Below are 288358 nucleotides of genomic sequence, written 5' to 3'. Positions count from 1 at the left end.
AGCCTCATCTCTGGGAAACCTGTGGATCATTCATTCTTCATTGCATGGATTAACAAAACAAACAAACAAACAAAACAAACAAAAACACATGCACACACAAACTTAAGGTTAGATATAAGGCGTTAGACTTATAAACTTCAGACAGTCGATAATCTTCAATGACTCAGAAAGTTCTATATTTTCTCAGTATCACTTAAAAATGTATCACCTGTATCCTGACTATTGTCTATAGATTATGTTTAGTATTTGTTCTAATGTTTTAATATAAGCTGTCTTATATAATAAAATTAAAATGGATGACTATGCTGAATTTTGGAAGTGGTGTGAGACCAGTCCTGGGAGGAGGGCTCTGAGGAGTGGGTGAAATTCTGAGGATCTGGCACAAACCCCTTGCTCTTCAGCAGCATCTACTCTGAAAAAGTGTAACGATCTCTAATTGGGACACTGGGGCAGTGGCAAAGGCTAGGCATCAGGAAGGAACAGTTGTTATTCAGAGATTTCATTCAGTGTGATAGCATTGGCAGGAAAGACATAGAGGGAGAGCCCAGCCTGCTGTCAGGGACCCAGGGATGATTTCTCTGAGGGTGTATGAAAAAAATGTCTGTGCACTGGAGCCCTGGATTTAAGAGGGAGGGAAAGTATAAGTCATGCCAAGGAAACATCAAAGCTATTTTTGCAAGGAAAGAGCTGTTATGGTCAGCCAGCAGGGGCTCCATTGGTTTTAAATGGAAGAGTAGATTTCATGTGGCTGACGGGTGTGATTAGCTGAGGGAGCAGGAGCAGACTTAGAGGGCAAGTGTGGTTTTAGTGGTAATCTGACTCTGGAGAAATCTTTCCTAGTTGGTCCACCAAATAAGATGACAATATCAATTGCTCAGCAGAAAGCAAGTTCTTTTGCACATGAAAGAAGACACCTCTCAAATGCTGTGTCAAGCTGGGTCAGGATTGTACTTGAAGTACACATCACAAACATAGAACTCTAATATCCAAAGGGCCAAGAAGACTTAATTCTGTGGTGCAGCAGAAGACAGCCCACTGCAAAAAGTTCTGTGGGAGGAATTTTTGGAGACTCAAATGTAGAAAAAATTGGTCTACAAATATTTTTTTAAATCAATACAAGCTTTAGTCTTAAGAAGTTATGGTTTCAGATATTTCAGCTATCAAAAATGAGCTACTCATTCAAGTACAAAAACATTTCATTTTCCGAAGGCCTCAAGTGGACACCTTTTTCACAGTTTGTGCTGCCCAGTCACTGATACCCTGATTTAATTAGTCTCCACATGGACTTCAGAATGCAATATCAATAATTATGGGAGACTTCCTGTGATGATTATTTATTAAGGGTCCTAATATTCTATTCCAGATGTTGGTTGTATTGCTTTGATGAAAAGTACACTGTATTAGCATTCTAAAAGACATGTAGCTGCAAAGGCAGAAACTGCAGTGTTTATAATAGAAATTTTGGTAAAATCAGCAGGGGCAGGTGAACCCTCAGGCCTCGCTAAACGGTGTGTCCTGTTGCTTCTCTTGTAGATCCTGTTCGAGCTCCTTCTTTTGATGCACTCAGGAATTCTTATGATTCTGATTCAACGATTTTATAAAGACTGTGAAATATTTCTTTAAAACACGCTGAATGTTTCACAACAATACTGACCTGTCATCAACTGAAATCATGTTAGATGAGAAAACTGAGGAATTGGCTCAAAGGAGAGCTACTGTCACATTTCAAAAGGTGCTATAGAACTATAGATGGCTGACATTTCAAAGCTGGGACATAATTGTTATTATCAGCAGTTTAGGATCTATGTCTAGGAATCAGATGACAGAAAAATTCAGTGAAAATTTTGAGTCTTCTTATTCCTGTGGAGTGTCCACGTGGGTTTCATTATTCAACAGGAGTTGGATTGTAGGTTCACAGCCCCTCAGTGCTACATAACTGTCAAAACGCCTGAAAGGAATGGAGTAAATGCTGACTTTTTAGAATTTGAAAGACTCTTGATTGTAGCAAAGTAATACAAGATGCAAGGAATTAGCTGTGTGTCTGTGCTGTCAGTTTTTTGAAATCAACCATTTGCCCTTTTACTTTTTAACTGGCAATGAATCAAGTACAGGTAGGTAATCAATCAATATTTATAGAACTAATACAGTATTGAGAGCATTGTGATAAGCAGTACAGGAAATATAAACAAGCATAAAACCAACTCCCTCCAAGGAGCTTACCAACTTCTTATATGGTAACAAAAATGTATGACTTCTAAATAAGTATAACTGTGTTAATGGATGGCATGACCTCCACAGGGCATTAATAAGAAAGCATTTTATCTTCTCCCTACTGTGATCTCCAAACACGCTGTCAGATCTCTTCTCACGTCTGATTACCCTTTACAGTCACTTTGGAAAAACTAAAAATTTCATTTTCAGGTATTAAAAAGTCTGTTTGCCTTACCAAACTGTGATAATATGCCTTCTTTGATCGCTGATATTGTAGACTAAGTAAATCTTTTCTTCTTTTATACTTCCAATTCATGAGGACTTCTCCCAAGAATTCTTCCATGCTCAACTCCAGTAATAGCCTAGGCTAGACATCGAATATTTATAGGTTAGCAAACACCCAGCCAAGATAGAATCTTTTTTTCCAACCTTTTGGCTCTCCCTCCAGCTTGGATTGATTGGTGATGAAGCACACAGAACTCTCTGGTCCTATACATTTTATTACAAAACCTCCATAATAAACCTCTAGCCTTCCTTATGAAGGCCAGTTATGGGTGAAAGGAAGTGGTTGAAGGACCACCTGGACTATACTCCTCAGTGAATCCCCATGGGTTTTTCTAAGAACTCTTCTAGAATTTAAGGTATTTATCATTTATCATCCTTAGCTTTAAGGACTTGACTGTAATTCTGGGATAATACAGATCGCTCCAATACATACCCTATTATAATAAGTGTAAGTGAATAAAGGATCTGGCCTCCTTAAGCTACATCATGGAGGCTGATTACATCAAAACTTAATGAGGCATAAACCTCAGGACATCTCATATACCTTCTAGGTCCTGTGCCCCATTTTGTATTTATAATTCTGTATTATTTCCCTAAAAGCACTCCCTCCCAAAAGTATAAGCTTCAGGCCCCACCAAACTTAGATTTACTCCTGAGAGTGCATGATTATTTGATGACCATTAAGTTCTCAAACTTAAGGGGTAGCAGTCACTAGCTGGAGTTTTCTGGGAAGGCTTTATAGAGAAAGAATTTAAGATATTTCATTGTATCAACAGAGAGAACCAGGTGTCTTAGAGGTTTGAGGGAAACCTTTTTAAAGGTGTTAGCCCCTTCTAACAGAGACTATATAGACCTAGAATTTTAGAGGACTTAGAAATAGCAGAATATCTAAAGAAAAACCTATGTTTACACTATCACCAATATAGTCTTCACATGAGATTAATGTTTTGCTTCTAGAATAGGACATAATCATCTATTTCCGTACGCCAGGAGTAATGCAGCACTTAACACACTATCTCTCACTGCAGATCATTGTGGAACTTTGATCCTTAATCATCAATATCATTTTAGTTTCTTGCAGTATGTAGAAGCTAAGAGATCCTCTTTTATACTAAATTCAACCTCAATTTCATATGCATAAAATACCTGTGAATCTTTTCCTTTGTGTTTTTAATGGTATATCAATTTATGGTCTCACTGATATCACACTACTACCTTCTTCATTCTAATGGACTGTTTTTTCTTATAATTCTTTCTGTTCTAGTCTTATCTTCTTGTTGCAGTTCAGAAGCATAGTAAATACTTTTTTAAAAAACTATTTTGGCCTTGGTTTTACTTTTGCATTTCTTTCTTCTTAGATGGTACTATTTGTTTTGCTAATTTTTTTTTCAGGTAACTTTCAATTTGCTTTGAAATGCTTCCCTTTCACAATAAACATTCTTTTCTATCAAAAATAATAATCTATCACTCTTTGATTTTTTTATGTTTGTGAACTATTGTTGCCTTGGTAAAAGCTGATGCAAAGGGGCTCTTTGGTGCGCTTTGCGACACGGGGTCTGAGAAGCCTTCCAATCATGAAGTGACAGTGTCCGCAGCACCAGCTCTCACTGCGCTGCACTCACCCCGCGCACTCCTGAAAACGAGACAGGCTACTTCGTAAAGTGAGTGCACACACTTCAAGCTACACAGCTTTTCATTGTCTCCTAAAGACATTATACCCAGTACCCTTCAGGGAGATACTGCTGCTGTCTGCTTTTCCTCCACTATTTTCAAAAAGTAATCTTTTGACCATTTATGTCCTAGAAAATTGACCAGTTATGAATTTGGAGTCCAGAGGCAGCCAGAACTATAAGAAATATATGTATAGGTGGAGTTTAAAAAAATACCATCATAATCATCATTAAAGTAGTAGTATTCTAACTAATAGCATATTTAGAGAATCAGAAAATCTCAGTTTTTTGATGGAAAGGTCTTATTTCATTCAATAATATGCATTCAAGCAATGAAACATTTCTTGTGTGTCTTTTTGTCTCTAACACATTCTGCCTCTACAAAAGCTCTACAAAAGCTCTAGAACACATTTATCTATCGACCTATCTACTGCATGGATAAATACAGGTACACACATACATAAATACCTGTGTATACACATACATGTGTATACGTGCTGGAACAATACAATAGGGCAGTTATGCATTAAATGAGACATTGGATTTTTCCTCAAATTAAAAAACAAAACAAACTGAACAGATCAAAAACAGATCAAAACAAAACTAACTGAAAATCCTTTTATCTAATTTCAAGGATCAGACTTATTCAGAAGCTTGGTATTCAGTCACCTGTTTTATGGAACACCTATGAAATTCTGTAGATATAAAATACTTTATAAGATACTTTTTTGTAGGAGATGGAGGTATTGGGAGCAGATACACATTTTTTTTTAAGTTCAGATCTGTGTACTTAGAAGTGTTTTATTTCTCCCACTCTCCCTAAACTCCCCATCTCTGGCAACCAGCAATTCATTCTCGGTGTCTATGAGCTTATTTCTTCCTTCCTCCCTTCCTTCCTTGATTCTGCATATAAGAGAGGTCACAAAATATTTCTCTTTCTCTGACTTATTTCATATAGCATAATGCCCTCGCAGTCCATCCATACTGTTGGAAATGACAAGATTTAATTCTTTTTTATGGATGAGTAGTATTCCATTCAACACCACAGTTTCTCTATTCATTCACCCATCCATGGGCACTTAGGTTGTTTCCATATTTTGGGTATTGTAAATAAGGCTGCAATGAATAGGAGGGTGCATATACTTTTAGAATTAGTGTTTCCATTTTCTTAAGATAACTACCTAGAAGTAGAATTGCTGAGTTCTACTTTTAAGTTTTTGAGAAACCTTACTTTTCCATGGTGGTTGCACCAATTTATATTTCCATCAACTGTACAAAAGATTTCCCATTTCTCCACTTCCTTACTAACACTATTTCTCATCTTTCTGATAGTAGCCAAACTATCTGGTGTAAAGTGGTATCTCCTATGGTTTTGATTTGCATTTCTCTGAATTAGTGATTTATTTTGTTTGCTGGTTTTGCTATTGAGTTGTATGGGTTTCTTGTGTATTTTGGATATTAACCCTTTATTAAATATGCAGTTTGCAAATATTTCCTTCCGCTTCATATGTTGCCATTCATTTTGTGGACAGTTTCCTTTGCTGTTCAGAAGCTTCTTAGTTTGATGTAGTTCCACTTATTACTGCACTGTTGCATCTGCTTTCAGTGTCAGATTCAAAAAGTCATCTCTGGGACCTACATCAGGGAGCTTACTGCCTATGTTTTTTCTAGGGCTTTTATTGTTTCAGTCTTGTGTTTAAGTCTTTATCCATTTTGAGTTCCTTTTTCATGTATGGTGTAAGATCATGGTCTCATGTCATTCTCTTGTGTGTGGCTGCCCAGTTTTTCCACCACCATTTATTGCAGATAACTTTCCTTATTGTAAATTCTTTGCACTTCTGTCATAAATTAATTGACCATAAATGTATAGTTTATTTCTGGGTCATGTTTGCGATCCTGTAGATCCATGTGTCTATTTTTTATTCCAGTATGATACTGTTGTAATTGCTATACCTTTGTACTATAGAGTTTAAATCAGGCACATATTGCCTCCAGCTTTGTTCTATCTCAAGAATGCTTTGGCATAATTAAAATAAAAAAATTTTTAAAAGAATGCTTTGGCTATTTGGGGTGTTTTGTGGTTCCATACAAATTTGAGGATTACTTGCTCTATTTCTTGAAAAAAGCCATTAGAATTTTGATAGGGATTGCATTGAATCTGTAGATTGCTTTGAGTAGTATGGACATTTTAACAATATTAATTCTTCCAGTCTCTGAGCATGAAATATCTCTCAATATTTTTTCTTTATTCAATTTTTTATGTGTGTCTTGTTCAATTTCCTTCTTTAATGTTTTATAGTTTTCCATGTACAGATCTTTCACATTATTGGTTAAATTTATTCCTGGGTATTCATTACCTTTCATGCAATTTCAAATGGGATTGTTTTAAAATTTCTTTTTCTCTTAGTTTTTTTATTAGTGTATAAAAATGCAACAGATTTTTGTGTATTGATTTTATATCTCACAACTTTACTGAACTTATTTATTAGTTATAATAACTTTCGATGGAGTCTTTAGGGTTCTCTCTCTATAATATTATGTAATCTGCAAATAGTGACAGTTTTCTTTCTTTCTTTTTGATTTGAGTGCCTAATTTCTCTGTCCAGGACTTTCAATACTATGCTGGATAAAAGTAGAGAGAGTAGGGTTCTTTGTCTTGTTCCAAGAATTAGAAAGGCTTCAGATTTCTACCATTGACTATGATGTTAGCCATGGGCTTGTAATACTCCTTTGTGCCTTCTTTGTTGAGCATTTTTATTATAAACAGAATTTCAATTTTGCCAAATGCTTTTTTTTCATCTATTGAAACGAATGTGTATTCTGTTGCTTGAATGGAGTGTTCTTTATATTTAAGCCCTTTTGATTTCATGTGGGATTTAAAGCCAATGTTTTATCACCAAATTTCTGTCCTGATGATTTTATCCACTGTGAGACTGCTTTTTGCTCCACCCCAGAAATTTTGGTACATTATAATTTCATCTTCATTTGTCTCAAGGTATTTTAGCCTTCAGCTCTGCGACTTCTGTTCGGTATGCCCTATAGTCTGCACACCTTTGTTCAAATCCGCACTGTGTTCATTCGCGTTTTCTCCCTGGTTCGGTGCATGTCTTTATGACCAGTGCTTTGAACTCTTTGTCGGGTAAATTACTTACCTTTGTTTTATTAAGGTATTTTTCCTGAGGTTTTATCTTGTTTTTTCATTTGAAACATATTTGCTTGTTTCTTCACTTTGTTTGATTCTCTCTTGGTTTCTCTATAATAGATGAAACATCCATCTCTTTCAGTCTTGAAAGAATAACCTCATTATCATTCTATGTGGTCCAACTCTTTGTGTTCCTTCAAATCTTTGTGCTTTTCCAAGTAGCTTATTATATTTGTAATAGCTCAAGTAGTTGAAGATGTGCAAATGCCTGTCCTTGTCCCCCAGGGAAAGGTCTCAGCACTGGGACTGTGATGGCTTGGAAGCCAGACCCTCAAGCATCAACTTTTAAAAGTGTGGGAATACATATAGTTTTGTGGGATCACGAGGATAAACCTCACTGACCAGGCAATAGGGTGATGTCCCTGAGCAGCAGGCACAAAATCTAGCCTCCAGATGAGTTTATAAATTATTTTCTGAGACGCTAGCAAGCTGGGGCAAGGCAGAGGGAGAGCACCAAGACAGCAGCCACAGCCACTGCTCCTTGAGAGCAGCTCTGCAGTGCCCTAGATGTGGTGGTCCTGAAGCCTTCCCCTCAGGTTGAAGCTCCAGGACAAGCAAAGAGTCCTCCTTTACAGAAAGACTAGGAGCTGTGTCTCAGTCTTCAGGTCCGTGGGACCCAGGAATGTAAACCCTCCCAGCCACCAGAACTAGGTGGTCAAGGGGCATTCCCTGGGTGGCATCTGCAAAAACAAGGGCACCAAAGAAAGAAACAGAGCACCAGCCACATATAAAGCTCTTCTCCAGGACAGACTGGTGCTCTGGAATGTGGCAGAGGGAGAACACAGGGATAGCACCATCTCTCTGAGGTCTCTGGAAACAATCAATGTCAGTTCCAGATGCCTGTTTAATTAGAAGCCTGACCCTCAGACCACAGCCATGATGATTGGCTCGTAGGCCTTCACAGAAAGAGCAAGTTTCTTGGTCTGTTGCATCTTGCTGTGCCCAGAGGGCTGTTAGCTGCCTACCAATCTTTTCTTCATTAATTACCGTTCTGTGGGACCCATAAGCACAAGCCTCACTGGCTGCCAGGTAATGTTGAGATTTTCAGCAGTCACAGAAATTGGGGTGCCAACTAGGGGTATGAGTTGTTTTCTGGGTGACAGTGATTATTACAGCCCCATGGGAACAGGAACTCACGCTCCCATGGTCTCCAGAGCCAGACAGCTGAGAGGTGTCCTGTGAGTGGCAGCTGCAAAGATTGAGGCACCAGATGCACATAATGACTTCCTTCTGGGAGACATAGCAAAGGGAGGGCATGGGTATGGCACCCACCAGTCTCTGCCCCTGGAGAGTGTTCCAGCAGGCCCCAAGATTAAATTAGATGCCTGTCACAAGCATATGTTTGTGACATAGTCTTTCCTATAAGTCAGCCAGGCAGCTGTTCTACTAGCTGCCTGCTGAGCAGTCCGGCACCAAGGAATAGACTAGAGTTACACACAGTAACTATGTGATTCACTCAGCTTTTATTGAATGCAGGTTCACTCAAAGTAGACCATCAACATACGTTAATATCCTACTCATACTCTAACAATCTAAGAGAATTATAACACATGCACACACACAGTAATCAATGGGGAATAATGAACCTAAGACCCAGAGTCTCATTCTGCAGGTCCAGGAGACATCTCTGTGGGCAAGGGAGTTGTCAATGTCTTGTAAGGAAGGATCTTCAGAGACACTAGGGCAGGTGAAGTTCACAGTCCAGTGAAGAGCCTCCGGCAGACGATGCCAGAAGAGATCAGCATGGCACAGAACAGCACTCTGGTATGTGGAGCTTGGCTGTCTCAGCAGTGGCCTGAAGTCTGCCTCAGTTACACCTTGAAAGTGGTGTGCTCCACCCTTCGGGGTCTCTTGATAAATGTTTTGGCACCCCTGATGCCAAGTGGGGAATTTCCCCAGGAGAGTATCTATGGGTGGCCCTACTCTGCAGACCTGGCTGTTCTGATCACATGCACAGATATCTTAGGTATGTCTCCTTGCCAGATGTGTCTGCTCTGACTTAGGTAGTTTTCCTCTTGAACAAAAGTGTCATGGCTGACTGGCAGCTATCTTAGTTGGCACAAGTGACTCCACTTTGTTTTATATACTTTTTGCCAGGGGCATCAAACTCATTTTCAATAGGGGCCACATCAGCCTCACGGTGGCCTTCAAAGGGCCAAATGTAATTTTAGGACTGCATAAATGTAACTACTCCTTAAAAGTTAAGTGAGAGCTCAGCGCTGCTGCTGGGTAGAAACAAGATGCCAGGCCAGATAAAACAAGGTAGAGGGCCGGATCTGGCCCAAGGGCCTTGTGTTTGCCACCTGTGCTTTATTCTGTCTTGACCCGATCAATGCCATTTTATTGGTCCTGCTCTCTGCAGTGCCTCTCCCTCAGGCCGACACCTTAATACAAGCAGGTAAGCCTCCTTCACTTTAAGTCTGAGCACAGTTAGCTGCCCCTGAACTGGGTGGGTAAGTTCCAACATGTGCCCATTTAAGAGCTGTTTCTTTGAGTCTTAAGGATCCTGGAACTTCAGCTTCATTGGTTTTCAAAGTTAGATGTGTTGGGGGCTCTTCTCTCAGGTGCAGATCTCAAAAGTTCTCCTTAGGGAGAAGCTCTAGGTTTTGATTTTTCTCCCAGCTGTGGATTGCTGGGCTGGGAGCAAGGTTTATGGCAATATTGTGTCCCAGCATCTCCTACCTGCTTCAGTGTGGTTTTCTTCTTGTTTGCCTGATGTGTAGTCATCACTCAGTCAGCAGGAGGTTTTTAAAAGAGGAAGTTTTTCCTTATGTGTCTGTAGACTCTGCATCCACAGGAGGTGAGTTCAGGATCTTTTCATGTCACTGTCTTGAACTGGAAAGTTTTTTGAGTGAGCAAAAAACTTCATTCTAAAATACATTCACTTTTGGTAGACTCAATTTTATTGTATCACATCTGGAGAGTATATTCAGTATCTGAAGGCTGATGCCAAACCCACATCAAAGCATAGATAATGAAAGTGATACAGCTTTCTAAAAGCGCATAAGCAACAGCAGCACCTTGGGTGGATTAGTTCTCAAATCTGATGTCACATTTTAATTTTGTCTCTGCTCCCTCTCCAACTCATATAGTCATAGTACCTTTTGAAATTCTCAGTTTTTTAAATAGAAAATAATTAAAAATTCATATCTTTAGAGAACTAATAAAGTGATTTCTAATCACAGATCTGTAGTGCATTCCCATATGTTGCCCCTTTATCCGAATGCCTTAAAATTGCAATTAGAGTGCTCTAAACCTAATTTATTACAATGAAAATAATGTAATCACAGGATGAATGCATGGATGGACATCTCTTCTCTAAATTAAGAAGATTATTCATGCTGGAAAATTATCAGAAACAATTTTGGGCTTATTGGATCATCTACTAGATGATTAAGTATATTGAATATTGTTGCAAATATTTACCACTTACTAATTCTTATAAAATTCAATACAGCATACAGGAAAGATTAGTGAGGAAATATGAATGGTATATTAAAAATCATATTAGCATTTAGTAGGATCAAGGGTGGGAAGTGGGGATGGCTGGGATGGGGGGAGTCATGGTGGGGAAATGGAGACAACTATACTTGAATAACAATAACAAATGTGAAAAAAAATCATGTTAGCATTTACTTTAGAGTTGAAATGAACTCTGTGGTAATCTAGTCTAACATCATGAGTAAACCAAGTCCCAGAGAGGTTAATAATAAGTAAAAGCTATATTAATAGTTTGTGGCATTGGTAAGACAAGAAGCGTGTTCTCCTAACTCCATGTCCAGAGTGCCCTCTATAACTTCACCAGACTTATTATGCAGACAAAACTGAGAGAAGAAGTTGGTCAGATAACAGATAACAGCCTGATATAAAGAACAGTAACTCCTGTGGAATTTTTCTCTCTTCTTAGAATAAGCTAACTATCTGAGAAAAAGGTAAAATGCATTGTTTATCAAAACATACAAACTACTGTAACTTGCCTACACCCTTTTTGAGGTTGTCTAAATTTTTGTAAGTTATAAATTGCTCTTTATTTTGCCCCTTCTCCCAAACTGATAGTAATCCAAATGTCTAATGGTTGTGGATGAGTTGTGATTTATATATGTATTGTGACCCCTAAAACTGTTGTAGGTCTACATTCCCCATGGCTTAGACATTTTTATTCCTATATAATACCCAGCAGAAATATGGACATGCAATAAAATACATGTGCAGGAACACAGCAGCTTATTTAAAATAATCATGAAATCAAAACAATCCAAATGTCCAGTAACTTTAATAGAAATGAATACATTCTTGTTTATTTATGAAATGGAATACTACATAGCAATGAAAATAAGCAAACTTCAGTTATATTCAACAGCATTGATATAGCTCACTGACCCAGTGATTAGTGAAATAAATTCAGAGAGAAAAGGATAAAATACTGTACATTGTTCTTTATGCAAAGAAAAGAAACAATCAACACTAATCCCTTGTTAGAAGTCATAATTCTGGTTAGCATGAGGGAGGAAACAGGTGATAGTGATTTGGAGGTGATGAAAGGAAGACTTCTTGGATACTGTTAATACTGTATTTCTTTTTTTTTAATCAGTTAGATTTTTTAAAGATTTTATTTATTTATTTTTAGAGAGGGGAAGGGAAAGAGAAAGAGAGAGAAACATCGATGTGTGGTTGTCTCTCATGTGGCCCCCACTGGGGACCTGGTCCACAACCCAGGCATGTGCCCTGACTGGGAATTGAACCTGAGATGCTTTGGTTCTCAACCCACACTCAATCCACTGAACTATGCCAGAGCTAATACTGTATTTCTTCTTGATGGGACACTGTGATACTTTTTCAAGCTGTTAAACTTAAGGTTAGTGCATTTTTCTCTATGCATGTCTTACATCAATGGAAGCATCTTTAAAACTCACCAAGGCACATCATAATTACATTACCTAAGATCAGAGATAAGGAGAGAATCTTAAAAGCAGCAAGAGAAAAGGAGACAGTTACCTGCAAAGGAGTTCCCATAAGACTATCAGCTGATTGCTCAAAAGAAATCTTGAAGGCAAAAAGGGGCTGGAAATAAATATTCGAAGTCATGAAAAGGCAAGGAGCTACATCCAAGATTATTCTATCAAGCAAAGCTATCATTTAGAATGGAAGGACAGATAAAGTGCTTCCCAGATGAGGTCAAGTTAAAGGAGTTCATCATCAGCAAGCCCTTATTATATGAAATGTTAGAGGGACTTACCTAACAAAAAGAAGAAACCCAAAAATACAAACAGTAAAATTACAAGCTCATAATTTTCAACAACTGAACCTAAAAAAACAAAAACAAAAACAAACCAAGCAAACAACTAGAACAGGAACAGAATCACAGAAATGGAGATCACATGGAGGGTTATCAGCAGGGAGGGGGAGGAGGGAGAATGGGGGGAAAGGTACAGGGAATAAGAAGCATAAATGGTAGCCATAAAATAGACAGGGGGAGGTCAAGAATAGTAAGGGAAATGGAGAAGCCAAAAAACTTATATATGTGATCCATGGACATGAACTAAGGTGGGGAAATGATGATGGGAAGGGGGTTAGAGGGCAGAAGAGAATAAAGGGGAGAAAAAAATGGGAGACTATAATAGCATAATCAATAACATATATTTAAAAATAAAAAAATTACTATGGAAGAATGTATAGTGCAAAAAGGAAACAGGCATGACTTTTTAAGCTACACAAATATTTTTTAAAAAAGACCTTAATTATACACAAACAAACTGACATATTAAGCATGTTAATCATAATGATCTCTGGGAATAGGATTACAAACAAATTTAATTTTTCTCCTTATCCTGGCTCATTTTTTAATTAATTTATACATTTATATTTTTATTGTACCACTTCACTGGCTCCATAAGGGCAGGGGTCTTGTCTGTCTTGGTCACTACTGTGTCTTTAGCATTATGCAAATAATAGGCACTCACTAAATATTTGTCAAATGAATATATTTTAGTGTTTCTGTGTGTCTCCCTCCTGAACTTTGAGGTCCTGGGGCTTCTTGGCATGAATTTTCATAGAGCCAGAGAATCTTGTAGGCTCTCCCATCCTTGCTGATTCTTTTCTGTCTTTCCTCCTCCAGGAGGCCTTCCCTGATGCTCCTTTAGCCTGGTTAAATTTCCTCCTCTGACTTAAACTGGCTGTCTTGCTCATTTGAGGGAAAAAATATATAGATTTGTTTGGAAAAAACTCAGCCTTTATTAATATAATGAGAATGGTTTGTGCAACACTGATGTAACCTGGCAGCCAAGGAGAGTGGAATGGAATGCCAATGGGTGATTAGTCAGTGTGGGTGGTAGCTGCTGCTGAGTGAGCATGGATACTGTGTGGCCATTACATTCAACATGACTGAGCGAGTAGAGCAACAAATCTGTATCAAATTTTGTATTAAGCTGGAACATTCTTCCACGGAAACTATTTGGATGATTGAGAAGGCCAAAGCTATGGGCAACTGGTGATTGGCAGCTTCATCATGACAACATGCCCGCTCATGCATCACATCTCATAGAGTTTTTTGGCCAAATATCAGATCACCCAGGTGACTCAGCCCCTCTACAGCCCAGATTTGGCACCCTGTGACTTCTGGTTTTTCCTAAAACTAAAATTACCTTTGAAAGGGAAGAGATTCCCTTTTAATGAGATTCAGGAAAATACGATGGGGCAGCTGATGGTGGTTGGGAGAACCGTGTGAGGTCCCAAGATGCCTACTTTGAAGGGAACTGAGGCATCATTATCCTATGTACAAAGTTTCTTGTATCTGGTACCTTCTTCAATAAATGTCTCTCTTTTTCATATGACATGGCTGGATACCTTTTGAACAGACCATATAAATTTTAAAAATATATAAATATAATGCTATATAATACATAATAAATAAACATAATATATAAATATATAAATGCAACATATAAACATATTACATATTATTCACATAATATTATATCTTATGTAACATATAATAAATATATATAACATGCATGTATAATATATTTATATGTAAATATATGTTACATGATATATATTGTATAAATAATATGTAGTATATTTATATATTAATTTCTAATGAGAAAGTGTTATAATATTCACATAAAATATGTTTAAGAGTAATTTTTTAAAAAGACAGAAACTCTTTGAGCATCTTTTCAGCTAAAAAGGTGAATTCATATGCCGAGAAGGTATATGTTGCTTTTTTTCTCATATCTCTGAAGTTCATTTTAGGCTATATCTATTGAATTATATCCTTAATCATTCCCTTTAACTAAGATTCAATAGAAATATATTTCCAAAAGTTAGTGAAAACTCAAGACTAGACTCAGGTGGTAAAATGTATAGACCGTAAGAAAGAGGATGTGTGCACAGCACTTACTGGGTGCACCGCTGTGCTGTTTGCAGGAGTCCAGAGTACAGCACTGACCCTCAAGGAAAAGTCATTCAGAGACAAGTCCCTTACTTCAGCCTTAGGTGGGTATCAACCAACCAAGTGAAAAGCATTGATGTTGAGTTTGATCGCTCAATTTTTCTGTCTTAGATTGAATAGCACGCAATATAATCCAAGCCATTTGATTTCAAGATGTACTGGTACAAAGAATCTCAAGTTTCCCATTAATGTCTGTCTTTGAAAAGGAGAATCTGAGGGCAAAGGCCCAAGTTACTCTGACTTATATGTTAATACAAACACTGAGGCATCTCAATGAGGACAGATGGAAAAGGTTGAACTTCATTCATATTAACTCATGTAGTTTTCAAAAAATAGACCTTGAAATTCATCAAAATGTAAATGACCTTGAATGTAGCTTAAAATTTCTGTCCCCCAACATCCATCCCAGAGGGCTAGATCACAAAGCTCCTTTTTGTATCTAACCATTCCTACTGCTGCACACTGGACACTTCACTGGCTGACCTAGAACATCTTCAGGATTAGCCTCAGCACTGGAGAGGACAGATCTCCCAAACTGTGCCCTTCAGAACTCAAGTTCCCCATCAACGTTCCACTTACTAGAATCTAAGTCTAGTTTTTAACACTTTGTTCTGATACTTACCAGTCGCATTCCATTACCAAATTAAATAACCCCTCTGAATCTTATTTGTTTGTTTTGTTTTAATCCCAAAAATGTAAACATTTACTAGATTAGTGGTTTCCCAATCTCCCTGGTTGATAGGATCACATGGACTGCGTTTTGAACTTCTAGAGTTCTAGATGGGGAATGAGAAGCTGTGATCACAATTCCAAAAAGCTGCCCAAGCTTCATACCTATTGATCTACATGTTTCTGAAGATGACTTCCAACTTTAAATGTCTATGGTTTGTTAAAATACTGGACATGTTCAAAATGATGTGCTATTACTGTTATAATGGTTATTGTTAAGTATTTTGTTCATTGGGTTCCTTTTTGTGAAATTTGCTTTGAAAACACAAATGTGCCATTCTATGACCCTGTATAAGAGGAAACTCCCTTATTACACTAACATATAACACTCCAAGTTTTGATTTCTAAGAAATGGAAGGCCAGAAATAGATGGTAGTGCCCAAATTTCCTGATGCTTTCCTTGAATGACAATCAGCTCTTGTGTTCTTTACTCTTTTTTCCTATGATACTACCATTTCGGACCCTGGGAATTAAAGGACAGTCCAATCCAAATGTTATAAAACAATTCACCTTTTTTAGCTCCCTTGAGCAATGTTTTACAAATCTGCCATTTCCATAATTAATATTCAAAATATTTTTCAAGGAAATGCAGAAATAAGGAGAGTCAAAGATAAGTACCATACCAAACAACAGGATTGATAAAGTGCAAATTCAACATTAAGAAGTCCGTTTTTCTGAAAACACTTGTGATAAAAGGATTGGTAGAAGAAGAAATTATAACCTTATAGTAAAACAAATTTGGAGATTAAGTATGCAAACACATTTTTTAATATTTTAACTTACTGAAATAGAACAAAAATCATACTAAAATAATATCCAAGCTGGTTTACACATTTTTAATTAATAATATGTTGAGACTAGTTATTTATATTCAATGTAACTAGATTGCTAGAAAGGTCTCACCTTGACTTTTAATAAATATTTATAAATTATACATATTATAAATATTTAACTACATATGATCCATGCCATTTCTCCATCCAAATTTTAATTTTTTTATGATTTTATCACTCAGAATTATTGACTTTCATCTCTCTGGTTCCAGTCAGTGGGACCATACTTGAACCAGTATGGATCAAGTACTTTCTGTGCTACCTACTAACTATTTTCCACCTTCATTGCCACTCTTGTTACTCAGCTGGACAATTGCAATAGACTGCCCACTGGTCAACTTTAAAATTTTGGGTAAGATCTTCCAGTGATCTTTGAATAATATCTGAAGTCTTTGCTATGGCATAAAATAGCATATAGACAGAGAAGAAATATTTTGCAGAATAGTTTTAAAATATTTATACCACCTAATTTAAACCTAACTTGTAGTTACATACAATAAAAATAAACATAATGCTCCAAAGGGATCAATTTTTCACTCTCATTTAGGCAGTAACATTCTAAAGTCAAGAGTACATATAGAAATTTATTACATAAATTTTCCACAGAGAAAAAGAACAGTCAGAATAAAAAGGTAGGGGGCCTGGAGTAAAGGGGTACGTGATTACAGAAAGATAAGAAAATGTCACAGAAGGAGGAATTGAAGGCAATTAATATATATCATGGAAATTTCACACTTAATTTTATGGTGAGAATCTCATCCACTAACTGTTCAAATTAGTCAAGCTGGGGTAGTGGCCATTTGGCCAGTGTCATAAGATGCATTATGAGGCATATCCAGAGAGAAGAGGGACACACCCCAAGTCCAGGTGGTCAGAGGAAAGGCCGGCATCAGAGTGTCAAGTGGCCCTCAAGATTTCGGAGTGACCTGGAGGAATTATTGGAGCAGGTTAGGAAATAAACCAAGGAGGGTTTGGGACAATTACTATATCTTTTAGCCAACTTTACTGTACTGAGTACATGACCTGTGGATGTGTAAGATGAGCTACAGGGAGGGATGAGTTAGTTGTGTGTGTTAACTTTGCTTGCTTTACTGCCCATTTGTTGGGTCAAAAGCGAGTTTAGATAGCTTTGAAGGCTTTGTGTAGATGGGATTAAAATTAATAATCAGTAGACTTTAAGTAAAGGGGATTACCCTCTATCATGGATGTAAACCTTGTGCAATCATTTGATGGCCTGAAGAAAAAAACTCAAGTTTCCCAGAGAAGAAGGAATTCGGCCTTAAGACTGTAATGTAGAGGGCCTGCCAGGGCTCTCAGCTTGCTTGCCTGCCCTAACAAACCTGCCAGCCCTCAGAGTAGCATGAACATATTTTGTAGACCTCTCATTCTGTCTATATGTATCCTATTTGCTCTTGTTTCTTTAAAGAACTGTGACTGGTACATTAAGTTGAGCCTCTAATACAGATTCCCCTCTGATTTTCCTAGTTATCTGAAGAAGGCAGAAAACTACAACTCACTTTTCATTTCCTGTGTAACAGAACCAGCCTTAGTCACTCACTCCCTGCTTCCCTTCCTCTTTTAAGTCTCCCTGTGGGACCTGCTTGACCAGTGGAAGGTGAAGGCTCACACCTCACTGACTTGGACTAGCCTTGCAGCCCCACCTAACACAAGGAGACAAGCTTTTTTAATTTTAGGGGTTAAATTACTTATCGGGATCTATGTATAACAGTCTTCTCTACTATTGAAACATAAATGGTTGGCATTGAGAAAGTCATCCTAGGTAAGTGAAGTGGAAATTTGAACATTTTATTTAGTAGATCTACTTTGGGATCCGAGCAATCCAGAGAGAGAAAATGTCAGAAATGGTAAAGAAAATAATAATAAGATATATTAACATTTTTATCTCTCCCTATTGACCTTAGCTTTTTATTAAGAGTACTATTTCCTAAGTCATTTCAAAGTAACCTACATATCCTACAAAGGTCAGGACTTGCATACCCAAAGCAGAATGAAATTGGGGAGTCTTAATTATCTAAATTGGCTCTTCACAGAAACTGAGATCACCTTTCTATTCTAATTCAGCTGAGCACTTCCAGCCATGGGCCGGTGAAGAGCAGAATATAAATATGCCCAAATTAAATCAAACACAGCATTTAAATATTGACCGTTTATTAATTTGTTAGTAGAAACTCAATTTAAAATAACTGTGTGTCTTACATATCTAAATCTGAGGCAGTACAGGCTAGTGATTAGGGATAGAAGGTCGGAAACCCAACTCCTTGGGTTCAGATTCTGCTCTCAGGTCATAGAGCTTAAGCAGTCAGCAGGTTCTACCTGCCTCAATTTGTCCGTAAATAAAATGGTGATAATATTTTTTTCCTAAGAACAGTTTAATCCTCACCCAAGGATATGAGGGTATGTTTATTAGTTTGAGAGTGACAGACAGACAGACAGACAGATAGACATCATCAATCTGTTGCCTCCCACATGTGCCTGACCAGGAATCAAATCTGCAACCTTTTTTGGTGTTCAGGACGATGCCCCAACTAACTCAGCCACCCAGCCCAGAAGACATGGTGATAATATTAATGCTTAATAATAAAGCACATAAAATAGTATCTGAAATACAGTAAGCACTTACAGTATTAGCTGTTTATATTGGATGCTATCTGATATTGTGTTGGCCAAAACGTTCACTTGTTTTTCTGTAAGATGGCTCTAATAGTGCTTAATTGTCTTTAACTTCATTCAAAATAATTTTGTTAGACTGGATTGTGACAGCTGTCATATCAGCATGTACTTTAAAAAACATCAAAATTGGTGAATTTTTGTGTAGCCATTTTAATATTGTAGACGGAAGACAATACACAACATTTTCAGTATATTATGCTTTATTATTTCAAGAAAGATAAAAATCCAACTGAAATGCAAAAAAGAAAAAAGATTTGTGCAGTGTGTGGAGAAGGTGCTGTGACTGGTCAAATGTGTCCAAAGTGGTTTGGAAAGTTTTGTGTTGGAGATTTCTCCCTTGCTGGATGATGCTCCACAGTCAGGTAGACCAGTTGATGACAATAGTGATCAAACTGAGACACTAATTGACAACAATCAACACTATACCACACAGGAGATAGCTGACATACTGAAAATATACAAATCAAGAAAGTTATTAGTAAAAATGAAAAATATGTCTTCTATGTTATGGAAAAAACTAAATGGATTTTTTGTCAACCTAATATTTACCAATGCTTTTCATCAAACAATTGCATTATTTTTGTGTTCAGTGTTCAATTACCTGTTTGATGGGAAATAATCTGGACCTAAGTTTGAGTCCTAGTTCTGCAAATTCAAGGTTACGTGAAGTTGGCAAGCCACCATCTGTGGCTTCCTGACCTAGGTAGCAGACCTGATGCATACCATACATGTATCACTATGAAAATAAAGTGTGATTATATATACTGAATATAAGTTGTAAAACCTGTAGAGCTGTGAAGGTCTGCTATCCATGTAACCAATGATCTTCAAAATAGTTAAAACCACCCGCAGATTCTGCTGCTGGTGTTCCATGTTCAAAACAATAAATATCAGAATTTCCAGTTATTTTTAAGTATGTAAGAGTTTATTTTCCTTACTTATCAAGGAAAGGAAACTGATCTTTCCAACCAACTTGATAATGCAACTTAATTATTTAAGTATATCTGTATTTCTCCATAGACCTCCCTCCATCCTCTCACATTTCACATGTTTTTCTTCCCTTGTGGATGCACATGAGCTCATTGGAGCCAATTGTCCAATGTCCCTTCCCTGCTCCCTGTGCTCATCAGTCTTTCTCTCTTGTACCTGCCTGAAGGGGTTTTGCCTTCCTCTTCTGACTTAGTCTGTATCAATGTAAAACCATAGGTGAACTACACAGAAGATAATGAATATCTATCTTCCAGTTTAGTCCCAAGACACCTACAGCAATGGATTCACTTAAAGAACATTCATGTGTAAGAAAATCTGATAGTCCCATTAAAAACAACAGTAAGCTGTGCTTTGATGGAGCTGTGCCTCCAGCAGTTTAAATGCTGTTCTTTTTCACAGACTGTAAACTAAATTCATATCATGGCTCATTGCTTTGAGCTACACATTTTTCTGACAAGAGTAAAATAATATGAACACACTTTAAAGTTATAGGGACTTTATATTAAAACACAATCAATAAAACTATACAGGCAAACTGGAAAACTTTGGTTTTCTTCTCTGCTTTCAATCACTATCAAACTTACAAAAGGAATTTGGTGGTAAAAATAGAATAGTAATTTGAAATATTCAGACAACCACTTATAGATTTCCCTCATTTAATCTAATTTCATAAGGACTTTTCTGCTAGTCCTCCATATCCTAGTTGCCAAAAACTTTTTGTAGCCCTAATGAAGTCTTCAGTGTTTAAAAATTAAACATCTTGGGATCTTCAAATATGAGAGACCAGTCTTGATTGCAAAACCTGACTAGACAATACCTGTAGACTCTGCCATGAACATATGTCTCTGTTTCTCAGTTTAAATAGCCTGTCCTCCCACACTTTGTTAGGCATATTATGACTTCATTTATTAAGCTTGCTTATACTTCTTTCACTCTGGAAAATGGTCTAAAGACATGTAAGCAAACTAACATTCATTGAGCATTGTATTAGTTCCCTGTGGCTTCTGTAACAAATCACAACAAAGACTGGTGGCTTAAAGAAATAGGACTTTATTCTTTCACAGTCCTAGACACTAGAAATCCAAAATCATTTTCACTGGGCTGAAATCAAGGTTTTGGAAGGACAGCACTTTTTTTGAAGGCTCGTGGGGAGGATTAATCCTTGCCTCTTCCAGCTTCTGGTGGCTGCTGACATTCCTTGGTTTATGGACACATCCTTTTGTTACCACATCACCTTCTCCTCCTTCTTCTCTTCTGTGACAAAGCTCCAAAGTTTCCTCTATTTTTTTTAATAAGGGCACTAGTGGTTGCTGTTGGGGCCAACCCAGATAATCTGGAATAATATTCCTATCTCAAGATCCTTAATAATCATGTTTCTCTAAAGGTAACATTTACATTTTTCAGTGATTAGAACTTTATATTATGGGAGGCAATATTTTTACCCTGCTATATATACCACTAGACATGTTTCTATGCATGGTTTTACCCATTTTTTATAGCTAGTCTGAGAAGTAGTTGTTGCTGTTCTAACTGTACAGGTCAGACCACTGAGCTCTAAGGGGTTGGGTAACTTACACAAACATACATGTGGTAAGTGGTGGGATATTTTATTTGAGCCTAGATCTCTCTGGTTCCTACTAGATTTTGTTCTTCCATTACATCCCAGCAGCTTCCCAAGTACTAGACACCTAGTATGTTCTTAATAAATGTTGTTGATATAAAAGAAAACCTTAATTGAAGTTTTGAAGTTTGCTGCTTTATCATTTTGTCACCGTTCCTAAAAGTTTATTGATTTTTAAAGCATTTTATACATCAGATGTCCTTTCAGAAAGTGTTTTCTAATGTGAATTCCTTGTTCTCTCCAAAAGGATCACTACTTACAATTTGGAGGCAGTTTAGTCACTGTAATTCAACATCAGAGATGCAAGGATTTCATCTAGAAAGTAAAAGACAATTGAACATTTGAGAGGGTAAAAATATACTCCAACATCATTGGTCTACAGAAGTTGAAAACATATCCTGAATCTAATCCAAGATGATTGGAAACCAGTTGTATCACCACCATGAAATCATGAAGCTTCTGTAACCACTGAATGTAAAGTTAAAATTCATTCAAACAATGTGATGTGTTCTCCCTGATTTCCCCTAAGTTCCAGATATTTGTGAGGTTGTATTAATGGGTTCTGATCATTCACTATAAACTTTCTAGTGAACACTTTTAAAACCACATTTGGTAAGCTATTTTAAAAAAATTTAGGAAGCACCACTGGTCATTTCCACCAGTGTATGCTACCTAATGTTAAAATACTGGTTTTCTTGGACTATGAAGACATGCATTAGGTTTCTCTTGCTGGTGTAATAAAGTACCACACATTTAGCAGCTTAAACAATCTCCATTTATTATCATTACCAGAAGGGATCTGTTTGCCTGCACACATCAAAACCCAATAATACATGAACAGGAGTCTGCAGCCCAAAAGTACAGATTTATTAAGGAGAAGGCCCCATGCCCAGAGTTGTACACAGGCAGCTCACGCTCAAAACTTGGCTCCCTGGTGGCTTCCAGAGCATGGATTATATACGGAAAATTATTAATTATGGTGACTCAGGGAGCTAGGATCATGGTCTCTACTCATCAGTTGGTGCTAGGGCAGGGGCAATTGATCATTACATCTGTTCCTGATGTCAGCCATGGAGTCATTCTGTCTACCTTTGCAAGGATTTGTTCTGTGGGATCATTCTGCTTTCTTGGGTCCTGACCTAAAACACACCTGAGGGCAAGATATTATCTTCAGTTTGATTGGAAACTCTAACTCTTGTCAAAAGATCCAGGACCTCGTTCCTAAGACTACTGAATGCTGATCAGAACTTCATTATCCTAGGGCTTAATGATTAAGCAACAGAGAGGCAGGTGGGTGAGTCAGGGCCCTGGGTGAGGCCATTTTGAATCAAAGTGAAAAAAATCAAAGTAAAAGGTCAGATTAAAGAAAATGAGGTTTGGTGCAGTCATTTATCACTCATTTCTGTAAGTCAGAAGTCCAGGTACAGCATGGCCCAGCTGGTTGTCTGCTCCTAATTTCAAAAGGCCAAATTTTTTGGCAGGACTGGGTTCCTTTTTGAAGAGGTTGGAAGTGAATCTACTTCCATACTTTTTCAGGATATTGGCCAATTTCAGTTCCTTGTGGCTGTAAGACAGTCTCTTTGCTGCCTGTTGACTGGGGGTTGTTCATGGCTTCTAGAGATGATTCTCATTCCTTGGGTCATAGTCCTCTTCTTCCGTCTTCAGAAACAGCAATGATGGATTGAGTCCTTCTCCTGCTTTAAATGTGTCAGAGCTCCCTTTTTGTTTCATTGCTCCTCGGATGTCTTCCACTGCATGTTTTGACAGACTTTCCTACCTTATATTGAATACATTTTTTATTAGAAGGATTTTAAAAAATTTTATTGTTGTTTAATTACAGTTGTCACAATTCCCCCCACCCCCATTGCTCTCCCCTATCCCTACCCTGCTCACCTCCTGCTCCCACAGTCAATCCCCACCCTGTTGTCCACATACATGGGTCCTTTATACATGTTCTTTGACTAGACCCTTCCCATTCTTTCCCCTATTATATCCCTCCCACCTCCTCTCTGGTCACTGTCTGTTTGTTCCTTATTTCTTTGTCTCTGGTTCTATGTTTCTCATTTGTTTGTTTTGTTCATTAGGTTCCACTTGTAGGTGAGATCATATGGTGTTTATCTTTTGCCACCTGGCTTATTTCACTTAGCATAATGCTCTCCAGTTCCATCCATGCTGTCACAAAGAGTAGTAGTTCCTTCTTTCTTTTTGTTGCATAGTATTCCATTGTGTAAATGTACCACACAAAATGAAAAGGGAACCAACTGTATGGGGGAACATATTTCCCAATGATGCCTTGGACAAGGGTTTGATCTCCAAAATATAAGTCATATGACTCAACACCAGGAAGACAAACAACCCAATTAAAAAATGGGCAAAGGACCTGAACAGACACTTCTCCAAGGACATACAGAGGGCCTATAGACATGAAAGAACACTCAACATCACTAGCCATTAGAGAGATGCAAATTATGTTGAATACTTTTAAAGGGCTATGTGGTTACATTAGATTCACCAGGAGAAGCTCCCAAATTAGAGCCAGTTGGTTTATAGCCTTAGTTTCATCTGCAAAGACTCTTCACAGAAGTAACTAGACTAGTGTTTGGTTGAATAAGCAGGAGTTAGAAATACTGGGAGAACAATTTTAGAATTATGCCTAAAAAAAAAGTTTAAAGTCTCAACTAAGGTTTACTTTTATTCTTAATTCCCTATTTCTAGATTTCAAAGATCATGTGTACTCAGTAAGGACTCATAGCACCAGCAACGTGGGATCAGCTGCCTATTTTTCTGAATACAGTTGAGGGACACAAGATTTGAAGGTTCAGATACACTTATGTAGCCACATGTACATCTCACATATGAATGCTAGATAAGGAAGAGATTAGACACAATTTAAAAAAACAAACATCATTTATTCTTAAAAGTTTATGTATCTAATACACCAGGGATGATAAGCATCGGCTATGTTCAAATGGAAGAACAAGCACTTCCTTAAATCTTTCAAACCATGATTGACAAGAACAAAACGGTCACTGACAAAGAGTGTGAAAACACTTTCCTGTAAGCTCTTTAATGACGTGGGGTGGATCACCTCAGCATTATCATGTGTCTTAACTTGGAGACAAATCTTATCTTCCTTTCACTTGCTCCTTAGGAGTCATTCTAGCTGGCGACAAGGGAATCTTCTCCTGGAGCCATGAGACATTACACAGCAACATGGGATGATTTAGTATTTTCATTTACCAACACAGAAAAACCTGATATGATTAACACTATAGTTTAGGTTCTTAATGTGAATGTTTTCATAGACAGAATAAGAATTTACAACTTTTTAAGAGCAGATAAATTTCCTCCCCACTCTGTTTCCCCACTTGGACACTGAGTTTCAGAGAGTGAGGAGGTGCTAGGGGATGACCGAGCCTCAAGATGAAGGGGGCCTGGCTCACTGGATCCCCACATAGAAGAGACCTATTAGCAAGGAACACCTGCATTGGATAGTTAGGTGATGAACTAGAGTAATTCTATTGTGTTTAGGTTTGTACACCTTTTGGATCTATTCGTTCCAGCAGCTGGTATTATCCACACTAATACATCCTAACATGAACTTCATTTTGCAAGGTCTTGTGCAGAGTCCCTGTCTCTTTAGATTCCATAAATCCTTATTACACTCAAATATTTTCCAAGGATACCGTTTTCAAGGATGTTGTAAAGGGCAAGAGTTATTCTGAAGTTTAGAACCAAGAATTTTAAAAAATAACATTTTAGTGCATTATTTTCACTGCAGCAAAAAATACTTTAACCTTTTTTTTTTTAAGTTTTAATAATGGACGAGTTTCAGAGCAAAGAGCAAAACTAAAAGTAGTAAAAAAGTACATGGACAAAAGTGCTGAAATATTATTCTCTTGTACAAGGTTAACTCAATAATGCAGAGTGCTCTTGCATAAATTAGATTCCAGATGAAGGGAAGGCAAACGCAGGTCTTCTTTTAGATAGAGAAGATCTGCATTTAGAGATTTATTATAACTCAGAGCTTAAACATTCTCACATTTACAATATTGCCCTCTGGAAAATGAGGATACCTTTTGGGTTCCAGTAAATCAGGTCAGTGAGAGGGAATACCTACAGTTGTGGGTCCATGCTAATTTAAATACAGGCAAGGTTATTCTTTCTTATGAATTTCTCATTCGTACAGAAGGCTTTGAGTAAGATGTAGGAAGAAACAGGAGGTAATGTGAAGCTAAGACACATATGACAGTGTTATCACAGGTAAATGGTAGAATTGGGCTGACACCTGTGGGAAAAAATACAGGGTCAATAGAGTCAATAATTACTAGTAATAACTGTACTTATATTCATACTGTAACTATATATAACATCTTTTACATCTGCCATTTCTTGATAAGCATGAAGGTACATATTATTACATATTGTAAATGTATCAGAAAACAAGCTTAGAGAGACTTTCAGCAAATGAACTAATGTCATATAGCTATTCTGCTCATTTCAAAATTAGGAATTGTGTCCAAGTTCTATCATTTAAAAAAAATGTCCTCCTTAGGAATTTCTTTCTCACTATAATAGCCATCAACAAACAAGGATTATTGATATACTACTCTGTCCTGAGAATTTTAGGATTCTTTTAATTGCACCCATTTCCCTTAGTATTTTTATTAATTCTTATGTTGATATCCCTGGCCTCAAGTAGAAAGGTAGAATTAATTCTACTCCTTCTGCTGTGCTTTCTTTTTTCTTTTTCTTTTTTTAATATAAGTCTGTATGAGTCAGACAGTTTTTTTTATTGATGTGAGAGGGAAAGAAACATCAATTTGCTGTTCCACTCATTTATGCATTCATTGGTCGCTTCTGGTATGTACCCTTACCAGGGATCAAACCTGCAGCCTTGTTGTATCAGGTGTTCTGAACAACTGAGCTACCTGGCTAGGGTCTATTGTGCTTTCTTAAACACAGAGTTTAACTCCTCTGACAAACAACAAATTCCTATTTTTTGAAAAGAATAACCATTTGGACATACACAGAATTTTAGGATAAATATAAACATGTTTTGAACTTTTTATTTAACAAGTACAACATCTAGATTAAATGCTTTTCCTAACTTGATGTGCTTTTAAAAAGTCATTTATACAATCTCTGGTTACTATATTACCTAATGAGTAAAGATTTTTAAGAAAGCCAATTATTTCACACAGAGAACAAAGCAAATATAATTTGTAACCATAGTGACAGCTCAATTTAAATTTGGTCTTTTTATACGGTATTCAGACTTATGATCATTTACTAAGTCACATTATTGATTATTTTAAGCAGGCAATGAACATTTCTGTAAATAAGGGCAAATTTATTATGTTCACACCACATTGGGTTACATTTAACTACAGGGAGACTGCTGAAGATGGTGGGGGACTTAGATACAAATAATCAGAATATGCATTAGGAAAACAGTTTTAAGAATTTGATTATAACATCACTTTGTTTTTAACAGTATTTTTTAAAGTCATGTAACAATAATTTATTTTAGCAGAAACAATGGTGATACTCTGCAGGGTGAGGAGGCATGTCAGGGAAACCAGACCCACCAAGGCCCTGTTCTCATGCCTACCTTCTCACAGAGACAAGGAGGGGAGCAGGAAGAAGAGAAAGGAAAGAGGGAGGGAGACTTAACAAATAACTGTCAAATGTTGACTGAATTAGTGGATAAAAAAATAATAGTAAAAGAGCTTGGTGAAAAGGTGAATGGGTTAAGAAATAAAAAACCTCATAGACACAGACAACAGCATGGTGATTACCAGAGGGGAAGGGGGCTAGGGGGAGCTGGAAGAGGGTGAAGGGGGGATAAATGGTGATGGAAAGAGACTTGACTTGGACACACAATGCATTATACAGATGATGTATTATAGAACTGTCCACTTGAAACATATATAATTTTATTAGCCAATGTAACCCCAATAAATGAAAATAAGTAAATACATAAATGAAATAATAATAGAAAAGAAGTGTGCAAATGACTACCAATGCAAATATTCTTAAGTCAGGCTTCAATCAAGGATACAAAACTACTCTGAGAACTAACCAATTGGGAATTTATTATAGGAATTAGACATTGCACAATTGTGAGAGGAACTGGGAAAGTAGGGGTTCACCATGTGGAGCTGGAAGGTTACTTAGCAGTTACTTATTGTAATTCATTAGGCAGTTTTGCTGAAGCATAGGGGATGTGGGGCATCCAACCCATGGCTTGTGGGCCACATGTGTCCCAGGATGGCTATGAATGTGGCCCAACACAAAATCATAGATTTACTTAAAAACTTTTTGCCTTTGCCCATCAGTTTTTATTAGTGTTTGTGTATTTAATACGTGGCCCAAGACAACTCTTCTTTCAGTGTAACCCAGAGACACCATAAGGTTGGACACCCCTGATCGATCTGGAAACAAGAAACATGCAGTGGCTGGATTAAGTTGCAGTTGGTGTAGCTGCATGAGGTAAGCTGTTATCCTTTCATAGTGACTCTGACTGTGAATTCACAGGGAATGTGCATTGGGCCTGGGAGTCTATGGTTCAGGAGGCTCAATGGTCAGGAAGGAAAGCAGAATTCAGAGAAGGGAAGACGAGTGAGGATAAACTGGGACCCATCAGCATCTCCCCATGTCTCCTTCTCTGCCTCCAGCTATGATGACCTTTAGGGAGCGAAGGCTGTTGCTTCCTTGGTCCAAGTCTCATGCAGCTTTCTCTTGTAGCCAACTGCAAGCTGGAACCATACAGGCAAGATGATTCTGAGAGATGTAATTCCAGGTTAGCCAAGCCAACATAAAACAATCTCATCTGGACTTTTGGAGTATACTCAATTTCACTCCTATCTATGCTATGAGGTGTCTATATTTTCTATTTACAATGTTATTTCAAAATAAAGGCCTAAGCAAAATACTTCCTTTTGGAAATGATGTTAAAATCAAAATCAATAAATATAAAGCTATAAAGTTATAAAATCCCTTTTGAGTTTCCTTTTGGTGATTTTTCACATTGTTCTGCTTATTCACCTAGTGCTTTGCACTTCATAAATATTTTAAATTCTAATGTTCTAAATATTCTAAATATTCTAAATATTCTAAATCCCAACAGAATAGTGGCAATTTGCCAGAGCACTTCTCTCTCACTTTTCTAAAAAAGAGAGAAGTGAGGAGAAATGTAGTGGCTTATGCACATCCATGTTGGGGTGATGAGCCCCCACAGGACATTAACCTGGTGAGTGTTCTTCTCACTGGTCTATGCAGTGAGGACAGTGTCCCCATGCAGAATGTCAGAACAGATGCCACTGGATGGGATCAATTGATATGCAAGTGTGATACTTACTCTCATTCCTTAAATGCATGGAATTGATCCATACAATTCAGAGATTTTTCCAGAGGATGTTAAGGATTGGCATCCACACCCAAAACTCTGGCAAACTTCGTAGCAGGAAAATAAGTCATTGCACAGTGGGTGTGGCCTGATTTAATGTTATTTTGAAGTTTATATATGAATTTATTTTGTTTATATATGAAGTTTATATATGAATTTATTTAGTAATACTCTGGAACCTAGCTGTGTCACTGATAGTACTTTACTCTTCAGTAATCACTAGCTTAGGTCAACCAATTTGATTATTTTTTATAACTACTATATTTAGACAGTATCTATAAAAATATAGTGATTTGAATATGATAAGTATTTGATATTAAAGGCAAAGCTGTAAAATGATTTGTAGTTAAACTAGACATTTTCATATTTACAAATCTGACATCAGAATCCTATAAGATAATGTTCATATTAATGGAATACTTTAAATTTGCAATTGCTATAAAATTGAAATTGGGAAATACCATGTTGGCTTCAAATGAATTACTACCTTAAGGTCAAGCTAAATGTATTTTTTTCTCTACAACTATCAAGTGCATTTAGAGTATGTCATTAAAATGAAAGTACCTTGTGTATATCATCTTTAATATGGATAGAAAAGTGATTTCAGAAGAAATAAATTACATATCAAAGTAACCAATTTTACTAAAATGTGAGACTTCATGTAAAAAGGTATTCAGCAAACCAGTTAGGTTCTTATTGGTATGTTCTTTGGTTAACAGTTGGAAATCACTGTTCATCGTGCTAGCATTAGAAAATGCCTATATGGGATGTTGGCAGTGGCCCTCCCTGTAATAAAAATAACCTACACTGTGGTTGTTTTTAACATAAAATACTCATTTAGAAAAATGGGTATTGGGAAGAATTTAGTATGGAAGTGTTCACGCCAGAAAAAAGAAAGTTGTCAATAACCAAGTTTGACCTGTTCATTTTATAAGAAGCATTCTGAATCACAATAATAGTTCCATACTCCATGGTGACAATGACAAAGAGGAGGACTTCATTAATACCAAAGAACACTAAGTTGGATTTATATTTAAAAACTGTCAGAATTACTTTCTTCATTTAGAACTATGAACTAATTAATTCTTACTTAATTCTAAGATTAAATGAAATCATCTGTGAAACAATATCTAGTATCCATTGATACATGGTATGTCAATGCTTATTTTCTTCTCTTCTTTCATGGAGTTTACTTATTATGGCACAATTTACAAGATTAATTTACTTGCTTCAAGGGATTTACTGAAGTATAAAAAGTGCTAGTAGGAAATCTGAGAACAAATGTCAGATTATCCAACATGCAACCTGTTTTTGCTTCTAATATGCCAAACATCGTTCCTTCCCGGAGCAGAAAAACAATTACTCCCGTAGGATAGAAAAAAAAAATGTTACTCCTCTCTAAGACTGTATTTCTTAACCCCAACAGTATAGCAACACCTAAAATTATTTGAGCAAATATGGATTTGTAATCCATTTCTCCTAATGTTATTTCTATGTCTCTCACCAGCTTCTCTATTCACTTTTGACCAAGATGGCCTTAATATTCCCCTAAATGTGACTTAACTCTAGACAGATTTCTTGCTGACTATAAGCCCCTACCCTCTTTTTTTAGAGCATTTACTTTAGAAAACTTGTAATTGCAAATTCTTTCTCTGCCTCTTTGAAATGTAGATAGATCTCCCAGCCTCTTAACTGTTTTACTGCCCAGGAATGTCTTTCTCAAGGACCTGGGTGCCTTCCTCAAGAGAGACAGAGGCCTACTCCCAGTGGGACAGTAGCAGCCTAACTTGTTAAACTAGGCTTAGTAACTTGGTAAGCGTCTATTAGCGAACAGAGAAGGCTTAATGGCAAAAACATTTGCAAATTCAGGAATGACTCCTGATGTTAGGTGCATCCCATTGACCACGCCCACCATCAGTGTCCTCCAGTGCTTTTCCACCACCTCACCCCAGCACTTAAAATCCCTGGGGTCTTTTGTTTCAGTGGAGTTGAGTTCAGTCTTTCTTCCCTACAGCAATAGTTTTTCCTTGCCTCTGTCTGGTGCAGTTTTTGACAGTTTCCTTCTTATGGAATAAGTTCTACACTTCATTGTTGAAATAACACCTTTACTCTTATATCCTCAACTCCTTTGCCCCTTCTTTTTTCCAAACCCCAAATGCAAACAATTAAGCTCTCCAATAATTTGTTTGGAGAAAAATACACAGCCAGCTGACTCATTTCAGTCCCTGCCTGCCGACTTCAAGTCCCAGAACACTACTGAATCCCTTTGTCTGCCCCAATGACCCCACACCCCCTTACCCACTCTCATTTTCAGCAGATTACATCATTTCCTATGCCAGAAGGGAAATAGAAAAAAACAAAAAAGTGCCCAACAGCTTCCACCTCCATATCCATCTGCTCACCTGCATCTGGAACATTATACTCTGCCCTCCCTGCTGCTTGGAGAGAGCACAGGCTACCACCCTTCCCTCCACTGTGTCCCCTTCTTGCCCATCTTAAGAATTCAGTTGTTGCAACTCTGCAGTTTTCCCCACTTTACTCAGTCAGTCCCACCACACGCTGCAACATGTTTAGGTGTTCCCATCTTAAAACAATACTAATGGTAATAATAATAATCCTATCTTAATCCCAAATGTTATCCCAGCTACTGCAATAGATGTCTTCTCCCCTTTTCAGAGTCTTTGAGAAGGTGTTTATGGTTATTCTCTTACCATCACCTTTTAAACTTAGACAATTTATGCTTTAGAGTTCTATTCCTTGAGGTTACTTAGATAAAGTATCCTCTCTCAAAAGTCAGCTATTAAAGAGGATTAGGCCAGCTCCTCAGGTTGAGTTTATTGGAAAATATCCTTCTTAGAAGAATCCCTCTCAGATCTACTTCTGAGGGTTGATGATTCTAAATCCTAAAGCCATTTTATAAAAATAATAAACAGCCTCAAGATGATACTGATTTTTAAAGTTTCAATTTGTTAATTTACAAATAAAAATGTATCTTTCTACTGATGTTTTGCTATATTTAACCTCTAATATCTCCTCCATAATGCTCTTCTATTAAGAAATGTGATGTTAAATTCCTGCTCTTAAATTCCTTTAATGGTTCTCTATTACTTTCCAGATTAGTCCAAAAGCCTCATAGTTATGCAAGTATTATGAAATATTAGGTCTCAAAATCAACTTATTTTTCTATAACTCTATTTCTGTCTCTATTTTATTACTGTAGGTGAAAACCTCAGTCTCTTCAAGGGTCACTCACTCCCCACATTCATCTCCCAGGAACTTTTTTATGGTACCAGGGTCTTGTATAGTGTCATGGTAAGAGTGAGGAGAGGAGAACAATGTGGTCCTTGGCTTTGCTCCAGTAGTTTGATAGTGAAACATAATCATATATCATTCCAGTTGGCTTGGCTACTTCCGGTTCAATGACTTGATGATATTCTGTGACACTTGGGGACACACAATACATTGGAGAAATTGTCCAGGGCTCCATCTAACTAAATGTACCACACATTCCTCTCTGCTGACTTGCTACATCTCCTGAGAGCTACCAGAAGGTTGTCCTGTTTACAAGACCCACCAATACACCTCTCTCTCCCTCTGTCCCCTCCCACCCCCCTTCCGCATCTATCTTCATCACTTTCTAACTTTTTCCACCTTCCCTTCTCTCTGCAATTCAAGGGATCTCTTCTATCTTGAGGACTGTAGATGGGAACCTTGTGCTCCTCTCTGCTTTTCTCAAGACATAGTTTTCATACCAGGAATCTTCTCCCTAATTTTGATGTATGTAGGTTCTAGAAATAAAGGTTATCAGGACTTATAGGCCCTGTCCTATTTTCATCTCTGCAACATTCCTCTCCCAAAACAATGAGCACAGAACCCATAGCTTCTTGAATGAAGAGATGGGTAAAGGGGGTGGGGGATTATGCTTTAACACCAGACCTGCATTTACAATTGCATCTCACTTTATCCTTCATTCATCCACATTCTCCTTACATTCCCTTACTATCAGATGGTTCAATGCTTCCTGAATGCATAATTTCAAATACTTGAACAGTTCTATTTGTCCCCTGTCTGCTTTGAATGACTCTTCATGTGTAAACAGAATATAATGATGAAAGAGAAGAAGGTAAGTATACAACAGCTAGCACCTTCATATTGTATCTAGAAGATTTCTCCAGCCAGAGTGTGGCAGCTAATTGGCTTAGGACCAATTAAGAAATTAGTATAAATTTTTGCATTAAATCTTAGTAAGGTTTATAATTTGGGTGGGGGGATAAAAACAAACATATACATGTGTGTCTATATATGCACATAATGTATGTGTATATCTGTGTATACATATATATCTGTATGTTTAGAAGTGGAGATATTTTGTTTAACAACCACATGGATCTATTGATCATTTTGTGGACCCTATTGGGTGCATATACCCTAGTTTGAACACATTTACTTAACATATATTCACATCTAACATTATATGTATTTCAGCTGCCATCTTAGTGTCCTGGCACCAATTTTTCATACATATTACAACTCATTACTCCCCTACTTACCTTACATTAATTACTTGATGAGTTTTAGGGAGACAGATTAGTCACTTGATAGTAATTTTAACCACATTAGTGTTATCAGCAGGGATTCCACAGAAGAAAACCATTTCTTCTTTGGCTTAACTTTGGAAATGGATAAACACATATGTTTTATGAAGATGATGATTACTCTCAATATCATAGGGTGACACTTTCTGACCTTGCTCCTAACTTCTGAGGATGCAGCTCCCTATGTGCACTGATTAGAGCTCATCTTCACAAACCCCAGTTAAACACCTTGGAAAAGAATTTTTTATAGTAAGCATTTAGATTATTATCATTCAAGGATTTTTTAATCTCTATCGATAATACACACCTTTATACAGTTTGTGTTTTCATGGTAATCAACCACAGGTAAGCCCTTTATGCAGACTAGAGATTCTAGATTCATCACTCAGTTCCACCTAACTTTGTTCAAGACATCTGTTCTAAATCTTGTCAAGGTCATTCATGATGTAATGTTGCTGAATTATATAACCACCTTTTGGTTCTCATTTTGACCTATCAGCAGTGATTAGGTTAGTTTAGCCTAAGAAGGCCATTGTCTCTCTGAGGAGCATCTCTCAGTAATCACACACAGACAAGTTAACACTTCCTATGCCCAATTTCCTCAAGTCTTCACACCTTTGTAAATATAATGTCCTCTCTACACCACTCACATTTAATACACAGCACAGATACCTGGAAAGCTCACAATTATCCTTCTTCCTTGCCCAGGTCTCAATCCTCTCCTGATGCTCTAAGCATTTCCTCTCTGACAGCAGTCTTTAAATTATTATCTGTTTATTTGCTGGCTTTTCCATAAGATACTAAGATTATTTTCACATTTGGGAACTTAGAAAGAGTACCCATCAATCAATGTTTGCTGAATAAATTAAAGAATGAATCTTCATAATTTCCCCCCTTTTTATTTTTTCCTAATTTTTTCACATTGAAATTTTAAAAAGTGAAATTATTTTTAAAAATCAGAATCTTATACCTCATGGTGTGCTGATGTTTATAAAAACAATAGAAACCATATTTTTTGCTTTTGATTTTTAAATTACTTGTCACTGCTGACATTAAAAACAAAATGTTTTCCTAAATATGTCAGAAAATAAATTAATACATTCATTACAATAGAAATCAGATTTCATTTGATCATTTAAGGTTTTAAAATTTAAAAGTAAGATGCATTCATTTTTATTTTTCTAAAATTCTCTCATTTTTGCCCTGACTGGTGTGGCTCAATTGGTTGGGCATCATCTCACAAAGGGAATGGACACTGGTTCTATTCCCAGTCAGGGCACATGCCTGAGTTGTGACTAAATTCCCAGTCCAGATTCATGCAAGAGGCAGCCAATCAATGTTTTTCTCATGAATCAATGTTTCTGTTTCTCTCTTTCTCTTTCCCTTCCCCTCTCTCTAAAAATAAATAAATAAAGTCTTTAAAATTCTCTCATTTTAAAAAAGATCTTCCTAGTATTCTACATTCACTGCAAAGTTTCAATATAATTTGTAAGGCAGGAACATTTAAATGCTAAGTTTTTAAATTAATTTTTTGAATTAGAATAGCCCTTATGATAAAAACAACTAAATTGAAGGCAGCTTGAAGAAATTGGATTCAGTGATGATTGCTATCTTTAAAGCTTGTGACCTTACATTATCCTGTCATATGCCTAAGGATATCGAAAGTATCTAAATTAATTTCAGGAGCTACATGATAATGTTTTCTTTAATCACAGAATCTAAGAGCAGTCTGCCCCTTGTTGTTCTGTTTTCATGTTTTTAATCTTAATAACATGATTCTGTAATATATCCTATTTATAGAGATATTTTATGAATTTTTCCAGAGCTATTTTTGAAGATCTTGGTGATAACATGCACCTCTTTGTACCACTTCCTGATACTTCTCTAAAATAAGAAAAATACATTTTTCCTTGCATCATACATTCAGTCAACCTGTTTGTTCCCAGTGTTTAAGATGCCTTTAAGGTTGGAAGTAACAAACAAGCAGTGATGCTCATATATCATGAAGTTCCTTGTGTGCTTTCAGAATGGCAGAAACATAATAGTGTAATTGTGCCAAGAACTAATGTTTTCATAGTAATTTTTAAATGTTATCCCTCACTCTTTGGATAAGGAAACTGAGCCATAGAGAACTTTACGAGGTCAGTCAGCTGATAACTGAAATAGAGACTGACTTACAGGAAAAATTTACATCCATCTGAACACAAAGTAGAGATGCCATTATTATGCCACCAATGCCAAAGGATTTCTAGATATGATGCAGGTATCACCAAAAATAGACTATTGAGGAGAAACTACCTCTTGTGGAGAAAGTAGTACCATATCCCTGAAAGCAAATGGAGGCAATCCAAAGAGACTGGAAATACTGACTGTTTCCTGAGGCAGCAGGCAATATTCTCCATCAGAGATGTAGGGGCACGGTTGAGGAGAACAAACCAGTCTGAGTAGAAGGCTAGTTATGGAAAACAGCTGTTGGGTGTAGAAATTATTCTAAAGAGAGACTTGAAGTAAAGAAGAAGTATATATCCACAATTTACTCACTTGCTCACCTAAGGGGAACTGACAGATTGAAGAAAATTAGAAGTAGAAGAAAATACTATCATAACAAGAATTGTCCATACTTGGTGTCTCTATTTCTATTTCTTCCATTCTCTCTTGATCTTACTCTAATATGACTTTTCCATCCATCTCTTCACTAAAATTTCTCTTGTCAAGATCATGAATGACTTTATTGTTGCTAAATCAAACATTCACATTCTGGTTTTCATCTTATCTGACATTAGTAGCATCAGATCCACCTGATCATTCCCTTCTCAAATTATTTCTTTACTTGGCTTTCAGGTTATGCACTCCCTTAATACTCTTCTTCCGACTTGTCTCCATCTCTTTTATAGCTTGCTCCTCACCTTCCTGAATGCTTAGTGTTGTAGTACCTGTTGCTCAGTGCTTGTTCTAGTGCTGTGGTTTTAAGTGCCATCCAATCACTGATAACTCTCAAAGGTATGTCTCAGCCTGACTTTCAATGGTGGACTCCAGACACATGTACAACTGCCTAGTTGATATCTCTTCTCGAATAGCCCATGGGAATCTGAAATATAAATATTCAAATCAGAATTTCTGAACTTTTCCCCCAAATTTCCTCTTCTTGAAGTTTTACATAGTTCATTAAATAAATTTCATTTATTTAATCAACCTTTTGATTGCTTAGTCTAAAAACCTAATATTCAATTAGCAGGCAAATATTGGATTTTTTGTTTGTGTTTAAATATTATTTATAGTGGATATAAAGCAGAAACCCAGGGTATAGAGATAGGGATGTTAGAAAGACATTTTACTATCTTTTTTGTGTTAATGACTTTTGAATTATGAAATTATTACTTATATAAAAGTTAAATGTAAAATTTCATAGGATGAAATAAATATGAATACATTACTCTAATGGGCAATAGTATATAAAATGTTAAAATTACCTTTCTCAGAAGAAAAAGAAGTTGCATACTTTTATTCTTTTACAAGAAAAAGTTAGAATTTTATTATCTATGTGATTATTCCTAGCATTAAAACAACACAATCTTCTTTTGAGATTTATTATTTGCTACCAATAGTTTATATTACTGAAAAAATTAGTATTATCAATTTCTGTGAGTACATATTGTTTTTTGTGTCACTAATCAACAGTATTTATCTGCTAAATAGACTGTAAAATTTAAATAAGCAATAAAACCTGGCAATTAAGGGCAGACCCAATTTAATTTTATTCCTCCTGTTTTAACTCCTGTTATTAAATATCAAAACCTGGCAAACCATAATTTAATATCTGTATTTTAACTATAATTTATGATTTAAAATTTTTTTGGTTATATTTTTGAAATATGAACTTTTAAGACTTCCAGAGAGAGACAATATAATGCTAAGAAGTAAAGATACTGAAAAAAATTTCATCAATAATCCCATGGCATAGGGTAGGGAGAGTTAAGAAGAAAAAATGCAGCCACTGTGAAAACAGTATGAAATTTCCTCAAAAAACTAAAGATGGAACTGCCTTTTGATTGAGCAGTCCCTGCTGGGGCTATACTCTAAGAATCCTGAAACACTAATTCAGAAGAACCTATGCACCCTAGTGTTCACAGCAGCATTATTTACAAGTTATTTACAATAGCCAAGTGCTGGAAACAGTAAATGAGTGGATTAAAAAACTGTGATACATTTATATAATGAAGTACTGCACAGCAGAAAGAAAGAACTCCCACCCTTTGCAACAGCTGGATGGAACTGGACAGCATTACGCTAAGTAATATAAGCCAGGCAGTGAAAGACAAATACCATATGATCTCACCTATAAGTGAAACCTAATCAACAAAACAAACAAGTGAGCAAAATATAACCAGAGACATTGAAATAAAGAACAAACTGACAGTAGCCAGAGGGGAGGAAAGAGGCGGATAACAGGGGAAGAAGGGAAAGGGGCAAATGAACATGAATAGAGGACCCATGGGCCCGGACAATGGGGTATGACTGACTGTAGGAGTGGGGAGTAAACAGGGTAGGAGTGAGCAACAGGGGAAAAGGTGGGACAGCTGTAACTGAATAACAATAATTTTTTTTAAAAATGTAGAAACCATGGGTTTCCCTTTCATTATAATCCAAAACAATCAGTGATAGAGCAACTCTGGAGTTCTGCTCTCAGCTCCAACATATAAAGAGCTTGGATGTCATTCCCATGACAGACTGAAAATAAGTCACTTTTCTTGGACCCATTAAAGAATTAGGGTAAACCACCAGGATAAACCACCATCCCAAAATCTGGAGAGAAGGGTGAATACAAAGAATCCCAGCTAAGGTGAGCTTACCTAGAGCAGAAGCTATTGAGGCCATAAAGTGGCTGGAATGCTTATATACCATATTTTGTCATATATTATGTGTACTTTTTTGCCCAAAATTTTTTGGGGAAAAATAAGGATGTGCATTACACATGGGTATAATGATTATACCATGGGTATAATATGGGTATAATAATAATAATGGGTATAATCCCCTTGTAATGAACACGAAATTGTGGGTGCACATGATACACAGAATGATATGGGTAATTTTGACAAAGTGCTGGAGGCTTACTCTTGACCAGCTACCAGTAGAATGAGAAATTCCTGGGGGCTCCAGTCATAGGAAGACCCCCAAACTTTCATGTGTTTTACCTCCACAAAACCTACAAAGTTCTCATGGTGAAGCTTCGGTACAAATCCTCTCATGTTTTTAGCAGGGGTAGGAATTGTAACCATTTTGAAATAGTCCAGAGCATGATAAAGAGTATCTGTTTAAGAGAAACAGCTTTACCAGAACCTTATCTACCTGGGGGAAGAGCAATTAACCATATCCAGTTCTAGCCTTCCTGTCTCCCTTAAGGAGAAGAAAAGAAAAAAAAATACAAACCACTGAAAAACAGATATGAAGGTCACAGCCCAGAGACACAGGCCCATTAAAATACTGAGATTTAATTCATGAGATTATAGAACATGTCCCCTTTCCTCACGCATCAAAAAGCCTTCAGAATAATAACAGTGTATTGCAGCTAAAAGAGCTCTAAGACCGACTTAAATGTAAGGAGTTCTTAGAGACACCCAAACACAAAAGGGGGGACCAAAAACAGTGACACAGGAGGTCAATAAACCTATCGTGCCTTCAACTACAACAAACATCAAACACAGCCCAACTCCTAGACAAATTAACACAAAAATTCACACTAATGCCTCATTTACCTCAGTTCCTATTACCTAATATATAATTTCCAGCTTTCAGGAAAAAATTGTAAGGCATGCTATGATGGTTAATGTGCTGACTTGACTGGACCCGAGGGTGATCAGATATTTAGTCAAACATTATTCTGTGTATGTCTGTGAAGGGTCTTTTAGTTAAGAATAACATTTGAAGTGGCAGACTGATTAAGCAAATTACCCTCTGTAGTGTGTTGTGGGCCTCATCCAACCAAAGGCCTGAATAGAACAAAAAGTCTGAGTAAGAGATAACTTGGTCTGCCTGACTGCCTTTGAACAAGAGCATCAGTCTCGTCCTGTCTTCAGACTCAAGTGAAATATCCTTTGTGGTTATTGAGATCAGCTTTTGGACTATACACCATCAGCCCTCCTGGTTCTCAGGCCTTCAGCCTGGGACTAGAACTAAACCACCAGCTTTCTTAGGTCTCCAGCTTACTGTTTGCAGATATTGATACTTCTGGCCTCCATAAGCACATGGACCAATTTTCTATAATATCTATCTCTTTCTAGAGAGATAGGCAAATAGAGAGACATAGCACTGATTCTGTATCTCTGTAGAAGTCCAGTATATCCTAAAAGGCCTTGAAAAAAACATGGACTGAAGAGACAAAGCAGGCATCAGAAACAGCTTCAGATATGATACAGATTTTAGAATAGTCATACAGGGAGTTTAAAATAATTTTAATTGCCCTGGCTAGGGTGGTTCAGTGGATTGAATGCCAGCCTGGGAACTATAGGGCCGTTGGTTTGATCCCCAGTCAGGGCACACGTCTGAGTTGCAGGCCAGGTACCTAGTTGGGGGTGCATGAGAAGCAACCACACATTGGTGTTTATCTCCCTCTCTTTATCCCTCTCTTTCTCTAAAAATAAATAAATAAAATCTTCAAAAAATAAAATAATTATAATTAATATATTAAGGGTTATGATATAAACAGCAGATAGCATGTAAGAACAGATTGGTAATGTAGGCTGGGGGGGGAGACTGAAATAAAGAATTGAAGAAATTCTAGAAATACAAAATACAATAGCTGAAATAAAGAATCCCCCTTATCAGTGGACTTCACACAACTAAGGAAGAAATAAATGAGTTAAATGGTATGTTAGTAGAAACTTGACAAACTGAAATGCAAAGAGGAAAAAAAATTTTTTTTAACTTCAAAAAGTAAAGCATGAAATTAGAATACTGGAAACAGAAGAAACAGAGAACCAGAGCAGAAGAAATATTTGAAGTAATAATGGTCAAAATTTTCGGAACTAATGGCAGCCACATAACACAAATTCAGGAAACTCAGAGAACACTACGCAAGATAGATATTGACAATCTATATCTATGCATGCTAACCCCCTCCCAAAAAAACAATGAGGAACAAGAGAAATCCTACATGCATTCAGAAGGGGAACAAACCCTCCTGTAGTGAAACAATGATGTAGTGACACACTGATCACTGTTAGAAACCATGCAATGTAAACGGTGGAGTGAGACATTGAAAATGTTGGGGAAAGACACAACAGCATACCAGCCTAGAATTGTATGTCACAGAAAGTTACCCTCAGAAGTGAAGAAGAAATACTTTTTCACAGAATAAAAATTGAGGAAATGCATCACCAGTAGACCTACCCTAAAAGAAATATTAAAAGCTTTTTAGATATTAGAAAATTATATACATCATAAATATAGATCCATATAAAGAAAAGAAGAGTATCAGAGAAGGCATGAACAAAGATAAAATAAAATCTTATTTTTTGTATTCTTAATTGATATAAAAGATGTCCAAAGTAATAAAATGTATCGGGTGATCATAGCATACAGGTTTGTGACAGCAATGACAGTGGGGTTCTGTGGATGGGAGGGAGGAATTATACTCTGTCATGTGACACTATGAAGCTATATAGTGTTAAGTAGGAGTAAATTTAATTGTAAATGTATTTTGCAAAATGTAGAGTAACCACTAAATTTTTAGAAAAGAATAAACATAAATATGTCTATATTAAATTTAATCAATAGTTTAAAATCTTCTTAAATAGGAAACACCTATGTTTATCTGGTAAATTTTACCAAACATTTATGGAAGGGATAATACTAATTTTTCAAAATCTTTTCCAGACTATAAAAACTAGGAATATTTGCTAACTTATTGCACGAAGTTAGTGTTATCCTAACACTGAAACCAGTGTATGTATTACTACATATCTTGTAGTAATAAAATGCATTATTACTCCAAGAAAACTAAAGACCTATATCTCTCATGAATATAGATGCAAAACCCCTCAAAAATTAGCAAATTGATTTGTTAAAATGTATAAAAAGAATTATATACTACAACCAAGTACGATTTATTTCAGACATGCAAGTTCTGGCTCAACATTAAAAATATATCAATATAATCCACCACATCAAAGGCTGAAGAAGAAAAATCAATGATTGTATCAATTGGCACAGAAAACGCATTTGGCAAAATCCAACACATATTTAAAATAAAAACTTCTCACCACTCTAGGAACAGAGCGGGGCCTCCTCAAAATACCTGTAGCTAACATCCTGCTTCATGCAGGGAACTGGATATCTTCTCCAGGTTACAAGCACGCCCAGTGCAATGGTGTGCTTTCTCACCAAGCCTGTTCAATATCCTACAGTGAGTCCTAGATAGTAGAATAAGACAAGCGAGGAAATAAAGGTATACATATAGGAAAGGAAGAAATAAAGCTGTGTTTTTGTTCACAGATGACAGTATGTAAAAAATCCAAAAGAATCAACACACAGACTCCTAGAATAATCGATTTGAGAAAGATCTTTGTATACAAAGTTGCTACAAAACTCAATTGTTTTCTTATGTACCAGCAATGAACAAGTAGACTTTGAAATTAAAAACAGTACCATGTACAGTGGCACCAAAAAATAAATAATGAGGTATAAGTCCAATAAAATATACCCAGGATCTATATTGCAGATACCTACAAAACTCTGACTGAAGAAATCAGAGATGTGACTTTGTTTAATGTAAACATACACTGTTCCTTAGACTTGCTGCAATGAATTGTTATTCTAGAGTGTCCTTATTGTAAGTCTTTTGGAAAGAGAAGTAATTTATTTTGCCCTGGCCAGTGTGAGTGAGTTGGTTAGAGCATCATACTATACACCAAAGGTTGTGAGATCGATTCCCCATCATGCACATACACCTATGAAGGTTGCAGGTTCAGTCCCCAGTTGGGGTGCTCATGGGAGGCAACCGATTCATGTTTCTCTGTCATATAGATGTTTCCCTCTCTCTCTCTCTCTCTCTCTCTCTCTCTCTCTCTCTGATCTCCCTCCCTCTCACTCCCACTCTCTCTCCCTTCCCCTCTTGAATCAATAAATACATCCTCCATGAGGATTAAAAAAAGAGAGAAGCACATTTTATCATGGAAATTAGCTCCTTTAAATTTATCCCTTTGCTTCCTCAAAGTTTTAGGCTCTTTTTAACATAGTACACAATTATTAGTGGGGCAAATATAGTGACAGGAACCAGCATATCTTAATAACAATATTATGGACAGACATGGGAGAAATAATAGACTGGAGATCCCACTGAGTCATAAATATATGTTACATCTTTCAGGAATCCTGACTGGTCATTTAGAAGATCTTTTAAGTGACAGCCTGGTACAGTGAAAATGACCCGATATTATACTTCATTTTCCCCTTTCTTCCACGTCTCAGTTTCAACATCTGTAAGGTGGAACTGGAGATAAGGGATTTTCAGGGCTCAGTGACATTCAGAAGTCATGTACATATGTTGCATAAGCCTAGTGAGTGCTTAGTTAAGGTGGGCTTGGACTGTCTCTGTAACAATAGGTTCTAATTGTTATAGAGAAGAGTAGTGACACTGAGGCTTGTGGTGGAGAGCACAGAGCTGGAGACAAGTGGATAGAGTCAGAAGAACCGTGGGGGAAGTCTCATAGATCTGGGTCAGTGATGCTTCTATGTCCGGCTTACAGGACAGTCCAGCTGCCGCTGGAGAAATAAAGTCAAGTGTTTACAGAGCACAGAAATAATGATCACTAGTATTTTGTAAGAATTCTTGTATTTTGTAGTTTTTTAACTTTGAGGTCTGTCCAGAAAGTATCCAGCCATGCACTATGGAAAACAGAGACATTTATTAAAAAAGACACAAGCTACAAGAAACATAGTGCATAGAACAATAATGCCTCAGTCCCCTTCAAAGTTATGTCCTTTTTGAGGAAATCTGTTTCATTGGTAGCAGTCTGAATCAAGTGATTAGCAACTGCAGCACCATGTCCCTTCTGCTCTGGTAGAAGCTGAGGAACAAATTTTGCCATGACATGTTTCATGCCAAGATCCTGCAACAAAATCTGCAACAAAATCAACAGTAGTTTTTTGAATCTCCAGATCAGCTTCTAGTCTTTGCACTGTCTATTGCTGATCTTTGTCAATTGCAGCCCATGCACATTCAACATTCTCAGGTGTTCTTGTTGCAGGCCTTCCAAAACATGGGTCACTTCCAACAGATTCTCGACCATCTTTGAGGCATTTTTGCCACATTTTACTTGCACTGCACTTGTTGCATCATCCCCCAAAGCCTTCTGAATCACCTGAATAGTTTCCACAAGGGAATGTTCAAGCTTAATGCAAAATTTGATGCAGATTTGTTGCTCTACTCACTCTGTCATTTTGAGTATGACAGCCACACAGTACACATGCTCACTCAACAGCATTTACTGCTCCCACTGACAATGAAGTTATTGTTCACCCATTCGCATTCCAGTTCACCCTCCTTGGCTGCCAGTTTACATTGATGCTGCACAAAGCATTCCCCTTATATTAATAACGGCTGGGCTTTTTCTGGACAGACCTTGTACAACCCCATGGTGGCAAAAGGTAACATGTAGGGACTAAAATGTTGAATAAATGTTTATGGGATATAAACAGCAGAGGAGCTGCTGTGTGATGTACTGAATAAAAACACTGGGACAGGGTGAAGATATTGATTAACTCTACAGAGGCCCAATTATGAAGAACACAGACGCTAAAGACGACACTTCCTCAGAAGCTCACTATAAGAGATTCTAGCTGAGCCAGGGCTTCAGAAAGTCCATCTGGGTGCCAGAGACAGTATCAATATTGCCATTGGCCAGGCCTTGCTTCAAAACTAGTATTTTGAGCACTTAGTGAATTCTAGCCTCTACCATGCATCTTAATTGAATTTTCTGAATCTCTAGACAACTCTGTGAAGTAAAACCTTTTATCAACATTTTGCAGATGCAGAAACTGAGCCTTAAGGGAGCTCAGTAACTTGATCACAAAACTGGTAAGAAATAGAGTGAGGCCCTGAACCAGGATTGTTTGACTTCAGATTCCAAATGCTTAAATGCTATACATTATTGTTTCTTAAAATACTTACTTTCCACACCATAGGATGAATTCATTTCAAGGATAATAACAGTTACCATTTGGTTGAGTACTTACTGTATCTCAGGTACTGTTCTATCCAAAATATTTCATTTAATTCTCATTAAAACTCTGCAAAATTTTAATTTAGGATTATCTTGCCCATTTTATAAAAAAAGACACTGAGGCTTATAGATGTTAGGTGCCCCCCACCCCTACTTTCGTAGACTCACAGTACAAGACCAGGGACTGGAATCCAGTTCTGGTTTTTTTTTACACTAAAAATTCAGGATTTTACACTACAAAAATTAATGGCATCAAAGTCAGACAAGGACATAAGTGGTTTTTGTAGACCCCTATTTCACCAACTATAAAATAATATAAAAACCATGACTATAAAATTAAACAGCAACCTACAGGACTTGCCTTATTGCATTATGGTCATGCTTCATAATTATTCAGCAAATATTTATTGAGTTCCAATTATGCACCATACTCAACACCATGCACATAATCAATCGAGTTGATTTCATGATAGCTCCAATTCTAAGGCAAGTTCATTTGTTTATGGTACTTCCCTTTCATGTGGCTATATTTTTGTCGGAGTTGTTTTCTATTCAAAGCAGTTTAAGTCTGCTCTTTCCCCTAAAGAAGCAAGGCTGACCGTCATGATTTGAGCTACAAAAGGGCAGCAGGCTCAATGCTGTGTGTCCTGGGTGAGGGATGGACACATTCACACTAGCGCAGAGAAAGCAGAAGTCCTCTCTCTGAATAAAAAATTTGTATTCTGCTTCCTCTTCATTTTTAAACACAGCAGCTGCCTGAGTTCAACTGAAGCAGAAAATATTGTCAGACTGAAGGCAGTATTAATTACAATAGCATGATGATACCCAGGCCAAATTTTCTACTGTAAGTTAAAGTGAAAACATGAAGCTGCGTGCTGTTTGGAAGAGGGAGGTGGTTTCCTGAGGTTATTTATAAATCATCAGCTGAGCTTGTCTGTTATTGTCTGAACCTCCAAAGATGGGGACTCACTTTTAGGGCATAATCATTCGAACCAGGATGATGTGTGGGCTGTACAGTTTAGTTTGATAGATAAAACTATAAAAATAATAGCATTTATATGTTTCACTGATTATTGAAATATTACTGGCTGACCATAGAGAGCTTGAAAAACTCAGAAAAGGATGACAAGAATGAACAAATCACCTATAAACTCAGCTCCCAGTAGCAACTACTCAGCATTTTTAGTTTTCTTTACTCATAGTTTTACACAGTTGAGATTTAATTGAAAACTCTTTTTAATTTAACATCCAGTTATGAGCATTTCAGCAGTCTTCATTCCCATCATTTAAATTGGATAATGGGTGTTTTACCATTCTGTTTTCTTGTTTGTTTTACGGTTCCCCTATGGTGAATCATTTAAAATTTAATACTCATGTATTTATCTAGAAAACATTCATGGCATAAAAATTTTAATTTTATCACTCAAACTAGGTAATGGGGTGTAATTGTTTCCTTTTCATTAATATTGATTGATTGTTTCAACTAATTGGCAAACTGTTTCCTCCGTGGGAGAGCTGGCCAGTTGTGGAGGTTGAATGGACCTGTGTGTCCCCTTCAGTGTGAGTGCTCAGCCATCACGTCTGCCATCAGGTGGCTCCACAGGTCAGGTCCGTGCATGTGCAAAGCGTGTGTGACATGCATGTCTGTGGACTTGTAAACTGGATGAAGATCTTTAGGGGAAAATAGTATTTGCAATACTCTCCTTTCAGTTTTTTAAAATAACCTTTAGGTCTGTGAGGTTAACTTACGAGTTTCTTGTAAAAGAGCCCAACTTTGCCCTGGCTGGCGTAGCTCAGTGGATTAAGCATGGGCTGTGAACCAAAGTGCTGCAGGTTCTATTCCCGGTCAGGGTACATGCCTGGGTTGCAGGCCATGACCTCCAGCAACCACACATTGATGTTTCTCTATCTCCTTCCCTTCCTTCTCTAAAAATAAATAAATAAAATCTTAAAAAAAAGAGCCCAACTTTAAACCTTTAGAAATTGGTGAAAATAAGCCTTCTCTTCTCTGGATATGTTGACTGTGGTCCCTTCAAAAAATGTAATTTTCATAGAATCCTTAGTTATAGCCATTTGGAAAATTGGAGAGTACCCCTGAGAAATATTACAATTTTTACATACCATGCCCTTATTTTATGCCTGTGGTAGTTCTTACCTGCGATTTCTTGAAAAGAAATGTGATCCATGAAGATATAGTTTGAAGCTTTCAAATCTAACAAGCAGAATAAGTGTGCAATGAATAAAAAACTAAAAAAAATTAGTATAATATTAATGTAGCTACCTTTGTACTTGCTGAAAGTAACAAGAGCAACTCATTTATTAATTGATAAGTTAACCATATTTGTGTTTACTTGAAAGTATGCATATTTAATGGGAGGCTTTCCTTTGCCTACATATCATTTCTGTTGGAAAAATAGCAATTGGAGTTGCAAGTAAAAATACCAGTTTACTGCAGGCTAACAAGCCCAGCAAAAAGAGTAGGAGGCCTGAATGGTATTTATATCAACCACGGACGACTCTTGTTTTTCATTTTAGTACAATGAGCCTTATGTGACAATTTTTTACCCTTTCAAAGCTCTCTATGGCATAATTTTGCCAGTTATAAACATGTTCTTATTTTTATACCTATTTTCCATGTCACAGAAAGTAAAGCACTAACAAAATATCACAACTACAGAGAGCGTCATTATGTAAACAGAGCCTCTCTTCAAATTTTTTTCTCCTTCTGTCTGGGTGAGAATCCACATTAAAATTATACATAATGCTCCTGTAATCCCTGCATCCCCACTCTCCCCAAAAAACATTTTCTTCTTTCACCCTTGAGTAATTTCTCCTTCATGAGCATTTTATCTTTTTCTCCATCATGAAAGTTTTACACTAGTGATGTCAAGATTATCATCCTTAATTAAAGGGCAACTATTGGTAAAGGATCATTTCAGTTTCCATTTAGTAATGTGGTCTGATGATTTGTGGCTGTTTTAACCAATTTCCCACATACTATACCTTGGGTATACTATTTTATTACAGACTTAATAGTTTGAAAAATGAAATTTAAGTAAGTTAAGTGATATGCCAGTAGACCAGGCAGTGCATTTCTAATGGAAGGGAAAGATCGCAGCATCTTGCATATCCTGGGTATATATTGACAATGATGGCGCCTAAAGCAGCCACTGTAAAAGAAGTAACTTAGCACAGGGTCAGGTGTATCTTTTATGCAAAATAAATGCTTATAGATAAATTATCTCAAAGAATATATGTTTAATACCAAAATGTAAGTATAGCTATTTAATTTACTTTGATATACTACTTCTGAAATGTTTAAGTTCATTCAAAAAGTAATTCAAGAAGTAAAATTAAGTCATTCAAGAAATAGGATTTTTTTTCCTACATTTTAAGTATTTGAGGATATTTTTGAATAGCTCACTGAGGCCAGATGCTGCTTGTTTAAGAGAATTTAGAAAAATCTGAAGCATGAGCTAAGACAAGCTATTTATATGAAAAAGCCACTGGAAGTAGCTTGGGTGGGCCTGGAATTTTGGGCCTTAGGGAATCCCCAGGGTGGGGTAAATAGTGTGAGCCTGGTTGATGGAGACTCAGATATGGTGCTGACCTGCCCACCCTGTCAGGGGAGGGCCCATCAAAGGAACAGAGGTATCTACCATCACCCTGTCTGCCAGAAAGCTGCCCTGAAGCTCTGGACCTGATGCTGGACAATTCAATTCTTCCCTGTATGTCTCTGGTACCTTTCAAGCTGCTGCCTCCTTTCCAGAACTCAGAGGGAGTGAGTCCAGTGAGTTCATGCATGGGCTCTTTAAGAGGAACTGCCTGGATTTCTAGCAGTTTCTGTCTTCCACAGCTTCAACCCCCCCTGGATTTTATAGTGAGAAGTTATGGGGACTTATCTTCCTGGCACTGGAACCCTGGGCCGGGGGCCTGCTGTAGATCTGGGACTCCTTGTTCCTGAGATAACCCTTCCGATTTTTGTCTGCCACATGTGGGTGTGGCACCAGCCCATTCTGTGTATCTGCCTCTCCTACCGGTCTTGATGTGGTTTCTTCTTTAATTTCGTGGTTGTAGGACTCCATTCAGCCAGACTACAGGTGGTTCTGAGTGATGGTTGTTCTGTAGTTTAGTTGTAACTTTGATGTGGTTGTGAGAGAAGATGAGTACTGTGTTTCCCTACATTGTCATCTTGACTGGAAGTCCCTGCTATGAAATTCTAATGCACCCAGAGCATGGCTTAATTTTGAAATTCTAATTAGAAGAAAAGAAAGATATAAAGAAAATATATTTTCATTTCCTTGTAAATATCAATATAAAGTATAAATGCATAATTAGGTATAATCATGTCATTATAAAATTCAAAAGGACAAATGTTAACCTGGGGAAAAGAGTTGCAGTTCACATGGCAGACAAATGGTTGATGTCATTTTCTGACAGTCTACTTGACATACTCCCGAATTTCTGCTAAGTCTCTTTAATGCAACATCCATAAAATGGTAACTCTTGATTTGACAAAAACTGTCTTATTCCCTGGATTTTTCCAGTCCTTGTTAGCAGTACCTTCACACTTGCCACTGACTCAAACTCTGTATGACAAATGAGTGATCGACCCTCCCTGAGGGGGGTAAGGGAAAGTGATGCTGAACTAAGTAACACTGGAAATTAGTGGAGGCTTCAAAGGCTAGCTGACAAAATTGTTTCCCCTGGAGTACAGGGTAACAGTTCTGAAACCCTTGTGTACACAAATAAATACTGGAGTTGAACAAGTAAGTCACATTTCCCACTGCTGGAGAGGGAGGTTGGAGGTAAATGAGGGGACATTGCTAGAATTACTCATGCGATAATGAATTAGAGTTGGGGATGTTAATTTATATATAGTTCAATACTGATGCAGGCACATTTAGAAATATTAGTAGACATGTGTGTATTTATGAGTGGGTAATATAATACTTTTTCTGTCACCAAGAAGGCCTAGAAGTGAATAATAACCCACTGGCAATGAGCATAACTAGGTTTTGGTTACTAATATCATCCTCCAATTTATATTTATTGATTTGAGAGAGAGAGAGACAGAGACAGAGACTGATTTGTTGTTCCACTTATTTATGCATTCATTGGTTGATTCTTACTTGTGTCCTGACTGGGGATCAAACCTGCAACCTTGGTGTAACAGGACAATGTTCTAACCAACTGAGCTACCTGGCCTCTTCAATTTTTCTCACTGTTAGATTGTGGTTATGAGTTTTGGGAGGAAACCACAGAGGCAAAGGGTCATTTTTTTCATCACATTTGATCAAGACTACATGAAAATGCATTTACTGGTGAAATGACTGATTCATGGTTACAGCAGAGAATCTATAAAATTAAACTGAACAATCTTATTGTGCCAGAAAAATAAGGTAGTGCTCAAGGAAAATCAAAACAAAAACCTAAACAGAATCAAACCAAAACAAATAATACACAGGGACAAAGGGGACAATTAAAGGAGCTTCAAATGGCAAACGCTATAACAAATTTAATAATATAGTATTATAACTCAAAATTTAAAATAAATACACATGACTCCATAAATGATATTTTTTTTAAAGGAAAGTGGGGGAGAATAGACACATCTGTGCTGAAGAATGCTAAACAGTCTATGTTGGTACTTGTGGAATACTTAATAAGTCGGGTTATGCTTCAGCACTATGTTTATTTATTTATTTAAATTTATTGGGGTGACATTGGATAAAATTATAGAGATTCCATGTACAGTTCTATGATACATAATCTGTATATTGCATTGTTTGCCCACCACCCAAAGTCAAATCTTCCTCTGTGACCAAATATTTGACCACCTTTACCCTTTATAAACCCCTCTTCCTTCTCATAATCACCATAGTATCGACTAATTTTTTCTTGTTTGTCCATTTGTTGCTTTCAGGTTTATACCCCACATACGAATGAAATTATGGTTCTTGACTTTTTATTGTAGATACTAACAGCATACTGGTACTCCTAGGGATCTATCATGTAAAATTGAGAAGATATTGATTTATTCCTGCACATATCTTAGATTGTCTTGACCAATAGCTGACAATTTGCTTCATTTTCCTCAGAACAAAATGTGTTTTTTATGATTAGAGACTTTTTCTTTTGTGAATTAATGTTGACCTTTTCCTTATGTGGCTTTTTCCTTTGTGGAAGATGACCCTCTCGAAGAGTCTGTAAATAAGAGCTCATATAACTCAGTGTGCTCTGGAAAATTAAGAGAGTAGAAATAGTAGTTTATGTGGATGAAATATGTATTTCAAACAATATCAAGATATTCAGACAGGCCATTTAATCTTGGGCCTGAAAGCATCTTCAAGTTAATAAGCTGTCAGGAGAGCGATTATTAACCGAGAGAGGAACACTACAGTAAAGTGTGGGTCCTGACTCTTTAACTAGCTAGAGAAGAACAGCTTTTTAATTGGACTTAATGCTATTTTGCTAGAGCCACGGGGGAAAAATGTCATTATGCCTTGGCAGCAAAATATTTTCTGTCCATACCAATGATCAAGAATGAAATAGAAAAATGTTCTTTCCTCTCTTTATAAACAATTGAAAACTACGTGTCGGCATTGAGGTTACATGTGTTTTTTGGTGTCCACGAGGTGCAAAGTGGGGCACTAGACGTGTGGATGCACTGTACTGTTATAAATATGTCTAATGCTCGGTAGAATCCAGATTGATGACAATTTCAAGCAAAAATTTTTGTTTTATGTTGTCTTGCAGAACCTGCAAGTGGTCTAGACTTCTGTGTAGACAGGATTTTAATGAGGAAATATTTGCATTGAATAATGGCATATGCTTGAAATATAAAGGTTATACTTGAAGTAGCAACAGATTTTCTTTTCATAAAAATATTCCAGCCCCATAAACAACTTAACCACGAAGCTGTTCATGTAAATTAGGTATTAGAATTACCAATGACCTGTATAACATTTATATATGTGCTAAATAATATTATGAGTAAAATGCCCTCTTCTTTTCTAACTCCACTTTCCTCCACTGAAAACAAAGTTATACTTAATAAACAAAACAAAAAAATAAAATACTTTATTTTGATTAATTAGTACATTTTTCCTTCTGAAATACTACACTCTCATAAAACTAATGTTTATTTTTGTGAAAATTTTTTCCTTATGATTGATGAGGCATTTATTGATTCAAATCAAACTTTCTTCAGACATAAAATAAAAATATTTAGTGCTTGTTTTTGAAAAATGGCAACTATGTAACCTTGGAATTCCTGCAAAGACATCATTTACTAAATAGAGGCTCAATAAAATGTAGAATGCAAATAAAGTTATCATTTTTATAAACAGGAAGTTTTATACCGCATTTGGCAATAGATGTTAGGTTCAGATAAAGTGAATTAAATCAAAATATATTTTTATTTAAATGATCTGCCTCAGATTGAATGCCAAAATATTGGAAACTATTTTTAGTAGGGTGGAAGAAAAGACTATATTTTAAGAGTTGTAAGCAGAACTTGTAAATTGATGAGCTTTCTAGTCAAGAACTTCCACTACTACGGCATTGGAAGTTCATGCTGTGGTGCCCCCTGCTATCCCAGTTCCAAGATGTAACAAAGGTGGAGAGAATTAACGAGGTAAACATCTCAGTGTATCAAAAGTGGAAATGAAGGCAAAGCAGAAAGTCCTGAAAAGCTGTGGGTCTCCTGAGCTGTGGATCTGGAAGTAGGGTTGGGGAGGGAAGTTTAACTCTGTGGAACAAAAATCTGCAAGTGCATGGGGCAAGAACTGAGAGACACTCAGTTTTTGAACCAGGCCCAGGATGGTTCTCTGCACATAAAAGAGGCTGAAAAGAGCTGGAAGTGACTGCTGGGTCTCAGACATATAAAAGTGCATTCCAATGGAGATGGTATAATGCAGCTGCCTTAGGTCCAAAGCCTGGATCAACTCACCAATACAACAAGAGGTTCTAGAATGAGATCCATAGGGACTAGATGAAGGAAACAAAAGAAATGTTAGATAGTAAATATGATAAAAAGTTCTAAGGCTTATTGAGAGCTTATGTGCCCCGAACTGGTTTTAGTGCCTTACATTTACTACCTGATTTCATCCTAATACCCCTTATGGGGAGACCGTACCCTACATTCAAGTTGAATCTCCTAAAAAGAAAATCATTGAACAACATTCTGTCACTCTAGCTAGGATTAAAACCCTAGATCAATTTGAAAATGACTTATTTTATTTGGGATTTCCTCCCTTCCCTAAAACAAAACAAAACAAAACAAAACTGTAGAGAAGGTTATCTTTAAATATGTATTAATAGAAATACAGACATAAATGGAACAACAACTGCTAGACATGAAATGAACCTATTAAAAATCCTGTAAAAGAGAAATATGTTTTAAAAAATGTAAGATAAAATATATGGATGAATATAAAATATATTTGTGTAATACATGTTTATAATATATAGTAATGTGATATATAATTTATGCATATATATGAAATGTGTATCTATGTTAGAGAAGCTATTTTCAAATATATACTATACATATGAATTCTCCAGAATTAAGAATCCAATAGTACTGAAACCACACATTTTAGATATTCTGTATTGAAACTAAAACACATAAGATACAAAGAAAAATCATCTTAAAGGATAACTGAGAAAGAGATTACCTAAAACTGCAGGACAGCTAGAGGGACAGCAGTACTTCATTTGCAGTGGAAAAAAACAGTCCAAAAAGCAATGGAGTAAAATAGTCTAAGTGCTCAGAGAAAATAACTATTAACTATAATATGTTCAGCTAAATGTATTCAAGGATAAGAACAAAGAATAATAGTTACCACCCAGAGATACATAAAGCCAGAGATAATAAATGGGATGTGATTAAGAGCAGAGACTCTGTAGCTGGATTGCTGGGTGGGAACTGGATTTTGCCTCTTTTAGCTCTAAGCATGGGCAAGTTTCTTCACGTTTCTGTCCCCCTATTTCTCAGTCATCTATAAAATGAGGATAATGCATGCTGCAGTACTGTTATGAGGATTAAATGAGTTAATGTAAGTATAGTACTTAAAGTACTGCATGACATAAATAATATAGATACTACATACATAGTGTATATGTGAATGTACATGTACACATATATGTCCATATATGTATAGTATTTGCTAAATTAACAACCAACCAACTTTAAAAATTATACTTTTTGTGTTTAAAAAGAGAAGCTACATGACAGATTCCCGTGAAACAATGAAAAATCTAATAGTAAGGGACAGTGTTTGCAGAGTGACTGGGAGCACAGAAAATGGAAGCAGAGGGCCTAGATTTTTGAATTCCCATCTGAATGGAAATTGACTTGAGGAAGTCAATCTCTCGGTGTCTCATTTTTCTTCAGCCAAAAAACAATGGTGATAATCATCATCATCATCATCTCATTGGATTATTATAAAGATTACATACAGTTAACAAGATATACACCCAGCATATAGTGCAATAAATATATTGAATATATACATACATATATCATGTGCATAAAAATGAAAGTTAGAATGTTAAAGGAATGAAAGGCACATTGTGGAATAAAAATAAATTGATTCCAATATTTAAAAAATTTTAAAACTTTATTGTAAACTATTGCACTCATATGAAATAACACTACATAAACACATATGGAAGAAGACAGAAAGATATAGTTATAAAGGGGGAGAAGGAGGCTATAAAATTTAATTTCTTAAAAAAATTCTGAAGCAAATATAGCAAACCGATATTTTTTAATTAAGTGGTGGATATTTGTTTTTTCATTATATTTAATTTATGAATATTAAAATAATTTATTTAAAAAATCAAGCAAAGCAGAAAATAATCTATCTTTTTCTGTACCTTTTCAGTCTACTCTCAAATTACATTGTAGCATTTTATGAATAGTGGGAGTACTTTATAATAACAAAATTATTCTAATTCTTCCCTCCTGTCTCTTGTATAATTTTTGTCATTAATTTATACACACATAAATATAAATAAGCATATTATATAAACATCTGTTTATATGTATATACATGTGATATATACTAAGCATACATAGTTAAATACATTGTTGCTATTATTATTTTAAACAAAAGGTTATCTGTTAGATCACAAATAAGAAAATGAAAGTTTGTATTTTACCTTCACTGACTTCTTTGTTGCTCTTCCATGCAACATGGAGACTAGAGTCTCAGCTATTTTCCTTCTCTCTGAAGATCTTTTAACATTTCTTCCAAGGCAGGTTTGCTAGCAACAAATTCCTTCGACTTTTATATTTCTGAAAGCGTCTCTTTCTCCTTCACTCTCAAAGGGTAATATTACAGGGTATAGAATTCTCAGTTGGTATGTTTTCCTCAACAGGTAAATTTCACTCCACTTTCTTCTTGCTGGCATAATATCTAAAAAGTTGGATATGATTCACCTTTGTTCTTCTATAGGTAAAGTATTTTTCCCTTGTTTTCTTTTCCAGGAATTTTTTTATAGTCATTTTCTGTAGTTTGAAAATGGTATACCTATATGTAGGAGAGGATTTTTTTTTATTTTTTATTTTTTGGTATTATCTTTTTTGCTGTTCTCTGTTTCCTGGATGTAGTTTTGTGTTTAATATTAATCTGAGGAAATTCTCAGTCATTATTATTTCAACTATTTATCTTCTTTCTCTCTTTTTTATCTTTGTGATATTTCCACTATGTGTATGATATACCTTTTGTGGCTGGCCCACAGACCTTGGATAACCTTTTTTCCATCTTAGTCTGTATTCTCTTTGATTTTTAGTTTTGGAGATTTCTCTTAGTAGATTCTCAAGCAAAAAGATTCTCCTCACCTGTGTCCAGTTTAGTAATAAGGCCATCAAAGGGTTTCTTCAAATTCTTTATTTCTATTAATAGTGTTTTTTATCTATAGCATTTCTTTTTCTTTCTTAGGATTTCCTTTTCTCTGCTTACATTTCCCATCTGTTCTTACATGCTGTCTACTTAATCCATTAGAGCCCTTAGCATATTAATCACAGTTATTTTATGTTTTGGTCTGATAATTCCATATACCTGGTCTATCTGACCCTGGTTGTGATGCTTGACCTTTGTCTTCATATTGTTTTACCTTTTATTGGGCCGTCATTTCTTCCTGGCAGCTGGACATAATTTGGGTAGATGATATTGTGATATTATACTCAGTGTGTACTATTCAGCTTGAGGGGATGGGACACATTCTGTGATTCAGTTTCCGTCAGTTAGTAAATCCATGTCTCTGGACGGTGAACTCCACAAGGGTTTCTGAGTTTTCTATCCCCCCGCCCCAAATTAAGACAGAATGGCTAGCGTGGGCTGGAGTTGGCTATTTGCCTTCTCCCACAGACAAATAGAGCCCTTCCCCCGGCTGAGTCAGACTGTGAAAATATCCCCGCAGGTTAGGCTCCCTTTAATTAGTCTGTCTTTAACTTATCTGAGAGTGTGGTCTTGTTATGAAGAGTAAGCTCCGGTGTGTTTCAAAGTTGTTACCTTTCCCCTCCCCGGGACCAGATGCATTAGGAGATTTTTCTCAGCTACTCACTGTGATGCGAACCTGGTTGAGCTCCTGGAGGTAATCTTCACAAAACTATGGGTTTCCCAGTGACAGGGTTCCCCTGGAATTTTTAACTCATAGAGATGTCCACGGAGCCCCCAGCAATTCTGCGTTGCAGTCGGGTTTTCCTACCTGGCACAAGCTCCTGCAGCAGCACGCTCCAGAGACCCCCTGTTTTGGTAAGCCCTGAGTCCTTGTATTCTCTCTCTCCATCTTGCAGGGCGAAGGGAGGGTGCAGGAGCTTGGCCTGAGTCCTCTTCTCTCTTTCATATCCAAGATTTGTTTGTTTTTAAGTTAGTTCAGCTTTTGTTTGTTGTTAGGGTAGAATGGCAACTTCCAAACTCTATGTGTGGACCCTGAAACACATTTAGTTAATTTTTCAAGGACTTTTTCTCAAGTACGTTCTCATGAAGAAACAGGCATATTCCAAAGCCTAATGGTTCTTACCTCTGGCCACCCCGGTTTTGCCCTCTTGGCAGACAGGGAGCCCAGCGTGAGCTTCTCTCTCCGGCTCTGATACTGGACGGCAGTTCTCAGATTAGAGTCAGGCATTCTCTTAGCTTTCCCCCCACGCCTCTTCTGGTCTTTTTACCTGAAATCAAATGTCCTCTCTTCAAATATACAGGGATGATCCCTTTCTTCATTTGTAAAAGTGAACTTACAAACGTTTTTCTGTATTGTATACCTGGAGGCTTTGTACATTAAAATACTCAGAAAGTTAAAATAAGAACTTACACAAAAGCCCAATGGACCTGAAAGAAGCAAAACGTTTTAAATACAGTGTTGTAAATATATAAGCTTTCTTGTCTTCTTCAGCAGAACAAGGGTTGAAGCAGCACCTCCCTGCTGGGATTGTCTGGGTTAAAAGGGTCACTATTTGTAATGCACTAAAGAGTGTTGAGGACATGGTGTTATAGATCAAATAATTGTAATTTAACAACAATGGTAATATAATAATAATAATAGTGGTACAATAATGATGATAATAAAAATATAACCATTATTTGATTCTCGCCAAAACTATGTAAAAAGATAGGGGAGTTTACTCAATATTGTGGCCTCCTTTCCACAAGGGTCCTGGAATGATAGGCAGCATCACCCTTCTTTAAGAATCAGACGTGAAACCTGCATGTGAGGATCAGAGAAGGTTTACACAAAGAACTTTAAAGAAACTGCAAGGCTCACAAGCTATCTGGACTTCTCTGTAACCTAATCAGATTGTAACATGTACGAAGAAAATAGGTCAATTAGAATTACATTTCTTAGTCACAGTTGCTGTTATGAAGATATTCAGTAGGTTCTGGTAAAAGGATATGAATTTATCTTCTTTTTGCAACTTGCATATTCTTGCTGTAGAAATAAATATATTTGGGAACCTTCATGTTCTAAAATAGGGAACTGTGGCATGTAGAAAAGAGGCCAGTCTCCGGCATGTGCTGTATAAATGGTAGCCGTTACTTATTTTTTTAGACTTATGGACATATTAGTATTATAATTAATATTAATTCCTTTTCTGTGTTTTATTCCCCCAAATAAATGTCAGATCCTCATTTGATATACTGTAGGTGGTGCCTTCTCAGGAAGAATGCATGAAACAGAAGGTGGGGAGCACAGCTAGTCTCTGTGGGAGTGTTAGATTTAAGACACTGGCATTATGATATGACACCAAATGTAAGCTTAGTCAATGTGCCTACACTAAGAACCAACAAATTGGTCTCTGAGCTAGCAGGGTTGTATGCTACACTCCTGAACTTGACAGAATCCCTAAGTTAGCGGGAGAACTATGGAAGACAGATGGAGAGTAATTCTCAGCTAAAAACCTCAGTTCACCTCTGGCCTCACATGAAATTTCCTTAATAAAACTTCTGTAGCCTACCTTCCCATAGTGTCATATTTCTCCAAACTTTTAGAAAGTTTAGTGAAATTGTCTTTAAAATATTTGCAAATAACAGCCAGTCAAACTAATTATGGAATACCAACCTAAAATAGTAGAAATCTTGATCATAAATTTTTAACAATATACTCATTGTATTTATCTAGTCATTAAAAATAAATATGCACACAGATTGTACCTGTCATGTCAAAGGCACCATGCTGAGCGTAAGGAACCCTGAGACTGAGAAAAGCACCGCAGGTGCAACCAGAGGGTGCAGGCAGGTGAATTCATAACCACACAAGCTGTGATACTAGAAGCAGCTATGGAGGTACACTGGGGGAAAGCAGTGTGAAAATATTAAAAACTGGAATGAGACATAAGCTAATGAGATCCTAAACTATGCTTACATTATTGTTCATGCTTTAGTGAAAAGATAAGAATGATATCTAATTAGTCTTTCAATTGCTTGGTTTTGAATGTGTTCTTCTAAACTGCTAAAGTGTGCTTAAAAGCCATTTCCCGCTGCATTAAATTAAAGATGCTTTCTAATCTTCTTTAAACTATTGAATAGATAAAGTTTTAATAAAGTTTTTCTTCATAGATAATATAAAGGTAAATAGGAATCTGAGTTAATGGAAAAGTACAGTCTTTCTGATGTTAATCACTTCCAGAGAACAGTGCGCTCAGCATACTCACATGTGTCTTTGACTTGAAGGCCATAGTTCTCCCCAAAAACGCAAGACCAGAATGTGACATTTTAGTCATTTCTGAAACCATTCAATTAAATTTCTATAAAGCTATTTCAGTATTGTTTTATGTAAGAATTGCTAAGAAAAAGTGGATGATAAAGCAAATTTTTAAAGTATATTGTAATTGTTAGAATACACTTAGTAACTAAATGTTCTGGGTTTTTAGGCCTTGAGTTCTTATTAGCACCACAGATGATAAAATAGGAACCCATTTATCTCAAAGTTTTAACTCTTGAGTATCACTGATTTCCTCACTTAGTGAAATGTAGCAAAAACTCTGTTGCAGTGTTCACATAAACGCCATGCTTTGTTACTTGACTCCTAAACATAGAATATGATCTGGGACACTGACATTTTTAAAAGATTATATACCAAGTTCTGGCCTCTTGCGTGATAGAGTGGCTTGTTAATACTAACTCTACTTCCAATAATAATAATAATAAACACTAAAAAATATTGAAAATGAACTTTAAAGAATAATGCAGGTAAAAGGTAGAGAGAGTCTGAACCTTAAAAGGTCCATATTGGTGTTTCCCTTGGGGCACATCCCCATCCCCAAAGCAAACCAAAGGTAGCACTCAAGCACAAAGTCACTTTTATTGGGTTGAAGAGTCAGTGTCTGGATTTCAAAACTGTCACAGAAGCTAGGAAATTAGGGAAGTGGGGTCCTGGACAGGAGGGACCAGAGGCATGGAAACCTAAAAATCTTCATTGCAAGGAGCCCAGAGGGAAAACAATACCTAGAAGTTTGAACGTGTTGAACAAAGATGTTAACAGCTTCCTGGTGAAAGGATGATGGAGTTGGAGTTCAATCCCCGCGTCCAAGTTAAAGGAGGTTGGTAGACGTCACGGGCTTTTCGTTCATCTGCAGAAGCGTCACAATGTGAGGCTGGGGGATGGGCACAATGGCAGGTCTATCAGAGAAGTGGGGAGGACAGTGGGAAAAGTAGAGAGAATGGAAATACAAGTGGGAAAATTAGTTTTTCAATTTTTCTTAAAGCATTAGCAGGTGGTTCTGAAAACTGTGATTGGTGATTTTTATTTCAAATGAAGGAAAAATTGTAAAATAAATTACTGAATACTTCAGATGGATTGCGTCCTCTACAGGGGAACTCAGCTTATGCTCCTACCAGCTCTCTCACGGTGTCGTTATAAATACAGATTTACTTTTGTGGTTACTTTGGCAATACCTGAAAAATTTGAAAGGTGCTCATAAATCCCCCTTCTAAACACTTTTCTATAGGAATAATCCCCTAAATTGTGCACAGATATGTACACAAAAATCTTCACTGAAAAATTTTTAAGTAGTAAAATGCCATAAATGATCTTAATAAATATATTCATCAGAATTATGGACAGAAACAGATTGTTCACTCACATTGTATAATTTGAATTTAATGTAATGAAGGACAATTTAAAACATAGGTTGCAAGGTGTTAGCAAGTTGCAGGGGAAATGGTACTAGGAGTGGAGGGAGCAGGTACTTGCCATGCCTGTGCCTGAAAGGGAAGGAGAAGGAGGGTCACCAGCAGAGAAAGGGAAGGCCACCTCTATAACAACTAGAACCTTTGGTCAAGGGATGTAGGTGGCCCAAGACAAACCATAAAAGAAGGAAGAACAGCTCTTCCCCACTCTCTCCAATCTTGTGACTCAATCAAACTAATACCATAAAATGGTAAGGAGCCCTCTTGATGGTGGTCCATGCGTGCCAGCCTCCTGGGATACAAAAGTTGGAGAAGGGGAGCAAATAAATCTAGAAAGGCAAATAGAACCTATTTACACTTGATATAAATTACAATGTAACTTGTATTTATCCATTAAAATAAATTGAGCTATTTAAAATTTAAAAAGGCAAATTAGCTGAATAGGGTAAATACATTGAATAGTTGGATGTGTTAATAAACAGTAAACTTAATGACAGATGGCATAGAATATCAGTATCTGCTATTTCTGTCTGTATCCATATATGTGTGTATATATATGTGTGCATCTATCTATCTATCTAATAACTAGCCCCCTATCCGTACATTTGAATATGAATGAAAATAAAATACGTTTGAAAATATATAGGCCAAACTATTAACAGTGTTACTTCTGGGAATTGTGCATTACAGAGCACAATGGAAGACTTATGTTTCATAGTTGTATGACTTTTATTTTTATGTAAGGATGTATTACTTTCATCACTAGTTTTTAAAAACATAGTTAAAAGAAAACTAGAGGCATACGGAGAAAAAAAAAGAAAACCATGATCACTGGGATCATGTGTAATTTCAGTAAGAACATATTCTGTCCCCTCATTTAACTTATGTACAAGCTTACTAATCTTGCAGATGGGAGGAATGTGGGAGCAAAATATGTGACAGTTTCTCAGGTTGTCATTGAGGACGAGCTGAAGAAATGTGTTTTAGTTGATCATGGACCTAGGAAAGTGAGCCCTGAGCCTGAGCAATATCTGTAATGGACTGCTCTGTCTTCTCCCATTTTGATCTGATATCAGTGACTTATATCAGGTTCAGGTTATTAAATGACACGATGAAGACATGCTACTGTGCAAGATATGTGATCTAGTGACTGAATGAGGCACCCCAAAACACTAACAAGCAGAAAACCAATAAAATAATACATTATCTGATGTAAATGTAAGGTCCCCAAATGGAGATAAAACAAAATTGCTTATGTATGCCCAGGATCGAGTAAATATGGCTTAGCAGTAACATGTGTTTAACTTAAATCAATTCAGTAAGTGTCAAAATTATGTGTGGCCCACTATAAAACTCACCTGGTATATACCACATTCATAAAATATTACTTTTAAGTGATATTTACTTTTGCAAATATTAGTTGCAAGAAAGTTAATGAGAGTACACTAAGAATTTTAGATTAAGTGGAGCATGCTCAAAGAGCTCCCATGCTGGTAGCAGAGTTTTAAAACCATATCTCATGAGCACTAGTTAGAAGGCCTGTCTGTGTGTTGGCCTGAAGCCAACAGCCTGACAGCACACAGCTGGGTCCAGTGTGGAAGACTATGTAAGTCCTGATGCACAGAGGTAGATTCGAACTCAAGATGGAGAAGACTTACCCGACAGTGTTCTGACCAGAATTAACTGCCTTAGGAGGTAATGAGTTTCTGGAATATAAATTGTAGATGAGATTCAAGCAACTGACACCCTGATGCTTTGATGCCTGGCATTCTGTCCTTCCATATATTTACCAATATTTTTCTTAATAAAAATAGTTCTTTCTCTGCTTTCTGCACCAGCACTTCAATGCTGAATTTATATTATTCTGGTTCCTGTTCTCACCATATGATTGAAAAGTGCTTAGGACAGCAATTTTCAGCTGGTGGGCTGCAAGAATTTTTGAAACATGCAATTCCTGACTATTCAGTCAGGGGCACTGAGCTCTTTTCCCTGAGATTGTCAAATAAAAACATAACAACAGCCAACACAACACTGGCGATCTGGTATGACTGAATCAAAATTATACCTATTTTGGGGGGTCAGATTGGCAAAATGTGTGCCACAGAATTTTAATAATTAGTTTCTGTGTGCCATGAGATGAAAAAGGTTAAAATCACTGATACAGGATATGAGGGGAATTTTTATTAAAAGGGCTCTGAATTTCTGTCAATCTGCCGATAGAATCATTTCCTGTTTTCAAAGTTTCTTACAGACTCTCTTTTCTACCTGTGAATATCCCACTTGCTTTTTCTGTCCCTTTTATCTTTTTTCGCCTCAGACATCTTATTTCTGGAACTATTTACCTCCTATGGTTTGCTAAGTTTTACTTTTGATCACTTTTATTGTAATAGACCCTCCACTCTGCTGACCTTTCCCCTCTTGCCAGCAATGCTTTTTCATTATTGATCATCTGAGAGAATATGTAAATTTAAATCTTTTCAACTTTTAAATCTCTTCTTGTGTTATACTAGCTTTACATTTTGTTTATTTCTTTTCCTTTAGAAAACATTTTTCTATATTATCTTATCAAAAATGTGTTACTTGAGTATTAATTTTTGAATGCAAGATTTTTTACCATATCTGTGAGATACGGCTAGTTATTTCCCCACCCATGCAAGGCAGTTTTTTTCTGTGTGTATTTCTCTTTTGCCAAATATTATTTCTCCCCATTGAAAAGAGATATTCATCTTATTGATGTTTAATGACTATTAGAAAAGAGTCACTGAAAAACTCAGATTTTTACATCAATATTTCATACATAATCATTCTAGGGAAAATGGTACAATCCACTACGAAACAATCTTACTCTTGGATAGTTGCGCATATGGAGATTCCAGAAGAAGGTACAGTGTTGAACCACTTTTGACTTAGGTATTTCAAACCATAATATCTTCATGGGGTGGGTGAAGAATGAAGTCTCCAAAGTGGATTTTCAAGTTTATATAATTTGCCTTCAGCTCCTAAGTGGATCTAAGGCCAAAGATTTAGACTTTTAGAATACCTCATAAAGTCACTCTTCTTGTGGTCAATAAGGAAAATGTTCCCTCCTTTTAGGGACTCCTTCCTCATTTCCAGAGAGACACTCATGAGCCTTGACTCTTATAAATATTAGCTTCAACAAGGTTGTCAGTAGTCTGATTCAACTAGAAAAATTTACTTCCTGATGTATTTTTTATTGGATGAAGAATCATTCTCCCAATAATGAGTTACAATGTGAAATGAATTTAGTATCTTCAGTATGTGCTTGGGCCCCAGTGAAAAGGGAAGGGGTTCAGAAAAGAAGCAAAATAGGTTTTACACAGTAATAATACACTGTGATTTTTCTACATTCCTCAGATTGAATATCTGGAGAACATTTTGTTATATGCACTTTATATTCCACTGAAAATGAATGTTGAACATTGAACATATAGTAAGGTTTTAATTAAAAACCATTTTAGAAGTTTAAAACAATAAAGTGCATCAAAATATAGAATCTAACATCTAACAGAACAAGTCTGGAAGAGACCCCAGGCTGTGATGTTGGGGAACAGGTGATGGGGGAAGATGGATGCCCCAGTCGGATTAACCCCAGTCCTCAGAGACTGGTGGGCTCCTGTGCACCAGAAAGATGCCCTTTTTCCTTCTTCGGATTGCTTTGTCTGAAGCATTTTCATCCTGATATCCCTATTAGAAAGTTAAAATTTACCTTAAAAGTTATTTGAAGGGCGGCATTTCTACTTCAGAAAAATAACAAGTACTATAAACCAAAATCAAAGGTTGTAAGATTTTATCCTGTGTGTTTGTTCGTTTAGAGTTGCCATTTGTGATACCCCTAGAGAACTTTATAGCATATTATGGTAGTTTATAACCCTTAGCATGGCAAAATTCTTTTTTAAAATTAATTTTGCAATTATAGTTGACATTCAGTATCATATTAGTTTCAAGGGTACAGGACCTTGGTTAGACATTTATGTAACTTACAAGGTAATGTAAGTCTAGTACCCAACTGGCACCATGCATAGTTATCACAATATTATTGACTATGTTCCCAGTGCTTGCTTTACATAGCATGGCAAAATTCTTAATGGAAGATTTTCTGAGTGTGAGCATTCAAGTGAAATCCATGGAGGACCTAAAAACAAATATTTATAATGTCATTTTGCTCCCCAAAGTCTGTCTGTCTTAAAAAATGACTTATTTAAGTCCTTTTAATATTTGCTTATAAAATTAAAGACTTATTTTAGTATTTAGAAGTTCTGTAATTATTTAAACTATTTGTTGTTACTTGCATCAAAAGTGATGCTTTTATAAATTATGACAAGTGTGGGGGTATGTGTTTCTCACACATACTGGGAAGTTAACATACGTCTGGACGAAAGGCTTTCTAAATTTGAAAATATATCTGCACATGTTACACCTCTGGTCATAACCTCTTAGGAGCTCCTCAGGATAAAATTCACATTTTTGTGAATGATTCTATCTATGATCTTAATTGCCACCATTTCCTCGTGCCCCATTCTGCTCCCAACAGATTGCCCTTGGAATCATTATCTGCTTTCCAGTTAGGTTTTGCACATTCCTGCCCTGGACATTGCTAATAGGTGTTTCCCTGTCTGGATTATCTTCACTGCCTGCTGCCACCCTAAATGTATAACCTTCCTGCAAGTGTCACTTCAGATCTCAGTTCATGCTTGAAACCTTCTTAGATCCCAGTTAAGCATAGCAGGTGTCTACCTTTTGGAATTAGCATATTTATTGCCTATATCACTGACTTTATATCTGTGCACATATTATTTTTATCTTTCCTTGATTTGCTTACTTTCTTTTTATTTAGTTTTTCACATTCTGTATCATAGCATACAACCCAGGATAAGTGTTTCATGTGGTTCTAAGTTAGTCTAGTTTAAAACCTTCTAGGGGCCACCACAGTATTATGTAGAGGTGCTTAATAAATATCAGTATTAAGCCAATGAATGATTGGATTTTCTGAGGGAGAAATGTAGCTGTTGTTAAGTTTTATACAGGTAAATTTAAATATACCCTGAGATATAAAATTATAGAAAGTCCACCCAAATGAGAACAGAGGCTATTGATACAGATTTGCCCTAGCAAAGAAGTCAGTCACTATAAATTGCATTGAGCAAATACTCAAAAGCAGGCAGGCAAACAAAGGACTTGAAAAGCTTTATAATGGAAAAAAAAAGAGAGAGAGGATTTAAGAATGCTCTTACTGGAGGTTATTGACAAGGGAAGTTGGAAATGGGCCAACTAGAAGAGAGGAATACTATGTGATCGTTTGGGAACTGTGTTCGGTGTTCTCTGGTTGGTTCTGTGTTGGAGGTGAGGGAGAAGGGTAGCAAAAATTTGGAAAACAAGCAATTGTTGAGCAGGTTATGATTGTTTGGGCCCAGTTGTTACAGAGGTTGTGTTTATATTCTGGGCTGGTTGCTGCAGAGGTTGTGGGTCACCATTGTCATATATGGCCTGGCCATGCATACCTGTTAATATATTCAGTCTCTCAGTATAATAATAGCTTTTATGTATATAGTACCTTACAGCATTCCTAGTACTACACAGACTCTTCGTTTGTTCCTTAGAAAAGCTCTGTGGGCCTGACAAGAACTTACACTGGAACATTGCCAAAAGACAGCTGAGGCTGAGAGAAGCAAACGATCTTCCCCAGTGTATCAGACCTAGCAAGAGAAAGTGCATCCACTTGGACTCACATCTTCTGGATTCAAATTCAGACTTAAGAAGAAATCATTGTGAATGTATCTGGAATGGGTCAAGGGCTGACACAAATGAGAAGAATAAAAGCCTAGGGAAATTCCATAAAATTGTTGAAAGTCAGGAGGATGTGATCTTGAGAATCTGAAGGATGTCTGGAAAAATGAAACATTATTCAGAATATAAGTGAAAGATTTGTAGAATATTTGGAAGCAGAAATATGATAGCTAAAGATGAAATATTTCCTAAAGGGGCAAAGAGAAAGTAAAGAAGCATCAGCCTTTCCAGCTGGAATTTCAGTTCGTTTCTTTCAACACAGACACACTGTCCCCAGCAGGCTGTTCTGCACCCCCTGGGTATTGGCAGTCCAATGAGAGAGAAACATTGGTAAAAGATCATTCTGTCCAATGTTAAGAAGCTACCAACTTGATATAGGAATTGTGTTGGAGGAAGAATTATAGGGATAAATCGGGAGAAGAATAGGAGAAGGGAAGGGGCTTACTATTTATTAAAGTGCCATTTACCAAAGTCCATTTAGCAGAAACACTAATTGAGGAAATAGTGCTCGGAGGAGGAAGAGCTGCAAAGAGGTAGTGATAATTCAGCCACTAGATGATCCTGCTACTAGTAATTGCTACTTTAAGGCTAGAGAGGAAGTGAGATGGTGTAATAGCTTGTGTGAAGAAAAATATAGGCTTTACATAAGCCTGGATGTGGGGGCATAAAGAACAATGAGCAAGAAAATTTATTTTAGGACTGGTCAAAAGCATAGTGGCTTTGCTTGCTTTCATGGGTCAACTGGCATTTCCTCTAAGACGTCTTCCCTGATTGATCCTTCCCTCTCCATCTCTACAAGATGTAGGCTTGTTTTCCTGGAATTAGACCATGACTATTTATTAATATGGGCAAATATTATGGTGTCATTACCATTGACACTGTACTCATTCTTGCTCTAGTATGTTCTACTCATTTTCTTACCAAATAACAAGCCTGTCACGCTCCAAAACTTGGTCATTACTATAATTTATGGAAATAACAGAAGCCAGACAGCTTCTTATAAATGTTCATTCTTTCCCATCCAAAAGGATTCTGTTTTATTTCTTTTAACTATAAGAAAATTCTCTAAAAACCCATGTACACTTTCTGTGCCACCGCGGCAGATGCCGTTCCTGCAGAGTCCTGCCCTGCAGGTCTGCTGCAACTTCCAGGCAAGCACCAGCCTTTCTCGGTGGATGTCAGGATGCTAATAACCTAAAAAGCAGCTGCTCTGAGACGAATATGCTACATGTGGCCTTCTGATGGCCCTGGGAGGGGACAGCGACTTCTCCACGCTAGTACAATGCCATCTGTATAATTCCTACATATATTCCCTGTCCACAAAATACCAAGTGAAGTGGGTATTTGGAGAGTTAGTGGCTTCATTTCATCAACAAGAAAGTTAAACTGAAACCACTAAACCAGAATAATATATAATAGCAAGTAGAAATAGTTCAGCTTTAGCATACCACTCACATTCCTACTTGATTTACAGAGCATTCTTATCTGAGGGGATATTTTTCAATCATGAGGTTGAAAAGCATAACATACAAGTTAGCTAATAGAAGTCTCTATGTGTGCTCTGTAAACCAAGCTTTTGGCCATGTTTCCATTCAGTTAAACAACCAGAATATAACAGAGAGGATCATGCAGTTCAACCCTGATGGGCTATCCAGACACTGACATCTGGCTGAACCATGACCCATCAGCATAAAAGGAATGGCACGGTTTCAGAGAGTAGAACTCGCTGGTGTCGATGTGCAGCAATTCTGCTGTGTTTCCTTCACGGGCCTCACATTACTTACAGCTCTATGAAACATGAGTGTAGTTTCCTTTCCCAATATACTTCTGAATAGTAAACTACAGTACAGTCTTTTCTAACTACTACATCCCACCTCCCATGATTAATCACACTCCATCCATTCGAATGGCAGGAATCTTTGTTTCTGTTAGTATTTTGTTCTATTAATCTTTTGTCCTATTAACTGCTATTACCAGAACAGCTGCCCCTTCCATTAGTGATCTGATTTAATTCTTAACTGTATCTCAATGTGAGGGATTATTATCCCCATTTTGCAGGAAGTCGGGGCAGCCTCCCAATGTTAAATGAACTGCCCCGAGTTCCCCAGTGTCAGCAGTGGAGGGCAGTGTCTCTCCTTGAAGCCCTGTGTTCACACCCCTGTGTCAGGCAGCCTTGTACTCCACAGTCTGTAAAGAAGTGCAGCTGTTCAGAGTTAGGAGAGGGAGATTTTTTTAAAAGGTTGATCTTTTCTCTTCAAACTATGGAACCACTAAATGCAGACTTCTTAGGAAAGAGAGAGTCTTATATTATCTTTGTAATTCCTTTGCCCTAAGTTTGCTGTGGTGTACATGTCCTATAATGTCTTTAAGGCAAGTGGGCTTTGCTTCACCAGCTTTGCTTCCTCAGGTACATTTGTTAGATGTGTATGAGGCTGAAAAAAATCAGTCAAATCATTTGCAATTATATTTTTAAGGCATAATTATGAACAAAAGTTTAAACAGAAATGCTGTAAAAAAGACTTCATATGAAATTCTGTGCAGCTTTTAATGTTACAAGGACAGGACCGGAAAGGATTTCTGTGGTTGAAAGATCAGACAAATACTTGGGAGCTTCTTTTTCTAAGGAATAATTATATGCAAGGGTTTAAACAAAATGTTCTGAAAATAAGAATGAATGTTGTATAAAATATAAAGAGATTTTATTTTTTTATTGTTGTTCAATTACAGTTGTCCCCATTTTCCCCCATTGCTCTCCCATTCCCTACCCACCCCCACCATCCACTTTCAGTGCTCCCCTCTGTTGTCTTTGTCCATAGGTCCTTGACACATGGTCCTTGACTTGACCCTTCCCCTGGATAATACTGGGTAAAATGCTGTAACTAAACAATACTTCACTACATAGGTTTTATGGGAAATATTCAAAGGAAAAGTTTCTAGGGAAAGAAAGGCTTAGTTTTTTTAAAAGTCTGGCATATTGCTCTGCATGCCTGTGAGGCAGCCAGGACCATGTTTTCTAGCTTTCCATCTTCCTTTTAGAACAAATTGAAAAAGGATATTTGAATTAGCCTTTATCTTCTTTATCGATTTGTAGGATTATTAATATAACCTCACACAGAAATCTCTGAGACATCTGGTCCTTTTCATTTATCTGCATTCATGGCAGCCACAGTTGTAAGTATGTTACCTTGCAGGAGCAGAACTTTAACATCGATGAAATGCATTTTCTAGTTGTAAACCTACTAAGTTGGAAATGGACTATGTTGAATAAGCATCAAATAAGTTAATCAGTTTAAAGAAAGTCTGTTTCAGATGGAAGATGATTAAATCCATGGTTTGAAGAGGGCAGATATTAATTTCATGTAACTAAGATATATGGCAAAATATATAGTGCCCCTCCCCTCAATAAACTGATTTTGAAATGGAACAAGATTCCATGGAGTGGAAGATATGCTTTGAATGATGAGTAGGAATCAATAAGTGGGAATCAATTAGTAGGGATGATTCTGTACAAATGTTGCATTAAATGTTGCATTTAAGTTCTGGGGAGAGGAAGCAGACCAGTACTATACCAATGAATCCCTTTTGCCAAGGAATAGCATAATCAAATAAAAGAATCAGTCTGGCAGCATACTGTATTTTGTCATGTATAATGCTCACTTTTTTGTCTAAATTTTTAAGGAAAAAATAAGGATGTACATTATGTATGGGTGTAATGGTTATATACCACAGGTATAATAATGGGCTTAACAATCCCCTGTACAATATACACAAAACGTGGCTGTGCATTATACATGGCAAAATGTATGGCTAAGCCAGACCAGTGACTACAGGAGGCAAGAATAACCCTCTTGGTAGAGAAATTGACCATTAGTTCAAGTGAGAAGAAATAGAGCCTAGAAAGGGGGTGAAGATCCTAGAAATGAAATGAGAAAAGCTGTTGCAAGAATGTGGTGGAAAGCCCATGACGGCGGGAAGCACACACGATTGGTTTGCCTTTGTAGCTTACCACCTAGTTTAGTGCCTGGAACTTAGTAAAGACTGATTATTTATTGAAGGAATGAGTGATTGAATGAATGAATAGATGAAAGTTATAATTTACAGGGTTTAATATCTAACTAAATGAACATACCTAAGCTAGAGTATGAATATGAGTCAGACTTACATTATCAGAATTATTAATTTAGGCACAGGAGCCAATTTTAGGGGAAGGAAGTGTTTTCCTTTTGGCAGGTTTGGTTAAAAACCAAACAGGATATCCAGGTAGAGGTGTCCAATAGGCAGATGAAATATGAATTTATCACTAAGGAAAGAGTATGTTTGTTGAAATAAATGAGACATCTTCCAAAAGTGCTGAATTTATATTTCTTAGATATGAGATTATGTTTTTATTCTTATCTTGATTACTTATGAAGTAAAGTTCCCACTTAATTTTTCTACTTGTTCCACTGTCATTCTGTTCTAGTCATCTACTGCTGCATGTCAAACCACCCCAAAACTTAGTGGTTTGAAATGTCAATTTATTATTATTATTTCTCAGATTTTTTGGTTGATTGGACTCAGCTTAATGCTTAGAATCTCCAATTAAGTTGTGGTCAAATAATGAGGATACAATTAACATAAAGACTTCTTCACTCACATATCTGGTGCTTTAGTTGAGATGCCTGGTGGAGCTGAATGCTGGTTGCACATCTGTCTCTCCAAGATGCCTCTCTACACAGGACTACCTTGGAATTTCTAATAGCATGGCAGCAGGAGCATAGTCAGACTTCTTACATGGTGGATGGTTTCCCTGGGGTGAATATTCTAAGGGAATAGGACAAAGCTACATGGTTCTTACGACCTATGTGAGAAGTCATGCTGCATCACTCTCACCATGCTGTGTGGGTGAAAGGGAGCCCAGATCCAAGGGGAGGGGACTACAGCAGTATCAATACATAGTTTATTAGGAGATCATCTCTGGAGACCAGCTACCACATTTTCCTGTTACCTTTTTTTATTTTTTGTATGTGTATGGTTGTTTCATTTTTTAATTATGAAAGGTTTAAGGATTATAAAGCAAACATCTACTCATGTTAGTACCCCCAGGTCAAGAAACAACTTGGCCAACACAGAGGAAACTCCCTGCACCTCCACCACACCTTCTGTCTGTCCGTCCTGATTACAGTGACCTTCTTCCCACTGGGGGTGGCCACTGTCCTGACTTCTTTTTCTTTCAGAGTGTCACCATCTATGTACATATCCCAAAGCAATATAGTTTAGTTTTGTTTTTAAACTTTATAAAAGTGGAATTATACTCTTTGCATTCCATTGATACTTGCTCAACATTATGTTTGCAATCACAAATGTTACTGCATGTAGACATTGTTTATTTGTTTACATTACTGTATGAATGCCATTGTATGAATACATACAGATTTATAAAATATGTATTTACTTTTATTTCACTTCGATTATTGACACTGGGTTGTTTCCACTTTAGGGCTGTTATGCATAATGCTGCTATAAACACTCTTAGACATGACTTCTTATGCACATTTGCAACAGCTTATTGTTATACTTAGAAATATATTTAGAAGTGGAATTGATGGGACATTAGGAATGAAAGTCTTCAACTTACTTAGAGAAGTCAAATTACTTATATAATTTCTCACTGCACCACATCCTACCAATACTGGGTATATTAAATGTTTTGATTTTTACTAGTCTGGTGGATAAGTATTGCCCTTTCAAAATCATTTTAATTTGAATTTATCTTATTGTTATTGATGTGCAGTAACATCTCTTGTGTTAATTGACCTATCAGAATTTCTTTGAAAGACCTGTTCAGGTCTTTTCCTGATTTTGTAGTGAATTTTTTCTTTTTATTTTAATGATTTGTAGGAATTTAAACTGTTGGGTGTGGCCAGTAGGTCTTCCACTTTGTGGTTTATCCTATCATTCTCTTAATGTAGAATGTTTCTTAATTTAAATGTATTCAAATTTATCAGTGTTGCATTTATCCCTTTATTAAAATGGCATGAAAATTTGTCAGTCCTATGAAAAAGCTCAAAATAGGAGTGTTAATATATTTATAAAACAACAGACATTAATGCACTGTTCCAGCTTTAAAAACGTCACATAAAAGCACTGGAATTAATGGTGCATGCACAAGAGAGAAAAAGAAGGCAGAAAGGAAAGAGAAGAGGATAGGAGCTGAAACAAAAAGAAATGATGGAGAGGAGCAGTCTGAAAGGCCAGGAGAACAATCAGTGTACAGTGCCTCAAAAGAGGAAGTGGAGCATAGCAAGAGTGGGGGATGTTCTAAGTGCTGCTGAGAGTTCAGGAATCACCAGGGTTCAACTCTCCCTTCTTTTCTTTCCTTTCCTAATCCCTATCTTGCAGTTAAGTGCTGCTTTCTAGCCCATCAGACTCTACAAGAGTCAAGTGGCCACTCCTTCCCTAGCAGCTTCTTGGCTCCCGTGGCTCATCTGCTTCCTGTACTGTCCATGGATGGGGACATTGGAAGACAAATGCATGTGTCATTCAGAATCACCAAGGTAGCCAGAAAGTTGAACATGAGGTAGTTTTTACTATGATTTTAATGTGAGACACCGATCTTCAGTGTTTTGCTCCGGTCATATCCGGGACTCAGACATCAGTTTCTACTGTTCAGTTATTTATACTCCAGGGAAGTTAAAAGAGACCTAAAGCAAAGGATCCCAAGATCATGCTGAGAGATCATTAAGGTACCAATATGTTGTGGGGTGGAAGGTTTGATTGAATCTGTTAGTGTCTGTTTTTTTCCTTTGGGGATAATATGGGCCTATCACCAAGCTACTCAATTTTGCCAATAACTAAAACTTGATGTAGAGTTTACATTCCCTTAAAATAATGGCATTAGAGGGTAGATTAGTAAACATCGCACACTACCCTGGGGGTTCTGCACTGTAGTGGGAGAGATGTCTTATGTGACTAATGGTACGTGATTTTTTTTTTGCTATTACTTTGAATAACAAGGTAATTTTAATGAGTTATTTCTTTAGTCACATGAATATATGGCAATTTATTTAACCTAAGGGAGGATGACAAAGTAACTGCATTCCTAATATAATATGTCTTATGGTCAAGATTTTTTTGAAACTTTTAATGGAATTAACTTCTGAGGTTTTTATTTAAAGATACTTTAAGTGTTTTTCAAGCTATTACCTAACAACACTATAATCTCTATGTGAAAAGTCTAAATGCCCATTATTTTAATGGGGAGTAATATAGCTCTTTATTGCTTTTTATTTCTGTGACTTCTCCAAATTAGCAGGCTGTCAAGAACCTTTCTGATGTGATTACAATTGTGAATAATAGCACCTCCCACCACCTGTTAGTTTTCTGTTTCTTATCTTCATGTGTTCTGCAAACACAAGGAAAGCTTCTTTGGAAGTTCATGGTAAAAAGAATCTAGAAGGTTGTTAAGGAGCTCAAACTTAGTGGATAAAAACAAAAGTTCCTATTTTCAAGTTCTCCCACTAGGCCAGTGTTTAAAAGTGTACATGTCTCCTGCTATGTGATTCTTACCTCAATTCTATGAAATAGATACCATTACTAGTAAACCTAGTTTACAGGCAAGGTAAATGAGGCTCTGACAAGTCATTCTCAGATAAAGGAGCCTCCTGGGTGGACTGTTTGTATCTTTCCCAGGTCCACTCTGAAGAACTGATAGAGCAACAATGTAAGCAGCAAGCAAGCAAGCAAGCAAACAAACAAACAAACAAACACAAAAGCCCATAGACAACATCTACTAAAAACAGGTCACAAGAAATTCTCATGAATTCCAAAATATACATGGGATATGTATGATACCAGTAACTGTGCATTGCAATACAGAGAAAAAGTGACCCAAAATACACAACCAAGTGTTAGATTGGATACTCTATTGAAATGTAGGCTGGAAGGGAACTTTGCAGGGTCCAGCTATCAGGAGAGGGGAAAGGGCGGCAGGAGGGCCTAACACGTTTGTGTAGCTGGATGGGTGAACTTGCCAAACTAACCAACTGGAGCTCCTTGCAGTTCATTCCTGTACTGCACAGAAACTACTGGGAAGAGGATTCAAATTGAGTTTGTTAGCTTGATTTATACTCTAAAATAATTAGACATTAAGTTCTGTGAGCTCCCATTTGGATTATTGCCCTGGGCCTTGCAAATGTCAGTGGTGGGTCTCATGCTGAATATGAGGGAGGCAGCTGCTGTCCACCCTCAGGCCACAGGAGCTTTGGCAGCGGCTTCAGGGAATCACAGAGCAGCTGCCCCTCCAGAAAACCAGGCTGTGTGGAGCCCAGGCCACCCTAGGAAATCCATTTTGCTTAGCTGATCTGAGTTTGAGAGCACGGACTAATATTGATTTGCTTAATTTTCCAAACAGTAGAAAAAGAAACTTCTCTACTAGAAGTTCATAGCTTTTCTCTTATATTTTTTAAGGGACTATAAGGATATTCAGAGAGAGAAAAATGTGATGAAATGATATTTGCCATAATGTGAAAAATTTTCTTGTGTAGTGTCTCATCAAATCATGGGGAAAGTGATATTCATGGTAATATTCTCTTCTTTTGGTACATATACATTATTGTATTTTTTTAATTCTTAAATCTTATTTATTAGCTTATAAATAAGAACTGAATTCATTTTTACACCATTGCTGTGATGGACCTATCGTTTGTTTTCTTCACTTTATCAAAGAGGTCTAATGTGTTCAGGAAGGAGAGAAAAAAGGATTTTAGCATAGAATTTAAAAATTCTCCTCACTGTTTTAATAAAAATCATATGACAGAAGAACAAAAATAAGTCATCTCCTGAGGCAGTGCCCAGGCTAGCAGCTAGTTTCTCAGGACTCCTAGGCTCTGGTTCAGCCTCCCAAACTATGTGATTCTAACCCAGGACACTTTTCTCTCACAACCAGCTTTAAAGATTTGGCCTGAAGGAGAGAACCTCTAGTTAGAAAACCCTGTTAGTTTTCTAGGTTTACTATAACAAATTACCATGTACTCTATGGTTTAAAACAGCAGAAATTTATTCCCTCAAATTTCAGGAAGCCAGAAGTCTGACACCAAGGTGTTGGCAGGCTGCACTCCCTCTCAGGACTCCAGGGCAGAACCCTTCCTTTCCTCTCGCTGCTGGTGGCTCCACACGTTCCTTCACTATTTCGGTGTGACTCCAGTCACTGCCCTCCCCTTCACAGGATCTGTTTTTGTGTGTCTCATGACCTGTCCTCTTCTTGTAAGGACACCAGTCATTGGATTTAGGGCCACCTAATCGAGGATGACCTCATCTCAAGATCCTTAATCATACCTGTAAAGACCCTTTTCCAAATAAAGTGAGATACTTCACTCTGAAGCTTCTTGGAATTGTGGGTTGTACATCAACATCATCCTAGTTGTACTGGGATGTTAAATGGGTAATCTTGAACCCTATAAATAAAATGCAAGTAAGAAAATGCCAGAGATATTTTTACAAAATAATTTAGTTTAATGCTCTCATACTGAGTCATAACTTTATTACTACTATTATTAAATGTTTTTACATTGTTCCCATTTGGGATCAAATAGTTGTGGGATCAGTAACTTGTGAATGTGAAGTATAACCAGGAATTCTAAAATAGCTGGACTTTTTCTACAATGTGAGGAGAAAATTAAGGAGAAAAAAAATTCTTTCAATTTGAAGGTTCTTTTTTATATTTCCCAAATAGGAAACCTTAAAAAAATGTCAGTTCATAAATAAAAGTAAAGCACTGTTTTTCTAATGTGATGAGGCAGAAGCAAATTTTAAATAAAAGAGTAACAGTGAGGAGAAAATAATTGTATGTACTATTTTTATTTTTAAGAGAGCCTGGAGTCTTTGGGTGTGAGAGAGGGAAACGGGAAAGTGCGGAGGTGGAGGTAGAGAGAATAGAGAACACTCTGCCCCAGTTGGCAATGTCCCATTTGCCATCCTCTTGTAGTCTGGTAGGAAATACTTGTGTTTTCTTCTACCCAAGAAGGATTAGCTAAAAGGCAAGGAGGCAGTAAAGACTGGAACAGTAGAAAACAGTATTGGTGAGTGATTTGTTTGTAAGTCTGACTAAGCTCCTTTTTCTTTCTGTTTCTCAACAATAAAAATTCTGTGTAATCAAGATCTTACCTTACCTCATAGAAATTTTTGCATGTAAGCTCCAGGAATTAATCTTTGGGAAAGGGAATATTGGAAACCTTGCGCTCCCTCTGAGAGCTGTTTCTTCAAATTTCCCCTGATCTAGTTCAACAAAGACATTAATGCTCACCAAACACTATCTTTTCCCATACATTTTCCAGTCCTGTTGAAGTGAGAAGGGGGGATATGAATAGTTCTGACCAGTGAAATTTGGGCTGTAGCAATGTGTCATCTCCTCCCCGAGGCAGGGGAGCACAATAACAACAGAAAAAACCTGCACGCTTCTCCAGTTCTGCTCTTACCCCCTGAGTGTACGAGTAAAGGTCACCTGTTGTTAATGTTGCAATTAGAAATTTGAAACTGCTTGAACCTCTGAGACACCAGATTGACTTCAGCACTCTGGTGAGTTCCAAAACTGACAGTGGTCTTTGCATGAATGAAAAATGAACTTCATATTTTAAACCATGGAGATTTGGTGGAGTATTTCCACAGAATAACCCTATGCTACAGTAATGTCTAATATGTCTAAATTGTTTGAGATTTGCTGAAGTAATCCTGAATAGATGTGAAATAAAATTAACCTACAAACTAGACAGAGTTAATTAAATTTGCTTTTTAAATATATGCACCTAATATGTTCATTGCAGCATTATTTATTGGGTTGGCCAAAAAGTCTGTTACATTTTTTCATACGGTGGCTATAGTAGTGCTTAGCTGTCTTTAACTTCATTTGCAACAATTTTGTTAGACTGTATTGTGACAGCTGTCATATCAGTGTGCATTTACAAAAAACTTACTAAAATTGGTGAATTTTTTGCAGCTATTTTAATATTGAAGATGGAAGAAAACATGGAACATTTTCAGTGTTTTATGCGCTCTTATTTTGAGAAAGGTAAGTGCAACTAAATGCAAAAAAAAATGGTGCTGTGACTGAATGTGCCAAAAGTAGTTTGTGAAGTTTCTTGGTACTATTGCCATTTTGGCCAAATAATTCTTTGCTGTGGGGCTGCCTCATGCATTGGAAGATGTTTAGCAGCAGCCCCAGGCTTTACCCACTAGAAGCCAATAATGGGAGAGAGCTGACATACTCAAAATATCCAAATCAATAAAGTTATTGGTGAAAATGAAAAATGTGTCTTTTATTTTATGGAAAAAATTAAACTGACTTTTTGGCCAACATGTACAATAGCCAAGATATGGAAGCAACCCAAGTGCCCATCAGTAGACAAGTGGATAAAAATGCTGTGCTATGTTTTCACAATGGGGTATTAGCCATAAAAAGGAATGAAATCTTACCATTTGTGACAACATGGATGGACCTAGGAGGATATTATGCTAAGTTAAATTAGACAGAGAAAGACAATGACTTCAAGTATATGTGGAAGCTTAAGAACAAAATAAACAAAACAGAAACAGACTCAGATACAGAGATCAGACTGGTGGTTGTCAGAGAAGAAGGGGTTTGGGGGGCTGGGTGAAAAAGGTGAAGGGATTAAGAATACAAATTGGGGACGGAAGATGGTGGATTTACTCTAGGCAGCGTTTTTCTCGGCTTCTGTGAAGAGGGGGGAAACTCGAGGATTGGTGGAGAAACAGAGCAAGTGGGCTAGGTTACTGAATCACTTTTGAAAGCAGGACATCAAAAATTATTGCACTCACTGGAAAACCAGACGGTAAGGAGTCTGCTACAGGACAAAAGGGGCCCAGGGATCAGCGCGGGGTCTAGGGGTGTGCAGACCCCAGGCCTGCCCGGTGCTCCGGGTTCTGCCCCAGGGCTCCCGGGAGAGGGAAGTCGCTGCTTCCTCCCTCCCCCGAATACGGGGGGTGAGCAACTCCAGGGGAGAATGTGTTGCTAGAAGGAACAGATTGGCCAGTTGGACTGAGAAAAAATTGCCCAGGGAATATGAAAACCCGCCCAGAGACCAGAGAGAAGTGAGAGCCTCTAGCCGACAGGACCAGGGGCAGCCTGGAAAATTGCCCACACCCCTAGCCTGGTGGAAGTGCAGATCAGTGGAGAGTACGAGCCGGGCCGCGCTTGGCTCGCACCCCATAGGGAGACCGGAATCGTGTGCTGTGATCTCGGGAGGGACATGGCACTGGGTGCGTTCCTACAGTAGTGGCTCAGAAATTTCCAGCCAGCCTGACCAGGGGAGCTGGGAAAGGCGCCAACACCCGGTTGGAGTGCGGTTCAGCGGGGAACATGGAGCTGGAAACGGCTGGGCTCGCGCACCATCGGGAAGACTGACTCTCGCGAGCAACTGTGTTCGGGAGCGCACCCAGGGTACCTGACAGACTTGCTGAGATCTGGCTGGGAGAGAGAGAAGCATTTCAAAGGCCCCTCAGCCAGCTGAAGCCAGCAAGATCAGAAAAACTGGTCTGGCCAGTTAGAAACCAACAAGAGGTTTTTTTTTGTTTGTTTGTTTTGTTTTTTTGTTTTGTTTTTTTTTTTGGTTTTGTTTGGTTTCTCTGGCTGTTGTTGGTTGATTGATTTTATCTTGTGTTTTATGTGACTTTTTTTCAATTCTTATTATTTTTATCTCTCAATCCCTTATGTTTCTCTTCCATTCAACCTAATATTATTCTTTCCACTCCAAATTTATCTCTCCTACACTACATCTTCTGCTTTTCCTTCCTTTTTTTTTTAATCTTGCAAGTTACTGTAAATTTGTATTATCTTTTTCTCACTTTTCTGACATTTTTTATTTTAATAATATTTTGGTATTCTTTTTTCTTTCTGTATAATCTTTGCTTGGCTGGTTATACTGTCATTTGATAGGTTCCCCCTGGTATCTCAGTCACAAGGTGTTGATAAGTTAATATCCTTCATCTGTGTTCCATTAATACACCTCTCAAGGTTCTATACTCTTTATTCTTGTTATCCAGACTTCATCGATTCTGCCACAAGACTGTCACTTTACTATTACTGCTAGTAAGACCTAGTCTATACAATTGTAAATGCTTCTCAATACCCCTACCTGATCTAAGCCCATTTTGCAATTTTCTGAACTATACTATTGTGGGGGTTGTCTCTATTCTTTTACTCACTACTCCTATACACTAATCTTTAGTCCAACCCTACCTTAGAAGCTGACCTCCCACAGCCTCACAGCTTTCTAGATCCAACTAACAATCCTCTCGTCCCCCAATAAGAGTCTTACCTTCTTTCCATCCTTTCTAAAACGTGGATAGTGGGGTGGAGGATCACGGTTAACACTATAAGGAGCCAAAGGATAACCCATCTCTTCTCTACTGGCTGCTAAAGTAAATATCATAGTATACTGTCTTGCTGTTTTAAACCATTTTGCCTTACTCCTCCAACTGATCCCAAAAAAGAGTAGGGGGAAGATGTGAACACCAGGATACATGAAGGAGATTGCACCACTGAAACGCACAAATATTCTACCACAGAAGTTCACACCATAATTACAGGGAATCAGAACAGTTCAAATTAACAAACAAGAAGAAAAAAAAAGAAACCCATGAACAATGAGAAAACAAAGAAACAACCCCCAATTGAAGGGAAACGAGGAAGCCTCAGGAAAAATGCTAAATGAAATAGAGGCAACTCAACTATCAGATAGTGAGTTCAAAACAATGATTACCAGGAAGTTCAATGAACTCACAATGAGCTTTCAGAAATTAGAGGGAAACTACATCAATCTCACTGCAAACTATATAAACGTGAAAAAGGAAATAGAAACTCTAAACAAAGGTCAAGAGGAAATGAAGAATACAATTTCTGAACTGAAGAACACAGTCAAAGGAATGAAAAGCAAGATTGATGAAGCAGAAGATCAGATTAGCGAGCTGGAGGACAAAGTAGAAAACAGCATCCAGAAAGAGCAAGAAAAGGAAAAGAGGCTCAGAAAGAATGAAGAGGATTAAGAGAAATGCAAGACAATATGAAACATAATAATATCCGTATAATAGGGATACCAGAAGGAGAAGAAGAAGAGCAAGGGATCGAAAACCTAGTTGAACAAGTAATGAAGGAGAACTTCCCAAATTTGATGAGAGAAAGAAAGTCACACAAACCCAGGAAACACAGAGAGTCCCAATCAAGAGGAACCCAAAGAGACCCACCCCAAGGCACATCATAATTAAAATGACAAAATTTCAAGACAAAGAGAGAATCTTAAAGGCAGCAAGGGAGAAAAAAGGAAGTAACATACAAGGGAGCCCCAATAAGGCTAACAGCTGACTTCTCAATGGAAACACTTCAAGCCAGAAGAGAATGGCAAGAAATATTCCAGGTAATGAGAACCAGAGGTCTGCAACCAAGGCTACTATATCCAGCAAGGCTCTTGATCAAGATTGAAGGCCAAATAAGAAGCTTCCCAGAAAAAAGAAGTCTAAAAGAATACACCTTGACCAAACCAGCTCTGCAAGAGATTCTAAAAGGACTGCTTTAAGGAGGAGAGAAGAAAGAGAGAGAGAGAGAGAGAGAGAGAGAGAGAGGTACATAAAAGACAATGAATAAGTACCTATCAATAATAACCTTAAACGTAAATGGATTAAATGCTCCAATCAAAAGACATAGAATAGCTGAATGGATAAGAAAAAATGACGCACATATCTGCTGTCTACAAGAGACCCACCTCAGGATAAAAGACCTACACAGGCTGAAAGTGAAGGGCTAGAAACAAATCTTCCAAGCAAATGGACAGGAAAAAAAAAGCCGGGGTAGCAATACTCATATCAGACAAAATAGACTTCCAAAAAAGGTCCATAAAGAGAGACCCAGAAGGTCACTTCATAATACTCAAGGGAAGAATCCACCAAGAAGACATAAATATTGTAAATATATATGCACTCAACATAGGAACACCCAAATACATAAAGAAAATCTTAGAGGACTTCAAGAAAGATATGGACAGCAACACAATTATAGTGGGAGATTTTAACACCCCACTATCAAAAATGGACAGATCTTCCAAAACAAAAATATCAACAAAGATATTGTGGCATTGAACAATACCCTTGATGAAATGGACTTTACTGATATATACAGAGCCCTCCATCCAAAAGAAGCTAAATATACATTCTTTTCAAATGTATGTGGAACATTCTCAAAGATAGACCACATGATAGGACACAAAGGAAGCCTCAACAATTTGAAGAAAATTGAAATCATACCAAGCATTTTCTCAGACCACAAGGGACTGAAGCTAGAAACCAACCCCAAGGGAAAAAACCCAAAACACTCAAAATCATGGAGATTAAATAGCATGCTATTAAACAATGAATGGGTCAAGAATGATATTAGGGAAGAAATCAAAAATTTTCTGGAAACAAATGAAAATGAACTCACAACAACCCAAAACTTATGGGACACAGCCAAGGCAGTCCTGAGAGGGAAGTTCATAGTGATACAGGCCCACCTAAAAAGGTTAGAAATATTCCAAACAAACAACCTAACCCTATGTCTACAAGAACTCGAGGAACAACAACAAAGGCAGCCCACAGCAAGCAGAAGGAAGGAAATAACCAAGATCAGATCAGAATTAAATGACATAGAGACTAAAAGCACAATTCTAAGGATCAATGAATCCAAGAGCTGGTTCTTTGAAAAGATAAACAAAATTGACAAGCCTTTAAGCAGACTAACCAAGAAAAAAAGAGAGAAAACCCAAATAAACACAATCAGAAATGAAAGAGGAGAGATTACAACAGATACCACAGAAATACAAGGGACCGTAAGAAATTACTACAAAGAGCTGTATGCCAAGAAATTTGAAAACCTAGATGAAATGGACAAATTTCTAGAAAAATATAATCTTCCAAAACTCAATGGAAAAGAAGCAGAAAGCCTGAACAGACCAATAACAACAAAAGAAATTGAAGCAGTAATCAAAAAACTCCCAACACACAAAATCCCGGGACCAGATGGTTTCACAGGAGAATTCTACAAAGCATTTAAGGAAGAGCTAACCCCTATCCTTCACAGACTATTCCAAAAAAATCCAAAAAGATGGGAGTCTCCCAAACTCTTTTTATGAGGCCAACATCATCCTAAATCCAAAACCAGATAAAGACACAACAAAGAAAGAAAACTTCAGGCCAATATCACTGATGAACATTGACGCTAAAATCCTCAACAAAATACTGGCAAACCGCATCCAACAATACATTAAAAAGATCATACACCATGACCAAGTGGGATTCATTCCAGGGATGCAAGGATGGTTCAATATTCGCAAGTCAGTAAATGTAATACATCACATAAACAAAAGCAAAGACAAAAACCACATGATCATATCAATTGATGCAGAAAAAGCATTTGACAAGGTACAGCACCCATTCATGATAAAAACACTTGGCAAAGTGGGAATAGAGGGAGCATTCCTCAACATAATAAAGGCCATATATGAGAGACCTTCAGCCAACATCATTCTCAATGGGCAAAAAATTAAAACCTTTTCCATTAAGATCAGGAACAAGACAAGGCTGTCTACTTTCACCACTTCTATTCAATATAGTACTGGAAGTTTTAGCCATAGCAATCAGGCAAGAAAAAGAAATAAAAGGCATTCAAATCGGAAAGGAGGAAACAAAACTGTCACTGTTTGCAGACGACATGATAGTATACATAGAAAATCCTATAGACTCTACCAAAAAACGACTTGACCTAATAAATGAATTTGGCAAAACAGCGGGATACAAAGTCGATATACAGAAATCAAAGGCATTTCTGTACACCAACAATGAAAGAGCAGAAGCAGAGATCAAGGAAAAAATCCCATTTGAAATAGCAAAAAGAAAAATAAAATACCTAGGAATAAACCTAACCAAAGAGGTAAAAGACCTGTATTCAGAAAACTACACAACACTGAAGAAAGAAATCAAGAAAGACACAAACAAATGGAAACATATACCGTGTTCATGGATTGGAAGAATTAATATCATCAAAATGTCCATACTACCCAAAGCAATTTACACATTCAATGCAATTCCTATTAAAGTACCAATGGCTTATTTCACAGACATAGAACAAACACTTCAAAAATTTATATGGAATCATAAATGACCCTGAATAGCTGCTGCAATTTTGAGAAAGAAGAGTAAAGTAGGAGGGATCACAGTACCCGACACTAAACTATACTACAAGGCCACTGTAATCAAAACAGCCTGGTACTGGCATAAAAACAGGCACATAGACCAATGGAACAGAACAGAGAGCTCAGAAATAAAGCCCAAGTCTCTATGGTCAATTAATATTTGACAAAGGAGGCAGCAACATAAAATAGAGTAAAAAATAGCCTCTTCAACAAATGGTGTTGGGAGAACTGGACAGCCACGTGCAAAAAAATGAAACTTGAGCACCAACTTACACCATATACAAAAATAAATTCAAGGTGGATAAAAGACTTAAATATAAAACATGACACCATTAAAGTCCTAGAGGAGAACGTAGGTAGGAAAATCTCATATAATTGACCAAGAAACTTTTTTTACTGACGTGTCCCCTAGAGCAAGGGACATAAAGGAAAGAATAAACAAATGGGACCTCATCAAAATTAAAAGCTTCTGCACAGCTAAAGAAAACAGTATCAAAATTAAAAGAGAACCAACTGTATGGGAAAACATATTTACCAATGATACCTCAGACAAGGGTTTAATCTCCAAAATATATAAAGAACTTACACGACTCCACTCTAAGAAGACAAGGAATCCAATTAAAAAGTGGGCAAAGGACTTGAACAGACACTTCTCCAAGGAGGACATACAGAAAATCCAAAGACACATGAAACGATGTTCAATATCGCTAGCTATCAGAGAGATGCAAATCAAAACCACAATGAGATACCACTTCACACCAGACAGAATGGCCATCATAAACAAAGCAACAAACAACAAGTGTTGGAGAGGTTGTGGAGAAAAGGGGACCCTAGTGCACTGCTGGTGGGACTGCAGACTTGTACAACCACTATGGAAGGCAGTATGGAACTTCCTCAGAAACCTAAAAATGGATCCGCCTTTTGACCCTGCAATTCCACTGCTGGGACTCTATCCTAAGAATACTAAAACACCAATTCAAAAGAACCTATCCATCCCAATGTTCATAGCAGCACAATTTACAATAGCTAGATGCTGGAAGCAACCAAGATGCCCATCAGTAAATGAATGGATCAAGAATCTATCGTACATTTACACAATGGAATTCTATGCAGCAGAAAGAAAGAAGGAGCTCCTACCCTTTGCAACAGCGTGGATGGAGCTGGAAAACATTATGCTAAGCGAAACAAGCCAGGCAGTGAAAGACAAATACCATATGATCTCACCTTTAACAGGAACCTAAATAACAAAACAAAGAAACAAGCAAAATATAACCAAAGACACTGAAATAGAGGGACAGGCTGATGGTGACCGGAGGGGAGAGAAGAGGGAATTTAAGGGGGACAGTGGGAAGGGTTCACAGGGAACAAACTTAAAGGACACATGGTCATAGGCTAAGGGGAGGGTGGTAATGGGAGGGAAGTGGGGAGGGTGGGAGGGGGGACTGGATTGGGAGTAAAAAGGAGAAAACTGTATTTGAACAATGATAAAAAAAGAAGAAAAAAAAAGAATACAAATTGGTAGACACAAAATAGTCGTGGGGATGTAAAGTCCAACATAGGGACCATGGTCCATAATATTGTAATAACTGCGTATGATGCCAAGTGGGTACTTGAAATCTCAGGAGAACCACTATGTAAAGTATATGATTGTCCAACCACATCTGCAGTATACCTGAAACTAATACAAAATAATATGAAATTTAAACTCTAACTGAAACCAACTGCTTTTTAAAAACTCCACTTTTTCTAATGCTTCGTGATACTTTTGTTACTCTTAAAAGGAAAAGTATTCTTGTGATTCTGGACATGGCTATATTATTAAATATTTTCAATTTTGCTAACAGAAAGGTCTGTGACTGCAAATTATTCTTACACTTTTCGTAATCCTCATTAGCTTAATTGATTTTCCACACAATGAAAGTTGAATGGAAAAACTTAGAAATATAAATTTGTTGATGTCAAATATTTTCTTCTGGATATTTTTAAATGGGAATGTTGTACAGTAAACCCCATCATCTGCAAGGACTGGAGGGGCATTTTGGCAAAACAAAAATTTTAATTCACACAGATTTTTTTTTACACCTTGGTGGAACTAATAGGATGGGTTTGGAAATATCACCAAAGCCCTGATCAAGTCATAGAAATCATTCTTTTTCATGAGATTATATGGGAGTTGTAAATGGTGGCCATTGTTCTTAAGCTCTAGGGCCTCCTGAATGACTGAGCCTCTTCTTTAACAAATTTTCATGTCTACATTGGAACACCACCTGTTAGTGATCTTGACAGGAGAGGGACATGTGATCTCCACCTATCCACCTAACCTGCATCCCCAGATGCGTTGGACATGAAACTGCACATGGATATCAAGGCTACAGCAACTATTTGCTCTCTAGGTTCTCTTAGCAAAAATAGGTAACTGTCACTGGTTAGAAATGGGTAGGTGGGAGCTATAGGACCTTTTCCTGTCAAAATCATTAACAGATGATATGGTTTGAGGAATATGTATCTCAGACTAAATTCTCCCAAGCAGGAAGAGAAACAGCCTGCTCTATTGGTAGTGGAAATTCCTCTCTCCTATAGGATACCCATGTAACACTGTGAAAATAAACTACCATACAATTTAACACTGAGTCAAGAGGTTATATTATGAAATTGGGAGACATGAATTTTAAAGGTCATCCCCTGCTGCTTTGTGTGAATGTTATGAATGGGAGTCAGGATGGAGAGGTGACTACTTCTTTGCTTTCAGCATTCTAGTGCCATCTGCCTGTTTTCCCCTATGTAATAGATGTTACCTACTATAGTACCAGTAGGTAACATCTGTGGCAGGATTTTCTTTCTGCTGTGAGTAACAGGAAATAGAAATCATCTTGAGCTAAGCCTAAACCATAAATTCAAGAATGGAGTCAACAGTTAACTATTTTTATTTGCAAATTTCCATGCTTTCAAATTGTGCAGATGAGTGTCACTTTAAAAGAGTGTTTTATTCACTTAAATGAGAATTGAATGGAGACTGTGTGATGTAAGGACTTGATTCCAACAACAGTGTTATTTGTGAAAGACAATAGGAAAATACATTAGGAAATCCATGGTGTACACTCTGAAAGTCTCTCAGAAGCTGCATTTTAAGAGCCAGGTGATGACGGACCCACCAATGACTATCTATGGAATGACCTCTTTTGCAGAAAAATTAAGGCAATATGGTATAAAATGAGTGATTAGATCTTAATTAAACTCCTGGGCTGGTAATTAGTAGGCAGTAATGCTGATGTGTTTTTCATTATAAACAGACAAGCTGCACATCTGTTTATTTTGGTTGTCTAGTGTTCTTTGCACAGGGTAAAAAACCCAGGGAAATTAGTAGCTGTGCTGACTTAGCCTAAATGAATTCAGCAAGCTAGTCTTATTGTTTAATTTCAGTTGAGACTGACTACTGAAGATGATTTTAAAGACGAAAAAGAGGAAATTTTCGTGCAGATATATGTAACAAAAGGATGAATCAATCCAATAAGCTCTACCCTACTCCTTTCTTCATTTCTACTTTACACCTGCCTGCCCCACCCCACCCGATACACAAAGTATTGAATACTAATAACAGCAGCTCATTATTTCCTGAGTTTTCCTTTTGCCCTAAGCTTTCATTTCCTGAGAACTGAAAGATGATCAGAGACCAGTGATAAGCTAGCAAAACGCCATAAATAGCAGCTTAGGTTTTGCAGCACAAAAGGGGTAGATACTGGGTAGATGCAAATTTTAAAAAAAGGATGCTTCTCCTGATATGTTCTCCCCCAGGAAAGGAAGGTTTCACTCCCTTTTAACAGGCTCTCTAGGAATACTCTTTGAAGGGAAAATCACAGTGCTTTCAATAAGTCTTTTCAGGGTATTTTTTTTCCCCCAAACTGCATCTGTTTCTTTTCTTACAGCCTGATGGATCCCAGTTTACTGAAAGGATTCTATCTACAGAGTAGGAGAGAATTATATCCCACTTCAGGACCTGTTTCTGGTGGGAACAGGATGTCATAATCTAGGATCTTTCCTGTATTTTAACTTAATTCTACACTTCCACTTGAGTCTACTTGAATTGGTAATAATAAAATAAACAAACTTTTGTACATTCCAAAGAAAAGCATTCTAATTCAAGCCTTTGGAAGATGAATAGAATTAGAGGTAAAATAGATTTATAATGCACAAAGCATTATATGTGTTGGGAACCACCCTGACTGGTATCAGAAGCTGAAACCCCCACCTAGGCTAAGGCTAAGGGAATGCCCTTGGAACCGTAAGCCAGCAAGGAGACAAAAGCTTATCTCCCTGGCAGGAATGCTGTTTCTGCTGCTTTATTCATAACTGAACCCCCAAAAGCTTGGTCAGTTAGCCAAAGATGGGTAAGATTCCCCAAGGGGGGAACAACCTCAGACAGGCACGATCACTTTGGGAGGCCCCCCAAAAGAAGGACTTGGGGGGCTGCAGCAAAAGGGGGTGATGGACCCTCGGTCCTCGGCTTTGACATAGCCTGAGTTCTTATCATCTGGGAGAAAAATCTCCTTATCTCTTGGTTGCCTTAGTTCACCTAAGCCTGAAACAATGACAGGGTGGTGCAGCTCTGTGCTGAAAAGGGCGGATTTCCCGGGTGATCAGGCCTAAGAAAGAATATGTAAATTCCTGTGAAAACTTCTTTGTTTAGAATGCTCTCAGTTGAATGAGAGGGGTCCAAGGAGGAAGTTAGTTTGTTCCTCAAAGTCTTACAGCTCTTTGACCCTGACTCAGTAGACCGGCAGAGTTCCTTGTTTTCTATAGGTCCTTACTCTCCCCTAATGAGTACTGTACTTTACCTGAATTATTATGCAAAATGAGCCCAATAAAAGCAGGTATGGACAGTAAATCGGCGCGCTCCCCACTAGGGGGGGTGGCCATTTCATCTCTACTTCTCCACAGAAACTAGTTTGTCTCTGTGCATGTTTTTTCTCGCGTGTTTTTCGTCGAGCCATCCGCAGCGTTCCGTGGTCACTGCTGGCCGGTGACCCACACATCATATATGCATACATATATCTGTACAGATAGATAGCTATTATAATTACCTGATAAAATAAGTAGTAACCAACAGATGATTTTGAAAGCAGGATAAAATATAGACATTAATATAATAATTTAAAATAAGCTAACATTTTTAACTGATACATATAAACCAACTGCAATTTTGAGTGCATTACATGCATTGTGTCACTTAAATTTCAAAATAATGCAATTAGTGGATACATTTATTTTTTCAATCTTACTGATGAGTCAGCTAAAACACACAATTATGTAATTAAGTATTTATTTTTGATTGAATTAGCTATTTACCAATTGAAGATGTATTTAAATACAATCATGCATCACATAACAATGCTTTGATTAACAAAGGCCACACGTATGGCAGGTCCCAGAACATAATAATGGAACCGAGAAATTCCTATTGTAAGGTAGTAGCCACAGCGGTCTTAATGTTGAAGCACAAAGCATTCATTGCATTTTGTGATGATGCTGGTGTAAATACATCTACTGGACTGCCAAGTCATGTAAGAGTGTAGCACAGCCCTGGCCGGTGTGGCCCAGTTGGCTGGAGCATTGTCCCATAAACTGAAAGGTCGCACATTCGATTCCTGGTCAGGCACATGCCTAGGTCGGGAGTTCGGTCCCCAGTCAGGGTGCATACAAGAAGCAACCAATAGATGTTTCTCTCTCACATCAATGTTTCTGTCCCTCTCTCTCTCCCCCTCCCTTCCTCTCTCTCTAAAATCAGTAGGCATGTCCTCAGGTGAGAATAAAAATATAGCACATACATTATGTATATTACATAATGTATGTAACAAATAACTATGTTACTGGTTTATGTATTTATTATAGTGTTTATGGCTATTTTAGTGTTCCCCTCTCTACTTATTAAAAAAAGTTCACTGTAAAACAACGCACTGTGTCATGCCGGCAGTAGCCTCATGCCTTCCCTGTCTGCCCAGTCTCGGTTGCATCGTGTTTCCTTGTGCCTGATTTAATGCCATGTTGTTTGATGCATCATGTCCCTTAAGTATTCCCACAGCCATAGAGTCACTTAATGATGCCTTTTCAGAAGGCCTCCCTGCCATTAAACTTCATATGAGTGTATATACTTATATGTTAAATAGAAATTTACTTTAGATATGCATATATTATACATTACTATATACTTACATACTATATTATATATTTTATACATTTAATTAAACATCTAGTTGGTAAATAATTCAATCAAAAATAGTATTTATTAAACCATATTCTATATAGTAGTTAATTAACCTTGCTGTGTCCATGTGTGTGTAGTAGAGAATATATAACTATATGTATATACATTTATTTTTACATACTGAGGAGAGAAAATTCTCATGTCCATGAGGTTCTTGCATTCTTAACACATCTTGCAAGTGAGACCTTGTTTGCCCCTTTTTGTTCTGAACTGTTTTATTTTCAAGGATATTAGTATAGTAAACATCCTTGGAAGGCAGAAATAGTGTATTCAGGGCAGAGATAAGCTTGTTTACAGCCTTGCAAGACAGAGGCAGTGTTACCCTCTGGATGGAGAGGCAGGCATACACCCTATAAAAGATACAGATAACATAGCTCAGAGGTTCTCTTCTGTCAGGCAGTGTGGTGAGTGTGCCGAGTGTGCCGAGTGTGCCGGTGTTACCTGATCCTCTTCACATTGCTGTGGAAATCAGGTGTGGAAAAGCAGCATGATGAATGCTGATACTCTGACTGCTGATAGTGATGTGTCGTAAGTTCCTTTGCCAGCATCCATGAAATGGAGACAGGCTAACTGTTAGCTTACAAGAAGGATAAAACCTCAGGCCCTTCATAGGTTCTTGTCTGCTTTTTGATATACAGGTATATTGTGTCTCTTTTCTGATATTTCTCAAAGTTCAAACAGTAGCAAAATTCACTTATTAATACCTTTATATCTCTCTCTTTTCCCCCCATCCTACCAAATTGTGGAAAGGGCAAATGGAAGGAAACGTGAAAAGGGAATATAACTACAACAAAAAAGGCTCAAGAAATAACAATCTGGTCAAACAGACACACACACATGGACTTGGTGACTGTGCTTTGGGTCTTAGTCTGTATCTCCCGCTCTTGTGGCAGTTGGGACTAACTAACCTGCTGACAAAGCCTGTCCTCTCCTGAAAAGGTGATATGGTCCTCTCTCTTTCTCTAATAAAGTCCTAAATATTTTCCCCATAAAGTACAGGCTGACATCATGGATACAATTTGGTGATAGAAAAACAGCTCTTTAAAAGAGCTATTCTGCTGAAGGATAGCAGTTCCCTGGAAACCAGGTAATAAATGCCAACTACTTCAAGTGGCAAGTGAAGCTCATATCCTTCTTACATCCTTTTCATAATTCTAGACATATTAGAAAATTATACTTTTAATGGCAATTGCTATTTTTAGGTTTGTATTTGTAATAACAAGTGCATTATATAATCATGTAAATATTATGTTACTACCATCAAAAGATCACTGTGATTTTTAAGGGTGATTATAATATTTAAAGATAATGCTAAATATACCTAGCTCTTTGCTGTGGGAAACACACCTTTAAAACATTTAGGAAAAGTATGTACTAACTTCTCCGAATTTTTTTTTTATACCCAAGACAACTGGTTTATTGTGGGTTTGTTTGTATAGGTTGATTTAACTGTTTTAATGAAAGGCCACCGCTCAAGTGCTTCCTGCTTTCTTCAAACCTCCACTGTCCTTGACTTGCTTGTAAAGCAGTTTCTTCTTCTGGAGCCTTGGGTAAAGGGTGTCTTTGTGTGTTAGGTGGGATAATGCATGCTGTTTTAACAAACCAGCTCTCAAATTTCAGTGCCCTCATTAATGAATGCTTATTTTTTATTAGTATAAAGTTCTGTGCAGGTCCTTTGGGTTAGTGCGGTAGAGAATTCTACTCTCTATAGCCATTCAGGGACCCAGGATACTGGAGGTTGTACCATCATCAACACATGTCTTCCAAGGTTATGCTGGATTGATATTCAGCTGTCAGAGAGGGGAAGAGAAAGTACAAAAAAATTATTCCCACTTCAAAACTACCTTGACCCACCCTGGCTGGTGTGGCTCAGTGGATTGAATGCCAGCCTGGGAACCAAAGGGTCACGGGTTCCATTCCCAGCCAGGGCCTGGGTTTCAGGCCAGGTTCCCAGTAGGGGGTGCATGAGAGGCAACCACACATTGATGTTTCCTTCCCTCTCTTTCTCTCTTCCTTCCCCGTCTCTAAAAATAAATAAATAAAATCTTTAATAAAAACCACACCAAAAAACTACATTGACTCAAAATGTTGCATATTACTTCTGCTCATATTCTGTTGGCAGGATTTAATCAACGGCCCCACTGAAATGAAAGGATGACTGATGAAAGGACAACCATTGACTGGACAGTCACTTCTTAAAAATAACCTCTGAACTACTGCCGAACTGGGCCAGGCGTATTTAGTGGAATAGCTGCGCCTGCCTCATTCTCCATCCTCCAAGCCACCTTTAGAGACCTCTCAATATCTTAATAATGTATTAATTTAATTCTTGTGAAGTTTTGTGATTCAGCCTGAAAATCCTTCTGTAGCTATGTGAAAACACTGATTGATTACACCACAAATAAAGCAGTGAAAACTTCCACAGATTTACACTGGTCGTGGTCAGTGCAGTCACAGTGGAGCACAGTATTAATAACAATTGTAAAAGTATCCTTTATAGTTATTGGGCTTTTTTTCCAGAACAATAAGCTAATGTACATGTTCAAGAAAGGAAAAGGAAATGAATAGAGTATATTCACTCACAGAAAGACATAATTTAGTTCTCAAAATATGTGGTTATTAACTACTGAATAAGTCCATTGAGTTTTATGGATGGTGAAACCAAAAACTAGGAATTCAAGCTGTCGTCCGTGATCATGCCACCTATGGTGAATAGGAGCTGCAACTCAGTTCTTCTAGCTCTGTGCCATTTCTGGGCCCAGCTGGCAGCCTAGGCAGGTTAAGGGCATCCAGAGTAGTGGTGGTAGAGGCTCTCAGGCTTCCTGTGTGGCTGCCTCTGAATCTCTGTATTGCAGGCTACAAGAAATTAAAGAGTGTCATTGGATGTAAGGATTAATAATAATAATGGATTGTGTTTTTGGAAATGTTTCTAGTGTCTGTCTCTTGTTATTTAACAAAATCCATTTTTGGTAGAAATAGTTTTCATCATTTGAGGCCTTATTTAATATTATTTCATGGAATCTACAAGTAATTCTTTCTGTACATAATATCAGCGCATACTACCTACTGCACAGATGAGAATACATGTAACTGAGTACATGAGGGACAGAAATGGCATGCCTGTGAGGAGTGGCTTGCTGCAGGCCATTCCCTTTCCTCATGATCATATTTTATTCTCAGGAATTTCAGAAGAGGACTTGTGGCTAATCTGATACATGGTAACACTATCAGTGATCATTTTTTAGGTATACTGGAGCAATGGCTGATTACTCTCTCTCTGTACGGTTGCATTTTTGGTCACAAGGCTTGAACTGACTCTTAAAATACCTGAAACATTACAGAGGTTGTATTTTACAATAGAGGGTTCCCTTTGATTGCCCATATGTAGTAATTCGCAGGTACAAGGTAATTTTTAGAATAAGCATGTTTAAGACGGTAGAAGTGAGATTCAGTTTCTATGTTTACTATATACAATGAGATTTCCTAAAAGTACAACAAAATTTCAAAAATTAATATTAAAAAAAGGAGTTAGAGTAAAAAATGAATATAAAGCATGAAAATGACATCAGTCATAATTTAGTTTTGAAAACTAAGAAGCACCACTATGTTTTTGAGAATAATTCCCTTTGGCCAGCTCCTTTATTTCTCATTTGCATTAATTATTATACTTGTAATTATTCATCTGTGCTCCTCCCCTCAGGAAGACTGTAAACAGCATGAGGACAGCCTTTGAGTGAGTGCTGGTCATCAGCACTCCCACCTTCAGCAGTTTTCCTTCATTGTGTTGACTCTACATAATAACTCTCAAAGGAATTGATGGACAAGGCACTAAACTCATCAAAACCATTTAAATAAATTAATACATGCTTTGGTAAAGTTCAAGCAACACAAAGTATAAAGTACTTCCTACTATGCCTCTACCACCCTGAAGTACATTTGTTCATTATGTTACAGAATTTTATAAGCATGTATTTGCTTTTTGGTGCATTTGATAATCAGATAAATATTTACTAGAATTACAAATGTATTTATTTATTTATTTATTTAAGATTTATTTTTTTATTTTTAAAGACGGAAGGGAGGGAGAAAGAGAGAGAGAGAGACATCAATGTGCAGTTGCTGGGGGCTGTGGCCTGCAACCCAGGCATGTGCCCTGGCTGGGAATTGAACCTGAGATACTTTGGTTTGCAGCCCGTACTCAATCCACTGAGCTACACCAGCCAGGGCTGTATTTATTTATTTGTATAGCATCAAATCAATGACGAAAGGATGTAGACAAAAGATGTAGAATTTGGTTGAATTCTTCCAGTTCCTCATAGGTCATGTTCTACATATTTCTCAAAACAAAATCCTAATATTGGCTCCTTCCATTCTGATTTATCTCTTTATTACCTTGAGACCAAATCAAAGGTAGACTGGAACAATTGCTTTTCAACATTAGTTGAACTTTCTGGTTATTTGGAGTCAGGAGAAATAACAATAGACTTAAAATTTACATATGGCTTTCTTAGCACAGGTTCTTGATTGCAGTTCTTTGACATTTTTGGCAGTGATGGAGTAATTCATTGTATCTGGTCATGTGGTCACTTTCTACTTAACCAATTTTTTTTTTAACCAACATGCATCCAGGTAGATGCAAACAGCCCAGGCTAAAAGAGCCACAGGAGGGCGCTCGGACACTGCACAGATTTACAGATTTTAGGAGCCCTTCTAATTATGAATTAAGTCTAATCATATCATTTGGTGCTAGGCTATTAACAATGTTTTGTGTATAGGAATATTTTTATGAACTATTAAAATAGTTGCATGATCAGTTGTGACCTGGGAATTTCTGTTCTACATTGTTATAATGGGGTATGGAATTGTTTCAGCAGAAATTAACTTATGTCCATAAGACATAAGACATTATGTCCATAGAATCTGTATTATCTGGTGCTTGTAAAAGTATACGTGGAAAGACTAAAGCTATATTTTTTCCTATATGAATAAATATTTTCAACCACAGTAGAATCATCTTATAGTATAATGTAGGATATTTTATAATCTATAGTATTTATACAAATAACATTATCTGGTGCAGACACAGACCTAAATCATGCTGTTCTCTCTTATGTAATAATTCTTTTTAGAGTTCTCTTGTTATTTGTGGCATTGTAATGGACTGCTCCTGTTTTTATTCAAAATATGTACCTCATATTATGCCATGTGTAATGTGCACCCACATTTTTGTGTGCATTACACAGGGGATTATTATACCCATTATCATACCCATGGTATGCAATTATTATATCTATATATACTGTGCATCCTTATTTTTCCCTAAAAAATTTGGGCAAAAAGTGCACATTATGCACAGCAAAATATAGTACTTTTATCAAGGATTTGTTTTTAAAACCATAGTACTGAAATCTGTCTAAACCTATTTGGGTAGTTTAATTGGCATCTGCTTATTTCTTTTGGCTGTTCTGAATCTGTGATAAACCAGCGGCAGTTTTCAAAGTATGGTTCCCAAACCAGGAGCATCATCATTACCTGGTATCTTGTTGTAAGTTCAGAGAACCTGGGGCCACCTGGACCTTATGAATACCTTTCTACATTTTTAGTAAGGTCTTCAGTTTGAGTCAGTGTGTATTAGAGTTTGAGGAGCACTGCTACCACTGTACCACTGCTTATCTATGCTTAAAGATGCCTTGGTTTGGGGTAGAATTGATCATGCATTTTCCTTGTACCATAGGGGCAGCTTGGTCTCAGCTTTGGCCAATCACAGCACCACAACCATAAGATATCTTTGCTTGATTCAGAGATGGTTAAGTGCCCCAGCCCAAGCAATCTGCCTCGCCCATAAAGCCTGTGGCAGAGCTCTCAAAAGTAGCTCTCTTTCTATGGAAGTTGCTCAGTTTTCAGAGTTAAGTCCCATAATCCTAATGCCAACATTTTTGTTATATAGAACCTACCTAAGAATGAAGGCAAGAGATGGGACAGGAGAAATGGGAGGCAGAAAAGAGAAACAGAAGAGAAGAGGAAGGGAAAGGGAAAAAGTATCATTACGCTCCTCAAACCTTCTGAGCCTTAAGCCAGCATCACCTATGGGATTTCTCAATTACACAAGTCATTAAATCCGATTTCGTAAGTTAGAGTTGATTTTCTGACACTTGCAGAAATGAATGTGTCCTAATTGTACAGATAATATAAAAGTGTTTCCATGAGGAATTTAATTACCAAACTACCAGTCAGTGGCTCTTAGTGTGACTTACATTTAGAAACATGTCAGCCTCAGCCTAATTCACTCTAATGTACTCAACAAAGCAAGTTCATGTTTTAAATTCCTGAATCTCAAAACAAGTGCTTTTTTGTGAATAATTAAATATGTGCTTCTTAGTGATCTTGCTATAATGGCTGTCTTGGTAAGGGTTGACAAAAATGCAAGGGATTAGTGTTTTTACTTGGTTATTTAAAAATTCTTAGCCTGAACTACTTCCTGTCATCTGAATGATTTTAAACCTCTGAAAACTTTCTGAAAATATGTTTGGCAACATTGACATACTTCAGGTACACAGATTTAAAGAACATAGATGGAAAAAAACAACTCTACCTTACTTTCTACACTTCCTGTTCCTTGCTTTCTTCCTTAGCCTGACTCACCTGTCACCTTTAATTCCTCACCTTCTCTTTCTTTCTTTTGACCTTCATTCCTGGACCAACTACTGGTCATCATCAAATTCCAAAGCATATATTTTATCATGTTGGAATTAAACAATTTGTCATTTTTCCCACATTATGAAATTTTAGTTAGCAAAGTGTCCAGTAAACATTTTATGTCTTCTTCATGGGAATGCTCAAAAAATAAAAAAAAAATTACAAAGAAGAGATTAGGGTTAACTTAAATACATTAATATCATTGGGCTAATATATTAATTTAGAAATTATGCTGTAGATTCTTAAACTATTTTATTTTTAGATAAAATTTTCACAAAAATTAAGGCAATTTATCACAAAATAGAAAGTTTCAATGAGCAGCACTGGCCACCCATCCACCCATCCATCCATCCATCCATCTATATTTCCTCCCAAAGGTAAGCCAGATCTTTGTATGTTGAATTAGACTAAAAGCAATATAAATCCTAAACCTCAGAAGAGATTCTCTCCCTACCTACCTCTTATAAATCTATTTTAAGTTATAAATATTTTCCAGAGAGAAAGAAAAAAGGCTAATTTTCATTAATTTAGTCAGTCAGTCATCTGTTGAATACTTGTGTATTTGTAGGTTTTGTGGTTAGATCTAGGAATGGGAAAATCATTAGGTCATTGTTCTATGATTTGATATGTTTGTTGAGAGGTTGATGCTTGGAGACGTCTGGGAGAAGGAGGCCTTATAACTTACCCTGGGAATTTTTAATAAAATAGCCAGAAGCCTAGGTTTTTTCCTTTCCCACCCAAATCTGAGATGTTAAAATTTGGAGTGGTCTTTGTAAGAAAGTGTTCCAGGGACTGGTTCCTTCCAGTATACTCCAACCTGCTCTGGCTCCTCACCCATATATAACCACTTCATGGTGTTTCCATCAGGTGTTCAGGAGCAGAGGTGAGAGGGCAGTTGGTTCTGTGCAGAGTAAAGTTGAAGGACTCAGGGAAATTCCTAGATGCTACTATGATTTTTACCTTTGTATTTGAGGTGGACGTTGAGGTGAAGGATCAGAACAAAAATAACAGTGAGGAAATGGGGGAAAGAGCATTTCAGCCTGTGGAAAGGGAAGCATAATGACCATTAAGCTTAAGTAAGCTTTTCCCATATGCCACACACATTCCTTAGGTCATAAACAAAAAGGTAAAGGACAGAGATTACATGTTTTTGCCATAGTTTCGTAGGTAATAAAAGATGGGGCTAGTCTGTGAATCCCAGCTCTCTATCCAAAGAGTATGCTCTAAACCTCCATACTTCCTTGGCTTCTATAAAGGTAGGTATTAGGGAATAATGATCGGTTTGATGCACCAGGGCCACTGCTCATTGTGGTTTATATGCTTCTGTGCCTTGTATGCCCTATGAGAGATATGTAAGGCTGATGAGAATTGACTCTATCTACAACATAGTGTTGGTCAAACTGTTTATCTCCTAATATGTTACTGTTGATTTTTCCTGTCACAGCCTATTGTCTAAATTAAAGTACTTTCCTCAAAATTTTCATTTTTCCTATGTCATATTTCTGCCTCATAATGAGTTCTCTCTGTATGTGAGTTCCCTGTGTGCACACACACATTTATGTATGTGCTGAGTCCTCTAGTTGCTTCTGTCTGGGGGTAGCCTATCACCAGGCAAATGGAGTGTTCTTGACATGGCACGGGCCATGGGCTGATGCGTCTGTAGAGGCCGAGCAGCTTATTGAACTATGGATGAATGAACACCAGCGCAATGATCCTGCAGAATGAAAATTTCTTTCCAAACAGAAGTCTGGTGGCTTGGCTTTTTAAAATAGAGTTTGATATGCAATATCTACTTTGTGGAGAGAATAGGAGTCTAGTCTCGAATGTTGTTTTACATATGAAAGTGATGTTAAAGACTATTCCTTGCTTTCATTTTTCATGAGCCACGTTATTCAGCTCCAAATTCATTATCAAAATCCTTTGACCTTTAGTTATCTACCCCTCAATTTTATTGCATGTAATCTTGCAAGAACAGAGGATGTTTCAAATATTAACAGAGGATGAGTGTGTGGGTGTTACAGTAGGCTGGACGCCTTATCTAGCCCTCTGTATGAATTTCCACCTCACTGCTTATGGAGGCTCTGAAAGGGCAAGCTTCACACAGCTCCAAAATACGTGCTGCCCCAACAGCTCATCTTCCTCCCTGTGTGTCACAAATGGCTCTTAGTGCAATGGGATATAAATTAAAGGAATGAAAAGTGGTAAGTTTTCAATATATTTTTAACACTTAAAAATAATGTGCATATTTATTATAGCCAAATATTACATTTAGCTCATTCAGAAATTATATAGTGAAACTATAAACCTTAGTAATCTTAGTAATCTAAGGTCAATGAGACACAGGAGAAATTCTTGGTAAATGTTAGTTATGTAAAGTGAAGCTGTTTATACAGCTTCTACTATTTGTACTTCCATTCCCACGATAAAACATTTGATATCCTAAGTAAGTATAACTTTCTTATTGTAATCAGATTTTCTTTGGGGAACCAGGGCCATCTTGTATTTTCACTTCCTGCTTGGTTATTATATATGTGAAAAAGGATTATTTTGTCTAAATGAACTTTAACATGGTTAAAGACCGAGCTGTTTCAAGAAAAAAGGCAAAGAGGCATGTAGCCTCAAATTTCTGTTGAGAAGCAACATTATTTCAGCTAGAGAAATTCATTAGTGTGTTCCATATGTAGTAGCACTAAGTGAGATTATATATGTTAGATTATACACTTAAAAAATTCTGTATATGCTACTCTTTCTATTTGCTTCCACAGGATACCTTCCTTTTGGAATTAGATTTGAGGCCCAGTGAGTGTAATTTCTGACTAAAGAATTCTATTTTCTCATGTAAATGGCTTGCATTGATAAAAAGCAAGGCAGCTGTGTTTCTACACAGTAGAGAAATATGAAAGGCTTTTTCAGGACAAGACAGAGGGAGAGGGAAAGGGAGAAAAGGAGGGGGTATCATTCTAATTGTGGCCAATCTTAACAGAAGCACAGAAGCTAAGGAGAAATCCTACCCCTGTCAGGATCACACGTTTCATGTCTTGGCCAGAATTTGCAGAGTACAGAAATAATGCTTATATCTGTTGGAAGGTCAGAATTGATAAAGGACAATTTCAGGCATGTGTATATTTTTCAAGTCGATGCTAATAAATGTTCATTTATCTGTGATGTGATCATTTCATTGATTTTGAGAGCTGGGGTGTTACTAGTTGTCCCAAACATTTGGCCAAAGTCTTCTTAGTAGACAAGATACTGTCTGAAGCCCTGTTCATACTGTTCTTTGTTCAGCTGTAGCTATATATTTCTTGCTGTTTAATAAACCTATTCTCTCAATTTATTGAGCATTTAACATGTGCAAAATTAATATAAGAATTATTAGGTCCAGTCCCTATATATACTTGTATGTGTACAATGTTATTAGTTACACCATTGGAGCTGCAGTTTTTTCAACCATAAAACTTCTTTTTATCAAAGTGAAGACTTTAGTAAAAAAATCAATATATAACATAAACTTGGAAGAAAAGAGGTTAAAGTGCAAAATAAGGATTGTAGAAAATTCTCACTCGGTTTTTAAAAATAAACTTGTTGTTTTAGAATAGTTTGTGATTTATAGAAGTTATAGAGAGTACAGAGAATTCCAATATGCCCTATGTCCCACTTTCTGTATTGATAACATCACATGTTACTGTAGTTAGTGACTTGTCACAAGGACTGAACCAATATTATCATGTTACTGTGACTAAAGACAACACTTTATTCAAATATCTTTAATTTTCCCCACATGACCTTTCTCTATTCCAGGACTTTGACATTCAGGATACAGCATGCATTTAAATGTGATATCTCTGTATCTCCTGTTGGCTATGCTGGTTATTCATTTCTCCTCTTGCATTTAGACTGCAGCGATGGGTTTCAGTGAGAAAAACCAGAGATAAAGCACCATTCTCATTACAGCATATTAAGGGCATATCCTATAACTATGACATCACCTTTTTTTTAAAGATTTTATTTATTTATTTTTAGAGAGGGAAGGGAGAGAGAGAGAGAGAGAGAGAGAGAGAGAGAGAGAGAGAAACATCAATGTGCAGTTGCTGGGGGCTGTGGCCTGCAACCCAGGCATGTACCCTGGCTGGGAATCGAACCTGCAACACTTTGGTTTGCAGCCTATGCTCAATCCACTGAGCTATGCCAGCCAGGGCTGACTTATTACCTTTAATGTTAATCTTTTTTTATTGTTGTTCAAGTACAGTTGTCTCCATTTTCCCCCTAGCTTTCCGCCCCCACCCCACTGACCCCCACCTCCCATCCTCAATCCTACCCCCATTTGGTTTGTCCATGTGTCCTTTATACATGTTCCTTGTTGACCCTTCCCCTTCTTTCCTCCGTTATCCTCCTCCCCCTTACCCTCTGATTTCTGTCAGCTTGTTCTTTATTTCAGTGTCACTCATTATATTTTTGCTTGTTTGTTTGTTTTGATTAGGTTCTGCTTAAAGGTGAGATCATATGGTATTTGTCTTTCACCACCTGACTTATTTCATTTGGCATAATGCTCTCCACTTCCATCCATGCTGTTACAAAGGTCCTTCTTTCTCTCTGCTGCACAGTATTCCATTGTGTAAATGTACCACAGTTTTTTGATCTACTCATTTGCTGATGGGCACTTAGGTTGCTTCCAGCACTTGGCTACTGTAAATTGTGCTGCTATGAACGTTGTGGTGCATAGGTTCTTTTAAATGGTTGTTTCAGGATTCTTAGGGTATAATCCCAGCAGTGGAATTGCTGGGTCAAAAGAAAGTTCCATTTTTAATTTTCTGAGGAAATTCCATACTGTTTTCCACAGTAGCCACTCCCAGCAACAGTAGTCCCACCAGTAGTCCCACCAGTCCCACCAACAGTGTACTAGGGTTCCCTTTTCTCTACAGCATCACCAGCACTTCCTGTTTGTTGATTTGGTTTTGATAGGCATTCTGACCAGTGCCAAGTGGTATCTCATTGTGGTTTTAATTTGTATCTCTTTAATGGCGAAAGATACTGAGCATCTTTTTGTATGTCTCTGGGCCCTCTGTATGTACTCCTTGGAGAAGTGTCTGTTCAGGTCCTTTTCCCATTTTTGAATTGGATTGTTTGTCTTCCTAGAGTGAAGTCATGTGAGTTCTTTATATATTTTGGAGATCAGACCCTTGTTTGTTCATTGGCAAATATATTTTCTCATATGATTGGTTCCCTTTTCATTTTGCTGATGTTTTCTTTAGCCATGCAGGAGGTTTTTAATTTTATGAAGTCCCATTTGTTTATTCTTTCCATCATGTCCCTTTCTCTAGGGGACATAACAGTGAAAATATTACTGCTTAGAATATCTGAGATTTTCTTGCCTATGTTCTCCTTTAGGACTTTTATGGTGTTGTGACTTATATTTAAGTCTTTTATACATCTTGAGTTTATTTTTGTGTATGGTGTAAGTTGGTGGTTGAGTTTTATTTTTTTGCATGTAGCTGTCCAGATTTCCCAACAAGATTTTTCGAAGGGGCTATTTTTACCCCATTTTATACTCCTGCCCCCTTTGTCAAGTATTAATTGAATATAGAGACATGGGTTTATCTCTGGGCTCTCTATTCTGTTCCATTGATCTATATGCCTGTTCTTATGCCGGTACCAGACTGTTCTGATTACTGTGGTCTTGTAATATAGTTTGATATCAGGTATTGTGATCCCTTCTACTTTGTTGTCCTTTCTCAAAATTCTATGGCTATTCAAGGTTGTTTATGGCTCCATATAAATTTTTGAAATGTTTGCTCTATATCTGTGAAATATGTCATTGGTGTTTTAATAGGGATTGTGTTGAATCTAAAATAACTTTGGGTAGTATGGACATTTTGATGATGTTTATTTTCTCAATCCATGATCATGGTATATGCTTCCATTTATTTATATCTTCCTTAATTTATTTCTTCAGTGTTGTGTAGTTTTCTGAGTACAGGTCTTTTACCTCCTTGGTTAGGTTTATTCCTAGGTACTTTATTTTTCCTGTTGCTGTAGCAAGTCATATTTTTTTCCTTATTTCTGTTTCTGATATTTCATTGTTGGTTTACAAAAATGCCTTTGATTTCTGAATACTGACTTTATATCCTGCTGTTTTACTAAATTCACTTACTAGGTCGAGTAGTTTTTTGGTGGGGCCTATAGTGTTTTCTGTGTACACTATCATGTCATCTGAAAATAATGACAGTTTTATTTCCTCCATTCCAATTTGGATGCCTTTTATTTCTATTTCTTTTCTGATCGCTATGGCTAGAACTTCTAATTCTATGTTGAATAGAAGTGGTGAAGGTATACATCTTTATCTTGTTCCTGATCTTAGTGGGAAAGCTTTTAGTTTTGCTCATTGAGTATGATATCGGCTGTAGATTTCTAGTGTATGGACTTTATTATATTGACGAATGCTCCCTCTACTCCCATTTGCTGAGTGTTTTTATCATAAATGGTTGTACCTTATCAAATGCGTTTTCTACATCTATTGATATGATCATGTGATCTTTGTATTTCCTTTTGTTTATGCGATGTACTATATTTATTGATTTGCAAATATTATATCATTGTTGTATCCCTGGGGTGAATCCATTAGATCACGGTGTATAATCTTTTTAATGTATTGTTGGGTGCAGTTTGCCAATATTTTGTTGAGGATTGTAACATCTATGTTCATCAGCAATATTAGTCTGTAGTTTTCTTTGTTGTGTCTTTATCTGCTTTTGGGATTAGGATGATGCTGGCTTCAGAAAAAGTGTTTGGGAGTCTTCCTTCTTCTTGGATTTTTTGGTATAGTCTGAGAAAGATAGGGGTTAGCTTTTCCTTAAATGTTTTGTAAAATTCTCCTGTGAAACCATTCTGTCAGAGGCTTTTGTGTGTCAGTAGTTTTTTTATTACTGCTTTAGTTTCACCAGCTGTTATTGGTTCTTTTCAGGCTTTCTGTTTCTTTTTCATTGAGTTTTGGAAGATTATCTTTTTCTAGAAATTTATGCACTTCACCCAGGTTTTCAAATGTCTCCCGTATAGTTGTCTGTGGTAATATCTCACAATCCTTTGTGAGATTTCTGTTGTGCCAGTTGTAATCTCTCTCTTCTTTTATCTGGTTTTATTTATATGGCCTTCTCTCTTTTTTTCTTGATGAGTCTGCTTAAAGACTTGGCTTGTTGATTTTGTTTATCTTTTCAAAGAACCAGCTCTTGAATGTATTGATCCTTTGAATTGTCCTTTTAGTCTCTATGTCATTTAACTGTGCTCTGATCTTGGTTATTGTCTTCCTTCTACTTGCTCTGGGCTTTGTTCATTGTTGTTCCTCCAGTTCTTGCAGATATACAGTTAGGTTTTTTATTTGAAGTGTTTCTATTTTTTTTTTTAGGTAGTCCTGTATGGCTATGAACTACCCTCTCAGAACTGCTTTCGCTATGTCCCATAGGTTTTAGACTGTTGTGTGTTCATTTTCATTTATTTCCAGAAAGTTTTTGATTTCTTCTTGATCTCATGGTTAACCCATTCATTGTTTAATAGCATGCTATTCAGTCTCCATGAATTTGAATGTTTTTGTGTTTTTTCCTTCAAGTTGGTTTCTAGTTTCAGGCCTTTGTGGTCTGAGAAAATGCTTGATATGATTTTAGTTTTCTCAGATTTGTTGAGGCTTGTTTTGTGCCCTGTCATGTGGTCTGTCTTTGAAAATGTTCCATGTGCATTTGAAAAGAATGTGTATTTTGCTTCTGTGGGATGAAAGGTTCTATACATATCATTTAAGTCCATTTGATCTAGGGCATTGTTTAATGTTGCAGTATCTTTGCTGATATTTTGTTTGGGAGATCTATCCATTGTTGACAATAGGGTGGTAAAACCCCCTAGCAAAATTGTGTTGCTGTTTATATCTTACTTGAAGTCCTCCAAGATTTTCCTTATATATTTGGGTGATCCTATGTTGGGTGCACATATGTTTATAATGTTTATGTCTTCTTGATAGATTCTTCCCTTGAGTGTTATGAAGTGTCCTTCTGTGTCTCTTTTTATGGCCTTTGTTTTGAGGTCTATTTTGTCTGATACAAGTATTGCTACCCCAGCTTTTTTATCCTGTCCATTTGCTTGGAATATTTTTTTCTAGCCCTTCACTTTCAGTCTCTGTAGGTCTTTTGTTCTGAGGTGGGTAGCATATGTGCGAGTCATATTTTCTTATCCATTTAGCTATCCTATGTCTTTTGATTGGAGCACTTAATCCATTAACATTTAAGGTTATTATTGATAGGTACTTACTCATTTTTCCTCCTTCATACCCGTGTTCCTCTTTCTCACTCTTTTTCTTCCTTTTCTTATAGCAGTACCTTTAGAGCATGTCTTTCAGTGGTGATGTGGTGCAGGTGTATTCTTTTAGCCTTCTTTTGTCTGGGAAATACTTATTTGGCCTTCCATTTTAATTGAGAGCTTTGCTGTATAGAGTAGTCTTGGTTGTAGGTCTTTGGTTTTTTAATACTTGGAATATTTCTTGCCACTCCTTTCTGTTTTGTAGTGCTTCCACTGAGCAATCAATTGCTAGTTTTACAGGTGTACCCTTGTATGTTCCTTCCTCTTTATCCCGTGCTACCTTTAGATTTTCTCTTTAAATTTGAATTTTGCCATTTTGATTATGATGTGTCTTGTAGTGGGCCTCTTTGGGTTCCTTCTGATTGGGACCATCTGTGCTTCCTGAACTTGCATGGCTTTTCCCCTCTGCAGGATGAGGAAGTTTCCTGTCATTTTTTCAAACAGGTTTTCTATCCCTTGCTCCTTTTCTTCTTCTTCTGGCATTCCTATGATTTGAATATTGTTGCATTTCATGTTGTCCTGCAGTTCCCTGAAGCCATCTTCATATTTTTTTAGTCTTTTTTCTTGCAGCTGTTCTACCTAGGTGTTTTTTTCTACCTGGTCTTCTCGCTTACTAATTCGGTCCCCTGCTTCATCCAGCCTGCTTATAATTCCTTCTTGTGTATTTTTATTTCAGATATTGTATTCATGTTTTTCCTGGTTGTTATGTATAGTTTCTATTTCCTTTTCCATACTTTTGTAGTTCCACTCAGTTCCTTGTAGTTGTCAGTGAGTTCCTTGAGCATCCTTATAACCATTCTTTTGAATTCTATATCTGATAGTTTGCTTGCCTCCAATTCATTTAGTTGATGTACTGGGGAATCTTCCATTCCTTTCGATTGCGTGCTTTTTTTGTCTCCCTATGTTAGGTGACTCTTTTTGTCTGTTTCTGTGATTCTAGATGCTCTGCTTTGCCAGCTGTCTTGGTAGGTGAGCTTCTGTGGTAGGGGTTCTATGGGACTCAGTGGTACAATCTTTTTGATCTCCTTCTTTGGATGCTCTAGGCTTGTCCTTTCTACCATTTGTGTGGGCTCTCTTATTATACTTGGGGTTTACCTGTTGGTGGCTCCTTTGTTGGTGGGTTCTCCCCTCCAGCTGGTTTACTGGTATTCACAACTCCCACCTCATTTTGTATGCTGTTGTATAGGTGTTGGTTAACAAAACAGTATTATTATACAACCTAACCTATGACAGCAAAAAGAACTCCCCTACCACATCAACAGTCTCTACTGCAATTGAACTAAGATTAATGAAGGTGAAGAGGGGTAGCAGATATTCTGAGAAAAGACAAAGGGAATCTGAGATGACTAAAAGTGGGGAAAATGTTGTTGTGTGGTAGGAGGGAGGAGACTTGGTAAGAGTTGGGATAGAACTGAGGCAAAGAGAGAGCAAAATTTACAATGTAAGTAAAACACAAAAGTGTAATGGGAACAATGGGGTAAGAAGAGGGAAGAGTATACTTTGAGGTCTGAAGTAAAATTGAAAAGGTACTGAACCAAAGGGAGCAAAATTGCAGAAAAACCACAATAGGGCCAGTAGCAATGACGGCTGAGTGAAGTTTACTAAAGGTGGAACGGGAATAAGAATATTGTACAAAAGAAAACAGTGAATATGAGATGTCAACAGTGAGAGAGAATGATTCAAAATGATTTTGAGAGAATGGGGGAAGCAAATTAGTAAGAGTAAGGAGTAAAGCCAAGGTTGAGTGAGGGGGGAAAAAGAAAGAAAATGAAAAAAAATGGAAAGAGAAAACAATGAGATAAAATTCCTTACTCAACTGATCATGGGCAGGGTGAAGGCAAAATGGAGTTAAGACAGTGAGAGTTATTCTGTGGGATTTAAAGTACACACAAGTAGTGAACAAATAGGAGTTCCTTTGGAGAAATACGGCAATTACCATGATAGTTCATCCAGCTAGCCACTGTTTATAAAAGGTGAAAAAGAAATAAGACTGTTATTAGAAGGGAAAAAGTGGCCTGGCTGGTATAGCCCAGTGGATTGAGGGCTGCAAACCAAAGGGTCACCTGTTCGATTCCCAGTCAGGGCACATGCCTGGGTTCCTGGCCCAGTCCCCAGTAGGGGGTGTGTGAGAGGCAACCACACATTGATATTTCTCTCCTCTTTCCCCTCCCTTCCCCTCTCTCTAAAAATAAATAGATACAAATCTTTAAAAAAAGGGAAAAAGATATGAGCTGACATAATAAAGAAGAGCACTTATGCAGAGTTAGATGGGAGAGAAATAGTGAGAGTAAAGGATGTATGTGAGCAAATAGTTAACCACAACAGTAATACAGCTGAGGAAGATGGTGAAATGGATTCAGGCCAGGGGAGGGTGCTGTGTGGCATTTGGAATAACAATAGTATGATAAGAAATATATAATCTGAATAGAAAGAATAAAAAGTAAAAGACTAAGAGTCATGTATTATTTGGAATATGAGTAAAGTGAAAGAAGGAAATTAAAATGCAATATGAAAGGGAGAATAAAAAGCAAATCAAACAATTAAACAAAACAAAAAAACCCTAAATAAACTGAAAGATGAGAAGTTTTTAAAAAACATGGAAGTTCTAAAAGATAGTGAAGTGAAATTTGTCTCAGCTGTTGGTGTTTGCCTTCTGACTTCTTTCTGGATCCCTCTCTGGTTTTTCTCACAGCTCCAGGTCTTACTGTCTTACTTTTGAAAAAAAAAAGCCTCCTGCTGATTTTACACCAGCCAAACTGGTTTTGTAGGTCTTCCAGATTGCTGGGCTCCTGTATTTTTCCTTTCCTTTGGTTCTGCAAGGATGGGGGCTCTGTCTGGGCCACAATAATCATGGGTGCCCCGTTTTCAGCCCATGCCCTCGGAGCACTGCACTGCCTGCACTGTCTACTCTGCCCGTTTGCACTAGGCTGGCACAGGTAACCCAGGTAGTTTTGCAACCCTTTGATCAGTCCTGGAGGCACACTGAGTAGGAGCAAATTGCGCCCACCCCTCCCTCTTTGTTAGCCTGGCTGTTGAGTGAGTGCTTGATCCCTGCCCAGAGGCTCAGTTTTGCTATTGGAAGACATCTCTCCAGGTGCCCCAGCGTCTCTCCTTTGATCAGCCTCTGAGGTGCCCTGAGCAGGAGGAAATCGAACTTCTACTTCTCCCTCTTCATAGGCCTGGCCACTGCATGCGAGACATCCCTGCAGGGCCGCTCAGTTCTTTTTTTGAGAAAAGTCCCCTTGGGTGCCACCTGCCACTCCTAACAAGCACCCAGCTTTCCACACAGTCCAATTCTCTGACCAGTCCAGAATCTATCTGGGTCACAGCCAGTCACTGCCATCCCTCCTCCCAGCTCCAGGTGTCACCCGGCTCCCCAGTTTCTCTGGTAGTGTCCCAGCTGTTGATGATCACCGCAGCCAGGGTACACTGCTGGCTGTGTGTCGCTTACTGCCTTTTTATCCCCCCAGTGACTTTGTGTGTCCAGGTCTCTCTTCTTGATGCTAATCTTGAACTCCTGGCTGGGGTAATATTTGTCAGATTTCTCCACTGTAACTGCTACTCTCCTCCCACCCTTTTTTATACTGTACTCTTTGGAAGGAGGTCATGTGCTGCTCACACAGAGGAATGGGGAATTATGTTCTATCTCTGTGAATGGGGAGTATTCGATTAAGCATTTGGAATTCTTTTGGGTGGGAGGTGTATTTATTCTCCTGATTTAATTATTCCATCACTCATTTATGTCAGTATGCACTTGTGGTTTATTTGAATTATTATCCAATATGAACATATTATTTTGTTGTTCATATTATTCTAACTTTGGCCATTGGGAGCCCCTTCAGTTGACACCTGTATTCCTTTGACATAGGAGCATTGTGGTTCTGGGGTTTTTTTGAGGGGGCAGATTAGCACTACATGATGCTCCAAGTGCATCTTGTATATCCATAGACCCAGCCTTCTAGGATACCACTTCTCCAAGGAGCCCTGCTTCGTTTTATTGGAGAATTGTACTAGAATCCAAAATCTGTGCCTTAGCTATGCTTATTTCTGCCGGAGTGTCAATACAACTAGACCCTTTCAGCTGACAGAACAAGGAAGTACAAGATCTCCCCAGAAAAATTCAGACATTGTTAATATAATGAGAATGGTTTGCCTGACATCAGTGTAACCTGACTACCAAGGACAGTGGACTGGAATATACAGGCAGGAACAACTATGACTTCGCTGTCATAGTCAGTGGGGGCAGTAGATACCGTGGAGTGAGCATGTGCACTGTGTGGTTGTCACATTCACAATGATCAAGCAAATAGAGCAATGAATCTGCATCAAATTTTGCATTAAGCTTGGAACATTCCTTTATGAAAACTATTTGGATGACTCAAAGCCACAGCTGTGGGCAACCAGTGACTGGCCGCTTAATCATGACAATATGCCTGCTCATGCATTGCATCTTGTGCAGAGATTTTTTTGGTGAAACATTAAATTATCCAGGTGACTCAGTTCCCCTACAGCCCAGATTTGGCACCCTGTGACTTCTGGCTTTTCCTAAAACTAAAATCACCTTTGAAAGGGAAGAGATTTCAGACCATTGACAAGATTCAGGAAAATATGATGGGTAGCTGGTGGTGATTGGGAGAACTGTGTGAGGTCCTAAGGTGCCTACTTGGAAGGGGACTACGGTGTCATTTCCTATGTACAATGTTTCTTCTACCTTGTATCCTCCTCAGTAAATGTCTTTATTTTTCATATTACATGGCTGGATACCTTCTGGACAGACCTTGTATATGTTTGTATGATACTATGTTTATATGTGTGTCCGTACCGATCTCTTCAACCTTAATCTATTACCACATGGGTCATTCTAAAAACTTCGCCCTGGTTTGTCTGTAATCTCCCACTCCAACAGTGAGACGCTTAGTTCCTCATATCTGCCATCCTTTGCACTTTCTTAATTACTGTAGCTTTGTAATAAGTCTTGAGATCAGATAATATGAGTATTCTAGTGTTGTTATTCTTCAATACTTTGTTGACCCTTCTATATCCTTTGACTTTTCATATGAATTTTAGATAGTATGCTGATATTTACAAAATACCTTGTTAGGGGTTTGATAGTGATTTTGTTGAATAAATAGTTCAATTTTGGAAAAATTATCTATCCTAAGAATATTAAGTCTTCCAATCCAGGAACATGGAGTACCTTCTCATTTATTTAGATATTTGATTTCTTCCACAGTGGTTTGTAGATTTCTGCATACAGATTTTGTACACATTGTTATACCTATGTGTTTCATTTTCTCTTGCTGTTGTAAATAGTATTTTTACATTTCAAACTTCATTTATTTATTGCTGGTAGATAAGAAAGCATTTGAGTTTTGTATGCTGATGCTGAGTTTTGTGATCAGTCTATACATGCTTATTAGCGTCAGGACTGCTTTTCTGCAGATTTGGTAGTGATTTCTAGACAGTTGTGTTCTCTACAAATAAAGTTTTATTACTCCCTTTTCAATTTGTATACATTTGATCTTCTTTTCCCGTTTCATTGCACCAGCTAGGACTTCCAGTATGATGCTGAACATAAGTGGTAAGAGGATCTCTTTCCTTTTCAGGCTTAGAGGGGAAGCATCCAGTCTCCTATCAGTACCTAGGATGTTTAGGTGTAGGTGTTTTGGTAGATTATTCTTTATGGAGTTGAGGGAGTTTCTCTCTATTCCAGAGTCTGGAGAGTTTTTATCCTGAACAGATAATGGATTATATCAAATCCTTTTTTCTTCTTTTGGCTGCTTATATAGTGGATTACATTGGTAGATTTTAAAATATTAAATAAGCTTTAGATATCACTTGTTCTTAGTACATAATTCTTTTTACATGTAGATTCTATTTGCTGATGTTTTGTTGAAGACTTTTATATCTATGTTCATGAAAGATATTGTTCTGATGTTTTCTTTCCTTGTGATGTCATTTGTTTTTCATATTAAGGCAGTCCTATTTCAGAGAATAAATTAGGATGTGCTCTCTCTGCTTGTATTTTTTGGAAGATACTTTAGAGAATAAGTATTATTTCTTCCTTAAATATTTGGTGGAATCATCAATGAAAACATCTGGGCCTGGTAATTATTTTTTAGAAGGTATTTAAATATTGATTAAATAAGTATAGAGCTATTCTGGTTATCTATTTCTATTTGTATAAATTTTGGTAGTTTTGCATCTTTCATAGAACTGAATCATTTTATCTTTATTATCAAATTAGTGAGAATGGAGTTTTTGTAATGTTTCCTTATCATTAGTGTTGATCCCTTTTTCATTTATGATATTAATAATTTTTGTTTTCTCTCTTTTTGGCTTGATTAGAAGTTTATCATTTTTGTTAATCTTTTCGAAGAACCAGACTTTTAAAACAATCTTCTCTGTTGATTTCCAATTTTTGCTTTCATTGATTTCTACTCTAATTTGCATTATTCTTGCTTTTTCCCATTGCTTTGGTCTTAAATTGTTCATTTCTTTCTAATTGCCTAATGTCAAATCTTAGGTTATTGATTTCCAATCTTTCTTATTTTCTAATATAAGAACTTAATGCTATTAACTTACCTCTCTGCAATACTTTTGCTGCATTGCACAAATTTTGATGTGTTTTGATTTTCAATGAATTCAAAATATTTGAAAATTTCTTGTGGGTCTTTATAAGAAGAGTATTTTTAAATTTTGTAAATATTGGGATTTTCAAGCTTTCTTTCTGTAACTTATTTCTAGTTTCATATTATGGTTTGAGAACATACTTTGTATTACTTGTTATTTTAAATATATCACCATATGTCTTATGGCTTAGAATGCAGTAAGTTTTGAGGAATGTTGCATGTGATCCTGAGAATAATGTGCACTTTACTGTTGAATGAAGTATCATGTACATGTTAGACCAAGTCCATTGTTGTACTGTGTACATCATCTGTGTGCTTACTGCTTGCTGCCTGCCTGATCTGTCAAATAGTGGAAGAGGCATTGAAGTCTCCATTAAGAATGTACCTGCTTATTTTTCCATTTAGTTCTATTAGTTTTTTGCTGCATGTATGTTAGGCTCTTGTGTTAGGCACATGCACAGTTACAATTATTATGTCTTAGAGAATGGATTCTTTATCATCATGCCATGCTCTATTTATCTCTGAATATTTTTTTTTGTTCTGGAGTCCTTTGTGTGTAAAGTCAATATTACTACTCCAACTTCCTTTTAATTAGTGTTAGTATGGTATATCTCTACTTCTTATCCTTAAATTATTAGAATTTTTATATTCAAAGTAGGAATTTACAGACAACATATAGTTAGGTTACTTTAATTTTGACATTTATTCCAACAACCTCTGTCTTTCAGTTGGTTTATGTAGACCATTCACATTTTAAATGATTACCGAAGTAGTTCAATTAATATTTATCATATTTTAAATTCTTTTACTCACTGGATTTATCCCCTCCTCCCTGATGACTTCCCTGATTTAATTGGTCATTTTATATTATTTTATGTCCTGTATTAGCATGTTGATTATGTATGAAAATTTCAGTGGTTACCCTTCAGTTTACATTTTCATCTACTTTAAGTCCACTTTCAGGTAACACTACACTCTTGACTTGCAGTGAGTGTATGCACCTTAAAAGAATTTATTCTCAATTTCTCCCTCCTTCTCCTGTGACATTTCTGTTATTCATTTTGTTGATGGGAGAGACCTGGTTCTTCTTGCTGACACATGTAAAGAATTACAGATCAGCAAACGTATTAGCATGCAGTCCGTTTATTTGTAATCCATTCCCATGGAAGAGAATGGGAGAGCTAGACTGAGGGTTGAAAGGCAAAGTTTCAGGGCAAAGCTGGGCAGCAAAAATAAGAGCTGCTAAAGACCAGGGTGGCCAGCCCCCAGGTAGCCTGAGGCCAGGTGGCCAGAGAGCCAAGAGGACCCAGAGCCCCCAAGAGAGAGAGTGAGTCTTTTTGCTTTATTTTGTTTAGTTGGTGTGATAAGAGAAAAAAGTTACATACTGATTAACTGGTAAATATGATGCTAGCTTTCCCGGGGAATGTAACTACCCCAACTTAGGTATGTGTGGGGGTCTGCTAGCCCAAATCCCTATCTTGCTCCAGACTCCATTTGTTCATCTTGTTATAAAACAAATACATGACAGGAGGCAGTTAATTAAAATTGGGGCACTTTCCAAAGTTATTTATGGGCTCTTTCTGTAAGCATTAGGGACTCCCTCATAAAACAGACAGTGGCCAGAGGTAGACAATTAAACAAAGTTGTTTTATGGGCTTCTTCTTTGGGCACTGGGGACCCTCCTGTATTCCAGGCCCTGGGATGAAAGCACAGTTTCAAGTCTTTTTTTTCCTCAGATAGTGGAAACTACATAGAATTTCAAGGACTTCCCTTTCTTGCTAGCAGTGTTTCTTGTGATGTTGGAACACCTGGCAATATTTATTATCAGACCAGGCTTAGGACTACTGAGTTGACATGTGAGATATGTCTCCTTCCTCCTCCCTGCCTTGGTTTACTGTTCATTCTACTTAAGGGACAAAAGTGTTTCCTGGCAACCAGGACACTAGATGCTGGCCAGTAACAGCAATGCAGTCTCAGAGTTCTTCCTATGCTGTCTCCTGCTTCAATTTCACCTATTCATAAGCATCCAATACATTGTTATTATTGTTTTTTAAAGTTATCTTTTAGAAAAAGTAAAGAATAGAAAGATATTTTACCTGTATATATTCCTTCTTTAGTGCTTTCCTTTCTTTATGCAGGTTCAAGTTTCTGACCTTTCTCATTTTCTTTCTCTCAGAAGATCTCTTAGTATCTTCTGCAGAGCAGATTGGCTGGTGATGCTGATTTTTAATTTTTCTTTTGCTTTCAAAGAATAATTTTGATACAGAAATTTAGGTTGATAGTTTTTTTTTATTTTTAACACTAACTCACTGTTGTCTTGCTTCCTGTTGAAAAGTCCACTGTAATTCTTATTCTTGTTCCTCTCTAGGTAAGGAGTTTTTTTCTCCTCTTCTTTTTCTCTGTTGGTGTCCTTCTGTTTGAGTATGACATATCCAAAGGTAATTATTACAACTGAGTTGGAAGGGATATAGGATCTCACTGGAAGAGTAGGCCATTTATAAAATAAATATTTGAGGAGAGATGGGCTTATGGAAACAGTGCATTGTACAGTTCTTGTAGGTGTTGTTCAAATGGAATACCATGATGTAGGCATGTCCTGGACTTATGGCAACTCTGAGGGCATACAACTCATTTTGTTCTGCAAGAGGATTTAGGACAGAAAGCGAGGAGAGTGGAGAGATCACGAGGTGTGAAGTAGGACAGGCTCACATACAAACCTCAGCCTGGGTCTTCTATCTGTGCATCTTTGGGCAAATTATTTCATCTCCCCAAGCTGTGGTTTCATTGCCTGCAAAATAATCCTCAGTACTCATGGTTGTTTTGAAGATCATAACAATATATAGAAATACTGAAAATAAAGCAACTGACACACAATATTGATAAAAGAATCTCCTCTCCCTCCTGTTCCCCTCCCCTCCCTTCCCTTCTTCCTCTTCCTCTCCTTCCTCCTCTTTCTCTCTTCTTCCTCTTTTCCTTCCTTTTCCATTTCTCCTCCTCTTTCTTCCTTTTGCTTCTACTTCTCCTCCTCTTTCTCCTTTTACTTGTCCTCCCTTTCTCCTCTTCCTTCTATTCTCTTTTTTCTCATACTGTTCTTTCTTCTTCTCCTGTAAACTAAAACAGTGAATCTTTTTATTTGGGAGTTAACCAGAGAGAAATCAAGTAGAATACAAAGAGACACCTATGTAGAATACAAAGAGACACCTATGTGGCACAACTATGCAGTTACCATATGGAAATAAGTAGAATAAAAGCACATGGAAGAGATTGGTCAGATGTTTGCACCTTGTGCCTGTACTGGGGGGTTGGAATGTAGTTGTCACAAGGCAGTGGGTAGATTAGAAGAGATTTGGCAAATAAGCTGGCTGTAACATAAATTGAATTTTGAATTTTATCAACATGGCTGGGGTTATGTTCTTTGGATTATCTCTTACTGCTCCGTGTTTTCCTCTGAATTTCATCTTGCTTCTGAAGGGAAAAGACACATATTTGAGCCAAAGTGCTGAAGGTGGGATGGAGGTAGTATCCTTCTAGGGCCCAGCCAGGTGGTATTGGCATTGTAATAAAAAATGATACAACTAACTCTAAGGAGCAAAGCCAGAGTGACTTAGTAATCTGAAGAGCCTTGTTCCTGTTAATTTATAGTAAGTAACCCCTTATAAGAAGCAGGGAACACCACCTCAACTCTGTCTAAATTCTGGGTCCCAAACTGCACTTCTATCCTTCTGAAATCACAGATGTGGGAAAAATGTGAGAACCTCTCCAGGGGATGGGACTTGAAAACAAGCATCTTTAGAAAACAGTGGACATGTTTATTTTGTCTATAACTCATTTGCTCAATTCTTAACAAGCTCCACTAAAGTCTTTTAATAGAATCCTCTCCCTTCATGTCAGTGTTCCCAGCCTTGGCTGTACATTATCATCACTTGAGAAACTTTGTAAAAATATCAGTGCTGATTTAATTGTTCTGGGGCATCATTATTTCAAAGCTCCCATGGTTTTTTAAACCACTGACTTACATATACACTTGGAGGTATGTTTCCATGTTTCAGCTGGAATTTCAGCCCATTGGCTCTTGGTCTGCCCTCTGTGGCACTAGAGGACAGCCGGTCACCCGCATTCTAAACAGAGCTCTCTGAAGGTTTGAAAGTAAATCAACCCCTCAGGCTCTTCCCTAAACCTACATCAACCTAGTACAGTTACTACACCTCTTAGAAACCTTTTAATCCTTTTTATTGCATTTGTAATCCTACTGAGGTAGTCTTATAACTTTAAATCTCTTAAAAGGCAAAGACAAAAGTTGTGGGGGAAAACAGGCTTTATTTTAATTATAATGGTAACATTTATTTCCAATTCTTACCCATTATTCTCTTGTCAAAACATTGTTGTGGTATGCTGACATTTCCTGTACTCAAAGCAGTTATAATTAGTGCCTATTTAATACTTATTATTGGTGTCCAGCTTATGTTATCATTCAATTTTTTTCCAAAAATTTATGCTGGAGATTTTCCTAGTTTTTTGAAGCTTGCTGTTGAGAAGAAACTATTTACACATTTCATTGAACTTATGGGATAAGAGAGGGCAGTATTGAGCAATAAGTCTCAAGGAATCATTCTGTGGAAAGCCCATTTCTGTCTTATTACTGTAACATGTGGGTATATTGGATTCCTGCTGTAACTCCTGCCTGAAGCTTGTCAAATGGAAGCAAAAGCAAGGGGGAGAAAGCACCTTACATTTCAACTATTGAAGGAAATACTTTGGGGTAGTATTTCCCCCAAAGCCATGAACCATTTAATTTCTGCTAATGTACCTGGGGAACATTATATTTCAGGTAATGTTACCTGGGGAAAATAATATCAATAGGAGAAACTTAGAAACCAGAATAAGCACTCAGTTTCCAGAGACTCCAAAAATCCTGTTTCAGGGAAATTGGAAGAAAAATCTTCTCAAAATAACCTTGACTGAATTTTTTTTTACCATTATTTACAAATTAAACTTAAGTTGTTAGAAAATTGTCAAAAATGCATACCTCTTTAGAAACGCAAAATCTGCTGACAAGCTCTGTATTATGAAGGGATAAAGAAACTTATCTGAAAATAAATAGTGGGCGATATTTCAATATGTCAAATAAATGACATCTAACACTTACTGTACTTGCTTATGTGAGGTTTTAGATGAGAGAGCAAATAATAAGCATTCACACATGTGAGCATAGACACTCAGAAATAGATGTTTAAAAAATGAATTAAATGTTGATTATTTTTCAGATCAGCTCTAAAATAAAACTTTCTGGAGGAAGGGTGAGGCAAAGGGAATTGAGGAATCAGCAATGTTCGCACAGTTAATCTTAAATATCTAGTCACAAATATTACTGATCACATAATAAGAAAAATTTCAAAATAAGTCTCTATTCTATGTCTAGGAAATTTTATCTAAGCTTCGCCATTGACATGAGGTCTGGGTTGCATGGGAGAATGGAGAAAGCATATAAACTGATTTTTATGATTTATAAAATTAAGTTGTGAGAGTTACTGAGATCAATATTGACTAATCTTTATTTTGAAGATTATATAAGATTAACTTTCATGTCAGTAACTAACCTACCATTTGAAGGAATAATTGACTTTAACACTGATGATTATGCTCAAAAAAGGATCCTCTGACTGGAAAGCTCTCATATACCATATCACAACTTGCACTAATGTCAAACCTATTCAATGTCAAACACACTGGGGTTTAAAGTTTCAGTGGACACTTGGCCCTTTCCTCTGGGAACATCCTCCCAGCCATAATGGTGGATCCATGGGAACCATAGTTCTGTCACATCACTCTCACTCTCTGGCGATATCAGATTAGTCTGGGCTGAACAACCAGCTCACTTGGTTAGTCATTTTCCTTCAGGAAGGTGAACCGAGGGACAGAGCCTGGACTTGCACTCTAAGTCCCTTTAATCACAGAGCTCTAGTGAAGCACCAGCAAACTCTTGATGCAGTGGATTCAGTTTCATCCTTTATCAGGAGTTGCTTCTTCAGTATTTTAAAAATTTTGTAACGTATTCTTACAGTAAATTCTCTAATATTCTTACAGTAAATTCTCTTTTGATAGTGGAGATTTCTCATGTTGGTTCTATTATTTAAAAAAAAACTTTACTAAGTAAACAGTCATGACAGTAGAGGTTAGGAAAGGCCTCAGGGAATCAGCTCGTTTCTCTTTCGTTGCACAGGAAGTGCCCCACACTGAGTCTGAGTCAGTGTGTGACATAGAGAGGTCCAGATGTGGGACGAGAGTGGAGTGCTCGCTTTTGCTGAGTGTTCCATCCTAGTTCCTGAGGTTTACCTAAGTCCCAAGAAAGACATGGAACACAAACCACTCGGTTTAGTAACCTGCCCCCTATTGTTTCCTTATCCTCATGCAGATTTCTCACTTTTCTTATTTCTATTCTTTTTATAACTTTTATTGTATGACCGAAGCAAAAAGACTGAGGATTTTCACAAATGCTTTCTCTAGCCAAACCCCCAAATTAAGTCTTATATATTATTTATAAACAAAATGCATTTAGATAGTGAGAATCTGAAATAATAATTAGATTAATTAATTCAACAATATTAAATCCTTAGTTTGTGCCAGGCACTGTTGTAGTTGCCAGGGGCCATGGCAGTGAACATGGCCAAACCTCTGCCCTTCTCAGCACTTCACTTCTAGCTGGGAAAAGACAGTTAAGATCTGTATGTCACATATACAGTCTGTTACGTTGGGATGGGGAGTAGGAATAAAAATACAGGAGAAAAGGGAAATAGGCATGTGCCTTGTGGTGTTGTAATTTTGGAGGTGGTGTTTGTACCTGAACAACTCAAAAATAGAATTGCCACTTGTCAATCAATACAGTAAGATTAAAACAGATCCCAAAGGCAATATGAAAGTAAGCCTGTGATGTAGGTGCCAGAGATTAAAGATATTCCAAGTGGAAGTTTCTTTAATATCTATCATATGTTCAGATAATACTGAATGTGCACTTTGAGTTTCTCTAAATGAGGGTGTATTTTTAGCCCAAACTTCTGAGAGACTTTGTAGCCATCTGGAATTACTCATCAGGGCATCCTTAGCATCTTCTTAGGCAAGGTGACTTCTTTGTTTTAACTGTTTTTGAATTTTACAGCATCGTCAAGTGACTCACACAGTGACACTTGCCCATTTTTCCTGAGGCTCCTATTCAGAGGATTGGCTTATGTTGTATTTCTTGTGGCAGGGCCTGAGTTAGGATTCTTAAATGAAGTCCCAATCACAATCTTGCTACAAATGCTTCTAGATGATTAATTATTTTATTTAGGATTAAAGCTTATTCTTTATTGTTATTTTGCCAAATACAGCTCAAGAGCACTTGACTAACAGTTAATAGAAAACATAAGGAATCAGAGAAATTGATTTAAATTCAACATGTCATCATTTTCATGCCAGTACATCTGTGAAAGTGAACATTTTCCTCTCAAATTAAATTAATCTCAAATGAGAGAATTATTTTGCTTTACTTTACCCTAATAATGGGCCATCTGCTCAATGACCTTGACTTTCTTTAGGCTCAAGAGAGCATACTGCCACTCACCAAGAGAGGAGGCAGGGATAGTTATTTCTCTCCTACTTTTAAAGAAATTGGCCAGTTCCAATAAATGTAAGCCATTTTTTTCCCATAACCCTTAAAACCAATTGGTAAGTTTTCGCAGAAAGAAACTAGGTTGCATATATTCAGTGTTGGAACCTGAGTAGGATTCAACTTTTTCAATTTTTTACTAGAAAAACAAATGTGTGCCTTTCACTAAAATAATAATGAAGGCTTTTCTTTTTGTATTGTTTAGAAAGAGGGACAATTTTCCATCTTTTTTCAAACTAGATTCAAGAATCACAAAACCCATTATTTACTCAACTTTCCCTCTCTCCCTCTCTCCTTTTCATAAGCACTTATTAAACATCTAGTATGTGCCCAGCATTTGCTGGACACTGATAATTAAAAGAAAAGAATAAATTCAGTTCTACCTTTAAACAACTTATATAGAAAACATAAATAAATATAAAATAAGTGCCACTCTTTTCTCTCAACAGGGCCAATCTTCCTGCAAACTCATATCTCTGCTTCCTACCCCTACAGTCTATTCTCTACACAGCAGCTGGATGAATTTTGCAAACAAAGATTAGATCATGTAATTCTCATGTCCAGAACCTTTCTGTGGCTTCTCAAGTCACTTAAAATAAATTCCAAGGTCCTCAGCGTAGTAAGTCATAACATGATTTGACTCAGCCATCTCCCTGACTGCTGTCCCCACCATCGTGTACTTCAGGACACAGGGACCGACTTTCTCCTCTGAGAGCTCCCAACATGTTCCTGCCCCGGGGCCTGTGCAAGTGTTTCTGTCTCAAATGATTTTCCACTGTATGTTTTTGTGATCCCCTCCCTTCAGTTCTCTGCTCAAATTCTCTCTCCTCAGGGTCCTTCTCTGATTGCCCCATTTCATTCTATAGTAATGGGGAAGTCAGGGAAGGACTCCACGATGTTGTACCACTTCAGTTTTCATAACATTTTTTACCACTCGTCAACATATTTATTTCTTTATGAACTAATCCACTTCCCAGATTTGAAGTGGCATGCAGGAAGGGATTTTTCTTTCTGTTTTGTTTACATGTGCATCGCCAGCCTCTAGAAATGAGCCTGGCACAGAAAAAGTACTCAAGTAATACTACTGAAATTATCTCACATGTAATGATAGCACAGATGGGTAAGTGGAGTGACCAACAAGCTGCGAAGTTGGGGACAATTCACTGACATAAAATGTGACAAGGATGCAAAAGATGAGCAGAGATTTGATTGATAGGGAAAGAAAGAAAAGGAATTTCAAGAAAGATATATGTGTACAAGGTGGGTGCCCAATAATGTGATGAATTAAATTAACCCAGGGCATGGAACACTTGGGGGAAATTCAGTTCAGTTTGCCTAGAAGACACAAATAGGCTAGTCATGGTTATTTGGGAAGTGAATCGGAGCAGTGGGGTTTCTCTGAGGTTAAGCATAGGGCGAAACCAAGAGAGACTCTAATGCTGGATAATGCCTTTCTTTAAAACAATGTGTGCTTTCTGCTAAACTTCTTACTGCTGACAAGTATCTCCAGGAAGATTTGCCTTTAATTTTAATGAGTTTATGATAATTAAGTGGTTTTAGGAATGAATTGTTTTGTCTTACTATTATTAAAATTGTTTATGAGCAGAGAGGTATACTCTCTACTCTTGCAGGTTTGAATTTACACTCTCCTTTTTTCTCTTCTAGCTACAAGCACAATGCCTGACACATGGCTAGGAGCTCAGTAAATAACGACTAGAGCAGGAGTTATAACTTTTCATTTTAAATCTAAATATTTCATTGTTTTAAAATGATATTTTATTGATTATGCTATTACGGTTGTCCCAATTTTTCTCCCTTTGCCACCCTCCACCCAGCACCCCCAGTCCCTCAGGCCATTCCCACTCCATTGGTCATGTCTGTGAGTCATGTGTATAGGTTCTTTGACTATTTGGTGTCCTATAGTGTACTTTACATCCCCATGGCAATTCTGTAACTACCTATTTGTACTTCTTAATCCCCTCACCTCTTCACCTATTCCCCAATACTACCCTCCAATCTGGCAACCATCAAAATGCTCTCCATTTCCATGATTCTGTCTCTGTTCTTGTTTGCTTAGTTTGTATTTTTAGATTCAATTGTTGATATATATGTATTTATTGCCATTTTATTGTTCATAGTTTTAATCTTCTTTTTCTAAAGTCGCTTTAACATTTTATATAGTAATGGCTTGGTGATGATGGACTCCTTTAGTTTTTCCTTGCCTGAGAAGCTCTTTATTTGCCTTTTGATTCTAAACGATAGCTTTGCTGGTAGAGCAATCTTGGCTGTAGGTACCTGCTTTTCAAAATTTTGAATATCTCTTGCCAATTCCTTCTAGCCTGCAAAATTTCTTTTGAGAAATTAGCTGACAATCATATAGGAACTCCCCTTCATATAAATAACTGCTTTTCTCTTGCTGCTTTTAAGATTCTCTCTTTATCTTTAACCTTTGGCATTTTAATTATGATGTGCCTTGGAATGGGCCTTTTTGCATCTATATTATTTGGGACCCTCTGTGCTTCCTGGATTTCCATGTTTATTTCCTTCACCAAATCAAGGAAATTTTCTTTCATTATTTTCTCAAATAGAGTTTAATTTCTTGCTCTTTCTCTTTTCCTTCTGGTACAAATACTGGAATACCTGAAGTTGTCCCACATGCTGCTTACACTATCCTCATTATTTTGGATTGTTTTCTCTGCTTGTTGTTCTGATTGGTTTTATGCTTCCTTATGTTCCAGATCATTGTTTGTGATCCTCAGCTTCATCCACTCTACTGTTATTTCACTGTAAATTGTTCTTTATTCTAAATGGTGTATCCTTCATTTCTGACTGGATCTTTTTTATGCTGTTGAAGTCCTCAATAAGTTCCTTGAGCATCCTTATAACCAGTGTTTTGAATTCTGCATCTGATGCTTATCCCCATTTTGTTTAGTTCTTTTTCTGGAGTTTTGATCTGTACTTTCATTTAGGCCAAGTTTTCTTATCTCCTCATTTTGGCAGCCTCCCTATGTTTGTTTCTATGTATTTCAGGGGTATCAAATTCATTTTCACTCTGGGCTACATCAGCCTTATAGTTGCCTTCAAGGGGCTGAATGTAATTTTAGGACTGTATAAATGTAACTACTCCTTAATTAAGGGCTGGGGGCTCAGTGCTATTGCTGGGTAGAAACAAGGTGCTGGGCTGGATAAAACGAGGTAGAGGAATGGATTTGACCTGCAGACCTTGTGTTTGCCACCTGTGGATTAGGTGGAGCTTCTATGACTCCCTGTATTGGTACTGTGGCCTAATGTAGTAGATGTCCTGTAGAGTCAAGTGGCAAAGCTTCCCATATCACCTAAGATGGGTAGTCGAGGTATATCCTTTGTGTGGTTTGAATGACCCTCCTTTTGTAGCTGAGTCTTGATTGGTTTTGGCAGGTCAATGGAAAGGATTTACCTAAGCTAGTCAGCTGCAAGGACTGGCTATGACCACTGACCACCAACCTTTGCCCTCTGTGGAGGATCAGCTATGCAAGGGCAGGGTGGTGGTGCTCAACATAGTCTGTAGCTGTCCACTGGATGCACAGGCTCTAGGGTTACCTGGGAGGTGCAGCCCAAGGTCAGCACCAACCTTTGTTTTGCCTGGGGCCACCCTGCCTGGGCTGTAAAGCAATCTGAGATGGCTGTTGCTTGGGCTAGGCTTGGAGATTCCTAGGCAAAGCCAAGCTGTGAAACTAGGCTAGCTGCTGCTAGTGCTGGGCCTGGGGCCACTTAGCAAAAGGTATAGGGACTGGGGGGCTACTGAGGCCAGCTGTTGCTTGTTTGAGAGGATTTGGGAAGTTGTGAAACATGAGCAAGACCAGTCATTCATATGGAAATGTCTCTGCTAACAGCTTGAGTGCACCCTTAAGTTGAGTGGGACTGAGTCTTAGGGGATCTCCAGGTAGGACAAACCACTGTGAGCCAGGTTGATGGAATCCCACATATGGCAACCCCTGCTTGCTCTGTGGCTTTGTGGCAGAGGGTTCAGAAAAGTAACAGTGACTTCTGCCTGCCTTTCTGTCTGGGAGAAAGCTGTCCCCTAGCTCTCGCCTTGACACCAGACGCTTCAGTTTCTCCCTACATACCACTAGTGTCTTTCAAGCTGCTACCCCAATGCTGGAGCTCTGAGGGAGTGAGTCTGAGTGAGTCCATGTGTGGGTTCTTTAAGAGGAACTGCTTGGAACTTCAGAAGTTCCCCACTGGTTTTTGCAGCAAGAATTTATGGTGACTTATATTCTTGTCACTGGAATCTTAGGCTGGGGTCCTGGTATGGGACTGGTACTCCTTGCTGCCGAGATATCCCTCCCGAATTTTTATCCACCACACATGGATGTGGGTGGGACCAGCTTGTTCTGGGTCTCTTCCCCTCCTACCAGTCTGGAAGGATGGTTTCTCTGATTCTGTAGTTGTCAGACTTCTACTCAACTCAATTTCTGATGGTTCTGAGTGATGTTTGTTCTATATTTAGTTGTAATTTTGATGTGGTTGTGTGAAGAGGCGAGCTGTGTGTACCTATGCTTCTATCTTGACCACAAGTCCACTCTAAATATTTTAAATGAAGTAAGAAGATGTACTATTTAGAGCATCTCTAAGGATTTTGTAAAAGGAATATGCATCTTTCATTTATCCATCCAGATTTTCACTTGCTGTGAGTATATAAGTGGGGCTGTATCCTGCTGGTCAGAATGCTCATTTGTCATGTTTGCAACAGGTTCATGTCATTGCCACCCTTCAGAGACCAAGAGATGTGCCACCTCCCATGAAGGACAGGGACATGTTCTCAAACCTTGGAGTTCTAGGAGTCACCAGCACTATTGCTTTGGTACAAGTCACCCTGCCCTCTAACAACTTACATTTATAGGCATGTGTTGCACATATAGGAGTAATTACAATACTTATTCTGCCACCCACCCATATTTTGAGTTCCTCAAGGATGGGAATAGCTGCTTATGTTTAACTGTGTCTCAAGCATCTGACACAATGTATTTTATTTATTCAGTTAACACATATTTTTGAGGCTTATATAGGTCAGGCACTGTTTAGCATGCTTTATATGAGGCATAAGACAATTAAGAAAAACACAGAAACCCTTACCTTCAGTGTCTTGTAGTATAATGTGAGTAGTCAGGAAATAAACATAAATAAACAACCTGGTGTGTAAGATGCTGGTAAATGTTAAGAACAATAAAGTAGGGAAGAAGGTGGTTGGTGTTTGTCAAAGGGAAGCTTGTGGGTTAATGTAGGATGGTCTGAGACGTCCTCAGAGAAGACAGAATTTGTGAAAAGACCTCAAGAATGGGAGGTTGTACATTTGCCTCTAGCCACTTTCAGTGGTCTGGGTACAGATGGATGTTAGGTAGATAATTCTCCAGATATAGAAAGTAACAAGTAGAGAAGACCTGAGGTGAGGGTATGTCTAGAATGTTCTAGAACATTAAGTAGAACAGAGTGGCTCAGCAGAGGAAGTGAGGAGGAGAGTGAAAAGTGAAAGGAAACAGGGTCAGACAGGCAGCAGGCATTCAGAAAGTCAAGCATTTGTGGGTGATGTAAGGATTTCGGCTTTTTAAAGAGTATCTGTGAGCCACTGGGGCATTTTAAGCAGACGAGTGACATGACTTGACTTATGGGATTGCTCTGACCTCTGTGTCAGTGGGGAAGGTAGGACATAGAACATGAAGTGGTCTTGGAATGTGGATCAGGCCTGGAGAACTTCATCAAAGACTGGAAGAAGGACAGCACAGGGAAGGAGCCTTTATTGTTGGCTCCTGAATTCCAGAACTCCTTTAAGTTTAGTCTTTGAGACACTGAGTTGCCTGCTCCTTTCAAACCACCAGAGCTTTTAACCTATCCTGATTGCTCTCTCCTGATTGCTGAATTCTGACAAGTTTTACCTGTTACAGATAAGACATTTTTTACTTTGCTTTTTTTTGTTTGAGTTGGGCACAGGGCACATTAGATTAGCAAATCAAAATCTACTAATTGTTTCCTGGCTGGGTTGCTCAGTTGGTTGGATCACCATCCCATGCACCAAAGAACTGTAGGTTCAATTCCTGATCAGGGAACATACAGTAGGCAATTGATCTGTGTCTCTCTCTCTCTATCTCTGCACCCTCCTTCTCTCCTCTCCTCCCTTCCTCCCTCCCTTCTCTGGAATCAGTGAACATGTCCTTGGGTCAGGATTAAAATTTTTTTAATGCACTAATTATATAATATCTCTTGTAATAAAAACAGGTAGTTGTGTTTTGAAAAAAGAATGATTTTTTAAAAAATATCAAACTGTGACTAGATAAATGTCTGGAGATAACCTAATGTCAAGGTTGGTCCCTACTTTCGATTTTGAGCCTGCCAGAAGCTCACCTGGGGTTCCTGTGCCCTCTCCTGTAGTCCTCACCCCTTCTCCAGTTGCCCAATTGTTTGGGGCTTGGCCTCCAGGATATTTCCGTCTTGCTCACTCTTATGTAATTTCACATGTTGAGGTCTATTTTTTTCTATTATCTTGTATTCTGCTAGGTGCCTCACAGTTGAAATTATTGTCTTAGGAGATATGGCTAAGGAAAGGTAACTGTCATCATTCTCAAACAATGTCATTTCTTAATCTAGTTAAAATGACTAGTGTACGTGTGAGGAGGTTGTTTGCAGGTATATAGTTTGATTTATAAAACTTGTTGGAACCTTTCAAACCACCCAGAGTGGAGATGCCCACTGAGACGAGATGAATGACCATTGGTGTCCCTGGGAGTATTATTCAACCGGGGGTGTGGTTTTAAAATACAGGATTTACTATTATTCAGGTATTCAGGTGTGGCGAGGCCAACAGGCCAGAGGATGACTGCCCTTGACAAGACAGACCGTTACACCCACAAGTGCCTGTAGGGGAGGCAGTGCGCCACTCAATGGGGGCTGGGTGAGGAGGCCGCAGGGTTGGAAGGAGGCAGAAGGAACAGGAAAAATGTGGGTGTTAGCTTTTATTGTCCTTTATTTTCATTTCCATAGGAACAAAATGGGTGAGACTGAGGAAGAAGGCTTAAAATTGGCTCATTTGAATAATTTCCCAGGCTCTGGAATGTTGGGGTTTTTCCTGGTTCTCTGGTACCTGGCCCTGGTCTGATTCCGGCAGGCAGACTGAGGCCCAGGGTGTGAGAGCCCCTTAAAGGAGCCGATTGGCGTATGGGTTCCAGATTGGCTGGTTTGCGTATGAAAGATGTGCTGTCAGGCATACTTCACTCTGTCTAGGAATTGGCCAGCCTTGCCGGGGCCAGTCCCTCCAGTGTCAGCAGGTCTCCAGGTGTCCAGGCAGCACAGAGGAGTGGTTTCAATACAGACACAGAGGCCTGTGCTCTATCCGTAGAACTCATGTCCCCTGCTCATGGTGACGCATATCCAGTAACTCCCAACAGAAGAACCTTTAAATGTTTCTTTTCTGACTGTGACCTACAATAAGCAAAGCAGATATACTGATGAAGTTTTAAGTTTCTTACATGGCAAGGGAGATTTTAATAAGTTTCAGATTAGATTCTAATATTCTGGAACCTGGCAGACTGTAAACCTCTCTACTTGGAATAAATCCGTAAAAGGATCTCCGACCTAGCCATGACAGTTGACAAGTTTGTTGTCCTCAATAAAGATCCAAGTCATTTCTCACTCATATATTGGCCCCCTAAAGTTAAGTATCTTAGAAAAAAAATTATTTCAGATCACTTTAATCATACCCAAGTGCTCTTGAAAATGTGCCAGAAGACCTCACTACAATTGCTTGTGGAGTCGTCCTCCTTGCTTGGTGCTGCAGTGCTTATCTTTATTTCTCTGAATAATATCCAGGCTGCTACAGGAGAAAATCCATTAATGGCCCTAAATTTGCATTTGTGTAGCCATTTTCTCATTTATTCTGCTGGGGTGGGAGAATACATTATGACGGCTCCCGTGTACCCTTGAAAGATGGAACATAAGAGGGACTGATCTGTGGAGAATTTGGATCCACTTTAAAAAAACCAGCCTGGGACCTGCCAGATTGCTGCTATCTACCCCAGACATGATGCTCATTAAGAAACCCCACTGGCTCGTGATTTATTGATTGGAGACCACATATCCTAGAAGACTCATAATTTAGTCTTTGAATGGGCTCTTAAACTCCTCTCCTACATCCCCCAATGGATTATGCTTCAGACCCATTTGCACTGGACTTAATCTGTATGAAAATTTACCCATTCTACTTTCTATCTCATTACTTTGATTGTTACCTGAAAAACTTATGTGGCTTTTTAACAATAGGGTTTTTGTTAAGCTATTTAAACAACAGGGTTTTTGGGAAAAAAAAAAACAGGGTTCTTGTTAATATATGTAAACAATGTGGTTTTTGTTAACATATTATTAGTCATGTTAAATACTGAAACAATTTCTAAATAAAATGCCATTTCAAATCTAAGTTTTAATATTTGAGCTGAAATGTTTTCTGGGTGTAGGGGTTAGAACTCTATTCACATGGATCAAACTGAAGATATTTTTATTTCAAAATAAAAATATTTCTTTGGATTTGGAGGAGGAAAAAAATCGAAGTACCAGAACTTCCTGTTTTCTTTCTACCTCCCCAGATATGGAGGATATTTACTAGTTTCTGCAAACACTTGAGTCCAAAAAAGTGTCAAAATTATGTGCCAGCATGAGGCAGGAGAAATAAACAAACCAACCCCTGGTTTCTGAACAATTAGGAAGATTGAAACGAAAATGATTCCATGCAAGCAATAAGCTGTTTATGTGTAGGACAAATGAAACAAAATGAAGAACAGATGGGCAGATGACATGATCTAAATTATAAACAACACGGTAATTTTTAAATCTACCAAGTTAAAAAAAAGCCAGACATAGACTTAGGCAGAACAACTGAAAACCTGCAAGTATGGGAAGGGAGAAAAAGCATATTTCAGCTGTCATTCATTCACTGACTCGACTTCAAACCCTCATTCAAAAATGTACTACCAGTGACATGTGTTGTGCTAGGCACTGAAGAAACAATGGCAAACAGGGCAATGTTTTCTTCATCCTGGCACATAAAAGGCTATTTTGAGAAGACAACTCCAGACAAGTTATAACAAAAGGAGGGCAAGGGTGAACATTAAGTATGAGCTACTTTGGGAGAATGTAACTGGTCTGGAGGATGGAGGAATGAAGGCATGTTTCCTGAGGCAATAATGCTGAGAGAGGTGAAGGATGAATGGTTACTTGTGAGTGACTAGATGTAGCCAGACAGAGGTGGTGGTGGTGGTCGTGGTTGTGGACATATTGGGTAGTTGGAGAAGTGGCTTCAAAGGGAGGATATAATAGCAGGAGCATAAGCTCTGAGGTGGGATAAAGGATAGCCTGTCTTGAGAACTAAATATCAGTCAACACTTCTGGAGAAGAAAAGGAAGATACAATGAGCGCAAGGCTAGTTAGTCCATGTAGAACCTAAAGTTCTGTCAGGAATCTCAACTTTTCACTAGGAGAAATGAGAAGCCTTTGATACATTTTAACAGAGGTTTAAAGTCTATATTTAAATTTAAAAACAAACAAGCAAAAGAACCATGCCAACTGTAGCATGGTGGCTGGATTGAAAGGTAGTGATAAAGGTGGGGAAATAGATATGAGGCTGTTTTATTAATTGTTCCTCCATGGAGGAAGTGAAAACCGTGGCACTTGGAAATAGGCAGCATGTGAGTAACAGGAAACAGGAAGAAGCAGGAAAGATCTGTTTTTAGGTAGAGCTAACCAGTGGTTGTTGGAGAGATTTATTGAGGCAGAAAATACCAGAGGAAAAATAGTTGATGGAAAAGTTCACACACATGTTTTTTGTTTCGGACATGTTGTATCTGAAGCACCAGTGTGGAAGTGCTGTGTCATGACAAGCTGTTAGGTGTGTACAGTATAAAAGGTACAGACAGTGAGAAGAGAGGTCTGGGCTTCTGTCAGTAAGAGTGGCCCATATGAAGTCACAGCACAATTTCAGAGAATTTGAACTGTCCTTTGCAAGGTCAAGAAGGGAGCTTTTCTTTTCTTTTCTTTATTTCCACCCAGATTATTCACTTGGACCCCCGGGCTGATTGAAGCCTTTAGCTATGATGCTGCTGTACCCACGGGGGGCTTCTGTGTACCCCATGGCAGGGCAAGAGAGTATGTAGAAGGTATACTAGCTCAAAATTGTTCTGTCTGAAGTGAGCCTTGTCACGTGATTTACATTCCATCAACCAAGGTAAATTATGTGAACTCTGCTGACTTCTAGAGGGGGCTAAGTGTAGTTTCCAATTATTATCTAGGAAGAAGAAGAAATTCAGAATACTTTTTGTGAGTGCTAGTAACGTCTACCACAGGACTGATGAGTCTTTTTAGGTAATCTTAACATATGGCCCATGGCGTAGATATTCGTCACTTGTGGCAGCCCAATATTTTCCCAATATTTTGGCAATTTCTCACATTATTTATCTGTCTTCCCAATTCAGAGGACAGAATATTTATATTCCAGAATCTCTTGCAGTTTTAGATGCAGGCATGTGACTTTGATTTCTCGTCATTTGAATCCACTTGAGATTGGCATTAGGAAATTAGCATTGTGAAGAGGTGACTGTGAAAGGTGGCATTCACACTCTGCACACATATGATGGAGATTCTGGTTCTTCCTGGAGGGTGGAGGGGCTGAGGGAGTGGAACATCAGGATCAGGTCCTAAGGGCCCTCCATTCCAAGTGGCATTGCCAAGGCAGCTTTTCCAGAGCGGTCCCCGTGGTGCGGTGCTGTTGCTCCTGAATGGGCAACTTCCCACTCCTGCCCTCTGGCCTTTCCCTCATGTATAAGAACTCCATAACATCCCTCTTTAAAATAAGTTCTCTATTTAAATTTCAGAATATTTTCTGATATTTGCAATTTAGCATCCTGACCAAGATGGTATTTGTCCCCAGGAAAGTCAACAAGCCCTGAAGGACATGGGAGTCAGTGAATGTGTTATTTAAGCTGCTTGGAGGGCACTGACCATCTAGTTAGTACAGAACTGGGAATTTGGGCGCTTAATGGCAGAGTGTGTGAAATGGCTTCTTAAGTCATCCTCTAAAATGAAATGGCCAGTGAAAACAAGACTGTGAAAAAAAAACGTATTCAACAGCTGTTGAGGTAGAAGGAGTGGGAAGGACTAAGGATTACAAGGGAGAGGAGGAAGACTGCTGCTTCTAGCTGTAACGGAGGGCTAAGCAACAGAAAATGGTGAGGCCTAAATTTTTAATTCTTGGTTCAATGCATAGTAACAAACTGGGGACTTTCTGTGTCTGTGTCAAAAGTACAAATTTATTCTTACAACAGGGTTGGCACAGCCAGAATAAAACTTACTGTCCGATGCTTTGGGTTGCTGAACTTCAGATTAGGTTGAATTCACATCTTTGTCAGATTTCTTAGGAACAGCATGTTGAATGGAAACAAGTAGGACACCAGAATCAAAAAGAAGGTGTTTGGGAGAACCCTAAACACCCAAACTTCACAGATGTCTTGCCAGCAAAACAGAATCTCTCCCCCTGCCTTTGTTTTCACTGTTAAAGCCTTGCCTCAGGGCCCCTGGAGAAGTAGTACCTTGTAAGGGGAGCCAATTTGCCTTGTGCCCCTTCCTGCCAGCCCTTACAGCCTATATTCTATAGCTAAAGCCAGTCAGGAATTTTAATTGCTTCCTCAGTTGATTGACAGAAACTTATACATTAGGGCAGCCTATGATGAATGAAGTAAAAATGGCGTAAGATCCCCTTGAGTTAAAGTAGAAAATCAATCCAATAAATTATGGAAACTTCTGGAGTAAATTTACTGTGGCAACACTAACTCCCAAATTGGTTTCCTGAGAGATCCAGAGGACTTCAGTGCAGCTATCAGTGGAAATATACTGGGAAGGAGAGACTTGGTGTTATTGAAAAGCATGATGGTGCTTGTTTTGGATAGGCTTTCAAAGACCTTTGAAACACTGCCTTTAAAAGGAACTCCCTCATTATATTGGAGTAAAAATATTGGAGAAAAAGTTTAAGATAAAGCAGATATGGGCCAGGTTCAAAATAGAGAATGTGATGGAAAATGTAGGTAGCTGTGTCACCTTTCATAGGAGGAGGCAGCCATATCCTTATTATTATCAAGTTGGTAAATATGAGAAGATGGTTATAGATGATGCACAGGTTTATGCTTGGTAGCAGGAATTTAAGAGAATTCCCATTTTTAAAAATTCCTTGGTAGCAGGAATTTAAGAGAATTCCCATTTCTGTGTAAAGTATGGGACAAGGTTATCTGCTAATAGTGGGAGCCAATGAGGAGAGGTCAGAGGTATGAGGAAAGAAAAGGTAGTTTGATAGAGTTTTTGCAAAGATGATAATGAGAAATACTGTTCAGTGTGCAGTTATGTGAAAATTAGTAACAGTGAATATGTAATGGGACAGTGAGGACTTCCCATGGGCTTCTCTAGGAATTCTCAGCCAGTGGGCGTAGGATGCGGGAGGTGACTCACAGCATGCATCCCGAGGTGAGCTGGTGGTGTAAGGTACCTGCCACAGTCTTCGTCAGGGAGACATACACATGTGCACACTGTGATGAAGCTCAGTACAGGCTCAGTGAGGACACAGGTCAGGAAGTGATCCACCCTAATGGGGGGCCAGTTCATAGAGAAGGTGACCCTCATGTGGGTGCTTAAATACTCAAGGACTGGGGTATGTATATGTGAGGTGGAGGAGTAAGTACTGGACAAAGGTAGAGTTGTGTGAGAATGTCTTGATTTTGATAACCACTCTGTGAACATTTTGAGTAATATAGGGAATGGTCCTTACATATTTATCACACAATAAATGTTGAACTGGGGTTGCAAAGTTAATTCAAGTAATTCAGTGATCTTGTATTTTCATCTTGTCATTTGAGGCTAGGACCAACTCCAGAATCTAGGCCAATTTAAGAAATGAGATACATTCAGGCATGTAGCTAATACCAAGCAATCACTAGCACCTCGATATGATAAACAAACAACATTTTACTTGCTCGCAGAGCCCCAGGTAGCTGGTAGTAATCCACTGAATAAACAGATCAATCAGCTAGCACTTAACACCAGAGGGTTGCAAACAAAACAAAAGAAGAAACAAAAACTTTCTCAACATATATGAGGATTTTACTTTCCAATGCTAGGTTAGTGCTGAGTACATTTATTTTTATATGATGTTTCCTGTTGTCCAGAGACACTATGACAAAAAGTATCAGTTATGGTGTCTGGGAAGTAGTCTGTAATTAAAAATGATGGAGGTAACACAGAGAAAGTAAGGTCTTTTTGGATGTTTGTTAAACTTGCTAAAATATTCAAAGGCTGTGTGTGCATGTTTGAGATATTTCCATCTATGTAATTTCTAATGTATTCTATGTTTTCACATTTAGGTGTCTTCTTTTTTGAATATCTTTAGTATTTAAGGAATACTTATGAGTGTTTTATCTGAAAGTTAAAGGACTTTAATGTAACAAAATTTCTTTATTTCTCAAATATTATGTAGTTGCATTAGGATTAATATTTCTCCTCCATAAATATCATGTAAACCATCCTATCATTCAAAACAGAAGTTGTAAAGGAATTAAATTTGCTTTATAAAACTGTTTCACAGCAAACTTTGCATTTATTTTATATTAACTGAAGGATATATTTGTATATCCCCAGTTAGTTCCTACCTGAGATTCTGGTGGAACTTAGTTTTATCTCCTTGTATGTCCAAACAAACCCTTCACCGACTTGAATTATTCAGGGCAACATAGAGTCAGAGTGACTATGACTGCTTTTAGGTCTGCTAGTGGCCCCTCCCTGCCTGCCTCCCTCCCTCCCTTTCCTCACTTTTTTTATTAGTTATTTTTTTTAAATAGAATAAGCACTCACAAATCTAAAACAAAATCTAGGAAGTCCTTGACAATAGCCTATATCTCACTCTATGGTTTACTTGAACTAACCTGTCCCCTGCTTTCTGCTAACTAAGTTAGCATCATCTGAATCTTATTTCATTATTTCATAAATTTCCTTTTTAGATAGTGCATCCTATCTACATGCCATCATGAAAGTATATATTTCTGTTATTTTTGATTTTGTAAGAAAGGTTTCATGCTATATGTAATTTTTGGAGTTGACAGATTTACTTTTTATTGTAATTCATATTGCTATCACTGTAGTTCATTTGTCTTAATTGCTGAATATTCCATTGAGTGAAGATAACACAATCTATTCACCTACTTTCTGATTTATGAGCATTTGGAACCAGTGATACTGTGAACATTCTTGAACTAATAAATGTTCCTTTTTGCACATACGCAAGGGTTTCCTCTGGATAAACACTTAGAAGTGCAATTGCTACATCAAACCATACTTGTTTATATTGATGGGAATATTTGTCAGGCTTTTGTTTTCATGATTTAAAACTAAACTAAACTGAAATAAGACAGGAAAATAATAGACTATTTCTTCTTCAATGGTGTTTTGTAAATAATATGACCTATATTTGGCCTGAAAGTGTTCAGTAGCAAATGAATATAGAAAACTACTTATAAAAGGGCCCATTGGTGATCTGAGAAGCTCACTTGGCCATGATGTTCTTTGTTTTTTGTGGTCACTCAGAAGCACATGAGTCATCTTACTTGTGAATCAGTTGTCATACTGACATAGTTGCAACCAACATTTGGCAGGTGTATGATGCTCTAAGGAGATGGACAAGGATCAATTATATTTGAAAATATTTAAAATACTTACCCATTATAAATAGAAAAACTTTTAGGAAAGACCTCTGTGTTCATCACTATATCACTTCTTACCTCATTGAATATTATTTGAACGCTTTAGATTTTTAGTATTTTCTAAAATGTGATGTACTACATGCATTTGCATTATTTCTACCTACTTAATCATTTCCACAACCACTGGGATGCCAGTGATTTTGTTTGCAAAAATGAAGCTGGTGAAAGTCAAGTCACGTTGAATCTTCTGGCAGCAGGGATGAAACCTAGATCCTGTTGTGTAACTGCCTGTTCAGAAGGGTGCTGTACTTGTAAAAATCACCTCTATTACAGTATATGCTTGTTGACAGTCTAATGGATTTTCCATATTTCCTCCGAGTAGCAGCTTGATTTAACGATATTCCTTCAGACTATTAACAGATTCTGTCATCATTCTGCCATAATTGATCTCATTTACTGCTGTGCTTCCTCCCTTACCCCATTCTGAGAAAGCACAGATAAAATATTTTTCCATATAATCCCTTTGACTACACATTAATATTTGCTATGAATCACCCTTTGTACTATCAGCAGTAGTATCCATGAGAAAAAAAAGGCTTATCTGTTCTTTCAATGATTAAACCTATGAAGTGGCCACAGTAAACAGTGACTGTCGAAAGTGAAGCAAAAATAAACTATGCCCTTATTTCGTATTCCCTATTTTCATATGCCGAAGCTCTTCCCCAGTTGGTAACCCCTTTTCAATTCTCTTGAATGCACAATGAGTAGAGATGGGCCCTAATAGAGTTCCAAGCATGTGGAATAGTGAATCAGCTAAACTGCTTTCAGTGTTCTGCATAGGCTTTGAATTTTATACAGTGAGGTTCCAAATGGCTTATTGTGTCATGTAAACACCTTCCAACTAGCAAAAAAGAAGAAAAAAGGCATCTTGATTTTTTTTCAATGTTAAAAAATGACTCTGTCTGGTTGGGCAAGGTCATTTATGAAAGGAAGTGAAGATATTATTTCTAAAAGAAGATTTAATGTCCAATATCCTGACAGCATTCAGCACTAGGACTCATATTTGGTGGGGAACATGCATGACAGTCAGGAGCCAGGGCAGTGAGCTTGGCACACGGACCACACATAGAGAACCATCCTCCTAGGGTGGGGGCAGGAAAATCCATTACAGAACTCCCTGGCTGGTAGGCAAAGGGTCTCCTGAATATACCACTAGTTCCAGATCTCACTGACTGAAGAGCTCTGAAGGACTGATTGGTCTATGGCAGGTCAGCAAATCAAATTTTGTAATATAATAAAGTATATTGCACAGTTTCTAGCATACAGAAATTATGGCTTTTATTGATTATCATGATCATTATAATCACCGTCACAAAGCAGTTCAATAGAAAGAGATCCAGGCAGTAATTACATTTCAGTATGGCTCAGATTTGCATCTACTTAAAAGTAATTTGGAAAACTTGGCACAGAAATGAGGCTTCCGATCTTTAGCCCGGTGGAAGTGCAGAGCGGTAGTGAGCACAAGCCGGCCGCGCTCGGCTCGCCCCCATAGGGAGGCAGGAATCGCGCGCTGCAATCCCAGGAGGGACGAGGGGCTTGGCGCGTTCCTTCAGTGGTGGCCCAGAGATTTCCAGCCAGCCCGACCGGAGAGCCGGGAAAGGTGCCAACATTCAGTCGGAGAGCCGTTTGGCGGGGAACACGGAGCTGGAAATGGCTGGGCTCCCGCACCTTCATCGGGAAGACACTCTCTCGCACCAGTGTGTCTTGGAGCACCCCGGGTACCTGACAGACTTGCTGAGTTCTGGTTGTGAGAGAGAGAAGCATTTCAAAGGCCCCTCAGCCAGCTGAAGCTAGCAAGATCAGAAAAACTGGTCTGGCCAGTTAGAAACCAACAAGAGGTTTTTTCGTTTGTTTGTTGTTTGTTTGTTTGTTAGTTTTTTGGTTTTGTTTGGTTTTTATTGGTTTCTCTGGCTGTTGTTGGTTGACTGATTTTATCTTGTGTTTTATGTGACTTTTTTTTCAATTCTCATTATTTTTATATCGCAATCCCTTATGTTTCTCTTCCATTCAACCTAATATTATTCTTTCCACTCCAAATTTAGCTCTCCTGCACCACATCTTCTGCTTTTCTTTCCTTTTTTTTTTAATCTTGCAAGTTACTGTAAATTTGTATTATCTTTTTCTCACTTTTACGACATTTTTTATTTTAATAATATTTTGGTACTCTTTTTTTCTTTCTGTATAATCTTCTTTGCTTGGCTGGTTATACTGTCATTTGATAGGTTCCCCCTGGTATCTCAGTCACAAGATGTTGATAAGTTACTATCCTTCATCTGCGTTCCATTAATACACTTCTCAAGGTTCTATACTCTTTATTCTTGTTATCTAGACCTCATCGATTCTGCCACAAGACTGTCACTTTACTATTACTGCTAGTAAGACCTAGTCTATACAATTGTAAATGCTTCTCAATATCCCTACCTGATCTCAGCCCACTTTGCAATTTTCTGAACTATACTATTGTGAGGGTTGCCTCTATTCTTTTACTCACTACTCCTATATACTAATCTTTAGTCCAACCCTACCTTAGAAGCTGACCTCCCACAGCCTCACAGCTTTCTAGATCCAACTAACAATCCTCTCGTCCCCCAATAAGAGTCTTACCCTCTTTCCATCCTTTCTAAAACGTGGATAGGGGGGTGGAGGATCACAGCTACACTATAAGGAGCCAAAGGATAACCCATCTCTTCTCTACTGGCTGCTAAAGTAAATATCATAGTATACTATCTTGCTGTTTTAAACCATTTTGCCTTACTCCTCCAACTGATCCCAAAAAAGAGTAGGGGGAAGCTGTGACCACCAGGATACACGAAGGAGATTGCACCACTGAAACACACAAAAAATTCTACCACAGAAGTTCACACCATAAATACAGGGAACCAGAACAGTTCAAATTAACAAACAAGAAGAACAAAGAAGAAACCCACGAACAATGAGAAAAACAAAGAAACAACCCCCCAACTGAAGGGAAACGAGGAAGCCTCAGGAAAAATGCTAAATGAAACAGAGGCAACCCAACTATCAGATAGTGAATTCAAAACAATGATTACCAGGAAGTTCAATGAACTCACAATGAGCTTTCAGAAATTAGAGGGAAACTACATCAATCTCACTGCAAACTATATAAACATGAAAAAGGAAATAGAAACTCTCAACAAAGGTCAAGAGGAAATGAAGAATACAATTTCTGAACTGAAGAACACAGTAGAAGGAATGAAAAGCAGGATCGATGAAGCAGAAGATCGGATTAGCGAGCTGGAGGACAAAGTAGAAAACAGCATCCAGAAAGAGCAAGAAAAGGAAAAAGAGGCTCAGAAAGAATGAGGAGGGATTAAGAGAAATGCAAGACAATATGAAACGTAATAATATCCGTATAATAGGGATACCAGAAGGTGAAGAAGAAGAGCAAGGGATCGAAAACCTAGTTGAACAAGTAATGAAGGAGAACTTCCCTAATTTGACGAGAGAAAAAAGTCACACAAATCCAGGAAACACAGAGAGTCCCAATCAAGAGGAACCCAAAGAGACCCACCCCAAGGCACATCATAATTAAAATGACAAAATTTCAAGACAAAGAGAGAATCTTAAAGGCAGCAAGGGAGAAGAAGGAAATAACATACAAGGGAGCCCCAATAAGGCTAACAGCTGACTTCTCAATGGAAACACTTCAAGCCAGAAGAGAATGGCAGGAAATACTTCAGGTAATGAGAACCAGAGGTCTGCAACCAAGGCTACTATATCCAGCAAGGCTCTCGATCAAGATTGAAGGCCAAATAAGAAGCTTCCCAGACAAAAGAAGTCTAAAAAGAATACACCTCGACCAAACCAGCTCTGCAAGAGATTCTAAAAGGACTGCTTTAAGGAGGAGAGAAGAAAGAGAGAGAGAGAGAGAGAGAGAGAGAGAGAGAGAGAGAGAGAGGGAACACACATACATAAAAGACAATGAATAAGTACCTATCAATAATAACCTTAAACGTAAATGGATTAAATGCTCCAATCAAAAGACATAGAATAGCTGATTGGATAAGAAAAAAATGACCCACATATCTGCTGTCTACAAGAGACCCACCTCAGGATAAAAGACCTACACAGGCTGAAAGTGAAGGGCTGGAAACAAATCTTCCAAGCAAATGGTCAGGAAAAAAAAAGCTGGGGGTAGCAATACTCATATCAGACAAAATAGACTTCCAAAAAAGGTCCATAAAGAGAGACCCAGAAGGTCACTTCATAATACTCAAGGGAAGAATCCATCAAGAAGACATAAATATTGTAAATATATATGCACCCAACATAGGAGCACCGAAATACATAAAGAAAATCTTAGAGGACTTCAAGAAAGATATGGACAGCAACACAATTATAGTGGGAGATTTTAACACCCCACTATCAAAAATGGACAGATCTTCTAAACAAAATATCAACAAAGATATTGTGGCATTGAACAATACCCTTGATGAAATGGATTTTACTGATATCTACCGAGCCCTCCATCCAAAAGAAGCTAAATATACATTCTTTTCAAATGTGCATGGAACATTCTCAAAGATAGACCACATGATAGGACACAAAACAAGCCTCAAGAATTTCAAGAAAATTGAAATCATACCAAGCATTTTCTCAGACCACAAGGGACTGAAGCTAGAAACCAACCCGAAGGAAAAAAAACCAAAAACACTCAAAATCATGGAGATTAAATAGCATGCTATTAAACAATGAATGGGTCAAGAATGATATTAGGGAAGAAATCAAAAGGTTTCTGGAAACAAATGAAAACGAACTCACTACAACCCAAAACTTATGGGACACAGCCAAGGCAGTCCTGAGAGGGAAGTTCATAGCGATACAGGCCCACCTAAAAAGGGTAGAAACTTTCCAAACAAACAACCTAACCTTACGTCTACAAGAACTCGAGGAACAACAACAAAGACAGCCCAGAGCAAGCAGAAGGAAGGAAATAACCAAGATCAGAGCAGAATTAAATGATATAGAGACTAAAAGCACAATTCTAAGGATCAATGAATCCAAGAGCTGGTTCTTTGAAAAGATAAACAAAATAGACAAGCCTTTAAGCAGACTCATCAAGAAAAAAAAGAGAAGACCCAAATAAACACAATCAGAAATGAAAGAGGAGAGATTACAACAGATACCACAGAAATACAAAGGATTGTAAGAAATTACTATGAAGAACTGTATGCCAAAAATTTTGAAAACCTAGATGAAATGGACAACTTTCTAGAAAAATATAATCTTCCAAAACTCAATGAAAAAGAAGCAGAAAGTCTGAACAGACCAATAACAACAAAAAGAAATTGAAGCAGTAATCAAAAAACTCCCAACACACAAAAAGCCCAGGGACCAGATGGTTTCACAGGAGAATTCTACAAAGCATTTAAGGAAGAGCTAACCCCTATCCTTCACAGACTATTCCAAAAAATCCAAAAAGATGGGAGTCTCCCAAACTCTTTTTATGAGGCCAACATCATCCTAATTCCAAAACCAAATAAAGACACAACAAAGAAAGAAAACTTCAGGCCAATATCACTGATGAACATTGACGCTAAAATCCTCAACAAAATACTGGCAAACCGCATCCAACAATACATTAAAAAGATTATACACCATGACCAAGTGGGATTCATTCCAGGGATGCAAGGATGGTTCAATATTCGCAAGTCAGTAAATGTAATACATCACATAAACAAAAGCAAAGACAAAAACCACATGATCATATCAATTGATGCAGAAAAAAGCATTTGATAAGGTACAGCACCCATTCATGATAAAAACACTCGGCAAAGTGGGAATAGAGGGAGCATTCCTCAACATAATAAAGGCCATATATGAGAGACCTTCAGCCAACATCATTCTCAATGGGCAAAAATTAAAACCTTTTCCATTAAGATCAGGAACAAGACAAGGCTGTCCACTTTCACCACTTCTATTCAATATAGTACTGGAAGTTTTAGCCACAGCAATCAGACAAGAAAAAAGAAATAAAAGGCATCCAAATCGGAAAGGAGGAAACAAAACTATCACTGTTTGCAGACGACATGATAGTATACATAGAAAATCCTATTGACTCTACCAAAAAAACTGCTTGACCTAATAAATGAATTTGGCAAAACAGCGGGATACAAAGTCAATATCCAGAAATCAAAGGCATTTCTGTACACCAACAATGAAACTGCAGAAGCAGAGATCAAGGAAAAAAATCCCATTTGAAATAGCAAAAAGAAAAAATAAAATATCTAGGAATAAACCTAACCAAAGAGGTAAAAGACCTGTATTCAGAAAAACTACACAACACTGAAGAAAGAAATCAAGGAAGACACAAACAAATGGAAACATATACCGTGTTCATGGATTGGAAGAATTAATATCATCAAAATGTCCATACTACCCAAAGCAATTTACACATTCAATGCAATTCCTATTAAAGTACCAATGGCATATTTCACAGACATAGAACAAACACTTCAAAAATTTATATGGAATTATAAACAACCCCGAATAGCTGCTGCAATATTGAGAAAGAAGAGTAAAGTAGGAGGGATCACAATACCCGACACTAAACTATATTACAAGGCTACTGTAATCAAAACAGCCTGGTACTGGCATAAAAACAGGCACATAGACCAATGGAACAGAACAGAGAGCCCAGAAATAAGCCCAAGTCTCTATGGTCAATTAATATTTGACAAAGGAGGCAGCAACATAAAATGGAATAAAAATAGCCTCTTCAACAAATGGTGTTGGGAGAACTGGACAGCCACGTGCAAAAAAAATGAAACTTGAGCACCAACTTACACCATATACAAAAAATAAATTCAAGGTGGATAAAAGACTTAAATATAAAACATGACACCATTAAAGTCCTAGAGGAGAACGTAGGTAAGAAAATCTCAGATATTTCACGAAGAGACTTTTTTAATGACGTGTCCCCTAGAGCAAGGGACATAAAGGAAAGAATAAACAAATGGGACCTCATCAAAATTAAAAGCTTCTGCAAAGCTAAAGAAAACAGTATGAAAATTAAAAGAGAACCAACTGTATGGGAAAACATATTTGCCAATGACACCTCAGACAAGGGTCTAATCTCCAAAATATATAGAGAACTTACACGACTGTACTCTAAGAAGACAAGGAATCCAATTAAAAAATGGGCAAAGGACTTGAATAGACACTTCTCCAAGGAGGACATACAGAGGATCCAAAGACACATGAAACGATGTTCAATATCGCTAGCTATCAGAGAGATGCAAATTAAAACCACAATGAGATACCACTTCACACCAGACAGAATGGCCATCATAAACAAAGCAACAAACAACAAGTGTTGGAGAGGTTGTGGAGAAAAGGGGACCCTAGTGCACTGTTGGTGGGACTGCAGACTGGTACAACCACTTTGGAAAGCAATATGGAACTTCCTCAGAAAACTAAAAATGGATCTGCCTTTGTGACCCTGCAATTCCACTACTGGGACTCTATCCTAAGAATACTAAAACACCAATTCAAAAGAACCTATGCATCCCAATGTTCATAGCAGCACAATTTACAATAGCTAGATGCTGGAAGCAACCTAGATGCCCATCAGTAAATGAATGGATCAAAAAACTATGGTACATTTACACGATGGAATTCTATGCAGCAGAAAGAAAGAAGGAGCTCCTACCCTATGCAACAGCGTGGATGGAGCTGGAAAACATTATGCTAAGCTGAAACAAGCCAGGCAGTGAAAGACAAATACCATATGATCTCACCTTTAACAGGAACCTAAATAACAAAACAAAGAAACAAGCAAAATGTAACCAAAGACACTGAAATAGAGGACAGGCTGATGGTGACCGGAGGGGAGAGAAGAGGGAATTTAAGGGGACAGTGGGAAGGGTTCACAGGAACAAACTTAAAGGACACATGGTCATAGACTAAGGGGAGGGTGGTAATGGGAGGGAAGGGGGGGGGGGGGGTGGGAGGGGGGAACTGGATTGGGAGTAAAAAGGAGAAAACTGTATATGAACAATGATTAATAAAAAAAAATAAAAATAAACTTGGCAGAGAAGATAGAGATAAATAAATTTATTTAAATCTGTCTTCATCTCTAGCTATTCACACTGAACAAGTCATTTAACCTCTCTGTGCCTGTTTCCTCATCTGTACAATGGAATTAAGATAATCATATTGCCTGTTTTGTAGGGTTGTTATGAGGAGTAAATGAGAAAATACAAGGAAAGTGCCCACAAGATTATCTGATCCATAATAAATACTATGGGCCAGCGATTTTCAACCGGTGTGCCACAAGAGTTTTTAAAACATGGAATACCTGACTATTTAGTCAGGGGCACTGACCTCTTTTCCCTGAGACTGTCAGATAAAAAGAAATGACAACAGCCAACATTATAATAGCCTTCAGATGTGAATGAATCAACATTTTATCTATTTTCTGTCAGGTAGGCCAAAAATATATTTTTGGTGTGCTGCAGAATTTTAGTTATTAGTTTGTATGCCATGAGATGAAAAAGGCTGAAAATCACTGTGCTGGCTCATCATCTTCTTAACTTTTTACTTTTATATTAGAGTTCACAAAAATGCTTTTCACATTCTCATTTCATTCATACCAATCCAGTGGTGAGGTTATCGTTTTACAAATTTTAACGAAGAACAATGGACATTTTATTTATTTAACAGGGATAGAGGGATACGTTCATCTTTTAACTCCCTGTACTAGACCTTGTTAAATGCATAAAACAGTATATCACTGAAAGACCTCGGTGAAGACAGGAGAGACAAAAAACCCAGTGTTAGGTAATAACATGTAATAACGGGTAGTTACTTTGAAAAATTTTAGTCTAATCACTTATGTATACATTCAGAAACTTGTTTTCCTAGCAGAAATGCAGATACTCTTCGTTCTTTACACTTTAAACCTGAAAAACAGATGTTCTATCTTGTAACGAGGAAGTGAGAGTATGAAATTGTTTGTCCTACGGCACAAGATAGTTTGGCCAGTGATGGTTCTGCCGTTCTGTTTCTCTGTTCTCCCCACACCCTGCGCCCCATCCTTTCATCTGTGCCTTCAAAGACATGGCCTCCTCTCAATGTCATTGTTCTTTCAATGCGGTGAAATGGGAAGGCTCTCAAAGGAAACTGGGATGTAGGGCTGACTGACAAGGCAGAGTGCAAGGAAAAGTCCATGTGCCCCAGATTAGAGGGAAATGAATAAACAAGAACTGCCTAAAGTTTTTTTGGGGGGGACATATGACTGAGATGTTTTTATTTATTTAAACTTATTTATGTTTTTGCTCTCATGATACTGCTTTACCGCATTAGATGATTTAGAAATATCAGACACTGTCAATAGGATCATACTGATCAACTGTAATCATGAAATAGAGATATTTTTGTTTACACTTAAAATAAAGAAGTGTGATTATGGAGCCAGTGCAGAGAAACTATGCTTTACACATGTTATTTATTTCCATGTCTAAGATTTATGAATTAACTCTAATCCATATAGTTACGTGATCTTGAATGTAGCATTTGAAAGATTTAACTTGAATTATCCTCAGAAAGTGTTACTTAGACTGGCTTACAAAATAGATACTACAGTAGAATTTATATCTATTTCATTTTAAATAAATGCCACCAGTTGGAAACCTCTTGTGTCTTACTACAACTTTATATTTTTCCAAATGTAAAGTAATACTTCAATCCTATTTTAATTAATAGAGTGAAAATTTCCTACCACTGCAATTATTGAAAGTGCATGAAATGTATGTCTAAAAAGAACTCTTAAAAAACAGTGCAAACTGGAGTTTTACTGCCAGGATAACTTTTTTCTCTACACCTTTCTACTTTTGCAGAGTTAGGACACGGCGGCTGTGGCAGCCAAGTCCTCAGAGTACACTGCTGACTTAGTTGCTTATTGTGCGTTTGAATCCTAATTGTTTTTTCCCAGTCTTATGACCATGGGCAAATTATTTTGATGCTTTGTGCTTGTTTCTTCATCTAACCTGGGATAATGTATCCTCATCTCATAAAGCTCTTAGGACTAGCAAACTAATAAATTTAAAGAACCCACTGGACTGCCCAGCCCCTACCAGGTGCTCAGTATGCTGGTGTTGCTACCTGCCTTCATCAAGTGGTGGTGCCCAGGCCCTGGGTTATATGATGTGTGTGGAAGAGAGTCTTTAAAAGGAAAGTACCTTGAGAGCCAAGACCATACTAGCTTCAGAAATTATTTTTAAGTTTTCACATGGGAATAATATCAGTCTATTTACTTGGAGCTGGAGACATCTCACATTTCTATCAAGCTAGTTCTAGCTCTGTTTGTTGTTTGTTTTATAATCTCAAGGCCTAGTCTCTGGTGTTGTGTCCTAGACTTTGTCAAGTTGTAAGAGAAGTGCCTGGTCAGCTATGGTGAACTCCACTTCTGGAAAGGGGACTGTGGAAGGGGACAAGCCATGCCTTTAAAGCCTAGTGGTCACTCCTCTTGGAGGAGTGCCCTGGTTCTGGAGTTCTCCCAGAGGGGGAGGGGAGGGTCACGCCAGGGCAGTGTTGGGTCCTGCTCTCTGTCCTTGATGCCAGTCGGGGCCAGAAGGCACCAATGGGGCAGCCCTGCTTGTGGTGGGGCCCCTTTAAGATAATGAAGTAAAATGTAGGAGTGTTTTCAAACTTTACAATTAGTTTCAAGAGATTTGGATCCTTTTTTTTACAAAATGAATGTTGAATTGAGTGTGTGTTTGAGAGAGCATTAAGAACAAATACATCCTTTTCCCTGCTGGGTAAGTGGTGTTTCTGTTGTTCCTGAAATGATTAAGCATTCATGAAAAGGTCTTAGTAGTTAAATCATTAAAGCTGAAGGCAGTGATAGCTCTGTTCCCTTACCCCACTTAGGGTGCGGTCCCTATGCCACTCTGGAGCTCACGGTAATGTGGAGGCAACTCAACATGCAGGAAAGAAGTTAAGCACAAGAATTGAGAATAGGCAATTGTTTATTACTAATTTACATCTCACCATATTGCAGAAGAACTTAAAGAAGGTAGAATTTCATCTCTAGGATAGAATAATGTATTTGCTACTAGGCTACACTTACCATATGTATAAAAACAGATCTCTGGGAATAAGATGAACATTCTGATATTATTTGGTATTGTTTTACCTAATATCTCAACTTAAGAATAGAGTAACATCATGTCTGCATCTTTCTGCACATTCATCACTGTATATACCAGGACTAATGCAGAAAGCACCAATTAACTTATATCTCTTAAACTTGGATATAATAATTTTTTAAAATGCCAATAGGGAGTCATTATTTTAGTGAAGGGACTAAAAGCTAAATATAATGATGCTAATTTTTTAAAGTTATTAAAGTTGATAGATATTCTTAAAAATTAGATACTCATTTTAAGTGAATCATGTATAATTAAGTTCCCCGAAGTCCTCCTTTGGAGTTTTAAGGCACATTCAGAGAAAGTTAAATCATTCATTAAGTAATTTGGGATGACTGGATTTCTACTTTCTGTATGATTCTAAGTTCTGTTCAGTTAAAAAACAATGATTATAGCAGTGGTTCTCAAACCTTGGTGGGCATCAGATTCATCTACAGGCAGGACTTGATAAAACAGATTTCTGGGCTCAATCCTAGCCTTTCTGATTCTGAGGTAGGCCTGGGGTGGGGCCCTAGAGTTTGTATTTCTAACAGTGTCCCAAGTGTTGCTGATGCTGGCAGCCTGGAGACCACATTTGAGAACCACTGCTTTACATATAGATCAGAGACTGCTGAGATTAATGTTGTAAATCTTGATGCCCCAATGGAATGGCTATGAAACACAATACTCTCTTAAATATAACAGATGTGCACCAACCAGGTAAGCAGCTACAACAAAAATTAGATAAAATATCAGAAGAAAATATTACAAATTCAGAGTATATGTCTATGAAATAGAAAATGAATTATTTCAATGTCTTGAATATTAGACTCATATTTTCTTTTTACAGGCTTTGCTTTTTATTAGTAGTAATAGATTTCTATTACTACTAATTCCTATTTCTACTACCTAATAGGAATACCTAATTCCTATTCCTATTACTACTAAAGAGGATTTTCATATTAAATGAAAAACAACAAAAAAGGCTGAGGTCATTTCCTATATGTCATGCTCTGTAACACTGTGACAGTTCTAAAGAGCAGCCCGTGCACTGACTAAATAAATTTAGTGTTGTCCATTCCATAAATAATTTTAAAAGAACGAATTTACTTTCAATAATAATAAAATCCTGCATCTTTTTTTTTCAGTATTAGGCTCATGTTATCACTCTGTCTCCTTTAGCAAAAATACACTATAGATGCTGTTGGGTCATCATGTTGGGGCTGTTAAAAGAAAGTTCTGTTTTTATAAATCTGATTAAATATACAACTTAATATGCTTATACTTTATATGTGCAAATAATTGGTTTGCACAAAGTTAGTGCTTGATATTTGATGAATAAATGAAACCAGACTATCATAAGCCAGAGCCATCAATATTTTTTAAAAATCTATGAATGTACATAAAATTCTGTAAATGTGAATGGTTTTATTTTCCTTGCCTCTCTAGGAATATAGTGTCCTAACTACAGAATGCCAACCAATATGAATGAAAAGTACAATAGTTTGTGAAAGGACTGCATAAAATATCACCAGTATCTATATACAGGGCCAAGCACAAAACGATCACACATGTCTCCTCTCCCCACCGGGCTGAGCACTGCAGCCTGCCAGTCCATCCGCCACACCTTTCGAGTGAGGTTTGCATTTCTTAGAACATTAATATTTGAAGATGTTTTGACTGTGATAAAATGCTGTACAATTCAGAATAGGACAAATACGCTGTAGTTTGGAGATGGTAGTAGACAGGACAGCTGCTTTGCAGGGGTAGAAGAATCCAAATAAGCTAATGCTGAACTGCCATACTGTAAGCTTTGTAGTTGAGGGCATAGAAGGCTTCAATGACAATCTCAAAGGTGTGGTATTTGTGAGAGTTTCATGAAATGCCAGTTTGCACTGAACAGGCAGTGAGGCTCAGCAATTAAGAGTGTGGTCTGGGAAAATAGAACCATGGAGACGAAACCACATTCTTCCTGGTTGTGTGAACTTGGGCAAGCTGTTTAACATTCCTTAGCCTGAGCACCTCATCTCTAAAATGGAGGTAATAATGTTACCTATCACATAGGGTTGCCGGGAGAATCAAATGAGTTAATATATACAAAAAGGTTAGATCAGTGCCTGGCATCTAGTTATTAATATATGTTATTTATTATATGTAATATATAGTCAATAGTATAATATACAAAATACATGTAATATTTATATATGTACTAAATGCATGTTATAGTAATATCACATAATATATATTTACAAATATATAACATAAACACTATATGAGTGATAACACTTGTAATTTTTATTATTTTCTCCATTTCAGGGCTATTCTGTGCTCCTTTTTATTTCCCATACTATCCTAGTCCAGTTTCAGCTCTGCTCAATTTCTGCTGTCTCCATTATTCTTATCCCCAAAGTCTTAATTATAATCATGCATTAATCAAATCTTGATAAAATATTAATTCAAGTTTTAAGAATTCATTCATTCACTCATTCTTTATTTTTCACTGCTTTATTGAAACACACAGTTAAAAATGTCTTATTTCATCTCCTTTTTTTTTCTTTTTTTTACCAGCAGGACATTTAGACCTCAACACTAAATTTACAGCAGTTAACACTGTTAGAGACTGAAACACACAATATGAAAGATTAGGAGTCATATAATTGACTGGAGTTTAGTGTTTACCTAAAAATACTACCAAATAGAAATAAAATATATCTCCATTATATACATTAACAGTGATTCCCAATACTTGTCTGTTATTCTATAATTAATATATTTCCTAGGCCAGTTTTCAAACTGCAAAGCTTTGAAGGCTACTGGAATGAAGAAATCTGTTCTCGTTATAAAAGGCTTCTGATGCCCATGATGGGGGCTGCCTGCAGTGGGAAGAGGGCTGCTGCAGTTGCCTGCACATTTACTGACCTTGACCTTATCTGATCATATGGGAGAGGGAGGGTGGGGAGGTGTCATGGCCAGTGGGTTTTGTGTAGTGTAGTGTCATTAACTGAAGTGATTTGTACAAATCCCAGGAATCAAATATTAGGAAAGCTTCTCCTAATTCAGGATCTAGAATATCCTTTTTGTGTTCATCCGCTATGTGTGGTAGAGTAAATTACTTGCCTTGATTCTCCATTCTCTCCTGTTTCCAGGCCCTTTGCTATATAACTTGCAAGTTTTTCCATGCAACGTGGAGGATATTTTCCTGTCCCTTTTCTCTGGCCCTGACCATTTGATGTACTCTGGTCAATGCGTGTGGGCAGAAATTACAGTGTGACAGGTCAGCCTAGCCCTTTTCCTCCTGCCTCTCTGCCATCGCCACAGAAGAGCTTCCCCTGAGTAGCTTCTCCCCCTCCACCAGGGCTCCACAACACGCACGTGTGGGAGAGACCGAGACCTAGTTTACAGCAGGAGCCCAGCCCCGTGGGATCTGTGCGTGGAGCAGAGCTTCCAGCACAGCCCAGTTCAGGCGAGTGGGTCCCCATGTGAGGCACATCTGAGAAGTAATTCTTGTTGCACGTCACTGAGATTTTGACATAACAGTCGCTGACTGATACAATACATTGACTCTCAGTATTATAAAAAAGGCTTTACCTTCTCTGGAAAGCTAGAAATAACTCCAAAAATAACTGACAGATAATGATATGGTTTTACATGCAAAAAACACCAATGGCATTTGGGAATGGTAATTAAGTTGTGAAACAATTATCACACATAATCAATGAAGCAAATTTGTGTTTGTTGTGACCTACATTGTACTATAGGAAAGTATATGAGGTGTGCTCATTAAGCTGGTGGGGTATGATTTTAATAATTGAAATAAAGTCAATGAAACAGTATAACTGGAACATTCAACCAATACTTTTAGTAAGTATGAATATACTTTTAGTAAATATGAAGCATATTTCTGGATAGATGTAAGAATTTGTGAAAATTTCCTTAATGACATTATACATGACTTAATTACATTTTAGCAATAACAGGAATATTACATATAATCAACAGAATCAAAAACTTTTTTTGAAAAAACAACACAAACAACTAATTAGTACTTGCAAAAGGACTTGACAGATATGTTGATTATATAAAGCTAAAGGCAATTACCTTTACGATGTTAAATATTTTCCTCCTCCTACACAAGTCCTAAGATGATAGACAATGATGTAAGTGAAACTATTAAGAAAGAAGTTCTAGAAACCTAATTACAACCACTTATTTTTAAATACTGTATAAAGCAATAAAACTTTTAACATCTCTTCCATTACCTTTAAGTATTTATTACATGGAAATATTTTAAAATATATGTATCTTTTATGATATACACAATTAATGGTCCATTTTAGAGAGCACTAGACCTATACTGACGACCTATATTGTAAGGTGCAGTTACATGGGAATAAGGCTGATACTGGCTGATTACAGTATAGGAATATGACCCATAATCTTTTATACACAGATGAAGACTATTAAATTTAATTTATGATTATATTTAGAGACCTATTTAAAATGCTCATTTAAAAATATTTTTGAAAATCTTTTAAGTAGAAGATTTTCTTGATATATTCGATTTTAGTATGCTTCTGATATTTGGTAAACTGCTAAGGAAGTGAGTCATTTTCAATAGTTTTTATTTCTATGGAGTTCAAGAGAATGCCTAATCTCCATAAATAAAAAGTAAGTAAAGGAAATGTATCAGCGAGTTGGCAAACAGCTTCATCATGCTTCTGAAGAAATTTCTGGATTTCCTGGTTATCATGCCCCATATCTGAAGTGTTGCCTTCTTCATTTTCCTTTTGAAGAAGCTGCTCCAGAACCCAGAAGAGGGAGAAAATATTTTCATAGCGTGTCACATCATAATTGGCTTGCTCCTACAAATAAACAACAAACTGCTTTAAAAGAACATTGGTTATAGCTCAGCACAGAAAACAGCCAACTAAAGAGATTAAATTTTTGGATGACAATAAATGCAGTTGATCCTTGAATAATGCAGGATTTAGGGGACTGACACCCTCTTTACAGTTGAAAATGCACGTGTAACTTGTGACTCCCCCAAAACTTAAGTTGTCCCTTGGTATCCAAAGGGATTGGACTCAGGACTCTGAGTGGGTACACAATCTGTAAATGCTCAAGTCCCCTGTGTAAAATGGTGTAGATTAATGCATGGTGTCAGCCCTCCGCATCAGCAAACTCCCAGCCATAGATAGGAAACAGTACAGGTATTTAATGAAAAATACTCCATGTATAAGTGACACACACAGTTCAAACACATGCTGTTCAAGGGACAACTATATTTGACTTAACACCTACTGTCTTCCTGTTCCTTTGGGGTGGGAAACGGGAGAGAAAAAAAGGAGAACATTTCTTTTTTTCAAAAACTTTCCAATCTTGAATTACTTCTTTCTCATTATGGTTTACAAAGCTCCAGGTTCTTTCTCTGCATTATTGCTACAATTCATTACTCAGCTGATTCTCAGAATACTTGGCACAGAGTCTTACACATACCAAGACCTGTATGTAATTTTAACATTTCATCAAGGAATTCCAATTAATAATACTGCTGTTGATGATAAGAGAAGGATTTTTAGGAAAAGGATTTTGGGAGCATGTTTCACTATACAACTCAGACTTAGAGCAGTTAGAGTTATGTATGATCTGCAAGCGACCAGACATGATTGCATCCTGAGTTCACACAAGTCAGGAAGTAATAGGGTTAAACTGTGGAATCAGATATATGGTCATAATAAAAATGTATCTTGGAGAAGTTGTTATTTGGTCAAGATGGCTGAAAGTGAAGATGAGTCAAAGGATGGGCAACAAAAAGCGTAACACGAGGGAATACAGGAATCAGTGTAAAGACATAAACTGATTTTATCATTTGCTTTTTAAGAAATGTGTTGAAAACATTCACCAACTCTATCCACTGTGATAATACATGAACAAAGAAATATTCACTCATTCACTTGTTTATTTATACTCACCACAGGACATGCTTACTGATTTTAGAGAGAGGGGAAGGGAAAGAGAGAGAAAAGGACAGAAACATCAGTTGGTTGCCTCTTGTATGTGCCCCGGCTAGGGATGGAACCTGCAACCTAGGCATGTGCCCTGACTGGGAAATCAAACCCAAGACATTTCAGTTTATGGGGTGACATTCCAACCAACTGAGCCATCCCAGCCAGGGCGAGAAACATTTTTGTAGAGCCAGAGGAGTGTATTCAATAAGGTGTCTAATAGGTAGTCAAATATATGCAAATAACTAATACTTTTTCAACTTTAATAAAAATACAAAAGCAGGGAACTGTAGATTAGTCTCATTTATGAGTATATACATTTCCAAGTTTATGAATATAGACACAGGAGTCCAAACAATTATACTTAATCCAACAATATAATCAAATACAGGTTTATTTAGGTGATTAAATAATAAGAATTCTATCGATAATTCAACATATCAACAAATTTAAGTTGAAAACCTATATGAACATGTCAATAGGTGCTGAAAAGATTTTTTTCAGTTAGAGTTTACATTTAATATATTTCGCATTAGTTTCAGGTGTGCAGTGTAATGGTTAGTCATGTGCAGAGTGTTCCGTCCCTATTATTTCCAGTACCCAATCGGCACCATACACAGTTATTACAATATTATTGACTGTAATCCCTAAGTTGCATTTTACATCCCCATGACTATTCTGTAACTACCAATTTGTACTTCTTAATCCCTTCAGCTTTTTCACCCAGTTCCCCAAACCCCCAATCCTCTGGCAACCATCAGTCTGTTCTCTGTGTCTGTAGGTCTCTGTTTTATTTATTTATATTGTTCTTTAGATTCCACATATAAGTGAAACCATATGGTATTTGTCTTTCTCTGACTTACTTCCTTAGCATATACCCTGTAAGTCCATCCACGCTGTTACAAATGTTTTGTTCATTTTTATGGCCAACTAATATTCCATTGTTTATTGATGGGCACTTTGGTTGCTTAAGGATATATGTATTCCTTTGAATTAATGTTTTGAATTTCTTCAGCTGTATACCCAGAATTGGGATTGCTAGGTCATAAGGCGGTTAGTTCCATTTTTAATTTTTTTGAGAAACCTCCATACTGTTTTCCACAGTGGCTGCACCAGTCTGCATCCCCACCCAGAGTGCACAAGGGTTCCCCTTTCTGCACATCCTCGCCAGCACCTGTTGTTTGTTTTATTGATGATGGCTGACAGGTGTGAGATGGTGTATCACTGTGGTTTTAATTTGTGAATTTGAGTATCTTTTCATATGTCTATAGGTCATTTGCATGTCCTTTTTGGAGAGGCAGGTCATTTGTACACTTTTTAAAACTGGATTGTTTGATTCTATTTTGGTGTTAAGTTGTATGAGTTTTTTATAAATTTTGGATATTACTTCCTTATCAGATGTATCACTGGCAAATATGTCCTCCCATTCAGTGGGCTGTCTTTTCATTTTGTTGATGGTTTCTTTTGCTGTGTAAAAACTTTTTAGTTTGATGTAGTCCCACTTGTTGATTTTTCCTTTTGTTGCCTTTGCTTCTGGTGCAAATTAAAAAAAAATAATTGCCAAGACAAATGTCAAAGAGCTTATTGTCTATCTCTTCTTCTAGTTTTATGATTTTTGGGTCTTACATTCAAGACTTTAATCCATTTTGAGTTAACTTTTGTCTGTGGTGTAAGATAGTGGTCCAGTGTCATTCTTTGCCATGTTACTGTCCAGTTTTCCCAACACCACTTATTGAAGAGACTCATCCCCATTGAATATTCTTGGATCCTCTGTCATAAACTAGTTGATCAAAAATGAGTGAGTTGATTTCTGGAGTCTCTATTTGGTTGCACTGATCTATGAGTCTGTTTTAATGACAATAACATGCTATTTTGATTACTGTAGCTTTGTAATATAGCTGGAAATGAAAAAGCATGATGCCTCTGGCTTTGTTTTTTCTCAGGATTGCTTTGATGATTCAGGGTCATTTATGGTTCCATATAAATTTGAATATTTTTCTATTTGATTCTTTAAAAAATGCTTATAATAATAACTACTTCAACTGCACTGTACCTCACACTCCTACTAATTGGACTACACATTATTAGATGATTACACCTAATATCTACACGCTCATTCCCTTGATCTGGAATGGACTCATATCACCAATCTCTCAGTACCAGGACCCTGGTCAGTATCCAGTGCCCATCAGTGGTGCTATGTAACCATCAAGCATGTCTGGATCCCACCATTTTTATAAATGTAAATTATTTACCTCATATTCTGGTCCATTATATATTTGTTTTATTATCTGTTTAGACTGTAAACATACTGAGAAAAGCTGTGTTCCTGTCTCTACAGTTTCTGTAATTCCTAGAAGAATATCTTAATTGTTTTTGGTAAATGTCAATATACACTTCTTGTTTGAGTTTAATGGGAACTGTAGTAATTTAAAAGGTACAATGCTACTCTAGACATATGCAGCAGTACCTCCTTATTCACAAATTTGTTTCCCACAGTTTCACTTATATATATATGGTTTTATACAGTCCACAGTATCAGGCATCACTGGGGGTCTTGAAGCATCTCTCTCACAGATAAGGAAGGGGTGGACTACTATACTGGTTATGACCTGAAGGATTGTCAGTGGCATTTTCCAATGAAAAAACTTTTCAACACTTTCTTTATTCCAAACTAAAAAAATTCACAGTAAGTGTTTAACCTAATAGTGGGCAATATTTATATATTTTTTAAACCTGTTCAGTAATGACCATGAATAGTCCAAATTCTTGTATGAGTTAATAGATAATTCTTCTTGGAACTATTATTATAAACATATATATTTATTTAGACATTAACGGAAATTAGATAGTACTTAATGCAAATTCTATAGCTAAAAGGTAAATTTACTTCATTCACTTTGAAGTTCTAACTACAATAGGGGACAGTCCTTTATCATGACAATAGTAGGCAGAACTGTGGAAATGATTTTAGGCCTCACTTCTACTGATACTAGCTATATATTCTAGTACAATATTTATTCTATTGAGTCCTTGAAGTACATTAGCGTTTTGTGAACCAAATGATTACTCTGTTTTGAAGATATTTAGATTAATTTTTAGTTAACCATGGTTTTCATGTATAACATTTTTAAGAATAGTTAACAATTGCCAAGTGTGCTTGTCAGAGTAGGGAGAAGTTCTCTTCCCTGATAAAGGCCATTGCATCCCAGGCAATTTCAGGGCAAGTGAGTACAGCAGGCTGAATGTGTCTTGGTACTTTTCCATGTGCTTTCAGAATCTTACTCTGGGCATGTTTAGCTCTGCTTCCAGATGGCCTGGCGTCCCCACTGTAATGTCCCATTTCCCCAAGTTGTTTTGGACTTGGCTTTTTCACTTTTATCAGAATTTATCTGCCTTGGGTTCCACCTTTGTCCTAAATGCCTATTCTCCAAATAAGTAATTGGATAAACTCTTTTGTTCCAAGATATTAACAGTTCATAGACTATTAATTTTAAACTAACTCCTCTCTTTAGGAACAGTATGAACTTAGCTCACATGCCTGCGCAGCCCTCCCTCTCAACGTGACTGAAGTGCATGTCTGTGGGGGAGGTCTTTCCTGTAGTTACCAAGTATCCTCACACTGGCAGCTGCTTGCTGTGCTTAATCATATGCTCAGACACTTTCAGAATTAGCTGAATAAAAACTAAAATAAATGATATTAAGATGATAGCTGATAAATATACTTCTATATTTTGGTGTGATTTTTACCTTCTCAGTGTCACATTGTTAGAAAATACCAAACACAAGTGGAACATACTCACCTGGAAATACTCAGGTACCCAGGTGTTTTGCATTAACACCCTGCAGGGGAGGCTGAATGAGCCTCAGCACAGAAGCCATGTGGCTGCGTGTATCTGATATACTGCTGTGGGTTTATCTTACTAGCTAGGTCTTAAAATTGAAGGAGCCTTGAGAGGAAGCTTCTATAGTCCTATGACTATTTCTTATAACCTAATCCATTTTGTGTAACAGGGACCTTAAGAAGAGGAAATACTTTCCTGGTAGAAAAATCACCAGCTATTTTTGTGGAACATTTTTAGAATTAAACCATTTTATTTTTATTTTTCTATTCCTGAGCTGGACTTCAGAAATTCAAAGTGCACAAATATTTTTTAAATGGTGAAAAAAATTAATACCTCTTTACCTGATGCTAAATTTCACTTTAAAACTTCGATTCTGAAGTTAAGGCTATAGACATATAATGCCAGTATCCTAATTACTATTTTAGTTGGAATTCAGTCAACGTTAACTAGATATTTTTGTAACGAGTTATTATCCTTGAAGCAGACACTGCTACTTGCTTACCTCATATCCATTTTTCCCTCCTTTTTCATCTACTAACCCCAGTTTTGTTCAGGATAATAATGGAGCAAATAAAAAATGTACATTTTCCAGTTTCCCTTAAGGCTAAGCCTGGTCAAAGAGATGTAAATATCATCAACGAGGTGGGTTTCTGGGAAAGCTCTTTAAGAGCAGGCAAAATCCAATGGAATGCACTTTTTGCCTACCCTCTTCATCATTTTTCCTGCTTGGAGATCCAGATGAAGTGCCTGGAAGTAGAAGAGCCATGTGGAAGGCATGGGGATGAGGGCCCCCCCATCCCCCATCCAGAATCAACAGAAAGGGCCCAATTCTGGAAGGCACGGTGCAGCTCCATATCCCCACGCTGGGAGGCTGCACTTGCCCGCACTGTGTTGGGGTTTCCTTCCTCCACTTTAGTCATTTAAAACTGGAAACATGAGGCTTCACCTAGGCTGGAAGGGAACTCTTTAAGGTTCCTTAGCACTGGACAGGTGCTGCCGTGCAGAGAAGAGCGAAGATAAACGGACGGAAACAGGTTCCTGGCCCGCAGACAATGTAACACAAGGTGCTGCACAGTAGAGGTGTGGCTTGCAGTTTGGATGTTTGTATTTAATGCTAAAAAAGTATGAGGATGACAGTTCATTAAATTCAACAGTTTGATCATTTATTTGTGCTGGCTTAGGGCATGCGGAGGTGAAGTCTGACACCTTCAGAAATAAGCATGCTGCTACAAGAGGGGTGAAAACACAACACGACTTTTTTTGTATTTCTACAAACTCAAGAGGTAAAGGAAAACTGGATCACTGCAGGGCAGAAAATCAAGTCAAAGAGTGTGGGAATGTAACCTAATGTTAACTTCAGCAATCAGGAAATGTACCTTTGGCCCAGATTTTATTAGGAGCAAGTAGTATCAACTAAAATTAGTAGTCTTGAAAAGAATGAATTCAACACAATACTTTAAAGGAAAAGGTTCACTGTCATCATAATAATTAAATGAGAAAAGTACCCCTGAGTTTTCGTAACTACTAGAGGCAAAGAAGGCAGTAAATTTCAGTCAAGGAGATGAGAAGGATGAAGTGCACTCTCTTATCAGCAGTTTGCTGTGCAGCCTGAAGGTTCTGAAGCCCAGGAGAAAGCACTTAACGAGCTGACAAGTAATCAGGGGCTTAGCTAGGGTCCCAGCAAAATGCTGCTGCACGTGGTCATGCCAGCACCAGTGCGTGACAACAGAGCAGGAGAGCCACATGCACATTACATCTAACGTGTCTTATATATGTGCATGTGTAAAAATATATAAATCATATATTTGAATATACCTATAACATGTAGTATTACAGATACCTATAATACATATTTATATTCTATTAGTTATATATTATAGATATCTATATGACATAATATATAATTATATAATATATATGCATGTGTGTATAAATATATAAAATAAGTGAACTTATGTTTGCAAATGAAGCACCAATTCACTTAAGACTATGTTTCCTACAAAGATTGTTACCGTATCCTTTTCCTCTCTCTGCAACCTGGGTGTCAGACCCATACTGAGGAAGTATAAGTTAAAAGGCTGATCTGAACAGAGGGTGGTTAATTAGGGGAGATTTCCTAGAGATGAATTGTGAGCCATTGCTCAAAGACAGTGAGGGGTATAGATTGATGAATCATATTTTGATCAAAGTGCCAGGCAAAGAAGAATAAAAAGGACTCAATGGGTATTAATCTATTTTGCCATATACGGCAAATAGATTGCCTTTTGCACAGTTATCTGCCTTAAATGATGGATCCTGGAGACTAGTTCTGAGGGGCTTATATCTAATTTGTGGGGAAACTTAGGTGAAAAGTTCTGAACTCTTGAAACTAGTAACATTTGAGATCTTGACATTTTGCCTTGTGTCCTATAGCAAATAGTTCAAGTATGCAAGATTTTTACATAAAAATATTCATGAGAGGAATATATATAACCATGGGTTTTAAAAATCTGTAATGAGCCTTGTTTAAAAATGCTGATTTTTCTCATTAACCAGTTTTACCTACTTTCTTCAAATGTTTTTTAAGGCTGAATTTATATAATAAGGTAATAGCAAAATGAACAGACTGAAAAAAAAAGGGCTATAGTGGAAGAGGAGTTTGGACAAGAATCACTGAGAGTGAGAGGAGGATTCGTATGTTTGACAAAAATAGACACCAAGTCTTCAGCCAGAACAGATGTGGCAGAGGCTCTTGCTGGTTGAGATCTTTGAGAAACGGGAATTTTACTGAGCAAGGTTTTTTTGTAAAGGCAGGCCATCAATCGAACAGGTATTCATGGTTATTAAATCCAGCTGGCCATTTACTAGTTATGTGACCTGGGCAAGTTATTTGAACCTCACTAAACCTGTTTCCTCATCTAAAACTTTTAAGTAGTAACAGTAACTCCTCTATTGGATTGTTGAGATGATTACATTAGATCATATATTTAAAATGTAGCACAGGAGCATAGATTTTTCAATAAGTATTATTTATTATCATCATAATCATCATTAAGTTTTTATCCAAGGTGAAAAAGATCCCCTATCTATAAGGTACTTTGCATGTAGATGAAGGCTACTGGTATTATTCAAGCACTATACTACCATCAATGATTGGATTCATCTCAAGCCACATTAAGAACCTGAGGTGGCATCTTTATCTGCTTTCCTCTATCAAGAAAATCTTTCATAGACAGTAGTAATCTAGCAGAGAATTCCTTTTTTGCATAAAAGAGTGGCACTGAGGAACCTAAATGCGAGGTGATTATTTTAAAACCTTTCTGATATTAGAAGGCGCTGCAGGATATGAACATCTGCAAAAAGGTCCATTCAGTCCAATCCCACCTCCGACCCCCTATGAAGACATGGTATTTAAAGAGCTAGCTTGATTCTCTTCTTAATGTTATATTCTCTAATTATCTGACTAGTGAGAGATGTATCAGTGTATTCAAGCTTTATTCTAGAGGCCAGATGGTAAAAAATACTTTTTGATTCCTAAATAATATGACCTTTTGGTGACTAACTCAGTAATATCATAGATTAAATCCCAAGACTTTAAAATTTTGTTTGCACACTTCTCTGGGTATTCTATTATTTGACTCCTACTGACCACTTTTTGGGTGGTTAGAATAGCAGATTGGTGGGTATAATGATAAATGGATCCCACATTGATTTTAATTCTTGAATTTCTTTCTATAAAGAATAGATAGTCCCTAACACATGGACATAGCATTTCTCTGTCCTAACAGATCTCTTGAGCCAACTTTAAATAGCTTTACACTGCATTCCCAGTTGCTTTCTCAGGATCTGTATCCTCAATTATGGGGCCATCAATCCCACTCAGTAACTTTTTCACTACTTTACAGTACAATATTAAACTTGGTCTAAAGCTGGAAATCTCTTTAAAGTAGTTTTAACAAAGCAATGCAAACCAGATGATTTGGTTACTAATATAAGTCTATTAAGTAAAAAAACCCCAAAAACAATACAGGGCTCAGAGACTGGAATAAAAGCAACTAAATTCTTTAAGGACTAATTCTGCTGAGAGTACTCAGCACTTTAAAATTGTATGTTTCTGCCTGCCTTGCCTTCCTCTCTCTCCCTTTAGTCCTATTACAAACATTTATTGAGTACACTCATGTGCCATACCCTATGGTTAAGTGCTAGAGATGCAGAGATGAATAGGACAGGATCCCTACCTATATAGGAACTCCAAGCATGCATCTAGGAAGACAAAGGAGTAAATAAATTACAACAATGCAGAATGCATGCACTAAGAGCTGTAAAGGAACTCTAGAGAGAACTGAGTCATACGCTGAAGGGCAGGAAACAAGTTTAGTTGTGAATGATGATCCTGCAAGTTCACTTGCTGCTAGATGGTATGGCAGATGTTTTTGGAGACATGACTGGAAAGTTATTGTCAACATAGGTAAAATACCTCTTGGCTACTACCACAGAGGGCTCTGTCTCTGGTCAGTGGATAGGCACTGAAGCGAGGGAGAGGCAGAGTGCTTAAAGGGAGAGCAGGGAAGATTATTACCGATCTCTGCAACAATTCACTCTGCAGAATCTTTCTGCCTTCTCTCAGGCAGTGGAAACAGACTGGATGACGGGTGTGTGCAGTCAGCAGCCAAATCATGTTAAGTGTTAAAATCTTAAAGAGTGTGATTGGTTCCATGAGGTCTGTAGTCACTTAAATGTTTGATAGTCATCTTTCTGAAAGAGGGTGCAGATAACAAGAGGAAGCACAAAGTAGTATTTTTGAGAAAAAGAAATCAAAGCTGATGAAATACCTGAAATATACTGGAAACAGATACAGATGGCCATTACTGATGAAAAACAAATGTCCAAATAGCCAGTGGGGGTAAAGTCAACAAGAAACTTTCTTCTTTAGGACTCTAAATAAAAGATTATCCAAGGCAGCGTGAAAACCTGCCCAACCAGGCAAGAGCTAGATTTTTTGGAGTAGTATCAGTGACTGCCCAGCCAGGCAAAAGCTAGAAGGTAAAGCAATTTCCTAGAGGCTGCTTAGCTAAGCTTTGATACATTTGCCTTAAGTAAGCAAGAAATGTATATATTTAAGCAAGAAATGTATATATTTATTAAGAGTACTGGATCCAAAGCCTAAGATTAGTGACAACAAAGGGATGGGCTAAAAAGTGACCAGATCGTCTCCAATATTGTTTGGAAGTTGAAAGCAAGTTTGATTGACTTCAGATAACCTAATCATCTCCCAAAGGCCAAATGAACAAGGTTGGGTCTACAGAAATTAAAAACCAACACTTCTGTCTCTTTTCCTTTCTGTTTTCAATGTGTATACCGCGGCTTCAATGGAATCAGTCTATTAGAGTTTGCTATCAAAAGCTGAGTAAAACTGCATAACACACAGTGAAGTTTAGAAATAGAAAAGAAAAAAAAACCTTATTATCAACATTTTATCTTGTTATTGAAATGGAGACTGGGCCTAGAGCAAAGTGAATTATACATTTCTTGTTTTTTTTTTTAAAAATCAATTGACCACCATCTCTCCTTTTTTAAAAAATCATATTTTTGAGATATACATGATATAGTCAAATTTGCCCTTTTATAAGTGTTTATTTTTATGAATTTGATAAATTACTTGTAGGAAGAGAAAAGTATTACAGAAATAATCTTTTTTATTTTTTTAAAGATTTTATTTATTTCTAGAAAATGGGGAAGGGAAGGAGAAAGAGAGAAACATCAATGTGTGGTTGCCTCTCGCATGCCCCCTACTGGGGAGCTGACCCACAACACAGGCATGTGTTCTGACTGGGAATCAAACCTGCAACCCTTTGGTTTGCTGGTTGGCACTTAATCCACTGAGCACCACCAGGCAGGGAAATAATCTTTTTTTTTAATCAATCCTCACCTGAGGATATGTTTATTGATTTTTTTACAGTGGAAGGGAGAAAGAGAGGGAGGGAGTGGGGAGAGAAAGAGGGAGGGAGGGAGTGGGGAGAGAAAAAGAGAGAGGGAGGGGGAGGGACGGAGGGAGGTAAGTGGCAGGGGGAAAGATGTGAGAGAGAAACATAGATAGATCCACTGTCTCCCATGCACCCCCTGACCAGGGATTGAACCTGCAACTTATGTATGTGCCCTGACTAAGGATCAAACTTGCAACCTTTTGCTATACAGGATGATGCTCCAACTAAGCCACCCAGCCAGAAGATGATCATATGATTTTTATCCTTCATTTTATTAATCTAGTGTATCACACTGATTGATTGCAGCTGTTTAACTAATGTTCAAAAATCCTACTTGATCATGGTGTATAATCCTTTTAATGCATTTTTGAATTTGGTTTGCTAATATTTTGTTGAGGATTTTTGCATCTATATTCATCAGGGATATATCTAAGAAAGTCACACACTGTAAAATAAATTTTTATAAGATTACTCTCACATTTCACACTTTGACAACTTCCCATAATACTATTTAATTAAATGCCCCTTGCTGTTTAAAACCCTTTTACTTTACCTGGATGTCTCTTCCAGCTCAGACCTTTTCAGCAAGAACTGAAAATGAGATAGGCAGTCTGGAAGATAAATGTATGTAACTAACAAAGGTGTTAGGAATGGAGAGCCATAAAGTGCAGGTATGTATGTGAGGGGGGACCCCCCAAAAACAACATTATCTTCTGGACGGCAGGATTCCCCTGCTAGGTGAGTGTTCTAGGATCCCATTTGTATCAGTATATGAACTGGCATTGTTGTGACAGGCTATGTTTGGGTTCAGTGGATTTTTTTTGGAAGACTTTCACTGCATTTGCCCATTTCACGATGGGTGATCTATGAGCACACCTGCCCACACTGAGCACTGAGTATTCAGCAGTTTTTGACCAAAACCAGCAGGACCCTAGGCCCCACCCTCCCTATTCACCCGATCTCGCCCCAAATGACTTTATTTTTTGTTTCCCTGGATGACAAATGTCCTTAAAGGGGAACATTTTGCCCATATGGAAGAGGCAAAACAAAAAAAGACAAGTGCTAAAAGGCATCAAAATTCACAAGTTCAAAAACTGTTGTGAGGAGTGGAAAAAATGTCTCAGCATGTGTATTGCATCAAATGGAGAGTATTTTGAAGGTGACTAAAGTTTAAACATGTAAGAATAAATACACAATTTTTAATAAACAAATTATATTTTTTGGGTCCCCCTTCATATACTCAAATGAATATATTTACTTTTCTCATTAAAACCAAGGAGCAAAAAGCTCCCTATATGGAGAAATCTAACTAACGATGTGTTTATACTCATGTTTTCCTACTAATTTGATCTAAGTAGTCAATTAAAATATCCAGTGAGTCAGATAGAATTCATTAGAGAGAAAAACTTTAACATCCATTTGCAATAATTTTACATAAAATAAAATGTAAAAAAATGTGCATTTTGTTTAGTGTCATTTGCTAAACACTAAAGCTGGGAGGTTCTCCCAAAAGAAAGAGTTTTCTGATTGGAGGGGATGGAAAAAAAGTTCACACTATAATTTGGCACTTAGAGACTCATAATTCACATTGAAATGTTAAGGTTTCATTAAATTATAAAGTTTAGTATGTAAGTTGAGCATACTAAATATATATGTTTTTTATTTATTTATGGAGAATTAATATTCTAAAGAACACATTGTTGACATTAATAAATGATAATAAATGGCCAACACAGGCATAAAGGACAGTAAATGGAGTCATAGTTGGAAAAAAACACCTAGCTATTTTCAAAGGAGAAAAAAATAGTATGGGTTCCTACTTATCTGATATCAGTAAATGTATTTATTCCAAGTAAACAATATATCATTACTATGGGCTGCATATTTCATTTTAATGGAAAACTTCATCTAAAATCTACATGATTACCTATATGTAAAATGTAATGTTTTCTGATCCAGAGGTAAATGACCATTTCACCAAGGTAAACAGCAAATAAAGAGGGTTTTCTCAACCTTTAACTGAGAAAAGTATACTATTTACAACCTGATAGTTATAAAATCAAAGATGTAAGTATGTGTGTTCTAAAAGTTCTAAATTTGGCCTTTTGCACTGTCAGAGAGAGTACCTAAAAACTGGATTTAAAGAGGGTATGAAACAGATGACTGATTTGTAATTTGGTTGAATTTGAGTCTTGTGATCTGGCATTTAACTGTGGTTAATGTGCATGTTGTTTTCTATAATACCAAAGAATGGAAAAATATACATTTCATTTTGTCATTTTATAATTCTAAATGTTTGACTCAAGTGTAGAGACTAAAAAATGGGCAGATAATATTCAAACTTTAAAAATATCCCTAGTATGTGAATATTAAACATTTTGTTTAATATATTTAAGTATTTACTATCAGGAAATAATATATGCATATGCATATTTTAAATATAAAAATGGTTTTGGCTTGTTTTTGGTTGTTTTTTTAGGTTACTCATGTTTAGGGAGATATAATAGCTTTCTTATACCAAAGGAATACTCAGTCTCCTTAAGAATTCTAGTCTTGGTATCACTGAATAAATTTGGATTCTGATAGTTTTTAAAAGGTTAGCAATTTTAGAAATACTGAGCTCATTTACCACACAATCCTTATGAGATTTCCACCTTGAGTAAGTAACGGTGTGTTGCTTAACATGTACGTTCTCATTCAGAAACCTGAAATATAAGCTACATTTTAGGAAGTCCAGACCTATACCCTTGTTATATTAGGTTAAACCATAGCAAAATTTCTGTATTTGAGTTTTGACCTACAGAAACAGAAATTTCATATGGCTCAATGTAATATTGTATGTATCTCTATACCATAAATACAATTTACTTTTTATGCTTCATTTGATTAAAAACAAAATGAAATAGAACAAATGAAACAACAGAACTCTGAGCAAATATCTGTAGGTCATTTGCAATTAAAACATCTGGTACAAAATAAAGTGGCTATTTATTATTTAGCTGTCTGAGGGTCAATGGTTAATTGCATGAAACTAATACTTAAAAAGATTGCTACTTAAAGTTTTCACCATGTCTCTTAACAAGATTTGTATTATATTTACTTTTTCTGAAGACTTAGAAGCTCATCTTCTGTTAACTGCATTTTAGCTAAGTATCCATTTAAAATCATGTACAATATTCCTCAGGGAAAGTGATGACTCATAATGGTTTATTTCCTATGATGATTTATTTATTGTTGAATGATTCCAGTATGGAATATTGACAAGCAGTAGTATTTAATTTATTAATTCATTTTTGTCAGCTAAAAGTCATTACGCTTTAATGCAAGAGGTTACCTTCATTCATTCTAGCTTTCTGTGTGTGTGCACGCGTGTGTAATGCAAATAGCAACACACATGCAGAAGCCTGTGACAGTCAGCTCTGCCCTGCCACAGCAGTCCCTCCTGGGTTTGAGGCTGGCTACTGCGAAGAAAGTATTTGATGCATTTTCTTGCTTATTTGCTATATTAAATTTTACTTATTAAAATAAGGCTGTTATTAAATACTCTCATTCCATTTACTTCCTTCAGGTTCAACATATTATGACTTCATCATCTCTATTTTAAAGTCAATAGTAATGCAGTTTTCAGAAAATTCATACCAGGGATTATCTTTTCCAAGCAATCTTTTTGTTCTCACTTAAATCAAGTTATTTTATTTTTGTCTCAATGAGAATAAAAGATTTCTGAGAGGACAGAGAATCATTCTCACATTTTCCAGTGCCTTTTTCAGTGCTCCTTACCCAGGAAGTTTTCTAAAAAAAAAGGTGGCTGACTGCTCGGTTTCTGGAGTAGAGCATTTTTACCCTTTCCAAAACAAAACAGGAGAACAGACTGAGTCAATAGAACAGACTACTTCCATCAGTCACAGACACTGGTATTTTCAAAACACCCATTTTTCAAACGGTTAGAATTGACATTTCTGATAGTCAATATTTAAGTTGGTTATTCCAGTTTAAACTATTAGCCATCCAGTTGGATGTGTATGTGAGCTATAAAGGTCAGGAAACATGAGTGTGTGAGAAAATCTGCCTTTGTGAGCCGCCATCACCTGGGTGACACTTAGGGAAAATGACATAATTTCTCTTCCTTCTGAAGACGGGCATTTCACCTATCCAAAGGTTACCTTCTGAAGTACTTGGCCATGGAAATTGGAACAATGCTATTTGTTAACGGGCTCACATCAACATAACTTTGAAGGATAATACAAGGCTTAGAAGAAAATATAATTATAATATTTTCCTGTTTGCAGGGTGATTACATTTTATTTGATAACATTTGAAATTTTCACTCTGCATTTCCCTTTTATATATTCCTTCTTCCTTCCCCTTCCTCCATTTCACACATTTTCTATTTTTCTCAGTCCCTGAGACATTTTGCCATTGCAGTTGTTACGGTATTTTGTTCATATTTTTCTACATTTATATTCCTATTTGTAAGCATGATTACATTTTTTTAAGATTTTTAAATTTAATTTATTTTTTTAGAGAAGGAAGGGAGGGAGAAAGAGAGAGAGAGAGAGAGAAGCAGCAATGTGGGGTTGCTGGGGTCATGACCTCCAACCCAGGCATGTACCCTGACTGGGAATCGAACTTGCGACACTTTGGTTCACAGCCCGTGCTCAATCCACTGAGCTACGCCAGCCAGGGCTTCATTTTATTTGATAACATTTGAAAATTTTTACTCTGCATTTTCCTTTTTTATATTCCTTCTTTCCTTTCCCTTCCTCCATTTTACATGTTTTCTATTTTTCTCAGTCTCTCAGACATTTTGCCATTGCAGTTGTTATGGTATTTTGTTCATATTTTTCTATGTCATGATGGTTTATATTTCTAATAGCTTTACCCGATCAATAAACAGATGTCTTGGCAGCAACATTGTGGGTTTCCTATTAATGGACATTCTATGAGGAGAGGTGACATTTAAGAGGAGGCACAAGAAACTAATGTTTTTTCATTACCAACTGTGGCTGAGGCATTGTGCTAGGCCCTGGACATATGACTTCTTGTTCAGAGCACAATGGGTTGGGTGGGAGTACTATCACTATTTCTCAAAGAACAGTGAAGCTGGGCTGCATTGTGATGGAGCTGTGATTCTCTCCAGATCTCTGTGGCTTGAAGCCAGTGTTCTTTCTCATTCTAAATTGCAGTATCTTGTGGTGTGACCTTGGAGAAGTCAGTTAGGTATTGATTTATATCAGTACTTGCCAGAAGAAGGATTTTAAGCAAATAAACCTAATCTCTCTGGATTATAGTTTCTTTGTCAAAAATGAGAATTTTAATTCAATAATCCCTTGAATACTATGGTTTGGTAACTTCCAAATGGGCTAGAGCTCCCTCAAAATGCCTAGATTAAGTGGTATATGCATCTCTCACACTGTATGATACGCAGTTTACCACTAGATATGTATTTCAATGCAACTCTCAATTCTTTGCACATTGTTAAAATATTAAATTCTGTTGCTACAGAATTGTACTAGGATGTTTATGTAGCACAAAGTAATATGGAAGAATATTAATTCAGTGCTTGTTATTAAAGACAGATATCCCTTTCCAAAATTCTGAATTTCTGATGTTTTGAAGCATGACAAATTACTGCTAGTAGCTAAAACTACTCTCTGTCCAGTTCACACACATTTTTCAATGCTTGTTTTCACAATTGGAGAGACTTATAGTATGCCTTAAAGGATCTTACATCTTTTAAAGTCATGTCAAGTATAGCAAAAAGCTGAAGCCATTGTTAAACTAGCCTTTGATCACACATAGTTCTTTTACACTTACCATAGTCATTTATTCATGGAATTATTCATTCACATATTTCCTAACTGCCTACAATATGCCACACAAAATGCTGGGCCTCTATGCACTAGTGAACCAAAAAGGTGTAAGATATGCCTGGTAGCAGTTTACAGTCTAGTAAAGGAAATAGGTAATAAATAAGAAATATCCCCCGCCACGCTGCCCCCCACCACACACACAGAGTGCTGAGTGCTATGAGCAAAACAAATGGAATTTGGCCCAGAGGGGCCACCTTTGTGAAGAGAAGAGGCCAACGCTCCAGGCAGAGAGAATAACATGAATCGGGATGGATGACTGGGTCCTTGTGTACACTTGGTCCAGCTGAACCCTCACCCTTTAGCTATTACCCTTCAGCTTTTGAAGTAAACAAACTGAAAATAGGCAAAACCTTCTACCTTCCTGCCATCTTCAGGGCTCACAAAAGACAATTTTTGCCTTCCTGCATAAATATTTCTCCTGAAAATAACTGCTTATGTCATGTTGTGACATGTCTATCTAAATCTATAAAATTCAGTTGAATTTAAAATAAGTATATTCTACAGCATAATTTTATTTTCTCAAGTACTATTTTTAAATGGACTTATGGTTTTTTCTTTTCATTTTTTTTAATAGGGAAAAAACATCCAGTCCTAGGATTGGCTATAAGGTATGTAAATCCTGCAAGCCACCTCCAGCTGTAAAATTCTATGATGATCAGAAGATAAGGTAAGTCTCTGTGTGAATGTTAAGGAATCCAACTCATGATGCTAAATATACAAATTATGAAAATACTCATAGGGAATGTATTATCATTACTGTAGAACTCCTCTTTAAACATAATTTATAGGCATTTGCCAAAAAAATGCTGAATTAACTGATGAAATCTCCCTCAACTTCAACCTACAGTTTGGAACCTAATCTGAAACAATTGTACTATAGTAATTACTTTAAATGAAAAAGGTAGTTTAAATAATTATCAGAAAACAATATGATGAATCATTACTTATAAAATTCAAGACATATTTTAAAAACTACACTTCTGATATAAAATAACTTAATAATGCAACTACCTGATGAAAACCAGCATTTTACAGCTTTACTCAGAGTATAATTATATTTTTGCTAGTTCTGTAACATTGATGTTTGTGAACAGTTTGAATGGCATGTAATTATGTTTTCTCCTAATACTGTCCCTGAACCTCTCTGTTAAATTTCTAACAAACTCATTCCAGAATTAAACGAAGTCAAATTAAAGTTACATCCATTTAACTTTACAGTCTGGACATATCACCGTATGCAGCCAAGTGACATTTAGCAGTATTGTGTAACTCAATCTAAACTTAATTGGTGGTTCTTTTGCTTGTTCTCCTTGGCATTGAGAATGTGGGTTTAACAGGCATCATTAAAATGTTTGCATTTGAAGGGAACCAGTTTACTCACGTCCTTTGTGTCTCTCCTCATCCCATCTATTCTGCTCCCTGAGATTGGGTAGTGTTGTACTTGCTCCACTTCCCCTCCAGTGGATGGGATGATGGGATTGCCCTGATAGAAGCCTCCCATAAAGCAGTGCCACACTGTGCCCAGCCTGCACTCTAGGTTCCTGGCAAGATAGATCATCTAGGACAGGGGCACTGGTCTGTGGCCTGTTACGAACCAGGTGGTCAGCACCTCAGCTCCACCCTCTTCTGTGGAAAAAGTGCCTTCCAAGAAGCTTGTCCCTGGTGCCTAAAAGGCTGGGGACCGCTGGTCTAGGAGTGGTGGAGATCTGGCAGGCACTCCATTCATGCCCATACCTCCCAATTCAACATGTACTTCAGTGTACCTACTACCCATACAGTCAGCCATACATGTATTCATCAATATTTATTCTAAGCACTCTGCAGGCTCAAGACCTCTGTGCTTGCTGCCCCCTCTCCCTGATTCTTTCTTCACCAAATATTCAGAGTCCATTCCATTCATCCAAGCTAGTATTCAAATGTCATTGTCTGCAGAGAGGTCCACCCTCCCTAATGACATGGTTCCACAACATTCTATCTCCTTACTGCAACTTATTTTTCTTCACAGCACTTACTGAAATCATTTATGTGAGTCTTTTTTTTTTTTAGCTTCCTCTAGAGAAGGAAGTACTTTGTTTTGCTCACTGCAACATCTGCACCATGTAAACTAGCCTCTGGCATAGAGTTGACATTCAGTATACTAATGAATGCTGAAGGAGTGAGGAACTTTTTAAAGGACCTCCTCTGCATAGGCCACTGGCTGGGCCAAACAGGATATGCATCCAAGAGGAAGTCACATACTAATAGCAAGGGGGCCAAGACCCTCAAAAAGGACCGGGGGTGCATGAAGCACAGGTGCTGTTCTTCCAGTTACCAATCCCTTCTTTTCCACCCCGGTGGCTGTGCCGTGCTTGTTGTGGGCACTGCTGGTTGGGTTCTCAAGGATGAGCACAGGATCAGGGGTAAATGTGAATATGTACTTTATACATAGACTAGATAACTTATCCAATCTTACATCCATTTTCTGAGAAGTTTTGCTCAATAGTTTTGTCTATCTTCTGATTTAAAGATAGGGGAAATAGCTTTAGAGGTGCATTCTTATCTTCCTTTCTTTCTCATTACCCTCACATCTATACTTTCTCCACTCTCAAACACAGAAATTGTATAACTTCTTTTGGAGAAACAAGGTGGGATTAAGAGGACAGTTTATTGGACAATGGTCTAGACTGTTCTGTCTTTAAGAACTTGTCTGTTTAATATTTGCAAAATGAAAAAAAACAAGGTATGTATTTTTTTTTGGCATGGCAGGTTTATTTATGTATATATCACTGTTCGTGTATAATGGCCCAAGATTTTCCTTTCGTTTTAAATATTCGTACTGATGACCTGTTCACAGACACCCTGCAGTCTGAGTGTCAAAAGCATGTAAAATCAGGTCTAAACATAATTACTGCTAGGAAAAGCAGGTCAAAATAATGAATGTTCTGTATCCTGAATTTTCTTCTCTAATCTAAAGCTTAAATCAGCATATTTACTTGCATAATTAATGAAGTCAGTATAAGGTTTGTAAGCAGAAAAATGCTACTTCTCAATAATACTCATTGACTGCTTACCTTTCTTACTGGTGGCATTTCTCTTTTCTCTTCCCTTTTAATTTTCCCCTGCCCATGTACAAAGGCTTCTCAAACTCACCACAAAATATGTGCTAGAGTAGTGTTTCTCATTGTGTTTGGTTAAAAGATACTTTATCACAAGAAAATAAAAATATTTCATGGCCATCAGTTCGGTAATATTCATAGTAAAGGCTCTGAAAAATTGTGTAGCAAATACATATGAATAAACTTATTTAAACAAATGTTTCCTATGCCTTTATTTTGAATGCTGTTTTTTGTTTTTGTTTTTGACAGAACAACAAGATTTAGTGAGACAATGACCTGAGGGTTATTGATTTGGGAAATGCTTGTTTCAGAGCCTCTTGCTTCATGATCTTTATGCCATTGATTCCCTCCCTTCCTTCTCCCAGATTTCTGCATTTGCCATGACATTACCCGCCACTCAGAGCCCACTTCAAACATTCTCATGTGGGATTATCCTGTGTTCCTCTCTCCATCTTCCCTGCCTTCCTTCTAATAATTATTCTGACTCCATCTACTATATATTAGACTCTGTGCTTGGTCTCAGGATATAAGACCAGCAGAGTGATTAGCTACTGTTGGGGAGTTTTAGGGATGTTCCTCCACATCTAACCCAAGCTAAGGCAATAACTAGGCAGAAACAGGAAACATTAGTAAAGTAATCCAGATAACAGGGGATATAAGCTTGTGGTGTGTGTGTAGAGGAGTAATTGGGGGAGGGTTGTTTGATATACATACCACATTACAGGCAAAAGAGACCACATTACCTATAGGAATCTGTGGATTTCACTGTACTCTAGGGCACAGGGAGAGGGAACAAGGTAGACCATGAAGGAGAATGCTGGAGAGGTAGGAAATTAGTGTGGTCAGGGAGGGGTTTGCATATTAGGCATATTGAATTTATCCTCTAAGCCAGAGGTTCTCAAGCTAGATTGTGCATTTGCGTTACCTGGAGCTTACTAAAAATGCCTATTCATGTCCCTGGCATCATTTCAGATTTAACTTGTCTGGAGTGTGGAGTAGGACCTGCTTTTTTGTTTTTGTTTTTAAACTTCACAGATGATTAAATATGCAGCCTGGGTTGAAACAATTGTTGGATGACTTGGAAATTTTGGAAGCTATTGAAAGATTTTTAAAAGTATGAAACATGTTTAGGTTTATATTTTAGAAATATTATACATTAAAGGAAAACAAAAGGTGTCTAGGATAACACAGTACTGCCTAACTCTGAGAATGCCTGGCAGTTATGAACTATAAGAAACATCTGGTGAAAGAGTAAGTAGGAGCCCAACAAAACATTTGTGACAGACACTGAAGCTTTGGTTCCAAAGCTGGCCAGGGGAGGAGAGGCAGTGCAATAGGGACAGAGCTCCCTGATAAGGAGAGAAAGCAGGAGAGTATCTCAAATCGACCTCCTCTGTCAAAACCTTTCTCTATGGGCAATTAGGGAGAGTTTAGGGGCATAAGTTTGGAATCAGACAGACCTAGGTTCTAATTTCCACTTGACATTATAACAGTTTATTTTTGGGCAAGGTATGTGTTCTCTTTAAGCCTCACCTTTAATATTTATAAATGGCAATATTGATAAGATAAATGAGATAATGCTTAAGAATCATTTCTCCCTGGGCATAGGCTCTGTTTTTTTTAAATCAAATACTTTGGGATATTAATATGGTAACACAAAAATATGTATATAGTTCATAACTACTACCAAACTGCACTTCTGTGTGAATGGTGAATGAGGAATATGCTCATCAATCAGCATGATAAAGAGGGACTGTGGAAGGCTTGGAGAGGTCAGACCAGTGGATGATGTGGCAGGCTGCTGGACTGAGTACCTATCAGGGGGGTGTCCAACCCATGGCCCATGGGCTGCATGCAGCCCCGGATGGCTAAGAATATGTGGCCCAACACAAAATCATAAATTTACTTAAAACCTTTGTTTTGCTCATCAGTTTTCATTACTATTTGTGTATTTAATGTGTGGCCCAAGACAACTCTTCTTCTTCCAGTGTGGCCCAGAGATACCAAATGGTTGGGTACCCCTGCTAGAGAATCTATTATAAAATTTCATGTCTGTTTTAATAATGATAAAATATCAATCTTATAGAGAAAGTATTTTCTATTGTCTATCAAATATTACAAAAGCTGATATTAGTTGTATTATTACATTACATAAGTATATTAAGTAAACACAAAAAGAAATATGTAAGCCACATTATCTAATCAGAATGCAATAGAAATAGTGACTAATAATAAAAATAGAAACAATAACCAAAACAATATTGGTTAAGATTAACTATATAGTACAAACACTGTTTTAGCCTTTATTTGTTAATTTAATGCTGCCAACCACCCCCTGAAATACTTATTATCGTCTGTATATTACAGATGAAGGTTAAAGAGGTAAGTGAATTGCCCATGGAATTAGAAGTAAAATCAGCATTGGAATTCAGGAAGTCTTATGTCAAAACTTTCACCTTAACCTTTATTCTACATTGTCTGTCAAACTCTTGGAATTGAAATATTCTTTCTTAGAAAGAACTTTAAATTAAAATACAGGTTTTCTTTTTAAATAATGAAAATATAATTCAAGAACAAATTAATAAAGTCAAAAGTAGAAAATAATAAATTAAATAATGAAAATTAATATATAATACTTACTAAAGATTTAATGTGCTTTTATTGAGATATGCACAACCAAAGTTACCATGTAATTATAAAAAGTAATAATTAGCAATATTTCTTCTACTAGTAACAATAATAGCAATGAAAGAGCTGTCATGTAGAATTAACTGTGGCCAGGCTAGGGGCAAAGCACTCCAAATGTACTGCATTATTTAATCCACACAATAAACCTTTATGATAAATACTATAATACCCATTTTACAGAGAAGGAAACTGAGCCATAGAGACTTAACTTGCTTAGGTTTACTCAGTTACTAAGTGTCTGCATCAGGTTTTGAACTAATGTCTGCTTGACTCTAGAACCCAAAGTTGCATGATTATAAATGCAGCCACTCAAAAAAACAAATAAATTAAGACTAAAAAAGCACATGCAACAAAATCAATGAAGAATATTAACATTTATAAGACAATTTTAAGAAAAATTTTAATGTATAGAAATTAAAAAATCTATTACTTGACTGATTATTTTAGAAAAATAATTGACCCAAGTTGACCTAAGAAGTAGTTAAAATCCAGTAACTGTGAAAAAAGTGGAAGGTACTATTTAAAAACAAAACCTTTCAATTAAACAACCCAACCTAGGCAGGTTCCCCCTGCCCCCCAGGTTCTGGCTTTTAGCTAATTTTAATTTTTTATTTATAGTTGACATACAATATTTTATTAGTGTCAGGTGTACAACATAGTGATTCAACATTTATATATTTTACAAAGTGATCACCACAGCAGCTCTAGTAACCATCTGTCACCATACATGGTGAATATGATATTGACTAGATTCTATATGCTATATACTACATACCTGTGACTTATTTTGTAACTGGAAGTTTTTACTTCTTAATCCCCTTCCCTTTATCCACCAACCCACAGTCCCCTTCCCCCAAGGAAATAATCATTTTGTTCTCTGTATCTATGAGTTCGATTCTGTTTCATTTTGTTTGCTCATTTGTTTTGGTTTTTAGATTCTACATATAAGTGAAATCAGGTAGTATTCATCTTTCATGATCCTGCATATTTCTCTTGAAGCAAAACACTCTCTAGATGCATCCATGTGGTTGTAAATGGCTAAGATTTTACTCTTTTCTTATGGCTGAGTAATATTCCATTGTGTGTATATGTATCACATCTTCACCTATTAATCTAGCTATGGACATTATGTTGTTTCTTTGTCTTGGCTATTGTAAGCAATGCTGCAATGAATATAGGGGCAAATATATCTTCTTGAATTAGTGTTTTTGTTTTCTTCAGATAAGCACACAAAAATGGGAATGCTGGGTTATAAGGTAGTTCTATTTCTATTTTTTTAAAAATCCCTATCCTGTTTTCTATAGTGGCCACACTACTTTATAGTCCCACCAAGAGAGCACATAAGTTCCCTTATCTCCACAGCCTTAAAAACACTTATTTTTTAATTCTCATTTTGATAATAGCTGATGATATTCTGACACGTGAGGTGGTATCTCATTGTGGTTTTGATTTTCATTTGCCTGATAAGTGATGAGCATCTTTTCATCTTTGTTTCGATATCTGTGTGTCTTCTTTGGAGAAATATCTATTCATATCCCCTATCCATTTTTAATTATATTGTTTGTTGATTTTTTTGATATTCAGTTCAAAATATTATCCACTTATCAGATATATCATTAGCAAATATTTTATCCCATTCAGTAGGTTGTCTTTTCACTTTTTGGCAGTTTCCTTTGCTGTGCATAAACTTATAGTTTGATGTAGTTCGATTTGTTTATTTTGCTTTTTCTGCCTAACTCAGGAGACATAGCCAAAAAATATAGGTAAGACCAACATCAAAGTTTACTGCCTATGTAAACTCCTCTAGGAGTTTTAATTTTTCAGGTCTAACATTTAACTATATAATCAATTTTGAGTTCATTTTTGTATATAGTGTAAAAAGGTCTAGTTTTTCTTTCCTTTCTCTTTTAAATTTAATTTTTTGGCATACATGGGTCAAATTTTCCCAACACCATTTATTGAAAAGACTTTTTCCCCATCATGTGGGTTTATTTCTAGGCCCTTGTTCTGTTCCATTGATCTATGTGTCAGTTTTTGTGCCAGTAACATACTATTTTGATTAGTATAGTTTTATAGTATAGTTTAAAATCTGGGACTTGGATACCTCCAATTTTGTCCTTTAATTTCAAGATTGCTTCGGCTATTCAGGATATCTTGTGGTTCCATAGAAAGTTTAGAATTCTTTGTACTGTTAGTTTATAGTGGCATTGGTATTTTGATAGGGATTGCATTGAATCTGTAGATTGCTTTGGGTAGTATGGACATTTTAGCAGTATTATTCCAATCCATGAACATAGTACATCCTTCCATTTATTTGTGTCTTCTTTAATTTCTTACATCAGTGTTTTGTAATTTTATAATTTTCATGTTTTAGGTGTTTTTCCTACTTGGTCAAATTTATTTCTAGGTACTTTATTATTTTTGATGAAATTTGTAAATGAGACTATTTTCTTAGTTTCTCTTTCTGATAGCTCATTATTAGTGTGTAGTAATACAACACATTTATGAGTATTAATTTTGTATCCTGCAACTTTACTGAATTAATTTATCAGGTCTAATAGTGTTTTGATGGAATCTTTTTGGGATTTCTGTATATATTTTGTCATTGGTAAAAATGTGACAGTTTTACTTCTTTCCTTCCAATATAAATACCTTCTATTTATTTTTCATGTTTGATTGTTCTGACTAGGAATTACGATACTATGTTGAGAGTAGGAATTCTTGTCTCGTTCCTGATCTTAGAAAAGCTTTCAGCTTTGTGCCATTGAGTATGATGCTATGTGTGGGCTTGCCATTTATGGCCTTTATTATGTTGAAATATGTTCCTTTTATACTCACTTTGTTAAAAGAGTTTTTATCAAAATGGATGTTGACTTTTGTCAAGTGCTTTTCTGCATCTAAAGACATGGGAAATGACTTTTATCCTTTGTTTTCTTATGTAGTATGTTATGTTAATTAACTTCCAGATGTTGAACCATCTTCCATTCCAGGAATAATTCCCATATGATCATGGTATATGATCATTTTAATGTATTGCTGAAGTGTGTTTGCTAATATTCCGTTGATGATTATTGTATGAGTGTTCATCTGAAATATTAGTCTGTAATTTTTTCTTTTTTGTAGTATCTTTATATGGCTTTAGTATCAGGGTAATTCAGGACATGTAGAGTGAGTTTAGAAGCTTTCCCTCCTTTTCAACATTTTGGAATAGTTTGAGAAAGATAGGTATTAATACTTCTTTGAATATTTGGTAGAATTCACCTGTGAAGTTGTCTGGTCCTGATGACTCCTGTAGGGAGTTTTTGATTACCCAAACAATTTGTTACTAGTAATCTGTCTGCTCTGATTTTCTGTTTCTTCCTGATTCAGTCATTGAAAATTGTATATTTCTATGTTTCTGGGAATTTATTTTTTCTGTGTTTTCCAGTTTACTGACATATAGTATGACAATTGTTCATACTATTCTTTTGTAATTATTTGTATTTTTCTGGTATCAGCTCTCACTTCTCTTTCATTTCTGATTTTATTTATTTGGGCCATATATCTTTTCTTCTAGATTAGTTTGGCTATAGGTTTATCAATTTTGCTTATCTTTGCAAAGAACCAATTCTTATTTATTGATCTTTGCATTTTTTTTTAAATTCTATTTTATTTATTTCTGCTCTGGTACTTATCATTTCCTTCCTTCTATTCATGGTCCCTTTAGAAAAAAAAACAAAACTTGTTCTTTTTGGTATAAGGTAAGATTGTTAAGATCTTTCTTACTTCTTGAGGTAGGCTTGTATCACTATGAATTTCTCTCTTAGAACTGCTTTTGCTGTCTCTTATAGTCTTTGGACCATTGTATTTCTGTTTTCATTTGTCTCAAGATATCTTTTGATTTCCTCCTTGATTTCTTCATTAACCCATTGATTACTTAGTAGCACATTTAGCTTCTATCTTGTTTGTTTTTTTCTGATTTTCTTCTTGTTACTGATTTCTAGTTTCATATATTGTGTTTGAAAAAGATGCTTGATATGACTGTAGTCATCTTAAATTACTGAGACTTTTTTGTGACCTAATATGTGTTCTGTCCTTGAAAATGTTCCATGTGCACTTGAAAAGGATGTTGTATTTTGTCATTGGGGGTGGGAAGGTCTATAAATATCTATTAAGTCTATCCAGTCTAAATCCATTCCATTTAAACTGTATCCTTTGATAAAATTTACAGGTAGTTCTCCTCTGATAGACAGGAAGAAAGTCACTATTATAAATTAAAAATAACTTGAGATGGAAATGTATATTAGAGAATCAAAAAGAAATAACCATGCCATAGACCAAATCCTACAAGCTAGCCCCAAATACTACTTCTTTCTGAGGTCTCAATTAGACCTCATATTAATTTACTTATACCTCTTTTCAAAGATTCTCATATTTGGTAAACATGTCTTCTTAACATAAATCCTTTAAAGGCCTTCTTAAATTTCTTTTGAAATGGCATTGATGTTTTTGAACACTGTAGTTAGTTAATAAAGGTTCATAGAAATCTGATCTAGTAAGCTCATGAAGTACTATAATGAAATAAGAAAAAATCCCAATTACTATATAAATATATAATTTACTGCTTTAAAACATACTAAACAAGTTAAATTAACTAATACATGATCATTTTTGATATTTTAGTTATTTTTCAAATAATATTACTAAACTGCTGATTTAAAATGATCTAGTAAATTATATATGCCTTTGACCACTAGTAACCATATTCATTTGGGGAAAATTTTTGTGTGTTATCAAAAGTCAGGTGCATTTATTAGGTGAAATGATTTTAATATGCCATGGTAGTAAAAAAAAAAAAGATCTGAATCTTCATTCAAAAACATGTCAATGGAAACCAAGGTCATGACTTCTTATCCAAGGACATTTATTTACAGTCAATGTACTAAAGATTCCTAAACAAATTTCTTTCTATTAAATAATTAAAGTAACTTTATAATTTTAGATAGAAACATTGGTGAACTATATGACAAGTAGAAATTATACCTGAAAGTAATTTTTATAATTTTAGACATTTAAAAATGTAAAAATATGGCATTATTATATTGTGCAAATTGCTAAAAAGTACATATACAAAGCCTAATGTTTCTATGTAACTTACTGAGTCATAACTTTGATGCAGACTATATCTGATCAGCAATATCTTGAATGTTACTCTGCACAGAGTGTTCCCTCAATAAATATGGTTAAATCAGAAGGAATTTTGCATTTAAAAAATGAACAAATGTATTCAGCAACTGTTGGGTTTTAAAATTAGTTTTGAAAGTAATTTCATTTGGCAATATTTCATGGAGGAAAAAAAGACTGAGTCTACAAACCTGTTAAAAGAAACTCAAGGCAATTCAGACTAACATTTTGCAGCTGGCATGAGCCTTCTGGAAAATGTGGTCAAAGTGGCCCCAATAACCAAAAATAACAAGATAAAATGGGCCAGAAGGACAGACATAACCAGGTAACCCATGTGGAGGGCTGATTCCATCACAGCTCACATACTTGTGGCTTTGCTTTATGGGGGGAAAAATGGGTGACAAACTGGCATGGAACCTTTGAAATTGCCACTTCTTTTTTTAATTTAATTTAATTTAATTTTTTTATTTTAATCATTGGTCAAGTACAGTTTTCTCCCTTTTACTCCCATTCCAGCCCACCCACCCAACCCTCCCCACTTCCCTCCCATTACCACCCTCCCCCTAGTTTTTGTCCATCTGTCCTTTAAATTTCTTCCTGTAAACCCTTCCCATTCTCCCCTGAAATTCCCTCTTCTCTCCCCTCTGGTCACTGTCAGTCTATCCTCTATTTCACTGTCTTTGGTTATATTTTGCTTGTTTCTTTGTTTTGTTGTTTAGGTTCCTGTTAAAGGTGAGATCATATGTAATTGTCTTTCACTGCCTGACTTGTTTCTCTTAGCATAATGCTTTCCAGCTCCATCCATGCTGTTGCGAAGGGTGGGAGCTCCTTCTTTCTTTCTGTTGCATAGAATTCCATTGTGTAAATGTACCATAGTTTTTTGATCCATTCATTTACTGATGGGCATCTAGGTTGCTTCCAGCACCTAGCTATTGTAAATTGTGCTGCTATGAACATCGGGGTGCAAAGGTTCTTTTGTATTGGTGTTTTAGTGTTCTTAGGATATAGTCCCAGCAGTGGAATTGCAGGGTCAAAAGGCAGATCCATTTGTAGTTTTCTGAGGAAGCTCCATACTGTTTTCCATAGTGGTTGTACAAGTCTGCAGTCCCACCAGCAGTGCACTAGGGTCCCCTTTTCTCCACAACCTCTCCAACACTTGTTGTTTGTTGCTTTGTTTATGATGGCCATTCTGACTGGTGTGAAGTGGTATCTCATTGTGGTTTTAATTTGCATTTCTCTGATAGCTAGCGATATTGAACATTGTTTCATGTGTCTTTGGATCTTCTGTATGTCCTCCTTGGAGAAGTGTCTGTTCAAATCATTTGCCCATTTTTTAATGGGCTTGCTTGTCTTCTTAGAGTGGAGTCCCGTAAGTTCTTTATATATTTTGGAGATTAAACCCTTGTCTGAGGTATCATTGGTAAATATGTTTTCTCATACAGATGGTTCTCTTTTTATTTTGATACTGCTTCCTTTAGCTGTGCAAAAGCTTTTTATTTTGATGAGGTCCCATTTGTTTATTCTTTCCTTTATGTCCCTTGCTCTAGGAGACATGTCAGTAAAAAAGTTTCTGTGTGATATATCTGAGACTTTCTGCGTTCTCTTCTAGGACTTTAATGGTGTCACAGTTTATATCTAAGTCTTTTATCCACTTTGAATTTATTTTTGTATATGGTGTAAGTTGGTGCTCGAGTTTCATTTTTTTGCACATGGCTGTCCAGTTCTCCCAACACCATTTGTTGAAGAGGCTATTTTTATTCCATTTTATGTTGCTGCTTCCTTTGTCATATATTAATTGACCGTAGAGACTTGGGTTTATTTCTGGGCTCTCTGTTCTGTTCCATTGGTCCATGTGCCTGTTTTTATGCCAGTACCAGGCTGTTTTGATTACAGTGGCCTTGTAGTACAGTTTAGTGTCAGGTATTGTGATCCCTCCTACTTTACTCTTCTTTCTCAAAATTGCAGCAGCTATTTGGGGTCGTTTATGGTTCCATATACATTTTTGAAGTGTTTGTTCTATGTCTGTGAAATAAGGCATTGGTACTTTAATAGGTATTGCATTGAATGTGTAAATTGCTTTGGGTAGTATGGACATTTTGATGATATTAATTCTTCCAATCCATGAACACGGTATATATTTCCATTTGTTTGTGTCTTCCTTGATTTCTTTCCTCAGTGTTATGTAGTTTTCTGAATACAGGTCTTTTACCTCTTTGGTTAGGTTTATTCCTAGGTATTTTATTTTTTCTTTTTGCTATTTCAAATGGGATTTTTTTTCTTGATTTCTGCTTCTGCTGTTTCATTGCTGGTGTACAGAAATGCCTTTGATTTCTGAATATTGACTTTGTATCCCACTGTTTTGCCAAATTCATTTATTAGGTGAAGCAGTTTTTTGGTGGCGTCTATAGGATTTTCTATGTACACTATCATGTCATCTGCAAACAGTGACAGTTTTGTTTCCTCCGTTCTGATTTGGTTTCCTTTTAGTTCTTTTTCTTGTCTGATCACTGTGGCTAAAACTTCCAGTACTATATTGAATAGAAGTGGTGAAAGTGGACAGCCTTGTCTTGTTCCTGATCTTAGTGGAAAAGATTTTAATTTTTGCCCATTGAGTATGATGTTAGCTGTAGGTCTCTCATATATGGCCTTTATTACGTTGAGGAATGCTCCCTCTATTTCCACTTTGCTGAGTGTTTTCATCATAAATGGGTGCTGTACCTTATCAAATGGTTTTTTTGCATCTATTGATATGATCATGTGGTGTTTGTCTTTGCTTTTGTTTATGTGATGTATTACATTTACTGACTTGCGAATATTGAACCATCCTTGCATCCCTGGAATGAATCCCACTTGGTCATGGTGTATGATCTTCTTAATGTATTGTTGGATGCGGTTTGCCAGTCTTTTGTTGAGGATTTTAGCGTCAATGTTCATCAGACATATTGGCCTGAAGTTTTCTTTCTTTGTTGTGTCTTTATTTGGTTTTGGAATTAGGATGATAGCCTCATAAAAAGAGTTTGAGAGTCTTCCATCTTTTTGGATTTTTTGAAATAGTCTTTGAAGGATAGGGGTTTAGCTCTTCCTTAAATGCTTTGTAGAATTCTCCTGTGAAACCATCTGGTCCCGGGATTTTGTGTGTTGGGAGTTTTTTGATTACTGCTTCAATTTCTTTTGCTGTTATTGGTCTGTTCAGGCTTTTTGCTTCTTTTCCATTGAGTTTTGTAAGATTATATTTTTCTAGAAATTTGTCCATTTCATCTAGGTTTTCAAATTTCTTGGTATACAGTTCTTCATAGTAAATTCTTACGGTCCTTTGTATTCCTGTGGTATCTGTTGTAATCTCTCCTCCTTCATTTCTGATTGTGTTTATTTGGGTTTTCTCTCTTTTTTTCTTGGTGAGTCTGCTTAAAGGCTTGTTGATTTTGTTTATCTTTTCAAAGAACCAGCTCTTGGATTCATTGATCCTTAGAATTGTGCTTTTAGTCTCTATGTCATTTAATTCTGATCTGATCTTGGTTATTTCCTTCCTTCTGCTTGCTCTGGGCTGTCTTTGTTGTTGTTCCTCGAGTTCTTGTAGACATAGGGTTAGGCTGTTTGTTTGAAATGTTTCTAACTTTTTTAGGTGGGCCTATATTGCTATGAACTTCCCTCTCAGGACTGTCTTGGCTGTGTCCCATAAGTTTTGGGTTGTTGTGAGTTCATTTTCATTTGTTTCCAGAAACTTTTTGATTTCTTCCCTAATCTCATTCTTGACCCATTCATTGGTTAATAGCATGCTATTTAATCTCCATGATTTTGAGTGTTTTGGGTTTTTTCCCTTGGGGTTGGTTTCTAGCTTCAGTCCCTTGTGATCTGAGAAAATGCTTGGTATGATTTCAATTTTTTTGAAATTGTTGAGGCTTGTTTTGTGTCCTATCATGTAGTCTATCTTTGAAAATGTTCTGTGTACATTTGAAAAGAATGTGTATTTAGCTTCTGTGGGATGGAGGGTTCTGTATATATCAGTAAAGCCCATTTCATCAAGGGTATTGTTCAATGCCACAATATCTTTGTTGATATTTTGTTTAGAAGATCTGTCCATTTTTGATTGTGGGGTGTTAAAATCCCCCACAGTAATTGTGTTGCTGTCCATATCTTTCTTGAAGTCCTCTAAGATTTTCTTTATGTATTTGGGTATTCTTATGTTGAGTGCATATATATTTACAATATTTATGTCTTCTTGGTGGATTCTTCCCTTGAGTATTATGAAATGACCTTCTGGGTCTCTCTTTATGGTCCGTTTTTGGAAGTCTATTTTGTCAGATATGGGTATTGCTACCCTAGCTTTTTTTTCCTATCCATTTGCTTGGAAAATTTGTTTCCAGCCCTTCACTTTCAGCCTGTCCAGGTCTGTAATCCTGAGGTGGGTCACTTGTAGGCAGCATATGTGTGGATCATGTTTTCTTATCCAATCAGCTATTCTATGTCTTTTGATTGGAGCATTTAATCCATTTATGTTTAAGGTTATTATTGATAGGTACTTATTCATTGCCTTTATGTACGTGTGTTCCTCTCTCCCTCTCTCTCTCTCTTTTCCTTTCTTCCCTTAAAGCAGTCCCTTTAGCATCTCTTGTGGAGCTGGTTTAGTGGAGGTGTATTCTTTTAGATTTCTTTTGTCTGAGAAGGTTCTTATTTGGCCTTCTATCTTGATTGAGTGTCTTGCTGGGTAAAGTAGCCTTGGTTGCAGACCTCTGGTTCTCATTACTTGGAATATTTCTTGCCACTGAAATTGCCACTTCTAGAGAGTCATCAGGAATACCTTTAAATTAATGCCTTTGTAATTGAGAATCTGTATCAAAGCAACAGAAATCATTCTTACATGATGAAGTCAGTGTCCCAGTCTTTTGGACAATGGTCTTTCTGCAATCAATTCATCAGTACAACCTCCTACTCCTTCCAACTATTTGCTGAATAGCAACCAAAATTAAACTATATTTTTTAAAAAAGATCATCCTCTGAAGGTCTTTTAAGAAGTCATTAATCACCAAAATAAGAGATTTTGTGTTAAAAGTGGTATGATTCAATAAAATATAACTTTCTAGGGTATACCAATATTCAGAATTGTCACAACATAATCTGAAATTTCTGCTCATAAACTTTTTCTGAAAGATTTCTTAATGACATACTCCAGCAAATAAAAAATGGACTTGAAGAAGAAAAATATGTGGATACAAAAATGGGATATATACACATACATACATTCTCAGACATTACGACCAACTAATCAAACCAAAATTGTAGTGAGCGAGGAAGCCAACACAATGCAATGTTTAGTTCAAATAATTATTAATAGACAATACAGGAAGTACTAAATATGGTACTTACTATGGAACTAAATTCTCATGTGGGCACAAATGCGGGGGGACACACATGTGTTCAGGGTAGAAGCAGACAGACAGGATGAAAGTGCTTAGGTCTTTTTCTTGTTTGGGGGAATACTGATCAACTCTAGGCACTGACTCAAAAGTTATACATTACAATAGCATACGTAATAGGATGTCCATAACTTCAAACTAATAGAAGGAAAAACACCCTCTAACAATTATCAAAGAAACAGGAAAGGGAAAACAAAATAAATAGAAATTATAATGATAAACAGAAAAAGAGATGGTAGGAGTAAGTACCTAAAGGTAAGATAAAGGACAACACATCACTGATCACCTTATTTAACTTGAGCTCCTTATAGATCCTCAATTGCTTTCTCCTTAAGGCTTATCAAAATTTGCAATTACTCTATTCTTTTTTTTCAGGCTCCCCCTGTTGCTCTGCTTCACTAGGAATGTAAGCATCACAATAAAAGGGATTATCACTTTTTATTCATTTATATATATATATATATATATATATATTGATTTGCAAAGTGAAAGCATCTATATGCTGTTTTTACTCAAGACAAATGTAATATAAAAAATGTACAAAATAAATTGTAAAAACACAGATGCAATAGGCAAATGATAATACAAATCAATTAAGCATGGACACAGGCAAAACAGAAGTCAAGTTGGAAAGTTCTGAATAAGGTAGAAAGGTTTATTTCATATTAAGAAAAGTTATAAATCTACTACAAACATATATTGGTCATTTATCAACATGGCTGCAAAAAAAAAAATGAACCAAAAAAAAAAAACCCTGTCAAAAACAGGAGAATCAATGTGTCTATAATCATATTAAAATAATTTACCATTCTAAGATGATAGATGCAGAAGGCAAAAAATACATAACAGTTATTTTTTAGATTATATATACTAAAGCTCACATTATTTCCTTCCCTAATCTTTTAACAGAACTTAATTTCTATCCTGATACAGAAAATTCATGAGACATCCATACAAAGACTTGGGCCATGCTTTGAAGCTAATTCTTCTGGAAGAGACTAAACTTGAGTATTTTCACAAAGAGTAAGAATTTTCCAGACTTTGATCTGTCATAGAATTTTAATATAGTTTTCAAAGCACACTGATGTGCAGTGTCTCATATGCCTTTCACAACCCTTGAAGCTTATCTCCCAAGGTTGCTTATTTTAACAACAGCAAAAACAAAAGTGTTCTACTAGCTAGCTGTGCAATGTCAGGGTTTTGTGACTTTAGGAAAAAAAAAGCCATTTGATATCTCTGAATCTCAGCTTTATATATATATAAATACACACATATATATGTGTGTGTATACACACACACACACACACACATATATATATACACACACACTAAATATTGTATAATGAAATATGTGGACATTTAGAAAATTTATATAACTCAGTGATCCAATATTTTTCAAAGAGCTAATGTATAGTGAAAGATCCAGTCAAAGTGCAAGCCAGACAATGGATTTTAAGATGACAGAAAAGGATGAAAAGTTCATTATATGTTTTCAAATCAGTGGACACAAAGAGCAAACACATCTGGTGTTTATCATCTTCAAAATGCATTAATAATACTTGTTAGAAATGCAAGTACCAACACAGTTTTTGACTCCTTGACCACAATGAGTGGGTCTTTTTCTGCTTTGAGACTCTCAAACATCTAATTTAGAACACTGCATATGGAAGGCACTAAAAATACTTGTTGATTTTACTTACTGTTAAATTCTAAGATATATAAGTCAGATCTAAACCTTTCTCTAAACTGAAATTATTCATATTAGTTTGGTTTCAAAAGGTAGGAAGCACTCTGCCAGGTTTTTCTTAATCAAAATATATCTTAAAAGCTTTCATCCTGTTTTACAGCATATTTTAAGTAATAGCTATCCTCAGGATGATTATAGTACCATGTACAGAAAGATAAAAGATTTAAATAAGGTTTGACTTACGCATTTTTATTTTCAAAGCTTTTTTTTAAAACACTTCCCATATCCCATCAATTTCTGAAGTTTCCTGACATACGGCAAGTGAGGCTCACTTTTCTAACAAAGGGATATTTTAATTATTACAGCAAAGCAACCAAGCTCAGAAGGCATTTTTATTTGTACAGAAAAGAAACAAAACAGTGTAATGGTCAAGTTAAAGGAGAGAACTTGATTAAAACTCTAAGAATGGAATTTTATTACATATTTGAGTCCTTAATTTGCCCTTCCTATGTATAGAATTTAGATGTTCAATGATTTTTAAAAAATATCCTAGGTCCACTTACAAACAAGCAAGTTAAGTTATAGTTGAATTGGAATGTACGCCTAGGCCATTAAAGGAATAACCAGATATGTAGTAGTAGTTGTAGTAGTAGTAGTAGTAGTAGTAGTAGTAATTCACTGTTTCTGAAGCCATCATTGTTTTCTCTTTTCTCAAATCCCTACTTTCAACTTCTATAGGTACTTTTCAATAAACGTTTTAAAAGGCTAAATGAAATAGAATATATAGTATAGTTATCTCCTTAGAGGTTTAACCATTTTGTACATATTTAAGATGAAAATGAAAAAAAATATTACTTTTTACCTAATTCTGCCACTGCTTTCACATTTTAATATTAGATGTGCTCATCAAAAAAGGGTTTAAAATTCACCAGCCACATGAGATGAATGTTTATGGCAACAGTGCCTCAAATGTTAATGTAATACTGTAAAATAGCAATTCCACCAAAAAAGTCAGATTCTTAGAAATAAACTCGCACTGACTGAGAATCACAGAGGTTTTCCTGTACTGTTGAGAATCACATGAAATTATCACTGTGGAATGCTGAGCACCTCTAAATCCCTAGTCTACTGTACATTATGCACTACAGCTCTATCTATAATCACCAAGACTGTGTCCAGGACAGGCCTTGCTTCATAAATTTTCTTTGAGTTCTCATTTTTCCTTATTTGCATTCTTTGATCATCAAGCACTTCCAAGGAAATATATAAAAAGTAGACTAATACCTGTATAAAAATCTATAAGCCATAGGTTACAATTAAAGTTGTAACTTCCAAGAAGAGCATTAGCACAAATACTGAATGTGATTTTTACCAGGGTGAGCAGGAATGCAGCTCTGCTCTCGTCAGTGTACTCTTCCCAGCACCCAGGCACTGTGCTGAACCATCAGTACCCTTAGCTAACCTGAAATATTTCCCCTAAGTCCTACGGTTACTCCTGGCCCACTTAAATCCTTTCTTTTCTGTGAGGTTGTCAGGGGAGTGCCCAGCCATCTTATTTTCCTTTTTTCTTAAATCCTTTTGGACTTTCTCTCTCCATTAAAATCATAACATTCTCTATATATGAATCTATATCTATAAAATAATACAAAAATTTGTTTTGACAGCAAATACTTTACGTATATAGTCATTCAAAATACTGATTGATGATCAACTTAGGTTTGGACACTGCAGCAAGCATTACTCTTCACAATTAAACTGTAAATGCCCCGTATGCCTTGGCCTCCAGGACATTCAGCACCACGCTTGCCTCACAGTAAGAGCTCTATATATGTTAGATTAATGATGATGGAGAACAACATAGTTTGAAAGTAGCTACAGTTCACATTCAAAATAACATGGTTAATAAATGTGAACAGAAGTATTATAGCATTCTAATTGGCAGTGTGAATCATAATTATAGATGAAACTACCTTCTGGCTCTGTGACCTCTTTGAAACCCGGCTGTGCACTTAAATGTAGCAACTGCCAAATTTCCTTGAGGGAGGGGTTTAGATGGCGGCATTCAGGTTGGGAAAGGGGAGGCATGATATGGAAGACCTGAGTATGTTTCATCACAACCACAAAGCTCACCTTCCCAGAGATTCTGGCAGTTGAGCCTGTTGCCCACAACAGGGGCCTTAACACTATACTTTCAACCCACCCTTTCTTCTCTACTTTTAATCTAAAGTATTTTCATTCTTTCATGGATTTATCCAGATGCTATGTGCTCAGCACTTTTGTAGGCACTGATCAAAATGTCAGGCACCTATTAGGCCCTTTCCTCCTGCTTTACATGCTGTGTCATCTTGAATGATTTCCTGTGCCCCTTGGGTGAACCGTGTAAGGCTCCCGACAAACAATTTCTTGGCCTAGTTAATTGCAATGAACCTCATACCTACTCTGTAGCCAACAGCTAGAAGTTCCCAATTCTAAAGTCTGAAATGCTGAACTTCCACATGCACTACAACTTTGCTTCTTTGTGTTTCTTTCAGTCCTGGACTTGTCACTTGACACCCCTAGGCCATCCAGAACACCTTTATCATTGTACTTTTTAATTGCTTTTGTTTTTTTCTACCAGGTTTATTGTGACATAACTGACATGTAACTCTGTATTAGTTTCAAGTGTTTGGCATAATGATTTGATATGCATCTATATTGTGAAATGATTACCACAGTTAGTTTATTTAACATCCATCACCACACACAGTTACAAAGGCTTTTTTTTATCTTATGATAACAAATTTTAAGGTGTACTCTCTTTAGCAACTTTTAAATATTACCATGTAGTATTATTAACTATAGTCACGATCCCCTAAATTACACCCCCCAGAATTTATCTTATAACTGGAGGTTTGTATATTTTGCCCTCCTTCAGCCATTTCCCCCACTCCTGGAAGCTACCAATCTGTCTCTGTTTCTGTGAGTTTAGTTTTTTAGATTCTTCATATAAGTGATATCATATGGTATTTGTCTTTCTCTGTATGACTTATTTCACATAGTATACTGCTCCCAAGGTCCAACCATGTCACAAGTGGCAATATGTCATTTCTTATTTATGGCAAAATAGCATTCCATTGTATATGTGTTTGCATGTATGTATGCATCACATTTTCTTTATCCATTAACCCACAGATGGCCACTTAGGTTGTTTCCATCTCTTGGCTATTGTGAATAATGCTTCAGTAAACATAGGAGTGCAAATATCTCTTTGAATTCCTGATTTTGTTTTTTTTTTGGATATATGAGGTCTCTCCAGAAGACATCCAGCCATGTAATATAAAAACAGAAACACTTACTGAAGAAGATACAAGATAAAACACTGTAGTTAGGAAAATGATGCCTCAGTTCCCTTCAAAGTAGGCACCTTGGTACCTCACATAGTTCTCCCAATCACCATCAGCTTCCCCATCATATTTTCCTGAATTTCATCAATGGTCTGAAGTTTCTTCTCTTTCAAGACTGATTTTAGTTTTGGGAAGAACCAGAGGTGGCAGGGTGCCACATCTGGGCTTCAGGGGTCTGAGTCACCTACGTGATTTGATGTTTTTCCAAAAACCTCTTCACAAGACATGGTGCATGAGTGAATGCATTGTTGTGATGAAACTGACAATCACTAGTTGCCCATAGCTGTGGCATTCTGAACCATCTGAATAGTTTTCATAGAGGAATGTTCAAGCTTAATACAAAATTTGATGCACATTTATTGCAGATTTGTTGCTCTACTTACACAGTCATTTTGAATGCAATAGCCACAAAGCACACATACTCAATGGTGTGTACTGTCCCCACTGACTAGCACAGTGAAATCATTGTTCATGCATGCACATTCCAGTCCACTCCCCTTGGCTGCCAGGTTACATCGATGTGGTACAAACCATTCTTGTTATATTAAAAATGACTGGAGTTTCTCCAGACAGGCCTCATATACCCAGAATTAGAATGGCTGAATCATATAGTAGTTCTATTTTTAAGTTTTTGAGGAACTTCCATAGTAGCTGCCCCAATTTACATCAACAGTACACAGAAGTTCCATTTTGTTCATATCCTTGCCAAACCTTGTTATCTCTTGTCTTTTTAATGACAGACATTCTAGAGGTTTGAGAAAGTATCTCTCATCATGTTTTTGATTTCCCTTTCCCTTATTATAAGTGATATTGAGCACTTCTTCATGTACACATTAGCCATTTGTATATCTTTGGAAAAAAGTCTCTGTAGTTCCTTTCCCTATTCTTTAATTAGATTTATTTTTTACAGTTGAATTGTATGAGTTCTTTATCTCTTTTAAATATTAGCCCTTTATCATATATATGATTTGTAAATATTCTATTCCATTCCACAGGTTTCCTTTTCAATTTGTTGATGGTATTCCTTTGCTGTGCAAAAGCTTTTTAGTTTGATGTAGTCCCACTTGTTTATTTTTGCTTTGGTATTCTTTGCTTTTGGTGTCAATCCATTTCTTTCTATATCCTTCAATAAGTACTTTTTAAAGTACCAAATATGTACCACGTGTATCTCCAGGTTTTCAGGAAAGTATAGTCACACATTAGTCTTTTTCCTTGAAATCATACTTTTTAGGCATTCAAAGGATTTCTGCATAAAGTAGATGTAATGAGGAGATGTAGATTCCAATGTTCTTTTCTTTAATTTTCTTCTTTTTAATTGTGAGTGAATCACAGCTTAGAAAACAAGTGGTGTGTGATTCAGGGTCAGTGAGAACTAAGGATTATGGTTTGCTTCACTTCTATTTCAAGTGAAAAAGTCCTCATTTAATACACACATTTTTTCATAGGCAAGTTAGAAAAACAGAACAATGGATAAGATATTTTTACTAAATTTGGTACAAAGAAAAAGACACATAAAATAATACTGGATTATAATTATCTCCAATAAAATGTGTTCATATCTATCATACAAAGAGAGCAGTAGGAAGGACAGGGGTGCTCCTTGCCCATGGAGATGAGAGAATACTTCACGGAAAGCACTGGATTTTAATTGCCTCTGAAAATTGTTCAGAAAAAAATATGATTTTACTTGGCACAGGAAACAAAATAAAAACAATTAGGAAAAGACATATTATTAAAATACTTATGTAATTTTCTTATGATACTGAAGTGACTGACTCTGATGATTTCTATCAGTACTGACAGATCTTATCAGTATTGGCTTATCTTATTTTATTGGCTTACTGACAGCCAATAAAACTGTAGCAATACATTCTAATGCTTATGGGAAAAAGAAGTAATCATATTTAATTGACATTTTATTGCTAGCATAGCCAAATACAGAGGAAAGAACTGGCTTAATTTTCTGTACTTCCTGAAAACTTCTCTTGAATTAATTGTAGTCTAAAGCAAAGGAGTGCTGTGGCAGCAGCTGCACACCTGGTCCCTCCACAGCTGTTGCCCCCGCATGTGCACAGTGACTTCTCGAGCTCAGAAATGCTGCATTCCCTGTCCAGTTGCCAGAGAGATATGTTTCTGTCCAAGCTTTTGCTGCCCTCAGGCACTGTATAGTTCCTTGAATGGCACTGCCACAGATCAGATCCCAGAGATGAAAGAGGGAAAAAATGGAAAACATATTCCATTTGGTGTTTTTGTTTAAATTTTGTCCTCAAAAATTCACATGCTGTTTTTTTAAAGCTTCAGAGTCCTCAATTTTTTTTTTTTTGTATTTTTTCCCATGTTTTTAGTTTAATCAGCAGGAGGGAGAGAGAGACTACAGTGGCTTATTCTGACCCTTTCAGCATCCTAAGTCAAAGTTTGGGTTTGGAATTTTAAGAATTTAAAATGTTATTATGGAAAAGCAGAATTATAAACAAGCATAATTTATTTCATACTGTCCAATGACACATCTTTCAACCATCTTCAGGTGCTCAGTGCCACAGTCACTCAAGGACATTCAGACATCACAACCACACTAATTTTGGTATCTCTTCCAAGTGTCTCCTAAATATTTGTCCAAGATTTATGCTGAAAGGAGGATGAACATTACAAACTTACATTCCTTAAGTAAAACAAAAATCTTTGTGGTTTTACTCTATTGAAGACAGAACCCATACCTGTCTTCTATAGAATATGGTTTAGGAACCATCAGTTGTCAAACATAATATTTGGAAAACTGTTCTTGAAAATGGTTCTGATATCATTAATTTTTAATAAATGCATATTAAATGGCAGTGAATTTTTGTATTTTAAGCTATATATCTTGTTAAATAGTAACAATAATAGCAGCTAATATCCACTGGGCACTTACAATATAAATTTTGCTAAATGAAGACATTATTTAATGAGACCCACAAAAACTATAACTGATAATGCTATTGTTGTCAATATTTTAAGAGGAGAAAATTTGACACTTAAAAGGGATATTATTTTTATTTAATCTTTAAATATTTATATATTTATTTCTAAAAGCTAAGGACATCTAAAACATTACTGAAATAATATTACACCTAACAAAAATAACTCTTCAGTATCATCATACAGTGTACAGCTTTCCCCAACTGTCTCATAATTGATTGTATTATCTGGTCTGTAAATCAGGTTACAAATATGATTCATATATAGCAGGAACTGGCGAACCATTTTTGTAAAGAGTCAGATAGTAAATCTTTGACACTTTTCAGAGCATATAGCCTCTGTTGGAACTACTCAACTCTGTTGTTTTAGTACAAAAACAGCCATAAACAAGGCATAAATGAATAGGCATGGCTGGGTCACCCCCAAAACTTACAAAAGCAGGTGGCAGGCCAGATTTGGCCCAAAGACCACAGCTCATCAATCCCTGACATACACCAACAAGTTAATGTCTCTTTAGTCTCTTAAAGTACAGGCTTCTCCTTCACTTCTTTCTCCTTGCTCTTCTCATTATAATGCAATCTACTTGTTGAAGAAAATGAGTTGCTTTTCCTGTACAGTTGTATTCCTCTACATGAGGATTTTACCAAGTGTACCCTCATGGTTAATTTAACATGTTCCTCTGTTCTGTACTGCCTATACATTTCATTCTGGAGCCTTCAGGTTTGATTTGTAGATAAGACAGACTACTTCAGAGGTCACATGGCATTTTAACCTGGCATGTGATTTCAAAGCTCATGCTCTTAGGCACAGTGATTTAACTTGGAGGCTTTTCTTAAAAAGATCTAGCCTCTATGTGGCAAATGTCCTAGTTAACTTTCACCTTTATTGCCAGTTGAGCTTACATATTTTCTTATTAAGCAGCAGCTTTAGAAAGACTTTCAACAATGTAGAAATGTTTCCAGGAGTGTCCAGACTTTTGGCATATTTGGGCCACACTGGAAGAAGAGCTGTCTTGGGCCACACATTAAATACACAAACACCAATGAAAAAAATCGCATAAATGTTTTAGATAAATTTATGACTTTGTGTTGGGCAGCATAGCTATTCTGAGCGGCATGCGGCCTGTGGGCCACGGGGATGGACACCCCTGGTAGACCAATCATGTACATTGGAGAATTTTAAGCCTTGTTTAATCCTTACCTAATATTTCATTATTTGCATCAAGAACACTGATAAAGGAGAAGTGTCACTAATCTAAAACAGAGGTCAGTATCAGGATTTTCTCCTAGGTTCTTGTCAAACAAAAATGACCACTAATCTCTATGCTGTCCACTTGAGCACAGTTTGCTGTAAATTCTGTTCTCCCTGATGGACTGCTGCTAATGAGCCCGGCTTTCTAGATCTTACTACAATCAAAATATGTATACTTTCAGAAAGTAATGTAGTTCCCCTCTCAACTGAAATGGGTCAGCTGTTTCTTGCTCAGAGCGATGATTATTTTTCTCTTTATCTTATTAAAATATTTATAGTATCCTATATTTTGCCCTGATAAAGAAAATAAGTTTACTTTGGAGAAAGTATATACAAACTCATTCCAGACTTAGAATCTTTAACTTGCATGTTCTGTTTTTATAAATGAGTCACTTGTCTTTTTAACTTACTAAATAAAATAAAAGCTATCTATAAAGCAAAAATACTTTCTGATGTGAGCAGCAGAATGTTTTAGTTTTTCTTCTGTTAATATGCTTTCATTCCAATTTTAAAAATCTATTTTTATGTAGAAATTTCATCTACTTTGTAAATACTAGGCTTCTGAAGTATTTAATATAAATATGTGCATAATACTCTAAACGCAGATTTCACCTCATCCTTATCAGTATTCCAAAGCATTATTCATTTTTAATAGCTTGGCTACTGTACCCAACAACATGCTGATTAGATAAAGGTATGAACTCTATAAACGAGAAAAACACTTCTGTAAAATTTCCATTAAAAACTGAGATTTCATTTTAAATTAATACAGTTCTGATATGAAATGAGACTTTTTCTTTTAGAATCTGTTTTATACTTTTAATTCTGAAATATTTTTTTAACATAAAAATATTTCATGATGCAAAAACACATAGCTCTTGGTACAGACAATACAAGGTAGGTTATAGTTTGTATGGAAAATAATATAATAATTAATAAATAACACAAGAATAAACTGTTTCACATACAACTGTAAATCTACTTTTACCCACCCTGTATATTTTCTACATCTATTAATATTTTCTCATATTTACTTCAGATTTTGAATCTTTAAAAGAAATTTTGAAAGTATGGATATACTGAAAGAGTGCCTCGTGTGTGTGTGGTGTGTGTGTGTATGTATGAACAGTTTTGTATATATAATTTTCAAGACTGTATATTTGAGTATCTTTCCTTCTTGGACACTTCATTCTTCTTTGTAACTCAACATGATGTTTTCAAAAGTTATCACTGTTAATACAGGAAGACCTAACATTCATTTTAACTGCTACAGGATATTCATTTTTGATATAACACGCCCAGCAATCTTTTAAAAATAGATACTGTTACTTCCAATTTTTGACTATTACAAAAATATTAAAATCTACAATCTTATACAGGACTCCTCTGTACAGAGATAGTAGGCCTGCTGTATCTTAGAGGATATACATCATTAACTTTACCCAGTGATAAATTCCATTTCCCCCAAACACTAACACCTGATATTGATGTGAAGTTAACTTTAAAAAAAAACTGTCAATCTAGCCAGTAAATCATGAAACATCTCACTCTTTTGTAATTTTCCATTTCCCTGGTACTGCTGAGGTTGAGCCTCACGTTGGTTTTCCTTTCGTATTTCCTCTTCTATTAAACTGCCGTTTCCCATTGTTAGTTACTTTTCTATTGGCTTGCTTATCTCTTTTTCTTATCAGTGCATAGTTCATTACATAACCTAGTATTCATCTTTTATTTGTTATAAGTCACATATTTTTTAAGGAAATAGCATATTTCCTATTTACCATAAACCTATTTACCTAATACCACAAACCTAAATACCATAAACCTATTTACCATGTCAACAATTGAAATACACATTCTTAAAGCAATTTTCTTTCTCAGATTACTCAGTCCCATAAATATCTCTTAGCACAGTGGTTTTCAACTGAAGTGCTCCAAGTATTTTTAAAACATGCAATACCTGACTATTTAGTTAGGGGTACAGACCTCTTTTCCCTTAGATAGTCAAATTAAAACATGACAACAGCCAACCCAAAAATAACTGTCAGGTGTGAATGAATCAAAATTATCCCTATTTTTTGGTTAGACTGGCCAAAAAAAATATTTTTTGGTGTGCCACAGAATTTTAGATGTGTTCCATGAAATGAAAAAGGTTGAAAATTGCTCCCCTAGCACACAGAGGCTTCGGGAACTTGACAGCAAGTTGGAAGGAAGAAGATAAAGCTGGTGGTACAGACTCGGGCTGTGCCCAGGGGAATGAAAAGGAGGCTGATGACGAGGACTGTCTCCTCCTCATGTGGATCTCCTGCTAGTTGCTCTTAGGAGGAAATTTCATCTATTAAATGTTCTAAGTAGAAAGTTGCTAGCTAAAGAATTACTTATATTAAATAGACTCACCTATGAAACATTGCTTCATGGAGATGGCCATATAAGCTGTAAAATTATCTGGGTTTAAAGTGGAGATCTGGAACAACTTAAAGCTCCTTTACTGTAAGAAACACCTCCAAAATCTCACTTGAGGACCTCACAAGTTTTTTGAGGACAGAGATAATGTCTCAAAACAAGGAACCTGGGAACCACACAAGATGTCCCACATCTCTTTCTACTTCCTCTGTGCCCTGAGATTGCCCTTCTCTTTGAAATTATTAGTAAAGCGAGTAATGAGTAAGATCTCTCAGATTCATACGGTTTAATCCAATTGTGACTTTACTCAGTGTCGGCAGCTATTTTGCCAGGGCTGAGCCTTGAGGCCCCCACCGGAACCTCTCTATTGTCTACCTTGTGCCTTGTTCTGGTCTTTCTCCTATCTCATTTTACTTGACAGAAACTTTCTGTTGATTTTAGCTTCTTCATAAAATGCTATCTTGGCCACCTTCCAACCAGCCCCTGCCTCAAGGGAACTGGTTGGTTAATGAGGCCCAGACTGGAGCTAGGACTGGAGTAATGATTCTTTAGTATTGATATAAAGATAAATTAATTATTCATGCTTCGTTTTCCATGTTACCTTTCCACATGAACAAAACACTACTTTTGTTAAAATCTGAAAATAAAATACACTAATAAATCAGCTTTCAGTAGTAGAAAAATTTAGTGATGCCTGATCATAAGGCCAAAATCATCTGTGAAAATCACATACCATCCAGGCATCTAGAGAAATCTGTAAACTTATTAATAAAATTCTCAAAAACAAAACAGAATTTGCTAAAAACAAGTCTTTTTCTTTTTATAGAGATAGTCACACCCTGGCTTTCCTAGATAAGGAAGCTGCTTAAATCTTATCTAAAAAGAAGAAAGCCACTTAAAGAAGGAATTACAAAATTTTGCAACACTGTCCCAATGGCATAATAATTGAGAAATTAAAAGTCAATGTCTTGATTTTGTTCTCAGTTTTCTAACAGCCAAAAAGGAAGGCATTTAGAAAATCAATATGCCAGCAGTCTATGAAATCCTGCAGGGACCACCTTTTCAAAGCTATTTTCATAATAAATAGAAAACCAAGGTAATTTTGTCACAAGATGTTAAATATACAGTAATCATCAGGAAAAAATTCTGTCACTCTAAAAATAATGATAGCTACTAAGTCTTATTTTTTTAATCCTCACCTGAGGATATATTTGTTGATTTTAGAGAGAGAGGAAATAAGAGAGAGAGGAAATAAGAGAGGAAGAGAGACACACAGACAGACAGATGGACAGACATTGATGTGAGAAAGAAACATTAATCAGCTGCCTCCTGTATACTCCCTGACCAGGTACTGGACCACAAGCTAAGTATGTGACCCTGCTGGGAATCAAACCTGCAACCTTTTGATGTACAGGATGATGCTTCAATCAACTGAGCTGCCCAGCCAGGGAAAACTCTTAATTTTAATCAATTGATAAAGAAAAGACTCCAAACAGGGTAATACAAAATACATATTTGTCAAGATATTAGTGAAGTTTTATCCTCAGCATTATATAAACAATTTTTCAAGACCCAAGAAAACAGCTTCAAATAAACACAGCTATAACAAAGGATGACAAGATAATACACATACACTTTCTCAAAGATCTGGTTCACAGTAGATTATATATGAAGGATATATTGAAATCAACAAATATGTTATCTACAATAATTTTGCTTCTACAGATAATAAGTGGGACAATATATATACCAGTTGCAGAAGGCAAATTAAAATATAAAACAGTGACAGTGAAATACAAAGAACTAAATTGGTCATTCAGTAATGGAAAATATGTATAGTTTATCTTCCAGACTCTGGAGTCGGACTTGCTAGGCTCAGTAACCTGGTGATGTTTACTGTGACTCTGGGCTGGCTATTTAAACTATCTAACCCTGATCCTAGCACTACTTCACTGTATAGTTGGGAGAATTAAATGACATTACATAAAAATTACAATTAATAGTTATATACTTTTAATAAAAAAGTATATGTGAAACCCTTTTTTACATAAACATATATGAAATGTTAAGAATAGTATTTAACAGCTATAATATATATTATTTTTATGTTGTAATTTCCTATTTTTCCCCTCATTATTCGTGTTTTCTTTTAACATATTTATAATAGCTATTTTGGTACTTGCATGCTGATTCCACTAGTTCTGCCATTTCTGTTCTATTTTCACTAACTATTTTTTCCTCATGTTTATGAGTTGTACATTCTTACTTCTTTACATGTTGTGATTTCTGAATGGCTACTAGACACAGAACTGAGGTTCTGTGTTATATTGTTCTAGCTGGCAGTCAATATATCTGTGAATCAGCAAGATCCTCTCAAGGCTTGTTTATAAGCTTTGTTAGAATCCATCTAGAATGGACTATATTATCCCAGGACTATAAATCTCCTGCTAGGTGTGACCATTATTGCTAAGGTGTGACCTATTAGGGTCTCCCTTGAATGCCCAGTATTAGATAAGGTATTGCCAATATGCCTGGATAGAATTAAGATGGCCTTAAGCACTATGTGAGCTCTGCCATTGTTGAGCTCAGGGCTTGTTCGCAGTAGTTCTTTACTAAGTAGTTTTTCTTCACTTGGCCTTGTGAAGTGTCCTTCTGTACACGTGCAGGTTAGTATTCAACAAATAATCAACAAACCTCTATACATTTCTTGATCTCTTCCTCTTCACAGTTTTCTTCTCTCCATGATGCTGACATCGGTGCTCCTGAGCTCCTATGTCTGCCCCTTCAGGTCAGGAAGCTGCTATGACTTGGCTGGGCTCCACCTGTGCTGGTCCAGAAAGGGCCCCAAACCAAAACTGGAGCCCATCACAGGGCTCACATCATGTTTCCATATCTTTACAACCACAATTCAGTATTGCCTTTTGTCTTTAATTCTCTAACTCATATATGTGTTCAGATTTTTTGCTATTGGGAAGGATACTGTTAACAGTAAATTTTCATGACTTTTAAAATTATTTTCCAGACTTTCTGAGAAATTGTATTAAAATAATTAGACATTTTATATACATTCTCTAATACATCATCTTTATATGCCAATCTGGAATACAAATCACCAATAAGAGTTGAATGTAGTTAATTCAATAAAATCAAGTTCTGAAATATCTCCATGAATCAGTTTCAGAAAATGACTTAATTTTTATATCAGAGGTCAAAATCCATACAGCAGTAACCTCTATATCCAACAAAAGACTAAATAAATTAAGAAACAGGAATATAATAAAATATTTTTGAGTCCCTAAAAAAATAACATTTTCTTAATAAGAAAGCAGAATACAAAACAATGTACTACATAATATCGGTATTTTGGGGGAGCAAATAACTCTAAGAGATATACAATTTGAAGTATGATGTTCATATTTATATTTTTATATTTTTTTCTGCAAAATCCACATTATATATAATAAGGATATATTATTTATATCTGACAAAATTTTTAAACCACTTGGGCTTGAGATTTATAATAACCATCTAACATATATATTAAAGTCAAACTTGTCTTATTTTTTGTTTGATATTTACCTTTCCCATTCCACCTTACTTTTCTGAGTCCTTTTTCTGTTTCTAACTGTGATTTCATGATAGCCATATAGTGATATTCCTCAGATTTCAATGTATAATCCTTTCTTTTCTCTCAAGTTTTAGTTTCATATTTCTATCTGTCTACATTTACATTACTTCAATGTTTCCTTAACTTCAAAATATCCAAACTCAACTTACTTGGTTTACAAATAAGCACTCCTTCTCAGCTACCTAATTCTTTTCAATGGTAACATCTTCCCTAGCTCTTAGTTTCACAATATTAATGTTTCCACTGATTCTCCTCTCTCTTTCTCATTAAATCTTTCCTTGAATCCTTTGGACAACACCTCTTATATCCAGTGATTACTGCTGCTTGTGGAAGATTTATTGCAGTGAATGTCCTAAATAAATGGCCTCCCTGTAATCATGCTCTTTGCCTTACTCTGACTCCATCACTTACCAGCATGTTACTGAATCTCTTATCCTTTTATGTAAGGGACACCTTGGACTGACTACATCAATAGTAATTCTATCATCCTTTTGCAGTGAAAAAGCTGAAAAAACAAAGAACTACACTTTCTATACTTCCTCACTGCTAGGGTTCTGAATATGTTGTTGGTTCAGAAACAAATGCACTCACAAAGACTTTGTAGTTGAAACTGATTCACAGAGTGAGACAAGTACAGGACATTCATTTGGCAGTTTACAATACAGCCAGGCTGTTTTCTGGACCCTCTGTGGCAGCAGCTTCTTGATTCAGCAGGCAGCTTACAGGCCATTATGGCAAAGACAGCATTTCCTTTGGTAGCTAAATTCTGCTGCGTGGTTATGGGAGTCATTCATGAAAGCAAGGCCTGGAGTCTCTTCAGCTCTCCCTACAATTCCATAGCTATTCATGCGTCGTTTTAGACATCAGTTGGCTGAAGTTAACTAATAGTTTTCTTGTCTTTGAACAACAATACTAACATCTTGATAGGCTATTAGAAGAATTGGTAGGGAAAGTGCATGTAAAACATGTTAACACATATTACCAGCAGAAAAGTAGTTACTGTTCTTGTATTATCTTAGCGGCATAACAATCAGAAAGCCAGGGTTTGAGTTACATCTTTAGCATATGTTCTTTCTGACATCTTGGTCAAGTTGCTTAACTGCTCTAAGGTTTGATTTATCTGTAAACTAGGTAAAATTATAACTGCTTCATGGAGTTTTGTGAAAACTAAATAAAATTTCTTTTCTGTAGATTGTTATTCTCCACACAGATAATCTCATTAGATTAAACTAATTTCCCACAGTACTTCCTGTTTTTAAATGCCATGACCTCACCTGTTTCCTCAGAATCCTTGACACACATTTTTACAAAGTCACCTGGTGCCTCTATATTCTGTTATTCTCTCTTTTCAGCTCAAAGGCATTTTTCAAGTTATTCCTTTCCCATGAAGTCTTTCAGGGACTTGTAACCTACCTTGATCACTTCCTTGATCCTGGAGTTCCTGCAAGCAGCATCATGTGATTTAACACTTCCTTTTTTCCCCAATTACTATATATGCCTTATTTCTTTCTCAAATTGATTGTTAGGTCCTTGAGATTGGCAGCAATTACTTTAAAAAATTATCTAACAGAATTCTTAAGAGAGTTTATCATTTAGTAGTCACTTGAAAAATTTTCCAACTGGATGATTTACCAAGTTATACAGTGAATTCAATTAGGTTATATAATATCTTTGGAATACGTCATGAAATATAGAGAACTTAGATAAAAGAACTTGGTTAAAAGCTACTTGGAATTACATACATATGTTTTTATTATTAATTTTCCTCTTTACCAAAACATTCTACCTGCCTCTGATTTCCTTTACTTGCATTTAATTCTACCACAGAAATAACAATAATATTAAATGAGCTAACAAAATGTATATATAATATACCAGTGTCAACAGTAAAATATGGGAATGACTGCTGCTCCTCAGACATATTCATCAACAGTGATATAAGACTCGGCACATATAAAAGGGCTTAGAACCCTGGTTTTCAGCCTCGGGTACACACTGGAATCACCTGGACAGCCTTAACCACAGAGACCTCCAGGTAATATGAATGGTATTTAGCTTGGCAACAAGATATTTAAACGTTAGCCAGACCGTTCTCACAAGCAATTAGGAAAAAGAACCCTGGTCAGAGGCTGCTCTGAACTCAGCACCCTTTCCTCTTACTGCTTTGCTATAGGCACATGCTGCCTGTGTGGAGATTTCAGGCCACTCACCTAAGCATTCAGTTGCTGTCACCAGGGGCACTACTGATACATACATACAAGTACAGATGACAAGATGCTATTACTTTGAAAACTATTTTCTGAACTATCTTTCTATAATTTCAGTAGGCAGTAACAATATTCATATACATTAGAAATAAGGTAATAATTAAAATACCAGATTTGCAAGAAGCATGGAGACAAGGAGGAAAAGCCTACAGCTGTATTAACAATAAAGGAAAGTTATAGTTTCAAGTACCTGATTGATGGCATCCAGATCATCAATGAAGCTATTTACTTCTGATAGAAGCAGAGATATTACAGATTTTCTTAACAAGCTGCAATTTCCCAGGGTTAACAGACTCTGAGAGACATAATGCTGTACCTGAAACTGAGGATAAAAATGAATAGCTTTTTACTTTTAAAAAAATATATTTTAAAATTTATTTTTAGAGAGAGAGGAAAGGAGGGAGAGAGGGAGACATTGATGTGTGGTTGCCTCTCACATACTCCCTACTGTGGACCTGGCCCACAACCCAGGCTTGTGCCCTGACTAGGAATCGAACTGGCAACCCTTTCATTTGCAGGCCACACTCCATCCACTGAGCCATACCAGCAGGGGCAGGTTTTCACTTTTTATCAAGTTAGGTTAAAATACAGGGACTGGCAAAAATAACACCTCTGTTTTTAACAAAATCTTTTATTACAAAATCATAAGCACGTAATTCTGTAACATAACAATGTCACACTCAAGCACACCACATATTTTAGGTGAAATGTTCAAATTAAAACTATAAATTATCACACCCATATTATTACCCTACCAACCACACTCAAGCAGGCATTAGTTCTGCTGGACACTATGTATTTAGTGGGCATTTTCTAAGACTTCACTACTAAGCTCCATGCTGTGGGGAGTACAAAAAGTGTCAACATAATTCTAGGTCAGTCTCAAGAAAAAGTATGAAATAGATAAGTCATAATAATTAATAAAAATGTATGCTGCAATTAATACTTTGAATTGCATAACAAGGTACTAAAATGGAAATTTTAGCTAAGTATCAAAAGAGGATGTAATCATTTAAATGGTAAGACTTCATAGAGAATGAATAAAGAGATGACAAAGCAAGACTCTTAAGCCTGTAGCCACTAGATATAGATGTGTGTGTGTGTGTATGTAAATGTAGCTATATAGATATAAAAAAGTGTGAAAGAGAGAAGTTTGGAGGTGTCGGTGGGGGAGCTATTGATGTACTATTGTGTCCCACCTCCACACTGGAGAGGGACAGATGGGAGGGAGGACTTCTCTATTCCCAAGTCAAAAGCTAGGTACTTTAGAGTGAGGAGGAAAAAAAATGAGAGGCTGTAAGTTTTTACTTAGAAGCAAAAGTACTCACCATTAAATAAAATAAAAAGAACAGTGGGAGACAATAAACTATTTCACATATAGTTATTAGGGAAAAAGCCACTAGGGAAAAAGCCACTATATAACTGTAGCTGGAAATTCTTTAAATATATTCTTTAAAATAGCTGGGATAAAGGAGGCTTCAAGGAGAATCTCGAACCCAGAAACAGCATCTACCTTGTGATTGTTCCATATGAACTTAAAAAGCATATTAAGAAGACACTGATTTTATATATAAAATGTTTAAATGATTAACATACTTAAATGAAACATGTCTCTGGTGAACTTTAGGGAATGTAGATTATTTCTCAAATTGACATATTAATGATGTATTTTAACTTAAAATTAATCAATGACAATAAGAAAGTTAATGGATTATAGAGTTCAAAAGCAATTTTTATTAGAATTCTGGACATGCATAACTAGCTATTAAGTTTTCTTTTTTTGTAGGAAAAATATTTTTTAGTTTTTTAAGTTGTTGTTCAATTACAGTTGTCCTGATTTTCCCCCATTATTCTCCCCTGCCCTACCCACCCCCCCACCTTTCATTTTCAATTCTTGCTCCCCCATTGTCTTTGTCCATGTGTCCTTTATACATGTTCCTCGACTTGACCTTCCCCTTTTTTCCTCTGCTATGCCCTTGCCCCCTTCCCTCTGGTCACTGTCAGTTTGTTCTTTATTTCCATGTCTCTGGTTCTATTTTGCTCACTTGCTTTTTGTTCATTAAGTTCCTATTATAGGTGAAATCATATGGCATCTGTCTTTCACTGCCTGGTTTATTTCACTTAGCATAATGCTCTCCAGTTTCATCCATGCTCTCATGAAGAGTGGGGGGTTCCTTCTTTCTCTTTGCTGCATAGTATTCCATTGTGTAAATGTACCACAGTTCTTTGATCTACTCATTTTCTCATGAGCATTTAGGCTCTTGCCAGTAGTTGGCTATTGTAAATAGTGTTGCTATGAACACTGGGCTGCATAGGTTCTTTTGAATTCATGTTTCAGGATTTTTAGCGTATAATCCCTGAAGTGGAATTGCCAGGTCAAAAGGCAGTTCCACTTTTAGTTTTTTGAGGAAATTCCATACTGTTTTCCACAGTGGCTGCACCAGTCTGCATTCCTACCAACAGTGTACTAGGGTTCCCTTTTCTCCACAATCTTGCCAGCATTTATTGTTTGTTGATTTGTTTATGATGGCCATTCTGATTGGTACAAAGTATATTTCACTGTGGTTTTAATTTGCATCTCTCTGATGGCTAGTGATGCTGAGCATCCTTTCATATATCTCTGGGCCCTCTGTATGTTCTTGTTGGAGAGGTATCTGTTCAGGTCCTTTGCCCACTTTTAATTGGATTGTTTGTCTTTCTGGAGTGGAGTCCTATGAGTTTTTTTATACATTTTGTAGATCAAACCCTTGTCTGAGGTATCATTGGCAAACATGTTTTCTCGTACACTTGGTTCCCTTTTCATTTTGCTGATATTTTCTTTAGCCAGGCAGAAGTTTTTTAATTTGATGTATTCCCATTTGTTTATTTTTTCCTTTATATCCCTTGCTCTAGTGGACATATTGGTAATAATTTTCTAAATCAACTTACCAACTTAATAATAAAACCATATCAATATATTACCATAGAAATCAGTTATTTATCTTGTTATTTCTTGAATATGTAATTGGCTAAGACTCACACCCTTTATAACTCTCCAGTACCACTTACTATTTTCTTATTTTTTATATTTTTGTTTGCATCTGAAAGAAAGTACTCTTTATCTAGAGTACTCTAAGCTCTAAGGAACCTCTGTTGGGTATTTTGCTAATGCTCTAAATGTTTACTTATCTTAGGTTTCTTTATGGGATAACTTAAAGTGAAGAAAAAGTTTACAGTAAAATAAAAGGGACTATAGTGACTGAGCTAGGTCTGCAGAAGCTGAATCCATCCCTGCTTGAGTCAAACCCAGCCCCACTGCTTATTGACTTATATTAGCAAAATACCTAAGCTTTTATGCCTCAGGTTCTGCATTTGAAAAATGGTGACTGACATAACATGTACAACAATTTTAGGAAGTAGGTGCTAAGACAATAGAAAATGATTAACATAGTGCCAGACATCTAGTTAGTGCTCAATAGGTTTAAAAGTTATATCATAGGAGGATAATATAAAAGCATTGAAGTTTATATAAGGTTAATTCACTGACCCTTGAAAAGTTAAATACTGTAAATGAAATCTGTTTTTCTAGAGGTAGTAGAGTCCTGTTAGAGAACATTGCTGAGAATAAAATTTCATCAGAGAGATTTTCCATAATATAGCTGTGAACTTTTGTCTCCCCAATGTGACTGAAGTTCATGTGAGAGCAAAAACTAAGTATATAATCATTAGGTAATTAAAATTTTGTGAACAATTTTATAACAATGGCCTTTCTTGTTCCTTACATCTTAATTGACACTTGCCTTTCTGTAAATACAGTGGAACTTTTGAGAGAGGCTGATAAAAAGGCCAGGGCTCAAATAGCAGTATACTCGAGGCTATTGTGGTGGACACCATGGAAGAACTCGTCAAATACCCATGCCATCATTATCTGTTTTAATACATCCTCCTGTATTTCAGGAGCTGGAGAGCCAGAACTAAATTTTCCCAGTTTCCTTTGTAATTGGGGTTTTCGGTATGATTTGCATTCTGCCAATCAGATCCAATCATTTGAGACCCTGATTTAGAAGAGACACTGAAGAGAAGCAGGGCACAGGGCATGCATTTTGTTGGTGCAAATTGTGGTAGAGGTGGTATGGTTCTCGCTCATCCTGCAGCTGTTCAAAGGCTTTTGTAAATTCTTTTTTTTTAAAGATTTTATTTATTTACTTTTTAGAGAGGGAAGGGAGGGAGGGAGGGAGGGAGAGAGAGAGAGAGAGAGAGAGAGAGAGAGAGAGAGAGAGAGAGAAACATCAATGTGCGGTTGCTGGGGGTCCTGGCCTGCAACCCAGGCATGTACCCTGACTGGGAATCGAACCTGCGACACTGTGTTTTGCAGTCCACGCTCAATCCACTGAGCTACACCAGCCAGGGGCTTTTGTAAATTCTTAATCTTGTCAGAAGCACCAAGATGCTACCTGCATGGCCCAGTGGTTTAGGGCAGTCATTCCTATAAACTCAGCCTTCCCAAAGTGCTTCGATCTATATATTCTCCTAGAAGACAGAGAGCTCATTGTCAGATTGAAGTCTTGACTTATGCAGGGGTGGATTCCTGCCACATGCCAAATAAATTTGTCTATTTGACCTGTGCAGAAGAAAGAAGGATTCTGAAGAATATCATAAACTTAATGAGGTAGTGTTTGTAATTACACAGTGCTGCTGTTCCAGATGTAGCCTTTGATACTTGTTAAGCAGATACTGATTTGGGAGTGTTTTTTTCTTTTTTGCTGCCTCAATAAGGATAACACGAAGCAGTTTACATTCACCCAGGAGATAGCAGTATACTTTTCATGTCCTATTTAAGGCTTTTCAACTTGTTTGAACTGAGCCATTATTCAGTTTATAGGATTCCGATCATCAAAGTCTTCCGCAGGACATCATGCTCATGCACTGCACTGAGGATATCATGCTGATACTGCAGGTGTTTTGAAGGCCCTGGAAAAATAAATGCATTCCAGAAAGAGAATTGAAAAATTCAGATGCCTGATATACTTGGGGTTTTTCTGGGTCTTTGCATGGTTGAAGAACCCTTGAAAGTGAAAGAAAAGTTGCTTTGGTTTGTATTTCCCATCATTAATGAAAATATATAATGCTTGATGGGCCCTCTGTGAATATATGAGGTAATAAAAATCCATTTTGTCTACCTCTTGGATGTATATATTCAGTGAATCTTAAGGCCATAAACCCTGAGAAGGGCCCAGAGTAGTGTATTGTATACAGATCTCTAGCTGGTCTAAGTAAAGGAACAAGAAGTTCTGCTACTTGGATCTTATGACCAATAAGATCCAGTGTTCTTGGAGCTGACCAGTATACAATATGAAGCCTGTAGCTAACCCTAATAAGAAAATCACAAAGGAGGGCCCTTGGGTTTGGGGAGAAAGTCATACCTTCCTTGACAAGCATATATTATCCTTTATAGAGAAAATATTTGCTTATGCTATTTATCCTCACTACAGAGTGAATGGCTTCCTTGTTGTAGAACACCAAGAACTAACTATATGCCTAGAGTTGCTCATTTGAATTGGATGTTATGTAAAGTCAAGTATTCACAGCAATACTCCATCATCAAGCAGCTGTACTAGATACAAAATCAGAATCAAGCAGGAACTAAATGTAGAAGTATGTATTGCCTGAGCAATTAGTTCCAACTAGAATACCATACCTTATAAGGCTGAATAATAGGAAATTTAGATTCTAAACCATTGACCAATATATGATGCTTTTTTCTCCCCTAGCCAAGAATACATGGGTTCAGGAACTGGGGTATTAAAGTGAAATTGGGAACTCTCAGTATTACATCTAATGATTCAATAGCAAAGTATTTTTGCCATACTTGTGACACTGGATTTTGGTTTAGAAGCCTAAACAAGTGAAAATGGTTCCTACCAAGGGACCCAACAATGGTTTTGTAAACTGGAAGTTGAAATTTCCCCCTGGCTATATGAAATTCTTCATGATACTCTATAAATAGCAAAAAAAAAGTTCCTGTGTTGGCTAGGGCAATTGATCTCGACAGTAGGAAAATAGCAGCTTATAATACAATGGTAGCAGGGATGATTGTATCTGGAAGCCAGGGTTTCTCTTGTATTACTGACATGTCCAAGTGGTAGAAGCAAATGGAGTGTTGTAGCAACTTCAGGAAGTGAGACCACCAGGAGATCAGACCCTACAGGGTTGAAATTCTGGGTAAATCCAACTAATTGAGGTTCTGGCTAAGGACAAAGTGGGAATGTGACTAGCAGTGGAGAAAGAAAGTCACTACAAACTGTGTGGGGTGGGTATTTGGCAGAAATTTACTTTATAATTTGGCTCACAAATGATAAAGTTTCAAATTAAAATTATGACAACATAGGCATGATCATCACATGATTACATGAAATATCACACCACATGAAATGATTGAGATTTTGAATCCTTCCTTTTGAGGTTTATAGATTTTTTTTCTGCAGAGCATTAGTGCATTGTGTTTTCATTACTATTGTTGCTATTGATATTTTGGGAAAGTCTAAATAGCACAAAAGGGAGTATATGAATGTTGAATAATCTGAGCAGTAATCCATAGCAGACAGACAGGAATATCCATTTGAACATTCTTTAAGCATGCTTCCTCAGCTAAGGAGGCTAAAACTGTTATCTCTAAAATTCTCTTTCAGGGAAGACTGTGGATGTAATTTAAACTACCCTAATCAGCCACTCTTTTGTAAGACATAGTCAGAATTACTTGGGGTGAAAGGCAGTTTTTGGGGCATCCCTTCTGAACGATGATACAGTTTCTAGCAGATGCAGCAGGATTCTGGGACAGCGATGGTGGGACAGTCTTCTTGATTCAGGAGTGTCCTGATGATGACAGGCCTACAGTTCTGGAACTGACAGCTTTGGAAATTCCTGTCTCTGCTGCCTCAGTCATGGCAGAAGCAGCAGCAACCCTGATTCCATGGTATGGTTTACAAAAGGTGATTTTAAGACAGATATTAGAACTGTGTTTAAAGCTAGTCCTGACTGAAAAGATACAAATTACTGGTGGAGAAAGAGAAATTATTAAAAGGAAACAAATAGAGATTTAAGAATATGAGAAATAAAATTCAAGGTGGATGAACTTAGGAGCAGAATGAAGTGACTGAGGAAAGAGTCCATATACTTGAACAGAGGTCAGTAGAATTTATGCATCTGAGGAATGGAGAGAATCTCAGGGACATATAGGGCAATATACAAAGATCTATTATGAGTGTAATTGGAATCCAGAAAGAGACATAGGACAGAAGAGACACTAAATGTTTGAAGAAATAATAGTTGAAAATTTCCTAAATTTGGTGAAAGACATAAATGTACAAATTCAAGGATCTCACTGAACCCCAAACAATAAGTATACAATAGTATGAAAAATAAATGCCTGGATATATCTGACCCAAACCCCTGAAAATCAAAGATGGAGAGACAAACTTGAGGTAGCCAGAGAAAAATGATACTTCGCATACAGGGAACATAATTCAAATAACTTGACTTTTTATCAGAAACTACGGTGGGTAGAAGAGAGGAATTAATATCTCTAAAGTACTGAGATTAAAAGAAATGTCAACCAACATTCTATATCCAATAAAAATCCTTCAAGAATGAAGGTAAAATAGATATTTTCAGAGAGAAAGTAAAATTAAGAAAATGTATAAACAACAGACCCATAGTATAAGAAGAGCTAACAGAATGACCTCCCTCCCATGCTTGGTAGAAATAACACTAATGGGCAATGAGAATCTTCAGGCAGAAATGAAGGAAACCAAAATAGTAACTATCTGGGTATACAGAAAAGATTACTTTCCCTTTAATTTCTTTAAAATACAGCTTAAAGTTCAAAAAAATTATTTAAATGACAACCTAAAGTAAAAATACAATATTATCTTGTATGTGGACATGGTATATATATGATAATTATAGCATAAGAAATACTGGCATGAGCCAATAATCAATTTATTACCTGAGCTCCAAATTCACCCTTCATGATATGATTTGCAGTAATGGACAGCATTCTTTTAAACATCCCTCCTTTATATGAGGAACATACTAGAGGATACTGATGGATCACTCCAAGAGACATAGGCTTTCCTGGTGATTCTGGCTGCTGCACAGTGAGGCAGTGGTGTGGATATGAGCACATCTGGTGAGGTTTGGCCACACCTACCCACCCAGACAATTACGTCCCTTGAAGACCTTGAAAATCCAGCCTGGTCTGGCAATAACCCTCCCGTGATCCTGTCTTCATAGAAACTAGCAACCTGAAGTCCTCCTGACCACACCAGCACCTGAACTCCATATATACGCACACATACACATGCATGTTTATATAGGTATGTATGTATATGCATACATTTATACATATATGTGAATGCAGTTCTGTAACCAACATAGTTATCTAATTCCAGAACTCCCCCAACAAATTCCATAAGCAGTTGCTCTCCATTCTCCATTCCCTCAGCCCATGGCAACCACTAAATCTATATGCTATCTCAGTGGAATTGCCTTTCTGGACATTTCATATAATAAAATGATACTATATGTGGCATTGTATCTGACCTCTTTAACTTAGAATAATTACTTCTTCGAAGTTCATTTTATGCATATACCACTTTTGTTTATCCATTCATTAACTGATGACATTTGGGTTGTTTTCACTTTTTTGGCTACTAGAAATAATACTGCTATGAACATTCATGTACAATTTTTTGGGTAGAAATATCTTTCCAATTCTCTTGGATATGTATCTAGGAGTAGAACTGCTCAGTAACATAACTCCACTTAATTTTCTGAGAAACTGCCAAACTGTTTTCCAAAATTACTACACCATCTTATATTCTCACCAGCAGTGTACAATGATTCCAATTCTTCCACATCTTTGGTATATTCTTGTCAACACTTGCTGTTTCTATCTTTTTTTGAATTTTTACTTTAGCCATTCTACTGGGTGGAAAGTCATTTCTCACTGTGTTTTGATTTGTGCTTCCCTACAAACTAATGATTTTGAGTATTTTTTCATGTGTTTATTGGCCATTTATATCTTCTTGCAGAAATATCTATTAAAATGCTTTGTTATTTTATAGTTGGTTTATTTATCTTTATTGACTTTTAAGAGTTATTTAGATAGTCTGCATACAGGCCCCATGTCAGATATATGATTTATAAATATTTTCTCCCATTTTTTGGTACGATTGCTTGAATTCTTGATGGTATCATTAGTAACACAAAAATTTAGCTTTTTTAGGGGACACTCTGTTTTTGGTGCCATATTTAAGAAACAAATGCCTAATCCAGATCACAAATAATTACTCCTGTTTGCTTCTCGGACTTTACAGTTATAGCTCTTTAGGTATATGATCTATTTTGAGTTAATTTTGATATGGTGTCTATTTGCATTTGCATAGCCAGTTGTTCCAGCACCATTTGTTGAAAAACTATTTTTACCCCAATGAATTGCCCTTGGTGCCCTTGTTGAAATCAAATGACAATAGATGTAAGGGTTTACCTCATGGACCCTCAATTCTATTGCATTAATATTAATGATTATTTTATATCAGTACCACAGTGTCTTGATTATTGTAGATTTGTAGTTATGAAATGAGGGTACCAATCCTACAACCTTGTTCTCATTTTTAGGGCTGTTATGGTTATTCCGGATCCCTTTCATTTCCTCGTGAACTTTAGTGTCAGCTTCTGCAAAAATGATGGCTGGTATTTTGATAGGAACTGTGTTGACTTTCTAGATGGATTGGGGGCTACTACCATTTTAATAATATTAAACCTTACAATTCATGAAGATGGAATATTTTTCTCTATTTTTTAAAAATGTTTTGTAGTTTTCAGCAAAGACATCTTGTACTTCATTTGATAATTCTTAAATACTCTGTATTTTAATGCCAATATAAATAGAATTACCTTAATTTCATTTAAGAATCAATTGCTTTATAATTTTTCTGAGTATATATTATTTTAAATATGTTCAATACCCTGGACTGGAAACAACTAAATTATCTATATCTTCCTTCTGTAGTAAATAAAATAAACAAATTTGAGAATCACAGGTGGGAAGTAAAACTAGATTACATATGGTATCTCTTTTCATTCCCTTTTTGCTTAAAAAATGTTACTTAAAGCCATTAAAGGCTGGAAATAAAATTTATATTACAATTATCTTCAAAATGGTATTGCTGTATATCATTTTTATGAACATTTGAGATACATGATGGATTCTGTAATCATCTATATGTTCTTGGAGAATTCCATCCCATAAACTAAAACGAAGCTTTCATAATTTAATGTAGCTTACCTACCTACCTGATGCTGCTTTTAACTATTACTACTGCTACTACTGCTACTATACCCCCATCTCTGAGGGGTAACATAATCTAGTCATTAAAAGCTCAGACTCTGTAGCCAAACTTCCCCTCATTGTACTACCTATGTGACCACTGGGGAGTTACCACACTCCTCTGCACCTCAGTTTTGTTATCTGTAAAAGAGGGAGAAAATAGCTACTATTTCTTAGGCTTGTTTGAAAACTAAATAAGCTAATACATGTAAGTACTTGCAGTAGTGCTTGCACATAGAAATGCCCAATGAATGTTAGCTATTTTTGATTCCAAGAAAAGAAGATAGCCAAATGGAAGTACAAACATGTCTTTTTTTCCCCATCCTACCTGCAGCTTTATGGAGAGCTTACACCTCCTCTATCCTGTTGGTTACATACAGACTTTAGAATTTTTCTATTTCTGTAAAAAATGTCATTGGAATTTTGATTGGCATTGAATTGAACCTACAGATGGCTTTGGGTAGTATGGTCACTTTAACAATTCTTCTGATCCATGAATATGGTATATTTTTCCAGTTTTGTATCTTTAATGTCTTTTATCAATGTCAGAGTTTTCAGTGTATAGATCTTTTGCTTCCTTGGTTAAATTTATTCCTAAATATTGTATTGTTTTGATGCTATTCTGAATGGGCGTATTTTCTTTATCTTGTCTTCGGATATTCTGTTGTTACTGTACAGAAATGCAATAGACTTCTGTATGTTGATATTGTGTCCTGTCACTTTACTGAATTCATTATTTAGGTCTACCAGTGTTTTGGTGGAGTCTTCAGGATTTTATATATTAGATCATATCATCTGCAAAGAGAAAATTTACTTCTTTCTTTTCTGATTTGGATGCCTTTTGTTACTTTTTCTTGCCTAACTGCTCTGGCTAGGACTTCTAATACTATGTTGAGTGGTGAGAGTTGACACTCTTAACTTATTCCTGATTTTAAAGGAAAAGCTTTCAACCTTTCACCATTGAGTATGATGTTAGCTGTGGGGTTGTCATATGGACTTCATTGTACTGAGGTATGTTCCTACTTTATCCAATTTGTTGCGAGTTGTTTTAATGAAAGGGTCTTATGTTGTCAAATGTATTTTCTGCATCTGTTGAGATGATAGTATGCTTTTTATCTTTGTTCTTTATATGATATTTCACATTTACTGATTTGTCTATGGTGACTCATGCTTGTATCCCAGAAATAAACTGGCCTTGATTATGGTGGAGGATCCTTTCAATGTGCTGTTGAATTTGGTTTGATAATATTTTGTTGATAATTTTTACATATAGAATTATCAGGTGTTATTGGCCTATAGTTCACTTTTTTTTGTAGTGTCCTTATTGACTTTGGTAGCAGGGTAATGCTCACCTCATATAATAAGTTTAGGGATGTTCCTTCCTCTTCAGTTTTTTGAAAGATGTTGGGACAGACTACCATTAATTCTTATTTAAATATTTGGTAGAAGTCACCATGGAAACCATTATAAAACTACTCTTGAGGAAATCATCCCCAGTTTAGTTCTTGGTAATACCTATAGATGAAATTTAGACAAACATGGGCTAGTAATAAAAAGTGACCAAATAAACTTGAATATAAACCATCATCTCTTAACCAAAAATAACAAATATGAATCTCAAAAGCTCAGACATTAATTAGATAAAAGCAACTGAAACTAAGAAGTAAAAGATTATAAATAAAAACTCACTGAATGACAGAAATAGCAAATTAGTCAGAGGTAAAGTGAAAGGTAGTAAGCTGGAAATAGATATAAAGAAATCATTCAGAATGTAGGAAAGAGAACGAATGTGTAAATATTAATAGAGGCTAACAATATGGAGGTATAATATATATTTATGAAGACTTTTTATTGAGACATCTGGAGAAGAAACAATATGGGAAAATATAAAGGAAGAAAGTTTTCCAGGCATAAAACAGTAAAAAGGGAAGCACAGATAAGGGAAGCATAACAGATGCTCACAGAAAAGAATAATTAGACCGACCCATAAATTCCTCAATAGCAAGAATAAAAGTAATCAGTCTTTGGCATATTACAAGTATCTTCAAACTACCTAGAGAAAATATGTATTAATCCATAATTGTGTGCTAGACACAATTGTGTGCTAGACACAATAATGTATAATTTTGTTCTTCAGAAATTAATGCATTTTTAATGAACAAAAAAAAAGGGTAGTTCAATACTTCTAGAACAGTACTAAACAGACCTATAGAGGCTGAACTTAAAAAAAAAAAAAGAAAATGGTCCCTGTAGTCTCCTTTAGTTTGGTATTCTGAAAAGGTCTGCTTCCCTTTTTATGTCCATTTATTTTAAAGATTTTTTTAAACCTGCTTTTGTATTTAATTTTAATCTGCATCAAAAGAAAGTATATCCTGATACTAACATTTGTTGGATGTTAGTAAAACCACAGTGTACATAGCAAGAAAGATAAAAACCTGGGACCAAATAAATAAGTTTTAGGCTCTCAAAAAGCTCATAATAAAAAGCAAACTTAAATAGTTCATGGAAGAAATAAATGAAGTAAAGAAAATAAGAAAAGCCAGCACATATAAAAGTGAGATATTGTGAAAATCACAAATTCTTTCAGAATAAATGAATCAGAATAAATCATCAAAGCTCAAAGTAAAGTAATCTTCCTAGAATCAACAAAAGATCAGATATAGGAAAGAGAAGAACTTCTATAGGTTTCAAACAAAACTGATACATTGAAACCAACACAAAGATATATCTAGAAAATAACAAATTCCAAATAAAAAAGAAAAGCTTCTTTTATTTCCTAGGCACTAACTGGTAGATCTCTTTAACAGATGAAAGCTACTCCCCAATTCCAGTTCTATAGCACCACTTAAAAGGATCTCCTTTATCATATAAGTTGACATACTCATTGGGTGAAAAAAGGGCAAAGGGATGGCAGCTTTGGATTGAAGGACCTTGGAATGATCACTGGTTAATTAAAATATCCACATCAAACTGAATTTAAAGGCAGTTTAAGGAGTTTTTTTTTTAATTATTGAAATAATACCAGAAAATAATACTAATATCCATTCACCTATATAAAAAGTGTATAGTGACTAAGTGACTAAAACATTGTGAGAAAGAAATCTATTAAATATGATCAAATAAAGAGTTAATGGGGGCAGTCAAAAATACTTAAAGTGTTAAAACATTATTGAGTACCCAATATTTTAATATTAAAAATATTAATAGGTAATTCACAGAGAACTAAATAGAAATAGAAATTGAAGATTTGAAAATAAGTGTTCACACCTCACAATAACCAAATTAAAATTAAACCAAAGAACATATTTATATTTATATTGAAACTGTATTTTTTAAACAGCTAAATATGCAACAATGTGGGAATTACTTTGTATCCACTATGTAAGTATCACAAACATTACAATTACATAACAACAGAATACTAACATCATGACACAGTAAAAAACATGCAAAAACACTAGTGATTAGTTTTAAAAATAAGAAAAAATTTATATATATTTACAAAGACCAGGAAGGAAATTTCAAATTCTGGAAAAGAAGGATTGTGAAAATTAATTTGACTTCATTTTAGAGTTGTATTGATGATGATATTTCTGTTTAAAAAGCACAAGAAAACACGAATTTAAGAAACCAATTAGATTGATACACAGGGTTCAACTGTAGGTTTACAGTTGTTCGTATGGAAGATAATAATGTAAGAATAAACTCTTGTGTTTCACATATTCACAGCTGTAAACCTATTTTTGCCCCACCTTGTAAATGTAAATCAAATACTATTATAGTTCTAATGAGACACATGATGTTTTACCTTATTAAAAGATATGCAAAATATAGCTCCTATTTTGAAAGGTCTCTGATGCTTTCAAGATATGCTCTATAGGAAAAATAAGATATAAAATAAACTTTTAAAGAACACCAAGCTTAAACATCAGTTTTCAATGACATTTATGGCAGTAAATATACACATACCAAAACATAATGAAAATCCTGATATACAGGCGATGTGGCAATGTAAATTTTCTAGACTAATAGCATAGACAACAGTGACCATATATAAAATAAAATAAAAAACAACAGCAGGTCTAATTTAATAGCACTTTGCAAAAGCTGTGTTCTGTTCGCTTCAATGGCTTTGTTTACAGATTCTGATGAGCTAGATCTTACACGCTGGCTGAGATTTCTGCAGTCCATCAGCAATGCAGTTCAAGTCAGTATCAAAATAAAGGCAGTGAGCAGAACACATGAAGACTCTGCTTGAGTGAGTGTCAGGAAGACTGTGGAATGCTGCATTTAAAATTATGTGGTAAGCCACAGGATATATGAGCTCTCTCTCCCCATGTTACCTAATACCTGGGCCCTAGTCTGCCTGCATTATTTTAGCCTATTTTAAGGGAGAAAAAAAAAAGAAACCAAGTAAAAAAAAGTAAAATAGTTTTGGAGAAGAATAAAAATGTTGGGACTAATAAGAGTGAGATTAGAGAAATGAGGACAGGTTTTGGACTCTATAAAGGCTAAGTTAATTATTTCTTTTTTGTGGCATGTGGCAAACTTCATTTGAGATGGTACAGATTTACTAGAAGTGAAGACAGCACCTGCAAAGTCTAGAGAAAACCTGACTGCCCATTGTGACAATGAGAACTCAGGTCAGCAGAGCTGTAAATGGAAAGACAACCTCGATGAGGATTCTGTATCAAGCAGCTAAGGTTACCCTGGGTATAAGAAATGAAATCCCAAGGTCAAAAGCTCAAGGATGCTCGTTGCTACTCAGGAAACTTTACTATTTCTATCCTCAGAGGGGATAAATCTTTCAAAAACATGCAGGGCACTGTCAAGGTTCTGTCAAGTTTTTGCTTTTCAGGGACTTCTCTGAACCTAACCATACAGCATGACAAATGCTGCCTCGATATTTTTTCAATACCTCAGTTATACCAAAGTCCACTTCTGCACAATAAGGATAGAACTATACTACAGATAAAATGATGGTAAAAAGGAATATTTAAGAAAATAAAAACAAACAAGCAAACAACATACATACACACACCCAGACCTCACACCAGTGTCATCCAGCAATGAATGCAGGATGAATCACAGCTACATTCAATACTGTTGGGTCTTATGAGAGTGCAGAATTAAATGTATACTTAAATGGTCAGTTAATCTACGATGAGGGAGACAAGAATACACAGTGGGGAAAAGACAGTCTCTTCAATAAATGGTGTTGAAAAATCGTACATATATATATATACACACACACACACACACAAAATTATATTATACTACTTTCTTACACCATATAGAAAAATAAACACAAAATGGATTAGTTAAATGTAAAACCTGAAAACATATAACTTCTAGAAGAAAAGAAAATGTAGACAGTAAACTGTATGATAATGGTTTTAGCAACATAGTTTCAGATATGTCTCCTCTGGCTAAGATAGCAAAAGCAATAGTGAACCAGTGGAACTACAAAACTAAAAAGTTTCTTTAAAGTGACCTACTGAATGGGAGAAGATATTTGCTAATGATATATTTGATAACAGGTTAATATCCAAAATATATAAGGAACTCATACAACTTAACACCAAAACACCCCAAACAATCCAATTTAAAAATGTTCAGAGGACCTGAATAGACATTTCTCCAAAGAAGACATAGAGATGACAAACAGACACACAGAAAAATGCTCAACATCACTAATCATCAGGGAAATGCACATCAAAACCATAATGACATATCACCTCATATCTGTCAGTATGGTTGTTATCAAAAACAGAAAACAAGTGTTGACCAGGATGTGGAGAAAAGGGAGCTGTCATGCACTGGTGTTCGGAATGTAAGTTGGTACAGTCACTGTGGAAAACTATGGAGATTCCTCAAAAAATTAAACTAGGCCCTGGCCAGGTAACTCAGTTGGTCATTAGAGCACTGTCCCAATACCCCAAGGTTGCAGGTTCCATCCCCAGTCAGGGCATGTCCAAAACTCAACCACTGAATGCATTCCTAAGCAGAACAATAAACTGATGATTCTCTCTCTCTCTTAAAAAATCAGTAAAAAGTTAAAAATAGAACAACCATATGATCTAGTAATTTCACTCCTAAGTATTTATCGTAAGAAAATGAAAATTCTCATTCAAAAAATATATGCACTTGTTTTTCCCCTGCAACATTTTTATGATAGCCAAGATTTCAAAGTAACCCAGTTGTTCACTGATAGATGATTAAGTAGATGTAGTATATGTCTATAATGTAATATTACACACACATAAAAAATGAAATCTTGCTATTCGCCACCACATGGTTGGACCTAGAGAGTGTTATGCTAAGTGAAGTAAGTCAGACGCAGAGATAAATACTGTGTGATTTCACTTATATGTGGATCTAAGAAACAAAGAAAATGAAACAAACACACAGAGAACACATTGGTGGTTGTTAGATGGGTCGGGAGCTGAAAGGACTCGTATACAAGGGGAAGGGGATTAAGAAATACAAACTTCCAGTTAAAAAATAAGCCACAAGAATTATGTACAACAGAGGTAACATAGTAATATTGTGATATCTGTGTAGTGACAGATGGTTATTGGCCTTAGTGTGGTGATCACTTTGGAGGGTATGTTAAGATTTAATCACTATGTTGTACACCTGAAACTAATATAATATTGTATGCCAACTTTAATTTTTAAAATTCACAAAAGTATAATGGTGCCTGAGGTTTTAGCTTGAATAACAATGTATTTTCTGTTTACAATCTATAGTCTCTAGCCAGGTAATAAGCCAAGTCCTTGATTCTGTGTGAAAAAGAACTATGATATAAATTATAGCCTGAAGTGGTAATCAAATTTGGTCTTTAGAAAATAAATATGATGGTGATAGCAGATGATGACAAGAATTTCATCAGGATGAGCTGGAGTTGAACATTTAACAAGCATTCCAAATAGTGGTATTTATAATTACAGTAAGTTTACAGATCAAAACATTATTTAGGGAGTAAACTGTTTACATATTTAATTGAGATTGAGTTAGAGTACTTATATTGCCAGTCCATCTTTGGCTCCTACTGGATCTGAAGCTTTGACTTAGTCTTCTTAAACAGTATTGGATAGGATTGGATTGGGTATGGGTCACTCAATTCTGAAATGATAAATCTGAAGCTTAAAAATTGCCAACAGTTAAATATTTACTATTAATAATAATAATTTAAAGTATCTACTTAGAATGAATAAAAAGCAAAAGTGGAGTTGACAATATATTAACACATCTAGGCAAGGTAGTATTTTAGCTTAATTCAGCTATTACTTAGCAAGTTAACTACAATTATATGCATATAGAAGGGAGAATAACAACCCACATGGGGGGAGGATGAAAAATAAAACTGAAACTACCTAGATGAAGACAGGAGGATTGCTTATAGAAATTTTAAGAATGAAAGAGATAAGTGATCAGTTGTTATTCTAGAATGAGTGCAAATCAAGGGCAAAATAAACCAAACTCTTATAAATAAGAAAAAGAGAGAACTGTTTAGTCTAAAATGTCAATAAGAAAAGACACAGTAACCCTTTTTTGTCAATAAAAAAACAGCTTGGTCATAAAATATTACCACCACACTTCCAGTGTTCAACCAAAGTGATATAAAAGATATTATGGAGATGCCTTAAAGGGCTGGGAGCAGTACTATATATAGTGAGGGCACATTCAGAAATTAGTTTTGGCCTCTGATGGACAATAAATCTACCTCAGCTCAATAGAAATCAGCCCACAGGCCAAAGAAAAATGAAGACCAAGATGACAAACAAAATCAAATCAGGCCCCAGGAGTCCGTGCCATTCTCCTGACACAGCCTCCCAGGCCATCCTCTGCCTGCTGCCTTTAAACACTGTGGAAGTCCCTGTTCCTGACTTTGTCTCTGCTGCATCCTTGATGTGAAAGAGGTTACTGATGTAGGGAAGCCAACATCACTTCTGCTTCCTATAATCGCTATCATTTTTTCCTTTTGTTTTCTCATCTATAGGACAAGGGATGATATACGGAATATTAATTAAAAGATAGGTAGATTCTTGAAAATAGCTAGATTGTGATCCAACTATAAAGAAATTCCCAGTTGCTACTTTTCTCAGTCACATGGGGAAAAGGCAATGGAGTGTCTAAGTGAAACAACATCATGCCTGCCAAAATTATCAATTCAAACTGAGGCAGAAATTTGTTAGAAGTACAGAAAGAATCTGCCTCTAAACTTCAAAACTGTACATGTTTTTCCTTATGGTTTTCTACTTGATTCTACTCCTGGTCAGGATTCCTACTTTTATTCTCCTTATCAAAGCAGTGCTCAAGAAAACCCACTGTTCAGTGTGCTGAGGGCCTGAATCTTCTACCAAGATTCCTATTGGACCGCCTTCTTTATACTGACCCCCACACTCCTGGCCTCAATTTGTGTCATGTCCTCTTGTATTTGCAAAAGTGTGGTAAATGAATTACTAATTTTAAGATAATCTTCATTACAAACTATAAATTATATACAAAAAAGTACTTTGTTACATATACACACAAGGATTAACATTTTAACAAATAGAAAATAAACACTCATGTAAGCACCAACCCTAGGTCAAGAAATAAAACTTGCCAGCGCCCCTCTCTCACTCTCCAGAGATACACACTTTTCTGTCTTTTATGCTAATAACTCCTCTTTTTTGAAACAACAAGAAAATTACAGGCTAATATCCCTGTGAACATACTTGCAAAAATCTTCAACAAAATTCTAGCAAACCATATTCAACAATACATTAAAAGGATCATACACCATCTTCAAATGGGATTTATTCCAGGGATGCAAGACTGGTTTAACATCTGCAAATCAATTAACGTGATATACCATACTAACAAAATGAAGGATAAAGATTATATGGTCATCTCAATAAATGCAGAAAAAGCATTTGATAAAATTCAACATCCATTTATGGGAAAAACTCTCAAGTGGGTATAATGGAGCATATCTCAACATAGTAATGGTCATATAATTACAAACCCACAGCTAACATCATATTCAATGGTGAAAAGCTGAAAGGTTTTCCTCTAAGATCAGAAAGAAGACAAGGATGCTCACACCATTTTTGTTCAACAAAGTACTGGAAGTCCTTACAAGAGGAATTAGACAAGAAAAATAAGTAAAAGGCATCCAATGTGGAAAGAAGTAAAACTGTCACTATTTGCAGATGATATAATATTATATATAGAAAACCCTAAAGGCTCCACCAAAAAACTGTTAGAACTAATAGATTCAGTAAAGTAGTGGAATACAAAATAAATATACAGAAATTGGTTGCATTTCCATATACTAACAACAAACTATCAGAAACAGAAATTAAGAAATAATCCCATTTATAATTACATCAAAAAGAATACCTAGGAATAATTTAACCAAGAAAGATCTGTACACTGTAAATTATAAGACACTAATAAAAGGAATTGGAGAAGACACAAATAAATGGATGGTCTATGCTCATGGATTGGAAAAATTAGTATTATTAAGATGTTCATACTACCTAAACCAATCAATCGATTCCATATAATCCCTACCTGATCAAAATTCCAAAGCATTTTACACAGAAATAGAATAAAAACCATAAAATTTGTATGGAACCACAAATGACCCTGAAAAACCAAAACAATCTTGAGAAAAAATAACAAAGCCAGGAACATTACACTGTAATTCAAAACTATAGTAATTAAAACAGTCTGGTACTGGCATCAGAACAGACACACAGATAGATGAACAGAATAGAGAGCACAGAAACAAACCCTCTCATATATGGTCAATTAATTAATGCCACAGGAGTCAAAAACATACACTAAGGAAAAGACAGTCTGTTCAGTACATGGTGTTGGGAAAACTGGACAGCCATGTGGACAAGAGTGAAACTGAGACACTATTATTACACAATACACAAAAATTAACGGAACATGGATTACATGTTCAAAATCACTTGAATGTAGTAAGACCTGAAATCATAAAAATCCTAGAAAACATAGGCTCCCTGACATCAGTTTTAGCAATTTTTTTATATACTCCTAAAGCAAAGGCAATGAAAGAAAAAAATTAAGTGGGACTACACCAAATAAAATGCTTCTGCATAGCAAAAAAAAAAAAGCCATCTATGATATGAAAAGGCAACCTACTCAATGGAGGAAAATATTGTCAAGTCATACATCTATGATAAGGGCCTATTTTTGTAAATATAAAAAGAACTTACAACTCAACAGCAAACAAAAAAACAACACAAATCATTCCATTAAACATAGGCAGAAAATCTGAATAGACATTTTTCCATTGAAGACATACAGAAGGCCGACATAGTAAATATTTGTAATCATGAGAGAAATGCAATCAGAACTACAATGAGATATCACCTCACACTTGTTAGAAGGACTGTCCTCAAAAAGACAAGAAAAACCAAGTATTGGTAAGAATGTGGAAAAAGGGAACCTTTGTGCACTGTTCTTGGGAATGTAAGTTGGTGCAGCCACTATGGAAAACAGTATGCAGGTTCCTCAGAAAATTAAAAACAGAGCTACCATATGGTCTACCAATTGCACTTCTGGCTATTTATCCAAAGAAAACAAAAACACCACTTCAAAAGATACATGCCTGTTCATTGTAGCACTATTTACAATAGCTAAGATATAGAAACAACCTAAGCTCCAGCAATGGATGAATGGATAATAAAGAAAATGTGAAAAACACAGATACACAGTAATATTATTTAACCATAAAAACACATTTATATGTGGAATCTGAAAAAAAAAACCCAGATATGTGGAATATGTAGAAAAACAAAGTAAATCCTATTTGTGACAACACTGATGGAACTTTAGGGCATTATGTTAAGTGAAATGAGTACAAGAGAGAAAGACAAATACAGTATAATCACATATATATGTGGAATCTGAAAAAAAGCTCATAGATAATAGAATGGGTTTGTGGTTGTCAGAAGCGTGGTTGGGGGTGAAGGGTGGGAGAAATGACTGAATGGAATGAAAAGGTCCAAACTTCCACTTACAAAATAAATAAATTTTGGGGATATAAAGCATAGCATGGTAAGTATAGTTCATACTCTGATGCATATTTGAATATTGCTTGAGAGTAAATCTTTTAGTTTCCATCATATGAAAAAAAATTTTTGCAACTATGTATAGTGACTGATGTTAACTTATTAAGTGATCTTTTTGCAACATATACACATAATAAATCATGTTGTACACCTGAAACAATGTTGTATGTCAATTATACCTCAATAAAAAAGAAGTATTTTCTATATGTTCAGCGCTTTAACTCTCTTCCTTTGACTCCACATGGGGTTACATAAGAATCAAGGTGGTGATTTTTTTATACATAATAAATTATATATAAAATACATTTTTAAAAATTTAAAAATCTAAAATTTTGAATGTTTAAAACATGACTGAATCCTAGTCTTCTTTCTAATTTATATTGATTAACTTGATGAAACAAATCAAGAGTTGAAGGACAAATGTTTAAAAACCATAGCTGAAGGTACTGTCCTTTCGCAAGAGATGTCTCTAAAATATTAGTTACAATTTGCCTAGGTTTGTCCTCTGGCTAACTTCTGGCTCTTCATAGTGATTAGCACTGCAACTCTCAGAATGAAGACCTGTGTGTACAAATACCTTGTTAGGGATGTAAAGGGCAACTTTGGAACTAGTGCACGCCAGCATGCAGTCTGTCTTGTGGGAGTTAATGGACAATGATAAGTTAAAGGAGTTACAGAATGGTAGAAGTTGGGTAAAGAATTTTAAAAAAGTAACACCATTGGAGCAAATCAGGCCTAAACATCAGTTATGGGGCTTAAGGGGAGAAAGAAGTAAATTCCCACTATTTGGTATAACCAATTAGGCCATAATCCTTATGAGACAGATAGACAGACAGACAGGATTGCACTTTGAGAAAGTAAAAATAAACCCAGCTGCCAATCAGACATTATAATGTTCTTAGAAGAACATAAAAAAGAAATTTCTGTCACAATAGAGCCAGGTCATAGCATTGTTGTAAAATGACTAACAATTAATTCCTCCTTTTGCATAATTGCTGTTTTCTTACCAATGAATCTTGGGCCCTGCTTTGTTCTTCCTGAGTCCTAAACAAAGAGTACTGAGGTTGTCATTTTTTGAACTGCCCCAGGCTTGTTGACAGTATTCTAATCTAGAATTGGTTCCCAAACACCTAATTTCTCCTTAGAGTCTGTAGCACAGACCCAAACATTATGTAAAAATTCCTCCCCACTCCCTTTCACTGCAATGCTCCTAAGGATCCCCCGGAGGTAAGTTATAGAAGCAGAACACTTAACAATGATTAGAGGTGTATTCTGGTGGTCTTTGGCTAGTGGGATTCTACCACTTTAAAGTCTCTTGGAAAATCTTCTCATATTTGAAAACTCTCAAAGGAAGGAGATTCTCTAGCCTCACTTTTCAATCTACTCAACAAATGTCAGTTAAAAAATATCACTTTGATGCATATTAAAGTAAAATATACAATTAGGTCCAACTGTTTTCTAATGATAAACAGACATAAACAATGAGAAATGGGCCTCTGCCAGAAGTATGAGTGGAAAAGTCTAACACCAATTGTAGCTAGAAAAAGATGGCAGGAGGAAAATCATTTCATATGTAGTTTTGATCAGAGAAGTATAATGAAATGACTTGCAATACTTAAAAATCATGCAATATTTAAAGTCAATCAATGTCAGATCTAGTCTAAAGGGAAGGGGCACTCAGGAAATGAGGATGGTTACAATCAAGGCTTCTGCATATTTTTATGACATGACAGTGGAAGGAATCAGGATTCAAGAGCTCGGTATGGTTTCAGAGTAGGTGGCCCCACAAGAATGTCCTAAAAAGGTATCAGGCCCAGTGTTTGGGGAGACCCAAGAGACTGAAAAAAAGGAAAGTAGTACAGTTGATTTTTGTTTGTTAGTTTGTTTGTTGCCTCTCTCACTGACACTTTGGGAACTCATCCCTACCTGTCAATGCTGAAAACCGAAACCAGCTGGTAAGCAGGCAAGCAGTACAGGCACCATTTCCTGGCCTTATGTTAAACAATACTGGTACAAAGATTTACTTTCTGTCCTTGTATTAAAAAATACTGGGACCAGGCATTTAAGAACTTCACTGCTTCCTCCAGGAAATACCTGCTCCTAGAAGATAAAATTGTGGTCAACCAAAATAATTTAATACTTGTTTCAGGATCCTCACCTAGCTACACCTTTGAATCCAAAGCTATTAGATCACAGATTCTTCCCAGTCCCAATCAATTTGTCACTTGGCAAGACCCACCTGAAAATCACTGAGCTCAGGCCCTAAAAGTTCTACAAGTATAAATAGCCTTCCTTAATTTTTCCACTTGGAAATACTACCATAACTATGTCAAGGGGCTGTTCTATAAACTTTGCTTTGCTTCATCAAAAGTATTTATTCCCAGTGGTCTTTTGGAGGACTGAGAATCAAAATGTGATGTGGCTTCCCCTGTTCTCCTAATGAATTGGCACCACTGTAGGGAAGTATCCCTGGACGAGGAAACACAAAGGCTACCTTTTGCTGCTTCCTAGGGAAATTACCAGAGATCTTCTCAGTATAAGCATCTTACTCTTTAGTTAGCCACCCAACCTAAACTCCAACTCCAGGGTGTCAAATTTTGTATCACCCCTAGATGACCTCCCTCAAGAGTAGGTCATTTCCTCTTCTGACTCTAGATAGAATCAAGTACAGCAAGATTGACACAAGTCCCTACAGAAGCTATGCACATAGTTTAGTATATTCTTTTATTTTTGCCTTGGAAAGTTCTGCCTAATTAATCTTCTCATCCAAATTAATATATTAATAACCACTGAGTCATATGATTTATGTAATCAAAATAAGTATTTAGTATTTGCATATTTGTCTTTTAAAATAATAAACCTTATTTTTTATTGTTTTTAAGTTTTTTATAGATTTAACAATTATAGTTATTATTATTGTTCATTTACAGTTGTCCCACCATTTTTCCCATTGTTCTCCCCTTCCCCATCCCCTCCCACTCCCACAGTTAATCCCCACATTGTCAGTGCCCACAAGTCCTCTATTCACATTCTTTGGCCTGCCCCTTCCCCTTCTTTCCCCTGTTACCTGCTTCCCCCTCCCTCTGGTCACTGTCAGTTCATTCTTTATTTCAATGTCTCTGGTTCTATTTTGCTCATTTGTTTGTTTTGTTGATTAGGTTCCTGTTATAGGTAACATATGGTATTTGTCTTTCACCGCCTGGCTTATTTCATTTAGCATAATGCTCTCCAGTTCCATCCATGCTGTCATGAAGAGTAGGAGTTCCTTCTTTCTTTCTGCGGTGTGGTACTCCATTGTGTAAATGTACTACAGTTTTTGATCCACTCATTTACTGATGGCCACTTAGGTTGTTTCTAGCACTTGGCTATTGTAAATTGTGCTGCTATGAACATTGTGGTGCATAGGTTCTTCTGAATTGGTGTTTCAGGATTTTTAGGGTATAATCCCAGCAGTGGGATTGCTAGATTGAAAGTCAATTCCATCTAGTGTTTTGAGAAAATTCCATACTGTCTGCATTCCCACCAACAGTGTACTAGGATTCCTTTTTCTACGAAGTTTTTACTGTATTTTTTTCTATTACCATTTAGTCCATTTATGCCCCCCCATGCCCCAGCAAATCACCAGTGTTGTCTATAAGTTCTTTTTCCTTTTTGCTCAATTCCTCCACCCCCTAATCTTCCTTGTTCCTTAACTGTCATCCTGCTCTCTCTCTCTGTCTGTCTCTAATTTGCTTGTTAACTCTTGATAATTAAGGAATATAGGAACTGTTTCTTTGTGGATTCCCCAAAGAATAGTTACTCATATGGGTTCATGGCAGTTGTTATATAGTCCAGTGCTAGCTTTTCAAGAGTCATTCATGAATATTGAAAAGAAACTTCTTAGGGAAAATAAATTTAAAAAGAAAACTATAATCAACAGGTTTTAGCTATAACTTCACAGAAAAAGATGGTTATCATTATGTAAATACTTTCTTTTGAACAGGAATAAGATATATTTCTACACACATCTCTCAGGATCCTAAAATGTATGACTTTATATACTCTGAACTTATTAAATTGACTGAAAAAGATCCTAGAAACTAAGTGTACACATCAAATAGTTATTGTAAATGTGTAAAAATTAGCAAAAAAATTGCTAATGGCTGCATATCTTCACTTGCATATAAGCACTAATTTTAAAATATACAAACTATGGAAATGATTCCTGAAATTGCAGTCTTATGTGGGATATAAAACTGAAAGCAACAAATGAACAAATAAGAAAAACAAACAAACCAACAAACAAAAACTCACACATACAATAGTGTGTTGGTTACCAGAGGGAAGGGGATACAGGATAGTAAAGGGTACAGGGGTCAAATATATGGTGATGGAGGAAGATTTGACTTTCGATGGTGGGCACATAATGCAATACATAAATCATGTATTGCATGATTTAGAAATGAATAACCTATGTATTTAACCCAATGTATTTAGAAATGTATACTTGAAACCTATATTATCTTATTAACCAATGTAACCCCAATATATTTAATTTAAAAAGAAATACTACACAGGCATTTTTACCAAATACATCTTCCTATTACCTATCAAAATATATATGGAATATTTTGAAGTTATCTCATCATCTATGGAAGCTACAAACCTAATCATAAAGCTTTATAAACAAATAACATCAAAACATACTTTATAGAATTCATTATGTTAGGCAGTATTCTATGTATTCTCTCTAAGATAACTCTCTAGATCCTCAAAAAATCCTTATGATGTAGGTACACTTCTTCACCCTCTTTAACAAAAGTAAGGCACTGAAGTTCCAGAGGGGTAAAGTGACTTTCACAAGGTCTCACAGTAAATATATGGTCAAACCAGGTCTCAAATCCAGACCATTTCACAATCTAATACAAGAGTGTGTTTTCTTAACTAGATGTCAAATAAACAGACACGTATGCTTAAACAAATTTGTTTTCCAATACTAGAGATGCAGCTATAAACACAGGAATGATGACTCTGATATCTATTTACATGACTTTAATAAATTGTTAAAAGAAAATTAGAGTACAACTGAGCTTTAATTAAATACTCTTGAATATCCAATCATGCAATCAATTTCAATATAAGCAGTTCTGATTTGAAGTAGATTTTTTTCCTTCTCTTCCTGTTCACAGCAAGAGATCTAATCAAGAAGATATATTTAAACGCATTAATTTGGAGACAGATAATGGATTCTTACAATCTATAATATCCAAATACAAATAAGGACAGATACTGCTGCTTATGTACCAGAAATAAAATTTACTTCATATGTGGACACTTCCTTCTATATTTTGTAACCTAGTTGGATATTAACCTTTGATTATTAAGAATTCAGGGTGTTTATGACATAATTTTCTCTTTAATAGTAATAACACTCTATTAATAGAACCAAGTACTGGAAAGGCCCCCAAAGTCTGAGTTTTAATTAGTTTTTACATTATAAACATAATAGCTGAGGGTGGTGATTTTCAACTGGTGTGCCATAAGAGGCTGGTGGTCTGTGAGAATTTTTAAAGCATGCAATGCCTGACTATTTAGTCAGGGGCACTGACCTCTTTTCCCTTAGACTGTCAAATTAAAAAATGACACCACAGTGAGAGCTGTCTGGTAGGAATGAATCAAAATTACACATATTTTTTTTGTCAGATTGGCAAAAAACATTTTTTTGGTGTGCTGCAGAATTTTAGTAATTAGTTTATGTGTGCCAGGAGATGAAAAAGGTTGAAAATCACTGGCCTAGAGGCTTAATATAAGCTTGAGATTAACAGTGATATTGAAACAAATGCTTGTGAAATGTATTAACTAACTTGCCTTTTCCTTTTATTCTCTGGCACAAGACAGATGCCTTCTTTACCTCCTGGGAAGCTCACATAGTTTTCTTCTATGTTCTTTCTCTTAAAGATGCTTTCTCTGACAGCAGCTGGCCTGAGATCAGTTTCTAATCATGGTGAACTGGGACAAATGGCTCCCCTAGTCCCTTTTTCCCAGAACATTTATCATTCTGAGGCCAGAACAAGGCTGCCTGAGTCCCCAACAGGTGGCCTGGAGGAAGATTTGGAGGTCCATTGAAGTGTTAACTACAGATTTTTGCTGCTTGGCAGTAGAAAAAGCTAGACCACCTCCCAGGTATATCTCTCACTCATTAAAACTATCTTGTTGAGTCTCTCCTCACCTGGGAATATTCAGTAGACATTAGTGAGATTCCACATCTGATGGTGGGCAACATATACAATAAGCCAGACTTGCTCAGCATGCATCGATTTAGCTCACTTTAACTTACATTTGTTTAGGCATGCCCATCAAGATAGGTGTTACATTTCTAGTGTTGTCATTTGCACATGCTATCAGCACAGATGCAAAAGGAAGCTGAAGATCTCATTATGTCATAAACTGGAGCTGCCAGACTCAGCAAAGTAAAATAAAGGAAATCCAGTTAATTTGAACTTTAGATAAACAATGAGCAATTTTTAGTATAAGCATGTCCCAAATATTATATTTCACTTGATAATTCTATATGCAGTATGATTATTTGAATTTGGTAAAAGATATTTAAGCTCTCCCTAATATCAACTAATTAGTAGGTCAGCTTGATTTGATGTAAAGACTAGTGAGAAGATGTGAAAAGATGGGCTTCTCAGCATAATTTCACCTCTAACCATACTCTGACTCTACTCCCTTGCCTCTATGAGCTGCAGTATACTTATGAAATGGGGAGAATTATCATTTTATATTCTCCCCTTACAGGGGACAGAATATAAGCCCTCAACCTTAGAATCAACTAAGTGAATAGAAGTGAAATAATTCTAAAAAATAAATATAAGTCAACTTCATCCATAAGTCAGTATTAACCTGTATGTTTTTAATGAAGGAAGTTGACATGTTACTTTTTCAAACAGAAATAAAAATTTATCTGTTTCAAATTAGTGAAACTATCACATTCATTGCTCTAACTACTTCAGTCTGTTTCTACCCAAACCACTCCACTTAAGTATTATCCACTCCACTTAAGTATTATTGTAAAGGTCACAAAGGTCTCAAATAAGCTAAGTAAATCCCAAACTTAACTCTGTTCATTCAGTTCACTACACTTATTGCAACATATAATAGTTGTTTTATATTTATCAACCAGCACTTAGTCTGCCTGGCACACCATAGATGCTCAGTAAATATGTTACATGAGTAAATAAACAAAGGTCACTTACCAGTCCTCATATAGCTTGTCCTCTGGTAGACACTATGATAACCACCCCATCCTTGTTCAACAAAACAACTGTCCCAGCTGCTAGAAGTCCTGTCAGCAAACAGCATTCAACGGCCAGTTCCTCCAGATACTGCCTCCGCTGCAGGAGCCACCTCCCCCAAAGTCATGCCCCTTCTTAGGGTGGCCCATATTCCAATGGAAGTCTAATGACCTGGCCTTTTGGCCTAACTCAGGACAGCTCTAATGTACCATTCTAGCCCCAGAGCTCCCTTTGGGGTCAGCCAAGCTTTTTGTTTGGACTACATGCAGGCTCCATTTCTCCTGCTAATCTTCCTTCTGACCCCTCCATGACTCCTGGATAAATACCCTATACATGGCACTTCTTCCCCCAATCTGCTTCCCAAGGAATTCAACCTGGAACATTCTCACAAGACAATTTAATAGATGAAACTGCCTCTTTGAAGCAATCTCCTCTCAGGTTTTTCATCTGTTGACAGTCTTCTTTCCTCTTACAAAGAGTAAGATGCTAGACAGACACAAAGCCAGTCCTGCTCCTCTTCTTTTTTTCCAGTACTCTCTTAGTTGATCTCAACCATTCCTATATTTCTTGATGTTAAGAGTTCCCACACTGATCTCTAATCCACACTGCTCTTCTAAATTTCACACTCGTACAACCAACAGTTCAGCTGAGTGGCATCCCCATTTTGTGCCATGATGGGGAAGCAGGGACACCCTTGTTGCCTTTCAGTCAATTCTTTGCGTGCTGCCTACTGATCTTTTAAAGACATAAATTAAGCCATATTATTTGTCCACCTCAGTGACTTTCCATTTTATTTATGGATAAAAATTTAGATCATTTTTCATAATCTAGAAGTAGGTTAAATACTTTTCATAATAGTGAATATTCACATTTCATATAAAATTATATATATTCATAATTATTCATATTGGGAATCTTGAGAGTAAAACAGAGTACTATTAACAATCACTCCAAGAAAATGGATAATCAGAACTACCCTTAACAACCAATAACATATATTCATTCTAGGTATAAGGTATTCACTGCACTGTTTTCAAACTCTGCACTTACAGAATGCCTACACATAGTTTTAATGTACTAATGTTCCCAACCTTCATGTTGATTTATGTCCCAAATGATATAATGGTAAAAATGTAGCATCTATATTTTGTGTGTGAAACCCATAAAGAGGTCCCATGGAGCCATGGTATTTAACTAACCTGGTGCTCCACAGCCTTTGGGGCATCTTGGCATCACCTCTGGGATGTTTTCAAAATGCGGGACTATTGGACCTTTCCAGAACCACAAAATCAGAATGTCTGGGGATAGGCCCAGGCCTGTGCATTTTGGAAAACTTTCCCAGGGTGAGAAAGTTTTGCACTTTCTCTACTCATTCCACTACTCTTTGATAAACACTGTTGTAGCCACTTTTTAAATTAAAGGGAAACATACACAAACATTGATTTTGTACCCTTTGATCAGTGCTTGGCTTTAGTTTAGAATATTTGAGTAAGAATAACATTTTTTGAGGAGTAAGGATAGGAAAACATGACTGACAAATGCTGATTATTGTTAACATGGAAGATTCATTACATGGTTGTTCATCCCTACTTTTGCATATGCTTGAAAATTTCGATGATCAAAAGCTTTAAAATGATGGAAACAGCCTAAGTGCTCATCCGTAAATAATGGATCAAAAAACTATGGTACATTTACACAATGGAATACTATGCAGCAGAAAGAAAGAAGGAGCTCCTACCCTTCACAACAACATGGATGGAACTAGAGAGCATTATGCTAAGTGAAATAAGCCAGGTGGTGAAAGACAAATACCATATGATCTCACCTATAAGTGGAACCTAAACAACAAAACAAATAAGCAAGCAAAATATATCCAGAGACATTGAAATAAAGAACAAACTGACACTAACCAGAGGAGAGGGCAGAGGGAGTAACAGAGCAAAGAAGGGGAAGGGTCATCAAGAAACAAGTATAAAGGACCCATGGAAAAAGTCAACAGTGTGAGGGGTGAGAGTACTGAATGTGGGAGGAGGGGGTGGGTAGGGCAGGCAAGAGTAATGTGGGGGAAATGAGGACAACTGTAATTGAACAACAATAAAAAAAATAAAATCACATTTGCAGGGATGCACCTAATAATATATAACAGGCTTCTGTCTTACCATTCAACGTAGACAAAATTTAAGAGAAAAAAAAAGGCTTAAAAATAAGAGTCAGTAGTAAACTAAACAAATAAATAATAGACTGATCAACTAAAATGACCATGTCCAAATAATTGTATTAATATTTTTCAAATAACTTCAACTTAGACCTCCTCTTGCCACTACCCTTATTTCAGGACTTTATTATCTCTTACCTGAAATCTGAGTTTACTTTTTAACTCACTCTGATATCTCCTAATGGATATATTCGTTCATTCACTCATTCTTCAAAATATCTTTATAAAGCACATCTATTTGCAAGAACTAGGATATGTCAAGAAGCCAGTGTCCTCTCACTGCTGCCAAAGCTGGTTTTGTAAGTCATAAATATGATCAGGCCATTCCCCAGGAAAACAAAACAAAACTATCATTCATGGCAGGACTGGCACACTTTCTATGTCAGGTAATAAATACTGTAAGCTTTGTGGGCCAAAGCCTCTGTCACAACTACCTAATTCTACCATTGTAATGCAAAAGCAGCCAGAGACAACTCGTAATCAAATGTGTACAGATGTGTTCCAATAAAACCAAATTTATAAAAACAGAAGGCAGGTTGGAGCTGACCCACTAGCATAGTTGGACAACCTGATGTAGGTTAACAACCAAATTCCTTAAAACACTAATCCAAGGTTCTCAACAATTAAGTTCCTTCATAATAGTAATCCAAGGTTCTAAATAAATATGACCCCAAAAGGCTCTTAACAGCTGTATTTCCTGCCACAATACCATGCTCTGGAAGCTCCTCCTTATGTTTTGTATTGTCATAGACTTGATAAACTTTTGGTGGAGCACATATCAATACTCCAATACCCATGACAAATATTACTCTCCACAGGAAGCCTTTGCTAGATTTGTATATTTACCCTGAATCTTGGCAGAGTTAACACCTCCCCAAACATATATGGAATATGTATATAATGCTATGAAGTTACTTATCACATATCACACATTCTCTAAGTCCTATATCCCCACCATCACCTGCAATCAAAAGGTCTATCAAGGACATTTCTGGGTGCTCAAAACTACGAATTAACACAGCACTGTGGACACTGCCACTTCTGCCTCTCAGAGATGAGACTATACTCCCTTTAGTAAAAGACAACTGAACAGTACAATGGCCCCCACTTCTCTGTGGTGGATCTTGTCCAAGACTGGATGTGCTGTGCCACAGAGAGTTACTGAACCCTATATAAACTATGTTTTTTTGTATACAGACATATTTATGATAAAGTGTATGCATCAGGCACAGTAAAAGATTAACAATAAATTATAATAAAATAGAACAACTACAACAATATACTGTAACAAAAGTTATGTGGATGTGGTCACTCATTTCAGGGGATCCCTGGGTGAAATCTCTCTGCTCAGTGCCTTCTGGCACACAGTTGGAACTGCCAACAGTTGGAACACATTCTCTGTTCATGTCTCCCAACCATAAATTTAATGCCTTTTCTTTTTTAACTAAGCACTTATTATATATACATTGTGACTGTAACTTTTGCAGTCTGAGGTGCAAGAACAAAACTAGAATGGATTTTCTTTTCTTTCTTCACAATTTCAAGGATAGATGATTCCTTCTTAGGGAGCTTAACAACCCTATCACGTGAATTTTTTTCTTGTAAATTGAGAACTTCCACCTCTTCACTTAAGGCAAGCACTTCATGGCTTTTCTTTGGCATATCAGAGTTGCCAGCATTACTGATCTTTTGCTTTGGGGCCATTATTAAGTAAAATAAGAGTTAGTTAAACACAAGCACAGTGATACTGCCACAGTTCATCTGATAACCAAGATGGCTTTAAAAAAAAATGCTTGTCTGAGGATGTTTTTTCATTGCTTTTAGAGAGAAAGGAAGGGAGAGATAAAAATATTGATGAAAGAAAGAAGCATCAATTGGCTGCCTCCTGCACGCACCTGGACCAGGGATCTATGCGCCCTTAATGGGGATGAAACCCACAACCCTGGTATGTGCCCTGACTGGGAATCGAACCTGCAACCTGGGAGGACACTCCAATTGAGCCACATCAGCCTGGGCCTGAGATTGCTGCTAAGTGAGTAATGGGCATGGACCATATACAGCATGGAAACGCTGGACAGAAGGATGATTCATATTTTGGCAGGACAGAGAGACAGGGTGAGATTTCCTCATGCTACTCTGAACAATGAACAATAAAATAGAACCAGAGACAGAGACATGGAAATAAAGAACAAACTGACAGTAACCAGAGTGGAGGGAGGGGGTAATGGGAAAAGAAGGGGAGGATCATTAAAGAACATGTATAAAAGACCCATGGACAAAGACAAGGTGGGGGGATTGACTATGGGAGGCAGCGGTGGGTAGGGTGGGAGAGAGTACTGGGTGGGGGAAATGGAGACAACTGTAATTGAACAATAAAAAATAAAAGTTACAAATTATTTACAGAATTGTTTATTTCTGGAATGTTCTCTGAATATTCAGTGTGGGTAACTGAAACTTCAGAAAGCAATGGATAGGTGGGGACTACTATAATGACATGCTGGTGATATTAAACCTTTTTTTTTTCCTTAAAATCCAAAGTAAAAAATATGCAGAAATAGGACTTCATGGAAATTAAAAGCATGATTCTTATGCACTTTAAGTACATGCTTTGTTCTAAAGTTATTCCTTTAGTCTTTTTTTTTCTGTCATGAGCATTCTGACCACATCTTCTCCTCAGGTACAGCAACCTAAAACAGGTTAGATGAAAGTGACAGTGAGAGGTAAGGTTATTCATTTCTTTTAATTTAGGAAGAAACATTTTTAACATACCAACAACAAAAAAAGGAGAAATAATTCTAATTTTAGGGACCTCAAGAGAAAGTGGTTTTACAACTTCCTCTGGTAATCTGTTCTAATGCTTAATAAATTTTGCTCGCAGAAAATAATCTTCATTATCCCTTATACTACAGAATAAAATGATTTTTTTTCTTGCCTATTCTCAAGAGAGATGGAAAGCAGCATACATTACCTCTGTAAGAGACCTGAATATGTTTTAAAACTTAATGAAATTATCCCCAATTTATCTGCCCTCATCCTTTTAGAATGTTTACTTCTTGAAGCAATAATCCTGGTTTCAAACTGCAAAGTGTTTGAAACTTAACTCCAAATATTTATTTTTCTGGTTAAACCATTGATATTAAATAACTGCTTCTACTGTCTTTCTTTCCCTACATTTTAAAAATAAGAATTATTCATCAGAATATAAAATTCCAATTATTATTTAAATGGATTTTTTAAAAATCAGAATTTAAAATATGACCCCTATTCTTTGTTTAGCCCCTGAGCTATATAATGTTCTTCCAACAAAGGTGTTTTTAAACCTGGTAATATATAGAAGATTCTTCAAATATCTATTTTTATATAGTAACATGTAATTGAAAATAAATTAATATAGTGTTATCTAAAGTGGGAGGTTGAAAGCTTGCTACATTGTAATCATTCACCTTGAATATGAAAAACACATGGCAAGCAACGGTGATAGTTTGCAGAGTACTATTTCATCTGTATTTAAACCACTACAGTTCAATTTAATCAGAAGGCCAAAGGGATGACATGGAGGAAGAAAATTCTTATTTGTGTCTAGGTCTTACTTTTCACTTATCTTTTACTTTTCCAACCTAAAGAATTTTTCACTTTAATAGAATAATCTTATCTTTATTATCCAAGATGAAAATATCTTCTATTATTTTATTATACTTTATTGTATAACATGAAATTTAGAAAAATACACTGCTCGATAGGATTTCAAAGTTTTAAGGTTAAAATGTCATGTCTAATAGTGATGCTGTAAGTACAGATAAAATCTGCTGACTAAAAATCAATAGCACATAAAATATATTTAATTGGCATGTTGTATCAAAATTAAGACATCTATAAGCATACATATGAATAAAACTCTATTAAATAAAACTGACAGATGATTATCTTAGAAGACTAGAAAACTATCATGTATAGACCAGTGCTTCTCTAAGTAAAGAGATATCCTTCAGAAGCACCTGGGAAGCTTTTAAAATTATATTGATACCTGAACCCTATCACCCAGAAATTTTGATTTGTCCGGTTTGGGTCCTGGACAACAATTATGCTTATAAGTTGGCTAAATAATTCTAAAACACAGCAAGGGATATAAAACTCTGATGGAGCTAGACAACAGAAAACATTATATAAATATGCAAAAAAAGGGGGGAAGAGAAAGAAAAATAAAGAAGGAAAATGGTTTTGTATTCAGCATGCATTTGAACTGGCATATCCCTCCACTCTTAAGGCAAGTTCAAACTAAAGAAAGAGAAATCTATTTACACTTAAGAAAAATGTAAGTTTATTAGCAGGAAGGAGTAAATGTGTGGATAAGGAGGGGCAAGTGTGCTGGAGGAATAGGCCCATGAGAAATGAAGTCATCAATGACTAGTTTCTAGGATTCTCTTGGGAAACAAATGATTTCTTGTTTCTACTTTTCTATTCACTCCATTCACATTCCTAAGGTCTGGATTCTACCATCTTCCTACAATTCAACATTTTTTAAAAATTAATTTATTATTGTTTAATTACAGTGGTCTGCATTTTCTCTGCACCTCCCCCTGCCCCCCAGCCAAACCCACCTTCCTCCCTTGCTTCCATCCTCCCCCTTGGTTTCATCCATGTGTCCTTTATAGTAGTTCTGAAACAATTTAACATTTTGTTTAATCCTTGGAATATATAACACTAAAGCCCTCATTTTACCAGCAGGTGACTCAAGTTCAATTCTAAATTCTAAGAACAGCAAATCTGTCTGCCCTTGTTTGAATTAACCATGTTCCTGATTTTGTGCGTGTATATGCTAAGAGACATGCCCAAACGATTGCTCAGTTCATCAGCATTATTCATGACAGAACATGTGAGCAATCTGACCATCTCTTATCTTCGCTTTACTTTTTTTCCCCTGAAAAAATATAGAGTGGCTTCCTGGTGTTTGGAAGCTTTAAATAAAAACAGTTAAAAATATCTTTAAGTAAAAACAACATCTAAAATAATGGCTAGGAAATAAGCAGTCGTATTATTTAACTATATTTTCAGTATTTATCATATTCTTTCCAGAGTATCACAGGCCACTGCTAGCTATATTGCAAAATATAGTAATAGAACCTACATGGCAATTTGTTCTCTCAAGTCTGCATTACAAATCCTAATTTATTTTACACTTTTGAAATGATTAGAAGGAGGCTAACAGGGAGGCTCTCTTTCAGGCTGGTTTGTAGCTAAATGCACAGCCGTGATTCTCTGCACATGGGGCATAGAAGTTTTACCATCTCCATATGTCTTACATCCAGAACATGTAAGGGGTGAATGCTGAATAATGTTCAGCAACTTGGTATCAGTATTAATATGCCAACTTGATTTCATTAATAATACGTATATAGAGTCATTCTGAATAAAAGTTAGTGTCAAAAGTCTATAGATACTTAGTGAATAATTTTAAGTTATGAAAAAGAAAACACAAATTGTACATTTAGAATGGTAAAAAGAAATAGAGAGGTCAGTGAACTTGATTATTCTCTATTAGTTAAAGTAATTCTAAAATAGTTAAGTATATTTTGAAATGGAATTTCTTTTTTAAATATGAGTCATGTCTCCTTATATTAAATTTTGAGTGTATCATTAACTATGACAAATCAAAACATTGTTTCTACTATTAAAATAATAAGTATGTGTATAATCTTAACTCAAAATGAAAATCAAAAGGCATGCATATGGTAAATTAATCATAGACAACTCTTACAAATGGATCTAACATTAGTGAGAGGGCTTGGGACAAATCACTAAGACTAGGCTGCATTGATTTGAACCTTAAAATAATGACTATTAAAGACTATTTTATAAAAGTTATCACTATCTTAGTATAAGAATGATCATTTTTATTCCAAATTACTCCATTAAAGCTATAAATCATTCAATCCACACTTCCCCAACAGCAGCCATTCTTAACTTTTTCCCTCACAGAGATCTTACATATAACTTCTAGGTTTATCCCTGTATGTTTTTATTTTTATTGCTACTGTAAGTAGACTTTTTTCCTACCCAATTTTCTAATTGGTAATCATTGGCATAAAAGCTTTGAATTTGAATAATGACTTTATATCTAAGAACCTTGTTAAATTATGTTATTTATAATAATTCATAGGTTCTCTTGGACTTATCACATAGATTACCATATTGGCTACATATATGGGCAGCTTTACCTCTTCTCTTTTAATCCTAATCTTTTCTTGTTTTATTACATTCACTAAAATGCTGTTTAGAAGCAGTAATTCTTGACTTCCCTATACCACTGCTTACTTTAAAACGGTGATGATTATCCAACACCTCTGCCTGTAGCAATGTTAGAGTGTTTATTAGCATAGCTAATACCCACTTGGATTCCTCTTAAGGAAGGTACTAATAATTTATTCAACATACATTACTCTTCATATTCTACAATCAAGGTTATTATGCTTACAATTTTATCTTAATGAGGCTTTGTTAATAATTAAGAAATCATGCATGAACTCACCATCTGCTATCACGGTGACAGTTAACTGAAAATTTGGTTAATTTATACATTCCTAATAAAAACCTCTTCACTCCACTGTTTTATCCCTTTAGTGAATTTTCCCATATAGTTCCCACTTAAGATTTAACCAAATAATTCCTATGCTATACTTTTAAAACTATTTTTCTTTCTACTTTGAAACAGAAATAGTGGATACTTAAAAAGACATTTAGGTATGTTAAGTGAAAGACTGTCAAAGGCAAAAACAAGATTAAACACTAGCTGTGCCTCACGATGTTGCTATGTCCTCCTTGGAAATTAAATAAATATGCCATGGACACACTCTAAAATTCTAGCACTCTGAATCTGATGGGAGCTGTCCAGCTGATTCTGATGTCTAGTGAGAACTGGAGATCTCTAAACAAACAACAAAGTTGATGTCTACAGTAGGCAGGATGACAGCTCCTTGTTCAATTTTACTGCTTTCTATCTGCCTGCTTCTTTCTCCACTTTTTCCAGTCCAGATCCTCCAAGCTGCATTTGCTAGGTTACTTTTATCCTGGGGCCAAAGGCTTTTATAAAGACAAATAAATAAAACGTTCTACTCACCTTTCCCACTCCCCAAATATAATGCTAGTGATTTCTCCCACTATCTCAAATTAGCAAAAGTCCAGTGGCATAGACACATACATAGTATCTTGCTTTTGCTTGTTCATTTTAGCTAACTCTTTTATAGAACCACATAGCAGAGTCAGATGAAAATGAAGGAAGGGATACTGAAATGTGAGAAATTTCTATTCTGTGTCCCACAATTTTCCTTCTCAATGGTCTCTTACTCTTCTTGCTAGGCCTTTCCTCATTCCAAAGAGTTTATTGTAAGCATGTAAAATATGATACCTCTGCATACCAACTTAGGCCTCTTATTCCAAGCTATGGTCTGTAGTTGGGAATTCCTTGAGACAAATCCTCACAAGGATTTTAATGACTGTGACCTTTATGTCTCATTTCTTTCTCCATAATAAAATAATAGCATGTGCACAAAGCTTCAAAAATTTACAAAGTGCCTCCATAAACATTTTATTGTCCCCCAATCCATTTTCAAATGATAAAACTGCACAGAGGTTATGTGACTTTCCAGTAAGTGCAAAACTCACTTCTCCACTCCAAATCCCTAGTGATTTTCTGTATTCTATACCATCTTAACCAAATGTAATAGGGGAATTTTAGTGCCAGTATGTTTCAGACAATTTTTAATAAGGCTCTAACCTTGAGTAAGTAATGTGCATTGCAACTGATTTCTTGGAAACTGTGAACAAGTAGCTCATTAGAAAGAGGAAGAAATAGGTTTAATAAGGGTTGCCTAGGATGGCAACTGAACAGGACCCAGATGGTTGATTATATTTCTTCCTCTATTTACACTGGGTTTTAAAAGGAGAAACTATGCAAGTAAATATGGTACTCTGAAAAACCAACTTAGGGCAAGTCAATTTAATTTGATATTTACATTTTACAGTGCTCAGCATCCAGTCATTTGCTGTTACTTACCAGACTGCAAATTTTAAGAGAACTTCATAATAACCTGTGTGATTGAATTGTTATTCTGCCAGTTTAATCAACACTCCTGCACCTAAGAATGCACAGTATTTCGTCTGTATTATTTCCTTGGTATTTAATTCATGAACAGTGAAGCCTCATGTTCATTGGTTGGAAATGCATCAAGGAGATACATTAATCTATTTTTAAACAGCATTTGTCCACGAACAGAAAATCTCTCCTGGTTGCTGAGTCAAGTCATGTCAACGCAATAGTTGCCAAAAACAGCATGTGATGGCCGCTCAGCTCAGTGTCTCCTCAGTAATAGCTTAGCCTAGACAACAAACGCCACAGTAAGAGATTGGTTCTCATTTTAGCACTTGGAAACTTCAGGATACACACCAAATCATTTAAAAAACTCCTTTCCATTAATAAGTGGTGTGTATGTCTATTTTACTTTTAAAAAATGTACTGCCCTTCTAGCTCAGTAGTTCTCCATAATATTGACAATTACAATTGCCTGTGAAACTTTTAAAAATATCAGATTCCATTTCACTGTTTCTGGCATGGGATTTAGGTGCCAGTAGTTTTTCTTAAAACAGGTTAAGGACCATATAATTTCATGTCAGTTAGTAGAAATTATTTGAAGGTAAATTCTACATTGAAGCTCTCTATGACTCTATCCAACTTGGTTTCTCTTAATTCAATTACTGAGATTAGTTTGCTATAAAAAGAAAGTTTAGTACTGTTTTCTAAGGAACTCATTTCCTGGCATAAGACTGACACTAAATAAGTATTAGTAAACTTGTATTTTTAAGTAAATGCATACAAATCTTGGTTTAAATGTAACATGTATTAGTATTTAGGTATTCTGGTTTTATTATTTGATTTTACTCTGAAGCAATAAAAAGATTAGACTAGCAACCTTTACTTCCTACCATTTTGTTCAATCTGATGTTCTTTTTTTTTCAAAGATTTTATTTATTTATTTTTAGAGAGAGAAGGGAGGGAGAAAGAGAGAGAGAGAGAGACATCAGTGTGTGGTTGCTGGACGTCATGACCTGCAACCCAGGCATGTACCCTGACTGGGAATGGAACCTGCGACACTTTGGTTCGCAGCCCGCGCTCAATCCACTGAGCTATGCCAGCCAGGGCCAATCTGATGTTCTTAAGAAAAAATGCTTATCATAAAATATCAGAACTATTCATAAAATGGCTAAAAGAAACCTTTTACTTTGGACAATAACTGATGTCATGTTTCAGAAAAATTTGCTTCCACAATACAAGGTAAAACTCCCAGTGAAAGAAATTAAGAGATTTTTCTAAGCCTATTCTGGTGTCAATTATTTACAAAGCCAAGAATGGGATATATATTATTGTTATATTTACTACATTCACAACTATCTGAAATTATTTATATAGCCATGTAGAAAGATGAGTTTCACCATGTTTTTCATAGCTTTCTTAAGACTCATGGAAAAAAATGAACATATCTGAAAGATAAAACAAGCTGTTTATCATGAAGGAAGGTGTATTTTAAAATATTTTGCCATTTGCTCCTTATATACCCTTAGGTATATACCTATCACAGACTAAGCATATATTACAAATAAGGGTGTATATGCTCCTTGTACCCAAATTCATACAACTGAATCCCTTTGCTTAGATGAGCCTACATTCATTGTTTTGTGAATGTTAGGAAATAGGGAGGAGCAAAAGTCCCTATCCTACAGACAGTGATCACTGGAATGTGTAGGAAAGCTCAATTCTTCTACTTCCAAAACAAATGCACACCATGGTTTCCCTTGAAACTTCAGAGGGCTAAACATAGTTACAATCAACAATACAAGGAGTTGGGGAGAGGTAGATTTACAAAGAAATATAATGATCCCTGCCAAATTTCAGGTAAATGCCCTAAGAGATATAAAGTCAATATAAATGGTAGCTTATAATAGCACTACATGTGCTATACTTACTCAGCCAAAGAGTACTATAAATTTGAAGTTGCTAGACCTTCGGTTAAAAGTATTAAGCAATTGTATATATGTTCAATAAGTTATTCATTCAAGACTCATATTTAATCTGTTATTTTATTTGCAATGCATGTTTAGGCAATATACAACAACCATTTTATTTATAGATGATATACAACCATTTTGTTTATAGATGATAATAAACATGCTAAAACTATGAGATTACAGAAGTGAGCCAATCTTCCTACATTCCAGTCTCAGCTGCACACTCCCCTTGCCCCTTGAAGGTAGCTTGTGACTTCTTCCAACCTGACCTCTTCCTTTATCAAAACAGAACAAAGTTCAATATCATTTGGCCCAAGTCTCAATCACAGTGGTGTAAACTCTCCTACATACATTTATTTTCGTATTTTGTGGAATAAGAATGTTTGCCTCCTATGAAAAGAACTTCAGACAAAAAAAAATGAGTAGACTAAAATTTATCAAATTGTATATTTTAAGTATGTGCAGTTTATTTTATAACAAAGCTGATTTAAACTCCTGAGTAGATGAATAAGATATTTTTTCTGAAATGGAGATCCTTCTCCTTATGTATAAAATCACATGTCTTAACTGGATACTAAAGATACATCTACTTTCACTGTTTTAGGGTGCCTATGCCAAAAAGGGTTCAGGCCTTCTCCTCCTCTGTCATCTTTCTCTTAACCCTAACCCATAGTTTAACTTTTATTCCCCAAGGGAAATCTAAATGCCAGATTCTAGACTGCATTTATAACATCCCCCCACCCCTGCCTCCATTCTGTGTCTTCTCCAGTATCTTGTATCTCCTTAGGGCTGACCCATGACAGATAGGCAATCTATGCATGTAGATCATTCTCAAATTCTCCAGTAACCAGTACAGTGAGAAGGTGAATATTCTTCTCAAAGACTTGCCCAGTTAAGGTATGGGGAAGAAAGAGATGCTCTGAACTTAAAGGACAGACACTGCACCAGTAGACACATGAACTGTGCTTCTGGGAGCTGGGGTTATAGGATCCAGCTTTGGGAAGACAGCTACTGCCTTTCTAAAGAAAGGAGCTTCTTGAGGAGGACTACGTGGGTTGGATCCAGGTTCTGCCTAGCTATACTCATGAAAAAGTTATTCCCCTCTTTATGTCTCATTTCTCCATCTATAAAAAAAATAATAAAAATATCTTTCCTGGGTTGTTATAAAGATTGAGTAAAACAATCAATGAAAAGCACTTAAGAATTCAATAAATGTAAGCCTTACTGTGGGGAGTTATAATCAAAATTTGTCTTTTAATGCAGTACTTCTCAGACTTTTATGTGTATCTGAATTACCTGGGTACCTTGTAAAAATACAGAATCAGGTTCTGCAGATCAGGGACGGGGTTTGAGATTCTGCATTTCTAACAAGCTCCCACATGGTGTCACATCACTGGTCCCTAGACCACATTTTGAGTAGTAAGGTTTTAACACATGTAGCAGCAAACATTCATATTCTGTGGGGAAGAGTAGCACACACTATTTGGAAAATCTAACTGCACTGATGTGGACGGATCATAGGCATTAAAAAAATAACAGTAGGGGAAGGAAATGTCTGACTAGCTCTCTAAAAGCAATTCTGAATTATAATGTGATACAATATTAATACATGTATTTTACTTTCAGATTAATTTTACCAGGATTTACCTTATTTTAAGAGTTAATTCTATATATAAATATTAATCTCCATATGGGAGGCTTATTTGAGCATGTTTGGTGATTCTGGTATGATGAACTTGACATACACTTTTAACAGAAGGAATGTTTACTCCTGCATTAATCCAATTACTCAATTCAATTAAACTCTATTAGAATTAGAATTATTTCATTCAACTAGACTACAGTATGCTAAGAACTGTACTAGGTCCTTAACTTAGTTTTAGGCATGGGTGAATTGAAAGGCTGTGATATAGAGAAGAGATAAACAGTAACCAAAACAGTAGGTTAATACCTACATAACTTCAAAAGAGAAAACATAAGAGGGTAAAAGAAAGTACCATGTGCCCACATCTGTCTGTGGCCAACCCTCCCAGCCAGTCTGCATTCATCCTTACAGTAACCTGGTTTTTCTTAGGTTGATCAGAAGGTTGCAAGAGTGGGGTAGCCACTTCTTGCAACCTCTCAGGAATGCCTATTTTCTAGGCAACATCTCTATTAGGTGACTACTGCCTAAAATTCTGACTCCCAGACACTTCTAAATAATTTAAAATAACTATCATGTCAACTCGAAACAGTCACAGATGTTTCCTCATTGGGATAAATCAGAATTTGTTTGAAAGTGTTAAGAATCCTGTGTGAAAATGAACAACTATGGCTATCTCAATGTCACGTTCTTCTGTAGTCTGTTTTTAATGGTTTCTTAACTAAAGTAAAGAACTAAGGAATTAAAGGGTAGAATCCTAGGAGAACAAAAATAGCATTTTAATAGAATTGAGAGATAAAAGCCTTGAAAAGGGGCAAAAAATGACAACATAAAAACAAGTATGGCAAAAATGTCATATCCTTCTGCATTCACTAGTCATGGAAAAGCAATCAAAAGGTTCATCTCTCTTATGTAAGCTCATGCAAAATTATAATATGATAAAGCACTTTAAAATATATAGTTTTAAATTATTATTTTGAATTATCTATACTATGTTTCCTCAGTACTAACTCAAAATAGCAAGTTGTTTATGTACAAGCAATAATATAACCCTAGCACATGAAGATCTGTCAGCGCTACTCAGGGTTCAGTGCTAGGTCTTCCTTTCTTTCTGCCTGTGATGCTTTACATAACCTCCATATGCTGTGGAGGGCTAAATATACCACCAGAAAAGTTCTCTCCTTTGAGATCCAGATTGATCAAGCCAACTGCTGTGCTTCACATATTCATTTTACAGTCATCTTGCAATCATTGTAAAACTCACTATGTCTGAAAGGGCCCTGGCCTCTCACCCCTTTCCCAGCCTCTAATCGCCCTTCTATCTGTAAATCACACCTCTATTCACCTGGTTGTTAATGATCAGAAACCTAGGAATACTAATGTTGGATGCCTACTTCTCGCTTGTCCCCTACATTGAATCCATAGCTAAATCCTGTAGGATTTTCCCTCTAACATACTTAATTTTTCTAGTTTTTTTAATTAAGAAATTTAAGCATATATTAGCAGATAGTTTTATATAATTTATCCCAAAGATGGTTGTCCCTAACCCTTCCACCATTATTCCCATTTGAAACTCTTTAGTTGAGTCTTTTGGCGTTTACCTGCATTATTCTAAATAACATACTTTTTTTCTTTTCTCATTAACTTTTTTAAAATTAAATTTATTGGGCTGACATACATTAATAAGCTTATATAGGTTGCCAGTGTGTGTTTCTATGATACATGGTCTATATATTATATCATGTGCCCACCACCCAAAGTTAGGTCATGTTCTATCACCACATGTTTGACCCCCTTTATCCTTTACTTCCTCCCCATCCCCTTCCCTCTGGTAACCTGCTGTTGTATCTATGAATTTTGTTTGTTTTTCTTGTTTGTTTGTTGCTTTCGGTTTTATATACCACAAAATGGAACAAAGACCTAAATATAAGACCAGAAACAATAAATTACATAGAAGAAAAGATAGGTACTAACTTTATGGACTTTTGTCTTAGGGAAGATTTTATGAATTTGACCTCAAAGGTGAGGGAAGTAAAAGCAAAAATAAACAAATGGGACTATATCAAACTAAAAAGCTTCTGCACAGCAAAAAAAACCCCAACAAAACAAAAAAGCCATAAAATGAATGGGAGAAGATATTTGCAAACAACACCTTTGATAAATGGTTAATATCCAAAACATAAAAAGAACTCATATAACTCCACACCACACAAACAATCCAATTAAAAATTGGGCAGAGGATCTGAAGAAACACTTCTTCCAAGAAGAGAGAAAAATAGTCAACACATATATGAAAAGATGCTCAACTTCAGTAGCCATTAGAGAAATGCAAATCAAAACTACGAGATATCACTTCACACCTGTCAGAATGGCTATCAATAAATAAAGTAATAACAAGTGTTGAAGAGCTTGTGGAGAAAAAGGAACTCTCACTCACTGCTAGTGGGAATGTAAAGTGGCACAGCCACTATCGAAAACAGTATGGAGGTTCTTCAAAAATTAGGAATAAAGTTACCATATAACCCAGCAACCCCTCTTCTGGGTATCTACGCCCCAAATTTAAAAACATTTATGTGCAAAGATATATGCATTCCTATGTTTATTGCAGCATTATTTACAGTGTCCAAAACATGGAAACAACAGAATATGCTTTGATAGACGACTAAATAAAGAAGGTACAAACAGTATATTCATAATGGGATACTACTCAGCCATGAGAAAAGATGGAAAACTGCCCTTTGTAACAACATGCATGGACCTTGAGAATATCATGCTAAGCAGAATAACTCAAATATAAAAAGTTAAATAACATACTTTTAAAAAACATTGATTTTCTAATATGGAAGCTTAGGATTTGACTTTCTTTGCGCTGAACTACTCTTCTCTCCTCCTCCCACCCATACACACTGTTCATCCATAATTTTGGATATATCATTACATGTTTACATTATTTTAACAACATAAATGCTACATACAGACAAGACATGTAGATTACCATGTAGTTTTCCTTTTCTGCACTTTTCCCTATAATTAATAATACCTTGTTTTATTCACTGGCTTAGTATGCACTTAATAAAAAATTCACCCAAAACTCTTCATGGGTTGTCTTAATCTGTTCTCCAAGATGTCTACTGATGCCCTTTTATCAATTTCATTTCCATAAAAGTTCTTTCCTAGAATCTTCTGACTTATTCCAATCCACAATGGTTGCTTTCTAGGCTTAGTGTATAGCTGTCATTCTGAAATTGCCTTTCAGCATCATCATCTCTCATATGTTGTTCCTTAGTTTCTGTATCTTATGTCTTTCTCCTTGGTTTACTAGCTCATTTTGTTGAAGAATATCATTTAGTAGTGTCCAGAAAAGTGTCCATGGGAGATGTATTTTGAGGCCTAGTATGCCTGAAAATATCTTCATTTACCCTTACATTTGATTGGTAGTTTGATCAGGTATCAAATTCTGAGTTATAATAAATTTCCTGGAGAATATTTGAGAAGATTTCACTATCTCTGGTTTTTCTACTATTTTGTTTTTGAAAAATCTGAAATATTTATATTCCTGATGTTTTGTTTGTGAACTTCATTTATTTTCCCTCTTCTCTGTAAGCATTTAGTGTCTTTTCTTTATCCCAGTATTGATGGCCTTAGTGTAGGTCTACTTTCATGCAAGTACAAGCACTTGGTAGGCTTTCTATTTGTAAACACAGGTTTTTCACTTTTAAGGAATTTCTTAAATTGTATCCTCAGTGATTTCCGGTTATTTTCTCTTATTCCCTCTTTCTGTAACTCCAGTTATTGAAGTGCTGAATTCCCAAAAGTGGCTATCTAGTTTAATTTCTTTTACTCTCATATTTTGTTTTCCCTTTCCTCCATTTTCTAGGAGATTTTTCTACCTAAATGCCCCAAAATGTATGTGTTTTCACTATCATATTTTTAATTTTTCAAAACATCTTTTTTATTCCCTAAAAATTTTATTTTAAGGCACTATTTTCTCATGGTTGCAAAACATGCTGTTATCTTTCTGAGAATATGTATATATGTGTATGTGTGTAAATATATATATACACACATACACATATGTGTGTGTTAAAGATTTTATTTATTTATTTTTAGAGAGAGGGAAAGGGAAGGAAGGAGAAAGAGAGTGAGAGAAACAGTCACGTTCTAGAGATACATCAATTGGTTGCCTCTCACACACCCTCAACTAGGGACTTGACTGGCAACCCAGGTATGTGCCTTGACCAGGGATGGAATCAGCAACCTTTTGGTTCTCGGGGCAGCACACAATCCACTGAGCCACACCAGCCAGGGCTATGTGTGTGTGTGTATATTTATATTTATACTTATATTTATATAGTTATGCATCTCCTGTTCTGTGGTCCCATCAAGTTGTTTTCAGGATCTAACTTTTACACTAGATACTTTCCTCAGATATCTGCTAATCCTGCATTGTAAGAGAAAAGGCTGAAAGCTGAGTGAAAGCTGTTGCTTTGTGGGTGTAGCTATTGCACAGGGAGCTTTTGTGATCTGGCTGCTTTGTTGCCTTTAGGGAACCTTTCTTATCAGTACATTCATATCTTTCCTCTTGTGATAGTCAATTTCTCTGGGAAAGAATTCTTTTCTGCTAAGTAATAAAGGTCTTGTTTCCAGTGTTCTGAAGCTAAATGTAGGGAGGAAGTTGGGAAAGTATCAACAACTGTACACCTATGTTCACTTAATCCCAGTTTTTAAAATACATGTAGTACCTTCACCCTCAGCTCTAATTTGTCCAATAAAATACCTTTAAAAATTATTTCCCAAGAACAAATCTCCATTGTTTTCCTGGTTGTGGGAGGAGCATACCCTTATGTGAGGTAGTAGAGGAGATCCAGGGCTCTAAGTATTTCCAAAGCATGCTTCTGACCAATCCTCCTTATTTTACCTTTAAGCATCTGACCTCCATTCCCTCTTCTAGAGCTAACTAGTCAAGTTAATTTTTTTCTTTTTTTAAAGTGTAATTGACAAACAATACTACGTTAATGTCAGTTGTACAACAGAGTGATCCTACTTTTATATACATTACTAAATGATCACCACAATAAGTAATTACCATCTTTCACTGCACAAATTTGACATTTGTCTATATTGTCTGTATTCCCCTTGCTGTGCATTACATCCCCTTGATTTGTTTGTCTTATACCTGGAAGTTTGTACATCTGGATTCCCTTCACCAATCGCACCCACTCCCCAACCTCCCTGTCCTCGGACGATCATCACTCTGTTCTCTGTGCCTGTGAGTCTGATTTTGTTCTGTTTCATTTGTTCAGCTTTTTATTTCATTTTGTTGTTTAATTCCACATACAAGTGAAAATAAATGGTATTTGTCTTTCCCCTGTATGACTTACTATACTTAGCACAGTATTTTCAAGAACTATTCATGTTGTTGAAAATGACAAGATTTCCTTATTTTTTATGTCTGTGGAAAGATCATGAGATGATGTCTAGCTACCTGCTACACAGAGAAGCTTCAGAAATGTCATTACAATGTCAATTAAGACAGAACTGCTGCTCAAGAATGTTCTAAGTACAAACATTTGATCAAAAGTCAGAAGATAGAATTTAAGTATATGGGAGCATATGAAGTATACAGCTTGTCATTTATTTTCGTTGTCTTGTTTTTAACTAAACAAATGCTACATTTTGTTTCTAATATTTGCTTAGCATTATAGCAGGAGTAGTGGAGAAAGCAGGGTATGGTCCCTTTCTCAAGGACAAGAGTAACAAAAAGAAACATTCATTAGACCCTTACAATGATACCAAATACTATGCTAAGCATTTCATTTGCATTTACTCACTGAAAATTCCCAGCAGCCCTATGAGTCATATAACAGTCATATTTCTTATTTCCATTCCATATATGTGGAACTTGATGTTAGTTAACTTAAGGTCAACACTAATAAAAAAAAGTTTTGGGATTCTAACTTAGGCTATTAATGTCTGTGATAAAAACATATGAAAAGCTAAATAAAATTTTTTTTAAGTCTGAGCCATTCTAGATAAGCTGAAGATAGTATACGGCAAATTGAAAAGTGAGTTATGTTGACAATAATAGCAGTAGAAGTTCAGAAGAGGAGCCTATTTCAGGATCAAATTGATAAGAAAGAATTTATTAGAGAAGTGAGATTTGAGCCATGTTTTGAAAAGTGAGTAGGATTTGGATTAAAAGATATTTATTTGAACAGGATGTGCCAATCAGTCTCAATGATTCCCCAAATGTTATTTATTGGATTGGCCAAAAAGTTTGTTTAGTTATTTCCACATGATGGCTCTAGTAGTGCTTTGTTATCTCTAACTTCATTCGAAACAACTTCATTAGATTACATTGGGACAGCTGTCATATCAGCATGAATTTTAAAAAACTTATCTAAATTAGTGAATTTTTCTGCAGCCATTTTAATACTGAAGACGGAAGAGGATACACAGCACTTCTGGTATAATATGTTCCATTATTTCAATAACTGAAAACAAAACTGAAATGCAAAAAAAAAAAAAAGATTTGTGCAGTATATAGAGAAGGTGCTGTGACTGGTCAAACGTGTCAAAGGTGGTTTGTGAAGTTTCTGGTTACTACTGACATTTTGGCCAAACAATTCTTTGCTATGGGCTGTCTTAAGCATTGGAAGATGTTTAGCAGCACCCCTGGTCTCCACCCACTAGAAACCATTAGCGGGAGAGAGACAACATCTCAAAAATATCCAAATCAATAAAGTTTTTGGTGAAAATGAAAAATGTGTCTTATATTACTAAACAGACTTTTTGGACAACCCAATAATTTTGGGGATCACAGCATCCTTTCAGAATCACATAAAACTATGAACACTTCCCTAAGTGAAAGAACACATACTCCTACACATAAAAATGTACATGTAATTTTAAATTGTACACCTAAAGATCTTTGGCCTAGAGGAGGAACTCAAGTATTACAAAACATACAAAAATCTTCATTACCTGGCCCTTGTTCATCATGTTAGATCCATTTCTTGCTAAGCTCCACTCCTTCCCAACCAAGTCCCCCAGGCCACAGCAGTTACAGGGCTCTCCATGCTTCCTCCTGCTTCATGGCCTCTGCTCAAGCAGTCTGCATACCCTCCCCTAAACCCTCCCACAAATCATCTGCCAGGTGGCCAGTTTAAATCTTATCCATCTTTCCAGGATGGATAAGATTTAGTTCAAAGTACTAGAAAGCCTCAAATAGAAAAAACAGTGATCAACTGAGATACGAAGTCAAGACCAAAAGAAAACAGAGGCAAAACAAAGATAAAAGAAAATATACATATTTTATATGTTATTATACAGGGTCTTGCAGAAGTAATGACCCTATTTATTACAAAATCATAAGCATGTAATTTCTGTAACATAACAATAAAACACTCAAGCACAACACATGACATTGTAGGTGAAATGTTCAAATTAAAACTACAAATTATTAAACCCATATTATTACCCTACCAACCACACTCAAGCAGGTGTTTCTTCTGCCAGACTCTGCATATGAAATAAGCACAGGGAGCTACATAAAGGAACAATCAGGAGACCAAGAACTCAAAAACTAAAAATATTTCAGTGGAAATAAAAACTTCAATAGAATGGCTAGAAGAAGATATTACGGAAATCTGACAGGGAAAATAAGAATAAATAGCACAATAAAAAATATAAGCAATTTAGAAGATGTGGTCTAGAATGAGGGAACTGAGAAGAGAGAAGGCCAAAATACATTAGAAAAACTAATCAAAAACTTTTCAGAATTGAAGGATGAAATCCCAGATTCAAAGACTCACTATGACTCAAGAAAAGGAATTTTAAAAGCCCCATGATGAGTTGCGCCTTCCTCTAATTACACAGCAACAGGAACAACGGAGATCCCATATGCTCTGGGGGGGGGGGCGGTGCATGAGGTAGACCAGATAGATTCAAGGAATTTATATCAGTATTACACTAGAATTCTCATTAGCAACAATGGAATCCAGAAGTTAGTAGAAAAATACCTTAAATAATATGGAAAAATTATTTCCCAACTGGAAATCTATCTTAATCCATAGGCAAAATTTAAAGTTGGAATAAAATATTTGAAGCAAACAAACATTTCAAAATTTCACATCCAAAGAATCCATTTTAAGTGAGTTTATAAGGAATGTTCATCACCTCAGTCAAGTTGTAAACCAAGGAAAGAAATACATGAGATACAGGGACTATCAGATGTAGTACGAGAAAGCAGGGTGGTGATTAAAAAAAGTCCCTGGAGTGAAGCTGACTGGCAGACACAGGGAAAGCGATGTCTAGATTAGAACAGGAGGATTGAGGGTTCCAGAAGGTGTGCCTTAAAAAAAAAAAGAGGTGGAACTGATAAATGAATGAATTCATTAGGCCATACTGAGAGAATGTTTGCAACTGTGTCAAAGAATCTGAAAGAAGAATCGATTATAGGAACATCAAAAAATAAGCAAATGAAAAAATATTAATTTTAACCAATTATCTTTAGAAAAATGAAGTGAAATTGTATATGACATGTCTCAGTGCTAAAAGTTTCATATTTATAATAATATAAATATGTGATCTTGATGTAACCAAAACATTATGGTAAAAACTGGAGAGTAGGTGGAGGAGGACAGCTATGTACAACATAAATTTTATCTTCCATAATACAAAGTGAACAGATTAAAGAAAAAAGCTGAGAAACAGCAGTGTAAACTTTTTCTTTAAAAATACATATGTAAATAGTGGCAGAACAGAAATAAAGATCTAGCCATGATGATCTCCAAGGAGCTGGGTGGTATGAAGCAGGGCTAAGCCTTTGTTATTATAAATATGAAATATTAGTTGACTTTTAAAAGTATATTCAGTGGTTTCCACTTCTGGGAGGTGGATTGACTTATCTCTGTTCCTCTCACTAAGTACAACTTAAAATTCTGGGCATTATATCTAAACAAACATAAGAAAACTGACAGGTAGGCTGGTTATGGGCCTTAAGACCAAAAGAAGAACAAAGAAGTAAGTTTCCTATTTTCTTCTTGCCTCATATTTGGAACTAAAAAACCCCCATCAACTCAACATGATGGCAGACATCAAAAACAACAACAACAAAAACAATAACAACAAAAAACCCAAAACAATTATGAAAGTCCACTCCCTCTACACAAAGGACATTAAAAAGGCAGCCTAGTAACATGTAAAGTTTTTAAAGAATTGCCTCCTTAATATAGCCAGATACCACAGCAAAAAAACCCCACCCCCCTCCCCCCCAAAAAAACAACCCTGTGGCCTACTCCACCCACACAAGCAAAGGCCAGGTGGGGAGCCTAGACCTGGTAAGGGTGGACCCTTACCAGGTTATAAGGGGATGTCCCAAAGCCACCACTAGGGACCATGTTGAGCACTGAGTATATATATAAACTGAGTAAGGCATGATATGTGGCCACAAAGACTATAGATTTCAATGGGGAAAAAACAAAAACAAGTCAAGTCAATAGCTATTGTACAGTGTGATATGTACTATGATTAATTTATGTGAGGGGTATTTAATTACCAAAAAGAAAGGAAGACAGAAGCAGGATAGGAGGAAAGGTTTCTTTGAGGCACTAATCCTAGAGCTTAATTTGTAAGGATAGGTGAGGTAGCCAGATGGAAGAAGGGTATTCCAGGCTAAGGGACTGACAGGTACTAAGGCACAGAGGGGAGGAACAGAATAAAAAGTACTTGGAAAACTACAAATGAGTCTGTCTGACTGGAACAAAGTGTGCTTTGGATGGAATGGAGAAAGGTAATGCCCAAAAGACTGGACCAGGGCCAAGAAAAGAAGAGCCTTAGTGACTATGGTGAGGAATGTGTACTTTCTTATAAATCCCTGAGGAGCCACTGAAGGATTTTCAGCATTTTTTAAAGATCACTGTGACAACAGTGAAATAGGTGGATTAGAGGAGGATCAGATGAGTCAGGAATCTGACAATAGGCAAAGGCAGGAATCCAGACAGGAAGAGACAGCATTTAGACCAAAACTGTAGGGGATAGGGGAGTTATATAAACAATGTCTGCATATATCTCATAATCTAGGTCAGTTTTACAAATCTGAGATTGGGAGGAGAGAAAATGAAGAGCAAAAAGCACAGCCATACTCAACTTAATGCTGGGTGCTGGTGTTGACTGTGCTGCTAACTAGCTTTGTGGCCTTGGGCAAATCCCTGATTTTCTCACTTTTCTCATCTACTAAATGCAAATAAGAATGACAATCATGCCCATCTCACGGAGTTATTGTATAAATATATAAGATAATGGATGTGAAAACACTATAAAATGATAAAGTTAGTGCACTATTTCCTATTGTTGCTATATCATATTACCACAGACTTAGTGGATTCAAACACCAAAAATCTATTCGGTTATAACTGTAGAGGTCTGAAGTCTGAAGTGGGTCTCACTGGGCCAAAATGGGAGTGCTGTACTGCGGCCTGTGTTCCTTGTGAAGGCTCTAGAGAAGAATCCATTCCCTTGCCTTTTCCAACCTACATTTCTTGGCTTATGGCCCATTCCTCCATCTTTAAAGCCAGCAGAACAGCATCTTCAAACATCTCTCCGTTTTGCCACTAATGCTCCTGCTTCCATTTATATACAAGAACTCTGTGTGAGTACTGAGCCCACATGGGTAATTAAGGATAATCTCCTTATCCCAAGGTCAGCTAATTAGCAACCTTAACTCCCCACCCTACCTCTCATTCATATAACATAACATATTCATAAATTCCAGGGATGAGGACGTGGACATCAGTATGAGGACCCTTATTCTCTTTATCCTACAAACAGACATTCTAATTTAATGTCTACTTGGCAGTCGGTTGTTTTTCTTAAATTTCACAATATGTCCAAGAATTATTTTACAGTTTAAACAGTAAGATATCTGAAGACAATGTTTTCTGAGTAACTCACTAATATGCCTATAAGATTTAGCAATATATGTTAAACACTTAAAAGTTCAATGTTAACTACAGATTTTTTCTAACTTAATATACTCATTCCCATTTCTTCAAAACCAGTGAAAAATTTTAAGACAAAGATATGGTTGCAAAATCTAAATAGAATCATAAGCATTCTGTTGTTAAACTTCTGTGATAGTATCCTGGCCTGTAAAGAAATAGGTGACAGACCCTGGCCAGTGTGGCTCACTTGGATGGAACATCATCCAGTAAACTGAAAAACTGCAGGTTTGATTCCCAATCAGGGCACACGCCTGGGTTACGGGTTTCGTCCCTGGCTGGAGTGTGTGCCACAGGCAACCGATCAATGTTTCTTTTTCACACTGATGTTTCTCTCCCTTTCTTTCTTCCCCACTTCTTCTTTAAAAGCAATGAAAAAACGTTCTCAGGTGAGGATTAAAAAACAAAAGAAAAATAGGTGGCAGTACAATGCTAGGAGTAGCTTATGCCTTTTCTAGTCACAGAAATTAACATGTTTTGAGGTGTGGAATTACATACAGGAAAGGTCAAGCAGTCAATCAAATAGATACCTCAAAGGTACATTTCTGGCCCAAGGCAAGTACATGGGCAAGTGAGACAGATACTACATTGAGTCTGCCAGCAGAGGACAGGTCAAAGAAGTCCAGACTCCTCTCCAGGTGCCCTATAGTAGGCCTAGTGTAGATCTTTATAAGCCATCTTGTTTCAAGATATCTTCTATATCTATCAAATATGTCATTGTACATTATGCCTTCTAGTCCACCTAATGGTTATCCTAAAAGTATAATACAGATGTCCTCCCCTTTCCACAGGGAATTTGTCCAAGTCCCCCAGTGAATGCCTGAAACCATGAATAGTACCGAACTCTCCATGTACTGTGTTTCTTCCTATACATACATAATAAAGTTTAATTTATAAATTAAGCACAGTAAAAGGCTAACAACAATAAAACAGAATGATTATTACAATATGCTGTAATAAACATTATGTAAATGTGGTTTCCCTCTCTCACTGTACTGTACTCACCCTTCTTTGTGTGATGATGTGAGATGATGCAATGGCTATGTCATGAGATGAAGTGAGGACAATGATGTAGGCATATTGATGGTGTGTTAGGCTACTATAAGAAGTACTTGAACACAAACACTGCAATCCCAGGACAGTGGATCTGATAATCCAGATGGCTACCAAGTGACTAATAGGCAGGTAGGCTATACAGTGTGAACACACCAGACAAAGGAATGATTCAAGTCCTGGATGGGGTGAGATTTAATCACACTACTCAGAATAGTGTCCCATTTAAAATTTATGATCTGTTTATTTCTCAAATTTTCCCCTTAATATTTTTAGACAATGGTTGACTGCAGATACCTGATACCATGGAAAGCAAAAATGTGGATAAGGGGCAACGTCTGTACAGACATACGTCTAAGATAACAATTCCTAAAAAATTTGTTATGAAATAAAGTTTCCAAAATAATACAAATTAGGATTTATACAAATCTGAAAATTCAAAAATCATATTTTCCCTAAACTTACTAATATTTACAACAAAGTTAATATCAGGGAATTACTTAAAACAATTTCCAGAGTATCTATTTCAACTTTCCTATCTCTTGACTCCTTACAGCCCCAGACATAAATGATATTCACAATGATGACCTCAAAATTTTGAAAGATACCAAGTTCTCACTGCTTATTAAAGAAACACTAAGTGAGGTTAGAATAATTTTACAACTAACTGTATTGAGAACATGTGCTTGAAAATTTATATTTTGTTTAAAGCCTGGCTATCTGTGAATTACAAATATGTGAATCCTGTCAGAATATTAAAGTATTCACTCACACCTTTTCTTATCACATTGCACAAATATAAGTCCACTTTAATGAAATCAACAGCAGGGCTCAAGTTTTTAAGTGGTATAATTTAATTAAACACTTCTAATCTATGGAAACAGGTTTTTCCAAAGAAGCATACTCTTTCTAAACTATGCTATTTTGTTTTAATCAATCAAGACTAGAATCAATAAAAATGCAATAACAGGAGCTATCCTGTATTTTATGTCAGAATATGTTATTTCTTGAAACTTCACTTATTACATAAGAAAAGGCAAAAAACAGAAAAGCATTTATAAAGAGCAATCATTATTCAATTTTTCTAATAAAGAAGCTTTATGAACATATCTGGGAGATGACAGAGATGGTCATAATGATGGCAAAGGTGACAACAATGACAGAAGTTTGAATAAGTTAGTCTAAGATGCTTTTGCTGGAGAGGAACAAAAATCCAAAAAGAATGTCATTAAAACCTATTTATGAGTCCTCACCCTAACTGGAGGTCCAGTGCACTATTTTATAATTCCCTCTCTAAATGCAAAAATCACCTCTCCAAGAAAAAAGCAAAGCCATTCATTTACTTATTCTCCCACTGCTGACCAAACTATTCAACAACAGTTTGCACCATGACAAATGTTATTGACCTACACTTCAGACCCCTTCATACCATCAGATGCTTCTTCTATACACCCCTTTACTTCCATACAATTCCCAAGGGTACTTTTGTGTAGTCCAATCCTTAAGTAAGAGACTAGGCTGAAAACATATGTGCATCATCTGATAACTGATAAGCAAAATAAGTGTGAGCATCTGAAAGGTTCCAAGTCACACAAAACCTTTTTAAAATAGTTTAAAAGAAGAAAGCAAAAAGAAATCAAGGAATATTAAATATCTGAGATATTTTTTGATGGTTAAGAAACAGATGGCCTATATCAAACAGTACTATGGAAATCTAATTGACCACATATCAGGTAGAAAAAAAATTGTTTCCATACAGAAAATTCAATGTCTTTCACAAATGCCAAAAGGTTAATCATAAAGTTTTCTGTAATACTGATCAAATTATACCTTGAGAGAGAAAAGAAGAACAGATATATGTACAACTAATTAGGTTATTGGTTCAAATTTTATCGGGGATTTGAAAATTCAAGTAAAGCTGACACTGTACAGAAACGCTGAGTGTTAGATAATGGCACTGAGGACAAACACTTGACAATGATATGTCAAAAGAAACACAGGCCAACAACACTTGTCCTATAGTGAAACACACTTAATAAGTTAGATAGACATTTTGGTTTCTTCTGTGATATTTTTAGTAGTCAATTCAAAAGGAATAAAATGGTCTTGGCCAGTGTAGCTCAGTTGGTTGGAGCACTGTCCCATAACTAAAGGGTTTCGGGTTTGATCCCTGGTCAGGACACATACGGGAGGCAGCCAATTGATGCTTCTCTCTCACATCAATGTCTCCCTCTCTCTCTGTCTCTCCTTGCCTCCCTCCCTCTCTCTCTAAATGCAATGGAAACAGGTCCTCCTTGGGTCAGGATTAAAAAATTATTTAAAAAGGATTAAAATGTAAAGGTATTTGGAGTTTCCCAAACAAAGGAGCAGCTAGTGAGGAAAACAGAAAGTAATACAAAAAAGACTCCAGTATGTCTCAAGAGCTAAACAACAAAAACAGCCGCAGGCCACCTCAATGTCACTTGTGAAAAAAGAATCCCTGAGTCAACCTTTCTAAGCAATGATATATAAATAAGAAAAAACTATAATAAAGCCATATATTATGTGTTCCTTAGCCAATTTATTCAATTAAACCACATCTGCAGAGGGTCCATAGGGTATCATACCACCTACTTCAGAAATTCTAAAAGAAAAGAAAAATATTCTTTGACTTCCAGGCATCTGCTAGTCAATTTCAGAAAAAGAAAAAAAAAACAACCCAATACTATACAGAAAATTAATTCATCATGAGGAATTTATCACTGATAGAAGTTATGGATTGGGAAACCATCAAGGTTACTGTTTTGTTTTGTTTTTAAATAATGAGGGTTTTTTTTGAGCAATAGGAAGTAAACGTGCAAGGACAAAACAAAAGAGAAGAATCCAGGGATGTACACAAAGAAGAGAGACGGTAACTCAAGTAAAAAGACAAAAACCAGAAGCCCAGGCATCTATGTAGAGAACAATGTGGTAGCAACCAGAAGCCACAGGTGGGGACATGGCAATGGGTAACAGCTGCAGAAGGTCCAACTAAATACTCTGAGCCATAAGGCTAAAGGACAGCAATCGGCATAATCCAATGGGAATGTCCACCAAAATTACAGATATTATTTCACAAATAGAAGAGATTTATTACTTACCCTATTTATATGGTTGTTCCTTAAAATAATCCGTAGTAGGGTTTTCTCAAATTCTTCCAACTTCTTGGAACACTTTTTAAGGATATGATTAGATAAGTCACAATCACTGATCAATCTAGCTAAAGTATCAACAGCTTCTGTCCAAAAGCTTGAAAAAGGAAATTTGGGTTCATGGTAAAAAGTGATCAGGCCATCTAGCAACTGAAAAACAGAATCAGATACTGTTGAAGAGTTGTTTTCAAAGTGGCTTAAGTCTGTTTTGAGACTCCCTGATTCTGTCCAGCTCTTCAGCTCAAGTAGACGATGTAAGAATTGCATGTGAGAAGACAAAGGATTTTCCATAGTCGCACAATGTTTCTTCCCAATGGGCAATGATGGAAAGGGTGTAGGGGTACAGCTCTCCACAAAATCCTGTGATATCTCTGAAGTTTCAGTCCTCTGCTCATTTGATAAATCACACCCAGAATCTTCCAGCACAGTTAATGTATTTTCAGAAGTTCCTGGTTCCTGAGCCTGTAACTGGGAAGATGAGTCTCCTGAAATAGAAAAAAATACAAGTGTAATATTTCTGGAGCTAAAATATTTTCATATAAAAACTAGACATTGACTTTTCTAACTCAAAATGCTAAATAAGGCGTGTAGATATGTATTAAACATTTTAAAACAGTAGTATAAAAACTGAATAGATGAAAAACCGAAAGTAATTGCTTAGGCTTATGGTAGACAGGTCTTCATCTTTACTGGTAGAAAGCAAAGGTGACTCACCCATATTGCTCTCTCTCATTCAACCAGGTGCCATGCTTGAAAGATACAGAGGGGAAACCAGAAAACCTGAAGGAGGTTGCTATCTAATATAGATTCCCACAAGGAATAGGTGTCTCTTGAAAGAGATTTACTATGAAAATAGGAGGACTCTGGTTAGCTTAGTGCATTCTGGAAGAGGTGATGGTGGGAATAACTTATAAAACATAAGCAGAAATTCAAAGTTAAAAGTTAGGGGAATCAAGGAAGGAGAGAATTCCACATATCAAAAAGGTAAGCACAAAAGCACAGGTTTAAGAAGAAAAAGAAAAGCACTGTGTATATAAGGATTCACAGTAATTTTACATTCCTTTTACAAAAAAAAGGCAAAAAATTAAGATGGAGAAGTATGTAGGGGAAAGGTCATAAAAGATCTTAAAAGATGTATTAAGGACTCTAGTTTATAGGTAGAGTGCAGAGTGAGTGTAATTTAAATTTGAATAATGTAAGATCACTTTGGAAAAATTACACACACCCACACATGTACTTATATACAAAAGTAAATAATTTATATGTGTAGGTTTACTTATTTATAATAATATCAATCTATCTATAGATCCTTGACACTATTTCTATAACTGCTAGAATCTTCTCATTGCCAGAGAAATATTGCAGTTAAAGCTTTACCTAGTTATTTCAGGTTTTTCTTTGACAGAGATGCCATCAGAAACACAAATAAGGCTGTTTATGAAAAGATTATCAGTAAAATATATACACAAAATTGAAAACTTCTCATTTTTAAAACAAATTTTTTATTGTTGTTCAAGTACAGTTGTCTTGATTCCCACCCCCCACCACCACCACTCCCCCAACCCCAGCCATCCCCACTTACCCTGCTTTGGTTTTATCCATGTGTCCTTTATACATGTTCCTGAAAACCCTTCTCCCTTTTCCCCCCTCCCATCTCCCCTCTGGTTACTGTCAGTTTGTTCTTAACTTCAATGTCTCTGGTTTGCTTGCTTTTTTTTTATTGGGTTCCACTTATAGGTGAAATCATATGGCATTTTGTCTTTTAGTGCCTGGCTTATTTCACTTAGCATAGTGCTCTCCAGGTCCATCCATGCTGTTGCAAGGGGTAGGAGTTCTTTCTTTCTGCTGCATAGTATTCCATTGTGTAAACATACCATAGTTTTTTGATCCACTCATTTACTGATGGTCACTTAAGAATTTTTATTGAATATTCACACATGCAAATATCTATGAAACCAAATTTGAGAAATATTCCTGTCAGCAATAGAAGCAGGAAAAACGCACAGAACAGCATAACGCAGGAAAGTGGAATGGTCTTATTTGCATTTCATAGATCCCTTTATTGGCTCTCTGAAGAGCAGATTGGAGGAGGACACAATAACACACTGAAAGATCAGTTAGAAGACACCTCTATTAGTTCTAGTATCTGGTGATGAGAGAAATGAACCAAGCAGTAGCAGTGAAAAGGAAAGGTAGGGATTGACCAGGAAAACACAAAACATCAAAATACAATCTAGAAGCCAGATGACTGACTAGATGTAGGCAATGAAGTAAAAAGAGGAGTAAATTCCATGGTTCTAACTTAAGTGACTGGGTGTTACCAACTGAAATGGTAAAAATACGGACAAAATAACTAGCTTAGAAGAAACTATGAGAAGTTCAGATTTGGTCATGTAAACTGTGAAGAAACTGGTAGAAATCTAAGCGAAGATATTCATCTGGAAACTGGCCACATGAGCCTAAGGGTGGACAAAGTTTCTAAACTAAAAATACATGTTAGGAGTTATCAGTGTGTAGGGAGTATCTGAGGTAATAAAAATGGTTGTGAACACTTGGGAAGAGGACAAGCAGTGACCAGAACAAGGGATCAAAGAGGGGTGCTGAGGAGTATCAATATTTGAGGGCTGAGTAGAGAAAAAAATAATCATCAAGGAGACAGAAAGAACAATTAAAAAGGTAAAAGAATAAAAATGATAGTGTCATGGAAGTTAAGGAAGCAGTTTTGAGGAGAATTACATGCCATAGAGAAGTCCAAGGAAATAAAGAGCTGGAAAAATATGTTGGAATTACTGATTAGAAAATCACCAGTGACTGTATCCACAGCAGCTTTGGTTGGTCAGGGTGGTGGATAGAGGTCAGATCACAGTGGACTGAAGGATAATGGGCAGAAAGTAAGGGAACAATGGTAAGACTTCTGAGGATCAGGAGAGTACAAACTGAAGAGTAACTGAAGGCAATGGGTGTGGCAAATTAGGAGAAATATGAGCAATTATAGACTCAGAAGAGAAAAAACAATAGAGAAGCAAGTGTTGGAAATACAAGAAAAAATAAAAGTGCCAGGTGGGCATTGCCCTAGAGAAGGCAGGAGGCCGAGTCAAGGACCCCAGTGGATGAGTTATGCTCAGTGATATGGAAGTACTTTCTTTTCCTTGAAAGCCAAGAGATGATGAGAATGTATAAGGCTAGGAAAAAAAATGCCACTGTCATATAAGAAGTTATAGGATATTTCACCTGAAAAGTCACACACACACACACACACACACATTTTTAAAGCTAGAGACAGGGAACACTAATTGAACAGGGCATAAGAATAATGATGAAAGTAATATTTCCTACCCTCACTACCATATATTTGAAAATCTATCTACTTTGTTGCTCTTTTGTCCATCAGCAAAATTAAAAACTGATGAGGCAAAATTAGAGCATTGAGCTTTAATTTGGAATTCATTCACTTAACAAGTGCCTAGTGTACTTGCTAATTATCACTACAGTATCTGTACTTCACATTTGGGAGTAATGCAGTTAAGTTAAAAAATGTGGTGGTACCCAGAGCAGTGAACTATCAGCAAAGTGCTTAACTGCATGCAGCTATTTCTGTACTAAAACAGGCAGACAGGCAGACAGCCTGCCTGTTTTAAGCCAACTTTTTTCATGGAAGCAAGGACAAACATTTGACATGACTTCTCACCACATCCATTTTACTCTTAACAAAAGTAGAGGAGGGGAGTTACTATGGTAATTACTCAGATAGATTACATTTTTTAAAATTTTATTTTATTTCTCAATTTATTTGATTTATCTTTTTCTATCACCATTCATGCTCCCTGTACCCTCTTCCACCTCCACCCACTCCCTCCCCTTGCAACCTCCACATTGTTGTCCATGTTCACGCATTCTTTCTTTCTTTCTTTTTTTTGCTTAATTCAAAATGGTGCTCCACTAGGAAAGTGAACACAAGTTTAAATATTTCATTAAGCTACTCAATTTTTCATCAATGTAAGCTGAATTTCATGGTTGATGATTTTAAGGAGGGCTCATAAAAATAAATTCTACCAACTATTAAATTGAGAAGCAAAAAGCTGCCTTCTAGTTTCTGCTTTTCACTCTTCACTGGTGTGCCTTTTGGCAAGTGGTAGCCACACTGTCTCATCACCTCCGTGTGCTGATGGGGACAGATTTGAAGGGAACCATTCACATGCTCTGGGGAGAGGAATACACAAAACCAGCCACCACTGTCCCTGGCTGCCCTATTTCTGGACCCTCAGGAAAGAATGATGAGGGCATTATGCTGGAGATGCCATAGTATAAAACCACACAGAAAGGAATCTCCTCTCAGTTCCCTAAAGGAATGCATAAACTCCATGCTGAGATTTTATACAATATGGCTTACAGTATTCAAGTCGCTCTATCAATTGAACAGAAGAATCTTAGGTTCATATTTCACTTTACAAAGTAGTTTCATCACATAATTCAATTGTTGTTCCCAACAATGCTGGAAGATATGTTATTACCAGTAACAAAATGCAGGCTCAACTTGATTAAGAGGCCTGACAAAAGCCATGCAGTGAGCAAGTGAAACCAATTCTTCAGTTCCAAGTCCAATCATGTTCTAACCACAGAAAAGAAGCCTACGTGTTTCCACACCAGCTTCCGTACATTTCCATTAGAATATTCATCTATTTCTATGTTGTCTACTTGCTGTCATGAGCTCCTGAATGGCAGAAGTCCTGTCTCTTATAATTTTTATGGTCATCTCACTGAATAGCAGTATTATCTGTAGAAGATACCTTATTGGGAGAAACGCCTAGTGTTATAACTTGCAGCCTGGCTATGATGCATCTTCTTCATTGTAAATATTCATTATGACTCAGGATCAACTCCTTTGCAACATATACCAAACCATAACAATTTTATAAATAGATTAAGAAAGATAACATAGGACACATACAGGCAGAAAGAATATAGTTATTGCAATTCATTTAAAATGTTTCAGAATACTTGCTAACAAATAGCCAATAATATGATTTTTACAGCATCAACTACCTCTTTTAACCAATAACCAATTTATTTCCTTTCCTATTTGTTCTCAGTGATGCAAACTTTGAAAACAGAAAACATTATTTATATTGGAAACCAACACTGCCATAACAGAAAACACTCACTGCCTAATAAAGTAAATAATAGTGGGCAAGTATCACTATTGTGTATATCCTTATATGATGGAAAAGAGAAATAGGAGCAAAAAGCTTTCCAGAGAAAATTAAACATTTTCAGTGGTATGGAATATTGACAGGTTATAATCTGACAATAGTCATTAATAATGTATTTATTCATACAAACACAATTTTTAAATATCCAAGCTTATTTGAGTAATATATAGCATGGAAAAGGACAGTAATCCCTTTTCCATGTCCTGCCCTGTCTCTTTAAATAGGTCTTAGAAACTATGTTTGGATTCTTCTACTCATTTGCTTAGATGACTTTTCTAAGCCTAAATCTCAAAGCATCATACCAGAGAGGAATTAGAGCCATACCACTGAAATGTTCTGCAACTCGTTTTTTTCCAGGAGGGACTAACATGAAGCAGAAGTCAAATGTTGCTGCTTCTTTTAACTTCTTAGTGGGCTGAAAGGACCGAAGATGGTAACTTCTTTCCAAGTAGCTGGATATTACCTAATATGTTTTTCATTAGCTTTAAAAGAGATAAACTACACACACATCCCAATCCAGCACAATCTAGCAACGTTAAATATTCAAACTGCCAGGGCTGTCCAAACTGCAGTCCATGGGCCAAATGCGGCTCAGGATGACTATGAATTCAGCCCAACACAAAATAGTAAATTTATTTAAAACATTAGGAGATTGTTTTGGTGTGTGATTACATGTATTACATGATTACATGTGTGCCACAATGTACTGAAATGTGTGGCCCAAGACAACTCTTCTTCCACTGTGGCCCAGAGATGCCAAAAGTCTGGACACCCCTGCATGTAGAGCCTCCTTTTGACCCACCCCATATTACCTATTGCCATTAAATGATTATAGACATGAGAATATAAATTATGCTGAAGTGTGAAATTACATATAAAATACATGAAATAAAATATAAAATTATAGATTGTAAAATATCCTATAGTTCTCTTATACATTGGATTCCACAGACATTCAGTTCCACATTAATGAGCCCTTAATACTTCCATTTTCTTTCAGTTACTTCCACTTCAGAGTGAATCTCCAGTACACCCAACCAAATATTGTGGATCCAGTGCCCTCCTCCTACATACCTGCCCTAAAAATGACCATCCCTGAATCTCAGCAAATTTATTTCCTGCTGGCCCTCCAAATATTCACACCCACATCAATTCTTGCTAACTTTTGTCATCCATTTCTGCAGTCCCTACTCACTTATAAAACTAAACCTATAGAAACAATTATCCAAAAAGCATCCTTTTCTGTATATCCTAAAGGTCCCACAAACTTCATGCTATGCTTAAAAAACTAAACAAATCTTCATGCACTGTACACATAAACAAACAATTCATGTTTGTCCTACATGTTGTCTATCTCAGCTGATGGCAGGACTACTTCTCCAGTCACCGGGCCTGGGGTGAGGGATCATCCTTGGCTCTCTCTATCATGCAAGAGATGATGCCATGTGATGCTGATTCTACCTTTGGCACAAGTATTAGGACTCTCCAGAGAAACAGAATACACACACACACACACACATAAACACGTATTTATTATAAGAAATTGGCTCATGCGATTATAAAAAACTGAGATGTCCCAAGATCTATAGTCAGCAAGCTGGAGACCTAGGAGAGCCAGTGGTGTAGTTCCTGCCCAGCTATAAAGCCTGAGAACTAGGAGCTCTGAGAATGTAAGTTCCAGTCTGAAGGCTAGCAGGGTCAACCTCTTAAGGCAGGAAAAGACCAATGTCCCAGCTCAAAGGCAGTCAGAAAGAAGGAATTCACTCTTGCTCAGCCTTTTTGTTCTATTCAGGAGTTCAACTGTTTGCATGAGGCCCATCCCCATTAGGGAGAGCAATCTGCTTTACTTGGTCTATTCAAACTTTAATCTTATCCAAAAATACCCTTACAGACACATCTAAAATAATTTATGACCAAACATCTGGCAACAGATGGTCCAGACAAGTTGATACATAAAATCAACCATCATTACACATGTCTGAATCTGTCTTTCTCTAATTCTTTCCACCACTTTACTTTACACTATCACCATCTCTTGCTTTGATTACTGCAATGTCTAATTGTCATCTTCTAGGCCACATTCTGAACTGGCCTGAGAGTCACCCTGCTAAAATGCTACTTTATTCACAGGACTGCCATCCTTAAAACCTTCCAAAATCTTCTCTTAACTAAAAGGTAAAAGTCCTCCAAGATCTTCTGCTTAGCCCACAAAGCTTTTCAGTATGTGTCCCCTGTCTACTTTTCTAGTGACTCCATCATCACTCTTATTTCTATAAAAGTAAGATTAAATTCTTACCATTTGCCAAAACACACCATACTTATTCACACAACTATGCATTTGCACACACTGTTCTTACTATCTGGTGTGTTTGTATACTGTAGCCCAGGGATGAACTAATTCATCAAACCCTGCTTCAAATTCTGTGAAATCTTCCCTGTTCAGCCCAGAGCAGAAGAAATCACACTCTGTCTGGGTTATCTTGTACCTTACACATACTTTTTTAAAAAAAAGATTTTATTTATTTATTTTTAGAGAGGGGAAGGGAGGGAGAAAGAGAGAGAGAGAGAATCAATGTGTGGTTGCCTCTCATATGGCCCCCACTAGGGACCTGGCCTGCAACCCAGGTATGTACCCTGACTGGGAATCGAACCTGCGATGCTTTAGTTCGCAGCCCGCGCTCTTACACATACTTCTATACATGCATCCACTAACCTGTTTTGAATATATTAGTAACTCCCCACTGGAATGGAGAAATTCTTAAGGGCAGACACGGAGTTACTACTCTGGGTACTTCTTTTGTCTGATGCCAGTTTCTACATGGTTGGTGGTTTAAATATTTGAGATTATATATATACACACATATGTATGTGTGTATATATACAAAGAATGAAATCAAAATCAATAGCATATCTTCTATTCAATGAAATGTCATCTGTCATCACAGGCATATATAAATATATAATTTGCCACTACCAACTATGATTTCTTAGCATTAAAGATAATTACATGCACTGATAAGCAAAACAATTTAAAAGTAATGTTTACGCCACCTGGTGGTCAAATGGGAAATGCAATTTTAAAGTACTACACAATTCATCTGAAGCGTGTTTCACTTTAAAGTAATTGTCTTCTGAAGGATATATTTTAGCCTGTTGCAAAGCATATTTGACAACTGCTGAGAAAAATTTTTAAAGATTTGTTTAATATCACTCTAGAAACCTGCATCACAATTGTAACTTTGAATACACCAAGTGAGACAGCAATGTCAAATGCATGAAATTATAAACTAATGGAATAATATGTCTTAGCTGAATTATCTTCACTGCATGAGGTTTCTAAAACAAAATAGTGTATTTGTTTTTGTATTTGTATTTATCAGCGTGGTTCAGGACTCTACGACTATACAATTCCTCCTGCCTTCAGGTGCTCAAACTCTAAACTTTTCTAGTTATCCCCATCTCTCTCCCCCAAACCACCCACTAGGTTGCCAATTTAAACCTTCCTCATCATTGTGCTTTTCGCTTTCTTCTCATGTTCCTATTTCCTGGATGTCTCCACCTTTCCTGCAGGCTCAAAGAATTCCTTTAAGCAGGTGACTCTCAAATTTCTATCTCTAATCATACCTTCTCCCTCAAGCTCAAGTTCCTAGGTATCTCAACATGACTTGATCCCAGCACTTTAAACCCCACATGTCCAAAAGAATCACGTCTTTCACTTAAACACGATCCAATTTTCAAATAACAGTACTACTGCCCTTCATCTTGAACATCTGAAACCTAAGCATCAACTTTGACTTCTTTGTTGACCCCCATATAGATCTCACTGACAAACAATATTAATCCTGCCTCACTCTTTTGTTCCTTGGACCTACTAAATTTATTCTCATTTTGGGGGCCTTTGTATTAAATGTTCCCTCTGCCTGGGATGCTCTCCACACCCCAACCCTGACTTTCTCAAGGCTTCTTCCTTATTATTATTCAAGTATCTGTTTAAATGTCACTTCTTCAGTGACAACCCTGACTGCCCAATCTAAAGAAGCCATCAGAATAATCTTGTCACATCTTCCTGTTTTAATTCTCTGAATTTCACTTTTCACTGCCTGATCTTTTCCTGCTGCTATAATCTGCCGCATGCACAAGAATGTTCACTCCAGTCTTGGACTGCCTGTGTTACTGCCAGAGCCTGGGATATTGAATAAGAGCTTAATAAATATTTACTCAATAAATAAAAACCACTTTATAGCACCTCTTTTATTCCATGCCAAAATAATTATATGTGAGACCTGGGCTATGACAATGATGTTCTTAACTGCAGTCTCTTTCCTCTTCCAAACAATTCTGAATATGACTAGCCAATTTACCTAAATAACCTATTCACAGGTCACCTAAAGAAATCGCTTTCAGAAAGCATACTGACTAGCACATGCCTAGCACACAACCAATATATGTTCATTTCCCTTCTATTTTTCTGCTGGAAAATCTCCAAAGGCTCCTTGCTGCCTACAGAATAAAGCATGTTTTCCACTGGCTGTCACACCTCTTCTTAATAAGCTTCAACCTAGTTTTTCATCTTATTTTCCAGAACACTACTTTATGCTCTATATGCCACAGTCAAGTTAAACTACTTGCCAGATTCCTGTGTCTGTACTTCACACTGTTCCCTCTTGCCTGAAATATCCTAGTATCCATAGCTTTCTAAAACTTACCCATCCTTCAAGGTCAGCAACTTCCTCCAAAAAAACTGTTAAAAGTCCTGTTCTCTAAAGCAAGACAATCAGCTTCTTTCTCCTCTGAACATCAGTTTCTTTCTCTGGACCCTCGGGTCTCAATGGCTCTAAGACGTGATTGTGTGATCCCAGGGGCAGGGCTTACATCTTCTCTTTCTTTGTATTCTGCACACCATTTGTAGCTAATACTGCTGATTAAAAAGGGGGTGAATATATGAACTAAAGAATTTCTCTAAAGGAAGAATTATTAAGGAAAAATTAGGAGCTGACAAGGAGAAGCAATCATTCTTTGGATTCTGTCATTTAGGGGGCAAAGACTTGCATCATAGGTAAAAAGCACAGTCCTAATTTCATTTCCTCCCAAACAGTATCAGAGACCGTGGACTCTTACACTGTGATGCCAAAATCACAGCCCTACAGAATAACACCAAACCCTTGAAAACACAATGCTCTGCCAAGTGAACCAATGAATCCACCTCCATAACTGCCATCCATCAGCATATGGATGTAATGAACACCATGTGGAACTGGTAATTCCTGAAATCAGCAATACACCACATACACTGGCCTCCTAATACTGTGAATGCCAAACCACATAGCTTCCTACAGTCTAGTCTCATTTACTTTCCTGTTGAGATTCCACAGATCTCCATCCTCTCCCCGATCAATCCTCTACTTTGATTTCACCTTTTAACCCCAGGGTTCCAATTGCTCACATCTATGCTGTTGTTCTAAGCTACCTTGGCCCCCCAACCCTCCCCTGTTAAGACAACTGTGGTTGACATTCATTCCTACCAATGTGTCCTCTGAGTTTCTTTATCAAGAATCAGAAGCACCAAGGTCTTTCATCCAGTGCAATGTTTCCCCCACCTACATATCACCATAGGTGGAACAAACAGTGTTTCTAGGGGAGGGCTCCAGGAACTTGTATTCTAAAAAAAAAATCTCAGGGGAGTCTCATAGTTGAGCAACTCTTAAAAACAATGCTTTTCTCTACTACCACGCCACTTGTTTCTTTCTGGGCTCAATATCTCCCAGTTTATAAGAACTTGTATGAAAAGATCTTATACTGGTGGTTTTCAACCTTTCTTGCACATTACAGTGACTTTGGGAACTTTTTAAAACTCCAGTAACAGACCAAAGCCCATGCTAAGTACATCAGAATCTTGGGGGGGGGTGGCAAACATCAATATTTGTTAAAGCCTTACAGGTGATTCTAGTGTGAGAACCACTACCTTAGAAAAATTTATGTCTATGCTGCTTTCTTTGGGTAACAGGGAACTGGTCTGTGTCCCATTCCTGCCATACCTACTTTCACCTTCAAACCTCTCAGAAATGTCTTTCTGTTTCCTCTCTATGCATTCATGTTTAATTCATGTTTAATATTTCCAAGTTCAGCTGGATTCCCTCTCCCTTTTCAGGGTTCACCTTTGCCAGTTTACTTTCTATTCTGCAGAACTAGAGCTTTACATATTCTAGCTGCCTCCTTCCTGCCTTGCCCTTGGCCAGAACACTTCCCTTGACGACCACAGCCTGGGACGCCTACCCAGCAGTCCTGTTCCTACTCCCACTTGCATTCTCCACCCAGCAGCTGGAGCAAGAAGTTTAAAACTCCTGTTTAATGCTCACCAAAGGAGTCCAACTGAACAAACCTTATATAATCTGGCTCTTGTCCTCCCTCTGTCCTCATCTCCTGCCATCTATTCCTCACTTGCTCTGCTGGGTAGCCACTGGCCAGTTCCTGCCTCAGGGCCACTCAGATGAATCTGCTTCTGCAGGGGTCCGCACCAACTTCTGCTCACTAAGGGCCCCCGACCACCCTGTCTAAATTAGCAGCCCTGCCCCATGCCCAGGCACTCCATCACTTCCACCTCATTTATTTTCTTCACAGCTCTTCACACTCTCAAAATTTTTCCTGCTTACTGATTTATTATTATCTGTCTCCTACATTAGAATATAAATTCTGTTCCTTCTATCTTCGACCACTGGACCTCCAGAAATCGCTGTTTTTGTTGAAGAAATGAATCAACTGACCATGAATAAATATAACCAAAACCAAAATTTCTAGAGCATATATAGTATCTTCACATGTGTCTACCTCAGGAAATCTCTTGCCAGACCAAAGAGGCATAATAAGCAGCAAGTAGCCTTTTTCTTCTTTTCTAACCTTGAAAGTCAAGAGCAGTACTGAGCAAATATCATATATTTAAGTACTTACTGATTATTTGGGCTATTTTAGAAGATATTTTAAGAAGATATGTTAATTTTTTAACTAATTTTCAGATACAGGTAATCCTCTGTCTAAACTATATGTTTACAATATCATACCTGAACAAGAAGAAAAAGAAGTCTCTCATTTGAATTCACCTTATTTTTTCACCTTTCAATTCCACTCCCTAACTTACATCCATCTCATTAGGCACCTTGCAAGTTGTAAATCTACAATTGCAGGTTTGATTTGTATGTTGCCATTGAACTGCCTGATATATAGCCAGGTACATATTTGTTCTAACTGATACATATATGCTCAGATAAAAATAGAGAGATCTAAATCAGAACACTACTACAGGAATGTTCCAAGATCAACTGCATTTCTAGGAATAAGGAATCCTCTGACTAGAACATCTTGTAAAGCCTGTCTTACAGAAGGCTTATGGTTATGAGTTCTGGTTTCAAGATTTTATCTACCTATTCATTATTTAAACCTGACATCAGGCCATGGAATCTAGGCTTTGTTTAAAAACTACCCCAAAATTGCCCTGGATGGGTGGCTCAGTTGGCTGGAGTGTCACCCCAAATACTAAAAACAGGTTGTGGGTCTGAAACTTCAAGGCACATACCTAGATTGCAAGTTTGATGCCCACTCAGGGCACATATGGGAGCCAACCAACTGATGTTTCTGACATCAATGTTTCTCTCCTTCTCTCCACACGCCCCTCAACTCAATAAACATATACTTGGGTGACGAAAAACAATTAAAAAAATTACTGTGCAAGACTAGAATCAATTTTTTCTAAAACCTTACTGATAATCACAGATAATAAGGAAACTGCTTTCTATGAAACACAGGAAAAAACCCACAAAACTCAGGCAAAGTTAATTTTTTAGTATCACTTAAATGTGATTTTATTTATGCCCATGGTGGGCATTACTATCTTCCAATGCCCCCTTCTTATTAATTTCAGAATTAGTAACAGTTCATTCTGTCCCCTGGTAACTGCTAAACATATATCTTCTAAATATCAATAACTTAGGCTTCTACAAGGAAATAATCATGTAGTCCTAGGATCCACAGAACATTCATAAATCCCCTTTTAATCTCAGTCCCGGTGACTAAAAATAATGTGTCTTCCAAGTATTATAATATGAACCATAAGACACACGAGTCATTTTTCTAGTGCCTTTCTGAGCCTTGATGAGTTTACCTATAATCTCCTCACAGTGCTGGGAATCCTCATAAATTCTGTTGACTCAGGTGAAGGTACTCTGCTCCAGGACCCTCACTGACCCTGCTGGGCTCAGAAATCAATGCTTCTTTTCACATGGAGATGTCACTCCGAGGGGAGTCAGGCAATGGATTTTGTAGTTGCCAAAACAGAATTATACAGTATTTGTTTGTTAAATATAAGTTCCTTTTCCCTTTTAAAATGCAAAATATTTTGACCTCATAATCAACAAGAACAAAAAATAGCATAAAAATGCATCACTGTTACCACTGCTAAATAAAAAATTATTTCATCAAACTGTCAATTTTCAATATTTTGAATTCCCTAAATATAGTCAGTTATTCAATAAGCTGCATTATTTCTGTTTGTTTCAAAATGTACCTTTGGAACCTTTTCATTCCCCTGCCAGGATCCTAGTCCATGACCTTTTCATTTCTTGCTTGGAACACTACCATCTTCTCCTACAGGGCTTTCCTGCCTTCAGTGTCTTCCCCTCTCTTACATGCAATGCACTGTTGCTAGATTAACACCAGTCTTCATATATACCTTTTAATGTCTCCTCAGTTTTGCAGTAACTTCATAAAAGCAATCCTATCTCCTGGGATCACACACCACACTCAAACTTCAGGATACGCTTCCTTTCATGGGTTGAGCACACTCCTGCTTACTGAAGTACAGTGTGTCATCTGAAGCTCTCTCACATGCTATCTATTCCCTTGAATGATTCCTAAACATACCCACAGTTACCTTTCCGTTGATAGTCATGAAATTTATTGCCTATTACATGTGCATGGGTTGTCAATTTATATTCTGCTGCTCTCAGCAAAGTTGCCAATGAATGAATGGACTCCTGGTCCTTGATTTAATAGACAGTTCCCAGTTTCCACATTGCTTCACCTCTCATCTCATGCATTTCCTCACTCACTAAATATTCTCTTCACTTGGTTTATGTGATCACGCAAAAATCCTAATTATTTTTTTCTGTCTTCATTTTTGCCAACTGCTACAGTCTGAATGTTTATTTTCCCCTAAAATTCATATGTTAAAATCCTAACCCCCAAGGTAATGATATTAAGGGATAAGGCCTTTGGGAGGTGATCAGAGGATGAGGGTGGAATCTCCGATTGGGGTCAGTGCCATCACTCCAAAGGCCCCAAGAGCTCTCACCCTTCCACCATGTGAGGACACAGCAGGAAGGTGCTATCTTCGTAATTGGCCAATTTTGAATCTAGGAATTAGATGCCTTTCATTTCATCCTGGAATAAAACATTTGAAGAATGACATAATAGCTCATCAGATGCCAAAAGTATATGGACTAATTATAGACTTGCTATGAAAACCAAGAATGATTCACATGTCACAGCCTGAAGACATGCATTTCCATAGCTAACATTCTTTTTTTGTTGTTGTTAAATTATAGTCTATCTGCCAATAAAGCCTCAATGACAACTCTAAAATCTGACTATGGCCAAAAGTCATATACTTAATTCTGTAGAGTCTGTTCTCTAGCATAGGAGACAAAGTAAAGATATCCTTCATTCTGAAAAAGAAGTGTAGCCAGATACAGCTCAATAATCAATTATTACATGTGAATTATGATTAAAATATACAAGTATTCTTGTGACTAGTAAAAAGGAGAACTCAAAGTCAGTTTTCTGCAAACATCTTATTGCTAACCAAGCAGAACTCATTACCACTGATTTTACTATTGTTATATTACTGAAAATGAAGTCCTTTCTCAAGGGTTCTGGTTTCTATAACTTCAAGGCCAAAGTATAAAGCAGTACAGCATTGCTTCAGTAGTATGGCTGATTCATCCATCAGTCATTGTAAAAATCAGTGGTCTAAGAAATTAAATAAACTTGACCAAAAAAGCAGCATAATCTCTTACCATTAAAAAATGAAATTAGCACACATTTTTCAAGGAGAAAATAAGCCAAAGAAAATATATTCTGCTTTGCCAGAACAGATGATTTTATAGACTTATACTATACACAATGCTGCAATTTGTAAAGGTACCAGAATAAGGGCTAAAAGGACTTAAATGTTAAGATATGGCCTCCTACCATCAAAGAACTAAGGAAAAGACAAGCTAATAACTAACTCTATTATAGGTCAAAAGGCATGTCAAACATAGGGCAGGTGACATGCTCTAAGAATACAAAGGAATTAGTTCAAACTGGGAAAAGCGAGAAGGATTTCATGTAGTATGAGTGCCAAGGGATCATAAAGCTTTCATTAGAGGCCTTTCATACCAGGAAAGAGCATGAACAAGAGGCAAGGGACACAGGCAATGACTCAGAGAAGGTGTAGGTGGAACACTGGGGATGTGGAGGTGTGTAGAAAGTGAGATACAGGTCTGAAAAGAAAAGTCTGGGTTCACAATGGGGAGTCTTGAATGTAACCTGTCCCTAAACAACAGAAAGCTATCCACTGTTTAAATTGTGATCTTAACTGTGAAGAAAGGCTGCAGAGGCAAAAAGGGCAGCATGTGATCCACAGGGGATTCCTGAAACAGGAGAAATGATATTTTTATACAAGAGAGAGGAAATCATAGGGCTTTTGTGGAAGAAAAAGAATACTGTAAATTACATAACTGAGATATCAGAGCAAAAGTACAGAACTCAGATTAGAGCTTTATAACAATATAGAAGAGGAGAGAATGAAAATCAAGTTCCATTAATGTAACTCCGAAAATAATTAAACAACATAACAGCTGAATTATTACTCAGATAGCCAGGCCTACAACACATGGAGGACCTTCTACTTCTGCTATTGGACCAGAACTGAGAATGTGGCAATGGGCAATCGTTCAGTTTTACTACTGGAAAGAAAAACACACCCTGAAAGCTTTGTTCTTTCCCTTCCCACTTGTATAATCTGCTCAAACAGCTAGATCCAGGACTTCACAAGATACAACTAAACAAGAAAATTCTCAGTCAGAAAAACCCAAAAACAAACAGACAAAAAAAGTAAACTAGATTCTTCTGATATTAAGGAATCAATGACAATTCCCATCAGAGTATCAAGGCCAAGGAGGAAGGAAACTAGCATTTATTTTTTAAGTCTATGAGTCAGGGAGCTGGGTGCCAAACATTCCCCATTAAATTTCACCATGACCTGTTATTATCCTCTTCCTCTCCATCCTCATTTTACAGAGAAAAGTGATTTTCATGGGCAGTAAGTGACTTAATCTAAATAACTTTGCAAATATTGGTAGATTTGAGATTCAACGCAGAATCATCTAACTCCAAAATCCACGCTCTTTCCAATAACCACTCTATGTCAGAATATGTCCTCAGCAACCCTTCCTCCAATTAATAACACCTCTTCTTCCTTTCTTGGGTCTTTCTTCATATATTTATGCATGTTTATTCTTAAATTAATCATGGAATATCTATTGGGCACTAGACCTTGATGATGACCATCCATCAGTGTGTAAAAAGGTTTTACATTGAGCATGGTGTTCCAAGCATTGTCCTTTTCCTTACTCAAACATGTTATCAGAATGGATGTTACAATCACATCATGTCTATTTATGTCCGAGATGCATTCTGGTAAACATACCGATTCATAATATTCATGCCATAAAATCTAAGTATCTGCCACTTTCTAGTAAATATAGGAAATTTTAGGTAGGGGGGAAAAGCGTTTACTGTAGAACTATATAAAAGCTAATATACTAAGTAATTTTAATAGATGAGAATTACTGATAAAGTTGTTAACAGAATTAAAATCAGAATCCATGAATTAAAATCATGCTGCCACAGGGGTTTTAGTTTAATTTTAACTAAAGTACCATTAGTGTGTGTGCATATGTTAAGTACCCTCTTAATTAAATATTTACTTTTGAACTATGCAACAGGAAATGTCTCTGCATCAAATGATATAGGATTTTTAAATAATATCCCAAAGTATTGTTAATAAGATTTCATAGCCAGCTAATATGGGAAATCACCTGCAATATATAAATGAAAGGAAGGAATGATATTTGCTCCTTTCTAAAGAAACATGTTCATTCATCATAGGCTGCTGAATAACTCAAAGACCATGAATAGAATAGCAATAATATAAAAAGATGATTTGAAAAGCATTCCATGAATTGTTCAATAAACTATATACTATAGTAAACAAATAAAACTGAAGGAAGAGCAGAAATACAAATATTTCCTGATTTTAAAAATGAGAATGCCTTGCTTTCAGAGGCTGGAAGAAGCTGCCTACTATTATTTATCCTTACAGAATAAAAAAGGAGATTGATAAAAATGCCAGTTTCATTTTATAGTTGTTCACTATTCACACAAAAGAGCTTGGGAGCCCCACCAAAGGCCCAGCTCCAACCCCAGCATGCCACCAGCACAACCAATGCACAGGCACGTGAGCAGCCCTCCCCTCTCATCAGCATCATCCAGGGTCCCAAGTCTCACAACTAAAGTGAGTTAGTGCAGACCAAATCTACAGTCAGAGGTACCCCACAAAAGGGCCAATACCAGTGGATTCTATTCTTTCTAATAAATAACTACAGCATACTAAATACTCCAATAAATCCAATAAAATAAAAGATTAAAACTAGGCGGGATTAATAATGAAAACTGCCAGTAGGGGCATTTGGGTTGGACACAGGAAATAAAAGTCTATCTTAAACCAGTGTTTCTCAATCCTAGTTTTACTTTAAAATTATCTAGTGATTGTGAAAAAATACCGACACCTTGGCCGACCCTCTGGACAGATTGGTTTGGGGTGCAACTCAGGCATTAGGACTTTTAACAGCTCCCAGGTAATTCTAATGCACAGGCAGAGTTCAGGGCCACTGCCTGGAACTCTAGCCTTGCGCCTACCAACACTACAGAGGCAAAGCCTTTTACAAAGTTATTTAAAAATAAAAATACATTTAACAATTTAAAGTTGTAAATCTGTTTAATGATACTTCTCTTTTCATGCAGGTGCAAAAGGCCTAGATTCACATTTAACAGCATTTGCTGTTAAAAAGGCAAGTGAACAGTTAAGTTTGTCATCATTGTGTTCACCACCCCAAACACCTGTGCATAGGCAAGGCACTCATCTTTAAAGGGAAGTTTCAGGGACTAGAAAAGTACAGATCACCGAGATACACTGTTCTCTGGGTCCAGCTCCTGCTACATCTCTCGCCCCATCAGGCATCAGAGAGCCACACAGCCACACAACGCAGCCTACCAACACAGACTTGACCTACTTTGGATTGACTCCTGCTTGGAAATTACAGACACAATGAGATGCCTTGTAGTTTACAGGATAAAAAATAATCAGATGAGGATAAATGCTTTACTAAATGCTCAGGTAGAAATAACTTCAGAGCTACTAACGGCATTAGTATTAGCAAAATTATGTATTAAAATATGAAAAGTGCCATCTAATTTGTAATGAACTGGGCCAAAGAATAGGTCATTCTATCAAAAATATTATTTTACAGAAAGAATGAACAGATTATACTAAATTCCAGCAGGAAAGGTATTTGTTATTAGAATAACAATAGAAGGAAATAAAGATGTCTATATTCTGCAATGTTCTGCTTTACTGATAATTTTATTAAAAACTCCAATTATAATAAAAAGTACGTAGAAGGATCAAAGACATTCTTTACATTTTAACCAGTTATTTCTTTTCACCAAGTGATTGTATCAAATAGATGTAAGGTGTTAATGAATTTGTATGTATTATATTTTATATAGAAAATCCCACTTTAGATCATGGAAATTATTTATACTACAAATATTTACAAACCTAATCAGAGACTATAATTTAAATATCAAGCTGAGAAACACCCTTGAAAAACTACTGTGTGTAAGATCTCACTGAATCAAACACCAAGGGAGGGCACAGAGCAACTCAGACTTTGTTCTTCATGTGACTTATTAAGTAAAAGACTAATGAGTAATTTTGAAAACTAGGATTTTGAAAGAGTAAGAACTAGCTTTCTCTGGAAGCAACCTTTTTCTTGTTTATTTCAAAGTACAAACTCGACAGACATAGTTGGAACATATTAAAGACACATCAGCAATATTTCTCTGACTCTAAAAGAAATGGGAGAGACCCAAAACAAGAAAAACTATCACATGCTTACCACAGAGTAACTGATGTCGTGCACAACGGAGTACTCACTGGCCCAGAGCAGTTTACCATTGCCGTGTCTCCTGCACAGCACACATATCCCACAGCAGAGTCACACTCTGGTGCATTTAATTTCCACACTAACTCTAAGAAATGCTCACAAGCAATTTAAATTTTAAAATTCACATAAATCATGTTTCCAAACCAGGAGATTCAACTGCAAAGACCACCCTTTTCCTGCAGTATAAAAGTGTAATTTCCTTCCTTGTAATGAATGTTACCACATAAACTGCAGAAGATCAGATGTGGGTCCCACACACACAATGCCCAGCACTGCTGGTTTGGTATCACTGTTCCTGAGATATATGCTTTGTCTCCATGTTCCCTTTAGGAATTCATTCAAATTCATTTTATATCAAGGTTAGCTAGTTTAGCCCTCAGTGCAACCCAGAATATAATGCAAGTATGTGTGTTCACAGTTACAAATGCATGATGAAACACTATTTATGAGTAAATGTGTTTTGTCTTATTGTGTAACATGCTAGAATTCATTAATAGGAGTATATTTCTTTTTAGCTATGTTACTTTTTATACACCTTAAGGATTGGTATAATAGTATAATCAGAATTTAAAGTTTTCTACTGATTTCTAATATACAGTATACTGCATTCCCTATCCAAAAATCTCCTTACAAGATATCCTTTAAATTATTTGACATAGGTATAAGAAAAAGGATGTTTCCCCTGCAAAAATGGCAGGGGAGCTGTCTCATACAACTGCACAGCTTGTACCAAAAAATATGACATATTCATAGTTCTCTATCACAGCACATATTGTTGTTTATTAGGTAGGAAGGAGGAAAGTAAGGATGGATGCAGGGAGAGAGGGGAAAAGGGATAAACAGAATGGAGAGAAATAGAATCCAGAGATACATGAAGAGCACAGTCAACTTAGGGGATTACCTGGGCATTCAAGATACATACTTTCCTGTAAGCCAGCCTAGACAAGGCAGATGGCTGTGTCATGCAATGGGACTGAAGGCCCAGTCCAGGGAAGAGATTTGGGTGGGTGGACTGATAATTTCCATCTGGAACACTGCATATTACAGGATGCTTGGCTATTCTCACCTAAGTCCAGCCTCTAAGGCTCCTGGATTCCTTCAGGCCTGGTACCTACTCCAGGACTTGTTTGGCCCTTCTTATTCCCTAGCTCCACACCCCATTCCTACCAGAGTCAGCTTTGTTATAATAACTGAGATGTTTATGTTTCTAAATCATTGACTTGTGATACTGAAGCTTATTCTGAATTTTTAAACCTTAACTTTATTTATATTTTGAATAATCTAATTTCAAAAGATTAATTCAATTTCATATAATTATTAAAACATGTCTAATGTATAATTATCTATGCACTTTAAGTTATTTTACAGACTTTTAAAAATTTAGTTTCAATTGCAGTTGATGTTTAGTATTATTCTGTAGTAGTTTCAGGTGCATAGACAATCACATACGTTACAGTGACTTCTCCCAGTATTTCAAGTACCCACCTGGCACCATTCATAGCTACTATAATGTTATTGACTATATTCCCTATGCTGTACTTTATATCCTGTGACTATTTTGTGACTTCCAATTCTTACCTTTTAATCCCTTCTCCTTTCTCACCCATCCCCCCAACTCATCTCCCTTATGGGAACCCTCAGTCTATTCTCTGCATCTGTAAGTCTGTTTCAATTTTGTTTGGGAGCCTTTCCTTAGAACCAATATTAAATTAAGGGCACCTCCTTGGATGTTTATGTACATTATGCATGTGTGGTTTAAATCAACTGCAATTTTAAGTAAATTTCCATTATTATATTTGACAATTTGTATTAGAAGCCCTTATGTGAAAACTAAGAAGAAAATGCTTAGGCATTTACTTCCTGTGTTCTTTCAGCATCTGTAAAACAGAGAATGCTCCAACATATGAATGTGGAGTTCCACAAATGTGACTGTGAAGTCAGTTATTTGCTATGGTCCTCAGCACATGCTCTAGGACAAGGTGAGAACAAAGAGATGGGACAGAGGCTGAGTGGCCTGGACCAGAAAAGTAGCCATCAGGAGAGAAAGACAAGGTCCATGTTGAGTCTGACGAGGTGCACATGGGCAGATGGGAAGTCCAGCTGCTGTTCTGACCCTGGGTCCATGCCAGTGTAGCTAAGAACCTTTTCTTACATCTAGACTTACATAAGCTGAGAAGCAGGGTCTACAGCAGGAAACAGAACACTGAGAATTCAATCTGCAGGGTAATAAAGCACCCAAAGGGGACAACTAGGGAGAGGGTGAACAACCATAAATGTTGTCAGCTGGAATGGTAGGGACGCTTCTAAAGCCATCTGGTTGGATCAGCTGTTTTACAGGACCCTATGCTTAGAAGAGCTAATTTCACCCTAAACTAAATGTACTGCTCAGCACACCACTTCCATGCACTCTATGTGTGTGCTCTGTACTCAATGAACTATGGAAATAAACATGTAAGGCAATGAATTAATTTAATTTGATGTTCTCTTCCTTTCTTTTTACTCCAGCCAGTTACTCCACCAATAACCTATCTATCATTTATAAAGACACACTGAGTACATAAAGTTGTAAGGGAGAAAAGCACATACCTGACACTTCATCTATCTACTTCCCCCCCGTGACTGTCAAGCTACTGCATAATAGCAACCTCCAGATTCCCCTTACCTGCCTGCTCTTCTCTGTCTTTGTCTCTTTCACACACGAAAATTTTAATCCTAAATCTGCTCGTTGAAATTCTGTGCCATTTATCCCACTAACAAGGCACTGTTCCTGTCACTGTGTCCCCTTCAATCCCTAGACAACATTGAAAAATAGTCACTAACACCTTCCTGGCCTGGCTCTATGTGTTGAGTCTTACTCACCCACCTACTTAGACCTAGATGAAATCCTTGCCAACATCATGACGCCATCTTTAAGAAACTGTTCTGGCCTGGCTGGTATAGCTCAGTGGATTGAGCGTGGGCTTGTGAAGCAAAGGGTGGCAGGTTCGATTCCCAGTCAGGGTGCATGCCTGGGTTGTGGGCCAGGTCCCCAGTAGGGGGTGTGCAAGAGGCAACCACACATTGATGTTTCTCATCCTCTTTTTCTCCTTCCCTTCCTCTCCTTCTAAAAATAAAATAAATAAAACCTTAAAAAAAAAAAGAAACTGCTCTAGATTAAAGAACCTAGTTTTTTTCTCTCATTTTCTTCCCTATAGATCAAGAAGATTCTTGGAGGGAAAATTAGCATTGCTCTAATTTATTCATGACCCTACCCTTTCTCCCATCCATGAATTAGGATATAAGGAAGAAAATACATGTATAACAATGGCTTACACCACTATTTATCTTTAAAAAAATCTTAATAAAGTAAACCTAGAGTTGCTCTGACTGCTCAGCAACATGGAGAAGTAGGATGAGAAAAACTTCCTTAGCATGCTTCACTATCCTTAGCATGCTGACATTAATTTTCAATACTGCCTCAGAGTTGCAAAATGGCTACCACCGTTCCAGACATCATGTCTTCATGCAGCAGTGCCTAATACAGAAAAAAAGATGAGTGAGGTAAAAAAAGAACGTGTAATAGCTCTCTTTCACAACCTTAGTCTCTTTATACAAAGAAGCAAGTCTTTATCAAAAGCTCATAAGACTGAGACATTTTTACCTTTCATTGGCCTCTGCCCAACCTTACAATAATATTGGCAAAATAGGTCTAAGGCATTCATGGATTAACTCACTAGACATGAGCACATTTCTGCCAAAAGAAAATTGGAATGCTTTAGTAAGGAAGAAGAAAGCTGGATATTGAGTAGGCCACTGTGTCTGCCATGAATCACTGCAAGGCTTTTGAGAAATGTCACTGGATATGTGGGCTTCTTTGATCCTCCCTCATTCTATCCTTCCCTCCATCATTCCCTCCATCCTTTCATCCTTCCTCTTTCCTCCCTCCTTACCTCCCTCCCTTCCTTCCTTCTACTAGTAAGGAGCATTTAAGTAAAATGAAAATGTGACATAATTTTAAGTAAGTTCTATTTATCTCCTTCTCTGTATAGTCTAGCCCCTTAAGAATTATAAAGAAGTATATTTCTCTTTAAGAAACTATAAAAAATAAGTTATAATAAATAGGTGACTTCCTAAAATATTTTAAAAATTATATCACACTTTCTTATTCATTTACTTTGACATTTCAGCTCTGCTTTAATTCTGGGTTGCTCAGTGCTTCAATGGGTAGTTGATGCTATAAATTAAGTTCCCCAGCCTCTCATTCTGTCAAAAAGTATTCCATTCAAAATTCATTAGGGCCTGCTGTCTCCAATCACTTGAGAACAGTTGCATATGTGAAGCAACCCTTATAATTCCAGAAAGAAATATTTAATAATAAAAATACACCTATAATATAGTTTTAATTTTCAGGTATGGAGTTTTCTTAGATCAAGGCAAGTCACCCTTTCAAGTGATACATCTTTAAATAACAGCTGTGTTCCTCCTTTATTTTCCTGTTGATCTAATATCCCCCTTAAGTTTTTTTTCTTTCCCCTTTAAGAGTGACTCTATTTATCTGAATCTATCCATTTATTCCTCATTTTTCAAGTTTAAGCTAGCAGATGAAGACAGACTACTTCCAAACATCTGCGATGAAATGCTTTACCTGAAACTCCTGCTGCGAGTAAAACTGATTTTAATTATATGATATTTGAAAATTTCTCTCACAGGCGCTGTAAGTGACAGTGTTCAGTGTAAGAACAAGTTGTCACCTAGGCTCTCCCTGTTAGGCACACTCTCATTCCAATCAAGAAATACGTATCACTGTATCAGTGTTTTAAATAGAGCCTTCTTGGTAAACAGTTTTGGTATCACAGATATTTATGCTATCTGCACTTCAAAATTACTGGAAATGTTTATATGTGTATATTATTTCAATCAATTAAGGAAATTGATTGGTTGCCATTCACTGGGTACCATTACCTAGAAAGATTCTAGAGAGTCTAAAATGTGGCTATAAATCATAGAACTATTTTCACTTGCACAATAATGAGATTTTTGTAACATCTGGGTATTGGGTGAGTGACCTTTCCTGATAATTCCCAAACTGAAGGCAGTGAGTCCTCTATCACCACACCTGCACGCTCCTAATTTCACAGTCACATGCTTTTCCACAGCCCTTTTCCTCTGCCAACCCTGAAATGTTGGAACCTACAGTACCCCCACCCCTCAGCTCTATTCTCCCTATGAGTCTCATCTACAACTCTAAGTCTAACTCTTACTTAAATGTCAATGACAATTAGTTTGTGTCTCCATTTCTAGGCTGCTCATCACCTTTGAATTTTAGGACCATACTTCCACCTTCCTTCCAGGTAACCCCTGTATATTTAGGGACTAGACTACATTCAAACAAATCTGGACACAACCTTTTATCCTATAAGCTTATTTCTGCATTTGCTATCTGGATTCAAAGCATCACAACCAAGTCTGTGACCAGGATTGGAAACCTCAATTGTCCTAAATGCCTCTGTCTCCCTTCAGCACTATCTGAAATCATTCACAAATACCTGAGGTGTGTACTCTGAAATCATCCAAACCTCTCTGACCTCCTTTTAGTTCTCACCATCATAGCTCTTACACAACTCATCATTCTTCACATTGGGTTTAGTAAATGCTTTTAAAACTTCTCTCCTTGCTTCCAAATCATTGCTATCGAACAAACAGCCTCTATGCTCCACTTCCATTAGACAGTATTTATTGAGCACCTTCTGTGTGTCGGGCTTTGGGGTGGGCATTTAGTAGAGAGTTCTTAGCAAATCAAAGACCTATACTTCTCCGTGAACCTAGGCTCTAGATCAGGAGATTAGGCAGCAACTAAGTAAATAAACAGCCCACAGGGGGTTCTGGATTAAAGAATAACTGGTGGTGGGTGCTATGTATATGGAGCATACACTGAAGAGGTGTCATTTAGAATAAGACCTGTAGGACGGGAAGAGGCCAGTCACTAAGAGAGTCGAAGAGAACACAACAAAGATCCAAGGCAAGAAGGGTCTTCAAGGGCTGTAAGGAGCCCCATGGTGGCTGGAACAGAGTTTACAAGGGAGTAGTTGTATGAGACAAGGTGGATGAAGTGAGTAGAGGCAAAATCATCTGCAGCATCATGGGCAATGGTTACAGTTTGTATCTAATGTGAAGCAGAACTGGAATCCAGGGGAAGGTTTTCCACAGAGGAGTAACATGATCTATTTTACTTTTTTGATTTTTTATAATCATCAGAATTATGTTTTCTAATCCCAATATGACAGTCAGTCCTCTGCATCAAAGGGTCCTACAGAGACCATAAACTGTATGCTCAATTCACTGATAGAAAATACAGAAAGAGTTCTTAGGCTGACACTCAAGGCCCTTCTGAACCTGGTCTCAATTCACATCTCTTCTTCCCTCACCCCCATTACATCTTCCACCTTACAGCGTTCTAGGCACTCCGAAATGTAATGCTGGCAGTGTCCTGAACAGGACATGCATCTTCCACGGCTGTGCCTTTGCTTGTGCCTGCCTCTCAGTGCGTACTCTGGGACCATCCCCCTGACTAGTGGCCAGACCCAAGACGCCTTTCTAGAAACCACCCAGAATGGACAGCTTTCCCCTCTGTACTTCATTAGTAATCACAACTGAGTTAATTATTTATAAATCTGTTTTCCCTGCTAGAATAGTAGGAACCTAATGGTAAGGACAGCAGCTCCTCTTACATTTTCAGGTCCTCACCACTCAGTGCATCACTTGTCCAAAGCTGGTAGTTGATACATGATTGCTAGATGAATATTTAATATGAAAGCAACATAAAATACATATAACAATATGGTTGAACAATGTGATTTTAAAGTTAGTTTATCAGTAAACTTACAACATTATTGCCTTCATATCTATTTTCACTCTCTAAGTTCATCCCACTGTCTAATGTAATTCCATTCATTAGGAAGTGACAATAAACTTTTATTAGATGGCTAGAAGTAAAAAAAAAACTTTATAGGGCAAGAATTAGTTTAGTTTTAGGAAACTAAAAAATCTCTAAGTAATCATGAAGCTGAAATATAACAGATGGATGCATTACCAAAAGGCATTTTCACATACTGACCACTCTTAAATGATCCAGAACAAATTTTGCTCAGTAGTAGTTTTTGACGTAATTGTAGAACTTCAGCTTCTAAGGTTTCAACTTTTTCTCTCCATTCTGACTCCTGCCCAGACACCACCTTTGCAAGGTGCTGTGTGTATTCTCTGCTGCTTCTGCCTGCAGGTTTTGAGCGGATAATTGCCACGGCCAGAGCCAGCTTGGAAATTCTCAAATACCATACTTGATTATCCATCTTGGCTTTTGTCCCTGTGGTCAATGAGAAAAAAGTTATAGTAATGAATTTTAACTTTTGCACTGCATTTCATTTGCTTAAAATTGATTTTATATAGAGAGTAGCACTAATTAATAAGTTTATAAGACATCTTGATACTAAGTAACAGAAAACTTTGTGCCCATAGATAATCTTATGGAATTATTTATGATTACCAAAAGACCCCACCAACACCCACAAAACCAGTCACCAGCTTAATCATCTAACGATAGATTCATTAACTAAATTTTGACTATTATACAATTGAATTGAAAATGTTTTTGACAATACTTAAAAGTATGGGAAAATATTGTCTACATGATATTAATGGCAGAGTAAAATATAGGCATAAATACAGTAAAATTAGACATTTGTGGGAAAAAATCTATAAAGATGAAATATTGATAGATTTAGAGATAGGTGGGAGGCAAGGAGAAAGAAGAGAAAGAGAAAAAGGGAAGGAGAAAGGCAGATTAGAGTTATTAACCCAAATACAAATAATACATTGACTATCAGTTGAGGAAGTCTGAGTTTCCCACAATAAACAGTATAAAACATACTTCCTAAGACATAAAAATGCCTTAATACTAATCCTATAGAAATATTCCCCATTCTGTTTTTCAAAGTAGAAATTATAGGAGAAATGAAGATGGGTTTTGAATACAGTCTCAGAGCTCTGTGGTTGTGATAAGAAGCTCCAGCCTGTACAGCTCACATCCTCAATTCTGAGATATCTTTAACTATAAAACACACCATCAGTCCAACAACAGCTTTGGAGAGGGTAGGGAGGTTAGGAATAAAATAATAGCATATTAAACATACAGAGAAATTTTAAACTATCAACAAAGTACTTTTGAAATTAAGCACTGTCAATGGAATGAGAATTTTGTCTCCTAGGTTTTCTAGTCTTCCTGATCAGCCTTCCCCACAGTCCTCTAGCCTGTAGAGTTCAGAACTTTCCATGTCCACAAGTAGATGAATGCCCTTTCATTGAGATGTGTTTGGTATTCCTCCCACTAATTCAAAGGACACAATGTATTTCAGAGGTGGGGCACAAAATCTCTCCAGTACGACCAAGGAGCAAGCTACTAGCCACTATATCTATCGCCAGTGCATGAGTGCTGACTGGCTTACAGTAAGCACTGAAGTAAATACTTGAATGATTGAGTGAAAGAATGAATGAATATACAACATAGGTCAGGCAGTCAGAGAGAGCTACTTGGCCAGCTCTTAATCCTGGCTCTCATCAGTAAATCTTTGTCAATTACATGGTAGGGAGAATGGCACTGGAGGAGAATGGATTAGGAGGAGAATTTAGTTAACCTGAAGGTCACATCTCTCTTCACTTTGTGATGCATTTTTTTTGACTACTTCCAGTGAATCTACTCTTTCTAAACATACCTTTCTACAACCTTTAAACTTTCACCAAAACAATTCCTGAGTAAAGAAAATATGAGAAAGATAAAATCTAGTTCATACACAGGTTTAGGTCACAGGGTAAGCTAAAAGGGAGAAAGCCCAATTTTATCCCATTGTGAACCCTATAATAAATACATTAATCGCATTCTCAGAAAAGCAAGAAACTGAAGACTGGCTAAATATTACCTAAATCACTGAGATAAATATGATAAGACAGAGTCAGAGTATAGGAGGAAGGCCCTATGTACCATGATGGTGGAATGTGCATTTATCAAGTATTGGTTTGGGGCACAACAGAGCTCTTCCAAAGCCAGAAAAGTAAGATATTACAAGATTTCTTAGTTTCAATAATGTTTGGACAGAGTCTAACACACAATATTTGAATTGGATCCAGCTGACAAATCCCCCAATTACTGTTATGGTTTCAATACATACCACACTGTGAAGTGCTAGGCAGATTGTAAAATTTTACATTAAAAACATCATGTGAAATTTTACATTAAAAAATCAGGAGTTACTCAAGATTTCAAAACTTCCCACTTGAATTATTAAGGGAGCTTTTAACAGCCTTCGCAGCAAAGAAAGTCTGTGCCTGACAAGAGGCTGGCAAAGATAAAAGGAGGCTTGCTTTATTTTTTCTTTCTGTTTCATTTCCATCAAGATGGGCCAATTAGCTATCATTTTCCTCTTACTGAAAGAGTTAACTAATCACAGATTCTAATTGACCCTTAACACTGTTTTCTTTTTATGCAAACCCTCACCTTTTTATTCCTAAATACGTCTTTCTTTTTTTTTTTTTTTGCATAGGAAAGGTTTTATCTGGATTCTATCAAGGAACTACTGTAAAATTTCACATAGGATAAATGTATCAAACACATTTTATAAGTCAGCAAAACGTACAATGATTCAGAAATGCAGAGTCATGTATATATAGCACATGCAGCAATCATCTTCCACTATGTAAATCCACAGAAGCAAAAGAGACCTGATACCTAGTATTAACACAAATTTAAAAAATAATGTGAAAGAATTATAGGTATTTTCTAGTTATACCACTGGTATTTCACACACTGATATGGACATAATCCTTATCAGGAGAACAAGCATATTGTTTTTTAGGGTCCATAAAAAAAGTCTCATAATCTACCTAACTTAAACCCATACACTCCACAAATTTGAAATCTTTATGAGGCTACACTTTGAGGATGGAAAAAGTTACATGTCATAAATTTAGGAAGATGATAGAGTGAGGCCAGAAACCAAAGAAACATACAGAAGAGGCAACTGAGAGAGGTTCAGGCAATCCCAGGAAAGAGAGGAGCAGCTGGCTTCTGGGAACCAGCTAAGCCAAGGCCTGAGCTTCAAGAAAAACAGGGATATAAATAGGGGCATAGGTGAGGCCCAGAGTCCTCTGGAAAAGGTAAAGGACCCTATCCAAAGAAGTACCATTTTGTGAATGCTACATTAAGAAATAAGAT

General features: G+C 36.6%; 1 protein-coding gene across 1 annotated transcript; it reads right to left on the bottom strand.

Annotated features, from left to right (window-relative positions):
• Positions 1-149681: 149681 nt before the first annotated feature.
• On the bottom strand, positions 149682-285516 carry MEI4 (meiotic double-stranded break formation protein 4). Its single transcript, XM_045842524.1, has 4 exons — positions 285212-285516; positions 258537-259072; positions 200897-201028; positions 149682-149951 (listed from the first exon to the last, which is right to left on the bottom strand). Exons 1-4 carry the CDS (start codon positions 285441-285443, stop codon positions 149682-149684), a joined length of 1170 nt encoding a protein of 389 aa, XP_045698480.1. The 5' UTR covers positions 285444-285516.
• Between the last annotated feature and the right edge of the window lie 2842 nt (positions 285517-288358).

The sequence above is a fragment of the Phyllostomus hastatus genome, unplaced genomic scaffold (genome assembly GCF_019186645.2).
Source record: "Phyllostomus hastatus isolate PE091 unplaced genomic scaffold, TTU_PhHast_1.1 phas_contig_40, whole genome shotgun sequence".
Taxonomy (NCBI): Eukaryota; Metazoa; Chordata; class Mammalia; order Chiroptera; family Phyllostomidae; genus Phyllostomus; species Phyllostomus hastatus.
This window is presented reverse-complemented; position numbering and strand designations above follow the sequence as displayed.

Coding starts and splice junctions, on each gene's coding strand:
- MEI4 (XM_045842524.1), bottom strand. CDS start 285,443: ATGGATAATCAAGTATGGTATTTGAGAATTTCCAAGCTGGCTCTGGCC. Junction 259,073..285,211: donor TTCTGGATCATTTAAGAGTG/GTCAGTATGTGA, acceptor TTTCTATTTCAG/GAGACTCATCTTCCCAGTTA. Junction 149,952..200,896: donor ATCTGGATGCCATCAATCAG/GTACTTGAAACT, acceptor GTTTATTTGTAG/GAGCAAGCCAATTATGATGT.